The following is a 224,113-nucleotide window of genomic DNA, read 5'->3' as shown; positions in this document are numbered from 1 at the left end:
GCTAAAGCAGTCTGGGACACTAGAAAAAAATAACAGTTTTAACTATATTGAAAAAAAAAGAACATTGATTTATATTGTTTTTGTCCACATCTCAATTTCAATTACATGAAGATCACATAATTTGATGAACACAGAGACAAATATTTTCTGGTTATTAAGTAGGCTACTTCAATGACTGACCTACTCCAAAAGATGTCAGTAAAAAAAGAACCAGCTACATCACTTTTTAAAATTCTCATACTTTAATTTTGTCCCTTATAATGCATTAGTACACCTCTAATCTTTGGCATGTAAAGTCCCATGTGTTTATTTGTATGCAATTAAAAACAAATACATAATTGTTTAAAGATATGAGTGATTTCTCATTTCCTGTTGAACACAAAAGTTTGTATTTATCTTTAATTAACAGTCATTGACTTTGTTAGAGCTGTCCAATCTTCTCTAGCTGTTTTCATAAAACCACAGAGCTGATTGCAGCATTGTAAACATTCTTTCTGGTTATTTTGTAGATCAAGAGGTAATTTACAGCATGTTTTTACTGCTTTGTAATGTTTAATTCCTATCAGTTAAATGCCCCATTTGCCTTTTTTGTGCATACCATGCATATGTTATACTTCAAGCAGCAGTTGTTATGCAATACAGTTGTGAAAACATGTAGTAAGTGAGGCTAAATGCTGAGTGTGAGTTGAGATAGCATTTGTAAAATTGTATAAACACATGTGTAGTTTATAAATATTTAAAACTAAATAAGAGCAAAAAAATCCGCTCATGTTCTAAAACTTTTTTATTGTAAAGGTGTTTTTTTTATTTTTCAAGTTTGTGATGTTAGTTTGGTGAGATTTAAACATTTCAAGGGTGCACACCATGTTCTCTAGGTCATACAGAAAGTGTTAAATTTATTTTGTTTGTTTATATTTTATTTTTGATTATAATTGAAGTGTGAAGTGAACATCATGCTTATTTTTTTTAGAATATAAATACACAATTCCAAAATGTCTTCCTCGTCATCACGCTCAACATCATCTGTCGCAACCACTGTATCACCTATTGTTCTTTCTGGCAGCCTGCCATCAGCAACTGCTACTGCCATACTAAACACAGTAACCAGTATAAATAGTGCAAGTAATAGCAGTTTTAAAGGAATCCCGAGAAAGGGCAAGAAGAGACCTCAAGATCATCCTGTGATATATAGTTCAATACCGAACACGTTTGTTGACAAAACAAACGATTTTATATGGTAATTACAATAATTTTTATTTAATGTCAACATGGTTTGTTGTTATTCTTAATGTTGCATCTAAAATTTAGTTTAAATGTGAATGTGACATTTTTCTCAACATTTGCATTAAGTAAACGATTTTTGTTCAATTTTTGTGTTTATTAAAAAATCTCCATTACTTTTTTTTAGTCCGATTTGTATCAACATGATCGAAGAGGCTTATGTAACAAAATGTGGTCATAGTTTTTGGTGAGAATTTGTATTATATACACTATAAATATAAGATTTGTCATGGCTATATGTCTTAATATATTATTTTTATTTTTGTAAATTTTTTTAGTTATAAATGTATCCGAAGAATAATTGACGAATCAAGTAGTTGTCCAAAGTGTCAAACTTATCTAGAACGAAAAGACCACATATTTCCAAATTTCCATTGTAAGATATAATTTCTCTACCAATCATAAAAATGTAGTCAATTGTTGCCATATAGCAATATATTCTTTTCCTTAGTAAATGATCTAATTCTAAAGCACAAACAAGGATCTGTGTTTTCAAAACGTAGAAAAGCTGACACATCAGTTGTAAGTCAGTTTTGTTTTTTTATATTAAGAGGCTAAGTATGCCTGTGACTGAAAATATTGGATGAGGCCAAAATTCGGCTATCCAAAGGAAATCTTTTGTTACTCTTTAATAATGTGCAAATTCAATAAAAAATAAGTCATATTTGTTTCTCAGCTATTATGTAATATGTCATTACAAAGAGTGACATCAATAGTCTAAAAGTTTGTGAAGTATTGCAGTGCACTTACAAGTTTGAGGCCAAATAACTTGGAAACCAATGGAAATAACCAACATCATCTTCCGCATGTTAAATTGGAACCACCTAAGACTAAAATGAGACTAATTTTTTGAAGCTGGGTCAATCCACCCATTTCAAAACAGACAGGTTAATGACGTCATAAAAAAGCCTCAATATTTCTTCAACTGTTTGTCAAAAGCACATGATCTCATATATTGATCAGTGTTTTGACGTCTAAAAAATTGATTAACAAATGTCCTAAAAATGTAACGCTATTGTACAGGTATTTGCTGAAGTCATCGAAATCTCCAAGATCATTTATCATTTCCATTTTTCTTCTGTCTAAGTGGATTACATCATGGGCCCTTTCAACTAGTGAGCCAATAATAAAATTTCTGGTAATAAAAAAGTGTTAATGTTTTGTTGTTCTTACAATTTCAGCACACAAACGAAGTACATGATCTAGTCAATACCGAGAATTTAGAATTAAGTGAAGTTAACGATCTTTTGCAAGCACTACAAAGAAAGAAAGAGACTCTGGAAGCAGTAAGAACACATGGTTGATAAAAATAATTTATGCACAATTCTAATTCACATCAACTCTGACTTTGTCAACATAAAGTGTTGAGGTTAACAGAGCATATAGGCATAACTGGCATTTCACATCAGCATTTCTTTACAGACATAAAATTGAATTAAAAAGGCATTTCTTTGCAGACATAAAATTGAATTTAAATTTTTCTATAGTGCACATCTACCAATTTAAGAATGCAGCAAGCTTTATTTAACCAAATGTTTCAATTGATCATCTTTTTAATTCGCAGGTGACTGCTGTGTAATAATTGTAAAAGCAATTTAATATTCCCTAATTTTTTTTCGCAGGATAGTAAAGCAGCACAATTGGAAATATTAAAAGACTTCTTGCTACAAATAAAAAGGACAAAGCAGCAGGTAGCACTTTGTTTTTATGTGAACAAGAAGTAACATTAGATAAAGATTGGATAACTGCAATTGGCAAGCATAGAAAAGCCATGTGTGATTGTTTGCTATTGGTATTGGAAAAGTAGCTGCATTCTGAATAATCAAAGAAAAGGCCATTTCTGATACTTTTGTAGGTGTTCTGGATATAAGAAACGATGACAAATTTGATATATTTTTTCTAGGAACTTGATGCATTAACAGCAGAAGTGAGGTTTTTAGATGACGATTTGTCGCATGTCGAGGTTTGTGTGTTATTGTATGTTTTCTGAGATTATTGGTTTTTGCTCCGTAATTTAACATCTACTTTAAAAACTTTTTTCTAGAGTAAAATAAACGCTCATTGTACAGAAAATCAAAATTTAATTCAGGTAATTTTTTTTTCCTGTATATGGAAATTAGAAACACATTGACTGAAAGATTCGTTTATTCTTGTTACTTTTGTACAAATTATAAGATTAGTCATTTTAACTTTTTAGACACATGTTGTGCCAACCACTCCGACAATCGTCCCCTTTAATATGTCAAAGGGTACTTGGTGAGTTTGCTTTAGGGTGTGGCATTTCTACACAAACTTGTTTTTGTATGTATGACAGCTTTATTTAAATTCCGTATTCTTTTTTAGTTTCCCACTTGATGATGCTTCAGAACAGGAAGATAATTGCCATGATGGCTTTAACTCAACTAGGCACGCTGTATGTTGTGAAAATGTTGCTATGAAGTATTTTATTCAGAATGTTTCGCAGCTGCATTCAACAGCCAGTATTTTTTCTTTTTAGAACTTTCGACATGGCTGGTCCACGGCAAGTCTAGCTGCCAGAAGAAAACGAATTTATCAACATTTCGACGATCTTCAGGCTTGTTATTTTAATGCAAAAAAGGGGAATATTGCAGGTGATTATTAAAAAAACGCTTGAAATTCGTCTGGCATTAAATCTGTTGAAAAAAGGTTTAGATTTGTCATAATAAAGCAAAGAATGTTGAAAAATATCAGTTTAAATGTTTAGACTAGACATTAAATTATTGTCCGTGTTTTGATTTGATTATGTTGTCTGATTACCTGGTGCTTCAGTGCTTTACATGTCTTTTTTTATATTACGCTTACATGCTTGTTGAGGTTCATAAAAAAATACGCATATGATACGCATTATTTGTATAAGCTTGTTTTTATGAGAAGTGGGCTAGTACCCTCAGAAAAAAGATAAAATCGCATTTACTCATTTATTTATTTGTTTTTTGTTTTTTATACATAATTTTTTTCAAACTTGGAATGCCCAAGCATATGTTGATCCTAAAATTGTTTTCAAATGTTTATATATCTTTATGTTTGTGTTAGGTGATGTCAAGACCGAAGATTCTTTAGAATACATCACAGAATCATTAGCAAAATTTACGCAGTTTAGTTCGTGTAGACCTTTAGCAACGCTTAATTATGCCAGTGATATTTGTAATGGATCAAGCATAGTTTCTAGGTATGAAAACTTGTCTTAATCAAGGATCCTGCCAAATCAGGGAACAGTCAGGAATTCGCTATAATTTTTGAGAAATTAAAAAAAAACCTTGTTCATAAGACGACTGATTTTAATGTCTATAATAGCACGGGTATGAATAGTTAAATCTGAAACCCCAGTACTTCGTGTATTTTTCTGTCAGTATTAACAGGGTATAGAACCAAAGAAATGGGGAGAAATCAAGGAATTCTAACTTAAGATGCTAGTAGATACCCTGTCAATGTGTATCCAAAGTCTTTATATGTATGACAAATAAGCAACTAACGTTTTTTTGGACTATGTATTTTTAGCATCGAGTTCGACCGGGATTGTGAATATTTCGCTATTGCTGGTGTAACCAAAAAAATCAAGGTACAAACTTGTAATTGTTTTCGTCCTAAAATCTTGATGTAGCTATTTGAACAGACACATGTAACATGACTAGTTCCTTTCAGGTGTTTGAGTATGGTCAAGTTGTCCGTGACGTAGTGGACATACACTATCCAGCTCATGAAATGACTTGTAATTCCAAGATCAGTTGCATTAGCTGGAGTCAATATCACAAAGGCATGCTAGCTAGCAGTGACTATGAAGGAACAGTGACAATATGGGATGCATTTACTGGCACTCAATCGCAGCTCTTTCAGGTAATGCTAGATACATGTTTAAAAATTTTTGAATCGTGTATTTGACGCTGATGACGACACAAGACATTCATATTAAAAATAGCCTTAGGAAAACTTAAAAGATCTAACTTGAACAAATTTGATGATAACACTGTGAATATTCCAATGATAGGAACACGAGAAGAGATGTTGGAGTGTAGATTTTAACACTGTTGATCCGAATTTAATCGCATCTGGATCGGATGACGCGAAGGGTATGTCGACCCTATATCTAAAAAATATTTGAACACTTTGTGCTGTTGCAGTGTTTAGTGTGGAAATCATGTTGTTCTTAACTACCCTGTTTTGTTTTTTTTGTTTTATTCAGTGAAACTTTGGTCAACTAATATGGAACATTCTGTAGCAACGTTGGAAGCGAAAGCAAATGTCTGTTGCGTTAAATTTAATCCAAGCAGTCATTATAATATCGCCTTTGGTTCTGCAGGTGACTTGATTACTCCGATTGACTTGTTCCTGTATTACTCGATTATTCTAATAGTCTTGTGTTTCCAACCAGTGATATAGAAATCATAGTTTGAACAGCAAGTTCCACGGGTGGGAAAAAAAATTTTAGACGTTCTCCTCCCTCTTGTACGTGGCTGTGCGTGTTCAGTGTAAACCACCTCTCCACTACAAATGATTTCACTACTTACTAAGAAGAGCATTTTGTACTTGCTTATTTTTTTAGCCTAATACACGTTTTTTTATAAAAAGAAAAACAAGCAAAGGGTCGACATTCGTGATTTTGTACCAAAAAGTTTGATTTTGGGGGGAAGTTTCTGAAAATGTTGGGACTTCATTCTTTTCAGGAAGTTAAAACTTCGTTCTCAAGATATTTGTGCGCATCTTTTTTTAGACCACTGTGTACATTATTACGACTTACGAAACCCGAAACGATCGTTAGCAGTTTTGAAGGGTCATCGGAAAGCAGTTTCGTACGCTAAATTTGTCGACTCGCAACAAATTGTTTCAGCGTAAGTATTCCTAATAAATGGTTTCACTTTCTACAAGTAATAAACCAACTTACACCGCAAAAAAACGATTCGGCGTAAGTATTTCCAATTAAGGGTTTTACATAACAGATTGTTTCAGTGTGATTAATTCTAATGCACGTTAAACTCTTTATAAATGATTATTTAATAAATTTAATATGCTTCTGCTTTTTATCTATCCTTTTTTTTTTTGCTTTAGTTCTACTGATAGCCAGTTAAAGCTATGGGACATCAAAACATCACAATGTCTGCGGACGTATAAGGGACACTCAAATGAGAAGAATTTTGTTGGCCTGGCAACAAATGGCGATTACATTGCTTGTGGTAAGGTTCTTATTGCTTTGCGTGTGTTGTTTGTGATGGTCACTAACACTCAGCAGAAAGGCCTAATACTTGCTTAGGGCCGTTAAATCTCTATAATAATACCCGGTGTCAATTTTGTCTGTTGGCCAAGAGCGAGTTATCACATAAAATTTTCAAGCTACGCGACATAAATGCGATATATTTTTAGTGACTATTCACTGGACTAACGACCAGCTTGTATGTTTATGATACCTTCCAAATTTTCATCATGTCAAGAAAGCGAATATGCAGTGGATATTTTTTATTTCAGGAAGTGAAAACAATTCACTGTACGTCTACTACAAAGGTGTTTCCAAACAACTCTTGACGTTTAAATTTGATGCAGTTCGCGGTGTACTTGTAAGTAGCAACTAATAATGGTAGAACTGATGTGGTTAACTTCGGAATTAATTATTGTTGAAAACGAAAAAAGACAAAAAAGTTGACATTTTTTAACTTCACTGTGAAAAAATCTACATTCGAGTTGTTTTTGCATGTTGTGGAAATGCCGTCGGAATGAATTTTTCCTAAAATTCCCTCTTTTTAAATATTTTTATTTTTTTGAGCGAAAACAGTCCTTTTCATTTTTTCTCGTCTCGATGTAGGATAAAGATAAAAAAGAAGAAGAATCGAATGAATTTGTTTCTGCAGTTTGTTGGAAGCCTGTAAGATATTGTTTTGTTGTTACTTTTATCTTTTTTATTGTGTTGCAAAATTAGTAGTTTTATATTTTTGTTTATTTTGGCATTAGGATTCAAATGTTGTAGTAGCTGCGAATAGTCAAGGGCAAATAAAGGTAAGAATTTTGTTCTTTGTAAGTATTTTTAATTGGTTGTCTTTAAGCGTGGAAATTTTGAGGGATAAGATAAGCATTTGTTAAATATGTTTTCTATCACTTTTTTTGAACGATAACACGAAGAACTTTAAGATTCCAAATTACGCGAAAGTTAAAAAAAATTTTGCTTAAAAATGAATTTTTTAATTTATTGTACTTTGTTTTTGTCTTTTTTTTATTAATGTTTTCTTGGATTGATTGAATTATTTTTATTTCAGGTGCTGGATTTAGTTTGAAATTGTGTTGAAAGTTTAATAGAATGAAGCTAAATTTTATTTTCGAATTACGTTTTTTTTTTGCTTGTACATTTTGTACATATTAAATTATTTTATTAAACCAACCCTGAGAAGTTGTTTCAAACAATTTTTTTTATGCATATCTAACAAATTTTTGCTATTAGTGTTCCTAGAGTGTTTTGAAAGTACGTTTGAAATAGAAAAACTGTCCCGACATTTTCAAGACAATGTACAGACATTGCGATAAGGTAGAGAGTTTTGCGATTGAAGCGGATTAACTTGTTTAATTAGGTCACTCGCGAAAGTTTTTCCGCGCATTTTGGGAAAACATAATCTCTCGTAAAAGTTTGCCTTAAATTTGGTGGGTTTTTTCCTCGCGAAAGTTTCTGCCCTTAAAGTATAAAGGCGCCATTTTAACGTTCATCTTATCGAGAATGAAGTGATTTGATTCTTTGCATGCATTTCTGGCTAACTCCTGCTTGTACACTGAAAGAGTGATGGATGTTTGAAAAAAAAATTTATTAGAAATTATAGTTAGAAATGTATAAATATATATATATGTATACGTGGTCACATTTTCTTTATTTAAAATCTTGTTTTTAATTGATTGATTGACTGATTTAAATAAACGGATGTTGTGTCCGTCTTTATATTTTATTTGAAAAAAAAATTTTTGTAAAACTCCCAAACAGTTATAAGAAAAACTAGACAATTCTTGTTTGTTTTTTTTACTTTACTTTTTGTACCAACGTCGAAAAGCTGTCAAAAAATATCTGTCACCTTCTGATTTTTATTGCGTCGGCCAAGTAACCTGAACCAGTCTGACTCTTATCGGTTAGCTACAAATTTTAGTCTGCTCTTTTACGCTCTTTTACATCGAAAATAAAATTAACCCGGCAGCTCCCGGAAAAAAACAAAAAAAAGACTACGAAGATTCTGATAAGTATTTTAACAGTAAAACACGCAGAGGAGAAAAAGACAGGCTGGTCGGGTTGCAATACAAAATATGCTGTACATTATTTAACCTTTGCTTAACAAGGTTACTCTGGTGCTTTATTGAAATTGGAATTTTGCTGATTGGGCAGGGAATTTTGTTTGCCATTTTTTGTAACAGTCCTCTATGATTTCCTGTGGAACTGAAGTTTTTCATAACATAACCTAGTTATAACATATGGTTTGTAATATACCAAAGCCATTACTTTGTAAACATAAAATAGATTGTCTTTTATGGCAGCGATTAAACATCTTCAAGAGAACGGAAAGGTAATTGGTGTTCGTTAACTGCATCATCTGTTGCGCATGTTCAAAAAGTTTATTGCGCATGTGTAAAAAGTATGGCGCATGTTCACACAACCCCGTTATGAAAAACTCGCATGTAAACACTTAGATTCTATGGATGATAACCTTTCGTTTTTCTTCGTTTTAGTTGATATTAAGATATGCTACGATGGATGAAAACTAGATAAATTACCTACAAGATTTCTAATTACAATAACTATGCATTAAATAAAGTCCTTGTAGTTTCTTTTCCCAACTCCAGTCGGTCAGAATGAAGAAGAGAATATAGCCACGGCAACGAAATGCGACATATTAAAAACAAAATAGTAACCTTTTGTTAATATAAACACAATGGAACCTATTTGCGTTGTTTATGTTTTGGAGAATAAAAACAATGCTGTTAATATTTTTTGCTTTCTGTAATCTCGATGACAGGACAGAACAAACAAAAAGTCGTGGGGACAAGGTTGTGCTGTTTTTTATTAATTTTAATTATCTGACAATTGGTCTCATTTGCTTAGCTTACGATGTCTCACTATTAGGTTTTGGAAAAATAGTACCTGTTTATATAAAAGACTTGTACAGGTTGCAAACACGTATTTGGTATTCCAAAAGGCAATTCTTTATCTTTGGTTAAGCCCCAACTCTCCAAATGTGCTAACTGTTTCTGACGTCAGCGTGGCCGTTTTTTGTCTTTTTGATATGAGAAGTTATCTTTCATATCAAAAAGACAAAAAAACACTGTGGACGAGGGTGCGCTACTTACCTTACCTATACATTTGAAAGAATAGCACGGAATTCACAAGTTGATCCTTTTTGCAAACTTTGTAAAATGGCCGAAGTAAAGTACTCTTGTCTCGATGTTTTTGTGAGGGGTTGTAACTTCTAAGAACATTGATGTCGACATTTTGTCAAAAGGTAAAAACATTATAACAACGTTATGAACCAAGATTTTTTCATAGAATAATCTTCCAGACAGATTTGCTTTCTTTTTAAAAGTATACATTTATGTTTTTAACATTAGATAACTTCTAATTTAAATTTATCATTTGTGGTAAGTCTGCTCATCATATATGTCACATTTTACGGAAGAATACAAGTAAGAATTTTTTTTATAACGGGACAGCGAGGCCGTTATAAAAAAGAGACAAAGAGTGGTTGAGAAATCTCGATTTCGGGACATATTTTACGCGCGCTTTCAAAATAAATTCTTTTCATCTCTTTACATATTTTTATCTTTTTTTTTTCATGTAATGCAGCAAAATTGAACGTAGTTAATTTTCGTTAATGTCTTCATGGGCTGATATGATTAACAACTCTTTTGTTTTGAGTATGTTAACCAACAAAATTTCAACGGCACTTCAAGCAGGATTTTTGCCGTTCGTTAGAAATGTGAGAAAGTTGAGTTTCTTTGCGTTTATGGAGAAATGGGACCATTTTTTTATAAGCGAGACAAGAAAGGGTATAAAACAATCTCGTTCCTAGAGCATCTTGTGTCTTTTCTAACATTGGAACAACAATGCGAACATTGCCGTCCGATGTCAGAAACTCCAGCAGAATGTATTTTCAATACATAGACATTAACCTTAAAGAATTTTATTATCATTATTATTATCTACAGAACATTTGAACTGCTTTCACGTATATTTATAACTGTGATAGCGACCTTATGCAAAGAGGACGGCAGAAGTGACGACGGCACCAAGTGATGCAACCGTTGTCTTATAGCGCGCGTAAACTAATGTAAACAAATTTTTTAAGTAAAGTTCAAATGAATCGATATGCGCTTATCTCTGACCCTGCAAGTTAACAGATGCTTTTTCTTACTTATGCGAATCAGATGATTGACGTTTAAATATATATTTTTGTCAAATAGAACAAAATATTAAACTAATTATTTCTTTAAAAGAAATAGTTTTAATGGTGTTTATTTTAAGAAACCAGAAAGCGTGCATGTCAAAAGATCTTGAAACTTTAAAATGACCAAGAAAACAACTCACTTTTTTTACAATGTTAACGTGATAACCTTTAAAAAGACGCCGAGGATTTCCCTTGCAATATACACACGCACAAGTTATAAAAACAGTCGTGTTCTGCCGCTCCGTTCTCTTTGCGTAAGATCTCCATGTTGCTACAGTTTTCTTTTTCTAACAAATGAATTTCATTCGTGATTGTTATATGTTAATATCGAAAGTAAAATTGGCGCGAAAAATTTAAAAAATTAAACAAGAAAAAAGTTAAGTACATTTAGCCGTTTGGTACGATATTGTGTTAGCTGGCAACTGAATATGTTATGCTAGATGCATGTAAAGAAGTAAACGTCTGAATACACACGCAAAAAAGTTAAATCGTGATCATTACTGTATAAGTTGAACGACTACCTTCCGATCTCCAGTGTAACCTATCCTGGAGTGCTGGCATAAGAAATTATCTAAAAGTAGAACATCTCCACTCTGCAATTTTAACGCCATTGCGTTATTCCAGGTTATAGATCTAATATGATCTATAGTACTTTCTTCAAATTCTTCGCCGTCACCGTACGAACAGTGGTAATGGTACTCATATGGAGTAAGATGTTGACGAGTGGTGTACTAAGAGAGAAACACATAATCAGGTACTGAAATTCATTTACTCAAAAAATGCATTTAAAAGAAAATCAGATGTGACACCAGTTTCCACATGGTTGAAAGATACTTACATCAGGGTGGTATTTATAGTAAGTATAATGATTCGCATTAATCTGATTGAACCAAACTTCTTTTCCAGTAACAGGGTGCAACCTCGTTGCAGGAATGGTATTCCATATGGTTAAATTCCCGTTTTCTTGCCATTTCCAACTGATGTTTTTTTCTTTCATTTCTGCCTCTGCTTTCTAAAATAATAAAAGATACCGCTCTGAAAATTCGAAAACAGTTGCCGTACTTATGAATACTAGTCGTTGCCCGTGAAAAAATCCACGGGTTCGCCCGAGGGAAAATCCACAGGTTAGCCCGTCCTTTTTATACCGCATCACGTGCATCTCGCTTCTTGCGCACCTAAGCTATCATTTTGCGTGACAGACAGACAGACGTATATGGGTATTATAATATAGAAGTTGTTAGCCCGTGAAAAACTCCACGGGTTCGCCTGTTTTTTTTATACCGCATTGCGTGCGTCTCGCTACTTGCGCATCCAAGCTACCATTTTGCGTGACAGACAGACAGACAGACAGACAGACGTATACGGGCATTATAATATAGATATCAGGATATAGTGTATATCTTGGCAGTCATAAGTAAATACTACTTTTAAAATTTTGGAGGTGAGCCTCTCACAAAATAAATATACACATATACCAATCTTTTGGCACTGCTACATGAAATTTTGAGTAGATAATATAACTAAGAATGATTCTTATAGTCTCAAATTGTTTTAAAAAAAGAAACCTGTACCTCTTCTTTGTCAGTGAGAAACGTTCCTTGCCAGGTTATATATTGTGAGTTCTTCTTGTGCGGTAAATTTCGATAATAACGTATTTTTTTATCTTTAGCTTTGTGAAACACGTCCTTATTTATATCTCTCATGACGTCTTGATTGAAAACAACAGGCGACTCTCCTCCAGTTGTGCCTTCAGATAAACAGCAAAACATGATCTAAACAAAAATTCAGAGAATCCGGTTTTAAAATCAAAAGCTAAAAACTTTAATTTGTCTTAGGTGTTTTGGAAAGGACTACCTTGCTTGGCGCTTTATCCAAAACAGACATCTCATTGTGAGGTTCAATCGTGTATTCTGCCGGGTCATCACTGGCGCCATAAATATTCGAAACGATTTGTTCGCGGAATCCGCTTCCGCTGGCATAGGTCATGTCTTTATATTCAAGTTGTTTAGTAAACTCGTTGAAGTGATGCGTTTCTGAAATGGGTAATCCCTTTATTAAGACTGCTGCATATTCTTTTAATGCATCGTCCAGATAACCACGCAGTAATTGTGTAGACTCCTTTGTTAGATCCTTATTTCTTTCTATTTTTATTGCATGAAAGAGAGGATTCGCCTTTTTAGAAAGGAATTCTGGAAAACTTTTGGATTCTGATCCCGGAAGAAATTGAACATTCCGGCATTTGATCGTCGGTGGAAGTAACTCGTCGTATTTTATTTCGGTAAAAATTTGTCGAAAATTGTCGGTACTTGGTCGAATCTTCTTAATCGTATTCGATAGCGTTCTCAGGAAAGCCATCTTCTAAAATTCAAAGTAGTAGTTTAAGAAATATTTATCACTATTGGCGAAGAAATATTTATTTTTATCAATGTCATATCAACTCTGGTAACAGATAAACGGTAAAATGAAAAATATCTGGAAGGAAATATGACAACAACGTTGTAGTAATTGTTTAATAACCTTGACTGATAGTAAAACAAATACAAAATAAAGGTTCAATATAGGGAGTAGCTTACATTGGTGTCCACCCTAGATCTGAAAATATAATAAAAATCAGAACGAAAAACTACATTACCGTGAAGGAGCAAGTCAGTTTGAAATGCGTATATGTCTGACAAGAAACATGAATTCAAATAACTTAAAACTAATAAATAATTTAAATAATATACCTTTTTCTATTCCAAACTATGAGAATTCATTAAAATTTGCAGCAAAATAAAATTGAATTCGACATATGTTAGAACATATGGTTTCTGTTTGATTTTTGCCGGGTCGTGTAATATTATAAGGACTAGTGGTTAGCCCATGGAAAAATCCACGGGTTCGCCCGTCCTTTAAATTCAACTGTCGCAACAAAGTGGACAAAAATATATCGCATTTGGTATTGGTGTGCATTATAAAAATTTCGTGATTCCGTTACGGGAAACGGATATCGCGGACACACAGACAAAATACGGCTATTATTAAAGAGAGACTAGCCGTTAACCCGTGGAAAATTCCACGGGGTCGCCCGTCCTTTATATATCGCATTTCGTGTTTCCGCCACGGGACTCGCCTATCGCAGACAGACAGACAAAATACGGCTATTATTAAAGAGATGTTGAGTTTTCAATCACATATCAAAATTTGAAACATGGGCCAATTTACCCTTGCTTCATAGGCCGTGGGCCGTGAATGTTAAACCAAGCTTGTAACTCAAACCTAATTGGTGACTACCCTGTATAAGGAGATTCGTTAAACTCACTTAGAATGCACCTTCAAGCATCATTCCATCGTCAACATACACCTAATCACCTACCACATCACAAACTGTGAAAAAGGCACATGGTTCTGAGGAATGCTTTTTTAAAACATATTGAATTAATTTAACTTCACCTGGTATTATATCTTGCATGCCTATAAATAATATATAAATATTGTTTACATACAAATTACAAATTTCTACATTATTAATACCCGTTGTCTGTCTGTCTCTGTGCAATATTATAGTCGTGTCACGGGCACACGAAATAACAAAAAGTAAATGCGATATATATATATTAAGGACAGCGAAATCTTGGATTTATTTATCAAAGATGTCTCTATGTATATTAGGGCTACAAAAGGGCTGTTGCTTTTAGACTTTCGTGACTTTCACAAAAGTCGAGCTGCTGGCGGTGAAAAGATTATGAGGACTGAGCAACCTTGTTCCCAGGGCAATTTTTCGCTTTTTTGATATCCGACACGGCGCGAAGAAACGACCCTGGGCCAGGCTGGTTAAAATCAGCACGATTAGTGCTGATTTTTAATTTATTTAAAATTTGGTCATTTTGTTAAGAATTGCATACGGACAGCCGAGAAGACCGTATTGCTATAATTTATGCAAAACAATCTTGGATCGTAATCATGAATAGAGTTTTATTTTTAATCAGAAACAAATTAGCTACAGTGTTTTGAGTTTTTGCTTTGAGAAAATATGATTGCAGTGTTGCCTTCGTTTTTTTTGGGTACATACAAATTTTAATTACATACTTATTTTAAAGTTTTTAGCCATCTATACCTGGCTAGCTAGCTAGCAAATGTCCAAGACGTACTTTTGTAGCTACAATGGTTGTGCAAACCAAGGTAGCTATACACTTTTTTAATTATGATTTTTAGCTATCTTCATTTTATGTTATAGTTAAAAGTGAAAGTACTTTTAGCTAGCTATAGCTAGCTACCAAGTCACAGAATTCCCGGAGGGTTTTGTGATTAAAATTACTGAAGATACCTAGCTAGCTAGTTAAGTTTTTAGAATTTTTTTAGGAACATGCAGTCTTTCTAATTTCATTTTTGTCTTGCGGGCGAATTATTGCTGACGTGAACCTCTATAAACCCAAATTAAAGGCTTTATCACGCCGGCATTATAGTGGCGTGGTTGTAATGTAGCTATGTATTATACTAGTATTGAGTCATCAACGCAACCATGTGTCGGTCAGATAACAATGCCAAATATTTTATTTTTCACAAAAATAAATTCAGTCCAGCAGAACATAAACATTTCAGCGTCCCTTTCGTACATAAAATTAGTCGCCATTATTGTTTTTCAGTTCTTATTCAATTTTTTACGCATAAATTTATTTATATTCATAATTAACGGAACCTTAAAAAACCAATCAGATATCAGAACTGACCAGTGTGGCCCAGGGTCATTTCTTCTCGCCGTCCGAGATTGTCAGAAAGAGAAAAATGGGTCTGGGGACGAGGTTGAGGACTGAGAACAAAAACAACATCTAAAATCATCCTAAATGTATCTTTGGACATTTAAATGCAAATAAAAATGACAGAAATGTTCTCTAGGCTTATTTGATACAGCCTTGGAAGATACAGCAGAATCTGCATAACTCTACTTTTCATAACTCGAACCTCTTCTTAACTCGGACGATGTCACTGGTACGTTGGAAGTTTCCTACTAAACTCTCATAGAATCTTTTCTCTTCCATAACTCGCACACCTCCTTAACTTGAACGAATATATTATTATTGACCCCCACGACATGTGTCTAGAGCTTTAAACAATTCAAATACTAGTGGAACAACTCAACTGTTCGTTTTCTGTTTTGTTTTGACTTTCTGATTCTAATGTCATTCAGAAAAATGTCAGCACTGTTTATCATTTTGAAGTTTCACAACCATGATGACTGTTGCTGGTACAAAACATTAAGCAGAAAATAAATCATGTAAAATAAAATGCAAGGCGCTTATTAAAGAAAGGAACTCGTCATAAGGATGTTGGTACCCTTGTCGAAGTGCCTAAAAATACCAAATGGACATGAACAGGCGCGGATTCAGACTAGGTCAACCCTGTCACGCGACCTAGTAAAAAAATGCCGAGGATCGAAATCGAATTCTTTCGAATTTACCCGGAATGTGAAGACCGAAATATTCCGCCTTGTTTTCTCATAACGGAAACTGGATCAACCTATGTTGACCTGACCTGTGTTAGCCAGTCTTGGCTCCAGGTTATCCCGTGAGGCTTTTACTGTCGACTAGAATCAAACATATGTGGGCCTGACCAATTTTTAGTCAGAAATTTTGAAGCCAGTCAGTCTCGGCTCTAGGTTATTTGTTGTTGTTTTTCATTGAAAAACAACAACAAATAAACAAAAAATCTGCAAGCAGTTCAACAGCACCGAAAATCTCGAAAAGAAATAAACAGAGAAGACTACGACGAAAATGAAGAAAACCATCAAACCAAGAATCGAAGAGGTATTAGCGTTCTCGAAGATTTTAGCCTCTATTCCGATCCCGGGAAGACTATGAAGTGGTCGCCTTAAGGACTTGAATTGTATTGTAAAAATTATTTTATTAAAAAGCAAACTTCTTATCTTGGATTTCTTTTTGAAGCAATAAATTGTTATAGTTAGCCTGTTCAAATTTTTGATTTTCGAATACTTTTTCTCCCTATATTTTATTAAACTGCGAGAGTGCTATTTTTTTTCGTGAAATTCTCGGCACAAAGGGAAATACAACCATGTTGCAATCATGCTAAATTAAATTTTTTATAATTAAAATAATTATAATTAAAATAATAATAATTTATAATTTATATAATTAAAAAACCAACGCGTGTAACGCAGGACACAAAATCTCTAATCGACATTATAGCAACGAACAACCCTGGGCCAATCGCTGAACAAGACGTCATACCGACTAGTCTCAGTGACCATGATTTAGTAGGTTGCGTACGAAAATTAAACAACAAAAAGTACACGTCAAAAACAGTCAAAACCAGAAATTATGCCAAATACAATCCTGATAATATGAATCGTGATTTTGAACAAGTGAATTGGTTGCCGGTATTATCTTTATCAAACGTTAATGACGCTGTTAACACATTTAATGGTATTGTAAAAGATATTTTCGACAAACATGCGCCGATCGTTCAAAAAAGAGTGAAAGGTCGCCCATGCGCTTGGCTTAACGAAAACTTGAAATCACCAGCGTGATCAACTTTTACGAAAGGCTAGAAAAAGCAACAGTGCAAGTGATTGGAGGAAATATAAGGACTTAAGAAATAAATGCAACAATATGCAAAAAAACGCTAAGGCTAAACATCACAAGAACTTAATAGACGAAAACCGCACAAATCCCAAAGCTTTCTGGAAAGCAGTGAAAACTATATTTCCGACAAAGGCTAACACAAAAAATGCGTCTAATAACGAGAAAGATAATCAAACTCGCGCCAATGCCTTCCGTGATTACTTTTCAACAGTCGTAAATAATCTGAAGTCATTCGCATTTAAATTGAAGAACTTTATCTGGAAACCGCCAAATCACATTTGCTCCAGAACTAGAAAATCTTTTAATTTTCAATATGTGTCTAAAGTTTTTATTAAGGATTTTCTTAAAAAGAAATTAAAGAGAAAGAAATCCACTGGGCTTGATGAACTCCCTCCTGGAATGCTTAAAGATTTTGCGCAACATTTAATTGTTCCGTTACAACACATTATTAACCAGTCTTTACGCTCCAGTACAGTTCCGAACGCATGGAAACAAGCAAAAATCGTCCCACTTTTTAAATCAGAAGACACAAACAAACCTGAAAATTATCGTCCAATTTCAGTGTTGCCAATACTCTCTAAATTATTGGAAAAAGCAGTACACACACAATTAATGGAATTTTTAGAAAATGAGAAATTACTAAATGACTCCCAATTTGGCTATAGAGCTAAACGTTCAACACATCTTGCAACAACACTACTTGTTGACGAAGTAAGACAAGCTGCCGAGAACGGAAAGTTAGTTGGAGCGCTGTTCCTGGATTTAAGTAAAGCGTTCGATACGATCAGTCACGATGTAGTCTGAAGAAAACTTTCATCATACGGTGTTGACAATGTAGAATTGCTGTGGTTTACAGATTATCTTTTTAACCGATCACAAGTTGTTGAAGTTGGCAATCGAACATCAGCAAGTTTTAATGTTGTAAGTGGAGTGCCGCAAGGATCGATACTCGGTCCTATACTATTTTGATATTTTTTAATGACTTCTTTTTAATGACAATCTTTGCTCTAACTCTTTATTATCCCAACACTTTATAAACTCGAACGATGTCTTATTCTCCATCCATAATTTTATCCTATAAAAGTACTAGCCTTGCTATTAAATTAAGCTTTTTAATAAAAATAAAGTTCAAACTTTCTTAAACAAGCTAGGTAGCTTTATTCTTTTAAATATTGCAAAGAAACATACAAGATTATTGTATATAAAGCCAGAAGAGACAGCAGCAATCTTTTTTAGACTTATTATTGACTTTCTAAAAGCTATATAGAATTTTTCCCCAAATACGGCTATTTGTGTTGTATTGGTTTTATTGTCAAAACAAAGTTTTTATATTACTGATATTTTACAGACAGTAACTTATTTTAAAGAATGCTAACAACTGTTTCTCTTTCTAAAAGATAACAACAAAAATATAACAAATTCAATCAAGTTGACTTTTACAACACTATTATTCGAAAATCGCAAGGATGGAGAGTAACACGAAGATCTTGAGGGCACGGTTTCTTCGCCACTTTGAAATCAACCGTTGTGGTAAGATCCATATACATGTAGCTACAACGGATGATAATCTAATGACCGGAATTTGTACCGCGAACGATAATCTAGGGGTTAGGTTTTTTCACAGGCTAACGATTGGCATATTGTGAATTATTATAACGCCGTTTCAAGTTTTGTGCTAGCTAAACTATTGTTTTGCTGTTATTCATAACTAATTTCATGTTGAATTCAGTGATTGAAATTATTTAAGCATTAAATACTTTTGTACTAAACTCAATTACTATACTTGATTGGTTAAAATTATTCTAAATAATTGGGGCGGGCACTAACCAGATATTCTAATTACCCACTTTTGGTGGGATGATAATCTGCTCGGCTGCGCCTGGTGAAATATTGAATTACCTTGCGTAGATAAAACTTGATGTTCAACGAATGCAGATGCAATAATATAATGATTTTGTCAGTATAGTAATAATATAATGCCTAATTTATAACTAACATTCCAATAAAACTAGGTATATGGTGTATGCATATATAACCTTATAACATTCACAAATTTTTCAAAAATTTGAGATTGTTGTTGATCCGCATAATATGTTTGTTTCATTTCTGTGTTCCTATTTGTGATCCATTTTTAGATGAGATCTTCTAGAGTAGGAGACACTCATCCATTCAACCTTCTCTCACATCTTCATTTCGTTATTCCTCACCACTTTTTTAAAAAAATGAAGCTTTGTTTGACTCTTGATCTATAAAGAAAAAAACACAAAACAAATAAAATCTATGTGAAGTAGTCATTACCAGCAAACTGGAGTTTAAAGATGTTAGGTAGTTGGTTGAGAAAATCTTTTAAAGATTAGTAAGAATTATCAATATTATTTACAGTATATAAGAACCTGAACGCACTGCTCAACAATTTACTTTTATAGCACACGTTTTTTTAATAAGGGCCTTGTGAATAGCTAAGTTTTAAAAGTTTATTAACGTCCATAGCATATTAAGTGCCAAAAGTTTATATAGCCAAATTAAATTCGAAAAGAATAATAAGTCATACTCACTCCTAGATTCAATTAGTCGATTAAACCCGAATAAAGCTATGTCAGTAGATGTTACAAAAAAAGTTATTAAACAGCAATGGCGAAAACTCTTAATTTCTGTTCTGTAAATTTTTTTATAACAAAATCATCGACTTTTGTGGTTCTTGAATTTTTAGTAGTCTGCTACCAGGCTTATTGTAAATCAGTATGTTATGTACAAAAAAGCGTAAAGGAAACACAGATAAAAAACCTTGTTATGTTAAAACCAACATTTCAGTCAAATATCTAGTAAACTCCTACTTCGTTACGAATGATACACGAAAGAGAGATGTAAGAAAATCACAACGGAATAACAGCTGGCTGTACATACTAAACAATACTTGCTTCATAAATGGTGGAGTTTTCTCCTAAGGCGGAGATGGTGTAGTTGTTGTCCGTTTGACTTGTAGTCATAAGGTTTCAGGTTCGAGTCTCCACTCTGGCGCACTTCAGTTTTGTCAGCCCATTTGGTGCCATCTACTGACCGCTAACCGGCTTGTGTGGCAGGCAAGCAAGTTAGAGCAATGTAACATGGTTACAAACGGAGGGGAGGAAGAGCTAATTGTTAGGATGGAATCCCCAAGGGCGGTAAAACTTCCTGTTACTAACTTACTTACTTACTTACTTTTTTGAAATCCTGAGATTTTCTTCAATTGGTAAGCATTTCATGTGTAAGATATCAGCATGCCCATAACTGAATACTTTTTTGAAAAAACCCTTTTTGCAATCAAGCATAATAAGAATCAAGCACGATGCTCGATTTCCTTTCGCTAAATAACCCCAGCTCGGCACAACGCAAAAACAAGTGTGGCTAAATATTTAACAATATATTAACTCACGTCCTGTCGTAAATTATATTGTGACGTTATTCGCTCTTTTATCTCACTCGATAATAAAATTTTAAAAAAATAAAATAAAATAACTATAATAAATATATATACGTATATAAAAAAAGCTTTAATTGATTTTATAAAAATATAGTCACCTGCTAAATATAGTCACAAAAATATAGTTACCTGCTGTATGAAGACAGAAAGCCTAAACGACAGGTATCTAGCAAAAAAAGGTCGTGAGCTTGATGAACAATTTTTACACAAAACAAGATTGTTATAAGTGCGAAAATCGCAAATCCAGGGGGTAGAAAATGTCTAAAATGATCTTTTAAAAGAAATCTGACAATATAGGATTGTGGTAAAAAGTTGATTCAAGATTTACTCTTAATTTATGCAAAAAAAGATTTGTTATTTAAACTAAAAAATTATTTCAGTAGCCAAGTAGCCATCATGAAGTAGCTATATAGATTTAAATAATTGACTGTACACCCTGGTGCACTTCGTGTGGAGTCAAATAACAAACCACAGCATGGCTAAATTAGAGAAGAAATAAAAGAGATAAACAAAAAACTAGGTTTACATTGCTAACAATAGATCATCTTAAGGCCGGTTTCCACTCATTCGCTTTAGTCGCGCGACTCTAGCAAATAGATATCTGAGCATGCGCAAAATCTATTTTTGAACATTTACGCAACCTTCTGTTGGTCGCGCGAATGGTCGCCAGAAGTTCATACTTTTTGAACTACCAAGCGAATAAAAAATAATTTAACCAATCAGAAGCCGTTATTTATCAAGAATTCAAAACATTGAAATCATAATGGCAGATGTGGGTCTTTTACACGGACACGAGATGGAATTTCTGCAACTTACTCAAGAACAAATCCAAGTTCTCCTGACGCAATTACAACCAAATAATTCGCAACAACAAAGTACGCAAAATATACAAGAGGAAGTTCTTGAAAGTTCTGAGGAATTTGGAAGCTGTAAAGGACAATATAATGATGGTGTTGTGGATGAAGAAGTGTTTGTAGAAGAATTAAGGAAACGTGTGTGTGGTGTGTGTGTGGGGGGGGGGGGCACACGCTGCAGAGCATATAAAGTAAGTAAAAGCCATCTGCATTCATAACTTAGAAAAATACTTCATCGCGTGTTTGACATGCTTGTTCCGATATTCAGTCATTTTTGTTTATGTTTGTTGTCAAGTGGAAACTGCATTCGCTTGGTCGCCCTATTCGCGCGACTCATTCGCGCTACCAAAGCGAATGAGTGGAAACCGTTCTTTATGTAGCAACATTACGATCAATCCATAAATAGCTTAATTAGATCATCCAATTGATTTCCAACCTCGTCCATCTCCGTTTTTGAGGATACGCCAGCGGTTTGTGAAAGGCTAAGTTCAATAAAATACCCATATCCAGTGCCGTAGAATGCGAGAAGTAAAGGAGGGAGAGGTGGGTTGGGACGGGGGTATAAACAAATGACAATATAACATAAAAAATAACAATGCCGTGGCACATATTTTATTTATGTGTTTTCCACAATCGGTGTTGGTTTTTAAAATCTTCTGTTGCCAGATTGGGTTACACAACAGTGTACTTAGAACTTAATTATGGAATGAGTAAAAACGTTGACAAGGCTTGTGACCTTGTTTTGGACAACATGATAAACTGGATAGCTAGATAGTTTGAGATGAAATATTTATAACCCATATATTATTTAAAATATTCAAAAATCATGGGATGGACGATTCAAATTTTTAAAAAAGCTAAGCAGTGGATTAAAAATTAAACAGTTGCAAGTAGAGAATACAATATGAGGAAGTTGAAAGCAGTATGTAAGTGATTTTTAAGTTATGATTGTTTTTCTCGTTTATTTCTTTTAAAATCTTAACATCTGTGCGTAATAGTAAATTCTCAATCTAAAAAAACTTTAGAGCATACAAAATAATTCTTTACTCACTTAATGACAACCTCTTTTTAAGTTTTGTTTTTGCAGACCTTGGGGGCAGAGGGTGAGGGTTGTGATCTAATGTTCTTCATTTTTTTTGCCTAAGAAATAAAACGTGTGGAAAAGAACGTAGAGAATTTAGACTTTCCACTTTAAAAACTATGTAATATGGCCTGTTGACTATACTTTGCCAAACAAATTATTTAAAGATGTTTTTTAGGTGTTGCTTTATGTTTTCTTTTCTGCGTAAATTGGTTAATCGAATGGTGGGAGTGTCGCAGATACAATCTCGAGAATGAACTAATACACCAGAATAGAATAGAACAGCCTGATACGGATCCATTCGATGTCCAAACTGATGAAAAATGGTATGTAATGAGCTCGATAGCTTTTTTTTTAGAAGTGCTACAATGGTTTGATGTCAAAATGATCAACACATATACTATGTCCTTGCAGAGTTTATTCTTTAACCTACATCTAATGGCGTCGCAACAAGTTCGAAGTAATGACCTGTCATCTTTTTTAAGTACTCTCAGGTTTAATTAAAGATTAATGTCTTAGTGCGGATAATTTGAGGGTGAAATTTAATAAACAGCAAAGACATCTACAATCAGTCACAAAAATTCGGAAACTGCCTTCCCTTTCTTCTATTTTCAATGTTAATGTGACTGATGTACACTGTTGGAGGGAAAGTCATCACACAAACTGAGAAGCAGCTTTTAAATTGTGATCTTAATAATATTTGCGAGGAAGTGTAGCCATAAGAAATTTTAGTTACAAAAAATGGTTCGTTCTCATAAAGAACGCACAGTTCAAGCCGAAATCAAAGCAATACGCTTCTAATGAACGTATAATTGTTCCGAACGTCCTTTACATCTTTTGTGTTTTTATATTTCTTTCAAAACTTTATCAACATCACGGAAAAATTATTCATAATAAATGTTTTGATTTCATCTTCGCAACGTTTTTTTAATGTTTTGATCACGAGGTCATGTAAAAAGGAAACTGGTTTGTTGAAATTGAATCGACCGATGAAAAAGTAAAAATCAATCCTACCTTTCAAATCGATCAACGTCGACCACTCCATCGATGTCGATGGAACAAGGAAAGGTAAAAATTCATTGCGCATGGGCAAATTCGATCGATCGAGTACATTCGTTCACGTGGAAACCCCCCAAACAATACTCTATGCATCGTATTATTGTTGCGTATACTGCATATTTATTGTCGGTTCAAGTCTTATTCCTTTTCTTATAAAAGAACCAAAGTTACCATTGACATCAAAAATACAAATCAATCTTATTTTTTGTAGGAAAGAAAAGCGGGAATGTTTGACCAAAGAAATCAACATTGCATTCCTGAAGACGCATAAAACAGCAAGTAGTACCGTCACAAGTATCTTAAACAGATTTGCTGACATCAATAATTTGGATATAGCAGTTCCGAATGGAGATACGAGATTTAATTGGCCGTCGTCTTTTACACTTGCTGCAGTAGACCAATCACGATTGAAAGATAAACGTGCCAATGTGTTATGCAATCATTCTGTATTGAATCGAAAGGAATTAGTCAAAGCTATGAAATCTGGATTTCGTTTGATCACTATTCTTCGAGATCCTGTAGAACAAATATATTCTTTGTTTCATTACGAGAATTTTACAAAGATTTACCAGATTCCGCCCGGTGAAGACCCTGTTGAACATTTTTTTGCTAATACTTCAAGCTACTATAGACAATTCAAATCAAGAATGTGGCGAAAGTTGTTCATGCTAGAAAATTTATTAAAAAATGGAATGACATTCGATTTAAATTTTCAAAGGTTCAAGAAGCGAATCGTAAAAAACAGTTTCCAAGATTTTGTAACATACATTGATCGAGCATTTCATCTGGTTTTGATCACTGAAAAATTTGACGAAAGTTTGCTGTTACTAAAACAGCTAATGTGTTGGAATTATATGGACATTGTTTATATGAAGAAGTTAGTAAATCACAAGCTGCATAAACAACAAAAGAAAAGAAAAAAAGAATTGCTGAAGAAAATTAGAAACTGGAGTAACCTTGACGTGATTTTGTACGAGCATTTCAGAAAGAAACTGGAAAATATTCTAGCATTACAAGACCAGGATAAGTTTCAAGAAAAACTCCTAATATTTCGCACGTTAAATAACTTATTGACGACATACTGCAGAAATACGACGGCAGAAAATTATTACGAAGTTATTGAAATGTTGAGAGAACTTAAGGAAGAACCACCAGAGATGTTCTTAAATAAACCGAAATGTTTTTGTAACAAATTGGAGCGATCGGAACTTGATTATTTGAAATATTTTAAAAATAAATTTACACCTTTATATTTTCTGGAAAGGTTAAGAACTGGTAAAAAGTTAAAGGATGACTGTTGACAGAGAAATTATACAAATCACAAAAAATTATATTTCTAATAATGTAACTTTTATGTATTTTATGCAGATTTGTTTAATAAATGAATAACCACCAATTGAGCCTTTGTATTTGGGTTGTATTGGGTTTTGTGTGTGTGTTGCCTTTTAAATCGCAAAAAAAAAACAAACATAATTTAAGGCCTAATACCAGGGAAACAATGAACAAACAACCTTAACCATCTGAAAAAGCTAACTTTTGTGATCTGTTTTATTTTTTTTTAATTAGGTAGCTTGTGAATATAATACAAAAATGTTTGCCACGATAAAAAAACTGCTGGTAGTTAGGTTCACTTAATTCATGTAGATAGAGTTTAGGGAGCGTCAACTGTACGTCAATACTCCACCGCCATGTTTATTATGCCACGTCTGCAATTTTTGTGCGCGGGCGCTTTAACCGCATTAATTTTCTTTACGTTTTCATATGGCTTTCTTCTTAGCACGCCGTTGCATGCAGGGTGTTGGGTTTTCCTAACCCACCCTTGGCAGGTTGTGTGCATGCGGTTTTAGTTTATGCCTATTTTTTTGGTTATCAACCTAGCGTGGTCGCTCGCGGCAGAAGGTTCTACTACTGCCGCAAGCAGTTAATTTTCAATAAAAGATATGATTGAAAGGGTGTTTTGAGTCCTTATCAACGAGTTTGTGCTTTTACTACATTAAATCTTTTAACATTTCTTGGTTCGTTAACCTGTATTTGTCGACAGTTTGTGTCTGTAAGGTGTTCTGGTTGACAGTTTGTCCTCTAACATGTCCTAGTTGACAGTTGGTAGTGGAATCTGGTCCTCGTTGACCAATTTCAGTTCATTACACAGCACATCTCCGGATATCCACTAATTCCACCAATTCATTTATTTCTGGTTGCAACAGGCAGGTAAAACAAATTCACGAGGACTTTGCTGCCTTTATCACTTAAGTGGAATTTAAAGATATCCCAAAATAAAAGTACCTTCCCATCTTCTTTTGCTTGATAAAAGCACGGATCGACTACTACCTCCTGTCATCTCTTCTTTGCTTCTGCGGTGTTTTTGATTTTAACTCCTAGCTGGCACACCAACGTCACAATTTTCCGCAAATTGATACGGGTAGTCTTGTGTTTCTATGTAATAATGATGGTAGTATGTAGTCTTTGTTGCATTAAAGGGAATACATTTTTTGTATTAGAACAATTATATAATGATATATGGCTGGAAAAAAGCTGAAAAATACTCTATTTTTTTCGGAAAAAGGAACACAAAAACATGGGAAAATACAAGACAGAAATTTTTGCAGCATCAATTGTTGCGATTTTGCGAAACTTATTCTTAGTTTTGAAATTGCGAATATCTGTAATTTATTGTAAAATAAATAAAAAAGGTCGTAATAGACGAAAAATATTAAACTCAAAATGTAAAAGAAATAAGTCTATAGTATAGTTTAAGATCATTTATCAGCTGGCATCTAATCAAAGACGCACTAAATTTGAACATAGCCTTATGGCTATAATTGGAACGTGTCTTGCAGTATTAAAAATATTGTAGCTATGTGTTGTGTTCAAAATCACAGTTTTAAACAATTGTAAGCTCTAAATATTTTTAGGAAAGATATCAAGGATTTTTTCAGGCCTGGAAGATACCTGCCCTTCACTGATTACAAATTAAAATTAAATCGAGATTTTTACCTAATTTTTTTTAACTTAAAGAAACAATAACTAGTTTTTTATTTTGTGTGTGGTAGCTACTACCAAAGATTGTTATGTAAATTGTGTTATGAAAAAAGGAAATCATTTTGGCTCAAATATTTGTGATCTGTAATTATTCCAACATTGCAGATGAAATAGAACACAAATTGTTTGTGATAAAACAACACGAACGTTTCAGTGTGTGATCTGTTACAGTGTTTTTGAGATCAGCATCGGAGGATCTGTTATAGTAATCCATAACGTTAATTTCTTTTCTTCTTAAAAAAGTTTTATATCTATTTCTTTACTTTAGTGCATATAAGTATGTGTTTCTACAGGATTTACAACTAGTTTGATCAGAAATACTTTTTCGATAGATTTTTTAAAAGAAAATATTTAGACTGGAGCTAGCCTAGCTAAGTTTTTAAAGGGGATGGACATTTTTAATAGGAACATTTAAAGTAAGAAAAAGAAAATAAATGGAAGATGAAAAAGTGCAGAGCTATCAGTACGTATGTTTTTGTCTCTTTAATTGTTCCGATTTGAAGAAAAACCTAGTCATGCTAACCCAACCATTTTCTCCTTTAAAAACACGCGAACTAGCCACACAAACTTTCATGATAAACTAAAAATAATTTATATAAAGTTAGAGCTTGCTTCGACTTTGGTTAGAGGAATTTTAAGTTCTGGAACAAATCTCACTTTTATATCCAGGCAATCAGAATGCATTACTCATGTCGAACGCTTTTCTTGTTTTGATAACAATATTAAATGTTGCACAGATGTGCGGCAACACGGTAACTAGCAAAATCTGTTATTATATTGCTGGAAAAGATGTTTTGTGCCTCTGTGGCTAAACGCTACGACCATTATTTTTAACTACATCAGTGGCTGCTTAACCCTATTATACCTAAGCTTTTTTACCCCTTGTAACCCTGAGGGGTGTACAAAGTGTCCGTGGGTCATAAATCATGAAGTATTTATGCTTAAGGGATGAAACTTAGCATATTTGTAGAATGTCCTTGTACAAACCCATTCCAGTTTAAAAAAAACTAGTCGACAAAAACCCGTGGGAAATCCACTTAGGCAAAAGGTCAATAAAAGAAAGTTGTTTCAGATGTTTTGCTGATGTCAGCAGTGCAGATAAAAAAAATTGCGAAATTTGTTTATTCTTTGTCTGTAATGTTTAGAGGTTGAAACGCTGGACAAAATAATGTACAGGATCATATGTTTTCCACGAACGCCTAAGGAGATATCCAGGGATTAAAAATTTTGCAGACGTCAGCAATGACCCGTCAAAACCGTAAACTTTTTTTTAAAAATTTTTAAACCTGTTGCCTTTGTCGTATAGATATTGAAACGTTGATCAAGAAAATGTATAGGATCATGCACTCTGGAGAAACGGTTGCAGAGATATTAGAGTTTAAATGTTTTTTGATGACGTCATTAATCCGTCCATTCCGAAACGGATTTGGGGACACAAGTTCGGGAAAGTTACCCAAATTGTTCCCAGGTGGTTCCTAGTTACACACGCGGTGAAAAATCATTGACGTCACCACCTCGTTTCCAAGTTATTAGGCTCAAAGTTTTAAGTGCACTGTAATGGCTTAATAAATTTAACATAAGATATTGACGTTAAAGTAGTATTATTGACGTCGCGCCGTAACGTCAGAAATTTTAACATTTTAACATTAAGATTTAACATAACAAAGTCATAACTTTTTCGGCTACATCAAAGGAAAATGAACACATCCACTTTGCCTGTTACAGACACACAGACAAAATTGATGTCTAATCCAATCTGTTTTTGATCTCTTTAAAGCAGACACCTTTTTATTTTCTTATGCCACATTTAGTGGAAATATTGGCTTTTGGAGAGGGATTACCAGGTGCCTTGCAAGTGAAAACATTTTAAAAGAGGAACTCGCAATATTAAAAATAAAGTATAACCGAAAATTCCCTTTTTTCTGTCATCTCGAGCTGTCGATATTTGAGTAACTCGAAGAAATCTTCTCCAGGGAAATATTTAAAAAATGTTCGAAAAAATGAAAAAATGTTTGGGGTTTTTAGTATTCGAGTAAACCGGCGGATTCTATAAGAAAGTATCAAGGAAGAACCAAAGGGCAACAGAAAAAGAAATAGTTCCAGTGATTCAGAAAAAAAAAATTATTTGTACTTAAAAAATAAAATGTAACTTGCAGTATAGCCCTACCAACCTGCCCACCCCTCCCCCCCCCCTATCCTTCCCAAAGACGAAAAAGGGGTAAGAAATTTTAAAGGGTAGAATTCACATTTCCTACTATTTAAATACATCAACACGGTTATTTTTCGTTTAGGTGTCGCTGTACTTTGTATCATCTTCGTGCAATATTCCATCGAATGGTTGAGACATCGCAAGTACCTTGAGTACAATTTAGTGCGCGAATTTGGGAAGAACCAACTTGATACAAATCCGTTAGATACTAAAGCTTATGAGCAATGGTATTTCTTATTTGGTAAAAAAAGTCGGCAATAGAGAAAATCAGCAAAAAATAAAAGTCGGCAAAAAATTTTGTCACTGGCATAATTTTGTCACTTTTTGCGACCTCTATATATATTTGGAATGTTAAATTCTGAAATACAAAGCCAAAGATCAGAAAAAAATTGCCTTAATTTTTGACCTAGTTTTGAGAAAACATAGTGCTAGGTGGGAAAGTCTGAAATATATACAATTTTTTTCTAAAAAGGGTTTTTGGAGGTGACAGAAAATCAAAATTTTGATGTCATTATTATTCCAGCATACTTCTTTTGTTTATTGTGCGGACTCATGGCCACAACGAAACATTTTTTATTTTTGGACCATTTTTTTCTTAGTGATCGTGTAAAGTTTTTATCGCGATTATGTAACGAAAACGGTATATAACTCATACTGTGAATTTTTTTGTAGGAAAGGAAGACAGAAATGCTTGACCAAGAAAATCAACATTGCATTCCTGAAGACGCATAAAACAGCAAGTAGTACGGTCACAAGTATCTTAAACAGATTTGCTGACATCAATAATTTGGATATAGCAATTCCAAAAAGAGATTTAAGATTTAATTGGCCATCGTCATTTACACTTGCTGCAGTAGACCAATCACGAATGAAAAAGAAACGTGCCAATGTATTATGCAATCATTCTGTATTGAATCGAAAGGAATTAGTCAAAGCTATGAAATCTGGATTTCGTTTGATCACTATTCTTCGAGATCCTGTAGAACAAATATATTCGTTGTTTCATTACGAGAACTTTGCAAAAATCTACCAGATTCATCTTGCTGAGGATCCCGTTGAACATTTTTTTATGAATACCTCGAGTTACTACCGGCAATCTAACTCGAAAAGAGAATTAGAAATCGAAAATTTGCTCAAAAACGGGATGACATTCGATTTAAATTTTCAACAATTTAAAAAACAAGAAGTTAACAATAGTTTCCAAGATTTTGTAACATACATTGATCAAGCATTTCATCTGGTTTTGATCACTGAAAAATTTGACGAAAGTTTGCTGTTACTAAAACAGCTAATGTGTTGGAATTATATGGATATTGTTTATATAAAGAAGTTAGTAAATCACAAGCTGCATAAACAACAAAAGAAAAGAAAAGAAGAATTGGTGAAGAAAATTAGAAACTGGAGTAACCTTGACGTGATTTTATACGAGCATTTCAGAAAGAAACAGGAAAATATTCTAGCATTGCAAAACCAAGACCAGCTTCACGATAAACTTCTCAGATTTCGTACCTTAAATAATTTAGTTTCAAGATACTGCAGAAATGCCACGCCGGCAAATTTTTACAAAGTTATTGAAATGTTGCGAGAACTTAGAGAAGTACCACCCGAAATGTTTTTAAATAAACCGAATTGTTTTTGTAACAAATTAGAACGATCGGAACTTGATTATTGGGTTTATTTTAAGAAAAAAATTAACGACGGTTGTTAGAACTTAACCGGAGGAGGGGCATAAGGTACCCGTGGCAAATTCATTGTTTTGATATCTTTTGAATTACATGCTCAATTAAAAATGGTACATTTTCCAGAAATTTTGTCTCTATCTGTTCATGATGTTATTGGACATTTCTTAAAACTCCCTAAACTCTCTAAAATGGAAAATGGTATAAATTTTGATCTAATGAGAATGAAAATTTTACAATGTTCATATCATTTAGTCAAACATTTTCGCCAAATATTGCCTTCTTCTTTCGAATCCGTTTTTCCCGATTTTCTCGGTTCAGTTCCGCTATATATAATATATCGAATTTTTCAATATTTTGTCAATATTTATGGGCCAAAATCAGAATATATGTCGTGAGCCATTTATAGTTTTAAGAGGGAATCAAAATAGAGGGCAAAAGATTGCTCAAAACGTTCTCAAATCACTTTCATAGGCAATAGTATTTTTGCCGATTTTTAAGTTGCTAATGACGTCAAACGAAAAATGCCTACGTAAGCTACGTAAGTAGGCATTTTTTGTAAATATGCTAATTTCTTTCTTTTGTCTTATACTATAATTGTGCCATGTTTTAATGTCATAACTATAACTCTGACAGAAGTTGGACACTTTATGCGCCTTATTCTTATTCTTTGGGGCTGTAAAAGCCTATACTAATAGGGTTAACTTTTTACGGTGAATGATGTTAACGAAATTCATTATAACTTTGTATTCTCTTGATATTTTAAGCCTTGAAGAAGAAATTTGTATTTATTAAATTTTAAAATCTTTAAAAGAGTTTTTATAAATACTACGCATTTTTTAAGTTTTTTAAGTTCAAGTTTTACACCTAGAAAAATGATTAAAGTTACCTGACAAATACATGGAAATACATGGAATTTACTACCTGAAAAAAAATGGCCACCCTGTTAGTTTCTGGCTATATAATAAACACTAACTTTTCCGAATACTTAAAGATTACAAAATTATGACAAAGAATTGTAGCAAATTGTCAGCCTAAACTGGGAACTCAAAATATTCAACTTTCACAAGTTAATTCGGTATTTATGTAACACATGGAAAAAAGAAATAGTTTTTCGGTTCAAAGTTTCAATCAATCGGTCAATTTTTACCGGAAAATTTACCGGATAATGTACCTATCTCAGTATAACAGCAACGAGTTAATATTTTCCTGCATTCCTGGGCCGACGAATAATTTGGACCGTTTTTAAATTTACGTTGTTTAGAAAGTACCGATAGACCTTGGTCAGGAATTTAAAAATGAAAGTCGGAGTCAGATCAAAGTTTGGAGACATTTCAAACTTGTCAGGAATCCAATCCCTATTAACCAAAGGGGCTTTGTATTATTTAAGAAGATCTTATACAACCTCGTCCCCAGGGCTTTTTAGGCTTTTTATATTTGGACGTGTAGGATCTTATAAAGCTTCATTAGTAAAAAACCCAAAAGGGATATGATATTGGCAAGGCGGCTAGAGAGCAGAAACAAGATATATTTGGAGAAGTTTAGTTGTGATTTGTTATTAGTTGAAATATTAAATATAACCCTAGTCATTTACGATAACCAAAAGAAACGCATTTTGGACCTCCAGATTTCGCAGCCTAATTTTTTAGATAAATTTTAAAGGTTTGTACAAACTTTTGCAAATGGTTGTTCTTGAAAGTTTTGAGAGACAAAGTTTGGCGAAAAAAGCCAAATAATTTGATATTTTAATACTAAGAAAAACTGATTTTTGTTGTTTTTGATATTGTGACATAACCTCTTAATTTTGACATTCCATATCTAAATTTTGTGAGGGAACGCGATATATTATATAGCTATCTATAGTTATACTAAAAAAAACTAATTTGAATAGTAAGTTATACACCTTGTAATGTGTTGTTGTTACGCAAACCTAAGGGAAGGGAAAGTATACAATATGTCAAAATGACTGACTTTGTTGACTTAGAATTTGTTAACTGATTAGAGAAAAATCTAATAAAAACAAAAATACATTTTAGTGCGTAGTCAGTTTCAATTCTCTGTGTAATCACCCTCGTCCCCAAGGTTTTTTAATATAAGGGAGGAGCGCGAAATATTTTCGTTGTCATCTATTATAAGGCAAAAGATCCCAGGTACGAGGGCGTTTGTGTAATGTGAAAGTCAGTGTTTGCAAGCAAGCTAACCTACGGCAGTACGTTAGCTTGCTTGCAAACGGTATCCGAAGATTGGGGGCTAAAGAGAGGAATTACGGTATCTTCGATAAAGAAACAAACGCAATGCCAAGATCTAGTCGATTTTTATCGATCGTGGTGAACCAATCAGAAAGCGAACTTTATGCGCGCCCGGCGTCCTTTTGACTGAAAGCGAGGCTTACAAAATATCAGACATGGTAGCCCACAGCTACGATCCTTTACTTACGCTGTGTGAAAGCTGAGGTTCTGTACGAATAAATATGGTAAGTAAACATTAATTTTACTTCTTTTATAAAGATTATGCGTGAAAATAATAACATAAGATACTTTTGTTATCCAGCAACTTCCAAAAAACGGGGTTAAATTGATTTGATGTCAGATTATGACAAAGATAATTTAAGATAACTTTTGGATGTAGCTAGTAGTTGCGTTAGTTTTGAATGTCCCACTAGCAACACCGAAATTTTGCTGTATCTAAATAGCTATTATGTGTAATCAGAGGCAAAACATAAGAAAAAGGATATTTAGCTAGCCAGTGTAGGGATCAGGGAAATCTGCTAATTTGCTGTGCTACTCCTTATGAGCAGCATATATTTACTTGCTGAAAATGGAGTGTAATTATTTTGTAGTCACTATGAGTGGAAGTAGCCCAATCAAAACAAAATTATTGTTATTTAAAAATTCCACAACAAAATTACGTCTGCAATTTTTTTGCCGACCCAACTACTGTTTCTTCGTATTTTCATTGGCAGTGCCGAATGCCAAAGCTAATTTATATATATAAACTATATTATCTCCTTTTCCTTAAAGCGCCTTTTCCTTAAAGCGCCTTTTCCAACTATCGTCCCAATGGTGTGCTGCAATGAAGTGCATTTTGGGAATGAACCAGGCGAGGTTGGGAATGAACCAGACAAGGTTGGGAAAGGACAACCACTAATTTAATTCGAAAAGTTGCCAGAATTGCCCATGTAGGCTTTTGAGGCTTAACGGCACCCTCTTCTTTATTATTTTTCGCTAAAATGATCATTATTGGATAGCTCTTTTTTTAATGTTTTGATCAAGAATGGTCTCACTCACATGAAACATGAATAATTGATTGGGCCAACACTAAGCTTTTTTTGTATGTATGTATATATTTTTCGTCAGAATATATATATATTTTTATGTTTGTTCGCATTTACAATCAAATAATGACTAAAGCAAGTAGAAGACATATTTTGTCTTATCATCAAGCCCCATCTAGTTGAGATAGGTTAAAGACTCATTTTGATATACATTATTTATTATATATTTAATATATATTTAAATCTAATTTGAGTAACAAAGACCTAAATGGTGCACAAAGATTTTATAATAATTTGAATTTGGTTAAGGAAATCTTAATTTGCTGGATTGCATTTTTTGAATTTGGTTTGCATTTTTTGCCATTTGTAAAGCATACAAAGCTTTCATGCCTTTAGTGAGTTAAAAATCAATGACACATACTTTGAAAGAAAGCTTGGGCACTTTCTAAAATAATTACCGACCCCAGCTTATTTGCTACAGTATATTAATCAATTTCGTGATTCAATTTTGATCTAAAAAGGTTAAACACAAGGATGTTGATAAACAACATGCATGGAACTTATTAAGTGAGAGAATCACATAATTTATTTTAGCATTGCTTCATCTATTACAAAAAATGTGTGAGCTAAACATGCTTTCTTAGTGATATGGTGTTTATTAACAGTACAATATCCAGTGTTGTATTTAAAAATTCTAGCACATACCTGTGATGAAAAACATCATGGGCAGACTTCCTTTGAGCAGTAATACAAAGCCAGGCTAACGAAACTAAAGCACTGATGTTAATTCTATATTTCTCTGACTTGTTAATGTGACGGTATACCTTTTTTAACACTTACCATCCTCTTCAGTATAACTTTTAAAAATAAATTATATTTCCTTTTTCGAAAAGAAATGACCATCTGAAAAAAACCCTTTCAGTTCTAACAAGGTATGTCATCTTGTTCTGTTTCTGCAAGTCACAGAAAAATGTTAAACAACTTAGAAAGTTCTATTTCTATGTTATTCTCAGTCGCGTCTTTGTAGTGTTGTTTTTTGTATACCATCTATTACATTTCAAATCTCTTTTACGAAACCACAGAAGATCTACAAGGGAAAGTGTGACTGTGCTGAAGCCAACGTGTTTATCTAAAAGAGATTTTTTATTTTACTTTTAAAAAATCAACGATTCTCTAGATATTACATCTTAAAGACAAAAGTTTAAGTTAAAAAAGAAAAGGAATCAAACACAGGGACTTTGGTAAACAAAATAAAAAATCGTTTTTAGCATACACCTAACACAATTCTAAGGAACATCGAATGAGATTTAGAAACAAATAAGTTTTATAAATGACGTCACTTTTTTGAAGGCAGGGTGTGTGTCAAAAATGTCTCTGTACTTTTCACGAGTTAAAAAGTTTCCAATAATTTTTATATTATTTTGATAGGTATTTAAAAATGCTTTTTGGTGATGTCTGAATGAAAAAACTTTGATTAACTATCGCTGAAAAAATCACGATTTAAAGAACCATGCTCAAAAGATAAACCCTCACCTTAATAAGTTTTTAAAAGGTGCCAAGATACAATATTGTTGCTGTAATACTACAACCAAAAAGCTTTTTTTAATATTTTTAAAAATAGATGCAGCCGTTTTCAGGCGAACACTTATTTTTTTATAAAGTCATGCCAAAACACCTAATCTTTTTTATGGAATATAACCTATATAACCTTTGGGAGAGAAACATGATTTTTAAAAATGATATTTGTAATTGGAATTGCTAACAACTTCACATTTAGCTTCAAGCAGGTTTTTTTCAGTGATAATGTGTCAATAAGCCAATAAAGATTTTTAAGAAACTAGTCGTTAACCCGTGCTACCATTTTGCATGACAGACGGACAGACGTGTACGGGTATTATAATATAGACTAGTCGATAGCCTGTGGAAAAATCCATGGGTTCGCGCGTCCTTTAAATTTACCCGTTGCAACAAAGTGGATAAAAATATATTGCATTTGATATTCGTGTTTCCGTAGCACGATTTTCTAACTCAGTGGGGGGTCCGCACAGAGACAGACACAATACAGCTATTATAAAAGAGATTGTTTTAATGAATGGAGTAAAAAACATTTTTGTGGGAATTTAAAATTACAAGAATTCTGCATGTCACTTTCCATGCATTACATGTATTAATTTTGCGTCAGGAGCAATGGACATATCCACTTATTTCTGTAGGAAACCACAAGAAAATCTTTAAGGTGGTAGAATGTGTTATATATTCCTGGACTATAAATAAGTGCTTAAACAGCTGAATTTTTAATTAACCTGATTTGGATGTAAATCCCAATATGAATTATTTTAACTTTTATTTTTAGAGTGCACACAAAACATTTATTATCAAGCGAAAGCTTGCGAAGAAAATGAACCAAAATAGACCAGTTCCACAGTGGATCAGAATGAGAACAGGAAATAAAATTAGGTATGTATTTTTTGGTCCAGTGATTTCTCTATTAAACTTTCTATGTTGTTTTTGCTATAAAATAAAGTACTATAATGCTATGCTAATATACTACAATATACTTTTCGTCCTACTCCATTGTACTTGTGATAAAATCCTAACAATTTATTCGTTTGAAAGATCAGTATGTCCAGAACAACAGTACGATTGTACCTTGAAATGTGCCATCCAATGATATAAAAACAAATTTGACAAAATAACAGATTTGTTTTTTTTGTGTATCTTTTGGAACGTTTTCTTCCACTCATGACGTTCACTTCAAAAATCTTCTTAAATTCTATCTTTTTTTTAAGAAATGAAGATATTCACAAATCAACTGTTTTATGAAAATACATTTTCTCAAAAAAGGTTGAAAATCCTCATCAAAAATCCTGAATCTCCTCAAATTTGAGTGTATAAGGAGTACAAACATTGTTCTTGATATGGAAGTGTCGTTGGAAATGTCAATTTATGAAATCTAAAGTGAATGAAATTTTTTCCTTTAATTTTTTAAAAACATTTGACCTATTTTTGTGTAACTCATTTGTGCGTAAAAGGATAGACAAAAATAGAAATCTACGTTCTAGTTAAAAGGAAACTCTCTTTAATACTTGTCTTTACTTTCACTGTTTATTTTAAAAAAAATAATTTTCACGATAAATTAATTGAAAAAAATAATGATTTTCACGATAACCCGTTGCACAAAAACTTAGGCGGACAAATTTTCAATTGTTTAAAATAAAATTAGCAGGTGAGTCAATACCCCGACCTCCTTACAATTGTCTGGAAATAATTAATGGTCCCTATCTCCGTTTAGATACAATGCTAAAAGACGTCACTGGAGAAGAACAAAGCTTGGTCTCTAAAAAGCTTCCGATCGTTGTTGGACATGCGTTGGTTTCATGGCAACATGTTTGTAATTTGTAACCGAAGCTTGTTTAATAAACCGCTCCTGTTCATATCCACGTTGTCGTACTTCATCCCTCCCTGTAATATCGGTTTTTGTGATAACACCCAAAAATCATTACGTAACGCGGATAAGTAGTGTCGGTACTGGATCAGAACAATTTTTTTTGTCGATACCTTCTAGCCCACAATTTAGGGTAGATTAAATTTAGCCGGTGTCTAATATCGACATTTCCGGAGATACTAAATAATTTAATCAGCGAATCAATATGTTCTCAATCAAATCATTGAATTGTATTGTTTCTGATTTCATCGTAAACGGATTAAATGTATAAGAACCCATCTTTTCAGCAGCCGCTAATGTTCTAACTTTTTTAACTCGAAGCTTCAAATTATTCTTAATGTCCTCTTAGTCATTTTGGAAGTTTAAAGAAGCATTCAGTGCTTCTTCGTATTGACAAAGCCTTGCATGTTGTTAACCATGTACACACGATATGTGTGTACATGGTTAAATCTCAACCCCTGTCTCATACATCTTCATACGCATATGAAATATGGGAAGAAAAAGTGGTAGACGATGATATTGATAATGATGAAGATATTATGTTAAAAAAAATAGAAATTTTTTTAAGCACCTCTAAAGCACCCCGGGCGTTTATTTGAAACATCGCTGTGCTAATAATTAGTATCTATGGAGGAGAGTATTAATTTTGGGAGCATGTGTTATGAATAATTAAGCATCTGCCGTGTGGTTTGTACTAAAAACACACAATCTGCGCATGATATCGTACAAAAGAGAATTTTAAAATAAAATTTATCCGACTTGTTTTACCTTTTCGATATTTACGCATAACTCATATGCCTTTTAAAAATTATTCAGAAGTTTTTGAATTTTTTTTTAAATTTGAAGAACGTTGAGCGAATATTTCATATAGTGTTATTGTAAAAAATGAAGAAGACGGGAAGGAATTAATCACATTAATATTGTATGGCGTTGAAAGAGTAGTCGAACATTTGAAATAACTTTAAACTTGGATTTAAAATAGGATTAAATATTGTGCGAAGTACACAAAAGAAATCTAACGCCCTCACCCATTTAAAAGTCTCTCACACACAACATTCACAGTCGTATATGTGTTAGTAGAAGTGGAATTTTTTGGATATACAATGATGGGGAAATTATGGGATCTTGATCAAGAGTTGGACAATTTGAATTACGACAGGAATGATGTTTTTTTACAGAATTACATAGACATAAGTCCACCACCACCCTATTCTAAAGAAGATTTATTTCGTTCGCAACAACAACAACAAAAGAACATCCAACAGCATGATAGACGGCTGTCGTACAACGATGTCGGAGCAGAAATTTATATCAGGGTTAGTTTTTTTATTTTGTTTTTTGAAAGATGTTCACGGTAAAACAACAAGAACATATGATGCACAATATTTTATTCACGCCTCAGTGCACACAACGACAAAGCATGTTTAATGACGTCATAACGCAACTTTTTACCAGACCTTGTGCTGCAGAGATCGTGAAGACAGCTTGTAAAAGTCATGCGCACTAAAATGCGTTTTTCGCAGCTTACTTCCCTAGTTTGCAAGAACGATTCTTTCTATCTGAACTATTTTATTTACAAAATATTTATACAGAACTGTCACTCCAGTGTTTAAAAACTGCTAGATATATATTGCCATCATAACCTACCGATGGGTTGATTTATATGTAGGCCTGGTAACAACACTTTCTGAACGTTCATATTGGGAGTTGAATCACCGGTCACAGGCGAAATTCCAACGAATTTTTAAAACTCGACATTTCCTAATTTATTTTTTTCTGAATTTTTCGGGTAGCATTTCGAAATTGCATTTAGCAAAACAAAAGCTATTCATCCACAGCAAATTGGGATCAGCCTTTTAACGATGTTCGGGCGCTGCCCGTGAACTAACAATAATGGGGATAATTTCTAATTTCAACACAGTGTATAGAATAGAGGAATTTTTTTTTGTTTTTTAAATGAGAAAAGTAAATAAAGAAATGAAATAAATCAATAAACATTAAAAAAGAAAAAACCCGAGATAAAGGTAGGGTAGATTGTTTTTCGTGATCAGGTGTTATAAATAATTTATAACGATATCCATTAAAAATATGTCTTTTCAGGAAAAAAAATGGTGATCATTATTTTCGATATTTACAATTAATGTTAAATTTAAAGACAAAATTTATTTCCAGTGCTAAAACTTGCATGACAAAATCATCCCGAGAATCAACTATATTATATTGATGATAGCCGCCATTTTAAAAGGGTGCTGGGGTTTCAGTACGTATTTCTAAAAGGCGTCAATAATAGAAATAATAATGTATTGTGATCAACACGTGGTGTATTGTTAAGTATTTTTATGTATATTCTTTGTATAATTATATGTTGCGAATTTTTTCGCAGACGGTGAAAAAATGAAATCCCTGAAAGACCAAGCGCGCACTCCCCCACACGTTTAAAATTGGTAAAGGGTAATTTCACACGCAATAACCAGGACATGATCGTGTGCGCTTCCCCTCACCATAAACTTTTCATCAGGGCCGTTGATACAGAAATAAAAGCAGAGGGCCGTATTTTAGTGGCGCGTCAAAGGAAGTTTTTAAAAAGTTAACCTTCTAGTACTTTAAGGGCAGAAACTTTCGCGGGCAATTTTTATTATTTTTCTTGCTTTGTTTAAAGTAAAAAAAAATATTTTCTTCAATTTCCCACTCATAATTAGTTCCGTCACTAATTTCTCCATCTTCACCAATGTACCGCTGAATTTTGCTGCCAAATAACAATTCAAATTCTTCTACCGTGTTATATTGAGCCTTTAAAACACAGAGCCGTTGGCAACCATTTTAATTTTGTAATGTGAACACTCCACCTGTTTCAGCGCAAAATTAAAAAAAGCAGAAGCTGCGACAAGTACAAGGAAATAAAGATATTTGAGAACTATTTTAGTATTCTGCGTAACTGTTAACACATTGCCGTTGCCAAAATATTTGCAACACTTGTTATTTTCGAATTCTAGATAAATAAAAAGCCGAACGAAGAAGCAGGTTTGACTATTTTAAACGGCGAAGCGTTTAACCCAAGTTGGCCGACTATATTAGACATTAGGAAAAACTCGCCAGCCAGCCGCACAGAAGAAAAATTGTTAATTGGAGATCAAATAAAAGAATTGTATGGAATACCAACAGTAAGCCTAAAACATTCACAAATCCTCGCATTGTTTTCAAAGGCGACTGATGAGGTTACCATGACGATAAGAAGAGGTGTGGAGCCGTCAGATCGTAGTTTTGATTGGTATAAACATCCTTTTTCCAGTGTTAGCCATGTTTATGAGCAAGTATCCATACAAGAGGAATGTGAAAGTACTGATATATGCTGTGCTAATTGTCCGGAAGACGAATTAAAGGAACCAGTTTTGTTCAAATCGTTTAAGCACGAACATGATGACAAAGAAAACAAGAAGATTGCGAGATTGCAGTATACAACACCGGATAGAGATCTGAGGCGAACTCGATCATTTTCTGGTGCGTACGGAAGAAAGAGTTGCGCTCCTAAGCAACGACAAAGACGACGAACAACCGACCATACAAATAACAAGTCGGATGATCTCCGAAATTTAGTTTTATTTTCACTACCCGACAACGATGGAAAATATATCGCCGACGAAATCGAAAAGCTGGAACTGGAGAAGGAAGAAGAACAGGAAGAAGTAAACGCGTTTTCACCTCGACGTAGCCGAAGTAACTCACAATGTAGCCTGGCTTCAACTTTGTCCGCATCCACGGTTTCCTCGTTTTCAAGTAATTCCACTTCAGCTACCACTGAGCAGGTAAGAATAGAAAGATTTTATTTAGTTGTTTGTAAGGAATACTGGCGAGTATCAGACATTCTTTTACAATTTTTTGCAAAAAAAATAAAATAAAATACACAGTAGGAACAAACTGAATCACAATGCCGATATTAAGCAGCTTTTGTTTGACACGCCACCAAGTTAGCAATTACACTGTATGATCCCCATTGTTCAAAACTTGATTGAATATTTTATAGTGTATTCCTTCAAAGTTACAACACGGTTGGCTAGACAGAATGAACCAATCATTTGACATGGTCGACCATCACAACTTAGATGGATCCACTGAACTGACCACGCAAGAAAACTTAAGGAATTTCGCCAAATCACCTGCTCAAGTAATTCGAAATAGTTTTCGGCGTAAAAAAAGCAAAAAAAATGTAAGCACGGAAGATTTTCAAATTACTGGAAAATCCGAAACGCCTGAGAACACCCATATCTTAACTGTGTGGATCGCGGATCGTAAAAGGTTAGGATTAAAATTGGGAGGAGGGTGTGTATCTCCGTATGGTGATAGCAACATGACCATACGCGATGTGAAAAGACCTAGTCCAGCTGCAAAAGTATTTAAAATAGGAGACGAGGTTTTAGAGATAGACGGACTTTCTACCAACGGAATGACAGTTAATGAAGCCAACAACATGCTATCCATGCTGGAAGGAAACTTTGTCGAATTTAAAATATTTCGACCTGTTAATAAATAAATTTTAGATCTGATTATAACATATAGATTATAGGAACCCTGTACGGTTCTTCATAGCGTTCATTTTTGCAACGCTGCGTTTAATTTACTGTCTAGGTTTTTTCAAAAAAAAGTGAGGCTGACACAACACGCTGTTTAAAATACCCTAAAAAATATTTGCTTGTATCTGAGTAACCACAACCAAAAAGCTTTAACAGAAATATATTTTGAAATTTATTTCAAAACTTTTCCATACATTTGAATACGCACCTTTGTTTCTTTTTTGCACCCTGGCTTTCATCGAAAATTAAACGAATATTTGTGAACTTGACAGTGTTCAATAAAGTTGTACCCTGATTTTCTGTCATCAGATGAAAAACTGCTTTTTTTCAACCTGATTATTATTATTGAAATTATTTACCCAGGATAACCTCTTGAGTTCTTATTGGTATCAACGAGGGTCCTTCAAAAGGGCTTCTAGTGCATTTAAAGCTCTCATTTGAGTTACGAAGGTCGTGCAAGCACAGCAATAACTCAACTAGACAAGCAACTAAGATATCAATCCTATTCCCATACTGAGCGCTAAGCAGAAAGGATATCTTTACACTTTTATAATCTCTAGCATGACTCGGCCGGGGTTTGAACCCAAGACCTCCCGCACTGAGAGCGAACGCTCTATCATAAGGCTACCATTCGGTACAAATCAATACAGTCCTTTAGTTATGTTCGCCAAGAGTTGCTGCTATGCACACGGTTGCTAAGTTTATCTTTTTTTAGTGTTTACGCCAAAGCCTTAAAACGTTTTCAAAACCAATAAGCGGCGTTTACGCAAAGTTCCACTCCGTCTAAAGTGAAAGGAATCTAACCCAAATAAAATTCTGTTGCAAGACCAGCGATTCACTACGAGCGATATAAAACTCCTATGTAAGCGCCGCATGAATGTCTATACGAAATAAAAAGAAACAAGTACAAAACGTGATTTTTTGTTTATAAAAAATTGAGATATAAAACTACTATTTTACAAAATGTACAGTTGCGTATTTGACAGAACATGATAAAACACAGAACACATAACAAAATCAGTGAACTTTCATTTATTTATTTATTTACACTGCACAACATAACGGATAATGCAAAGTGGATGTATAGATATTTGATAGAAAACATGGCGGATTAACTACAATACGCTACTTGACAACACGATCGTGAGCATGAAAGATAAAGCCACTGACAATTGAATTTGACACACAAGTTACATCACAAGTCGAATAGTGAGAGAATCCGAAAAACAACTTTAGATGTCAATATTCTGCATTGGTATTTGTACCGTACACTTTCCAAAATTTGGGTCATAGGATAGGTTTGTATTTAGAAAAGGTATACAGTACAGCGTATAAAAATTTGTATGAATAAGAAGGAAAATTCGGTAAAATCGTCAAAATGCCTAAAAGACAAAATAAATAAAAGTTAATTTTTTTAGTGAAAAGTTGAAAGAATTTGAACGTTGGATTTGCATTCAGCACAAAGCAGCACAAACACAAAAATAACTAAATGAAAGAAATATAACAACCTCGTCCCAGGGGCTTTTGTAACATCAAGGCCGTTGTTTAGCCTTCAAGTAAGCGCTAGCAGCTTTGACATAGGCAACAAACCCTGGGGACGAGGATGGAAAAATAGACATTACACGGAATACGTTAATTTTCTTCCGTCTGGTACATAACGAGACGCACATCGTGACACGAGTTTGTGTGTTTATATACATTCAGCAAAACAACCACAACATTTAAAATCCCACAACTTTTTTGCGCATTATTTTTCCGGTTTATGCACTTCATTTCTTTTTAACGAATCCAGAGTTCGTTTGGCTCCTTGCACTTCATTTTCGGCTTTGTTCGCAGCATAATATTTCGCCACTTCAATTTCCGTGACAATTAGTTCCATTTTCTGAATTTTATCCAGCCGATCTTCGGCATCAGCTAAAACCACCTCATCGCTTTTTAGTTTTTCTTTAGCATGCTCTAACGCAACACTGTCTACTTCGGATTTTTTCGCAATCTCAGATTTTTTACTAATAGAATTTTCTTCTACTTTCTTTAAAGTCTCCTTATCTTTATCGACTGTTTCTTTAGAGAGTTTTACATCTTTAATTGCAGCAGTTTTGACGAAATCTACCATCTTAGCAATTGAGCCGGGATCGAAACCAACAGACGATTCAATATGCGTTACCGCTGATGCTGCTTTGAAAGTGTCTTGCAATTTTGCTTGTGCTTTTTGTAGATGAAGGTATTCACGTTTAACTAAATTAAAAAAAAGAAGATGAACATCAGTAACAATAATTGTTTTTTTTAAAAATCGCTCCAAATGACCCTTTTTTTTAATAAGTAATCAATTTAAGGACCGAGGCTGTAAATTTGGGTCAAAACCTAGGCAACTGTTTGAAAAAGCCCAAGAGTCTTGTCAAATGTGATGTTAAATTTGGTAACTTTTTAGCAACTTTCAGACTAAAATAAAAGTAATTTTCAGGCTAATACGTGCAGTTAAAAGAGACTTTATAAAAAAGGAAGAACATGTATACAAAAGGAGGTGTACCGTTTTGATCATCGCTATCTGAAGGGGGCGTGGATGCCGGTTTCGAGCCGTTCGTTTCTCTAAGACGATCACTAACATCGTTACCATATTTTGCACTATCCACCGCACCCATCCAACCGGGTAAATTGCCCGACATGTCCGGAGGAGGAGGAGGGGTAGGCTCCGGTTCAGGTTTCCGGTTAACAGTCACTACTTCGTCTTGAGGGTTTGTATTGATAACCTCCCCTACTTGTGCTTGTTGGTTTTGGGGTGCTGCATAATTCATAGGAGTACCCGGTCGCATTTCCACTGCCTCCTTATCGTTGAATAATGTATTTTGGAAATTCTGATGTGAATTGAAAGCTACCGGTGCTATGTTCTGAATAGGAGCGACAGGTTCCACTGGAGCTGGCTGAGATGTATAAGAAGCCATCGATGGTGCCGAAAGTGACGACTGTTGTGAAAATTGATGATAAGGTATCGCACCTGTTACTGGCTCAGCTGAAGGTTCGTATGGGTGTAATGTAGACAGAGGCGCGACACCAATGTTGGGGTGATATGCAGGACGCCCAGAAATTTCTGTAATACTGGGATGGAACCCATTAGGTGGCGAGTAAGGTCTAGACGCTCCTTGTGATGGTATTCTAGCTGCTTGGGCACGACTATCATTGGGCTGTTGCAACCAAGACGGAGGTGGCGAGTAGGTTGTTCCAGGAAAAGATAGCATCCCTCCCGCACTGTCGTCGTGATTTTCCTCTGAATCTTTGTGTTCATCATTTGTATTAGGAATTTTATGTGGTTGTTCGATTTTGGTTATTTCATGATCCGCTGAACCAATACTCTTCTGAGTTAAAGGGCGAGCAAATGACGTTATTAAGTTAACATTAGCAGTAGCAGATTGCGGAGGCCTGAGCATGAACAGAGATTGCGAATCTGAAGGGGTTTTAGCAGTTGAATGTCTTTGATCTCCTTCAACATGTTCTTCATGGTATACTGGCGGAAGAGGTTGATGGAACATTGGTCTTGGTTGAGAGAAAGGTCTTGATGCGGCAGTAAGCCAATGAGGTTGAGCAGCGAATTGATTCGCACTATTTTTTTGAGACTGTATGTAGCTAGATAAGTATTGGGTAAGAGGAGCTTTTATGGCTGGTGTATTAAAGGATGGTCGACTTTCTTCGTTTCTTTGTTCTCCCATCTGGTGTTGTTGAAGCATAGGTGTAGTTGGTTGCAGTGCACTATACATCGGCAGAGGTGCAATTGGTGGTTGGTAAGCCGGTATTTGGGGTTGAACAGCTACAACAGGTTGCACCGCAGGCTGCCCACTAGGATAACCCCATGTACCAACCGTTTCGCCAGGTTGAGATTGCTGCATTGAAAGTGAATTTGCGTCAACAGAAGGTTGTTGCTGTGTCACTTCCATTTGTGGTTGTTGCATTTGTTGTACAGGTTGAACTGGCATAGGAACTTGCGTTTTTGCTGCGTTTTCTTTAGCCAAAACTAAATTATGCTGCGCTCGTTCTTTTGCAAGGTATTTCGCTACTTCTAAACCTGTAGCCATCAACTCAATATCTTTTAGTTGCTTCAACTGCGTGTTAATCTCTTCAATTTTGCTACGATCACTCTCTAACTGTTTCTTAGCAGCAGCTACATCGCCAGAGATTTCAGACTTCTTCACCTCATCGTGAACTGGAACCGACGCCCTTTTTTCAGCTTCTCGTGCCTTGTTAATATGTGATCTAATATCAGCGTCGTACTTTGCTTTCTCTGCTTGCAGGCTCATGACATACTTGTGTGTGTTGCTGACCAGATGTTCTGGATCGATACCAACTTGCATTTCAAGATGGGTAAGAGCTTCTGCAGCTAGCTCAGCATTTTTTAATTGTCTCTCGGCCTCTTCAATACTGGATGGTGGCTCTATAAAGCGTGCAACTGCGTTATGGAGACAGTAAACAGAAAAAACCCACGAGACACATTAAAAGACAGGTTAAATAGAGCACATGTTAGAACACAGGTGAAGTAGATTTGCAAACGCTGTTTTTCATTTTCCAAATGGCTTCAAGGTATCTAAAACGTGTCGTAGGCTTCAAGAGATTGTACGCCATTTTTATATGCATACATAGATAGTCTGAAATTTAAAATTGAAGTATATGATTATCAGATTTTTAAGTTGAGTAACATAGAAAAATTTCTTGTCCGTGTAATTAACTAATGAACGTAGAGTAACAAAAAATAAAAAGCAACTTTGATGGAATTGATGAATAAAAATTAACATCTAAGAATAGTAATTTTATAACAAACACAAAATAAGGCTTAAAAGAGGACAGCACCAAAAAGGTGCTAATTATTAAGTTTATAGTAACTTTTAAAACCAACGTTTAAGATTGGTACAACTTCGCAAACCACACGTACACAATCCCTGCACCGCACCCTGTTTCTCTGTACCAGGCTCTTTAACATTGAATGAACGATATATAATAACTTCTTATTACATCATCTTAACAATGTACAAAATGTTTTATGAAGAAGTTAGTATTTCGCCTGCCTGTATATCACGCGCTCTCAAGCTGGGATGAAAATTCCGCACAGTGCAGATTTTTATAAGATTTACGCTTATTAGAAAGAATTTACGCGAAGAATTCTAAGTTCGCGAAAGTTTATGTACGCAAGTTTTGAAAATTAGCAAAATTTTTCAAATTTAAATCTTCTTTCGCTTAACAAAAACCCGGTAAATGTTGGAGAGAAAAATAGACACGCTTTTACATCCTCAGAGATATCTTAAAGCATTTCACAACTTTGGTGAACAATTTTGGTGAATTAACCGGATCTTTAAATTTTTGCGAGAATTAATTTTTGGCCAATTGAACAAATATTAAAATTTTATCGGCAATTTAATTTTCGCACTTGCTTGATTCGCAAAAAAAATAATTTTGCGAAAAACTAATCTATGGAGGCCGCTAAAGTTTTGGATTTTCATAACGTATTATTTCCACAATATAACTTTTTCAGCGTTAATACATTTTCGCGAATTGCGTCTAACAAACAAAAAAATCTCGCGGAATTTATTTTCGTAAATTAATTGCCCTAAAATATTTTTAGAAAAAAAAGTTAAGAAACCCTGAAAAATTCCCAAAAATTAATTCGACCAAAGTTTACGTTAATTACCATCACATTAAACATTCGTTAGTCAACAAAAATAACTATCACGTGACGTGTATGAAGTTTAGAACAGTGGAAGTATAAAATTTCTTTAAAATGTTGCAAAAAGAAATCACAAAACGACAAGAAAAAATACTGTTGTTTAAATGCTGCACAAAAAATTTCATACTTTCACATACGCTGTTCACGCAAAAAAAAATGTTTATTTTTTAAAAAAAATTTATTTCCTTTTTTAACCTATCTACATCAATTAAAAAGACTATCTACACAGCACAGCTAACAACAAATGAAGCCTGTTGTTGTCTACGTAAGAAAATTGGATCATTTTGAAAAATCCATCAAGTTCATTGTTTTGTGAATGTTAAAGGAACAGTATACTTCCACAGTCAAATGCGTTGTATGACAGTGTCATGCGCGATTCACATATGCGACCTACCGTCACCGGGAGCTGTCTCACGTGTGTCACGTTCCTCTTCGCTTTCTTCGTCTTGAAAATCTTTATCTTCGTTTACGATATCCAGTTCTTCCTCGCCATCATCTTCTTCTTCGTCAGCGATAGATACTTCACGAGTCTGCATTCCACGATCAGTGTTTTCAGAGTTAACTTTCATTAAATCTTCTTCATCTTCGTCCACCTCCTTATCTACCTCGCTAAGATCCCGCTTAGCCATGTCTCTAACACTTTCCGCATTTTTATTAAGCTTCATTAAATCATCCGGGGCGTTATTCTCATATTCGCTCTCCTCGTCAGTGCTTCTTTTTGTTAACAGTCTCATGCTAGGCATTATAGCTTGATATGCTCTCGATAAAACAGAATCTCCTTGCCAAATAAAATCTAAGTCTGACGGATTAAAATAAACATTTTCTGTTCCAGGAAGATAACCCTCATCATCACCATCTAATAACCAATCTCTACGTATGTCTCTCTCCTCCTCATTAAGTTCATCTTCATCATCTTCATCTGCAGAACGTCGAAACTCCGTTTTGTCATTATCGCTCTGTTCGTCGACTTCATCATCTACAGAACGTTTTGAACGTTGAAACATATCGTCTGGTGGCGTCATAATAGTTTTGGTGTATATTTTTCCGTTTTTTCTCGACTTCGCTTTTCCCTTGGCTAAAGTTAAATCGCGGTCCACGTCTTTGATGGAATACCCCTTGTTACTTTTATCAGACTCCGCTTCTTGAGTTTTCTTCTTTTTATTTTTACTCTTTTGAGCACTTTTCCCTCCATTTCCTTGCAGAGGGATTATTGGAAAGGGTATAGCTAGCGGCATTGGCGCTCCTTGCGAACCACCGCTCATTGGACCTTTGCGTCCGCCATTATGAACTTTATCACTTGATACACTCTTCGTCTTTTCGCCTTTCTTCTTTTCTAAGAAAAAGAAGAGATTTGTCATGAAAACAATAGTTTTAAAACCACCGTCAATATTAGTTAACATATATTGACAAAATCCATTTCGATTCTGTAAGAGGTAGAACAAAACTTTTTATATCTGAAATCGGTAGAAAATATCGGTCGTCATACATCAGAAAATCCATCAGCGATAAGAAATGCTAACATTTTTACAGAAACAGCGTGACCCACCAATTAATTCCCTTCAATAAACATAGCATACCTAGTTTATTTATTTTTTTGCCTCCCAACTTTCGACCAATAGCATCAGCTCCAGATTCGTGATAGCCAATAAGAATAAAGACAAATGCAAACAAGATTGCACAAAGTAACCGTGACGCCATCATCATCTGAACGAAAAAAACAACATTGTTATTCATATGACAACCAGGCGTGTTGGATACCGGTTTATATACAGTAGACTCCCGGTTATTCGAAGCCTCAAGGGGGATAAGAATTTACTTCGAATAACCGGGAGTTCGAATAACTGAAAAATTCGTTTTCCCGCCAGATTTTCAACTTGACCTTAATGGGATGGACTTTTCTTAAGTAATTGAGGCATTGTGGTTCAGTTGAGCGTGTAAACACAAAGAATTTTTACTTTTTGAAGAAAGAATAAATTTGAACAAATTGTTAACAGGTTTTAAAATATGAAAGTTATAAAGAAAATGTATCTAGTAAATACAAGGAGTTCAACTCTTAAAAAAATCTTTAATGCTACATTGTTTTTTACTAACGATGTAGTGTTTTTGACATGTACGTGTTATCATGTTTAACTGCTTTCTGATTTCAAGACCATTCTCGTCAAACAAAGACCATCTTTCCAACAATTCTAAGGCCTCTTCTAACTCTGACTGCTTTGGCTTCTTCGGGGGGATGTCATGTGCCTCAATTTCATCATCATCGTCATCTTCGAGATTCGGCGCGTTTTGATCTTTGTCCTCATTAAGTACGATTTCCACGATTTCCTCATCAGTCAATTCAATTGATTTACTCGTGCATACCTCAAAATCAATATCCACAAAATCATCTGCGTTAAAGATGTCGCCGTCAACTTCTCTTTTTTTCAACTCGCTTATGCTGTCAGAAAGAGATTTAAATGGGTCATCAGCATCATTGAGACTCGTGATCTGTGCTTCTTTTGAGATGCCTGCCTTCTTAAAGCAGTTTTTAACGGTGTCTTTTGAAACAGCGTCCCATGATTTGACCAAGATTTGCATCCCTTTAAGAATGTTAATTTTAGGGACCTCTTTACCGCCGTCAATGAACTTTATTTGACGTTTCACAAGATTTGACCGGTAATATGCCTTCAATGCTCGGATTACACCTTGATCCATGGGCTGGGTCTTAGACGTTGTATTTGGTGGTAGAAAAACTAATTCTACTGCTTTAAGACCAGTGACTTCTGGATGAGCCGGGCAATTGTCAATTATAAAGACAATCTTTCGACCCGCAGTTTCAAATTTAACATCGAGTTTTTTCACATAATCGGTAAAGATTTCAGAATCCATCCAGGCCTTCTTTTGAGCTTTGTACTGACAGGGAAGACTTCTGACTCCTTTGAAACAGCGCGGTGTAACCGATTTTCCGATAACGAACATGGACAACTTTTCATCTAGGGCATTTCCTGCTGCAAGTCCTGTTAAACGAACTTTGCTGAACTTTCCACCAGCACATCTTTCACCTTTGGCATGATAGGTATTTGTTGGAAGCATCTGGTAGAACAAGCCGAATTCATCAGCATTGAAAATGTCTTGTAAATCATAGCGTGACAAAATGGTTGGCAGGTGTGTTTCTTCCCAGCTTGCTGTCATCCCTGGTGTACAAGACTTTTCCTCTCCAGAAATAATTCTGTAAATGATGTTTTGTCTGTACTTCCATCTGTCTAGCCAGCCTTCTGAAGCTTTAAAATCAGGTTCGTTGAATTGCTTTGCAAAATCCAATGCTTTTTCTCGAATGATTTGACCACTAATCGGCACAGTTCTTTCACGAGCGTTAACGAACCACTTGTAAACTGCTTTATCAATGTTATCGTATTTTCCGGAAGAAAGCTTTTGTCTTTTAACTCCATACTGGCCTGATTCATACTTGGTAAAAATGTCACTTTTATTCTTAACCCAGTATGAAAGTGTGTTAGGTGGGACACCATACTTTTTAGCAATAGACTTTTTAGTTGTTCCTTCTTTTTCAAGCTCTTTCAAAGCAAGATATTTTTCTTTGATCGTCAGAACAGTTTTCTTCCTTGACGTTGTCTGAGCGGTTGCCATCTTTAATGTGGATTTGAAGAGCCTTTAAAAAGTTTGTTTACATCCACCCACTTGTTTTTTAATCGAGCTTTCGAAACGTTCGAAAATTAGATGAAACGTTTGAAAATCAAAGGAAACGTTCGAATTTTGAATGATCCTTTTAAAACGTTCGAATGTTATAAAACGAAACGAAACAACACAACAACAAAGCAGTCACACCACAATTAGGACGAAGAAGTGAAAATTACAATGGATCTTGTTTCAATGATAATCAACGAAACACAGCCGATAGAAATCATTCTTATCAAGTATTATGAGAGTAACTCAACCGTTATGGGATATCATGAGTATCAAAAGAAATGGAACGCTGTTATTGGTGAAGTCCTAGAAGCTAAAATGGAACCAACAAACGACATAGACAAATATGCAGTGGCGGTCTGCAAAAAAGGAGATATTGTTGGTCATTTGCCTAAAGGAAAAACAGGAAAATTTGCCAAAACGATATTTTACTTTCTGAAGTCAGAGATGTTGTGTACTTGCAAAGTAAAAGTGACAGGGAAAAGAACTAACTTTGGAGATGATAAGGGATTGAGGATCCCCTGTTTGCTTCAATTCTCTGGACCGAAGGAGAATATTGAACTTTTGAAGAAATTGCTTGAAGAGTGTAAATAGCCATGAATATTGAAACCTGATTTTTTGAAGAAAAAAAGTGTTTTAATCGCAGAAAATCAATGTTCTCACTCGACGATCTCCCAATAAGAAAAATTCGAATAACTGAGGGTGACTTAGCCCATAATTGGCCCCAAGGGGAATAAAAATCACTTCGAATAACCGAATTATTCGAATAACTGAAGTTCGAATAACCGAGAGTGTTTTTGCCTGAGTTAGGTAAGCAGATCCAAGGGGAACGCCATCTCACTTCGAATAACCGAATTATTCGAATAAGTGCAGGTTCGAATAACCGGGAGTGTACTGTACGTTGACAAACATGACTAAAATTTTGTGTCCATTGTTGAGGGAAGTGGAATGTTAATTACTGCGTTCGACGACTTGTGTTATGCAGCGTTGTTTTTCGTTACAGAGATTGTTCACATGTTTGACTTTACCAACAACCAGTTTCCAGTGACTTACGGATTTCACTTTTACTTTTAAGAACGTTTAAAACTTTGGGCGAGGCTTATTTTTCAGGTTGGATTTTTTAAAGGAATCAAGGCTGAAATTGTTCTTATTGCGTTCTAGGCCTAACTTCGCGATTTTGGGCAACGCGAAAGTTTCTTCCCTTAAAGTATCGTCATAAAGTATTGTGCTCAGTAAGTTCTTGACATATTCTTAATGTTTGAAAATATGTCAGCATAAACCGTCTTACAAACTTAGTTAAAAAAACCCGTATTATTCCGCACATGTAAAGCTTGTATAAATCGGAACTTGCATTGCAGAAGGGAAAAGAAGGAGCGATTTAGAAAGAAAATGGAAAGTAAACCGAGTTAGGGTTTGCTTCACGAACAACACTATTTCTAGCAAATAAAACAGCACGTGATTACCTAAAATAACAAATAACATTACTGAACCAAATCAAGCGCACAAACTCTAGCCATGCTCATACGCAAAATCGAATCAAACATTAAATTTATCACAATGCGTTTGAAACACAAACAAACTGCATGGAGTTCTAAACAAAGAAAAAAGCACTTACATTTCTCAGAAAAAGGGTTGCACCCTCCGTTTTCCTAAAAGCAACACATATATTTCTTGAAATTATAAAGTTCGAAAGTAAAACATTCGAACGCTCGAACAGTTTAAACACCCTTCAATGCATTAATTAAAAATAGGCAGCAAACAAAGAGCTCGAATTAAACCTATTGAAATGTTTGAAAAGCAGTGAAGCGTTTAAAAGGCTGAAACGAACCCACAAGGTGCTCGCATTCAAATCGTTCGAAGTATGCTCAAAAATATATCCACGATACTGTTATTATATCGACTTCAGGTACATTCTCGTAGCATGAAAATAAATCTCGCTGCAAGATTTGGGGAGAATACGACGAGTCTCAGTGGTTTTCAAGGAGCAGCTGCATTGGAACTTCGACAGCTGCAGTTTTTTTATACTCACTGCAGATGAAAAATTCTTCAGAATGGTTCACAGTATGTTGAGGAGGTCGTCAGAAGAATAAAGTTAGCGAAGCGATGAAAAAAAAATGAACGAGAACAAGTCGGGGTACGAGGTAAATATTTCATTCTTTTCTAAACTATAAATGTTATAATAAAGGTACACGAAAACGATTTTTTTCACATAGTTAAAAGCTACCTATCCAGAATGTATTTTTAAACAGTCTTATCAAATAAAATTTCTAGAACTCAACGTAGGAAGTGTTATCACTCAATTCAGAGCTACTCAATGCCCCCAATCAGCTCCTACGAGGTAACGAAAAAAAAATTTATAAGGAAGAAGCAAGTTTCATACAATCAATTAAGATCTAATATAATGGGCAATGTTGATTATATTGTCTAACATTTTCTACAACGGCGTAATTACATTTCAGAAAACTTTTGTTTACATTTCCAATTGGTTAGAGCAAATCACGTGATAACGTAAGACAATTTGATTAGCTGAGAATTTTAATGTATACCAATATAAAACTACCGTGACGGGTTTTAAAAACACAGGGGATGTTATTGTTTTGTTATAAATATTGTCGAGCAAAGTCACGGGTAATTTAACATTGCCATTGTATTTGTCTATTACATTGAGGCTTTTTCGTGAAATTAACAACAAACTGTTTTATGATAAGATGCGTAAAAAATTTAAAAAAGATTCTGTAAGAGGATTCTTTCACAGGTTTTAACATCTAGTTATATATTAATAAGTGTGATTCATAACATATATTTTTAATTGTATAATATTTTACTAGGTTACCAACACAATAGTCGTAGTTATGACAACGAAACAAACTTGTAAAAGCTCTGAGCGAAGATTAAAATGAAGAAAAAACACACGAAAGAAAGAAAAAAATTGAAAGAATGACAAGTTAAAGTTGGAACGGAGAAGTGAAATAGAACGCCATATTTTTATCAAATCAACTTCAAAGGTTTGTCTTTCTGTATGTTTATCACGTTACTCGGTATAATTTGTTCGCAGGTTCGAATTATTTAACTTCATATTTAATCGCGCGACGAATCAACTTCAATTATTTTAAGTAGAGAGAAAATAAAGCGAGAGTTATTTTTGAGGAATCGAAAACTCAAGAATATTTTTAAATTATCTTCGCGAAAATAGTACAAAACAAAACAAAATTTCTTTCTTTTTCGGGTCGGTTACTTCAGAGATAAATTTAATAAAAATCAATATAAAAACCAAGAAAACTCTCACTGGATTAATTTTGTCATATTGGCATTTTTTTAAATTTCTCGCATTATTTTTTTTTATTTTTTACGTCTCTTGCATTCGAATTTTTTAAGACATTTATTTTTTGCTATGTTTGGTATCTGCGTTTGTATCGAGGCTTCTTCGTATCGTCACGAACAAAAAACAGCTGCTTTAACAATCAAATTATTCCACACATTATCCGCCATTATACCGTCACGTCTATATAGAATACTTGTAATCATTTTGCGTAATACACACTGACTATTGTTTATACCCGTAGATAAAAATACATTTTTGTTGATTTCTAGTTTGTAGAAAAACATTAGAAGCGAAACAAGCCTTACTCAAAAATGCCTGATGTGGTGTGACTTTGGGATTTAAATATTTTGGAAGTGAAAAAATAAATTCCTGTAGAAAAGGTTTCTGCTGTACTTGGCTGTAAAGAAAGCTTGATGCAGAATGAAAAAGAGATGACAAACGCAGAGAAACAAGAAACGCTGAAATCTCACAGAGCAAAACTATTTTAGGATTACATTCTGAAGGCGGGCAAGTGGATAAAAAATGATCTTGAAAACGAATACTCAATGCAGGAAGTCTAAGACGGAAAAAGTCTAAGAAAAAAGATTTTATTTAAAAGCGAGGTTTGAAACGATTTAAATACGGACGGAATTGGGTTGGGAGTTTTAATGTGTTGAAATTTGAAGATACATAAGGTGTTATTAACTTACCGAAGTTTTTAAATAGAAGTATAATCAGCCACTACTTGCTCTACCACACCAAAGCTGTCGATAAAATCATTTTCTGTCAGTCCATACTTTTCATACTGATGAATATACGCACGTGCGTTAAACATACTCCACGCCTTTCTAATGCAGTCATTCATTGGACGAATAAAAGTTTGACTGTTCGAGACCAACGCTGCAGATTTCTCGTAACGATTGAATGGGCGAGTCTGTCGCCATTCGTGATAACAAAATGGCGGAGGAATGACGCTTGCATATCTGAAAATCATAAGTGTTTAGCTTTTCGAAAACATATACAAAGAAGCGTGGTATACAAGAGGTGACAAGAAGCGGTCAAGCGTGTTAAAATTGTTTACAAGCGTAAAACACTGTTACTTTTTATAAAAAGTTTCAAAATTGTAGCTTATGTTAAATCAAGATTACTCGCTATAACTAGTTAGCTAAATCTGTTCAATCGTCTGTTCAGTGACATATTTAGTCGTTATTCTGGGTTGCTTCTATTTAACGTGATCTTGTAGCATATTTAGCGAACGATGCCCGCGCAAACGAAAAAGCCAATGTAACATGGAGAAAAACTTACAGTTGGTGAGTTTTAAAGGCATCAGTCTCAACATGATGCAAATCTTTTCCTCTTACGATCAATAAGTTAGCTATGGATTTGTTAAACTTTTCTCTATACACCGATACATCTTGTTCAACTCTCATATCAGATGGACAACCAGAAGCCGAAGGGAGGGGGACTTTTACTTCCCAGTTCACACCTAATAAAACAAAAACATTTTCCTAGGGTGACAAATATATAAAGGACCAAACTCAGTTACTAACAAATTTCAAAGTAAGTTAAAATTTGCAAATTCTTAGCACACTTCCAGTAAAGATAGCTAAAGATTTAGGTACTACAGGATTTGTCTTCGTTCAGTCGCATAATACACCCATATACGATTAACAAACTTAACATAACGTTGCACAAAAACACTCACAGGAAAGAACGCGCTTCTTGAAAAAGAGGTGGAATGTAAGGAAACTAAGAAAAAAGGAGAAATTTTTAATTCAACTGTAAAAATTGATGTCAAAAAAAAAAAGAAAAGAAAATTAAGGAAGATATTTCTTAAAACAGATATTTTTCAAGTTATTCACACATTTTTTTTGATATCACCGTGTGTCCAGTACAATAGTATTAGTACAAATCCAAAAATAGAAAAAATTAAAAGAATTAAAACTGAGTTGATAAATGAGCATTTATTTCAATCTCTATTCTTCATTCTGCTTTATTTTAATTATCTGAAAACTTGACGAAATCTCAGTGCATTGATAGTGGCGTTAGCTCCTTAAAATTTCGAGTTGCTGGTTGAAGGATCAGTAACTCTTGAAACAAATGAGATTCTTAGTTTTCTCTATGTTCTTGATTTGTTAATCATCAGAGACCGAGGGAATCCATTTTTAGGCATAACTGGTCAAGAAAATCACAGCATTATTATAGCATTCAAATGTCTATCTAATCACTTTCCGTTTTACTTAAGCATTATTGCCACACTTTTTGGGTCTGGTTGTAAAATATCTTTTCGCAAATTTTAAGATTTGTTAAATAAATGAATTTCGCAATATGATGGTTTTTGTAATTTATTTGCTAAACTTATTCCCATTGTTAGATGAAAAACACAAATCAAACCAAAAAAGTAAGCTCTTTTTGGAGACCAAATACAAAACTTTTATTTGGTCTTCAGGGTTACAACTTTCAAAGGTAAAACTGTTTTAAAAAAAATAAACACACTAAAAAATATACATTAACAGCACCAATTTTCGGCGCGCGAAAACACAAGTTAAAGGAAGCAAAAATCGCCAAAAAAAATATTCGCAAAAATTGTTAAAAAGATAAATTACGTTAACAGAAATATTTTTTAGAAATTTAAATCCACTAATCCCTCAGAGGGCCATTGTTCTTACGTATTATAGAGCCAGTATTGGATCGTTATTAGCATCCTATTGAATTCAAGTCATAAGTTGTTTTGTGCGCTTATAAAATTGTTCGCACAAATAAAATAAGAAAAAAAATACCTTCTTCCAGTGCTGCGTCAGCGATCAACATTTGTCTCAAATGTTTCAACAAAGCTGGCCACACATACGTACTATAAGCCATGGACTGTTCACTAATATGAGGTATGTTTTTTACGGAAACCAGTTTATACGCAGGATGTGTGGCCACGCTTTGCACTAAATCGTACAGAGGGTTGACTTTCTGATAGTCGTGCGTATACGCAGGTTGAAGTATGCTAGCCAACTTGTGCGCTAGTACTTGGTTAGTGTGTTGAAACGATATGTTTTTAATACCAAGTAACTTCACACAAATATTATGTACATGATCGTTTTGTTCACCGATAACAATATCAGAAGCATGTTGCAAATGAGAAAGTGTTAGTACGGAATTGTAGTTTTGAACAATGACTTCGCCTGATGAATACGGCCATACCACGTGATTTGCTACAATAGCGTCCTCGTATTCGTCACGCAAGGTATGAGACACGTGAGTGCCCAGACCTGATCCTGTTCCACCGGCTAAACTCATTAGCACCAGAAATCCTGTGAAATGATCACATTTCTCAATTTCCTTTCGACAAAGCTCTGTCACCTCACGTGATGCATCTGGTCCGTTTTCATAGTAACCGAGAGCCCAGTTATTTCCTGATCCTCTTTTCTGAATATACTCTGCTCCTGAGGGGTATTTCCATAATCCTAAACAAAGACAAGATGACCAGTCCCTTAAAAGAAGTTAACTTTTTTTGATCTTTGGTCCAAAATAGCAGAGCATTGTCTTAAATTCTAAATGTGTACCTATAAAATTGATATTGCTCAAATTAAAAGCAAGCAGAAAGCAGGCAATTTTTTTCTTAAACATTACATACAGATATAGCTCAGCAAGATAATAATCGCACAACATACTGTAACTATTAGGGCGTTTGACTGAGAGGAAACTTGATTAAGAGGGGAGTTTAGGAGGGCGCTCAACCGAAAGGGGGTTTGTTTAAAACACAGGAAAATTGTACGTTTTTAATAAAAAAAGTTGTAACAAACTATAAAAATTAACCTTGGTCTTGAAAGTATGGGGGAGGGAGAAGGCATAAATTGCCATAAGTTCGAACAGTGTTAACTTGCACAATTACCATATGTGACAAAAGGAATAAATTAGCATAATTATTTTTCTTGCTGACGTCGGCATTTTAAGTGTGACGTTACCATTACAAGTCTAAATCGCGTTTGACAACACTCTATTTCTCTGTTAGTTATATAAATGATTTATGACATATCTTCCGGTTTTTTAGCATAAGAATAGAAGGGTTATCATGAGTTATCGGATTAGAATCAAGGAAAAATGGGTTGACAGGTTTAAAAATGTGTGAATTAAAAACAAAAACACTTCGTAAAAGTTTATTGCTTGTATGCTCGTTGTTTCATCAGATCGGGATTTATAGCATTTTCCTTTTCAGAGAGTTTAATATGGCGGTGTTAAACAATGTCTTTTAAACCGTCATGTCATCAACAAGTGGAGTCAAAATTACAATTATTTATCGCTTAAAAGGGTGACTAGCGAGAGCTGGTACGCAGCGTCTTGTGTAAAGTAATGATTTTGCAGCCTACCAGCTTTCTAAACATGCTTAAGAAAGAATTGAAAATTATTTAGTCGAAAATGTTTTTTTTAGATTTATCTAAATCAAAATACTTTACACTCCGTGAAAAAAACATATTAAAAACACTATTGGCAATATCAGCTTTCGTCCAATTCTTAATCTCCTTTCCTCACACTAAATACGTTATAACAAATGTATATATAAGAGGGTCAATAAAGTTGACCAAAATCGTTAAGGCTAATGAAAGAAGCTGTAATATTGGCCAAAACAATCGCAATTCTACCCGTTTAAAGAGGATAACCTTGCCATTCTCGAAACAAACAAATTTTTTGATTCGCGTTATTTCAGGGTGGCCAGCAAGATTTTCAAATAAAATTCCAGGAGTTTTCAAGGAATTTGGAACATATTTAGGCATTTTTCCAGGACAAAATCAAATTTTTCGAGGACATTTCTGTTCTCAAAAAACATTTTTACATTAGAATTGATAACGATAACACTTTTCTACGTAAAATATAACTGTCAAAACTAAGTCGAACAAACGAAACAAAATTGATGGGATAAACAAAAATATGAACAAATGTTGAATCTTTTTAGCAGCAACGATAAAAATTCTTTAACAAATCATATTCACCAAATTTTTATGTGTATTTAGGAAGGGTACAATACAAAAATGACAGATCAATCAAATACCAAATTTAAGAAGTAAGAGAAAGAAAACATTTAAAAATATTGTTACAGACAAAATGATTCGGCATATTATAAGTATTATATATTCTACTAGTGAAAAATTCCAGGACAGGAGTGTTTTTCCAGGTCTTCAAGGACACCCTTCCATTTTTCAGGATTTTCCAGGTGCTGCCCACCCTGTATTTTAATGCTTTGTTATCAGTCAGTTTAGCTGAATTGCGTTGATGAAATTCCTTTTCATAATTTGTTATAGGCATTCTCGTTAAATTCGCGCCTCCCTAAGTTCCTAGAATATGGTAATTTATATTGTAAAGACTTCGCGATAACTTCTTTTGTAAAAAAATATTTGGGATTTAGTAAGAAATAATATATACTACAGTTTCAGGGTTTGAATTAAGAATTAAAATTCACAATTCACAACACAAGATTACCGTTCAATTTTTTTTTGAAAAAGAAATCAGGAAAACAAGTTGTGCTCGAGCTATAACAGGATATTGTTATACAAACACTGATCAAGTAACATCTCCTGTGTTAACAAATTGTTGGAAATCTTTTTCCGTAGAATAAAAAATGTCGAGTATCTAGTAAAAACTTAGCAAAGCTTCAGCAACGATGGGGTATGGTATATAACATGATACATTAATGCATTTTCAGTAAAAACAAAAACTATTTTCAGCGGGTTAGTTTTAAAACCTTATTTCGTGGAAAAGACACATCTGATATCCTTTAAACTAATTTTTACAGATTGAGTTCCAATGGTGTATTACGCAGGGTATTATACTAATTCATAGAGTCACGGTATGTGAACATGCCAGGTTGAACTCAAGGCATTGCCTAAATATAGGATAAATGGCTCCTTTAGCTAAAGCTTTCTCTGCTTAACACAGCATTTAGGAGAATTATTTTTCCAAAAGATAATACGTACTATATGAGATGTCAAAACTTTTTTACGAAATTTGCCGGTGAGATTTGCATCTATGACTAAAGGGTCAACACGAAGGCTTAACCAGTTACAATTTATGTTAAGCGCTTAACTGTAATATTTTAAGTCTATGACACAAAATTAAAAACCGCTTAATAATCAAGAAACAGCATGGAAATAGTTAAATACGCAATACGGCCTTGCAAAGAAATCCGCAAATAATTTCAATACGCTAAAAGGGTGGGGAACAATTTGTCTACAGTGCCACACCCAGTGTGCAATGCAAGACTTTCCTATTTCTACATCTACACTGTCTGTCTGTCTGTCTGCATGCCAGGGAGGAGCTTTTCTTTTCTATGTAGAGGTAGGGAGGGAGGGGGCTTCTTTTAAATATGCCATTTTAACGGTAATTTGGTAGTATCAACCTGCTGATGCATGTAGCAAAAATGACCACTCTACAAAATTGAAATGGACTTAATAATCATGACAGCATAAATAGGTTTAAAGTAAATCAAAGAAATTTTGCAAATATTCTTTTGGATAAGAAAATATAGTTTTCCGTCTGTTGTCTTAAAAATGACCACAGTGAACACAAACTGCATGGAGGGTGTCTTTTATATTGTCGTTTTATAGTTCTATAGCCTGCTACATACGTTCCCGTAAGGATATGCGAAAATAAGGTAGAAGGTCCTATCAAAGTATTGAAAATGTATTATTTTTTTATTGGAGAAGTTGTAGGAAATAGTTGGTCAAAAAGAAGGGCGAGAAAAACCATGGTCAAAAGTTTAGCTGGTAGCCTGCAAAATCGCTACTTTACACACGATGCTACGTACCAACTCTCGCTAGTCAACCTTTTTAGCAAGCTCAAATTACGAAAGATTCCCCGTCAAAGCCAACGTTGCTCTAAAATTCGGGGAAAATGCTGATGTCAGCAACAATTAGCACATTTAAGAGTTCCGATCTAACCAAATAACCTAAGATCCTAAGTCCTCTTCAAGCATTGACAATAAACTTTGACAAGTATATCTAATAAAGAAACGGCCTACATAATATACTTCCGGTGGAACTTCGAAAATCTTGTCTCAATACAATTTTAACTAAGATTCTAGAACTATCCACACAACAAAAAAACCTGTGATCATTAGCAAAGCAGCTTTTGGGAAGAAAACAGAACCTCAAAATTCACTTGCTGCGTCAAGATGCTCCACTAGTTACACAACAAAAAGCACACACAAAAAATAATCAGCTAAACAAACAATCTAAACAAGGCGTAAAAAACCATTTTTACACCTTTCTGTACAAAAAATCTGTATTTTTATTATGATTGTTATTATTATTCCGAATATTTCTACAAGATATAGCCACTTCAGTATTTAAAATAAATGTCGGTCCTGTAAAAGGTATGCATAAAGTATACACCGGCATTACGTACCCAATTTCCCTCACATGACATGGGTTGACCCGTAGCTGTAGTAAAGACACTTGCGAAACATGCCCGCGCTGTGGACCGAACCACGGACCTTGTGATTACGAAGCGAACTCCATACCCAGAGGACCACGCACTACAAATCGAAAATATTTAAATTTTTCCGTTAGGCGATTGCATTATCCGATTAATTTGCAATGGGGTGTACATTTGGTATATTCAAATTAAATGCTTAAAATCGTAATTAAAGCAAACTTGCCAAGGAATATATACTTCTTTATTAAGAAGGATGACTTTTTACCTACTGTTAAAACAAATGTATAAGCTCTGTAAAATTGAAAAAAACAAAACGAAATAGCATTTGAGTGTAATAGTTTTATTAAATAACTTTCTGAAATTACGGTTGACACAAAATCACAGGCCGCAACATGTTATGTAAAAGTTCCAAAATTTTGTTGCAAATCCGCGCGGAGTTCTTCCAGCATTGCTCCTTTTCATGTGAAATGTGGTTTTCATAAAATAACTCTCTTGCAACTTCGGTTTAAATAAATGCACATGCAATAATCTGTCGTTTTTCTGTTCAGCTACAACAGCCACCCAGCAACATTATTTTATGGAATAAGTTTTCATGAAAGTTCTAAATTCTGTTTTTATAAAAATTAACTCTGGGCAAAAAATAAACCATTTACGTAGTTAAAATCTTAAAATTGGTCTTCATGTAAAAATCGTATATTCCCAATTTAAATGGTATTTAAGGTGAAAAAGTAAGGGGAAAGTGGAGATTTCAAAGAGATTTTAAAACTTATCATAGTTTGTAGCTTCAATATTTATAAAAGAAGATCGATGAAGGGTTCAACAACCAACCTGTTTGGTTAGCAGTTTGTTTACACTTCTGAATAACTTTGGGTTCCATGTCAACCAACACAGCTTTCGCTTCTATGCTACCATTTTTCTTCTCCGTGAAGTATTTCTCCATCGTGTCTTGTTTGTATACAATATTTTCTGTGGAATCATGGGATGTAAATTGAGGAGGTTGCAATGCATCTTGGGATAGCAATGAAAACATACCAGTACCAATTTGATTTCCGCATTGTCCAATTTGAATTGTAATTATTGACATACTATTTTCTAAATAAATACATTAAAAGCATCTTGTTACAAGTTTCAAAAACGAGCTACTGTTTCTAATATTTAGGCGAAAAAGAAATTGCCACTACAAAAAAGCCATGTTTAGAAAATTTTAGACTAAGCTTAAGTGGATAAAAAGGGAAATCTGAACTGTAAATTTTGAAAGCACTAACTGCATTAATTCTTTGCTACATTGTCTAAAATTGTCATGGTAATTATAAGGAGAATTATGTTTCGGTTTCTCAGTACCAACTGTCATTTTGACTTTGTCTGTCAGACAAACTGATACAATAATATCTGTAAGTCCAGTGGCCAAATTTCTCTTTTGATAAAATTAATTTTTGTATCATTTTCAAGATAAACGAATTATTTTTATGAATGAAGACAATTATTATACTTCTCAAATATTAAATACAATCATTTTTATATAATTACATACAAGAAAATGCTAATAAAAACAAAATAATTCAAAATAAAAACTATGATAACGAAATTAAAATATTTTTTTTAATTTTTCTTAATCATCTATCCAGTTTAGATCTTTAGATTCGCTTCGATGAAAATTCTAGGGGGTCTCTGTAGCTGATATAGGAAAAAAACCATAGCTGCAAACTCTAACTTAATATTATGTCAACTCAAAATTAATTTTAATAATTTAAATAAATCATATCAAAATATTTTTAACATATAAAAAATTATATATGAAAGAATTGTAAGTCGGAAGAACTTGAGGTGATATGAACCTTTATTGCTATTGAAGAAACTTCTAATCTATAGACGAGACAATTGCTAGAATTTGGTCTAAAAACAACTTCTCTAGAAAAATTAAAACAGAACAACAAAAAAAAAATACAAATTTTACCCTAATTGACTTTATGCCAAAAATAGTGATAGAAAATAACTAATAAAGATAACTATAAAAAAATAACATCTAATAATATACATATAAATAAATCACTTAGAATTCATCACAGTAAACAATTTTTCCACAATATTCAAGAGAAAATTATTATTAAGCACGTTGCATAAAAAAACTTGCGAAATTAACTTAAGGTTCTGATATATCTACCCGTACATCGTCACTTGCTGGCACATCTTCAGCTGAATCCAGTGAAAAAGATCTCCACCGTTTAGCTTCTTGTAAACCCTCCTGATCACGACCTGATAATTTTTTTGGCGCATTGTCTAATATTGGTATGTTTGCATATTGCGTTGAAGAAATAGGTGCATCACAAGAGGCAGGTAAACTTGGTCCATATTCGTCCTCAAAGCTCTTATTTTCAGCTTTGTGCGACACATTAAAATGTATTCCGCCATCTTCGTCATCGCTGTTGCTATCGCTACCATTAATCTCATATTTCGCTTTTACGTCAACTATTGGATTTTCCATTTCCGTCATTTCAGGAAGTGTGTCCATGTCAGGTTTTTGACTGCTTTTCTTTGCGTGTTTATGACGGTGGTGATGACGACGATGATGGTGATGTTTGTTGGAATGTGATGTTGCTTGGCGACGTGTTATCTCCTCACGTTTCCTGACAAAAATATAAATTAGATTAATTTTCGCCAATCATATTTTAATACGTTTAAAAGATCTTTTTTTAACGGTAAGAGTACTAACTTATATTTGTATTCATTTTAAAGAAATTTAATTTTCCAAGCTGTTCGATCAAATAAATTTCATGCCAAAATTGACAAGATCTCAAGATCAAGAAAACAAACTGATAAAAAATTAACATATGCGGTTCACACTGTGTAAAAAAAAAAAAGTTCTTTGAGTGGAAATCTGTACTGGTTCGTTACAGACGAAATATTATGTTTCACTTCCAACATTACTGAAATCAACGTTTAGCGTTAAAATAAAATTGAATTCAATAAAAAAATATAGATATAAAATTTCATACAATTTGAGGTAACGGTCTTCTACTGCTTCTTTCTCGTCCAATGAATCCAAAGTATACTTTCGTTTTGAATATGTTCGCTTTGACTAAACAAAATATACAAGTCTGTTACTAAAGCTAACGACACACAGAGTAGAATTATATCGTTACTTGTCAGAGCGTAATGGTAGTATAAGTGTTCCTTAGTGTTCCATTTCCTTTACAAGGATTGATGAATGTTTGTGATATAAATCGGGTATGAAGACAGTACAAGTTCGCTAACATGGAAGTAATCAAAAATATGGTTAAAGCAACAGTAAAAAAAGATTGATAAAATTTTGTTGTTCGGATTTTGGAACCTTTTGCTTTTCATATAACATATTATGTGAATGAGAAATACCTAATCACTTAACGAAATTGTAATTTTTATTCTTTTTTTATGTACTTCATGCATTTGAAAATAATTCGTGACAACAGCGCTGTTCACAAAGGTTATGATCACAAATTTTCTAGTTTTCTAGTTGGGATTTCCAGAATTTTCCAAGTAATTGGTAAATGTTGGTATTCATGTTTCAAACAAAAAATTCCTTCACAACACAAAATAACTGTAGCTAGAATTATATTAAATTGCTGAGCAGATAAGATGATTACCAATTTCCTTGCTTTTGGAATTAGACCAGTGATACTTCTTTGATTGAAAGCTTCAGAGTTTTCTTCTAGTATGTTCTCTCCATCAGCTAAAAATACGTTTAAAATTGAAAATATTACATAAAAATTGATATCAAATTATAAAAAAACCATTTCAAGTGTTCTACAAAACTATAACCAACCTTTTAATATATTAATATCAATTATTCCACATTCTGGTCCCTTTGCCTCTTGCGCCCTAAAAGTAGTGAAAGTTGCAGGTTATTAACGAATTACAGGAACTGGTGAAAATTGTTCCTGATGCACTAAAATAGTTCCAATAAATTCCAGTGTTGTTTCTTCACTTAATGTGTAACCAACAGAGTAACAACTGTTCTGCTAATAATTTTATTGTTTTTTAGAAAATTACTAATCTCATTACTATAATACGAACTAAGGTTAACTATATAAGGTGGTAGTAACCCTTTTACAATTCGAAAAAAAAATTCTCATTATTAATTACTAAAGTTATTTTCAGTGGGTTGCTGCCCACTTTAGCAATAAGAATTGGTAAAACGAACACTCGTTTTTGTTTAATACTAATGTGTTATGAACATTTCAAGATTAACATTTATATGAGTGGGGGTCAAGTTTTAATCCTATGCATGTTCCTCTTTTAATGTATACATCAGTAAAAATGTAAAACCGAGTTATAAAGTAAAAAAAAAGAACTACACAAGTTAATTGAAAATAGCATTCTGAAAAACTTTGAAACACTAGATCATCACTAGAGAGCACTTATTAATTAAAAATAGCATTCTAAAAAACTTTGAAACACTAGATCATCACTACACAACATTTAATAATTGAAAATAACACTCTAAAAAACTTTGAAACACTAGATCATCACTACACAACATTTAATAATTGAAAATAGCATTCTAAAAACTTTGAAACACTAGATCATCACTACACAACATTTAATAATTGAAAATAGCATTCTAAAAACTTTGAAACACTAGATCATCACTAGACAACATTTAATAATTGAAAATAACTCCCCAAAAAAGCTTGAAACACTAGATCAACACTACACAACATTTAATAATTGAAAATAACACTCTAAAAAACTTTGAAACACGTGATCATCACTACACAACATTTAATAATTAAAAATAGCATTCTAAAAAACTTTGAAACACTAGATCATCACTAGACAACATTTAATAATTGAAAATAGTATTCTAAAAAACTTTGAAACACTAGATCATCACTAGACAACATTTAATAATTGAAAATAGTATTCTAAAAAACTTTGAAACACTAGATCATGACAACAGTTAATAATTGAAAACAGTTTAAGGTGTGTATTCGGAAGAACTGATGTTAAAAATGCAATTTAATATTGGATTACAGGAAATATTTAGACAGATTTAAAAGATTCTATTTAAACTTACTTCAATGCTAACTGCATAGCTATAGAAGGATTTTTCTTTAAGTCGTTGAGTTCAGCTTCGTCATTTTCTCTAAAATAAAACATTGAACATTTTGACCTAATTTTTAGTTTACTTGGATTATCTTACAATTTTACCAATGTATATGTTTTTAAGTGTTACTATTCTACAATCAATCAAAGCAGTTCCTAGTCAAAATATGTGAATACAGGACAGCAATTTTGAAATTCGTCACCAAAAGCAGTTGCATATGTTATTTATATATTAGATTCAGGCTTTTAAACTTGCCAATGTTCAGAGGATATATTCAGAGGATGTAAATTGTCCACAATTTAGAAATGCCGACAAAACTTTGTGTCAATATTTTTGTCTAGGGTTGTAGATATTACATGGACAGGACACATATTGGTAGCAGAAATTAGGTTTGTTGAAATATATACGTCCTGTATAGATGTTATTTATAAATAAAATAAATGTAAAAAAATACAGAACAATCAATCCATTGATAAAAACAACATTTAGCCACTATAAGTTGCCACAATAAAGAGTGGGAAAGAAATATTATGAACAGAAAATCAGAACATACACTAACACATAATTTTAATCCTAAAAGGGGTGTTCTTTTAAAAAAGTATAAACAACTAGCTTTTTTATTTATTACAGAGTAAAAATTCCTGGTCATAAAGTCATAAAGACAAAGACACCTTTTAATATCAAAATGTATTTAAATTGGAACCCTTTAAAAATATTTTTTAGGGCGGCGGTAGTATGAGGCTAAATGTTACATAAACAAAAGAACATAAATTTATCCAATTTAATTAAGATTACCTTGCCAGTATCATTGAAGGGTTGGTAGCATAACATAAAGCATGTCTATAAAAAAGATAAAATTTATTTGCAATTTTATTCATGTTATTATGATTTATGACGCTTCAAAAAGACTGCCATTAGAAGGCCTATTACAGCATTCTGCAAGTTCACTTCAAACCTGAAATAAATAAATAAATATCCCAACCCATCATTGTTTAAACAATGAGTAAATTGACGTTTACGAGGATGTTTTGTATCAAGCTGCCCCACAATAAAACTACAATGACAGCGTTCTGTGCAGGACATATTGTCCATCACGTGAAATGATGTCAAATTAACTAGAATGTCTTTCTCAAATTACTCTTGTAGAAGTTGGAAGTTAAAGGATACCAATCAGTTCTGATGTTGTACTGTGAAATAAGGCTGACGTCAAAAGTACAATCTGAGCTTGCGGGGTCTGTACACTGAGGGTATTTTATTTTACAGCACAACATCACCTGACTGCATCTCATCTGAAAAATAATTTATCTTATGTAAACGAAAAAGTCAAAGCTATTTTCTTTAGGTTAATATTCAAAAGCTATCAAAGTAGAAAAAAAAGGATATTTAATTTTTACACTTAAAACTTTTGACACTCAAATTAAAATCGTTTGATTTTACACTTTGCAAGTTCAAATAAATTCGAATAAGATGGTAGATGAACCACAATTATATTTTTGTATACTACGGAAATTTCGTTTTCACTTGGTTATGTTTTTATGTCATCAATTTAAAAAATGGCTTATAAAACCGATTAGTATGTTACTGTTTTTCTTATATGATTAAGGGAATAATTAAAGTTAAAAGTGGTAAACTTTATAAAGCAATATGTCTAGAGACAATTGCTAAAACCATTTAAATTGACATAAAGGGACACTTTGATCAAAAAACATCAAGATACTATATAATATTCAGACAAAAAAAACAATTTTTTACATACTTAAACGCCATCCTTCTTTCTGCATACACCAAATCTTCATCCAAAAACAAATCAGGATCACGCTCTAACCATTGTCGTAAATATTTGCGATTTAAAAATGCAAGTAAATTCTAAAACCGAGAAAAAAGGAGATAGCAAAACAAGCTACTAATTAATATTAATTTTAAAAAATTTTAATTGAAAACTTGTGCTTTAAAGCAGTTCTTCTAGCCAAATAATATACTTTACTACATACCATAAAATAGCCATTCCTGTGTACACCTATGATATCTTCAACACCTGCCACCATGTAACCAAGCATCTGGAAAGAGAATTAAATGACATAAAGTTTTAAGACACTTCAATTACTCTCAAAATTGCAAAACAATAAAAAATTAAACGTATTTGAATATATTACATAAGATTATTCATTCCAAGTGACCAGGCTAAAAAGTTACTTCGGTTTCCTTAGGGAATGCCTGTCAAAATGTGAACAGAGCTGGAATTTTCAGCCGGGGCCAAACTCCATGTAATTGTAAATTTTGATCAGCCTGGAGATATGCTTACTTTGCAAAATGTGTAATATTTGTTTTTCTCAACTCTCAAATATGCTTTTCTCCCTTAACAGTTTTTGCAGCATCATTAATGAGTTCATTTTGCCTTGATGAATTAGATAAATACTTATCAACCCATATAATTTGTGGTTAAAGACAAAATAAACCCATAAATTGGTTCAATAATAACTTACTAAATACCTTTGTTTATATTAAAAAGCTGCCATTTTTTAAAGTTTCCAGCGTCGAAATTACCGCGCTATGACTGCTAATACATTACTTAATTGATATAAATTTAAGTGTGGGGCGAAACTTCCCATGTAATTAACCCCTTAGTTGTCTTTGTTTTTGCAAAATATTGGGCTGAATTTCGAGTCTTGATTCAATAAGTCAAAAGAAAAACTTTTCAAGTTACTTTTTAAAGCAGCTACGAAATTAAGAGAACCTATGAATACATCAAGAAAGTTAGGCCTGTTACAAAATCCTTTATGACGATTTTATAATTGATAACTTAAAACAAAAAAAGTACACTATTTTAGGTCAAAATCAAATATATTCCAATCAGGCATAAAACTCAGCACGATAAAAAGATCTGCTTCTCTATATTAATAATACCAATTGCTTGCCTGCCATACGGGACCTTATAAGTTGGATATTTTTTTGATGCTTGCCAAGGTGTTTACACAAGCTAAAGACTAGTTCTAAAATATTATGTAATGTTTTTAGTATACTCACCCTGTCATTTAAGGTTTCTGCCATGGATTTCTCTCGCTTCTGTGATCTTCTAACACCCAAAACTTCAACTAACTTTTTGATTGTGGTTCCCTAAAACATTGATTTAGTTATAAAACAAGTATTTTGATCTTGAGAGTCGCCTTTTTTTCTAAACCTAAAGTATATTTTGATGCAAACTATTTTTTTTATAGTTAAATGAGTATTTGTATTCATATGTTATTTTTTGTAGTTAGAATCAACTGTTATATAGCAATGCAAGTTATTGCATCTTATTAAGTATAGCTGAAAATAATAGCTACTACAGTACAATAATTACTGCTTTTCAGTGAGAAAAAGTTATACCTGTATGAACACTGTGAATATAACCACACTTATAGTTGTTGTAACAACGATATTACGAAAGTCACTGACACCAGAAGATTTGATTAAGATAGCCAAACAAAATGCAACAGCTCCACGTAGTCCACCATAACTCTAAATTCAGAATTGATTATATATTTTGTTGGGAATAAAGCTGAAAACATAAGTAAAAAGAGATAGATGAACAGTCGCTTAAACAGGTTTAAGGAATTTGTATAAGGAAGGAGATTTGTTCAAGAAATGGAATTCCTCTGAACTTTTCAACACGTATATTGTATCTTTGGATTTTTGTTAACTTTTGCATCTTTAGCAAAAAGACTGGATTCCAAAATTCTGTGGTTTTTCATTAAACCAAAAAAAACCAGAGTAAAAAATATAAATTCTTACCATGATAAATTGTTCAACTCTCTTTACTTTTGTAAGACGACCAAATCGATTTGCAACACCAGTTAAAAACACAACACCTAAAAAATAAATGTTTTAAGGTTTGGTTATGTATGTATTTTTCCACTATACTTTCAATATTTACTATGTAATACAGGAAAATTAAAATAAATTCTTTTACAACGTAAGAATTTCCCTAAAATCTTAAATCCTAGATTTCAACCCAAAAATAAATATGCAAGTAAAAGGAAAAACAAGTTGTGGCTAAAAGTGATTCTAATTTAAATAAGTGTTTTGTGTGCCTATATTTTTTCATAACAACCAATTCATAATCCTATTATTCTACTATTAATACTATATGTTTTTGAGTAATGAAGGATTATGCTATTATACATATTCCGGACACCAGATTCCCCCTGTCTCATACATCCCATGCATCCTTAGCACAAAGTAGCGATACCAGCTACCATCTTGAACAGGATATAGCTATTGGTATAGGGACTAGTCGTAAGGCCATGAAAAAATCTACAGGAGTTCACCCATCATACAAATTTTCTGCATTGGTATTTAGTTCAATGCTTGTTCACCAGTTAGCACAAAGTAAAGAAATTACTCAGCAGGGTGGGTAAATGAAGGTGCGGTACAAACAAGTATTAATACAAGTGACTAGTCGTTAGTCCACAAAAAAATCATGAGAAGTGGCGTGTCTAACATAATAAAGTCCTTAGATTTTTGTCATACATAACCTGGTCCTCAGATTTTTTTCGTTGTACAAAATCCAGCCTTCTAATTTTTGCCTGTTGTACATAATCCGGTTCTCAGATTTTTGCCTGTGGTACATATTCCGGTCCTCCGATTTTTGCCTGTTTTATCATAGACATTGTTATTTCCCGCTTCCTTAACAGAAAGTAGCAATTTGGCTACCATTTTAAAAAGAATACAACTATTATTATAGGGACGCCAAATCTAGTAAGTACCGTATGAGCATGCTGTCGAAACAAAAGTTGCCATTGTGACGAAGACTCACCTATAGCTCTGTAGATAGTAGTAAAAAGCAATGTAAGACACACAAAGCTGAAATTAAAGTTGTGTTTACTGTGCACCAAAGACACGCCAAGAAACATGAAAATAAGTGATTCACAAGCTGAACTAAAAGAAGAAAAACAAAATCATTATTATTATTACTATTATTTACCCAGAATAGATTATTCAGTTCCTAATAGCACTGTTATTAATTAGGGCCCTGCATTTATTGCTTCCAATTGAGCTACAAAAGGTATGCAAGCACAACAGCTGCTCAATTAGACAACCTCCTAAGATATCAATCCTATTTTCATACTGAACCTTAAGGAGAAAGGATCGATTAAGACTTTTATAGTCTCTGGCATGACTATGGCATGATTTGAATCCAAGACCTTCCGCACAGAAGGCGAACGCTCTACCCGGAGGCCACCAGTCGCCATTTACTTCAAAGTGAAGGTTACAACATTTATTTAATGTAAAATTGAGCATAATAAAAAGAAATTAAAATAGTTTTGAATTATAGTGTATACATACCTTAACAATTTTAAAAAATACTTTATCGTCGTATGTGATTTTCTTGAAACATTTGACTCGACATAGGGTTTCATTACGATACCACAAAACAAGATACTATGAAAGAAGAAATAGATACCAGTAAACAGTGCATTAAATAACATTTTTAAATCTGGTGATTGTATTGCAGAAAACTTAGTAATTGAAGATCCTTGCTTAAGATAAATGGCTGGTTATTCTTTAGATTCTGCGATAATTGATTATGCACTGAGAATAGCAAAAGTAAGTTCTTTAGAAGAGATTTACAATTAACAAAATTAGAAATAATTGCATACTGTTTTCAATAAGGCTAGGATATGACACTTTCTTAAAACATAATGGGAATTTCTGTAAGTAAATATGGTATAGGCAAATCCTTTGTGGGAACAATTCCGTTGAATATTATGTTGAAATTCAAAAGCTTTTCTTATACTCCACACTTAAGCATTCTACCAGCAAACAGAAATTGTTTTGTTTTCAAAGTGTGCTACTCACCTCATGATTCCTGAGAAGTGAAATATTTCAGCTGACAAATATGACATGTATGCCATCAGAAATACTAATGCAGGTTCAATCACTAAAAATGGAATTTGTGTTACAATGAGTCTTCCAATAAGTACTAGTAATATTTACCACTATAAAAAATAAAAAAACTGTTATTTAGTTGATTAAGAAGTAAAGGTGTATACATTGACACAGTGTTTATTCTGTTGACACTGGAACGTAAAATCTGTGCAATAATGCAAAATGATGCCACGTAACATAGCTCGGAAAGAGGCAAGTTATTCTGATTTTTGTACATTATTATGCACTATTGACATTGCGACTGTCCTGCCAAAAATAATTAGCTTAACACATGTAAGTTGTTTAAAGATGGAAAATGTTAAAACTATTAAAGAAACAAACTCATAGGGACTGCACATTATTAAACAACAAATAGAATCGAAATAACAAACTCCTGCTATCATATCTTAAGTGTACCTTTTCTACATTATTTAAAATATACATGCATACCTCGAACATGCTCTGTAAACTTTGTTATAAAGCTTGTTGTTAGTGCAAACACAATACCGATCATTGTACCACCAATCGATACAACAAAAAATGATGCAATAGCCAAACCAACCTGTGGATTAAATTAAATTAAGTACACAAATTAAACACTAGAGATATACAGGAGCACAAGAATGATAACATTAGTTTAAATTGCAGAAAAAAATTGACTACTCACAAAAAAATCACTATAATTGGATTTATCATTGTCTTTTGCATAAAATTATGTTACATACCTGTTTAGCATCTACAGTGCTTTCAACCAAACTTTCAAATGTCCTGTAAAGTACCACAGAAGCAGCATCTGAAATTGAAAACGAAACTTAGAACCACTTCAATAGTCAAATTAAATAAAAAAACATAAAACAAAATTTGCCAGCTTAAGCAGTGTGGATGAGTTTTGTAAGTTTAGTGTGTTCTGACATTGCAGAAAAGATATAAAAATCTCTTATGCACCATATTACAGTCCCATACACATTGTTTTTTCTATTTTGCAATAAGGAACTTGCTTCAGGATTCCATGAAAATTCTGTTAATTGCGTTTTCTATGACACAGCAGGTGCAAATTTGGAACATAGTTACAAGCCAGGATGTAATACTATTCTTTCAGGTGAGACATAACAAGTCAATGTTGTGACGCATGAAATTCTTGGGCATCTTATTATCAGAAGTGTGACAAAACTTGGCCTATCCTAAGTTTTTTGAATTATCCTATCTATGTAACCTAACACTCTTCACAAATTTCAAGAATTTCTTTTATATAAAAACGACAATGTAGTTTTTAAAAATTGAAAACCAGCAAAAACCACTAAATTAAAGCATTTTCCTAAAGAATTAATGTTTTCATCACTGTTTTGTAGATTTTCCAAGCAAACTTTTGTAAACCACAAAATTAATATTTTAAGGTAGTGATATAAACATTATTACAGTCTTGTTATCATTTTCCTTATCACAATGTCATAACTTTAAAATTATTACACTACACCCTGTATTGTGTGTTAATTAGTACCATTTTTTGACACAGTTTGGTACAACGCAATTAGAAGTAGCAAATTTTTAATAACAGATACACTACTTCAAAATCTTAGACATACAAACACGCGATTATGGCATAGGTAAAATAACCAACTTTAAAGCCTCTTAGATTACTGATTAAAATTTGCCATTAAAAGTGAAAGTGGTAATCATGGTAATATCCGTGAATGGTGTAGACCTAATTTTTAACCTTTTTTAAGAGGTGCACAGTTTAGTTATCATTTATTAACGGATGATGTTCTTTTAAGTAACTCTCAAAACTTTGTCACACATAATAGACAATTGTATATACACAGCTATAAATATTTGAAGGATTCATTTATGCTTTTCTCATTAAAAGCAATGTAGCAGATTTAAAATTAATTATGTGTGCTATTTTCATCATGATAACGCATGCTTGCTTCATACGAGGAAGTAGACAGTATTCATCAATAAAGATTAGAATTATTAGTAATATTCATAGGTCATAGCCACACAGGATACACATGTGGATATGTCTCATTCTCCCACACAGTTACTTAATATATGATGACATTAAACTTTAAAGCACACTATAACTATTTCATTTATATATTTTCATTAGCAACGCTACTCATAATGGAAGAAAACAAACCTCACCATTCAAAACTGATTCACCAAACACTAACATGTAAAGTACTTCATGAACATGAACTTCTTCAAACACAGCCAAAACCTGAGATAAAAATTAGGTTTTTTATGACTTCTTTCCCCAACAATATATGTTATTTAAAAGAAGATCCTGATATAGAATATAAGAACCAGTGGTAAATTCTGAGCTCAATGAAGAGTTTAATAAGAAACTGATCTGGTTCACACATACTAAGCATCACAACATTTAGTTCATCTTTGTTACTTTCAATCAATACTTACAGCAACTGGATCAACTGCAGATATGAGAGATCCAAACAGCAGTGCATTTAGGATTGGCAAATCTATTTGACTTACATCAGCAGTCGCCCATAACGAAACACCTACAAATGTGTAGAGAAAAGTCAGTATACAGTGTTGGCTGAACTTTGTTATAAACCTTTTCTGGTCAATTTTACAGGAAAAATATGCCGAAGGCTTTAGGAAATAAATGCATGACATGATGAATTAGATGGTAAACTGCAACATGATATATATGTAGCTTGTAAAAAAACCTTTTATCAATAGAAAAAAAATAGGTGATAAGAAAAAAAGAGGATAAATAACATCAACAAAAAATAGCAACAAAAGAGCAGTACATTATAACAACAACAACAACAACAAAAACAACAAACAACAAAAACAAAAACACCTACCAACGGCAAATGCATTAAACATAGTTCCCTAAACGAGAACCAAAAAATTTTAAGTTAAAAAAAGCCATAGGCTACCTAACAACTATTAACAAAACAACAATGGTTTTTTTATCAAATCACCAATCAGTCTTATTAACACCATCTAAAACTTTTTTAATTAATATTGCATTGAAACTGCTATGGAAATAATATACTCACAAAGACAGCATACAAGAGAATGGTACCAATATTTGAATAGAAAACTTGAGATGGCATAAAGTAGCCTGCATCCAATATGATACTGAAAAAAAATAAATAATTAAAGAATGTAGATGTTGTTGTCCACCTGATATCACGTTTGTTTTGTATTAGGGTATCAATTCATTACAGATACTTACGGAGGTAGCAGATAATTGAAGAATAATTCTGATGAAAGAAAGATTTGTTCATCATCTGTTACATTGAGAGCACTAAGGTGAAAATGTTTCACTTAAAAACCTTTGAAACCTGAAGTTATAATAATTTTGTCAAATACATCATATAGATAAAATACAAAATATAGCTAATAAATGCATATAGATAAAAAATACATATAGGTAATAAATAGTAATATTAAAAAAAAAAAAATGCTAAAGCAGTATTGTATGTGTATTATAGAGACATAAATAAACAAGACATAATAAATTACTTTAAGATAAAACCAATGGGAAGTCCAAGCAAAATCAGCATGCTAAAAAGACAAGTGATATATATGACACATTTTACCAATTTCTTATAAAGTAATCACCAATAGTTGAGGATAAACAAGCAAAAATAAATCCACTATGTGACAGCAAATGCTTGCAGCATTTCAAAATAGAATAGTATTTTAAAAAATCAATGAAAAACAAACCATGATTCAGGTATGGTTGAGGATATCCATTCAGAATGATGAAATACTAAATAAGAGAACGTATAAAATAAAAAAAATACTGTAAACATTCAAGTACAAGCCCAGGGTGCATACACGTTCATAAGCTTTTTATAGTAGGCTTCTATAAGGGCAATAGGTTTATTTAAGGGCTCAATAAAGGAGGGCTTATACAACTTAGAAACAATAGCATTCATTCTGAAAAGAAAATTACAATTAACAAGTCAGTGTCACTTTAATTGTCAAATTTTCCATACCCTTCATCCCCATTTTTTTGCCTTTGTTATGTTTCTTTACATGTGAATGACACGTTTCATTTTTCCTGTATTTTTAGGGTTTATACATGGAAAACATTAGCAATGAATTAAATAATGGGTTTATGCAAGGTGGAGGAAAAGGGAATGAGTGGGGGTTTAAACACAACTGGACTTATATTCACTCATTGAAATTATACAAAGTTAATAAGTAACGCTCTTAGAGGAATTTTTAAAACATTTACTGTTTTGGATGTGGAGTTAATTTTTTTATATTGCTTTGGCTTAACTGTACTTTTAGGCTTTTTTAAAAGGCTATTTATACTGATGCATTCCAGAAACTCACAATAACATCAAATCAACTGCTGAGTTGAGAAGCCAATAACAAAAAAGGTGTATTACAATTTTTTTTGCAATAAAACAAATTCAGCAACGTTAAGTGAGATGAATCAGTTAAAAAAAGGATTAATATTTTTGTTTTTATTAATTTCATATTGATGCATAAACCTTGCAATATTGTAACCAATATGATAAAGGATATACTTTTTTTAGTTCGTTAATACCTTTATTTACATAACAAGATGGCACTTATGTTTGATGTACCATCCTTTTACTAGTAGTAATTCATGATGGGTTTGTTTTACACCTTTTTGTTGACACATTTTTATTTTATAATAGTCATTAGATGCTCTTTATGTACTCATGGAATATTTATGAGCTGTAATTTAATGTAAAACTTAATTTTCTCCTTAACTTAAAACAGAAAATAAAAAAATTGGGCTGTATTAAGTCTAAAAATGTGACACTATCAAAGTTTGGATTTTAAAAAATGAACTGAAAAAAAAAAACAAATCTAGAGAAAGACAAAAAGCACTCACATATTTTCGATATACTTGCAAGCAGCACCCAACAACAAACAACAAAAGGAGTCGCCACATGGTGAATGTCGAACTTAAAAATAACAATCCCCTCGCCTTTTGATGTATGTGATTGATGAGAGGTATTTGTAGAATTTGTAGAGTTTGCAGCCTCAGCAAAACCAACACAAAAAACTACCACAAATAAAAGATATGGCGTGCGAGAATTGAAATCCATTTTTAACTAACACTGACTTTCATCTGTATCTTTATGATTCCTTTAAAAAAAGCGACAATTTTTTTTTTACGTGAAGGGAAGTAATTAACTCTTGTTTCCTAATTACTTAGCATTACGCAGCGCTTTTGTTAATCCTGAAAACTAATTTAGACAACCTTAGACTCATTAAGTTTATTAAAACAGTTAACAAGCTTCTATGTATGTACAAATAATAGTCTGCAAAACAAAATGTGGTGAAGAATTACACTTATCAACCACTTATTATCTCAGACATTAAAGAATTAAACGTTTTGTGAAGGCAAGAGTTTCAGCAACATAAAAGAATTGGAAAGCTAAAAAGCTGATGTGTTTGACACTACCTATTATTTAAATACTTGCTGTTAGCACATAAGAGAAGTTTGCCACCCGCTACTTGCAAATGCCATCTTTGTCTTACAGTCATATGACCTGTATACTTTAGGTTACACACACATACAATGTGGCAACAAAATAAAATAAAATAATATCTAAACATTCGTCACAGAACTAAAAGAAAACGAAAAAGAAAACAGAAAACAAATATCAGTTCAGTTTTAATGAACAAAATTTAGTTTTTAGTTTACTTTTCTAACCATCACTTTATGTAGACCAAAATAGATTAACCCTATATTAATTCTATAGTTCAAAACACTTAATCATATATAATGTTTTGTTTCTTATTTCAGCCAACGTAATTGTAGGCTAAGAAACATAAGTTTAAACTTTACAAGGAACTGTGTTTTTCAAATTACTTACTAGCTAACTAATACTTACTTATTAACTTTTTTCTGAAAATCTGAAGGCTTGTCAAATGTAAATAAGAAAACTCAACGATGCAGCCATGCTCACTTTTACATAACTACATAGGTAAGATCATAACTAACATAATAACCATAATAAAACAAAAGACAAAAACTGTAAATCTTTAATAATGCTTAGACATAAAATGATGAAAGATGAAAATAAATATATATATATACAGATAAAAACACAACTTCTTCTGACTAAAGAGATTTTTCTTCTGACTCAAGAGATTTTTATAAAATATTAATAAAGTAGAGGAATAGAAACAGAAACCATAATTACAGCTTCATAATATTGACGTCATTTGAAAATGTCAACAAACCTGACCAATTATATCTGATGATTGAGAAAGTCTATTTACATAAAATTTAAAAACTTCTTCTCATTAAATACCAAAAAAAGTATGTTATTATCTAGCACAAGTGGTAAGAAAGAAAATGTAGAAACAAGTTATGACAGGAAAAGCATTAATAGAAAAGTTCTGGAAATAGTGCGTATACTGAGAGAGGGGGGAAGGTCTTGATTATAATTAATTAAAAACTTTTTAATTACCATGCAAGTGAAGTTTAACCACAGGAAAAACAATTTTCCAACAGATGTGCTACAGAAGAGCGATTTTACCTTTGTAAATACAGGAAAAAGTCACATAAAGCACTTTAAACATGTGATAATTAAAAACCTTGCAGATTTCTTACAGGGGGGTGTAACACTTACATAAAAACGGTTGCTCTTAACAATGTTGAAGCATAGCTAAATTTTTAAGGTTCATTAATACAGCGACAACTTATAAACTAGTTATGGTCTATAGCTACCAAACTTAATAATATCAACACATCAGTTATTAAATTTCAAATTTAATTAATTGCTTGACAATAGGACATCAACCAACTTGTAATCATTTGATTGAGCTGTTTGTTTAAACAACAAATTAAATTAAAGTGAAGAAACGATGCTAGACAGTAAGATATTCTAGCATTACTTATAAGAAGTGAGAAACAAAACAAACCAAACATAACAAGACAAACTATTTTAGTTTTGATAGTTGTTTTAAAAGTCTTTCCTTAATTAATGCATAGCCATGTATGCTTACTGGAGCCAAAGGAGACAAAGAACAGGGATTACAAAAGGAAAGACCACAGGAAGCACTGCCTTCCTTCAAAAAAACATACAACCATAAAATAATTACTGAGAATAAAAAACAATTTCAATTAGATTGTTTATTACACTTCTAGCAGAAATCATTAGCAGACATTTTTTTTGTTAACCAACATATTAATAAAAATCAAGATGAGCTTTTTTAAAATCAATAAATTTAAAAAAAAATAAAAAAAAATTAATTGTGAGTTTTTTTTAAAAATTCCCATCAATCAATTTTTACTGAACCCAAAATACTTTTAAGAATTAACATACTTTCAGATAATTTTATAAGTTTTTTATTCCATATGCTTACGTAGATGACTGTATAATCGCATTATCCACAACAAATTGAGAATTATTTTAAATTACGAGAAACACTTTCAGTGTTATCATGTAAAATATCTAAAAAATATTTAAAATAAATATATATTTTTGACTACAATTGACTTCCTTCGCACTCCAGTGAACCTGAAATCAGCCTTTTGCATTGTAAAATTGAAAAAATAAATACAAATCAAATGCATAACAAAAGACGAAAGTACAACATAAGCTTCACATGCTGTTTCCAATGATCTGTAATAAGTCAGACACGACGTTTTTTTCTGAATTCTGCACTACAATAAAACCCTGGTTTTTGCGTTATGCAGGTTCGATTAGTATAAATACGTGTCTTGTGACCTCGGACACCAAATTACTCTACCAAAGATTTTTAATAGTAATAAAATGTTGAGTAAAAATATTTTAAGTTTTTCTCACCTTTGTTATGCCAAGACAACCATAGTGGGTAAGGTTTTTTTGACCACTGTGAATGATCACCATTTGTTCAAGGCTCGATATGTGAATAAACAAAAAATAGCTTGTGATACAAATTGAAAAAGCTGGATAGGATAGATTCACAACAAAAAACAGAACACAGCTAAAACAAAATCAACAAAGTATTCAAGCCTTGCAACATTTAAATCCCAACATTTAGTTAGCTTTGAAAAGGAAAACCACTATTGTAGTAATTAAGCTACATGAAAAATTGAAATATTACATAAGTGAGTTATGGTAAATCAATGCATATTGGGCATCTAATTATTTGCTTCTTACCAGATAATAGCAGTTACATAAGTAAAGTTGTAGTTGTCCAAACATTATGGGGTAATCTCCTGACTTTTTTCAAAAAGATAAAACATATGTGAACATTCGTTTGTAATAATAGCAAATTTTAAACGAAGTCTTAGACAACTAAACTGCAAATAAACAATTTAAACAAAATTCTCTTTATTCTTTAAACAAAACGTTTCGTAATTTATTTTTGTGATTTATATTTGCAATTCTTTTTTTTGTTTACTTTACTTTCTAATTGAAGGCGACAAGAAATGATCAAATTGGATACTGATTAATAACTAGTTTTAAACAACGAAGCATGATTGAAAATAAGTTAAGAAATGATAACACAAGGCCATATTGTGGAAATAAATCCATTGTGTAAAAAAATAAACTTACATAAAGAAATCTGGGGACATAAACAAATAATAAAAAACTTTTTTTCAACAATTCTCTCAATGCTGAGAGTTAATTATATTAATATATACAAACATAAATAAACAAATCATATATTTTTATTGGTAGAATAAATATTCCTATATTTCTGTTTATGTGCAACAAATTAAATTATTATACAAATTAGAAAAATCAGCGTTTGAAAACTATACTGAAAAAGATTATTAACAATTGACATAAACAAAACAAATCTTGGGCAAAATTTAATAGGCAAAGTCAGTTTTCAAAAAATATAGTTAAAAATATTTAACAGTCGATGGTCTTTTGCCGAGAGACTGTGGAATTGCCACTTATGCAATGTGTAGGCTAGGTGGACAGCGTTTAGTAAATCTGATAGTTGCACTTTCTAGCATTACAAAATAATCCACAGTGTTGATTATAAAGGCCTAACGGCAAAGGTAATAATAGAAACAGCCTGAATAATTACTTGTGTGGTTAAACTTTACAACTTACTGTTTTGTTTAAATATATTTTGAACTAAATTGTACATTAAACTTCTTTTTTATTCCAACAGTAGATTTTCATCCTCATTATATTTTCAATAAATTAAACATCTGTCAACAGCAGTAAAATAAATGGGTTTTTTTAGGTAACAGGTCTCATATTTTATGATGTGCATCACACTATGTTACAATTATTTATGGTGCTTGAATGAAAAAAACGCATGAAAAATGTATTAGATTTAAATATTGGTTGAAAAAAGCAAGGAAAAAAGGTGATAAAAGAAAAATATCAATTATTATAATCATCATACATTGCAGAATGTTAAAACATTTGTTATGCTTATTTCAGGACAAGTGCATTGTACCTAATCATCATAAACCAGTCTCATGTGTATAATTACTGTCTTTGTATCGATCAGACATGTCTGCATTCATCTGGCTTTTACGTGGTGGTGATAAGTTATCGGCCCATGGGTCAATTATATTAATTACCATGTCGTCTCTTGACAGGCTTTCATCAATGCTATTTGCTTTGTCTTCTTCTGTCTTTTGTTTATTATATGATTGTGAGACAAGAGGATTAGTAACTAATGGAGTGACTTCTGTTGGCATCTTCGTTTTAAGTTGTATTCCTTCGTCATCACTTTCTGTCTCACTATTTTGATCAGATGATTGAATTACACGAGCTTTCCTAACAACAGTATCTTGCTGATCTGTTTCTTGTGTGACTGAGCTCATACCAGAGTTGTTATCTTTTTGTCTTTTGTGCTTGTGCTTGTGCTTGTGACGATGATGACCCTTCTGGTTGCGTGATCTAGTTGGTCTTTGAACTAAGGAATTTCGTTTTCTAAATAAAAAAACAACATGTAGATTGCTGATATAGCATCCCCATTTATTACATTGAATTACCCATTACCCATCCTGTTACAGAACCTAGACAAATAACTTTCTCATTAGAGTGTCAAATTATACACAGGTTGAAGTGTGCACGTAATGAGTACATTTTATTAAAAATAATTTCTTACAGTTGTAGATAGTGATCTTCAATAGCGTCCCTTTCACCTAACGAATCCAAAGTATATTTTCTTTGCGAGTAAGTACGTCTTACCTACAATCAAAAGAAAACAAAAGAACCCCTAAAATTATCAGCTTTACAAAAAACAGGTTCACTCCTAAATTCGCATAGGAAAAACCTTTTGCCAGATTTGAAGTGGAGATTGTTCGCAAGTAATGAAATAAAAGTAACTTATAAGTAAATACAAGTTAATGTTTTTTGTTTACAGGAGTTAAACATATGAGTGTTTAAAAGTCTCAATCTGTTTTTAGACAAAACTATTTGCCTTCATTTCATTTGATCGTCAACAAGTTCATAATTGTAAGAAATCTAAACTCAACTTTATCTACCTTGGCACTAACAAATAACTTATTCCTGTGGGTTGTACTAAAAATATTGCCCTCAGTCATCACACCAACAGAAATCACTCAAACTTTTAAATAATTAGCTACCACTAGAGCAATGGTTACTACTACATTTGTTCACCAAATATCACTTACCATTTTTTTAGCTTTTGGTATAAGGTTTGATATAGTTCTCTCGTTAAAAGCTTTAGAACAAACATTGCTAGAACATTCCCCCTGATCTAAAAACAAATGTCTTTTAACAAGCATAAAAAATAAAAAAATTGGTCTTTAAGTTGATTAGCTAGTTGTTTAAAACCTACTGAATCAGTACTGGTATTGTTAACTGCACCTTGATCCTTTGAATCATGTTTCTCAGTAGTGAACTTATCACAATTCTAAACAATTCTCAAAAAGCATACCATAGTGTTGTTTTAACACTGATAAAATATTGCTTCTGAAAAGACTGGCATGTTCCAACTGATTACTAAAGGCAGGAAGAGAGTTCAAGGGACAAATGCAGTGAGGTCCATGCAAACAACCAAGGTTACTGTTTTCCAACATAATACCCTGATAAATGCTTTTTAAGCCATTAACAACCTAATAGCCTGATAAAAACATAGGAATTGAAGTCGTTTAAGTCACAAAAGCATTTGAATTTGAATAAAAAATATTTTTGTAGAAACCATGTCTCCTGCTAATAGAAAACGTAAGGAAAATAATTTCAATTATATACAATTTTAGCGATCACAATGAAAACATTTTTATAGTTCTATTTTAAAAGTTCTAAACATTGCAGTTTGGCTGCTGGAGGGGTTATGTTTGCTGTAAAATTAAATGAGCAATTGTTGAAATTACCACCAGAAATAAACAAAGAAAATGTAGAATGAAACATGAAACTTTTTTTTGAAGAGATAGTTGATGATTCGGAAGTAGTATTTAGTAGATTTATTTTATCCTTGTTTGAAGAACTCAACATGTGGAAACGGAAGGAAAAGGTTAGTTTTGCTACTTTGTAGCTTTTGAGGGAGTCTATAATGCCGCACAACTTATAATCCTGGAATGTTGACATCTAACAGTTTATTGATGTTTTTCTAGCCGAATGATTTGTTACTTTTCCTATGATAAGTTTTGTTACTCCTAAAAACTCGATATGTTAAAACTTTGACTTTCTTATGGACATTTAACAGTGTTTAAATTTTAGGAAAAGCTGTTTGCTTATTTTTTTGTTTACCATTTATCCCCTACAGGAAAATAAAACTATGTCATGTGATTGATATAAGCCAATTAAACAACACGTATAAAAAAAGAAGACAATACACTGCCAGGTACTAATATACATTGGCACTGCCATGAGTACTTGTTATCACTATACCTACTACAGATTTTCCCACAGTATATGCACTTTTACAACAAATAATATCACGGAAAAAGAATCTTTCGCTTCTCTTCACTGTTTTGTGAATGAAAGCTTGAAAGCGTTGGTACTCATAGCAAACTACGCTGATTCATTTTGTATCATCCTATCTCTATAATAGTCCCATTTTTGTTTGTTTAAAATAGTAGCTTATTTTTCCGTGACTTTGCATCAATTTTTAGAACAATTTTTTAGGGGTTAATAAATCAAAAACCAATATAATTACACCTATAATCATAATAATAGCCTGTTTCAGTAAATTTCATTTCTTCATTTTAACAGGCAGGTAAGAATGCACGACATAGTGATGTAGAAAAAATGTATGATGGGCAATCCCCTGTGGATATTTCCTTGGTTCAAAAACTAGTGCCCAAAGTGGATATATTTTCTTGATGTAGCTAAAAATTTATATATGTTAACTTTTCTGATGTTACTGCAAAACTTCAATTCAATACACTGACATGCGTTGAACAAGAGCATGTTTAAGTCTGATGGGTAACAACTTGAAAAAGAGTAGTAATAATTGACAACAACCCCTTTTGGGGAACTAAACTTGCCTAACACACCTATTTCAGAAAAAACGGGTTGATGAAGTCATCATGAAACCTTTGAATATCTTCTGAACCGTTCATTCGAAGTGCATGATTAGCATTTTTAACTCAACACAATAGTGGGGACATAAACTCTTTATGTTTATAAAACTGCATTTTCTGGCAATCTTAAAGACCTAACTTTCACAATGATTTTACTCTCACTTGAATAAGGAAGTCATCCAACCGTTTTTCATCACAGATGTTTTCAACAAATCAGGCTTATCAATAAAATGCCCACTTAACTCAGATGAACACATTTGCAGGAATAGAAAACAAAGGCAACATCTTTATTTTCAAATGATCAAATAGAGAAAAACGGCGCTAGAAATGAACTTATTGACAGCAAAGTGATATTTCTCTCAATTTTTTCTTATTTTGTAATAAATACTCTAATTAAATTAAATTAAAAGCCTCCCTTAAATTTCCCTTATTTTTAGGCCTGGGGAAATATTGTATTTCTAAAAATACAATTTACCAGAGGTAAGGTTAGTAAATTGTCTATAGGCTAGCCTGGTGATAAAAAGCTAATGTAAGTAATCTTTACATTGAACGTTAAAGATGGAAATTTGAATAATTTTTGTTTAACTGCACGGTAATTATGCATTATAGTTTCTCAAATAAGGTTTTATGCTATAGAGGATCCCTTTACTGAACACTGATGTAAGTGAAATCTTCTATGGACATTTCTCAATAAAAAGAGCAGAAATAAATACATATATGACCAAGAGTTATTTAGACTGAAAAAATAATTTCAGTTTCAAGAGTTTAAAAAGGGACAAAAATTATTTCAAAATTCTAAAAATTTGAGATAATCATACAGAATTCAAAAGTAAAATATAACTTTAGAGGTTTACCTTTAAGAATGTTGTAATCAATCATTCCACATTCAGTTCCTTTTAATTCCTGGCTCCTAAAAAGTAATCCAACAATATTATTAAGTATAATGTACTGAGGACACTACTTTGAGAAAGTTAAAAAGGTTTCTCTTATTTTAATAGCCACAATAAAAAGATATTTTAAAGATACAGTGCCTATAAGGGACTCATCTGCCCTTGATAATTTGAGGGTATATAAGGAAAAATACTGAACGTTTTTTTTTCTTTCTACAGTACACTCATTTATTTTGGATTTATAAATAGACATGGCTCTGATTAGCACTGTAATATTTTTATTGATCTGCATTATAGAGATTGTATTTACATTATTTGATTTTGTAATATAAAATTATTCTTTAATTCTTTTTTATTTTGTTTCATATTCTCTTTTATTTTGTTTTTGTGGCAGACCGAGAAAGACTTGGCAGGAGGTTATAAGGACAGACTTGATACAGAGGAAGTTGAGTTTAGATCTAACACGGTCTAGATCAGATTGGAAGAGGGTCATTAATATACCCCGTCCAACCCATGCTAGCACGGAAAACGGACATTAAGCCGAGAATGATGATAATGATGAATAAAAATAAAATAAAAATAGCCACATTTATATCTGTTTGTTGTGCTTTTAAACACACAAAATATGTCAAAGATGCACAAAATATTATTACTGCTAATGGCCCAAAATGGTAGCAGAATTCTCAATTATATCAGTTATGCACAGGCTAAAAGCAGAACAAATTTATAGGTATGTATTTTTTAAAACACTATGATTGTTACATAGCTGTAACAGCCAGTATTAGTGTTCTTCAATTATTAATTAGTTTCGAGAACAACATTTTGTACAGAACATATAAACCATTTTTTTTTATTTATTTAAAGTTTAAGATTATCAAGGGCTTAAAAATGTTAAACTTAAAGGAGATTACATTCCCTACATTTATTTTTGGATTATCACTTTAAAGGGATACTTGCCACCCAACATTTATTATCAACTTCTCAGATTGAAGTACAACTTACCTTAACGCCAGCTGAAGAGCTATGGATGGGTTTCGTTTTAAAGCACTTAACTCTGCTTCATCATTCTCCCTTAAAATGATTCATGAGAGATTATAAAAACTATGGTAGTTTTTATAATCAAGACATTATTCACATTACATAAAATTAAAGAAAAAAAATCATAAAAGACAATCTTGGCATTGCTATACTGTAGGAAATCAATTTTCATAAAATATGACTCATTTTAACATCAATACTCTTTTCTTTTTTCATCGAACAATGGGAGACAAAAAGATTAAGTGTTTAAGATTAGGTGAATAAGAACTCACTACATATATGAGCGAGTGCTAAGCGTTATATTTTTTTAAATCTTTAAAAATTTTATAATAAGAAATACCTTGCTAACATCATTGTCGGATTGGCAGCATAAGTCAGTGCATGTCTACATAAAGAACAACATGACTATAAATAAGTTAAATAAATTTTTCACCAATTGGATGTCATCAACATTGGATCAAATAAAGTTTAATGAAAAAAAAATATATCACACAATAAAAACACAATTAACACAAAACACAACAAGTATTTAACTTTATAAAGGGTAAAAAGTTATTTCAGAAGATTATTTGATGTCAAAAAGCTGGAAGTAAGGGGTGTACAAGTAGTTAAACATTAAGTCAAGATTATTCATTATTATAAAGCCAGGCTTAGATTGAAATGAAATCTAGCTTCTTGAGTTTCTCAAATAAATAAACAACAACAACAATAAAAAGGAAAGTGAGAATATAGTCATACTTAAATGCCATCCTTCTTTCAGCATATACAATTTCTTCATCTAGAAACAAATCTGGCTCCCTTTCTAACCAACGCCTTAGATATCTTTTATTAATAACTTCAAGCATGTTCTAAAAAATTAAAGAAAAAAAAATCAAATTGTTTTTCATGTCTTCCAAGTGATCTATTTAAGGTAAATCATAATAATACCACCAATTATGTGCTGATTACAGACAAGACAAAAAGATTTTCTTACAGCCCAACATATCGATAGAAATTGAAAAAGAAAAAGCAGTAAATAAAAACAATAACAGTAAAACACATACAGCCCAAAAGCCATGTCCATGCACACCAATGATCTCTTCAACACCAGCAACCATGTATCCAAGCATCTAATGCAAAATGAAACATATTGTTGATGCAAAATAAAATCAATAAAAAATTGACAAAGAAGACAAACTCGAATGCTGTATATATGCACCATATAACATCCAAAAAAATTGTTTTTGTACCACTGCTTTTTCCTGTAAAATTTGGTATAAAAGGATGTAAGAAGCCTAAGAATTTAAACGTTAATTATAACGAGAAAGACAATGACCTAACAATTTAAGTTTATTTCACTGGCACTTCTAGAAATAATGTTCACTTTGGATAATTTAGTTAATACCAAATTAATTAGGTAATTTTTATGGGCGTTAGGGGTGGGTATCGTGGTGGAAAATAATTTTACTTTAGTTTGTTATGCTCACATCTCTAACACCTAGCAGTTAAAAAAACATTACATCACAGTTAAAGTCTAAAATGCAATTCGAATGTAATAGTAATTTGTGATTCAGTATTTTAAAAAATAACAAAACCAAAAACCACGAAACTTTTTACAAAACAGATACAAATTTAAAGGGTTCTGATACACCTGTTACAGGGGAAGGAGGGCAAGATTTTGCCAAAAAAGTTCGTTTCATAACGGAATGCTACTCCAATATATTGTTACAAAAGGAGTCAGACAACTTAAGAGACAGTATCAAATTGAGAATAAAGTAGGTTTTGGGGGAAATACAAATGTTGATACATCTTTATTTTCTTACTCTATCATTTAAAGTTTCTGCCATGGATTTTTCTCGTTTCTGGGTTCTTTTAACACCCAAAAGTTTCACTAGCTTTTTAATTGTGGTACCCTAAAATAAAGGAAAATAAAAACTATGATAAGTATCTTAAAGGTATTCTTTTCCACACAACCCAATTCTTTTTATTATCAACCTAATGCTTCTATTCAATCCTTTCTATTTGTTTCCCTACTGGGCTAATTGTATTGAGCAATAGCATAAGACTGTTTTAAACACTTTTTGTTTCCACATCCTGAATTTCTTATCCTCAACAATCTCCTTTCACATATTTTTCTCTCCTTTTTTTTATTTACACGATTTTAAAAGATTGCGTTAGGACCAATTACAGTGATATTAAAGCATCATGTGGCTGCATTAAAACTATTCCAAAACAAACTATGGCAAAATTTAAAACATGATATATCAATCTATATAATAATAATGCTAAGCGTGTCTGTCTGTCTGTGACAGGCAAAGTAGATGTCTTCATTTTCCTTTCATGTTGCCGAAAAATGCATGTCTGAAATGGTAAATTTTCCGACGTTACAGCACGACAAATATAACTTCAATATCCTATATTAAATTAATGAAGCCATTACAGTGCACCTAAAACTTTGAGGCTAAATAACTTGGAAACGAGGTGGTGACGTTAATGATTTTTAACCGTGTTGGTAACTAGGGACTACCTGGGACCAAGTTGGGTAAGTTTCCCAAACCTGGGTCCTCGAATCTGTTTCGGAATGGATGGGTTGATGAAGTTACCAAAAAACCTTTAAATCCTAATATTTCTGCAACCGTTTGTCAAAAGTACACGGTCCTATACATTTTCTTGATCAGCGTTTTAAGATCTATACAATAAAGGCAACACGTATACAAATTTAAAAAAAAAACAAATTGAGTTTTGATGGACCATTGCTGACGGCAGCAAAATTTTTAAACCCCTATATTTCATTAACCGCTCATTAAAAGCACATGATCATATAAATTTTTTTGATCAGCAGTTTAAGCTCTACACAATAGAGGCAACGTGAAAACAACATTCAGTTTTTTTTGTGGATGGGTTGCTGCCATCAACAAAATTCAAATGACGCTTCCTTTTTATTTTTATCCTGCCTCAGTGAATTTTTTCACGGGCTTTATCGACTAGTATTACTATTAAAGCTTTCCAAATTTAAACTTTAAAATGTCTATTGTTTATGCAATCACACTTTTTATTATTTAAAATTAGGCTAGATTTAATCATGTTTTATATCTTAATTATGCTTGACTAACAAATCCAAAACTTTACTTAAAATAAAATAAAAAAATACCTGAACAAAGACAGTGAAAATGACCACTATTACTGTCGTAGTGAAAACTACATTTCGAAATACACTGTTGGTTGATTTAATTAAAACAGCCAAGCAAAACGCCACAGCTCCACGAAGCCCTCCATAACTCTAAAGAGAAAGAATCTATTAAGCATATTCCATACATGCTGCTTTTCCAATAGAATATTTTATATGTAAAAGTTCTAGGCAATTCTTAAAAATGTGCTCCTTCTGTCTATAGCCAGGTCATCATATTCTCATGTAAAACCTGACTGTAAATACAATTAATTGTTACCTCAGATCTATCAATAAAAAATGAGAAATGAGATAATAGCTGGGTCATTAATTGCCTCATCAGATTCAAAAAGAGTTTGACTAGCTTAGAGAAATAGTTTTCTGAGCTTAGTACTCTGATTTTGTACAGAACATACACAGATTCCAACTTACTGCCAAACTATAGGAGTTTTTTTTCTAGTTATAATTTTTACAATAACAATAAAACCCTGGTTTTTGCGTTATGCAGGTTCGATTAGTATAAACACGTGTCTTGTGACCTCGGACACCAAATTACTCTACCAAAGATTTTTAATAGTAATAAAATGTTGAGTAAAAATATTTTAAGTTTTTCTCACCTTTGTTATGCCAAGACAACCATAGTGGGTAAGGTTTTTTTGACCACTGTGAATGATCACCATTTGTTCAAGGCTCGATATGTGAATAAACAAAAAATAGCTTGTGATACAAATTGAAAAGGCTGGATAGGATAGATTCACAACAAAAAACAGAACACAGCTAAAACAAAATCAACAAAGTATTCAAGCCTTGCAACATTTAAATCCCAACATTTAGTTAGCTTTGAAAAGGAAAACCACTATTGTAGTAATTAAGCTACATGAAAAATTGAAATATTACATAAGTGAGTTATGGTAAACCAATGCATATTGGGCATCTAATTATTTGCTTCTTACCAGATAATAGCAGTTACATAAGTAAAGTTGTAGTTGTCCAAACATTATGGGGTAATCTCCTGACTTTTTTCAAAAAGATAAAACATATGTGAACATTCTGTTGTAATAATAGCAAATTTTAGACAAATTCTTAGACAACTAAACTGTAAATAAACAATTTAAACAAAATTCTCTTTATTCTTTAAACAATACGTTTCGTAATTTATTTTTGTGATTTATATTTGCAATTCTCTTTTTTACTTTACTTTCTAATTGAAGGCGACAAGAAATGATCAAATTGGATACTGATTAATAACTAGTTTTAAACAACGAAGCATGATTGAAAATAAGTTAAGAAATGATAACACAAGGCCATATTGTGGAAATAAATCCATTGTGTAAAAAAATAAACTTACATAAAGAAATCTGGGGACATAAACAAATAATAAAAAACTTTTTTTCAACGGTGCTCTTAATGCTGAGAGTTAATTATATTAATATATACAAACATAAATAATCAAATGTTTTTATTGGTAGAATAAATATTCCTATATTTCTGTTTATGTGCAACAAATTAAATTATTATACAAATTAGAAAAATCAGAGTTTGAAAACTATACTGAAAAAGATTATTAACAATTGACATAAACAAAACAAATCTTGGGCAAAGTTTAATAGGCAAAGTCAGTTTTCAAAATATATGGTTAAAAATATTTAACAGTCGATGGTCTTTTGCCGGGAGACTGTGGAATTGCCACTTATGCAATGTGTAGGCTAGGTGGACAGCGTTTAGTAAATCTGCTAGTTGCACTTTCTAGCATTACAAAATAATCCACAGTGTTGATTATAAAGGCCTAACAGCAAAGGTAATAATAGAAACAGCTTGAATAATTACTTGTGTGGTTAAACTTTACAACTTACTGTTTTGTTTAAATATATTTTGAACTAAATTGTACATTAAACTTCTTTTTTATTCTAACAGTAGATTTTCATCCTCATTATATTTTCAATAAATTAAACATCTGTCAACAGCAGTAGAATAAATGGGTTTTTTTAGGTAACAGGTCTCATATTTTATGATGTGCATCATACTGCACACTATGTTACAATTTTTTTTGGTGCTTGAATAAAATTTGAAAAACACATGAAAAATGTATTACATTTAAATTTTGGTTGAAAAAAGCAAGGAAAAAAGGTGATAAACGAAAAATATCAATTATTATAATCATCATACGTTGGAAAATGTTAAAAAATTTGTTATGCTTATTTCAGGACAAGTGCATTGTACCTAATCATCATAAACCAGTCTCATGTGTATAATTACTGTCTTTGTATCGATCAGACATGTCTGCATTCATCTGGCTTTTACGTGGTGGTGATAAGTTATCGGCCCATGGGTCAATTATATTAATTACCATGTCATCTCTTGACAGGCTTTCATCAATGCTATTTGCTTTGTCTTCTTCTGTCTTTTGTTTATTATATGATTGTGAGACCAGAGGATTAGTAACTAATGGAGTGACTTCTGTTGGCATCTTCGTTTTAAGTTGTATTCCTTCGTCATCACTTTCTGTCTCACTATTTTGATCAGATGATTGAATTACACGAGCCTTCCTAACAACAGTATCTTGCTGATCTGTTTCTTGTGTGACTGAGCTCATGCCAGAGTTGTTATCTTTTTGTCTTTTGTGCTTGCGCTTGTGATGATGATGACCCTTATGGTTACGTGATCTAGTTGGCCTTTGAACTAAGGAATTTCGTTTTCTAAATAAAAAAACAACATGTAGATTGCTGATATAGCATCCCCATTTATTACATTGAATTACCCATTACCCATTACCCATTCTGTTACAAAACCTAGACACATAACTTTCTCATTAGAGTGTCAAATTATACACAGATTGAAGTGTGCACGTAATGAGTACATTTTATTAAAAATAATTTCTTACAGTTGTAGATAGTGATCTTCAATAGCGTCCCTTTCACCTAACGAATCCAAAGTATATTTTCTTTGCGAGTAAGTACGTCTTACCTACAATCAAAAGAAAACAAAAGAACCCCTAAAATTATCAGCTTTACAAAAGACAGGTTCACTCATAAATTCGCATAGGAAAAACCTCTTGCCGGATTTGAAGTCAAGATTGTTCGCAAGTAATGAAATAAAAGTAACTTATAAGTAAATACAAGTTAATGTTTTTTGTTTACAGGAGTTAAACATATGAGTGTTTGAAAGTCTCAATCTGTTTTTAGACAAAACTATTTGCCTTCATTTCATTTGGTCGTCAACAAGTTCATAATTGTAAGAAATCTAAACTCAACTTTATCTACCTTGGCACTAACAAATAACTTATTCCTGTGGGTTGTACTAAAAATATTGCCCTCAGTCAGAAATCATTCAAACTTTTAAATAATTAGCTACCACTAGAGCAATGGTTACTACTACATTTGTTGACCAAATATCACTTACCATTTTTTTAGCTTTTGGTATAAGGTTTGATATAGTTCTCTCGTTAAAAGCTTTAGAACAAACATTGCTAGAACATTCCCCCTGATCTAAAAACATTATAAATGTCTTTTAACAAGCATAAAAATAAAAAAATGGGTCTTTAAGTTGATTAGCTAGTTGGTTAAAACCTACTGAAGCAGTACTGGTATCGTTAACTGCACCTTGATCCTTTGAATCATGTTTCTCAGTAGTGAACCTATCACAATTCTAAACAATTCTCAAAAAGCATACCATAGTGTTGTTTTAACACTGATAAAATATTGCTTCTGAAAAGACTGGCATGTTCCAACTAATTACTAAAGGCAGGAAGAGAGTTCAAGGGACAAATGCAGTGAGGTCCATGCAAACAACCAAGGTTACTGCTTTCCAACATAATATCCTGATAAATGGTTTTTAAGCCATTAACAACCTAATAGCCTGATAAAAAACATAGGAATTGAAGTCTCTTAAGTCACAAAAGCATTTAAATTTGAATAAAAAATATTTTTGTAGAAAACATATCTCCTGCTAATAGAAAACGTAAGGAAAATAATTTCAATTATATACAATTTTAGGGATCACAATGAAAACATTCTTATAGTTCTATTTTAAAGTTCTAAACATTGCAGTTTGGCTGCTGGAGTGGTTATGTTTGCTGTAAAATTAAACAAGCAATTGTTGAAATTACCACCAGAAATAAACAAAGAAAATGTAGAATGAAACATGAAACTTTTTTTTTGAAGAGATAGTTGATGATTCGGAAGTAGTATTTAGTAGATTTATTTTATCCTTGTTTGAAGAACTCAACATGTGGAAACGGAAGGAAAAGGTTAGTTTTGCTACTTTGTAGCTTTTGAGGGAGTCTATAATGCCGCACAACTTATAATCCTGGAATGTTGACATCTAACAGTTTATTGATGTTTTTCTAGCCGAATGATTTGTTACTTTTCCTATGATAAGTTTTGTTACTCCTAAAAACTCGATATGTTAAAACTTTGACTTTCTTATGGACATTTAACAGTGTTTAAATTTTAGGAAAAGCTGTTTGCTTATTTTTTTGTTTACCATTTATCCCCTACAGGAAAATAAAACTATGTCATGTGATTGATATAAGCCAATTAAACGACACGTATAAAAAAAGAAGACAATACACTGCCAGGTACTAATATACATTAGCACTGCCATGAGTACTTGTTACCACTATACCTACTACAGATTTTTCCACAGTATATGCACTTTTACAACAAATAATATCACGGAGAAAGAATCTTTCGCTTCTCTTCACTGTTTTGTGAATGAAAGCTTGAAAGCGTTGGTACTCATAGCAAACTACGCTGATTCATTTTGTATCATCCTATCTCTATAATAGTCCCATTTTTGTTTGTTTAAAATAGTAGCTTATTTTTCCGTGACTTTGCATCAATTTTTAGAACAATTTTTTAGGGGTTAATAAATCAAAAACCAATATAATTACACCTATAATCATAATAATAGCCTGTTTCAGTAAATTTCATTTCTTCATTTTAACAGGCAGGTAAGAATGCACGACATAGTGATGTAGAAAAAATGTATGATGGGCAATCCCCTGTGGATATTTCCTTGGTTCAAAAACTAGTGCCCAAAGTGGATATATTTTCTTGATGTAGCTAAAAATTTATATATGTTAACTTTTCTGATGTTACTGCAAAACTTCAATTCAATACACAGACATGCGTTGAACAAGAGCATGTTTAAGTCTGATGGGTAACAACTTGAAAAAGAGTAGTAATAATTGACAACAACCCCTTTTGGGGAACTAAACTTGCCTAACACACCTATTTCAGAAAAAACGGGTTGATGAAGTCATCATGAAACCTTTGAATATCTTCTGAACCGTGCATTCGAAGTGCATGATTAGCATTTTTAACTCAACACAATAGTGGGGACATAAACTCTTTATGTTTATAAAACTGCATTTTCTGGCAATCTTAAAGACCTAACTTTCACAATGATTTTACTCTCACTTGAATAAGGAAGTCATCCAACTGTTTTTCATCACAGATGTTTTCAACAAATCAGGCTTATCAATAAAATGCCCACTTAACTCAGATGAACACATTTGCAGGAATAGAAAACAAAGGCAACATCTTTATTTTCAAATGATCAAATAGAGAAAAACGGCGCTAGAAATGAACTTATTGACAGCAAAGTGATATTTCTCTCAATTTTTCCTTTTTTTGTAATAAATACTCTAATTAAAAGCCTCCCTTAAATTTCCCTTATTTTTAGGCCTGGGGAAATATCGTATTTCTAAAAATATAATTTACCAGAGGTACCAGAGAGAATAAGTTCAGTTTCAAGAGTTTAAAAAGGGACAAAAATTATTTCAAAATTCTAAAAATTTGAGATAATCATACAGAATTCAAAAGTAAAATATAACTTTAGAGGTTTACCTTTAAGAATGTTGTAATCAATCATTCCACATTCAGTTCCTTTTAATTCCTGGCTCCTAAAAAGTAATCCAACAATATTATGAAGTATAATGTACTGAGGACACTACTTTGAGAAAGTTAAAAAGGTTTCTCTTATTTTAATAGCCACAATAAAAAGATATTTTAAAGATACAGTGCCTATAAGGGACTCATCTGCCCTTCATAATGTGAGGGTATATAAGGAAAAATACTGAACGTTTTTTTTCTTTCTACAGTACACTCATTTATTTTGGATTTATAAATAGACATGGCTATGGCTTATTCTTTAATTCTTTTTTATTTTGTTTCATATTCTCTTTTATTTTGTTTTTGTGGCAGACCGAGAAAGACTTGGAAGGAGGTTATAAGGACAGACTTGATACAGAGGAAGTTGAGTTTAGATCTAACACGGTCTAGATCAGATTGGAAGAGGGTCATTAATATACCCCGTCCAACCCATGCTAGCACGGAAACCGGACATTAAGCCGAGAATGATGATAATGATGAATAAAAATGAAATAAAAATAGCCACATTTATATCTGTTTGTTGTGCTTTTAAACACACAAATTATGTCAAAGATACACAAAATATTATTACTGCTAATGGCCCAAAATGGTAGCAGAATTCTCAATTATATCAGTGATGCACAGGCTAAAAGCAGAAAAAATTTATAGCCATGTATTTTTTAAAACACTATAATTGTTACATAGCTCTAACAGCCAGTATTAGTGTTCTTCAATTATTCAAAGTTTCGAGAACAACATTTTGTACAGAACATATAAACCATTTTTTTTTTTTATTTATTTAAAGTTTGAGATTATCAAGGGCTTAAAAATGTTAAACTTAAAGGAGATTACATTCCCTACATTTATTTTTGGATTATCACTTCAAAGGGACACTTGCCACCCAACATTTATTATCAACTTCTTAGATTGAAGTACAACTTACCTTAACGCCAGCTGAAGAGCTATGGATGGGTTTCGTTTTAAAGCACTTAACTCTGCTTCATCATTCTCCCTTAAAATGATTCATGAGAGATTATAAAAACTATGGTAGTTTTTATAATCAAGACATTATTCACATTACATAAAATTAAAGAAAAAAAATCTTAAAAGACAATCTTGGCATTGCTATACTGTAGGAAATCAATTTTCATAAAATATGACTCATTTTAACATCCCTAATACTCTTTTCTTTTTTCATCGAACAATGGGAGACAAAAAGATTAAGTGTTTAAGATTAGGTGAATAAGAACTCACTACATATATGAGCGAGTGCTAAGCGTTATATTTTTTTGAATCTTTAAAATTTTATAATAAGAAATACCTTGCTAACATCATTGTCGGATTGGCAGCATAAGTCAGTGCATGTCTACATAAAGAACAACATGACTATAAATAAGTTGAATAAATTTTTTACCAATTGGATGTCATCAACATTGGATCAAATAAAGTTTAATGAAAAAAAAATATATCACACAATAAAAACACAATTAACACAAAACACAACAAGTATTTAACTTTATAAAGGGTAAAAAGTTATTTCAGAAGATTATTTGATGTCAAAAAGCTGGAAGTAAGGGGTGTACAAGTAGTTAAACATTAAGTCAAGATTATTCATCATTATAAAGCCAGGCTTAGATTGAAATGAAATCTAGCTTCTTGATTTTTTCAAATAAATAAACAACAACAACAATAAAAAGGAAAGTGAGAATATAGTCATACTTAAATGCCATCCTTCTTTCAGCATATACAATTTCTTCATCTAGAAACAAATCTGGGTCCCTTTCTAACCAACGCCTTAGATATTTTTTATTAATAACTTCAAGCATGTTCTAAAAAATTAAAGAAAAAAAAAATCAAATTGTTTTTCATGTCTTCCAAGTGATCTATTTAAGGTAAATCATAATAATACCACTAATTATGTGCTGATTACAGACAAGACGAAAAGATTTTCTTACAGCCCAACATATTGATAGAAATTGAAAAAGAGAAAGCAGTAAATAAAAACAATAACAGTAAAGCACATACAGCCCAAAAGCCATGTCCATGCACACCAATGATCTCTTCAACACCAGCAACCATGTATCCAAGCATCTAATGCAAAATGAAACATATTGTTGATGCAAAATAAAAATCTGTATATATGCACCATATAACATCCAAAAAAATTGTTTTTGTACCACTGCTTTTTCCTGTAAAATTGGTATAAAAGAATGTAAGAAGCCTAAGAATTTAAACGTTAATTATAACGAGAAAGACAATGACCTAACAATTTAAGTTTATTTCACTGGCACTTCTAGAAATAATGTTCACTTTGGATAATTTAGTTAATACCAAATTAATTAGGTAATTTTTATGGGCGTTAGGGGTGGGTATCGTGTTGGAAAATAATTTTACTTTAGTTTGTTATGCTCACATCTCTAACACCTAGCAGTTAAAAAAACATTACATCACAGTTAAAGTCTAAAATGCAATTCGAATGTAATAGTAATTTGTGATTCAGTATTTTAAAAAATAACAAAACCAAAAACCACGAAACTTTTTACAAAACAGATACAAATTCAAAGGGTTCTGATACACCTGTTACGGGGGAAGGAGGGCAAGATTTTGCCAAAAAGGTTCGTTTCATAACGGAATGCTACTCCAATATATTGTTACAAAAGGAGTCTGACAACTTAAGAGACAGTATCAAATTGAGAATAAAGTAGGTTTTGGGGGAAATACAAATGTTGATACATCTTTATTTTCTTACTCTATCATTTAAAGTTTCTGCCATGGATTTTTCTCGTTTCTGGGTTCTTTTAACACCCAAAAGTTTCACTAGCTTTTTAATTGTGGTACCCTAAAATAAAGGAAAATAAAAACTATGACAAGTATCTTAAAGGTATTCTTTTCCACACAACCCAATTCTTTTTATTATCAACTTAATGCTTCTATTCAATCCTTTCTATTTGTTTCCCTACTGGGCTAATTGTATTGAGCAATAGCATAAGACTGTTTTAAACACTTTTTGTTTCCACATCCTGAATTTCTTATCCTCAACAATCTCCTTTCACATATTTTTCTCTCCTTTTTTTTATTTACACGATTTTAAAAGATTGCGTTAGGACCAATTACAGTGATATTAAAGCATCATGTGGCTGCATTAAAACTATTCCAAAACAAACTATGGCAAAATTTAAAATATGATATATCAATCTATATAATAATAATGCTAAGCGTGACTGTCTGTCTCTCTGTGACAGGCAAAGTAGATGTCTTCATTTTCCTTTCATGTTGCCGAAAAATGCATGTCTGAAATGGTAAATTTTCCGACGTTACAGCACGACAAATATAACACTACTTTAACTTCAATATCCTATATTAAAGCCATTACAGTGCACCTAAAACTTTGAGGCTAAATAACTTGGAAACGAGGTGGTGACGTTAATGATTTTTAACAGCGTCGGTAACTAGGGACCACCTGGGACCAAGTTGGATAAGTTTCCCAAACCTGGGTCCTCGAATCTGTTTCGGAATGGATGGGTTGATGAAGTTACCAAAAAACCTTTAAACCCTAATATTTCTGCAACCGTTTGTCAAAAGTACACGGTCCTATACATTTTCTTGATCAGCGTTTTAAGATCTATACAATAAAGGCAACACGTATACATATTTAAAAAAAAAACAATTTGAGTTTTGACGGACCATTGCTGACGGCAGCAAAATTTTTAAACCCCTATATTACATTAACCGCTCATTAAAAGGACATGATCATATACATTTTTTTGATCAGCAGTTTAAGCTCTACACAATAGAGGCAACGTGAAAACAACATTCAGTTTTTTTTGTGGATGGGTTGCTGCCATCAACAAAATTCAAATGACGCTTCCTTTTTATTTTTATCCTGCCTCAGTGAATTTTTTCACGGGCTTTTTTTGACTAGTATTACTATTAAAGCTTTCCAAATTTAAACTTTAAAATGTCTATTGTTTATGCAATCACATTTTTTATTATTTAAAATTAGGCTAGATTTAATCATGTTTTATATCTTAATTATGCTTGACTAACAAATCCAAAATTTTACTTAAAATAAAATAAAAAAGTACCTGAACAAAGACAGTGAAAATGACCACTATTACTGTCGTAGTGAAAACTACATTTCGAAATACACTGTTGGTTGATTTAATTAAAACAGCCAAGCAAAACGCCACAGCTCCACGAAGCCCTCCATAACTCTAAAGAGAAAGAATCTATTAAGCATATTCCATACATGCTGCTTTTCCAATAGAATATTTTATATGTAAAAGTTCTAGGCAATTCTTAAAAATGTGCTCCTTCTGTCTATAGCCAGGTCATCATATTCTCATGTAAAACCTGACTGTAAATACAATTAATTGTTACCTCAGATCTATCAATAAAAAATGAGAAATGAGATAATAGCTGGGTCATTAATTGCCTCATCAGATTCACAAAGAGTTTGACTAGCTTAGAGATATAGTTTTCTGAGCTTGGTACTCTGATTTTGTACAGAACATACACAGATTCCAACTTACTGCCAAACTATAGGAGTTTTTTCTCTAGTTATAATTTTTAGCTTATCTTGTGCATACCACCTTCTTTCAAATTGAGAATTTAAACTATGGCTATAATTTATCGGTTCTTTATGACTACTTTGTTACTAGACAATCAGTTAGAAATACCAATGCTTCAGCTTCTTTGGCACAGCGATAACAACTTTGTTTTGTAAGAAGATATTTTACTTTCGAAACTTCAAAATGAGAAATTACACCAGCCATTACCTGCTTCCTTAATTCCACAAAATGTTTGGCCAGCTGAGCAATTTTGATTTCTGAACTTAATACTTAACATGGGACATAGTTTTAAAATACCAACGATATATTGCCTGTTCTGCTTTTAAGTGTAATTGCGCATATTTGTTACATCCAAGTCTCATCAACATTCACCTCCACACCAGTGAAGAATATTATGGCTAGATAATCTGCAGTTACCAACTACAAAGGGGTTGTGTTAAAAACATCTTAGTCTAATTAATTCTTTATCTGACTCAGTAGTTGGTAAATTAGCTAGGATGTATAGGTTGTCTTCAATTAGGCTTTCGTTGGTTAATTTCTTCACAATAGAACAAAAATAACTATTTCCAGGGTTTGTGATAATTGTGTTTCTTAGGAAAGTATAATCACTAAGATTTAATTTGGGATGTGACAATCGTCTGGCTTGAACACATTATTGGAAGTGCTAGACGTCTTTTAAAGAAAAATAGAATAAAAGATAAAAAATATTTAACAATAACAGAATATTAATTAAGTAATTAAGATTTTTATGATTTATCTTTAACGTTGTCATTATTAGCCATAGTTTAATTTTTCATAATTTAATTTACATATAAATTTTGTTTGTTCCACAAGTAGTCACAAAGTATAATTAATGACTCGACTTTTTTATACCTGGGTTAAAATTCCCAGGTTGTGAGCATTTCTGGAACTTGTACCATGCTTGTTCTCCACGCTAAGACATGAAGCCCCCTATGAAGTGTACAGGGGCAAATGAATTCTTGCCCTTCATTTTTTCCATTGCAGTTATTGTTCACGCTCGCTTGTGCAAACAAAATTATCGAAGCTTAAGGCGTGCGCAAGTGCTTTTTTTTATTGATAGGCCTGTTACCTCCAGATTAAACCCTAATTTACTTTACATTTACTATGGAAGGAGAATAATGGAGGATCTATAGTAAAGCATTGCAGAGTTTAGAGTTCATATCAAAGTTTTAAAATGTTTTATACAAGTTCTTTTAATTTTTTTATAAAACTGAAAGAGTAATCATTTTTCTTCATAATCACAACTTACCATAATGAATTGTTCTACTTTCTTTACTTTGGTAAGACGACCACAACGATTTGCAATACCAGTTAGTATGGTCACTCCTATAACACAAAAATAAATTTATCAAAATATTCTCACATATTTATCTGCATCTTGCCAATTTCATTTTTGAAGGTGTGTCAAAATTTTACATTTTCTATTGTTATAACCTATACTCAGAAACCTTTGTATCTAATTATTATTGCAATGGTAATCCATATACACATTTGTGTATATAGATTAGAATTAGCACTGACGAACCTGTAAACTTATTTAACTGATATGACATAAACATGTCGAAACATGAAGTTATAAAGATGAAAGAAAACACATTTGTCTTTTTGCTAATCTATTTACATGAAAAAAACTGAAATTTTATAGGGACTTTCTAGACAGGTAGGACAACCTATCTTTTTATACGGGACTTGTTACCTGGAGTTGGTACTATAATAATCATCTTTCTTAGCAGTAAAATTACCTTCAAGAGTTAAGTCAAGTTTAAGTTAAACGCATCTGACGTGAAATTTATTTGCCAAAATGAACTTACTTCAATCTCTTATAAATCTTTTATAGGTTGATACACATTTTAGTGATACTTTACACCGATGTCGGTTCACTTCGGTTGAAACAAACAAAGTGAAATCTCATGCTGGCGTAAAAAATAGCAAAAGTTTATGTATACAATACCCATTTTTTTCACTTCTGGTAATACATAAAGTAGGAAAACATACAATCCTTCTCCATAGGTTAAGTGAAATTTACTTAGGCTAATTTATTTTAGCATAATTTTTTAAACCTTAAAAAATCTAACAAGTGGGTTTAAATTTGGGTACATCTAACCAATGATTAAGGGCCTTGCAAAATAAGCTACTTTGAACCCACAATGAATGCTTTTTTAATCAAAAACTTCTTGTGTGTATAATTCAATAATCAAATATTTTAGTTTGATGTAATTAAAAAAAAAAAAAAAAAAAATTAGACAAAAAGTTTTTTTGTTCTTAATCTAGTTTGGGTCCCATGTGATAGTCGTGTAACAAACATTTACGAATTGGTAGTCAGCATATATTAGTGTACTTCTATAGGGCAAGTTTTTATTATACAGCAATTTCGTTATAAATACCAGTAAAATAAAAAAATATATAAATCTGCTACAAATTCTTACCAATAGCACGATAGATAGTGATAAAGACAAGAGTGAAACACACAAAACCAAGGTTAAATTTATGACTGCCAAACACTAATGATGCACCAAGAAACATAAAAATAATTGCTTCACACGAGGAACTGAAACATTAAAAGTATGAAATTGTTACCCCTTAAAAATTAACTATTAAGGACCTGATTTATAAAAGGAATGTTTTTACATTAAAGATTTTTTTGCTCCTTTCAACAACTAAATGAAAAATACAGAGTGCATACACACCTTAACAACTTTAGAAAATACTTTATAGTTGTATGTGACTTTCTTGAAACATTTGACTCAACATAGGGCTTCATAACAATACCACAAAATAAGATGCTAAATAAAAAAAAAAAAAAAACTATTTGTGTTTATCAAAATACAACATATGCAGAGCACAGGAAACATTAAAAGCAATCCTGTGATTAAACAATTTAGATAGGATCTAAATATTACATGTTCTCATTTCAGGCCAAATGCTTCATCCAGTCCTGAGGATTCTACTTGCCACACACAGTATAACTTTACTAAAATACACACCTGGATGTGTCATACATTTTACCTGCTCTTAAGGGCTCAACCTGTCGCTTAACATAGGGTCACACAGTTCCTGTTAGCATAGCGCAGTATTTCAACACCAGGCCCCTTGGCTAGCCTCTATAATAATAACCACTGTCTATCTGTTTGTAATATGCGATTATAGTTTTACTAGTCGATAAAGACCCTGGAAAAATCAACTGAGGCAGGATAAAAATGAAAAAGAAGCGTCATTTGAATTTTGATGACGTCTGCTACCCATCCATAAAAAAAAAACTTGTTTTCACGTTGCCTCTATTGTGTAAAGCTTAAACTGCTGATCAAGAAAATGTATATGATCATGTGCTATTGATGAACGGTTAAGAAGATATAAAGGTTTAAAATTTTTGCTGACGTCAGCAATGGTCCGTCTAAACCTTAAAAAATTTTTTTTAGAAATTTGTATACCTGTTGCCTTCATCGTAAAGATCTTGAAATGCCGAGCAAGAAAATGTATAGGATCTTGTACTTTGACAAACAGTTGCAGAAATATTAGGGTTTAAAGGTTTTTTGATGACGTCATCAACCCACGGATTCAGGGACCCAGATTTGGGAAAATTACTCAAATTGGTTATAGGTGGCCCCTAGTTACCCCCGCGGTGAAAAATCATTGACATCACCACTTCATTTTCAAGTTATTTGACCTCAAAGTTTTATAGGATATTGGCGTTAAAGTAGTGTTATTGACGTAGCACCGTAACGTCAGAAAATTTACCATATTAGACATGCATTTTTCAGCAATATTAAAGGAAAATGAACACATCCACTTTGCCTGTCAGAGACAGACAGACAGACACACTTGTGTATTATTATATAGATCAATTTTGTTATGACAGGCAAACTTCAGGGTACAATTCCATGGACTAACGACTAGTTTTAACGCTATCACTACTCACCTATACAGAAAAATTAATCATTCGCCAACAAAACTTACAGCTTTGATAACATCATCACCATGTCAATTCTAAAATGGGTGGGTTTGGCTACCTTTAGGGAGTTTGGCCAATTTTTGTTCTAGGTTAGTTCTAATTATATACACAGGTATCAGTAATTTCTATTTGTTTCTAAGTTATTTGTGGCCTCAAAATTATTAGTTCTAGTTATGACTTTAGTAATCTATAATCTATAATCTGCTGCTTATTTAACGCCATTACATAATGCTGAAAATTATATTTTCAATAATCTGCTTCTTGTAATTGTGAAACACTAACACTCGTGCACTGTTAACATATTATTATTAAATATAATTGAATTGACAGTTCCCAGTGTCAAATTAGTTCACAGACTAAGATCATCTAAATCTGTTTTAATTTCAATTAGCCAGCTATGTAATTTATTTCAATTTTTTCTTTAACTTTACACATTCCCTGTTTAGGAATAGCAATTTTCCGACTGTCACAAGGCTTTAGAATTGTTAAAGCATTGAGACAGTCAGAAAATTACTGTTTGAAATGTCTCTGTCTTTCTTATATACATTAGTGACACAATCTGGTCTTTGCAGTACCATGCAGTATGGTATAGGATACAATAAACTGTTTTATCAAACTATACTAGGAAATATTTTCTGAGGTCAAAAGTATAGATCGGTTGCAAGGTTGGGTGATAATTCTCTGCACAAATAGATAGATATATTTTTTTTAAAAGTTTGCCTACTGAATGTATAAATAAGGACTATATTTTTTTTTTTGCTAAAAAGAAAACGTTTAATTTAAGTTCAATTTGATAATTTCTAAAAATAATGAGAAAAAAACGCTTTCGAAGAACCAATATGCATTTATATATCTTAAATACAATTTCGAGGAGTTAAGCATATTATATTTTCATAATTCTCCTGCAATATTATTTAAAATTATAGCAACCATTATGGCTGCTGTATAACACCCATTGTTATTGGGGTTTTAGCCAATTAACGCTACTAATTTCTGTTATTAACAAGAAGAAAATAGCTATCAGCTAATAATTCACTATTACAGCCATAAGTAATAACATAATAAACCCAACCCTAAGTTTCGATTTGCTATGATAAAATCGAATCATCCTTTAATAATTGAATTCTTTAACAACCAATTGCAACATTTTTAGAATACTACTTTTCTTATATTACCTTGTTCAATGTCCATGTTTTTAGTTTGAAATTAGTTGCAAGTTGTTTCTTTACAGAAGAAAAATGAAAAATTAGCAGGAGTTTAAAAAATACCATGTCGGGTAGTTCAGATAGTGCTACAAACATTGATATTATTAGTATTTAATATAATAAATAAATTGATATAAATACTTAATATAGTAAATAACATAAATTAAAGACAATATACCTCATAATCCCAGAAAAATGAAAGATTTCTGCTGATAAATAAGACATGTATGCCATCAGAAATACGAACACTGGTTCAATCACTAAAGAAAAACATATATTTTATACTCATATGTCGGTTTATAATTTTTTTTTTTTTTAAAAAAACCTCATATTTAGTTTAAGCTCAGAGATGTTCTTAACTTCCAAACATGCACAGAGGGTTGTCTAGTGTATTTCCCTTGACTTTTGTGATCTGTCTAGCAAAAAGATTTTAGTGTCTAAACATTACGTTTTTTATTGATAATAATGTTTAATTAGCAATTTTTAGATTTACTCTTTTAATGAACATGGACACTGATTAATAGCTGTAGTTGATTTTATTAAATTGTAAACATTTAATAACATACAATAACAATAATAATAAGAAATTTTTATTTTCAATTCTAGTCATCGTTAAACCATCTTTAATTCTCTCTTAACAACATTTAAAATGTTTTTTATTAGAATGCACAGACTTAAAATACATGCACACCTCGAACATGTTCTGTATATTTTGTAATAAAACTTGTCACCAGTGCAAACACAATACCAATTATTGTTCCACCAATTGATACAACGAAAAATGATGCAATAGCCAAACCAATCTGCAAAATTAATTAAAATAATTTTAGGAATAAGTCATCATTTGGCAAAATTGGGTTGCTTGACAGGGAATTCCATGAAGAAAAAAACACGCGTGCTACACATCGCAGCCCTAAATCTATATTAGAAAATTTCCGATCTTTTCCTGGTTTATTTCACTCTTATCAGTTCCGTGAGTGTTCTTTAAGGGTGTAAAAGTGCTAACATATTAAAAAAACACCTTGGTTCGTTGTAGGAAGTAATTTATAATAGGTAAATACCATATAATTAAATTTAAACAGTGGACGAAGAGACGCTGACACATGCTACACGTTCCACTTACTGCAATGGTCTGCCATTTTGTTTGTAGTGCTATTTATCCCCAACCTTGTTCCCAGGGTTATATTTTCTCTGTAGGTTATCTATTATCTATAACAATGGTAAAAATGAAAGTCATTTTTTATTTATTGAGGTTTCAAGTTTTGTTTGTTAGCTTTTGGGAGACGGCTTGTTTGGAATAGTTTAAAGTTGTTTTTAAATTTAAAGTCGTTCTTTAGATTTTTAAAAGTACAACAAGAAAAAGACATTTCCGAAAAAGTCTATCTGTTACGTAGTACAATATAACTACAAAACAAAATCTTTTAAATCAAAATCAATTTTATCTTCACTGTCTTCGCCGTCGTTGGTAATTGGCATGTATTCTGCATCATCAGCTGGCAATGGTCGCCTCATAGGGTTGTCAATTTGTGTACGCCGTTTTGAAAGCATAAGTTTGACTGCTCTATTGATAATTTCGTTGCGTTCTTGTTCTGACCATAGTTTGTCGTTGCATTTTATCCGGATTATTTACATCCTGCATTGCTTCATGTGATAATTGCAGCCTGTGGTCAGTCATCATCATTGTCAAAATGCTGAAGCATCTTTCAACAGTTGAGTTTGACACTGATATGGACATGACCATCGAAAGGAGTAAACATATATTTGGGAATTGCTCTTACAACGCATGACGATATGACGCCAAACAATCGCATTCTTTGTTCCAAGATCGGTAAACTTTGCTTTTACGTAGTGCCTGCAAGATTTCCACTCCTTTAATGCACAACCAATGCCGAAGCCTGCCTGATTCAATGGTACATAGAAATGCGTAGATAGAGCAATAACTTGGTCGTCTCCAAAATTTAATTTCATCTGACCAAGGCAAGGTATCCACCCACTGCATATCTTCAAAGATAAAAGCATCAAAGTCAGCGAAGCATTGCTCAAGAACTTCGATTAGTTCTAATGCTACCCGCTTTTTGGCTTGAGTTGAAGCTTCTCTGGTGGCTTTGTTTGCATTTTTAATGACTGTTATCTTCAGCTGTATCGCTTTACGTGAGGCAGGTATTTTTTGTCATTTTCTCTTTAACAATTCTTTCGACAGCGATATATTTCTCCTCTAAATCAGTTTGTTCAATAACACGATAGTTCCATTATGGGAATCCATAATTTCCTTGTACGTACATGCAATATCCGCCAAATCCTGCAACTCTAGTTTGGCTACATTTACTGCAGTTTTTATGTCAAAGGGCATAATGGATTCATACTCAAAGACTTTAGACAATGGAGTGGCTTTTTCCAATAGATCCAAGTAGGCTGCAGTTAGGCAAAGTATGCTGTAGTCCTGAAACTTGTGCAAAATACCTCTAATTTTGACTTTTGTTAAGTTCTGGTACCTCCAGTGAATGATACCGCATTCTCGCACGTCACCAAGAATACAGGCCAAATTAAAGAGGAAATTCTTAATTCCATCACGTTTGTGGCCAAGAAACTTTGTCCCATGTATCGTAGGAAGCTCTTTTTGTTTTGCACTATCTGCCGCATGTCCACATTCGCTTTTAAAACGCCCCAAGTTGCGTAAAAAGATATAGATGGATAAATAAAATTGCTCTATACTTTTGCAAAAACAGAATATGTCACCACACCTTTAGCTGCTAACTCAATGCGGTGATTTACGCAATAAATTTTTAAAAGCCACTGACGAGATTCAGCCATCTGGGTTAGGACACCTTTATATGCCCCCATGTTGACACTTGCACCGTCCGCTGTTGCATTTATCATTTTTTTTCGATAGTCCTCGGATGTTATTGAGACTTCGCCATGTTCCTCATCAAACACTCCATACATTGCATTTTTGACACAGTTAACATCTGTACCACCATAATCCAACATATTCAAAAGATCAAGCTGTAAGTAAACTGGTGCACTGTTATTTACAGTACGCACAAGTCATAACTCTTTATCCTCTTTTGTTTTCTTAGCCTGAGAGCCGTCACCTTTGATATATTTCTAATAAATTCCTTCGCTGCTCGACCGTCATCTCTTCCTATAAATAAAATTATATTTTTGCAAAAATAAGATTTAAGAAACATTTCTTCATTTCATAATTCTTATGAAAAATTTATTCGAAAATGCAACCTAGTCCCCAGTCCTGTTTTAACAAAGCTTGCAGTCCCAATATTATTAAAAACGACTTTAGTACAAATATGTAACTTTAAAACTTGCCTTGAATAAGAGACATTCCATTCTTGCCTTAATTTAAATTTCTTCAGTGGCAAGGTTGGGTTCATGGCAAGCTCGTATGCACACACCATTATTCTACGATAGCACTGGTTAGCTGATGAATGTATTGAAACTATCTTTGGCTGCTTGGAACCAGATGGCAGTCAATCGTTCCTGAATTAAATATATAAAAAACCAGTAATTTCTGTTGCATCAACCTCGTCCCCAGCGCTCTTGGGATTGGGACAACAACAACAACAACAAATTTGTTTGAAAAGTCGCAAGAACGAGGTCGTATCTTGATTATATTAACAATAGTGGAAATCTTACTTACAACAGTTGGAAGTAAACTTTCTAATTAAATTCCTTGTATGTGTGCCTCCTTTAATGCACAACCAATGCCGAAGCCTGCCTGATTCAATGGTACATAGAAATGCGTAGATAGAGCAATAACTTGGTTGTCTCCAAAATTTAATTTGATCTGACCAAGGCAAGATATCCTGGATATAAATGCTTCAATGGATTTTTTTACTGATCCACGGTAAAACGAACTACTTTTAAGTGCGGAAGCATGTTTCGCGCTTACTTTACACCAAACCTTTGTTACTCTTTGCCATCAATAACTTGAATTTACCTATCAATAATTCCTGATTTCCCCCCACGATCGAAAGTAGAAAGTTCAACTTTATTTCCTTTTTGCGTTGAAGTCATTATTTTGTGCGTGTTTTCAACAAATGAAGTTTTGAAATAAGATTTTCCTCTCAGACTGTCTCGAATGAAATTCATTTAAAAAAAACAATGACAATGCAGAAGATTTATTTGAAGTCACAGGTGTTCATATTGTATCAAATTAAAACCGCTGGAGAGCTGGTGGCAACAATTAAATTTTATGCAAAAGAAATGAACGAAAACATTCACATTTTCACATTTTTCCTCTCTTTGACAATAAAGAAAAAAAGATTTAAAATTTTCTCACGTGAGTATGTTATACAGTTAAGAATTTTAAAATAAAATGTCCAACACACAATTTCACAGGCAGAAAAAAAACACATTTAATTTAAACATGGTGAAAAAACACAGCTAACCACAAGTGGTTAAAAACTGTTTTTAATGATACAGTTGAAGCTTTCAATGTAAAACGATTGATTTTTGGAATACAGTTTTTAATAGTTAACTACGCTGTAGAAAATCAACTTTTATAATTCCTTCATTAATTTTTTTTATTTTACGCAAGTAAAGAGCGTAATTAGCGCATGCAATGAATTGCACGCCTGAATAGCAATTGCGCGTGTGTGGGCGTGTGTGTGGGCTCATGTGTGTGCGATTGAACGCGTCTCATGGAATTCCCTTCTTGATTTCATTGAACTCCAAAAATGGTTGCTATGGCCACACTTTTTTCAAAAAATGAAAGCGAAATAAAAGTTAGGAAAAGTAACACAACATCAAGGTGTAACTAAAAGCACATAAAGTTATGGAAAAAAGTTGATCTCGGTTGAAAATGTTCATTTTGTTAAAAAATTTCTCAAATTTAAAATTACCTGCTTTGCATCAACAGAACTTTGTTCTAAACTTTCAAAGGTTCTGTAAAGTACCACAGATGCAGCATCTAAATTTCAAAAATGCATTAATAAACATCATATAGAATGGCATGTTTTCGGGACGATGAGTTACATGTGCATGACTTTAAGATACAAAATTTTGTGGTAACTAAATAGTTATAGATTCTTTTTGACCAAATTCATTTTGATTATAGTGGCCAAGAAAGGCTGTTTGATAAAATATTAATGCCTTAAAAAAAATTTGCATTGAAAACTTGGTCATGATACAAATTTTGGGCTGTAAAAATTATCTGCATTGGGGAGGTAACAACAGCATTTGTAATAGGAATCTCATGGGGAATCAAAATGGCTGCAAAAGAGGAGCAGCTGTCTTTTATATATGTGATTATATGGAAAAAGGTTTTTGGTCACACATGGAACATGTTGTGTGCATTATACTGCTCTGTGGTTCATTCATTTGTTACATCTAGCAATTAAAACATTGATAAATACTTGCTAAAAATATAACCTCACCATTTAAAACTGATTCACCAAACACTAACATGTAAAGTACTTCATGAACATGAACTTCTTCAAACACAGCCAAAACCTGAGATAAAAATTAGATTTTTTATGACTTTTTCCCCAACAATATATGTTATTTAAAAGAAGATCCTGATATAGAATATAAGAACCAGTGGCCAAAACCTGAAATAAAATTGAAATAAAAAGCACTCAAGTTGTAAAAATGTTATTCAAAGATTTCTTAGATTCATTTGAGGAAGTTTCTGAAATTTTAAGATTAGGCGTATTATTTAAAGTATTTTTTTTTTATGAAGGGATTAGTGAAAATCTTGAATAAAAGGGCAATGGCTTGTAACAAAGCACATATCATGCGGGAAGAGGGTTTAATTTGTGAACTTTACTAGTCCACCCTAGATGACAAATTAATTAATTTGTCCAATCTTTGATCACATTTTTAAAAACCCCTGTTAAATTATCTTAGAAAAAGGATACAGCTGCTTTTGATGAAAACCATTAAATCTTAAGTTTGTTGAATATAATTAACAGACCCATTTTAACCCTAGATATTATGCTCTAGATTCTGACAGTTCTTACATTCTACAATATTCCATAATTTCATATTATTATTCCAAAATATTATTAAATATAAAGACAAAAGGGTGATAAAAAATAATTTTTTTTAAATTCTAACAAATAAAAATATAAAGAAAAAAAATTCGCCACGCCGCAACTAATCTATAATCTGTCGGTTAAAATTGACGGAATATTTGGCATGTAATAAAGTTTTATCCGACAAATATTTTTATCTGATGAAATTTATTTATAAGGATTATACTCAAAAAGGGCCAACCTTGATTCGCGGGCATTTCATCCTCATATAAAACACTCATTGAAACAAAAAAAGTATAGTAGGTCTGTTTTAATAAGTTTCACAAAGTGCTGGATAGACAGAAATATGGAAATCAAACAATCCCCTTCCCCAAAAAGAACTTAAAAATTGCTTCCCTTTAAGATAATTATGTGAATACTATACTTACAGCTACGGGGTCAACAGCAGATATAAGAGATCCAAATAACAGTGCTTGTAATAAGGAGATATCCATGTTACATACATTACGAGTTGCATATAAAGAAACACCTAAAATAAAGAATGGAACTGGTAGAATAGTAAAACCTACGGTTCATCAACTAAGGATACCAGTGTTAATTTAACAACATCAGCTTTTTTAATAACAACAATTTTTTAACTTTAGTATCACCTTTATCCCAACACAACATAGAGAATGTGAAATATTACGCTGTAAAGCTACTGCAACCAAATATAAAATGGACAGCTATAAAATACAGTACATGAAAAACATGACAACAGATTTAAGATAAAAAAGTAATAGGAGAGTTTTTAATAAAAAATCTACTGTATGTCTTTAAGGTCATTTTTGAGATGTGATACATATCACACATCATCGACTTTTAGAATAGTATCTGATAAGATACAGTTCTATTTCCAACTGTATTAACAAGGAAAGAAATAAGATTCATACCTACGGCAAAGGTGTTAAACATGGTGCCCTGAAAAACAAATGCAATATGTTTTTACAAAGTTTCTATTTTTACCAACAGACTTCCTGAATATTAGTTGTCTTAAATCTCTTATTTCCATGATTTTGGCATTTAAAAATTAATTTTTTTAGCCTAAATTTCAGGTTTCTCAAAGACTACTTAAAAATCATTAATCTTGGAGTAACATTTCCAGAACTTTAAATAGTTTATTTATTTATTGAGACCTTAATATTATGCTTACCCATCTCACTTACCCTAGTCACATATCACTTTTAAGTGAAAATCAGCTTGTTTTTTTTATTTTGTTCTTTTTTAATAAAATGTATTTTGACATTTTAAGGTAATTTTACTGTTACGAAAAAGTAAATAATTTTTTTTGCTTTTCCATGTGTTCACGTTCCATATGAAATGTTTATGTTTTTGAAGTAAACTTTTCTCCAAACTTGGATAGTTATTTAAGCACTTTTTACGTTTAACTGTCTAAATATAGGTGTTAAGGCAAGTTGCTTGAACACTAGGTGCTTAAGACAAGTTACTTGAACACTAGGTGCTTAATCATTCATTAAGGGTACTTCCTTCTGAAACATTAAAGGCAAATAATGTTCAAATTCTTTTCATTTATTTTATCCCATACAGATTGGTTATTGCTTTTATCGAAATATATGGAAGAAAGTAGGGCAAAATTTTAAGTGTACCGCGTTTCTCAATGTTTGTTTCAATTTTTGTTTCACCAAACTAACTTTTGTCTTAACTTTTTATACTCACCAGAACAGCATAAAGAAGTATGGTACCAATATTTAAATAGAACACTCTAGATGGCATAAAATAACCAGCATCAAGAATGATTCTAAACACAACAGAATGAGATTAGTGTCAAAAGCATGCCTTGTACACATTTTTTTAACAAAACTTAACACCTTTTTAGGTACAACAACAACCAACTAACTTGCAAAATATTTATAAAGCAATTAAAAAAGGTTAATAATCTACTGATTCAGATATAGTGCCCACTGAATCATTTTCAGGTCAGTTAGGTTTCATTTTCCAATTAAGAAAATCCAAAAGATTATCACATGTTTGCAGTATACCTTAGATGTTTTAAATTGTCAATACCTCTAGTGATTACCGCTTTAACCTTTCCAATCAAGGTAATGCACAAATTATTATTATTTCAATCACTTAAAAGTCTAATTTGTATTGCAGGTTAAGGTCTCTGCTCAAGTTTAAATTTAGTACACCTTTTTTTGCACAGTTGATTGGTGCTTAACAGCTTCAACTAACACTGACTACTGTGATTATTCTTTTTTTAATTTTTTTGCAATCTAACATTTAAAAAAGAAATATTCCATGTGTATTAAATTTTTATGCAACAGATTGGTCACAGCAGCTTTGCACAAAAATGAGTTTCGCTGGAAATTTTTATGAATTAGGGTAACAAGTGGTGGGGATAGATTTTTGTTGTGAATGCTATCTTAATAAAGTAGCATTTTTAAAATTTTAACAATATTCAGCACTTCAAAATGATTTACTTGTAGTGGAACATTATGCCCAAAGTATTAAACAAAGAACTAAAAATTAGAACAGGTATGTGTGAAGAATTAAAGGTTAAAACAATGTTATTTTTTTATCTCACATTAAGGTTATATTTGAGGGCTTAGATATGGCTGCGTTGTAAAAGTTTGAGAATGTCAGAAGTTTTAGTTATGCAAAGAAATTAAATTAATATTTGATGCACATATAATAATGTCTTACGCAGGACATGTGTAAAATTATAAATCCAAATGAACTTAACTTTTCGACTAAACACTTAAACTTTTTCATATTCAGGATTTAGGGCCTTTTAAAGGAATCTGCTACTTTTGAATCCAGATATTTTTCTAATTGTAATACGTAAGCCAATAAAGCTATAGGGTCTCCGGTAATGGACCTTACTCCAGGTTTGGTTTAGGTTAATAAAAATATTACAAAACTAAGAACAAATTTACTCAAAAAATACACTTACGGGGGTAGCAAATAGTAGAAAAACAAATCTGATGTAAGAAGTATGTCAGCATTTTCTTTGGCTGCTCTAAAATATGAAAAAACATATAGCATTGAATTCTTCATGCAAATTAAAATAAAAAATGCTAAACAGAAATAATGTGCTTCCTCTGAAATGTTTACATTCTTGACAAGTTGGGATTTGAACCCAAAAATTTAAACTTTGAAGTGACAGCTTTTCCATGGTATGGGACAATTTGTCACTCTGGTCTAGATTTATTAAATTGTAGATCACAATTGTTGACCATGACGAACAAGCATTCACACAACCATAGATAACAGAAGTACCTCTGACTCTCAGCAGAACATATTTATCAACAATTAATACAAGAAAAACTTGCCTTAAAATAAAACCAATGGGTACTCCAAGTAAAATCAGCATACTAAAATATTAAAACGAAAGATATATAGAAAATTATAAGCTTAATTTGAACATAAAATAAAAAAACAAACCATGATTCCGGGACAGTGGACGATATCCATTCAGAATGGTGAAACACTAGTACAAAAAGAAATTTAAAGTTTAAGATTTTATCTAGTCTTGGTTGTTGAGGTTTTCAGAATTACAGGGGGGGGGCTTTAGAGAAAGGGTATAAATTACAGCATTTATGGTAATTAAATATCGCAAAATAAGGCAGTATAATAAATACCTAAAAATCCAACTTTTTTAAAAATTTGAATTAACGTAACCGCTCCATGTTACAAACAGACAGAACAAATTTATATATAAGGGATCTTCTCCACGATTGTTTCAAAAAATATGTATTTCGATTTGTATATTTTTTTTTTAAATGAGACACGATTTTAGAATTTTTTTTTAATATCATTTTCTACCTCATTTTCATGTTTTCATGCATCTGAAAACAGTTGAAAAATGTTTTTATGTCATAAAAGTTGTTTGAACTTTCGTTTTGTTTCCCAATCATTTTGCATTCTTTTCCATATTGTTTATAAAAAAAGCATTTCAACACTTTAATAAATTCGTTTCAGTTTTCATCATTTTAAAACTGCTCCCAACACATTATCTTTATCATGTTATCACACGTGTTTGATTTCTAAAGATATATAATTAAACTATGCTTAGCTTATCATAGTTCCTTCAGAAACCATCATACCGGATTGTCAAAAATCAAAACATTGTCAAAATTTGTCTAAAAAACTATCAAAATATGTTTCTAATAAGCGAAAACATGACTACAGAATATTTAAACACCATCCATTACCATTAAAAATATCAAAACATTGTTGTAGATTTTTAAAAAACTATTAAAACAGGTTGTGGAAAAAAAAAGTTGCTATAGTTTGTTTTAAAACAATGAAAATAGGATTGTATGAAGCAAAAATGTCACCAGGATCAAAAAAAGATGCCACCAGTTGCTTCCAAAACTATACATATTTAACAAAGGATAAGCTTTTTTAATTTTACTTTCCACACTTATTTTTTTCTGTCTACATTTTCAACTTTATACTTTTATTTGCTGGCAAGAATGCTGTTTATCTTCTTTAGTCAATCACAGCGCATTAAAATGAAAATGATATTGAAGAATAACTACTTTGTTCATCACTAACATACTGCCAAGCAGTGAGCAGGATTCGATCCGCAGTCCCCAGAACTGAACAAAGTAGTTCTTCTTCAATATGACTTACACGCATTATACTCGCCCGTCATGATCAGAGTTCTGATCGGGGTGAAGCATTCTCTGTTGAGAATGAAATACGGATGTGCTATGATAAATATTCACCTATATGTAAAATGAAAGTGGTTTCATTTTTGTTCAGCTAGAATTGGGTTCAAATTACTTGAAAATCTGTGTGCTAAATGTACCATAGTACAGCAAGTCAAACTTTTTTTATAGATGCGCATTTGTTATATTGATATTTATAAACAACACTTGAAGAATCCCCATGGCGTCAAAAACATTTTCAACAGCGAGCCAGATCGCTTGTGTTTTCTTTTTTATTTTTTTTAATTAAGTAACAAAAGCAGAAATAAATATGGCAGAGCAGAACAAAGTTTAAAGAGGAACAATTTTCCCTCTTGATAATGTTTTATTTGTTTTTGTTTAATTTTTAATTAAAGGGGCTATGAACCGGTTAAAATGCTCACATTCCGTATATTCCGCGCACATATTAAAAATTCGGAAAACAAGTTTTGCGCAATGAACAGACCAGTAGCACTTTGCTCGCCGGTTCAATATTTTTTTTCGAAAATTATATTACAAAGAAATATTTCAGCAAGACTCATTTTGGATAAAAACATGACCAAAAATTCTAGATATATCTCTATGTTCAAGTCTGTAAATTACATGCTGGAAAAATAGCCATTTTTGTTTACCGCTGCCATCAGCTCGACTTTTATGTAAGTCACTAAAGTCGAAAACCAACAGCTGTTCTGTAGCCCCTTTAATCCTTACATAAAGTGTTCAAGAGAAATTTCTATTAATATGATATTTAATTATGTCTGAATAACAAACATAGGCTTTTGCACTTAAATTTAAGTTTGTCGCATGGTCACAGTTACCCAATAAATCTAACAGAACTATTGGCATAGGTTGGCCATCTTTGTTTTCTTAAAAAAATATTGACATTCTCAACCATCGTTGCATATTCTCAGACTTTATTTTTTTTAAGAAACAGAAATATAAAAATTCAGAAAAGCACAGAGTTTTCTGGTTAAAAGTATCATCATTAAACCTGTAATTATTATTGTTCCCAAGCCTTTTCTGACGTGAACTATGCAAAAAAAAATTTTAGGAGAAGGTATTTTTTCAATCTTAGTTTTCTCAATGCCTGGGCCCAAGGTTCTCCTCGATAACATCTCCTGATGTTTAAAAAAACCAATCAAAATGCTATCAAAATACCTGAGCTGATATTTTTGTGCTGCGTCAAACTCAGGGATTTCCAAAAACAGATAAAGAGTTATATTTAGCTAGTTTTGCTGGCATCCTGCACCCTTCAATTTAAACAGAAGTTTTTCATTAGAAGTGAGTATGATGATGTTGTAGTATTATTCAAAGTATAAAAAAATAATAGACTTGATAATACACTACACGGAAGAGAGAAAATATGACTTTCAACTTCGTTACCATGAAATTTAGAAACTCTCCAATTCTCCCTTGGCAAATATCTATAACTCCATGACTCAAAATTTACCTTTTCTTTATCATTGTTAAGCCTAAATAAAATATAATACAATTGTTTCCAGATCGTTTAAATCGCTTCAGGTTCGTTTCTGTAAATCTGTAAACAATTTTAAAAAATCTTAATGATCTCTAAATGATTACTATCGTTTTAAAATGTCCAAAAATTGAAATGATCATAGAAACGGTTCTTAAACCAGTTGAATCTGATTGTCTGATTAAAAATTAGTTTTTATTTTCCCTTAGAAAAAAAAATGTTGTTGAAAACTGCTAGAATAAAATGATGATTTTCAAATGCTATTTTTTTGCGTAAAACCACAACAGTAAAAAACATGTGCCCAATAAAGTATTAGATGACGAATGAATAAAAATTGGATGATATCAAAAAGTTAACATATGCAACTTAGAATATAGCCAAAAAGAATTTCTTATGAAAAAAGTAAAAGCTTTCTATTGCCTAAACTTTTGATTCTTCATTTTACAGAAAACATTTGTTTTAAATTTCACATAAAACATTTGATTCTTCATTTCACATAAAACACTGGAAAATGTATTTCAATAGGATGACCCAAAATCCAGGACCCTAAAAGAGGACCTGGAAACTCAGCACCCTTAAGAAGGACTTAAGTCGAATGTTAGTAACTAACCTGTTGCCAGAGGGTATGAAGAGTGTGTTTGTGCTGAACAATTCTCTTCATACACTCTGGCAACTAGTTGAGCTTGAACTGCATCACCTTACATCCATAAAACCCATGTTGTCAATATCATCTCCTGGTTTTTGTTTGGCACTTCCTCTTCAATTTTAAAAATTTGAGTTTAAGGAATTCTTCTTGCTTTGCCACAAGACTCTTGTGATCTTCTTTTGGTACCAAAACTATGTTGACATGTTCATGTGCCATTGTTTTGACACTATCATTCTGTGCAGAATTAGGAAGATCATCCTTCTGTGTAGAATCAACATGAAAATCCCATTACAAACCTTTCAAAGTCACAGATGTTGAAGTTCATGTATTAACATCTTTAACGTTGAACCAATCTCTGTGTTTCCTTGAGGATTTACCTGCATGGCCGAGCACTCTCACTTTTGAGATAACACTATCTCCAAAGTTTTGTATTGTCAGGACATGGTTCTTCTTGGGATAGCGTTTTACATTCGTCATTCCTGCTAGAAACTACGTCTTTGTCAAATGCTGGCACAGGATCCACAGTGTCAGTATGTTCCTGTGGCACTGTATTGCCGATTTCTTCTGAGAACGCATGGTTGTCATTGATGGCTTTTTCCTTAGGATGAACAAATTCATCACTTCGGCTTGTTATTTTAATATTCTCCTTGGTGTTTGTAATTCGTTTTAATGAGATGATTGGGAGATACATGCACAAAAATTGAGCTATGCTGAACAAATACAACTTTTCCATCTTGGAAAATCACTCTTGCTGGTCTAAGCCAATGGTCATGTCCCTCTCTCTTGTAATAGACGTTGTGACCATGTTCAAACGTCTCTTCGGATGATCGAATCTTGGTTCGTAGTGCACGTCAATTCTTTCTGAAGCTTTTGATTGAATAAAACTTTTTCTTGCCTCATGGAGTGCATTTAAGATGTTGAGCAAGTATTTCACTTGACGTTGATCCTTCAAGGGCTGGTTGTGTAGCTTCCATAACGTTTGGTAGGTTAGGATTTTTACCAAACACTAGTTGATAACTGCTGAAACCATGCCACATTTGTAAAGCGTTTCTTGCCATTGTAGCCCAAGCAAGTAAACTTCAACAGAGGTCTTGGGGGACTAGTCAATCATTTTGAAAAGCATAGAATCTGTAACTGCATTGACTCTTTCACAGAGGCCATTTTGAAAAGAGCTCTCCACAGCTCTTGTGCATACTTGAACGCTAACAATACTTGCAACTTCCCTAAATTCTTCAGAAGTAAATTCGCCTCCATTGTCTGTCAGCATCGCTTGCATTACTCTATACCCTGCACCAACCCAATGAAGCATTATAGTATCAAAGTCATCACTGGGCTTTTTCTTGGTATAAACTTCGAAACTGTCAACCTACACCACATATCAATATATGTAGGGTCCAATGACAACTCTAACTCTTGAGGTCCACTGCTACTTTTTCATTAAATTCAGCTGCCATTGGCAAGCAAACAGCAGGTCGTGGTGGAGTTTAGTCATCTATCATTTTGACCATGTCCAAATATTCGCTTTTCCAAATCTGGGCATCCTTCAATCATCATCATCATCATTCTTGGCTTAACGTCCGTTTTCCATGCTGGCATGGGTTGGACGGGGTATATTAATGACCCTCTTCCAATCTGATCTAGACTGTGTTAGATCTAAACTCAACTTCCTTTGTATTAACCCTATTCGGTCCGGAGGGGGGCGGATTCCGGCCCCCCTGACGGTTTTTTTTAATAACTCCTGATTGCTTTGTTATATGGCTATGATACTTACTGAGTTTCAACAGTTATCTATTAGACACCTGCATGCTAATTTTTTAGGTCCCATACCTTTCAGAGGCTTCGATATTGGCCATTACTCGAAACTACCCCTAAAAATCTCTATGAAATCCTTATAATGGGGAATATATAATAACTCCTGTTAGGATTATCCTTAGAACTTAAAACTTGCAACATAACTTTGTTTCATCAAGAAGAATCATTTTGAATAATTAGAACACGTGACTAATCCGATTTCCCGATTTTGTCGGATTTTACCCGAAAATCGGAAAAAAACGGATTTTCGGGCAATTCTTGGCAATTTTTCATCCGATCCATGTAAAAACCGGAAAATATGTTAAATAACTTTTATTTAGCTTTCAGAAACTTCAAACAGAATGTAAAAATTCGATCTAGAACAAAAGTAATTATAATTTAAGCAGATAGTGGCATTTTTAACAATTTTAAAGCTTTTGATGACGTCACAGAAAATGTGCTGACGCAAGCAAATTTTTTTTGCCGCCATTTTGTTCCTTTTATGACGTACTATAAGTGTGCCAAGTTTGATTCAATTTGAACAACCCTATGAAAAGTTATTGAGGGGGGGGGGCGGATCCCGCCCCACCCCCCCCGGTCATAGTATGTTCGAAAAACCCCGGACCGAATAGGGTTAAGTCTTTCCTTACAACCTTCTGCCAAGTCTTTCTCGGTCTCCTCTGAGCTTTGCCCCAGGAACTATCAAGTCTCTACACTTTCTTACCCAATTATAATCCTTCATTCTTTCCAAGTGGCTCAGCCAATTCAATCTTCTTATCTAAATAACATCTTTATTTCTATTGATACTTAGCCTGCTTCTTAACTCATCTGAACACTTTCTGTCTCTCAGACTGGTATTACATATCCACCTAACCATTCTCATATCATCAAAAGTTCAGAGAGTTACTTCCTTTGTTGACTAGCAGAGTCCTGTCAATTGATGTAAAAGGTAGGTCATATGAGGCCTGTGTAAGAAGTGTTATGTTGTACGGTAGTGAGACATGGGCAGTGAAGCAGGAATATCTTGACCGTTTAGATAGGAATGATATGAGAATGGTTACGTGGATGTGTAACGCCAGTCTGAAAGACAGAAAGAGTTCAGATGAGCTGAGAAGCAGGCTAAGTCTCCGTAGAATTAAAGATGTTATCCAGATAAGAAAATTGGATTGGCTGGGGCATTTGGAAAGAATGGAGGAGGATAATTGGGTAAGAAAGTGTAGAGACTTGATAGTTCCTGGGGCAAAGCCCAGAGGCAGGCCGAGAAAGACTTGGCAGGAGGTTATAAGGACAGACTTGATACAAAGGAAGTTGAGTTTAGATCTAACACAATCTAGATCAGATTGGAAGAGAGTCATTAATATACCCTGTGCAACCCATGCTAGCATGGAAAACGGACGTTAAGCGGAGAATGATGTTGATGAATGATGATCCCTTTCTAAACGGTCAAGATCTTCTTGCTACACTGCCCATGTCTCACTACTGTACAACATAACACTTCTCACACAAGCCTCATACAACCTACCTGAATTGACAAGACTCTGCTAGTCAACAAAGGAAGTAACTCTCTGAACTTTTTTCAAGCAGAACCTATCCTGCAAGTAACACTTCTTCCAACACCCCCTTCACTCCCCAACATGTCACCTAAGTAACAGAAGTTCTCAACTATCTCTAAGGAGCCACTGTTGTACATCATTAAAGCTGGAAATACTTTATTCTCTTTCTCACCTTTGCAACACTTGCATACAAACTGAATTTCAGCTCTTAACCTTCCACCAATACTACTGCACTTCTTATGTACCCAATGCTTGCAAGTCTGACAAAAAATTGAGTTACTACCAACCCCTTTCCTGCAAACTCCGCAGGGCCACTTTCCAACTACAAGGTAACACTTAGCTGCAATGCTACTAATCATGACTGTGTTCACCCTTAGCCCTTTCTTTTCTTGTCCTTTCTTCAATAATGAGACTAATATTCTTGGTGGTTGAGCAAATTGGCAATGGAGCTTCAGCAACTTCTGATAGAAATGTTCATAATCAAATTGGATTACTGCACCACAAATATTTCACTAACTAAAATTTCTGAACCATTTATTGGTATGCAATAGTGAACAGAACTAGTATGGTTCAAAACGACGGTTTTCCCAAAGATCTCAGCAGAATCATTCTCAAGATTCAATTTGATTTTGGCCTTTTTTATTGCTTTCAAAGATCGCAGTAACGGGATATCAGAAGTAACAAGATCGGTATGAATGGTTATCTTCTTACCGGCAATAGTTGCAGAAATATCAAAAGTTCCTTGTGATTTCAAAATCTCTCCATCTCCAAATCAAAACATTCGATCACTGTGTTATTACTGCAGACTAAGCTTTTAACTTTTATTCAGGGATTGGATGTAGTCATCAAGCCATCTTTCTCCACAAATGTCACTTGAACATGCACAATCTAACACAACACATTTAACAGCATCACCAAGCAGTTGCACTTCTTGTTTAATACCTCCAGTGAAAAGACATTCATTTTCTATGACAGCTGCTTTGGTCAAGTTTTCCCAATTGTGTGGATAATCAGCAATTAAATGTTGATACGATCCACATGATATGCAGGTTAGAACTTTACCTGCTGCATTTTTTGGATTCATTGCTCTTTCCGTTGTTGTTCTGTTTTAGTTGCCAAATGAATTTCCTCGTCCTTGTACTCTTCCTCTGCCTCCTTGGGGATAGTATTGACCAGTTCTTTTGCCTCTTCCATAGCTATCACTAGCATTTCTACGAACAAATCCAGCAGCTAGTAAAGCATCTTTGTTTTCAGCTAAGTATGCAGCTCTTAACTGAATGGCAGTTCCTTTTCTGTCAGCTTTGACTTGATCCCCTTGAAGTTTTTTCAAAGATGCTTTTGCTTGCTCACATAAAGTCTCTTTTTCAGGATAATTCATACCAGTAAGAACCAATAAACGTTCATCCATACTTATGTTAGCATTTTTCAAAAGTTTAAAAGCTAATATTTCTTAAGGCAATTCCATCTTTTGTTTCACCAGTTTCTTGTACTTGTGACCAAATTTTGAAATGTAGTCTGCTATTGATTGTCCTTGTTCACACCTATATTCTTCAAAATCATCAAACTTACCCCACGTATCTGCTAAATAGACAACAATATAGATTAATGCCAATCAGGGGACCAAGCCCACTATCTATTATATACACTAAATATACAAAGCATGTATAAATTAACATGGGGGTCGTTGCAGGGTTTAGTAATACCCCTTAAAATAAATCACCTTTAGAGGTTTTTCTAAAACCATATAGTGCTAGAAAGAAATGCATTAATCGCAAATGGATACAGTCATAAAGTCATCACGCAAGTAGAAAATGAAATGAAGAAAAGATGCAACGAAGACAACAGGGAAACATCAGAGGAATTTATCGCATCAGCATTCCTACCCTTCGTACCAGGTACCAGCAAAATCCTTCGTCGAGTTTTAAGGCAACACAAGATCAGATGCATTCTTAACTCTAAAGACACCCTAAGAAGCACTTTGTCTCAACCAAAAGACAAAATAAACATGGAAGAACAAAACAATGTTGTTTACAAAATCCAGTGTAAAGATTGTGATGCAGTGTATATAAGCGAAACAAAAAGGAAGTTTAAGCAACAAGTACAAAAACATATGCGCGCAGTGAGAAACGGAGATGTGAACTCTTTTAGTACGCCTAAACACTTTGCACATTTTGCCATTCAAATTTTCTTACTTTGTTATACTTCATGGAAATGGCTTGACCACAATTATCATAAATTGAGGTCAAGCCTGGCCACGAGCTAAAGTAGTGGCTTGTGGTATATCACACGCCATAAACTTAAATACAGTACTGGAAAAAGATTGTTTAACATATCGAGCGCACAACGTGCGCAGACTACCTCGATATGCGATGTACCAGGTTTATAATAATAAGAAACAATTACAATAAATTTTCGCGATCTATCGAGAATCTAGTATCGTGACAAAATCCGTCTCGATGTGTCGCGATGGTAGGTGATAATGAGAATAAAGAGAAAGTTTTTTTTAATGAGAATAGAGAGAAAACTTTTTTTATTTCAAACACATCTTTACACCCCTTTTTTAACTTTTTTTTATTTTAAATAGGTGTATATTATAAGAAAATTTTTAACTTTTGTATTTATTAAAGTAATTCTAGCGCATTACTCTTTCAACGTATTTTTTTCAACGCTGCTTTTCGTTCTTAAACTTTGAAAATGCGATCTCTAACGAAGCTTTTTTTGTTGCCGCTTTTTGTTCTTAAACTTTTAAAATGCGATCTAAAAAATTTTTCTATTGCCGTTCCTTGTTCTTAAATTTTTAAAATGCAATCTAACAAAGCTTTTCTATCGCCGTTCTTCGTTCTTAAACTTTTAAAATGCAATCTAACGAAGCTTTTCTATCGCCGTTCTTAGTTCTTAAATTTTAAAAATGGGATCTAAAAAAGAAAGATTAATGCTAGCTGTGTACCCTAGATTGTTATGCATAAGTTAAAAAAATATAACACAAAGAAAGTATAATTATACTTAAAAATCTACGATCACTGTTGAATGCACTCTTATTTTTAAAATAGTTCTATTATGAAAAAGTGTTAATGGCCTCGATAGCTTCAAGAATGATATCGAGACAGATGCATGGCGAAGCCCTCTCGACACAATTTGAAAGTAAAAAAACATCTATCGCGGATCGAGAATACCGTCGCGATACGCGAAGCGCAATGTTAAACAACCTTTTTCCAGTACTGTATGCAAAACTCATATCAGGTTCTTTCAATCAACGTTTGAACTTAAAAAACTGGTTCAAAAAAGAAAGTGGTAGGAGCATACTTTACAAAGACATGGAAGAAACTTTAATTTAACTACGAAATCAACAAACTTTTCTTACCTATTTTCATTAAACTTGCCAACAGAACCCAAAAACAGATAATAAATGGTGTTGCAACATGATCGAACTCAAATTTGAATATCACAATTCCTTCACCTTTAGCTGATGAGTTTCCATGAGTGGAACAAACCACATGTGTCAAAAACAAAAAAGTTATTACTGCTAATATGCAATGTTTTAAAGCCATTTATAACAGAGGTTGGAAAATTATAGGAAAACCACATGCTTCCATTTTAATGGGTTTTTTTCTAAAACAGAAAACTACATGGTTTGAATTAAACATTAAAAAATCTAAGAGAATTAAGAACTATAAAAGTATGAGGTATGAAGAATTTAAGCATTAGTAATTCATGTTGGCAAAACTTGTCACTGTAAATGTCAACGTGTCCAACAGCATTATGCGTTGGTAATTCCTTGATGACGTATAAAAGAAATTAGAAAGGGTGGATTATGTCATGTAAAATAGTTAAAAAATACAGCCTGAACAATGTGACAGTTAGAGATACAATTGTTAAAAAACTTTCCTACACAGCTTAGACAACATATTTTTATAAAATAGTTAAAAACTACCTTACAAAGCCTAATATCACCGTGTGTTGTTGAAAAAACATTCTTTATGTGGCCCAAATTTTATTAAAATAGTTAAAACTTCATTATGAAGCTTTAATCACATTGTAATTCATTACAATCTGTATGTTTTAAGTTCATAATTCATGTATTTTTAAGTTCATAGTTCATGTGTTTCCTTATTAAATTTAATGCTATGGAAGTTACAATAGCAAATTGGTTATTTACCTTGCTACAAGATCACTTGTTTGCAAAAATAAATAAAAAATATAAGCAGTTAGCAAAATAGATCAAGAAACAAAAAATTACTTAAAGTCAACAGAATGTTTGTCATCGTTTGTTTAAACTTTATCGTCTAACATTTAAAAAAGGTTTAAAGAAAAAAAAATCAAACCACTTTTCAGCCCTTAAAATTACCCAAAGTCTTACAATACACAATGTTCCAGTTGTCTTCAACTATAGGTTAAAAAGTTTTTTGTTCTTTTTTATTCTTATTATTTACACAAACCATAACTTAAAAATCACAAAGTTGATTTCACAAGTTTCAAAACTACTTGATCGAAATGATCTGAATGCTTTATTCTATTTTACATGCTAATGCAGGTCATTTTGTATGATGAATCTTACGCCTCAATAAATCTATGCATGCAATCTTAAAAAATGAAAGTTTTAAGAAACAAATGCAAGACCAAAATTCCTTTACTCTCGTACAACGCACAGGGGTTACTATTTTGGCGTAGAGGACATATACACAGAGCAAGTTCTATCAAAGTTCACAACCCGGAATTTAAACTTATGTACGAAAAATCGTGACTAAAGTCATAAATTAAGCCTCACCCCTTGGACCGAATAGGGTTAAAAAGCATCATAAACGGATCATGGAAAGCAAAACCATTGCCATAGATCATTTAAAAAGCATCAAAATGAGATTCTAGAAACCTATGGAGGTTTCTAGAAAGTAGAAAGCAGAAACAATGCCATAGATTGTTTAAAAAGCATAAAATGAGGCCGTGGAAAGCAAAAACAACATCATAGATCGTTTGGAAACAGTCAAAACAGGATTGTAGAAAGGGAAGACATTGCCATGGATCATTTGAAAACATTTAAGACACATACTCGAAAGCTTTGTCTTTGTATATAAATCTTTATTTTAGCTATTGGGACAAGGAAGTCAAAACTGAGAGAGTTGCTACAGTTCTCATGTTTGAGGTTTGCGAGTTTAAATGTCCCGCACTTTTCTCTTTTAAAAAAAACTGTATACTGGTTGTTTAAAAAATCTTTAACATATTTTATTTACACTCTGGAAGTTACACACAATGAATTAAAAATAGCAAACATTTTTAACAATCTAAATAATTACTGATAATGATTTAAAATTACATATGTATATATAAATAATTTTTCTATTTTAAACACACCATGATAAATCATTTGAAAGTATCATGAACATCACAATCCAACATGAACATCGCTAACCATTGTTAAAATGTTAATCACAATGCTATCGAAAAATCTTTCCTATTATAAAGATAAAAATAACATTGCGGATAGTGCGCGTCATATGCACTAGTTATATTAGGTGTCCCGATTCCAGTATATATATACTGTCATATTTATAGACATGTGACCAGTTTAACTTGCTGTAAATACAGAAGGCATGATTCACCACACAATCATATATTTCTTTATTTTTATAAAAAAATAAAATTAAATGGTTTATCAAAACTTTTTCACAATTTTATTATTAGTCATCAATAATTCAAAGCACTATATGCATCTGCAATCAATAGACAAGTCAAAAAAGACAGAAAATGAAATTCTGTCAATTTTTTATATATGTAGCTAGCTAGATGCACAATTTTTTCATAAAGAGTACTCATGAAACACATTACATGCTGTTTGTAACATGTATTGCCAATGACAACTTTGTGTTAAAAAATTTAGCCTTGCTATTTTTATTCCTTTTTAAAAAGAAATTCTGTGAAAAAAATAATGATTTTCATTGAGCCTTTTCGTGAAGATTTAACATTGCAAAAAAAACTGATGAAATGTAGCTATAAATTTTGTCTCGTGGTTTAAAAGAATTGGCACAAATGAAATCATCTCTTGAAACAAATTTTAATCATAATCATTAAAGCTTTAAATCCATTTCCATGCAAGCGTAGGTTGTACACGGTATATTAATGACTTCCTTCCAATCTGATTTAGACTTTGTTAGTGCTAAACTCAAATTCCTTTTCACCTCCTGCTATGCCATTCTCAACCTACCTCCCACAGCACAGACCTAGGCTTTTCCTCAGGAACTATCGTCTTTACACTTCCTTACTCAAATTATCCTCCTCCATTCTTTTCAAATTTCTCAACCAACATAATATGGAACAGTATACCTGGCTTGGGTTATTTGCTCAGGAGGATGCAGGCAAATCAGAATTATGATAAATACAAACAAAGCAAAAGAGCACAGATCAGAAGCAGAAGTCATACTATGCATGCAATGCAATTTTATTTTCAGGGTAGCTACAAGGTAAATTTAAAAAATGGTAATGTTGTCGCAGCTCCGTTGTTCCATCTTGCAGTAAAGGTTTCTGTAAAAACAAAACATTTTCAGGCCGGCGCGAACCACAGATTTGAAAAAAACTCCAAGAAAAATATACACCCTCCGTGCCAGTGCTTCTCTTACAGCAACATCTGTCAAGGCATATAGGAAAAGTGAGACCCGATACCCTAGGTGATACCCGATATCCTGACCCAGTACCCTGGTGCCGATACCCGATACCTTGGGAATTTTTTTTTAACTTTTGGACTTTTGTTGGTACATACAGAAACGAAAAAGATGATGTTGTCCTGCGCTAGAAGTTCGACCTAACACTACGCAAGTTTGAGAGTAGTCCGGTGATTTGTTGAAATCAGAAATCTCTAAACCCAGTCTTCACCAACTACCATTTTCGCATCAGAACAACCCTCTCAATCATCACAGTACCTATTTTAATCAACTTTTAATTTACAGATAGCATGTGCACAATCAATTACACCCACCGCTACACCATCTGCTTCATCACCACAACAGCCTTCCACACAGCTATCTTCTGCACAATTATTGTCACCTCATCTTTCTACAGCGAAAAAAGAACCAGCACCTTCAGCCCTAGCAGACAATGGATATAAATTGTATCTCCTGAATCTTATACTCAAAAATGTAACTAGTTGTTATGGGTATGTAGGTTAATTCTCCGCTGGTATTCAAACTGATCAAAAATTGATTGTTGTTCAAAAACGAAAAGGTATTGCTAAGATCTCAAAACAAAGAAACAAATGTTATATTTATCATTCCAATGCTTGTTTGTCCAGACTTTATATGCTAGTTTTATAACAGCTCTAACAGATTTCAAACCATTTTTAAGTCAGCTACATATTTGAATTTTGAAAACGAATAGTGTATCTTTGTAATAGAAAGTCTCGTTTATAATAAAATAAGATTTGACTACTTTAATTTTATCTGATTCCAATTCAATTTTCCTAACCTCGAATCATATTTTTTTTAAATTTGCCTTCTTTACCGCTCCCGGTTGCTACGGGAATTGTTCGACTTAACCTCGTTCTCAGGGATTTTTGCCTTTTCGATGTCTGTTACGGCAACTTAGCGGTAGCGAGTAAGAGGCGGGTTTACTGACACGAAGTGGCTTTAATAACATTTATTCCACACTTTCGCGACGTAAAACACAAAAATCCCAATACTTTACCTATACAATAGCACACACACAGGCACAGATACTTCACACTAACGAACAAGAAACTTACGCACACAAATTACGACAAATACACTATACCCAAGAGACAAAACATAAGAAACGTTGCATACAATAAACAAAGGCGAAGCGAATACATAAAACATATAGCAAAACACTAAGAAGGAGAACCAAGTGTTCCTTCGTAGAGTTTGAGGCCTACTCGCGCTCAATGCAGGAACACCTGGCTCCCTTCAAGATATAAAAAATATCTTGACAAACAAAAATTGACTACTATCATATAAATTTCAGATACATAACGGATTCGGCTCCTCTGACTCCTCTGGCTCCTTGTCGGGGATTCGACCTTTTACTTCCTTTTCACGCGATTCTAGAAGCAATACGATCTTTGAAACCGGACGCTCGTATGCGTTTCGTGTTGACGTTTGAACAAAAACACTTCTCACTTGACCGTTTGAACGGACGTCTGTAGTTCGCAAGACGCCATTCATTTCTTTGATGAGCGTCGTCTTAAAATTATCACTATATCGCCAACAGCGAAATTGCGTCTTTGAGTTTGCCATTTTCGTCTTTGTTGAAGCGTTTGGAGATATTCTGTACGCCAGCGCGTCCAAAACTCATTGACCAGATGCTGCACTCTTCTCCATCGTCGTCTACTGTACATGTCGTTTTCGTTAAATTCCCCAGGTGGTGCCATGACAATCTTAGACTTCATTGTCAGTAAAAGATTAGGGGTAAGGGGAATTAGACTGTCACTGTCATTAATAATTTCTACAGACAAAGGTCGGCTATTAACTATCGCTTTCACTTCTGTTAGAACGGTTCGAAAGCATTCATCATTCAAACTATGACTGTGGTTGTTAAGTAGTGACGACAAAATAGAACGGCAAGATCTTATTTGTCGCTCCCAGACACCACTCATGTGGCTTGCAGTAGGAGTGTTAAAGTCCCAACCGATCCAATCTGTGTTGTTTCTGAGAAGAAATTCAGCAATCTTCTGTTGGTCCATTTCTTTAACAGCTTTCTTCTGTTCTGCTGAAGCACCAACAAAATTTGTCCCATTGTCAGATCGTAATCGACGTACATCCCCTCTTCTACTAATAAAACGGCGGAGGGCCATGATGAAAGAATCTGTCTCGAGACTGTTTGTACTTTCCAAATGAAAGGCTCGACTAGAGAAGCAGGTAAATAAAGCGCCATAGCGTTTAAGTTCTTTTCTTCCTTCTTTGATCAAAAATGGACCGAACATGTCCACTCCTGAATACGTGAAAGGTGCAACTTCCGAACATCGCTCTGAAGGTAAGTCTGCCATTCTTTGTTCACCGAATCGTCCTCTAGGCTTTCTGCATGTAACACACTTGAAGATTTCGTTTCGAACACGTGAACTTGCATTAACAATCATGATACCTCTCTGTCGTATCTCGTTTAACGTTGCATCTTGACCACCATGTTGCACCTTCTTGTGGTGATATCGTATCACCAATTCTGTAACAGGATGCTTTTTTGGCAAAATGATGGGATGCTTTATCCTCCAATCCAGACTTGACGATTTTCCAATTCGCCCACCGACTCGTATGATAGAATCCTCATCCATGAATGGGCTTAAACGAGAAAGAGAACCCAAATTTCGTTTCCTTTTGTTCGCTAACAGGCATGTCAATTCCGTCTTGAATGCTCTTCTTTGAACGAGCCTGACGATGGCCAGTTCAGCCTTCTCAAGGACACTCACGTCAATCTTCTTCTTCTTATATGTCCATGTCAAAATGGTAGCAATGATCCGTTTCAGACGATACCAACTGGAAACCCTTTCGAAAAGCTTCTGGAATGAATCGTTTTCATCTTCTGAGATGGTTTTCAGTCCTTCATTTGGCAGGTCCTTTTTTAAAGTAGTTGCATTTACTTTCACTTTCTTGACTTCAACGTCGCCACTGTGAACTGCGAAGGTTTCACCTGTATCCCACTCGACTGAAGATTGGAGTAGGAATTTGGGTCCAGATAACCAACGGTCGTTTTTTATAAAGTTGAAGACTGTTTGACCACGTGATGCATCGTCAGCAGGATTTTGAGAAGACGGAACGTAACGCCATTGTTCAACACTGGAAGCTTCATGAATAGCCTGTACTCTATTAGCCACGAACAAATGAAACTTCCTTGACTGATTTGTTATATAGCCTAACACAACTTTGCTATCTGTCCAGAAAACTTCAGACGAATGATTAATATTGAGCTCCCTTTTAAGGTGCGTAGCTACTTTGGTTGATGTGTTAGCTGCAGATAATTTGAGACGTGGGACGGTAATTGGTTTTAATGGTGTGACTCTTGCCTTGCCCATCATGAAACAACAATGAACTTCACCTTGATCATTGACTAGTCGAAGAGACGATACTTGCCCATACCCACTTGTGGAAGCATCAGAGAAATGGTGAAGTGAAACATCACAAACTTTACCAAAACATTCCGGAACAATGCAACGTCGTATGCTTATGTCTTTCAGCAGAGGTAAAGAATTCCTCCATTGTTCCCATATTGCTCGTTGTTGTTGAGAGATGTCATCGTCCCAATCCTTTTGTTCACTGCAAAGTTGTTGTAGGAGTTGCTTGGCCGGTAAAAGAAATGGGGCTCTGAATCCAAGAGGGTCATACACAGAACTAATTGATGATAGAATACCTCTTCGGGTCAGTGGATTGTCCTTCAACACAATTCGGAAGCAAAACGAGTCTATTTCAACACACCAACTGACGCCAAGGGCTCTTTCGATTGGGAGGGTTTGAGCATCGAAATTTAGGTCTTTTACATCTTTCGACCTTTCTTCCGTTGGAATACCTTCTAGTACTTTCCTTGAGCTACTTACAAACTTGGTCAAAGGAAAGCCACCAGCAGCACACATTTTTTTTATTTTCTCAATAAGGCGTAAAGTCGACAAGGCATTTGATGAAGATTTCAACATATCGTCGACGTAAAAATTTCTTATCAGGGTTAAAGCAGCTTCTTCACCATATTTATCGATGTTGTCATGAGCAGTTTTCCTTAAAGCATAATTGCAAGTACTTGGAGAATGTGTGCCTCCAAATACATGCACACACATCTGATATTCTTGCAATTCGGCGTCAAGGTTACCTTCCGGCCACCAAACAAAGCGTAGCATGTCTCTTTGATTGTCTGGTACTTTGACTTGGTAGAACATACTCTCGATGTCACCAGCAACTGCCACTTGCTTTTCTCTAAATCTTGTCAAAACTCCAACGATTTGGTTTGCCAAGTCAGGACCTTGTAAGAGAAGAGAGTTAAGGGATACACCTCCATATGTAGCACTACAATCGAATACAACTCTGATTTTATTTGGCTTTCTTGGGTGGTACACCCCATGGTGTGGCAAGTACCAAGTTCTTCCCTTCTCACAAGAACGATCTGCTCTCTGTGCAAATCCTTTATCGAGGATGGTTTTCATAAATGTGCAATAGTCATCATGCATCCGCTGATTCTGTTGAAGCTTTCGTTTGAGGCTGTGGACACTTTTATTGTTTGGAACTTCACACATAGGATCTTTGAATGGCAACGGAAGTTGATAATGTCCATCTACCAATTTTACGTTCTCATCCATCAGCTTTAGAAATTTTCGATCTTGCAATGAAAGTTATTCAGGTTCTCCAGCCAATGTATTTTCACTAAAATCCTGACGAAACATCATAAGCATCATTTCTGCCAAACCATGCTCCTTCACATTATCTTGAAGAACGAATCGAGTTGGCACCTTATCGTCAGAAATTGATACATAATTACATCTTTTTGAGCTGTTTCGTGAACCTTTAGAAATTATCGGACCTGTTACACACCATCCCAGCACTGAACGAAAGGCATAAGGACCATTTCCTTGACTTGGAATGATCTCAATAGGCTCGAGAGCTCGAGGACAATTGGCACCTATCAATATGCCTATATCTGTTTCGTCTTCATCTTGTTGAAGGTTCTTGTGGATTTCGTTTAGATAACTCCATTTTGCTACTTTATTTGGCGTAGGTATTTCTTCTTTATCAACAGGTAGAAATTTCCGGCTGAACACTCTGGGTAAATTAAGCCTTTTGCTCGAATCCTCAACAGCGGATACTTGAAGGTTATTGATCGATTTGCATCGTTCAGTTGTTTCACCTGTCATTGTTTTAATAGAAATCGTTGTCGGTATTGTTGGCACATTCAACTCCTCCAAGATGTTTTCGTGAACGAACGTTCCTTGGCTTCCGTTATCTAGTAGTGCTTTCGTAATTATCTCTACTGATGACAAAGGATGCGTTATCTTTACAGGAACCACATTGAGACTTATCACTTCTATTTTTAGTTTGGAGTAATTAACACCTATCGGCTTATTTTCATCAGGAGGCTTGTCTTTATGTCGGCAACCATGTAGACCAGTAGGATGTGGTTTATTCTTTTCACGTCAAAAAGAATAATCATCATAGGAACGAGGTGGTTCGACTTGTTTTCTAGTCACAACGCTGGTCACTATTTTTCCGTCCGTAGCGACAGGATAAACGATCAAGCTCGACCCCAGCACCTTTTACCGTGGCGTATTTCGCTAGAACTATCAGAAAGCGCAGCGCAGTTGAGAAGCAAATAGTCCTGGGGACGAGGTTGGATAAACGATAAGCTAGGTAAGGTATTATCTATCAGTATTTCGAACTTTTATCACCATATATTTCTAAGAATTAGATTTTTTTATTCTCTAGTCAAAACTATTGATTATGAAAATATATTTGAAATAAAATTAGTATAAATAAATGGATAAATAAACGCTATCTTTAACACCACTTAATACATGTGTTGCGAATGTTTACAAAGTTCTGTATCTGACTACTATATAGGAGGCATGACGAGTACAGTAACACTGCCTTGACACTTTTGACGATCAAACCCTTATTAAAAAACGCTCCCTCGACACCCCTCAAAAAAACTTGTGACGTCACAGATTTCATCATACCTCAAATGAGTAAAACAAGTCATGTGATCTTTTTTCGACGCATGCGCAAAACCTTCAACGAGCGATAGCCTTTGCTCTGGCAAAATCCCACGGGATTTTGAGTAGTGGGGGAATTCTCTACTCAAAGTTCTGTTCACTTCAGAAAAAATCCGAAAGCCCAAAATGTGTAAAGAGAAATGAGTTGGTTCAAGAATGCAATAAGCAAACTATACAGCACTGTATCAGCGCCAGTAGCAGCAACTCGCAACGCTCTTGCAGAATATCCTTGTTTGTCAAAGTTTGTTCCAGAGCATCGTTTGACGCAGGAAATGTGCAATAAGGTCATTGAAGAGGATCCTTGACTGCTTTCGGTTTTTCCAAATCAATTCAAAACGTTGGAAATGTGCACGAAAGCTGTTGACGAGTATCCCCGGTTGCTCAAGTTTGTTCCAGAGCATCTCATGCCACAGGAAATGTGCAATAAGGTCCTTGAAGAGGATCTTTCGCTACTCAAGTATGTTCCAGAGCATCTTATGACACAGGAAATGTGCACAAAGCCGTTGAATGGGTGCCCTGGGTACTCAAGGGTGTCCCAGACCATCTCAAGACACAGGAAATGTGGACTAGGGCGGTTGAAGATGATCCCGGGCTACTCGAGGATGTCCCAGACAATCTCAAGACACAGGAAATTTGCACTAGGGTGGTTGAACGGGACCCTGTGCTACTCGACGATGTTCCTGATAGGTTTGTTACTCAGGAAATGTGGACCAGAGCTCTTGAAGAGGATCCCTGCTTGTTCATGTGTGTCCCAGATCATCTCATGACTCAGGAGATGTGTACGAAAGCCGTTGACGAGTATCTCCGGATGCTCAAGTTTGTTCTAGAGCATCTCATGACACAGGAAATGTATACTAGGGTGGTTGAAGATGATCCCTGGCTACTCAAGTATGTTCCAGACTGGTTTGTTACTCACGAAATGTGTAGTAGGAACACTGAGCCTCAAATTCTTAATGACTATCACCAGCGGAAAGCGGAGAATTAAGGATGAACTAGCCCCGATAGCCTGGCATCCCGACAGAGTTATAGACTGGTGCTTTTCAGAAGATGAAAAAAGGGATATGGAGTAATTGTGGAAACAAACATGAACGCACTTTGAAAAGAAGCACAATCGCTGCATATTCCTCGTTACTCTACGATGAATAAGCATGCTCTTGTTGAGGCAATTCGCAAAGCTAAGTACAAAGATGTTTCAACACAAACAGACGGTCCTTACTGCGAGCTTTGTGCTAAAATTGCATGGGAGAAAAATCTTGAACAATATTTGAGGGATCTCGCTTTAAAACAGCGACTTGTCGTACATGATGACGACTTGCTCATAGATTAAGATACGGGAGAAGTGATCAGTTGCCAGATCGATTATGAGTACCAATATACGCGCAGGTAAGGCACGAAGCTGTAGTTTTGTAGCTTATAAAACTCAGATTGAATAGGCAGGCGAGGAATCTAAGTACCGCTGAAATACTTTGCAGATTGTAGTTTTTTCAAAAGTTCATCTTTGGCTTCTTGCTTTGCTTGTGCCAGCAACTCTGCGCGTTCATTCTCGTTGATGGAATTCACAGCTTTTTTCGTTCCTTGTCGGATCTGCTCCTTGAGCATCATGTAGCGTTGTTTTTCCTAGATGATCCACTTAAACCAACTCATCGTCTGAAATTGTACCATCTTCGATCGCTCTAGAGATCTTATTGTAGACAGTGTCTAGCTTTGATTCAGCTAGGAGTTTGATGCACTCATGTTTGTGCACCTTATACTGTATCCGTTTGGAAGCATTCTTCAAACCTACTTGCCCTATGCCTACTGCGATCATACCATGATCAGCAGATGCTTCAAAACCAATTGCTATGGGGGCTCCGAATCCGGTTGCAAGCGTGGCAGTACCTGCTGCGGAGGTGATGACAGTAAAAACAATCATACCAAGATCAGCATAGCGAAGCCACATCCCCCAAAAGCTTTTGTAGAGTGTTTCTCTCTCTTTGATCTCTTCTCGGAAGAAGATCTCGATTTCTTCGATCTTTTTTAGTCTGTAGACCTGATTTTCGTGTATACTATCGTGCTCAAGCGCACTTGGCGGCAAAGTTGGGTAAAGGTTCATTGTACCAGCCATTTATTCTATGAGTAAATGCATCGTAATTCCGACGAACGAAACATTTTTTTCATGATGATGCCCGTCTGTTAGCATGAACTACAGTCTTTCTGTTGAGCCTCTTAAAGGAAGGTAGATTGGAGTGTCAAAACTGCATGTAAGCATGATTCCCCATTCGTTTAACTCTTCGGTGGGAAGCAAAGCAAAAAATTTTGATTTCTTCCCATTTAGTAAGCAATCATCCTCATCTAACTGAGGGCTAACAAGTCTCAGCCGATGGTATACGTCAGTCCTATAGACTGCATCGTAGTCACCACTCGTGTAGTACTTCTTACTAGGATCATAGGGTAGGCCCAAAAGCTCCTGCAATGCTCTGTGAATCACAACTATGTACCCGTCATTCACACGGAGCCTGCAGAGTCCATTTTTCAAGACAAACAGTTGGATCCTACCCTGTGCTTCAATGTTGACAATGGTCGCTAAATCCTCGATTCTGTACAAGTCGTTCATGATTTCAATTCGGAGTTCCTCCTGATTAGAACCCACCTTACGGATGGTGAAGTCGTTGTTACTGTAAATATTCAGCCACGTAGGTCGAACACTAATCGACTTCAGAGCAATCCTCGTATCCTGCCCTAAGTAATCGTCAAAAATCGTAGGCCTCTCGATGTTAGTGATGTAGAGTTGCTTCATGTTTATTCTTAAAGAAATGATGAGCATTTACTCATACAACCCGAAAGCAAAGTATGCACCCAACCATGGGAGATATTTGGAGAGACTTAAGGGGGATGACCTTTTAGTGCAGAACATCGTTATTGATGCTCAAGGGTCCTCGTTCAGGGTGAAATTTCCAGACATCTTTGTCGACTATGAATTCCATTCTGGCACTAGCGGGCTAGTGAAGGAGTGGAACAGCTACCCTTTCAGTCTCTGGTCCACTCAACTTAATTTTGCTACCTACTGTGCAACATCTGCTTGCGGTATTTCCATTCAGCATCTTACCTCCGAGTTACTTATGGTTCGTACCGTGTATCGAGATCACGCCTATTTCCAAATCCGTAAAATTCTATCGGAGCTTAACATTTCTCTACCGGGCTCAGTTGGATCTCGACATCTAAACAACCCCTTCAACAAACAAAAACTCCAGCAACTGGCTCGCGAGTTTGGAGTATCTGGCGGTGAGAAAGGAGTGGAGAAACGAAACCATCTTCAGTAGTTGGCAACTTCATCGCTAAGATTATCCTGGTTCGGGTCGTAGCTACCTTAACGAGGACTCGTGGAATCGCTGGATCATTGAAAAATCCCAGGGCCTCAGGTTACGGTTATCCCAAAGCGTGCGCTTCCATGCCTACCTAATTCTCGAAAGCCAGGAAAATGAAAGATCTGGAATCATTGGAAACCAAGGCAGCGCAACTGATGCTCAACGCCTGTACTTGACGACATTTGAGGACGTGATAATTAGACCTAGCGACACGAGTGAGGAAATTGCCGAATTTCAAAATGTGCTGAAATATGCTTGGTCCAAGGTGGATTTTAGTGTTGCTCATGGCGTCTATATGATCCCAAGTGACATGAGCCTATATATTGGAAATGTTGTGAATTTCACGAGTAAAATTTTGATTAGCAAAGATTATTTTTCAATCGGTATAAATCCGAAGATTAACGCGAAGCAGGCTGACATCATTGTTGATATTAAGCGCCGGCCTCAACAGGTGAGCCACGTGATCCCTAAACATCGTCTACCACAGGTGGGCCACGTGATCTCTAAACATGAGAAGCACAGGGTGGAGACGCAGACTACGCTAGCAATAGAGGCTGAAAACCACGATGACACCAAGGCCACATTGATTACGACGGGAGTAGTTATTTTACTGTACATTTGGTTGAAGAAATAAAAAAAGTCTAATGTGTTTTGATCAACACATTAGACTAATATTTACGATAGTTTGGCTCTCTTCCCAACATATGCCACAACAAGAGCAGCAGCGGCAGCGATCACCATGTATAGGTGCTTGGCTACACCACCACCTGTAACTGCAAGCACAATGGTGGATATGAGCAAGCCAACAGCGGAAACAATGCTTGCTATAGTAATCCCTTGCTCCTTGAACAGGATTCTAAGCTTTTCAACCAGAGATTTATCGCCTTCTGCGATTTTCATCAGCGTTTCCTTAATTGCTATCAGTTGGCTCTGAGTGTCAGATGATAGTAAACCGTGTGCTTCTCGTACTGCTTCCTTTTGATCTTGGACTCGTTCTAGATCTTCCCTAGCCTTTGCAATGTCTTCGTTCCAGATGGTTCCTCAGATACTCCAGATGTAACTTTCTTCGTCTCAAACCTTTTCACCTTGGCTTCTGCTTTGGCGATCTCGCTGTCGTAGAAGATCATCTTGCTTTTCAAGTGCTTCAGGTTACCCCCTTAGCGTTTGAAGTTCGAGGTTGAGCCCTCTTCTTTCACGCTCTGTGAAGGCTTCGCTGCCGCCAAGGGGAGTCTCTTCAAACAGGCTCTCCGTTTTATCAAGGACGAGCAGCGGCACCATTTCGATATCATCGGCCTTCTCTTCAACGTGAACAATCTCGTTAATGAGTTTCTGAGCCATTGCTTTACTGCCTTTGTTTGGTGTAATATAGTCGGTAAACCCCATGGCTCGCAAGCAATTTGTACCTAACCTCCTCCGTATCTCGGCAACGCTCCTCAATTCACCATTCCTTTTCGTGATCTCTATGCCATCAAAAAGAAGCTGGTTTCCTCGTGCCTCAAACTCGTTGTAATATTTCGCGATTGGCTGCCCCAGCTCCTCACCAAGGTGTGCGTAAAGATCGTCGACCTTTGATTTTAGTAGCTCCCCCTATGATAAAATCTGTGACGTCACAAGTTTTTTGAGGGGTGTCGAGGGAGCGTTTTTTAATAAGGGTTTGATCGTCAAAAAGTGTCAAAGAAGTGTTACTGTACTCATCATGCCTCCTATATAGTAGTATATGCGCGCGCACTGACAGACAAGAAAAGAAGGACCCTATACACCAAATTGACTATTTGCACGAATTTATATATCTTTAGGAATATAGGATTGAAAATACATTGGGATTGCATTTGTTTTTCAACTATTATTTTTTGTTTATTGAGGGCATATTTTAGCAAATTTAGCGCCAGGTTGGGTCAGTTGTATTGGGTCTTCGATCTTGTTAAAACTTGTAAATTTACGTTCTTGTTAAGATCAGACAGTTTTGCTATTTTTGTAATGCATTTTGCGAAAGTTCCAAATTCCAAACGAGTTTCCGGGTAATTTTTTCAGAATATTTTTTGTTTTACTAGCTGTTGCGTTATTGTTGTCTTCTTTTCGTAAAAAACTTGAAGCAGGCTCCATCGTTAAATGGCTTACTGAAATTTTTTGCAAACTTCCCTTTTTGAAAATCCCGGAACAGTTTTCTAAAAGTAGCTAGCTAAGCTTTTAACTTCTGCCATTTTCTGTCATGTTTTGTCATGCTTTGTAACCAGAGCCTTAATGGACTGGTAAAAGAGCTGAACTCTTTCAGTTCAAAACGAATCATTTTCCGTGCGACGCAATGTTTTGATTTTGCAATAACAACAATGGGCACGCGCACTCATTTCTGTTAGTAGGTTATATAAACAACAGGCCACAGAAGTCAAATAAATCCAAAAACGAAATATTTGCTTAAAGGAGAACTAACGATTGATAACAAGTTGTGCTTAAAATGTTCATTATATTGTGAATATAAACTGTGTTAATTTTTTTATATTTGTGAGCTTTTGTTCTCGAGACATTTAAGGTCAAAGTAGTCGTACGGTCGCCACCATGACAGTGTATCGATTAGCCTTCTGTTCAGCAAAATACTAACTTGTGTGACGTAAGTCCGCAGGGATGTAAACAGACGCATTATTTTGTGATAGCAAAACAAAACAAAAACAGTCTCAAAGTTTTTTTTGTTTACCTACTTTCGCATGTTGTTATTGTTGAAAATTATTTTTTCCACGATGTTGTTCTACTGGAATTTAACTTGTCTTCTTCATCGTTCGAACCTCGCGATAAATTATAATCTCTCTTGGGAGACAAAGAAGTAAGGATGCACATCCTAACAATCCTGGCTGATAATATGTACGAACCAATTTGGCTTTTGTTCAATAATTGTGGCTTTTTGGGGACCTAATTTGGACATAATAAAATTTAGAATTTTTTATCCCATGTTGTTTTCGTGATATGTTAGAATGTTTTCATTATATTAAAACATATATGTAGTTCTTTCCTTACTTCTCCTTTAAAATAGGTGAAATTTCTTTTAAAAAAAATAAAGTTTTAGTGCCTTCCGGATTTTGTGCTTCCCAAAAAGCGCGTACGAAATGGCCATTTTACCCTATATGTCCTGCCTTTTTACCTACAAGAATGTGTTAGCAGGTAAAAAATTCTCGCAAACATTGGGAAACATTAGCAAGTCATCTACGTAAAAACCAATTATATTTTAACATGGCTCCCACAAAAAGGTAGTTCACGCACTTGGTGAAATATTTTTTTCCTCTCTACTACATGTGCCAATCGTGTTGACATTGAATTTGTCTCAGTTCTCTATAAAAATAAAACAGGTCAACTTCCTACATTTTTCTTTCATCAAATGTTTGAAAGATGTGGGGATTGCTTATTTAATTTTTACAGGTTGTGGAATATAAGCGAGATCAGATAAAAAAAATTATTCTTTGTGTTAATGTGACGATAAAATTTCATAGATAGAATTTATTCTGCTTTACCCATTCACTCAACTTCATTTCACATTGGGTATTAATTCTCATTGAAGTTATTTTCGTATAAATGTGATAATTTTCCAATCCCTAGCATGCGTTACATGTTCACGGTACCGGTAACAATGATAGTGAGCAGTGGCGAACGATGAGTTTTGTAGAACGACGTGCAACTAAAAGTACCAGAAAGTGGAATTCGGCTCACATTTTTTCCATGTTGCCGCATCCTCTTTTCGCCGAAAAGGATTGGTTTTGTTACTGCTTTTGCGTTTATCTAAAAATAAAAAAAGGTTAAACCTGTGGGAAGATTTAGAGTGCAAGCTACTTTCAAGAAACCTGTGACCCAGACAGCGTTATATTATTTTACAAAAAAGGAACACATAGAAATGCTGGATACTTTTTCAGTTCCTTTATCGTTTTACATAGATATAGCAAATTTTTACTGCGTGTTTTGTGGAAAAAAGAATATGCGATTTATTCGAAAACCTTCTGAACTACCTTCGACAAACACACAGAGATATACAATACAAAGCTACAAAAAAGATAATAAATAAATACACAGACCAAAACAACGCAAATAAATACAAATTAAGACATAACACTTACTATTTTTAAAATAACGCAGATTATCGCCATGCTCCGCTATCCAGACCTGTTTTTCACTTGCAAAGAACTTGAAACAATAGAACGTACGATACGTGAATCGATTTCTGTCGCCTTTTTCGACGCAATATCTTTCCTCTAGTCCTTACTGATCAGTCTCTCAACGAGGACTGATGACAGTAGTCGATTTTACTCTCACCAGCGGTTGTGCGGTGGAGCATAGCAGTAGCTACCGGAGAACTATCTAACATACGCGTGAACGAAATACAATATAAAGAAGTTTACTTCGCGGAGTCTTTTCGTCGGAACACTACGCTTAAGAACTTTTTCTTTCATTCTTTTTTTCCAACACTAATTCTGCCAATGTTTTAGGTATAAGCGATGAGTTCTATCGCGCAACTCTGTTAAGTTTTAAACGAAGGAAAAGTGTTCACATTTTTAAAAAAATTTATCGTTTTTAAACATCGTTCACTACGGGCGTTATTGGCGTGTGTGAACCAGCCTTTCCAAATCCCTGATAAATAATCACAAGACAACAAATTGGCTCAGGTAATAAAAGCATACTTAATTTGTGAAGAAATAGAAGATACAAAATAAAATCGTCATAAAATCTAAATATACAATGTCATAAAAAAGTTGTATGTACAGTATATTTCGAAAGCTACGAAACTGCTTGTTTAAACGTTTGGTATTTCAAACAAATTTCTCAGTCCGGTGCCCTACTTTCACTATGACTTGAAGCTCAAATCTAACTTTTAGACAAAATTCCGGTACATTCGAGGCGACTGCAAGGGGTAGCCATGACTTGAAGCTCAAATCTAACTTTTAGACAAAATTCCCGTACATTCGAGGCGACTTCAAGGGGTAGCCAACTATCGTAGGTAGTTCCATCAACTGAAAGCTTAGCGTTTGTTTACCATCTCACCTTGTTTCGCTTCATTTGTTCATATAATTCAGAAACTGAGCAAATTATAACACTATTATTATTAAAACGAATTATTATGTTTTATATAATTATACTGTTTCACATACCCGGTGGGTAAATTGAACAGAAACTCGAAGTTCGTTTGGAAAGACACAATATCCGTAACGTGCGATGGTCTTCAGTTAAAAAAAGCTCTCTACAGACATTTAAAAAATAAAATTGTTATAATCACTAATTCTAAAAAAAAAAATTAAGTAAATAGTGTTGTAATTTCTGATACAGAAAAATATGAGAAAATTAATACTCGTCAAATTATATGCGAAAAATTAAAATTTTGGGCCCATAGTTTAAAAATACATAGCGTTTAGAAAAAACGGCCGTTGTTTTTTTTTAAATTGCATTTAAGAATAACTTACGTCAGATCTCTGTTGTAATTATTGCCAATTAACATTTACCATATACGTGAATCTAACATCGAAAGAGTTTATATAATATTAAAGAAGACGAATTTTAAAATTTAGATACTTAGAAAATTTAGAGATACTCGCTTTTCTGAGACCAAAATTAGACCCAGTATAAAACCTCATCCTATAAACATTCTCTTCACAAAAACCGCAAAGCACTGAAGTTGTCCTATGCTGATTAAGCCAAGCCAAGAACTAGAAATTCTATGCTTAAAACCCTTAGAAAATGAATTTAGGAAAGTTTTACGTTGGACATTTCCTTGTGAACTACTTAAAAACAGCATTTAAAAGTTTTTAGCATTTAAAAGACATCAAACCGTAATGAAAAATCGTTGTTTACATGGATTTTTTGGCAGATTCGCGCAAACTGCACACATGAGCAATACAGATGCGCAGTAGCTTTGTACACATGCTCAATAGTTTTCTTTCACGTATATCGCATTTACATGATTTTTTTGCAGGTGTATTGAAATTTCATTTCGGTCATTTTTTCCCGAAATAAATTTAACGCCGGAATGGGTTTCATTTCGCCCGAAATCATGTAAATATTTATATAGATAAAGACAACCGAAATGAAATTTCATGTAACGCTAAAAAAACACTAACACCAATCCTTTATCGTATGCTGGCCATCACGTTAATCATCTCCGTCACATTGCCCTTTTCACATCCTTCCAACTGTTCACAGATATTTCGAATGCACGCGGATCCCTCGCCATTTTTTAACCAAGTTTCTAAAAAAAAAAACACCCAGCAAATACTAGAGACGTAAAAATCAAAGCCCAGGGAAAGGTTTAGCTGTTGTGTTAATATTCTCCTAATTTTTGTAGTAAAATTTTGCGACATACGGAAAAGCGTTACGGACAAGTTATTTGGTCAGTTCAGAAAAAAGAAAAGCCTAAATTCACTGGAGCGGAAGATTCTCCTTTTAACCTCCTTTTATGTATATGATGAAAACACAATGGTATTGTATTTAGCTACTGAATTAGTATATGACCATGATCTGTCCTATATATTTTTTGAATCCCTGATGCACTAAGCAAATAAAAACAATATATGTAATTCTAGGTTTTCAAACATTTTCTATTCTTCCCTTCTGCTTGAACTTTTCTGATAAGAATAGTCGTTAGATTTGCGGCAGTATTGGCGAAAATATATCGTAACTGCTATTTCGTTACGTCATGCATTCCGTAGCATTAATTGCTTTTGACGTACAAACAGGCAGAATACGGGTATTATTATAACAAACTAGCTGGATGTCCGTAAAAGAATTCACTGTATCTTTCATTCAACCCATGTTAAGGACACTTAAACATAAAAATACTGGTCGTTAAAGACAGTGGAAAAATACACTTCATTTGAATTTTGATAACGTCAGCAATGACGAGTCGATGCACAAAGAATATATTTTACAATATGGTTTAACCGTTACCCGTAATGTGTAGATCCTGCAACCCTGATGAAATTATTTAATTGATCGTGCGGCATTGTATGACCAGCGTAGAAAGCTACTAAATCACTTTCTTTGGTCAAAAAATGTAAAATGTCTTTGTAAATATATTCTTATTAAAACACATTAATTTTTTTTAAAAAGTTGGCTAGCTTCAGTTATGTTTATTAAAGATAATTAACTCCTATAAATATACGTAGGTGTGGCACTCAAGGGCTAAAATATGCTGATATCAGCAGCAAAAATCTGAAATTCATAAGGCAGAACCACATTTTTTCAAAATACCCAGGGTCGACGTTATCCATCATATTGGCTAGCGCTGAAACTTGTGAACGAGACGCAGTTGTAAGCTAAGGAATCGTGGCTTCGAACTGAAGACATGCTAAGAAATGCCATGAGTGGTGCAAGGGAAACAAGAGGAAGTCTTAAGTAATTTTTTTTCATTGAATTTACAAGAATTTGAGGTACTCCACAGAAGTAAAGAAGTAAAGAACGGAAACGCCTTTCTGATGTCTGATGATGAGGAATGGTTACATCATGATAATACTTATTTTGTAATTTTAAGCTACCTAGCTAGTACCATGCCAGCCGTCCAGGGGCACATTTGTTATTAAATAATTAAGTGATAAAGTACAAGAGCATAATATATTATTTTTATGTAGCTGTAACACAAAAGATTTTTAAAGGGATTCTGTCATTTTAAATAAAGATAGCTACCTGCTAGCAATTTGGACCTCCCATAACAGTGAACAGTCAAGACTTGAGTATAGTTAGGTATGCAAGGCATTGCATGTTGGTTAAATATCTTGTCACGACAAACAGAAACCTATATTTCAAAAAAAAATTTCTGCAAATGTTCAGGTTTCTTTTATCGAACAGAAACCTATTTTTCATAAATGTTTGTGAATTTTCAGGTTTCTTTTATGAAATAACAAAATTTGGGAAAGTACAGCCAGAACTGATATTCGCTTGGAGCCGGAAGACTTAAAGTCTTTGTACAGTAAAGGGTAAACTGTGTCACACGGAGGAAAATTAGTGTAATGTGATACAAATCCAGTGGAGCGCTTATAGTGGTTAAAGGTATAATACATTTTTCATAAACCAACATTCACAGGACTTGTGATGAAGCCTATTGTTACTTCTGCAAAGAAAATACAGTTGTTTAGCATTTTTCAGTTTGCATAATAAGTTTCTGTAGATATTCAAAAATTAATTGTGAGTGGCACCAGGCTGAGCGATTAGCGCAAGTAAACGTGTTGCAGATCCAGGTGGACAAAAAATAACTTCTAACCACTTTTTATTTATACGGCATAAAATTTAGATTATGTATTTGGCACTGTGCTTTAGAAGCTCATTCCCACTTTCTCTGAGCTGGATAAGGTATTTGGTCCTAAACCTGGGACACATTTTATCTGTTTGAATTATTTTAAATCCTGAGAATCACTTTGAATGTTTTCTGTACGCATGGCTTGTCAAAATTATATGCTGTCAAAAACAGTTTATCGGCGTCTCCAAAAATGGCTAAATTCAGGAACTCAAAAACTATGGTAGAAGCAAAAAAATTTTTTGGGTTTATTTCATCAAACTGGTCTAAAAACATATAATACTAAGTTTCAAGTCATTATTTCAATTTTTACTGAAGTAAAAGGACTTTTACTTAGTATAGTTCTAGCATAGTTTTTCATACCGCTGACACCAAAATGGCCGCAGGGACTAATCAGTTTGAAATTAATTTATAATATTTTTATAACAACCTTTTTCTCTCTATGTGTTTTTATTTTCCTGCAAAAGTTGTTGCATAGCTTATGTATATGACATTATGATAAGGACGAAAAAGTTACTGTGCGACATAGGTTTTTAGAGTTGAAGATTTCCAGCGAGAAATTTGAAAACTAATAAATGACAAAATCGCAAAAGTTTATCTTAAAAATTTTCAATTTTTGTTAATGTGAAAGTAATCCACTTGAAAAGGTTTTTGAGGTTTTTTATGAAAAATCTTCCATATTACCCATATGGGGTAACTTGATGAACAATGAATTTTTCTGCAGGTGTTCTGTAGTATGTGTAATATAATTTCAAAAACTGTGATGTAATTTTCTCTTAAGTTTTGACTTTTAACCCAGCTAAAAATCTCAGCCTTGTCCTTTCATACTTAGTCTAGCTAGCTGTAGCGAAAAAGTTTAATATTTAAACTTGACCTATTTTACTGAGTATTAAGTAATAAATGCTAGTTTAATCCTTAATCTAGCTATATAGGGTAGCTAAGCTACCTGTAAGAACAACATCAAACAACGTCGAGGCTGTTCTCTTTTGTAAACAAACCCAGTGGTTTTTTTGTAATAAGTACCAGATTTTATATGTGCATTTCTTGCGCTTATGAGTGTAACCAAAGTGCCCTGTACGTAAATCCCAAAAATTTATGTCATTGGCTTACTCATAACGAATGACACCACATAACAAAAAAACCGTGCTTTGCTATTTCCCTTAACCTCCTACCGAGATTTGGTTGTGATATATATCAGAATTAATTGTCTTTAACTAACTGTTTGGGCAATATTGTCAACATTACAAATGGAACCCGGGCTTATTAATCCGAAATATCCCTCAAAACCATGTTATTACCATACAAATAATATTAAAATCATATTTCTAGGTAGTTATTCTTCAAAAATAGTTGTATATAAAAATTCTTACCCGTATCCATACAATGCCAAAGTAGTGACATTTCATCCTCCTTTTGGATTAGATACTGGGAATTTTTAGATTTCAACTGACATGAACGTGTGATAAAAAGCTTGCGTATGCCTCTCCAAGCTGGTTTCTCTGTAAAAATTCTAACAACTTCGAAAATATCCAAATCATTTTCATCATTGTCATAAATATGATTGCCGTGGGCACGAGATAATATGATACAAACTAAACTTTCATAAATATTCTCAGACAGACGTTGAAGCTTTTCTTTGATATGCTGAACCTTTTTATTTTGCCAGCAGTAGGGATTATGAAAGCCATGCTTGGCCAACATTTCTTCTACTCTCTTTTCGTCTGCTAGCATACCCTGCTTAAAGGATGGGCTTTTATGCAAGATCCACCCACCTTTCTTTTTTAAGCCCTTATACTCGCTCTGGGTAACAATGATACAAAGCGGTATTGTTGAACCTAAAGAAAATAACCCACCAACTATTACAACATTCGGCAACTTTCAAAACTCTCACTATTTGCTTTATTTGCAAAAATTGGGAGATTTGTATAAAACAAACATTTAACCACATAATTACTATCTCTCGTGACATTTACACTGTTAATCTACGTTTTATTTAATGTACTATATGTATGTATTAACCGTTCATTTATTTTTCAATTCTCCGGAACATTATCCTTATTGTTTAACGTAACGGTTAACGATATTAACGAAACATGCACGCAGTGCTCAGAAAATAGTTCTTCAAAACCATCAAAAGCTTTTACACAAAACAAGTCAAAGTTTGAATAAAAATACTGTAAAATAGATATTTAATGGATTAAATACCTTGTCTGTGGAACACAGAGCTATCAATGGACTCGTTGATTGTAGACAAATGTTTGCTTCTTCCATTGTCTTCATTCATGTTTCCAGCCACATCGGAATTTTTGGAACGATAACTTTCTGCGTCAAGACCACTATCATTTGAAGATTCATCGCATTCCAGTTGGCGTGAAGAAAATATATAACTGCTTTCCTCATTGTTTGTTTCTTGGGACATCTCATTACCGTTGCCTTTCTCGTTTTCAGAGGAAACATCAGAATGATTCGAAGGATAATTTTCTTGTCCAGGCATTTCTTTGTTGGAAGATCCCTCCAGATAAGGTTGGCACGAGGGCAAGATAGAACTATTTTTCACGTTGGTTTCTTGGCATATATCACCATTGTTATCCTTCTTATTTTTAGAATTCAGAAGAATAGAAGCATCAGAATGATTCGAAGGATAATTTTCTCGTCCAGGCGTTTCTTCGTTTGAAGATTCCTCCAGATTAAATTGGCCCGAGGGCAAGGTAGAACTATTTTCCATGTTGGTTTCTTGCGTTCTATTATCCTTGTTTTCTTTCTCACTTGCGAAATTAGGGACATCAGAGAAAGTTTTAAGATTGTCGAAAGTATTTAGTGCAAACCCAAATGTAGCACCTCTATCAGTATTGTCCATATTTGCTTCAATGATGTTTGACGTTCCTTGCTTACTTACTGCGCTAAGCCGATTGTTAGTGTCTGTTGACGGTTCATAAAGTGACGTAGCTTCTGGGTTCATCGGCAACATTTCGGGGACTGGCATACTATTTTGAAATATCGCTAACTGATTATAAGGTTGATTTATTGTTTCCCTTTCTTGTGTTCCAAATGTAACACCATAATGTGATAAGGCAGATTTTTCATCAGACTCACTTGGTTGTTGTTTTTGCAGTAATAATGTTTGTCTTTCGGCCACCAAGGGAATCATTGGCGTTTCATCATCAATAATGTTCTCAATATCGACCGAAAATGTTTGGATTGTTTGTAATTGTCCAATATTTTCCAGAAGATACTCTGATACATCTTTACGATATATTTTATCCAAATCTGCTATTATAAAACTTAAATCTGTCTTTGGACTTTGTTCAAAGATTAATTGAAACAGTCTTTTCGATGGATTAAAATCGGACTCATTTTTTCCTCTAGTTTTTATAGCGCTGATTTCATTGCTATTAAATTTAAAATAAGCAGCAAAATGAGTCCAATTATTAACACCTGGAATGTCAGATCGATTGAAGGTTCGTCCAATTTCCAGTAAATCTTTTTCTTCTACATTTTTTAAAAGATCTTCATTGACTTTTAACACATTGAGTTCAGTAACAACATCCCCTCTTTCTAATCTTTCTGCCATTGCTTTAAGGTCGCAAAGTTTCAAATCTCGATTTTTCATTATCAGTTTTTTCAGAAAGTAGTACCCCTCAAGCCCGTTTCCAGAAAAATAACTTTTAAAATGCCTAGGGTTTTTGCAAAATAGATAATGATTTTTTATAGCTGCACGTGCAAGTTCTTCATATCCATAATTTTGCACACCGCAATTTAATCTGGTGCAAACTGACTCGAAAATATGAATATTCTCAGGATGCTGAACCAAATCCTTGACAGTTACATTGTATCGATCTAAAGAAAATTGGACAATACATCATGTAGGAGATACTTAAAATCTTACACAAAATGTCAAATGTCAAATTGCATTAAATCCTCCACACAAAACTTACACAAAAATAAAAAAAACAGCTTGCAAGGTGTCAAATCTAGTTTATAGAAATTATAATGACGACAGTCACAAAACCGACAGCAACAACATCAACAGTTACAACATCAACAGTTACAACACTGAAAGTTACAACAGCAATAATAACAACGTCAGAAATAACGCATCTGAAATATATACATCCTGATTACAAGTAACAAATGTCAAAAAGCAGCCTTGCAAGAGTTAGCACAAATCAAAAAACATCAAGGAGCCCTAGTCTGGAAAAAATGAAATTTAAATCTAGAAAAATCAGTCATTCAGGTATACCATCCTTTTTCACAAAAATTTACACAAAATGTAAAAATCAACCGGTTAAGAACACGTAATGCATTTTTTTTCGGATGATGATCTTATCAAAAACTTTAAATCGAAATATCAAAAAAAAGCGCTGAGCAAGAAGTAAATTTTAAATCAACAAAGATTCATATTAACACTGGGTAACCAGTTTCTAAAACCGTAAGATTTTTTTGCCGTCGTCTACGGCTAAAATCATGATCTCCTTAGGGCCCTTTATGGCGCGTACGTGAATCACGCAAGGCCGACGCAAACCGATCTTACTTTTCATCCGACTTGAAAATAGACGGTCGGATGGAATGTTGGATGAAAATTCGAATGTCGCATGAAATCGAATTTTTCTTTGTGACACATCATTAATCCGACCAAAGTTTAGTAATTTAAAATTTTCAAAATAGAGGATAGCACTTTGTTGGCAACTGTAATTGTATTAAACGATTGCAGATTCTGATGACGAAAAAAAAAATGCAGAGGAAAAACAAGAAGTTGGACCTTCCTTGTCTTTGCTTCAGTTGAAAGAGTTTTATTTTAAACAAATTCGAATTTTCACGCGTTCGAAAATCAAACAAATCGTTCGAAACGCCAATTTGTTGATTTTGTAAAGAAAAAGACTCCAAAAGTCGGATGAAATGGCACACCAAACCTATCCGACATTACTTTTGTTAATATTTTGTTGGATAAAGTGGGATGAAAATTTTGTTATGGAACAAACTTTTATTTTATTTTATCTGACCTCATCTGACTGGAATTTTTCACTTTTACAAGAAGCAGTATATCATTGTTTACCTGAGTTATGGCTTCGAAAGTGTTTCCCTAAGACAATTTATGTGAACACTAATTTACCTGCAGAACAAATTAGAATGGGTAAATCTGAAACTGAAATTAATAAATTTGACTCAGATAGTACTGACGTTTTCAAACGGAACATGGCTGATTGCTACATAGAGTCGTTATGCCATTGTTGATAGTCTAGCAATTTTCCTTGCGCGTTATAAGTTTCATATAAACAACGACAGTTCCGCAATAGTCAATTGTATGTGGGTCTAGAGTAGAGTACGGATTTTTTCAAATTTATTTGGCTGTGGAATACCCAAAACAAAATAAGGTAACTGGACTGTTAGATTGTATTTTACACAGTTCTTTTACTTTTATAACCTCATTACTTAACATTCAAACCTTCTCAAAACCTGCTTTAGATCTTAAAAATGATACTTTTTTAATCAAGTCTAACATAATATGCCATACTGAAACCAGCTTTCTCCTGACAGTCCTAATGATCTTAGCATCTATTTTCCATATTATAATATCATTCAGCATAAAACATTGATATATTTAAGAACTTAGCAAACTTGGTGTGATTTTAACAGAATATACAGTGTTAATCTGTCCAGACATGCCAACTAAACCTAAAATTCTCCTTGTTTACGGAAGTAAATAGGATTCATTGTATGAATTTTCAGAGTACATAACCTATCTGATACATGTCAAAAATGCAGATTTGATACTAGGAGATTTTAATATCAATGGTTTAAAGAGACTTTTATCACCTCTGATTTCTGTTATACAGTCATTGAACTATCACATGATTGTTTCAGAACCTACTCATATCAGGGGGATTAATAGGTGATTGTTATGTTTCTGCTAAATTATATAAACTACAAAATTCCATGTAAAACTAACTAAAGTTTACTATCCTGATCATGACGCAATTTCTTACATATTTACAGGGTGACCACTAATAAAATGACAACAAAAGTAAGGATATAAGGAGACAAATTGAAAATTTTTAAGGATATTTTGCTGCGAACGAGAATAAAAAGATAAAAAAATAAGGATAATTAAGGAAAAAACCAATTTTAGTTCTCTATCTTTAATGTTACATACTATGTTCTATGACAAGAAAATTATACATATTATACAAATATACATAAATTATGCCTGAAAGATAGAAAATATAGGATTTCAGGTAACAGAAATATATGTCTTATTTTATTGGTGATAAAAAAACCATGAACACATTTCCAAAAAGGTTACGATCAGAAAAAATAAGAAATAAGGAGAAATTAATGAGAATAGCTAAAATTTCAACTTTTTTAAGTATATTTAAGTACTTATAAAGAGATTTTCTTTTTCTAAGGTTATTTAAGGGACATAAGGAGGAGTGGTCACTCTGTATTTAAAGGAGTTTTTTTGTTTTGGTTGGTTTTATTTAATTCGGTTCACATTGAATTATTAAATTGTTCAAGGTTGTATCATGGCTTTTTTCAACAAATCTCCACTCACCAATTTTAAGAAGCAAAATAGTGAGTAACGAATTCCTATGTATACGCTACCTTGAAATTACCTTAGGGAAAGACATTTTGACCAGAAATTGATGGTGAGCGAAAAAAATATTTGATTTCGATTGGAATTTATTTTGGCAAAATTTCTACCATAAGGTATTATTTCGCGGTAGCAGTGTCAATTAATATGCTTCAATCAGCAGTTGTTATAAAATACGACACATCAGATAATTCGTTGCTGTCGATTACTTTAAAAAGGGATCTTGAAAAAGAAGTTCAGAATGAACAGACAACCGATGAAAAGCTAGAAGATAGACTTTCAGAAGCATCCGACCTAGAACACATTTTATTGATCATTTAGTGACAACATTGTAAATTTTTAAAACACCTTGAAGGTGAAGCGATGTTATTCTGTTCCGGTGATTATTTTTGATCGAATATTTAGTTTTTCAATTTTTATCAGTAGAAAAAAGGTGACTGTGTTTCTACTCATCTCTTAGGTTTTTTTAGTTTGTTAATTTTTTAAATATAATTACGAGCAGATATCTGTATATTTTTGGATAAATTTTATTATATAGTACAGCAATGTTTCTGACGACTTTGTCCCTCTATTCACTTTGAGACTTTATTCACTTGGAACTCAGGACAACGCTCTTAATATTTTGTTCAAAGTTGGCAATTATAATTTCAAAGTGAGAAGTTATTTCTTAACACAAAAATATTTATTGCGAGTTAAAATTTTGTTGTAAGACATTTTTTATTAAGAAAAAAAAAAGAGCATATACTTTTCTATTTCACAATACCCCACATTGTTGATTCCATTAACAGCAGTTGTTACCCAGTTCTATAGCCGCCCAACCTTCTTGTTTTACATTCCTTCCCAACAAAAGTTTACACAAAATGTAAAACATAACGGTTTCTGAGTAGCAAATCCAAATCAACAAGAACAAGTTCATTCAGCATTTTGTATATTGTCTTTGCCAATAAATCTTACACAAAAGTCAGTCGTTTCAGTATATTGCATACAGTCCTCAGCCAATAGATTTTATACAAAATATAGAAAATACAACTTGAAAGGTGTAAAATTTTATTTTTTTAGTAAATAAATACATTATATGTATATGGTCCTCCGTTCCAAAAGTATGAACAAAAAAAAAATGCAAAAAAACAGCTCCAGTCATAACATTCAGTAATTTTTGATCATCAACGAATATCAATTTCAGCAACTTTGTCGAACAGTATGATAAGTATGATTTTTTCCTCATAAAAAATTGTGACAATCAAGTACAGAAACGACTAACCCTAACCCTAACGAAATTTAATGCATTCCAAACATTGACATTGGTGTCAAAAATAATGTTGAATAAATTGATTTTTGTTAATTTTGAATTTACTCTATTGTAAGTTATTCTCCTTTGACATTTTAGATGTAAAATACACAGTAAAAACAAAAACGTGAAACCGTAAATTTTTCCTATAGTATAGTTTTTTCAGCATATTGCATGTGGCTCATTTCCACATTTTAAAAAACAGCAGTTTGCAACACGAACAATATAAATATGACACTCCTTAAAAACTTTAACCCAAAAGTTAAAAAACTCTGGCTTGTTAGCTACATATAATTCATGCCAAACAGATGCCTAAAATAGTTATAAAATAAATCTAAACTAATAAAACTAAAATAGTTATAAATAGCTAAATAAGAGGAATAACAACATACATATAACTCATAGGTTAGCTAAAACAGCCAGTTAAATATAATTAAAATAGAAAGACGTAGCCAGCTAGGCATATAGGTAAAACACATTTAAAGATATTAGCTATGGCTATATAAATTAGGATTGTAAGTTATCTGATACAACAGAATAGTAATGTAACAATTATAAGATGATTTCAACAAACCAAAGTTTTCCGTATGGCCGGGCAAATTTATTTAGCAGCCAGCAGCTTAGTGTAGCATCTTGAATTTTTTAAAAAAACATTAGTTACGCACAATTAATTATGCAAAAAAGAAAACAAATATGCTAGCTTTTAAAACTTTAGGAATTTAAGAAGTGGTTTTTTATGGGAATGCAATTCTGCTTGATAATTCGAAGTGTGCCACATTAAAAAGTAACACGTAGCTCTAGCTTACATAAAAAGTGAACGTCTAAAAAATATCAAAGTTCTTCATTTTCTTATTCGCTTCTTTAGTTCGCCTTTTTTCAATAATTTTAAAAAATTTTTTGGGTTATTTGTTCTTACTTCAGTAGAAATTTCTAGTTGAATGCCGCTCAGAAGTACGAATTTGTGTGAATCATGCACCTTATTTTCTATCACGTGGTTCATGACGGTTGCGAGACAAATGTAAACAAAACAAAAAAAACATGAAAAAATAGCGCATTTGGGTGGTAAAAAATGATCATCTTTATTATAAGAGATAATCGACTTTATAAAGGCACTTGTTGACGGTCGCAGTAGCCTTAACAAAATGTTCAATGTCGGCAATACCCGGGATGTGCAAATCTTTTTTCACCCTGATTTTATTTTATTTTAGTCTGTATATATATATAGCTCGTTTTCAGACATTCAATATTAAATGTCACTTTTAAAGAATAGTTCAAATCCTATCTAAAAATAGTTCTTGTGAAATTTAATACCCTGGTAGGAAAAATTCATTACCTTCTGTGGTGGTGTTGTTACTTCCAGAAGCCATTGGTGCGATAATATCTAAATAATATCAATCCCTTTGGTTATTTATTTATTTCTAGCAGTGGTAGCTAGAATAATGAAAAGTTAATTTATTGCGAACACAAATATTAATTGTAAATTCAAAATCTACCTGTACGAAATCACGAAAACTTTTTTGTCAAGAAAATATCACTGACATGTTAATTTTTATTAAAACACAAAACACCAAATATCAACAGTTTCAGAAGCACATTGGCTTTATAATTACGAACCTTAAAGGGAATCATTCTTACATTGAAAATTATATTTTTATATGTTGTGGAGAATTAAAAGTTGTTTATCAAGTCCTTTGGAATTTTTTAAGTATCTCTTTTCGTTCTCAAGTAGCAAGTCAAGATTTAAATAACCAGGATCCTGGAACTTTTGATGTCATAAGTAAGTTTTTGACATCAAGACATTTTAAGTATTCAACCTTATAACATTATCAATGATGAGGCAATAAGTAAATCCTAAAGATGAATATCTTCAGAAAGAAAGAATATTTTTAAAGAAAATTCAAAAAACATGATAAACAACTCATCTATAACATACTAAAATATCATTTTCAATGCAGGAATCCCTTTAAATCTATTAGGAGATCAAATAATTGCTTATTCTTCTTTTTATTCTTTAAAACAAAAATCCTCCTCAACTAAAGTTTATTGTAACAAGTTTAATAGATATAATACTGACCTTTTATCTTTGCATTATAGCCAGTATTTATGTAAATATGCAGAGTCCATTCATGTCTTCATATTGGTCATAACTTTAATTACTGTACAATCTCTTTTTATATTCAGCTTCTCATTTTTCCTTGACAAGCATTTGTTTTCTTTTAATCTAAAAAATGAATTGCTAACAAAAAAATTAACGGCGCTAAAACACAAACAAATTTTTACTCTTATACAAAACAAGATGACAAAAATGTATGACTATCTCCTTTGCTGTTTTTCATAAAATTAAAGAACATTTTCATAAAATAACATGTCATCAAAATGTGTTACCTAAACTTAATTTTTGATATCATGCAGAACAAGTTTGCAATTATAACATAACTATAGCTATTTCAAATCTTGTTTTGTGGATTATTCTACTTTTGGTGTTTTTGCCACCCTTAAATATTGATAAGAATGTTTTAAAACATTTTAAACACTGATAATAATTTACTCTTACGAGATAAAAAACATATACATGCCTTTCTTTAAATAGGATTTAATTCCAACAGATGTTTAAAACAGTCAATTATCACATAAAAAGTCATTATTTAACAAATGTTGCAAACAAATGTTGATTTTGTTGGTTTAGGGACTAAGTTGTCGACTATAACAGATTTTTCAAGATCGATTTTTAAAGAATCTTATGGAAAAATAAAATATAGAAAACAATAAATTTTTGTACTTGCATTTCTAGATTTGCAACTTTTTAAAACAAAACAATGTCAAACCTGAATAATGTTAGTTTAAACATGTTAAAAAGAAAGCTTACTTGTACATCTAGGGCAATTAAGGCGACTACTTCAGGTGTTTACAATGCCTGTTTTATGCCACTGTCAGACAAATAAGTGTAATGAGTGCATGTACAACAGGGTGTAATCCAAAAATCTAAAATAGGGGCCGTTAAATCTCAAATGAAAATCTTATCTAGATTGTTTGTGGCAACGAAATCTCCACAACTTTTATGAAATGGGTTTAAGTCTCATATTTTTATATAGTCAACTTCTCTAACACATTGGAAACTTCAGGATAAATTTTATTTGGGAAATTTTATTTGGGAAATTTAATGGGTAATGAGAACCCTGGATTACACTATATATGCAAATCAAAGTGAAAAAGTAATTTGTTCGTGTTCTTTAAAAACAATTTTACCATCACTACATAGAAATAGCTTTTATTTTATTGCAGTTAATTCTAATAAAACTAAGAGTTAAAACGAACCTTTTCACACTCAACAACGATTTTAGTCCACCATAGGGTTGTCGTGTTTTCATGTAGAAGAAATATTCACAATAGAGCAAATAAAGGAATGACTTTTCACCCTGGGTTTAATAACTCAATTTAAAGTAGCCATTGACAGGGAAAAACAACGCAAAACAAAAATTACTTAAGAAGATTCTAAAAGTTGTGTGCTTAAAGATTAATTACAGGCTTTAAATACGCGCCTGATGGTTTTACGGCGAAAAGTAGTACTGAAAAAATATAAATTAATTTCAAATATCAAAATTCAGTAACTATATGACTTACTAAAATGTAACATTGTTATTAAAAATATAACTAAAAAAATTAAAACAGAACAATATTATAAAAATTTTTATAATAAATTCCATATTAATTCTATACACACATTAAAAATAAAAAACTCATTTTTTTCCATAAAATTGAAAAAAAAATTGTACTGCTTGTGTGTTTTATATTAGACATATGGGATATATGAGGCATACTAGGCGTGGTAAAAGCAAAAAGCCAAAACTATGTTCTTTATTTTTGATGAATATAAATGCATGGTTTCCTTTTGCTAAAAAAAGTAGCACAAAAACAAAAGCAACAAAACACAATTTTGTCAGGCTGTCATAAAAAATGTTAGGACTAACATCAATGATTATAATACTTGCTACAAAGGAAAGTAAACTTGAAATTAAGTTGACATAATCAAAACAAATAAAAATAATCAGGCTGTAATCATAACGTGTCGAGCTTATGGGAGTAAAAGATTTTTACAATACGTGATTAATTATATACACAATAAAACTTAGAAAAGGTTTCTCTAGCTTTTAAAAAGTCTCACTCTAAAACATTTGGCTTCATTAGTTGTTCAATCAGACCATGTACATCACCTTTGTCACACTTTTCAACAATTTCACATATGCGGTTGATGAATGTAGATCCTGTTCCACCATCAATATCTAAAATACAACAAACCAATTGAAAGCTTGCAAAAATCTCTTAGTAATTTTTAATAAAAGAAAATTTTGTAGGGTATTAACCCTTTTTCAACCTGGAGTGGGATATTAAAATGTGTCTGGTAAAGCTGAACGAACATAATGAGAATCATGCTCTGAAATTTTTTTACTGAGTGCACAACCTGTACCTATTTTTTTAATATTTGGTCTAATTCTGTTATATTTTTCAGTCTTGTCAACCTCCTTTAAAATGCCTAAGGTATTCATATGGAAAATATTTCGTTGGCAAACTGGAAAATATTCCAGGATGATTTCAAGTTGCAATCTCGGCTTGTTAACAAGCTACTTTTAAAACTTTGCGTTCATATGGGAAAAAACATAAAACAGGCTATTGAGATCATGGGTACACATGATTGGTATGTCGGTAAGCGGGTAATTCATTTTATCATATGAACAGAAGTTTACTCGGCAGGTCAGATAAATTTATGTTGATTGGGCACAATTTTTTTTAAATAGTTAACAATAGATTCTTATAATAATAAATAATAGACACCTATTACATGGTATTTTTTCGCCTGGGAATAAGTTTTTTTGCCAACAATAAACAGAAACTAAAAACGATATCATGCTGAAACATTTCCCTGCCAACCAAGGAAATATTTTCCATATAAACAGCCCTTAAATTCTGGAACTGAGGAAGTATAGCTTATGCAAAATAAATTTTATACAAATTCAAAGCACCACATAACAACTTTCAATTCAAAAATACTTTGTGTGCTCAAGTTATTGCATCTTTGATTTTCACAAAATAGGCCCTGGGTACGCTTATTCATGACTACATGTCGTCGACGGTTTAACTGATAGAATATTTGTCTGTCTTTTATATTATTTTTAACCGCATGACTAATGTTTAAGAAAACATATTTTGTAGAAAAGGCAGTGATCAACAAAAAGGGTGCAAAAACCAAAAAAAAGTTATGTGTATGGCTACATCTAGTGTACAATGCTGGATCTCAGTTTCTTATAATTACTGATGGTTTGCAACACAAGAATAATATGTAATGTTTTATAATCTTTACACACCTTTACTTCTTGAATGTAGTAAATATGTATTATGTTCATCATCATGATACACCTCTAACTTTTGATTTTTCTTTTCAATGGTTCTCACAATAAAGAGTTTTGGTATCCCACTTAATTTACCAAAGATATTCATCACCTTGTCCACTTGCAGTTTATTCTTCTTTTTATCATAGATGCATCGATCGTCTCCTTTTGCCAATAAACAACACACAAAAGCTTTGCAACTTGAATGATCATCTACAGAATGCTTTGTCAGGTTTGATTTTATGTCAATTATTGATTGGTTTTGGTAAAGGTATGTTCGAAAACCATGCTCCTTAAATTTACTTTCAATAACTTCTTGATCCACAATGCATGAGTTTTTGGAATATAAACGTTTTAAAAAGGAGCCTTTGAATATTGAGTTACTTATTACAACACACTGTCCCAGAGGTAAGTCTAAAATAGACTTTTTAGAAGTTAGAAGATTCTTTCATGTTTTATTACACCAAATCCAAGATAGACTAATACCAAAACAATTTTATACAGAGATCTCAGTTTTTCATATTTTATATTTAGGTACTAGTTTTAGATTCATAGTAAATCGAAAATGCAATTATAGTTTGCTATAAAAGTTCATGTAATCATAATTAAAGACATGCAAGATAAAATAAAATTTGTTTACCTGAATTATCAATTTTCTCAGCACATGTGTTTTTATCTTCAACCTTATTTTCACTTTCACATATTTTATCTGCTGAAATACATTCATCTCTTTCTACCTTTTCACTGTACAGTGCAACATATTTTTTTGAAGAATCTTCATTATTGGAGAAAGCAATACTTTCCTCTGATTCTGGTTAAGATTCTGTAATATCCTTGTTGATGCATTCTTCATCTTTTAGTAAATCTTTCCCATCAATTTTAATTTGAGCACTTGTGCTAGCGTTACATTTATTATGTGAAAACAAGTCATTTACTTTCATTTCTACATAATTTTTACATTTCTTACCCTGATCAAAACTTTCATCCTTGCTTGAACTGGCTTCTTTAACATTAATACTTTTAATGTTTGCAATATTTGTACGAATATCATCAGCAATATCTCCTCTCTTTATTAATTCCAAATCCTGTACTAAAAAACCCAGATCAGTGTCTGAATTTTGCTCTGAAATTAGTTTAAACAATTTTTGAGATGGACTGGTGTCAACATTTTTTCCTGTCAATTCAATGCTACTTTCTAACATGTTCAGATCCAGATCTTTTATATTTTTAAAAATGTGATGGAGAAAATCCTTCCAAGCTAAGATGCTTTTATTTTCAGTGTGATTTAGCATCCATCCTATCTCTTGTAACATCATAGCATCAATATTTTTTAAACTACAACCAATAAATTCTTTAAGCTCCAAACAGATATCCTTTCTTCCAAGTTTTCCTGCAACTTCAATAAACTCATCCACAGTGAGTTCAGGAAGGCGCGTCCCAAGAACATTTAAAAACTCTGAACCAGCACGCCCATTACTACTAAAGTAATTTTTCAAGTGTTGTGGATTCTTAAAATCAAAGTATCCTCGTTTTTTTGCTTTATAAGCCAACTTAATAAAACAGTTATTATCTATACCTGTATCAAGTTTGTTACAAATCTGAATAAATAACTCCCTGTTTTGTGGATGCGTTAAATCTCCAATAGTTTTTCCTGTAAGGTCTAAAAAACAATTAGAGAGATTTTACACGCCAATGAAGACAAGACAGTTTTGTTATGGTTTTATAAGGAGGGGGGACAAGCAGGGTAAAAAAAAGGGGTGGGGACAAGCAGGGTTAAAGAAAAGGTGTAGATGCAATTTTCTTGCAAAAATATATAAATGCATTAGATGGAAAAAAGAATCTTTATTTTTATTTGTAACATCCCTTTACATTGCCGCTTTATTTGTCGTTTATTTGTGACAGATTTCTTAAGCTAACCCCAACTTGTATAATCCTATTCAGTTAGGAGGTTATTGAGTTATTGGCTATTAATTTAAACTACCCCTTACATTCTTATGAAATCCTTATAAAATATAATAACTTTCGTTAACAACACAGCTTTATTTCATCAAGGAGAATTATTCTGTAACATTTTGATTAATCTTATTTGCTAATTTTTTTGGATGTTTTAAACAAAAAATTGGGAAAAATGGGATTTTCTGTCAATTTTTTGCCGTTTTTTTATGTGAATTATGAAAAAAACGGAAAATATGTTCAATAACTTTTATTTGGCTGTCAGAAACTTGAAACAGAATATTCGTTCAAGAATTCAAGCTCCTGACGACAAAGTGGTGGCATGGGCAAAACTTTATTGCTACCATTATTTTGCTTTCATGATATAGTATAAGTTGTCCAAGTTTTATTCAATTTGGAAAAGTCTATCAAAATATGTTTGAAAATACTTAAAAAGCCATAGGAAGTAATATAACTCACTGTACTATTTTTGTACCCATTTCTTAATATCATAACTATCATCATCATCATTCTGGCCTTAATGTCCATTTTCCATGCTAACATGGGTTGGAAGGGGTATATTTATGACCTTCTTCCAATCTAATGTAGACAGTGTTAGTGTAAGACAGTGTCATCCTCCCCCATTCTCTCTCAGTAGCCAATTATCCTCCTCCAAGTGTCCCACCAACTTAATCTTATCTGGATAACATCTCAAACACTATGAATACTTAGCTTAGCTTTTTAACTTTTCTGCTTTTTAAAATGCCATTACACAACCACCTAAGCATTCTCATATTATTCCTTTTTGAACGGTCAAGATCTTCATGCTTCAATGCCCCTGTCTCAACTACCATACGACATAACACTTCTAATACAGGCCTTATACATGCTACCCTTCACCTCTATCCACAACACTCTGCTAGTCGCCAAAGGAGGTAACAAACATTTTTAAGTAGAACCTATCTCACAAATAACACTTCTTCAAACACCCCCTTTTTCACTACCAAGGCTGTTTGGACGTTTTTTTTTCTCCCAATCCCAGTATAGTAGTATTCTGGAAATAGCCTAGATGTTACGATTTTAAAATTAAAAATACAAGATAAATCAAGCTCTTTAAATTAACTAAGGCAGAGGTAAGCCAAAATCTTATTTTTATCTACAGCACATTTTAGTGACTTTCTATGCAAACAGCCAACAACTAAAATTACCTTCTAAAATGGCATTTTGTCCAAACACACAAGAAGCCATTTAATCATACTAAATTAAAACAAGTTATATTAAAAATAATTACCTTTTTTTCATCCAAAAGTATTAAAAGTTCAAAGCAAAAAGAAACCTTAAATAACAGTAGCAATGTATATTTACTAACTTTGAGAAAAATGGATGTACAACTCGTCATCATTTTATTAGATAATAAAAATTAAGTTGTCAGGCTTTTATCGATTATACTAAATTCCTCTCACTATTAAAGGAAAAGTTAACCCAAAAATTATTTTTGATTTTTAATAAAACAACGTCAACAACTTCAAAATTTTTAGCTTTGTTTCAACAGGAACGATTATAATACTCACGCTTTTGTCTTTGAAAATTTCGAGCTCTAATGGTGGTCGTTGAAGCGCACTCTTGGATATAATTATGTTATTTCTATTTTCAAATATCTAGAGAAATAATTAGAATGAAAATACATTTTCCCTTCATTTTTTTTTAACAAGACTTTTCACATTTATTTGAATGTATCAAAGCATCCAAATATAAAATCCCAATGCTTTAATGAAAAAATCCCAGATGAAGGCAAACAAAAACATTTTTAACTACAGTTTTAATATTAAAATTATTAAGCAAAAACTTCCATATTTAGGGGCTGTTTAAACAAGAGGCATGACTGATGATTTTGTTCTGCTTTTACGGAATAAAGGGTCGCAGGATGTTTTTTTTCTTCGAATTGAAATATGCAACAAAAAAAAACCTTCGTCAAAGGACGGTGTGGTCATATGAAAAAATTCATAGCGCCTGAGCTAAAAACTTGCCTAGCAAGGACGGAAAAAATATTCCCAGGACAAAGACAATTATTTTTCATATAAAAACAAAATAATTTTTGGGTATAATTGTTATTAATAATTATACAGAAATTACTGTGTTTATCTGGAAATTTTCTTATTCCGGAACACCTTCTTTCCCGGCTGAGGCGGGATTTTTCTTCCATATTAATACACCATCCCGGAAAGAATGAGATTTTTTTTACACAATTCAATTAAAGAAAAAAATTATTTTTTAAGAACCCAGTGACGAAAGGCTTTTTAAAAACTTTCCTAAAACATATTAAATAAAAACAAATTATATGTATCGATATTGCTACGTATAAATTTTCGGACATAGTTCTAAATTTTTTAAAAATACAGAGGTAGCACACATCGAGATATAACACAAGTTTCTTAAATTCATAAAAATTCTCAACTTAAAACGGGCTTAATTAAATGTATGTACAAATAGAATAAGAATAACAAGTAAAATAAAAACAACAAACGAATACAAGATTGCAACACGCTATAACTTTTTATTAAACTTACAATGTGCATAACTAAGATTTTCTTGTCCTTTCCGATCGCTTCAATTTTTAATTTTGTTTATAAAAACAAATATTTTATTTATTTGCAAATAGTAAGTTAATTAAAATACCAATAATTTAGAAAACATTAAGATAATATTAATTTGAATAAACAAGTTTTTAGCTGATGCTGGATGTGTTACATCCAAGTCTTAATAAAAAACAAAATGTAAATAAAAATTTTAATTTTCTTTTCATCTTTTTTTTATTATGAATTTAATTATTTTTCAATTGTTTGGTTCACTAATTTCCATCGGGTTAAAAGTTGCAGAATGTCTCCAAATTATATTCATCATCTCCCACCTTGCTTGCCTAAACAATTCCTTTTCAACTTCTAAATATATCTTATAACAACAATGCCACGTAACATCTGGAAGAAACTGTGTATTTCAAGCTAGTTGTTTCTCCTAACAATTTCTTCAAGCATGTCAATAAAATAGATATGATAGTGAATAAGGTGAAGGGAATGTCCCAGCGTTTTTAAGAAATCCAGGGTAATCTAGTATCCAGTAAAAACTTTTGGCATCATTTAACTGATATGGAGTGATAAACGAACTCTTAATCGCCAGCATTTTATTTGGAAAGCAGATATCTTTATAGGCACGCGAAAAAATGGGCATTTTATTAATCGTATTACAGTTGTTATGTTCAAATTTAGAATTGCCAATTTTATTGATTTCTCAAACAAATCACTTTCCCGTACAGATTCCAAAACACGATTGGTAAGGTAGTATAAGCTCTTTGAACATCCAGTTTCGGTGATGTAACGGTACAGCTTCATTTATATTCTTCAATTGAAAACATTTCCTTGGAAATAGTCGAGGTTTAAATATCTTTAGTAAATCTGTTCTTACATATGTAGAACACGACTTTATAGATAGCAAAGCCCGACTTTTAAAAATGAAATAAGGCCACATCGTTTCGTCACTCCCAAAGGCATCTAATTTTTGTAATTTAAGAGGTGTCAAGTGATTATGTACAAAAAATCTAATGGGGTGAATTGATTTATTTTTTTACGCCGTCCAATAAGCGTGTGTGAAAAGTTACATGGATTAATAAAATTTTCTCTCATCTTTGCGTATTGAACTGACACAACGTTCTGATTCATATAAAACACCATCTTGTTTTCAAAAAACGTTTCATCAAAACCCTTTTATGTGTGTAACCCTTTCGTGTTCTTGAAATGAATACCACTGCAGGATACTCTGTTTTCCAAACCAAACTTCCAGATGCAATTGATTTCACATTCCCATACAATCCTTATGTTTTTTATATTATCAAACATATCGTTTAATTTGGGCATTCTGTCCGCAAACGCCGATTCAAGTGAGTGGGAGACCAGTTTTAAGTTATCGCTGTTTGATGTGTCCACAAACATTTTGTGTTTATAAACAGATTCATCAATCTCTAATGAAAAACAATCAACCTGCTTCATGTTAAAAAAACAAACAGTACCGAGATTGTAGTTTGGAATGTTAAATACATTGTACTTCTTGATAAAACTAATATTCCGCGCGTCCAATGTACCTGATATCGTTTCTTTCTGCTTGAAATAAAACAGGTCTTCCTCTTTAAAAGATGAAGTATAATCGAGAATATTCGATGAAATATCAAACAGTATTATGTTTTGAAAACATATAGTAATGTTGTATATTTGCAAAACTTGAACAAAGAGGTACACTACAACCAGCAAGTCATGCAAGCCATACTTTAAAGTTCCTGCCTGATTTTCCGATAATTCATCCAGAGATTCTTTCTGACAAAACAGTACAACTCTAAAGACTTCTGCTAGTCCAGCAGGTTCTTTACAAACATTAGCAGAAATATCCAGAGAAGATAATGTAATGCCATGAAGTGCTGAAGTATTTATTATATTTTTACTATACAAAATGATTGTTAATTTAATATGATTACGAAAATAATTCCGCATTAATTCTTCAAAATTTCGAAGTATCTTCGATATATTTAACGACATCATTACTCTGAAGATTTCTGCAATGCTCTGCAAAATCTCTAATGGTAACTTCTGGCATGCGAATTTGCAACATGTCGAAAAGAGCTTCTTCTTCTTCTTCTTCTTAATTTATTTAACGTCGGAAAAATAACTATGTACATATAGCTTCCCGATATAAAAAAATAAATAAATACATACTTATAAATATACAGGAAACTAATCAAATCCGACAAAAATTTGTTTATGGTTTTATGAAAAATGTATAAAAATTATGAAAAAATATTTAAATAGACCGAGTGACTGAAATCATATTCCTTTAGTTTCGCTTTAAATTTTTTAAGGCTGTTACAACTTTTCAATTCGGAAGGTAAAGTATTCCAAATTTTAGGCCCCAATGAGCGAAGACATTTTTCCCAAAAATTTTTAGTATTAAAGTTCAATGTTTTAAGATTATTTAAATATTGACTTCGTACTGGCCTGTTTGTTTCGCTGCGTTGAAAGATGTCTAACATAAATGGCGGATTTAAATTATTAAGAGATTTAAAAATCTCTATACATAGATTTCGTATTCGCATAATTTTGTTACTTTTGTAGTGTAGTTACTTTTGTTCTTGGTAGAAATGTACTTTTCTTTTCTCTCTGAATATCCGCTATCTACAAATTTTAGGGCTCGCTTATGGAGTTTTTCGATTGATTTTGAAGATGAGAAATTCCAAATAAGTGGACAGTAGTTAAAGTTTAAATGCACAAAACTTTCTGCTAAGACACTCTTAGCTTTAAAAGGAAGTATGTTTTTAAATCTATACAAAGCATTTAGTTGCGCAGATGCTTTCTTGCAAACCTCATTTCAGTGCTGATCAAATCTAAGGTTATTGTCAATTTTAACTCCTAACAGTTTGACTGTGTCTTGCGAATATATGTTTTTATCTCCGATTCTTATCAGTTTACTACTTGTGTTTTCTATCCTATCTTTGCTGATTATAATGCATTGATATTTGTCAGGGTTAGCAATCATTTTATTTTCATGTAGCCATGCTAATGCCTGCTCAGACTCACCTTCTAAAATTTTAATGAGGTTTGGAATTGAATTGGAAAAGCTTGACAATGTATTATCATCAGCATAGTTGTGTAGGTCACTTCTGGTTATAAAAAGAAAAATATCGTTAAGAAAAATATTAAAAATTATCGGGCCTAAGATTGATCCTTGCGGCACGGCATGCCTGAAAGAATCATTTGGAAAAATCGAAAGCTTTTGATAGATCCATTAAGACTGCACCAACCACGTAATTCTTATAAACGAATTAAGACATGCTGTGTATTATAGTTTTTCCGATAGGCTGACAAAAATATTGAAAGTTTCGATTCTATGAAAGACATGATTTGATCCTTCATTATGTTTGAAAATACATTTAACACACTGACAGGTCTAAAATTTTTAATGCTATGTTTGTCTTTGCCTCCTTTGTCAAGAGGTGCTACCGTTGCACGTTTGGCTCCATCGGGAAAAATATTCAATTTTATGCTGCTGTTTATAGCATTTTTCAATGGGCCAATCAGATATTCACTAGCTAACTTCACAAGCTTTGGGGGTATTTTGTGTCTACCTGGAGAGGAATTTATGTTTAAATTAGTAAAAAGTTTTTTGATTGTGTTGTCATCTACCTCCTCAAAGTTAAAAAAATTTATATTTTCGTTGCAGGCTTTAATTTTGACAATACTCGGATGACTCTCGTATGTTTTAATTATCTCATTAATTAGTCTCTCTTTGTCTAAGGAATTTCGATAATCAATTGATATTGGCTTGGTTCCACTACTTTTTTCTACAATGTTAATATAGTGTTCATTAAATAATTCAGCAAGCTCACTGTCATTGGTTATCTGAGCACCATCTTTGATAATCATAATGTTATCATTGTTCAAACCACTTTTATTGGTTATAAACGGCTTAATAGTTTTCCAAAAAGTTTTATTTTCTACAATTACTCTAGGAGCCTGGGGGGGTTGAGTATGCACTTCAATGTACACTAGGTCTGACTTCAAATCCTGAAAGTACATGATGGAAAGGTCAGAAAAAACTTAGTTTCCCATTTTGGTTCATGGTCGTTTGGCGGGAAAGATGGCGGAAGGGCGCAAAAAATGCATAAGGGCGTGATTTCCCAAATATGGTCATGTTATATATCAATCGATCACAAATTTAATACTGATCAATAATCACATTAGAACTTGGGTCTGAAAATGTACCGTTCAAAAGTTAGAAGCATTTAAGTGAAGTTCGGTATCTTATCTTTTCAAAAAATATATTGTCTTTTCAAAAAAATGTTGTGTATATTTTCTTGTTTACTACATGTTGCATTTTAATTGAAGATCATTGCTAATTTTGCAGGTTTGTATTGTTTTATATTGAGTATAGAAATCATACCTAAAGTGTGGACAAAAAGGTATCAGCGACGACGATGAATATTCTTTGCACCTTGGAGGAAAGAATACGCAAGGAGAAACAACTTCATTTCTGTACGCTTTAAATGTATTGAATTTTCTATTGTTTTTAATTTCAAAAGAATCAGTGCGTGAGGTGCTCGACCGAGTCTTTTTCGCAAAAAAATGATCAAATTCCATATTCTCCTTTAATAGGGGCTAACTTTTTTCTATTGAAATCTGACTGTAACACGCTGAAGGCACGTGATTATTGTGTGGAAAGTGTGCCTAATATAAGTTGGTAAACATTGCTGTTAAAAACTTCAACAATACGTTTGGAAATAAGCGTTTAACCATGATATTAACCTATTTTTTGCAGGCTTGAGTATACCACTTTGATCATGAAAAACAATATAGATAGATATGCGCCGGACGAGTGCCGACAAAATGTGTGCTGGATTAATGTTTATTCTAACTAAAGAAATAACTTCTTATAACAGAACGTCGTTTTAAAACGAGATATAAACTTTTTCTTTTTGTTTACAAAAATGTCGAGCAAGTGCTACCTCGCTAATTATGTTAACATAAAAACAAAAGAAATTTTACCGATTTCAATATGGCTTCTTGTTTTGATAATATTATCAAATTCATCATCAAATTATCTAATTGTTTTTATAACCAATCATAGTTGCGAATTGTTATTCACGAATAATTTAGTCACACAACCGCCAAAATTTCAAATTAAGTTTCTATACAGACACCTGCTAGAACCTCACGCAGTGTTTCAATAGAATTAAAAGAGTTGTTTCTCCTTCCGTATTCTTTCCTCCAAGTTTGCACCATGAGTTTTCTACTAAACGAACAGAGAGTGATAGAAAGCTAGTCAAACAGCTCAGTGCCTATATCGATGGTAGAGGTAACCCATTTAATCCATTGGAAAATCACATAATGAATATAGCCACTGGAGCAAAGTTAAATGATAAATCTGCTGAATTTTACTTGAAAAGTATCACTTTGGGACAGGAGTCTTACAAAAAATTCAAGATTGAAAGACTTGAAGAAAAAAGCAAGAAGTTGTTTGATACAATACCAATGACTCGATCTTCAACAAAAGCAAAACGTTTGCATACATTCGATGTCAAAAAAGAAACTATATCTTTTCTTCGAATAATGGATTATGCACGTCTTAGACAATACAATGTCGAAAATCTTCTGTCATATGAAGTATCAAGTACTTCGTTTTACCTGACTAAAGATGGAAACCTAAGGAAGTCCCCTAAATCAGAGCTTGCGCAAGAAATGAAAAAGCTTTTAAAGGAAGATTGCCCAGCAAATGTTCCAAATAATGTGGAAATGAAATCAATGATTGCTATCGATTTTATGGGTTATGCTCGTAAATTACCTACCAAAAAAATGAAATTGAAGACATACGAAGATTTTGCAATGGCATTATGGAAGATATTTGTCAACCTATCGAAAAACTGTGAAAGGATAGACATAATATTCGATCTGTACCTTCAACAAAGTATCAAACAAGATGAACGTAATAGGAGAATGAAAGCTGATCCAATCGAAGCCAAAATTACACACTTCAAGCAGCAATTACCTGTTGAAATGGATAGGTTTTGGTCATCCTCAGAAAACAAAATGGGTCTCCAGCAAATGTTCATCAATTGGATGATTGAGTGTTGTCGATCAGAAATTCCTGTTTTCCTTGGTGGTGCAAATACCGATGATATAACATCTTGTTTGAAGCTTTGCAATGGGGAGAGATCTGTTGTTCCATCACTCAGCAATGATCACGAAGAAGCTGATGATCGCATCATGTACCATGTTAGCCAGTCAATCTCAGAAGAAAGATTTGAGAAAGTTATAGTTGCTTCTCCAGATACTGATGTTTTTGTATGTTCTGTTTACCAGTGTTGTGTTTTTCAATGGTTTGAATGAGTTGTGGGTAGTCAGCGGTAGGAGCGGTACAACAGTTGCATTTCCTGTTTATGACCTGGCAGAGAGGATTGCTCCTGAAGTTATAGATATCTTACCAGCTGTGCATGCATTATTAGGTTGAACCATAATTTGAGAATATTGAGTACATTTGTTAATGTAGTAACTGTAGACCTGCAATGTAAACATGTATTCAAAATTTAACTGTTCATTCACTTTAAACATGCAATTCATGAAATCTTTTTTTATAGGATGCGACACAACAAGCAAAATTGGAACAAAAACAGCAGCATTAAAAGTTGGGTCTGGAAGTTGTTTGGTGAACTATCTTTCTTTGGTGTATCTACTTTGAATGAAGAATTAGTCGACTTAGCACAACATTTTATGGTACATTGTATTTCAAAAGATAAGGACGTTACAACATTAGATCAGTTAAGACACAAGATCTATTATAAGAAATCGCAACTGTTAGATTTAGAGAAGCTTCCTCCCACATCGTCGAGTGCAATATTACATATTAAACGTGCCTATCTTCAAACTTATGTATGGTTACATGCCCCATTTGTGAGAAGTATTGACATAGATCCAACACATTACGGCTACGTATTGGATGAAGAAGGTGATTGCCTGAAGCCAAAAATAACTGAAGATGACGTTTTGCCTGATGATTTACCACAGCCTTGCAACTGTCTGAAATGTGCTTGAGCTAATGTCTGTATATGTCGAATAAATAACATTAACTGTTGTCAATATTGTAACTGCAAACTCGAAGAGTGTCAAAACCTATTCGAATGAAATTAGTAAATCTCTATATCATCGACGAACAAAGGCGCATGATATTTTTGTTATAATAGTTTTTTATATATATATTGTCGTTTTACTCTTATCGTTTGATCAAGATTTTTTATCAAGAGCCTGAATAAAATAATTTACAATACTCCAAATTATGATCAGTATTGAAATTTTTAGTTTAGTATGCTTCACTTAAATGCTTCTAACTTTTAAACGGTACATTTTCAGACCCAAGTTCTAATGTGATTATTGATCAGTATTAAATTTGTGATCGATTGATATATAACATGACCATATTTGGGAAATTACGCCCTTATGCATTTTTTGCGCCCTTCCGCCATCTTTCCCGCCAAACGACCATGAACCAAAATGGGAAACTCAGTTTTTTCTGACCTTTCCATCATGTACTTTCAGGATTTGAAGTCAGACCTAGTGTACATTGAAGTGCATACTCAACCCCCCCCCCCCCCCAGGCTCCTAGAGTACATGGTTTTTGGGCACAGTTTCCAGCACAATTTAAAGCTACAATATTAAAGCCGAAAGTTTTTATTTCAATCACACAGCACGACGTAATTATCGCTACGCGGTCGTTCGTACAAACAGCACAATGTCTGCTGGAAAGAGAAATGCACGAAAAAAATTCCAAATGGCGGAAATTCAAGCAAATTCATTGCCCGAAATCATGAAATTACGTCATTATACATCGCAGCGCTGACAGCGCTCTTAAAAAAGTCAAAGCACTCTTACATTTTGAGCAATATTGAGCAATTTGATGCGCCCGCCTTGAACCAACTTGCCAAAAGATTGAAGTTTCGACTTCAATATAATCAAATTGAGCATATTAACCGCTGACATTTAAAGGCTTAAGCGACTTTACGTAAATTTATTGTTCTATTGCCTCAAAAAAGCATTTCTAGCAAATTGAGCAAATCCTGCAGCAAAGTTTGGCGTGATGTAATAACACTTTGAACTTTAATGGTTATGAACTCAAGCAACAGATGAAGGTAACTATAGTGTTTTTGTTGTAATCTTTTTGTTGTAACGAATATTACAAGTTTTGTTTTATGCGTAAATATTAAATCACTTAGGTACACACATATTACGCAAATGACTAAATGTACAACACAATGATAAACCTATATATATGGTACGTCAAAAAAAGGTAAACTATTAAGCGCATAACAGGGGAATTTTTGGGATCTTATTTCCCAATAATTACTTGGAACAACAAGAATTTTAATGAGAAAAGAAAACGTGGATAATATTTGATGTATATTATATGATGTTTACTTAATTTTTTTTCTCCTTAAAAACAGAGGGTCTATTCTAAAACCACAGACGAGTCACTAAATGCATGTAGAGTAATGTGGAGGGATGCAGATCATGGTAGACGAATGTAGACAAGAGTAGACAAATGTAGATGAGTGTAGATGAATGTGGAGGGATGTAGATCAAGGTAGACGAATGTAGACAAGAGTAGAAGAAGGGTAGATGGATTAAGATGAGTGGGGACGAATGCAGAGAATAGTAATCAGCCCCTGAAAGTGAATGAAACAATGACATTTGTTTTAAATCAAAGACAATGCAACATCCAATATGCTTTTGATTTGGATCGCAATCAAATAAGCATTCACCTTTAATGATAAAGTGAGAATTTATGAATGCCAAATCAATGCTGATGGAGGCTTAGCATAATAATGAGGTAGACGTAAAGACAAAATATCAGGGGGGTATTATATTTAGATTTGCAAATATAAGAAAAAGAAAGAAAAAGGAGGAAAAAATGACTGTATGGAAAAAGAGGTTGAGCGTAGAAGGGCTGAGCACAAAGAGACTAAAAAAAAGGTGTTGAAGTTTTTATTCGAAATAGCATATTTATGGATTTAGAAGAATCTAATGACTGTTATGTTACATTCAAGCCTTAATATTCTTTAAATCACCCCTTATCATTTTCACACACACAGTAAACACAGGGTGCAAAGTTGAAAATGACAGTAAGCCAGATTCATTGAAAAATTGCATGGTAATGCAACTCAACCAAATTTGAAGATCTTTAGATTAATGCAAAACTCTTTAAAGGTAGATGCTTGTTAAACATGCCCCCCCCTCTTCATTTTCCTAGACGAAAAAGAAGAGTCCCCCTATGCAATCATGAATTTGTCCTGTGGTATCAGTGAGGTAAAACAAATCTACAATTATAAATACAATTATGGAAGAGATAAAAATGATTACTACTTTGTTATCCTAAATTTTGTATTTGAAACAGAAAGGTGATTATTTTGATGCATTTAATAAAGAAACAAGGATTTATTCATAAGGTCAACTTCAGAATAGGTAGGAATTTATTGTCTTATTTCTGGATTAAACTATTAATGCACTTGGTAGATTTTGTACCATGAATAAACCACACCATTACCATTATTAACTAACACAACCTGCCAAGTTGCAAAAAGACAACATGAAAAGTCCATGGTACCCAGCTGCTTGCAGGTTACATCTACATTAAACTTTTGAAGACTTTTCTCATCTTTGTCAAGTCGGAAAACGTGCAAATTCTTTTTGGTCATTATTGAGAGTTTTTAGTACTTACAACGATAAAGCTATCTATTCTATGATGCTATACTGTCTGAATGTGATAGGTGCATGCATCGTCTACTGGGATCAGAAAAAGTTGAATAGAATGTCACTGATAAATTACAGAGCTCATATTTTCTTCACAGACAGGTGAAAATTTAGACTTTATATAAATGTAAAGGTGAGAGAGACGTTGGCCTGATAAATTGGAAGATAAATATATTGATTTAGAGGTTAAATACACAAGAAATGAGGTATTAGGACAATTTATTCAATAGTTCGAAAAATATAAAGCATTTAATGAAATTTAACACACCTCGATATGCATGAGAAAAGGCGGTCTTATTTAATTATTGGTAAATTCCAATTAAATTTTAAAAATGTAGACAAAACTGAGTCACTCCCAAATGTTACCAAAGCATTGAAAAAATTTGAATATTTTGGAAATGTTGTGAAGGCATTGACAGATCAAGGACCTTAAATCCTACCAACTTTCAAAAAATTCACAGTATTATTAATGCACATTATTACCATTTCAGTAAAGATCGCATCACTAAAAAAAATTTTCTAATTAATCCAAAAACATTTTCTTTAACAACCCATGAATTTCATGGAAGTGCAAGTTTCATTTTTTAAGTTTGAACATTGAACCACAGTAAAAACAAACATGATGACAACAAAACTTTTGATTAGTGGTGCATTTACTTTTTATGTTTAGCAAAGACTTTTTATATTTACCTCATTCCATTCTCTTAATTTTGTTAAATTTACGTGTGTGTCAATGTTCATTAGAAAGATTTTTGTTTAGTCCTATGAGTGAGGTTCGTTACTTTTGATTTTTTGATGAAATTACTTGAAGGTAAAACACAAAATTTTATTACATTTCATTTTTCTAGTTTTAGAGCTAACTAAGATGAATAAAATTTAACAACTTTTTTTTCATGTTTTGGTTTGTAAAAAAGCGACAATTTTTCTTTTTTTGTTTTTGTTAAATTTTATTCTTATATAATTTGTCTCGTTATAATTTATCATTAATTTTTCTTAAAAATCTGATACTGGAAAAAACTGTTTACTTTATAACACGTTTGACTACTAATCATTTGGAGACTCTACACTCGTCTTTTGACTTGACAACACTTGTCTACATTTTCTCTGGTTTTAGAAAAACAGAGACCTCCTTCACAATAAGGTTATTTCTATGTGCCTGAACTTCATTGTAGGTTGTTTACTAACAAAATATTTTCTTACCTTTATAACATCACTATTCTAAGGTTTGTGTTAACTGCTTTCAATATTCTATACAATATTCAGTTCATCTCCATCAATAATCAATTTATTTTTACTAAATAATAATTACATAAATATAAATTACATATAAACATTACAAACACAGTAAAATAATACATTCATGTACAAGCTATTTTTCTCTTTAAATTTATTCAATTAATGCAAATTTTCTTTCTCTTAGTGGTAACGCTTGACTTCTGATTAAACTATCTTATTTTGATAAAAAATATCCTTGATAATACAATAAATTTATTTTCTTAACCGTAGAAAAAGTTTGCCAAAAAACAATTAGACATCGAAACTTCAATAAATTAATTTTACAAAAAAACACGTTTTTTAAGAGATTTTATGTTATTTTATAATTTTATTCGTGAAAATTCAGACAATTGTACACAAAACACATATGAAAACATAAAAAACAAGATATTAACAAAAACAATCTCTTTTTCTAAGGGAAAAGTACGACCTTCCATAATGAATTCGCTTCTCTGAACCAGAGCTATTCCGCCTGATTTGGTACCAATAGAAGATGTCAATCGTATTGCTACAATGTTTAAAATCAATGCATAATTACAAAATTTTACAAATTTTAAATGTATGCATTAATACAGAAAGAGCAACAGATTTTATAAATTTATTTCAACATAATGGGTACATTGAATTTTTACAATAACTAATAATAATACTGTTTGTACTTTCATATCCAACATGTCAGTTAATATGACTTTGCTCCAACCAGTGAAACATAAATCATTTACCTTTCAAATTTTCATGCCTAACACAACTCTAACTTATTTAGTTGTTCTACGGGCCTGACCGACCCTAATTTACCAAAAAAAAATTTAGCAAAAGTGTTAAAGGAAAAAAAAAATTGAAAAAGCCCACTTTCTCATCCCAGTTCGTGAAAATAAAATGAGCATAGAAGATAATCAATGATGTTATTATTTGTTGGTTGAATGTCAATCTACAATTATACTAAACAAGGGGAACCAAGAACATAACTTTAGGACCACTGTTGTTAATGTGTATTTTTTTTTTGTTATTCTGACCATATATTTTCGATAAAATTATTTCTCTGACAGACGGACCATAAGCCAGTAGCGACTTCGCCTGTCAAACAAATAATTAAGTTGGAGTTGTCTGAGGGATTCTTCCACAGACCTTGCAACCAATTACTTAAGAAAGATTTAAACATTAAAACAATCAGACATTTAAAATATTAAGTAAAAGGGATGTCTTGTAGCTATATACATCCTTAAATTAATTGATTTTAACTTAGTTTAAATTCATTTTTTCAGTCACAAGGTATGCTTACTGATTTTGATGTGACTACAATAGATAAACAGTGCAAATAGACACTAATAACTATTTTTTTTGTTTTTATCTCAAAAGTATTAACAGGTACTATAAATGTAAGTAAATTGATTGTTTTTAATGAAATGAGCAGTATAAAAAATACCAATAAATTTTTAATATAAAAAATAATATTATTACTAAAATGTAAATGGTATTCCTAGAAATATATAAGAATAACTAAATTTAAATGTATTTATAGAATTTAATTAAAAAAACAGAAAAATCTCAAACAATATTTGTTAAAATGAATTACATATTATTGCTATAGAATCAACTCTTTCATGGAGAGTTTTATTTTCCATTTTGAAATTCGCAGGAAACTTCAGGGCCAACAGAATAAAAGCATTAGAGTGAATGAAGGAAGTAACTAAGTGCAAAACTTTGCACAGTTCAAAGATAGAATGTTTAAAGTATTTTCTACTAATAAGAGAGAATAAGAAAGAATAAGAGAGAATTTCCAGTAGCAAAGTTAATGTTGTGCAACCAAGAACAATCAACTAATTAGAGTGACACTAATTTTTGTTGACTATTTAGAGAGCTTTCTATAAGGATTTGACTATGGTTTTGCTGGTTCTATTACCCTTTTTTATATTGATTAAAGGTTCTCATTTTGGAATTTTAATGGTTAAGACAGTCAACTGCATATAATAAAAACATTAAAAAACTAAAAATATAATACAGTACATCAAAACTAATATGTTAAAATTGGTTTATATTCTTTGTTTATGTCATTTGGTGGTAAAATTTTGTGAGTTTTCCTTACTTTTATATGATAAAAAACTAAAAAGACTTTTCTCAGCTACATTCCTCAGACAAAGATATATACTTTTTAAAAATTTTTAAAACTAGCAAGCAGTTGTAAAAGGTGTTGAATGATCTTGTGTTGGTTCTTATTTTCTATATAATATTATAAATTACTATTATATACTCTCATTTACCAAATAATAATAATCATTAAAGTAATGGATAGGGGTGAAATACAAAACAAAACAAAAACATCAAAAGAAATAGAAGAAATAGGAAGTTTTAATGTCATCCTAATAGCTCTTCCTCCCCTCCAACTGTAACATACATTAACGTCAGAGATACATATAACATTGCTTTAACTTGCTTGTCTGCCACACAAGCCAGTTAGCAGTCAGTAGATGGGGCTGACAAAACTACTTTTAAATTGCGCCAGAGTGGAGACAAAAACCTGCAACCTTATGATTATGACTTGACAGCGGTACCATTACAAATCTTCCCTGAATGAGAACATTTATAATCGCACTGATGTCATATTATATTTGTACCCTTAACCTTTTCAATGCAATATCCTTAAAGTGTAACTCAGCTTTCTTAAAGTGAGTTGCAAAAAACTTTGCAATAAGACAAAACTTAAATTAGCAAGATGTACAAATGCCAGCAAATAACTACAACATATTTGCTACAAGATAGTAAAAATGAAATTATAAAAGCAATTAAAAATAAAATTTACAAAGGTCAAAAAAAAAAAAAAATAGTAATAATTAATAATTACAAGTAGTGTCAGTTTAGCTAAGGAAACATTATAAAACCTCTGCCTTCATTAGTTGCTTGATCATATCATGTACACCACCTTTGTCACATTTTTCGAGAATTTCACATATGCGTTTGATGAACGTAGATCCTTTTCCACTATCAATGTCTAAAATACAACAAGCCAGAGCATACAACAAGCCAAGTCAAGATTTATACTGTAACACAACGTTGTGCCAACGTCAAATTCTATAACGTTTTTACAAATGCAATAACTGAGTGCAATAACTGAGTTATAACAGCAATAACTGAGTGCAATAACTAAGTGAGTGTTAATAGTCGTATTATAGTGATAAAGTTTTTGATAGGTAATAGGATTGTCACTTTTCTGTTAGTTTATGCTTCACAGTGTGGACTCAGTGAGGAAGATAAATATAAGTTTTATAATGAGTTAATAGGAGTTACATCAAAGTTTGGAGACACTGAGCTTGTCATGGTGGGTGGCGACTATAATGGTCATGTTGGGAAGTGCATGGAGGCTATGGATTGGGGAGCAGAAATAAGGAAGGGGAGAGATTGCTTGAGTTTGGAAGGGGTTTGCAACACATCATTCAGTAAGAGACAGAGTAGGCTGATAACGTATGAGTCAGGTGGTTGTAAGACACAGATAGATTACTTCCTGGTTAGAAAGTTAGACAAGAAAGTGGTGAAGGACGTGAAAGTTATATCGGGGAAGAGTGTGTTTCTCAGCATAGGTTGCTGGTTTGTGATATTATCTTGAAGAGTTTTAAAGAAGCCAAGGGAAAGTACAGGCCCCGTCGTAAAATCTGGAAGCTGAAGAAAGCAAGCAAGCAAAAGTTCAGCAGTTAGCCCACAATGGTCAATGTGATAGTGACAATGTTGAAAGTACTTGGACTACTTTGAAGAATTGTCTTCAAGAACCTTCTGATGATACCTGTGGGTGGACGAAAGGACCAGCTAGACATAGACAGACCTGGTGGTGGAATAATGAGGTTGACCAGTGTATAAAGGAAAAGAGGAAACTTTGGAAAGAGTGGAAGTCAGGTGGTAGTAAAAATATTTACTTAGAAGCCAAGCATCGTGCTCGTACAGCAGTGTATAAGGCAAAATCAGAAGCAGAGAGAAAGAGATTTGCAGATGTGTTAAGAAGGAAAGACCAGCGCAATGAGGTATTCAAGATAGCAAAGCAAATGAAGAAGACTAATCAAGATGTTGTAGGTGAGAAGTGTATACGTAATGATGAAGGTGTTTTGGTTAGCACAGAGGAGGAGAAAAGGATAGCTTGGAATAATTATAATCAGAGGTTGCTTAACACTGAGTTTGATTGGGATGAGGATAATTTGTCAGATGATGATGTTGTGGATGGGCCAGCTATGCAGATCAAGACAGAATGGGTAGTGGAGCTATTAGGAAATTGAAGATTGGCAAGGCTGCATGAGTATCAGGTATTGTTGCAGAGATGGTAAAAGCATCTGGATACATTAGTGTTGAGTTTATTACAAGTCTTTCTAACCAGATTATAACGGATGGTGCTATTCCGAGTAAGTGGCAGTCGAGTGTAATAGTGAATTGTTTCAAGGGCAAGGGTGATGCATTAGAAAGAGGTAACTATGGGAGTGCATGGGAGCTATTGTATGCAGATGATTTGGTTCTCTTAGCAGAGTCGATGGAAGAATTAAGTGAAAAGTTTGAGAATGGAAGAAAAGACTAGAAGAGAAAGGGCTAAGGGTGAACACAGCAAAGTCTAAAGTCATGATTAGTAGCATTGCAGCCAAGTGTGACTTTGTAGTTGGAAAGTGACCTTGTGGAGTTTGCAGGAAAGGGGTTGGTAGTAATTCAATTTTTTGTCAGACTTGCAAGCATTGGGTACATAAGAAGTGCAGTAGTATTGGTGGAAGGTTAAGAGCTGACATTCAGTTTGTATGCAAGCGTTGCAAAGGTGAGATTATAGAGAATGAATATTTCCAGCTTTAATGATGTACAACAGTGGCTTGTTAGAGATAGTTGAGAACTTCTGTTACTTAGGTCATATGTTGGGCAGTGAAAGGGGTGTTGGAAGAAGTGTTACTTGCAGGATAGGTTCTGCTTGGAAAAAGTTCAGAGAGTTACTTCCTTTGTTGACTAGTAGAGTCTTGTCAATTGAGGTAAAAGGTAGGTTGAATGAGGCCTGTGTAAGAAGTGTTATGTTGTACAGAAGTGAGACATGGGCAGTAAAGCAGGAAGATCTTGACCGTTTAGAAAGGAATGATATGAGAATGGTTAGGTAGATGTGTAACGCCAGTCTGAGAGACAGAAAGAGTTCAGATTAGCTAAGAAGCAGGCTAAGTATCCGTAGAATTAAAAATGTCATCCAGATAAGAAGATTGAATTGGCTGGGGCACTTAGAAAGAATGGAGGAGGATAATTGAATAAGAAAGTGTAGAGACTTGATATTTCCTGGAGCAAAGCCTAGAGGCAGACCGAGAAAGACTTGGCAGGAGGTTATAAGGACAGACTTGATACAGAGGAAGTTGAGTTTAGATCTAACACAGTCTAGATCAGATTGGAAGAAGGTCATTAATATACCCCGTCCAACCCATGCTAGCATGGAAAACAGACGTTATGCCGAGAATGATGATGATGATGATGAACCGCTGTGTTGTTAAATTTAAGTATTTGTTGTGTATGAAGAATATATTCTATTTTTGCGAATAAGAAGAAGAAAAAAAGAAAAAAGCACTAACAGGAAGAAAAAAAAAGAAAAGAAGAGGTGCAAGAAAATCTTTATACCGGAGAACATAGCTATAGTTATTGTAAATACATATTATCAAGTATTATGGTAGCGGCGTAATAAAAAATGTAAATAATAAATGATTTTTTTAAAAGGATTTTTTGTGATGTGTATTCAGATCACAGTTAATTCGCTGTAACGTCCATTAGCAACACAGTTACATCTATAACTGTGTTGCTATCATGTCATGCTGTCGATAAGATGTGGTGCCTTGACATGGTAAAGACGTCGGTGCAACTTTCCATACTGCTATTGCACCTGACATTGCTGCAACGTTGGTATGCTGGCTGGGTAAGCATAACACCATGTTTACTTTTGAAGAAACACTTGACTACATACCTTTATTTTTCGAATGAAGTAAATATGTATTGTCTTCCTCATTCGGGTCAATCTCTAATGGATGATTTTTTTTCTCTATAGTTCTCACAATAAACAGTTTTGGTATTCCACTTAAAGTAGTAGATTCATTAAAAATATCCATCACTTCCTTTATGTGCAGCTTATTTAACATCTCATCACATATGTATTCATTATCTCCCTGAGACAACAAACAACAAACAAAAGCTCTAAAACCTGAATGGTCATCTTCAGAATGCTTTGTCAGGTTTACTTTTATGTCATTTATCGATTGGTTTTTGTATATGTATGTGCGAAAACCAAGATTCTCAAATGTTGTTTCAACAACTTTCTGATCATGCAAAGTTCCATATTTTATATGTGAATTTCTTGAACTAAATAACCTTTTTAGAATCGAACATTGAAAGCTTGAATTACTTATTAAAACACACTGTCCCAGATGTTTGTCTAAAATAAGCAAGCAAATAAAGAAAATTAAAAAAAATACTTCCTTCATTTTAAAAAGACTGACCTGAATAGGCACTCACCCCTGGAACCTTGTGCATTGTTATAACATCCTATATCTGTTTGCTCCCAAGTGTCGGTAGTTGAAGAAAGATGGACGTGATTAATAAGCTCTTGTGGCAAAACAGGTAAAGATTTTTCCTCATCTAAATAATAAACATAATTTGTCTGCAGTGAGATGCACAGCTAAAAATAATGCTAGCTTTCCTCCCAGTAATTTGCAGGATATGGCTTAGTTTAACAGACAAGATCACCCTACCTAACATGGACAGAAGGTTGCGCATGGTTTACACATCAAACAACCAAATTAGAATTTAGGCTTCTAAAAAAAAGCTGCTTACCTGAAATGTCAACTTTATCATCACAAACACTTTTTTTGCTTCTACTTTCTGACAATTTAAGGACTGCTTTTTCTTCATTGGAAGCAGAACCAACATTTCTTAATCTTGTTCGTTTTTCTCTTAATGATGAGGAATCAACTGCAATTTTTTTCATATCTGAGGTATTAGTAGTTGGTGCAACATCTTTTTGACTATTCTTGTCAAATAGTATAGTAGGTTTTTTGGCGTGTTCAGGATTTTCAGAAATGGAAGTGACATTGCTCGTTCCTGGTTCTGGCATTTCTACAAAATCGTTATACCATTCTTTAGTTCCAGCATCAATAACACTGTCATGTTCCGAGTTGCATTCACATTTATCACGTAACAAGTCTTGCTCTATGTTCCCATCTCTTACACTATCCGTAAGTGTACGGAATCCTGAGTCAGAATTTGTAGATAATTCAACACCAAGATTTGCGTTTTGTAGTGGTTCTTGCGTGCTTTGCGCTTCAAGCAATTCCGAAGATGTCTTGCCTCCTTCATTAATAGGAGCTATTTCATCTTCCACGTCCACACATTCCCTGCCCAATTCAAAACTTTCATTATCAATGAAATCAGATGCAATGCTGCCTAAGGTCTCTGAAATATTAGGAATTATTGGAATTTCATTATATTCATCTTGAATAAAAAGGTCATCAATTGAAACATGATCATCAGACATAACTTGTTGACAAATTGGTTCAGTAACAATATTGTTTGGTTGCATGTATCCATAATTTTGCTCCTGATGACCAGTATAAATATTTTCAATAGTAACTATCTCAGGTTGCACTGTTGACAAGTTAACATGAGTAACATTTGTCATAAGACTACTTGAATGACATTCCTGAATACACTGCCTAAAATCTGGTTGATTATTCTGTATTTCGTTCTCATTAGTTTCATTAGGATACTGAAACTGTTCCTGAAGCTTGTTAGTTTCAGGCAGTTGCACATCTACAATGCATTTAATTTTAGCAACATTTGCAGCAATATAATCAGCAACATCTTGCCTACGAATTAATTCCAAGTCCCTAATCACAAAAATCAGATCCGTGTTGGGACATTGCTTTTTCATAGATTTAAATAGTTTTCGTGTAGGACTAAGATCGTGGACATTTTTACCTGTTAAATTAATTTGCTTTTCTAATGAATCTGATGAATCATCAAAAAATTTGTAGAGAAAGTCTTGCCATGATCTTATCGTGTTATTTGGAGTCTTGTTAAGCATGCGTCCAATCTCCCGTAATTCTATATTATCAATATTTCTTAAATAACCATTGTTTCCTCGTAGCTCTAAACAAATATCATTCCTTCCAAGACTTCTTGCAACTTCAGTAAAACTTTTAACAGTGATCGTTGGGCAGTGTGACAACAAAACTTTTAAAAACTCAAAACCAATACGACCATTACTACTGAAATAATCTTTTAAGTGCTCTGGATGTTTTATATGATAATAGCCTCGTTGTTTGGCTTTTGCAGCCAGCTTCACAAAACAGTCATGATCAATACCTCCATCCAATTCTTTACAAATTTCTTGTAAAAAAATTCTGTTTTGCGGATGTAAAAGATCTTTAATGGTTTTTTCTGTAAGTTCTAAAAGAAGAAGATCAAAACAATATATAAAATTTAAACATGAGATTGAAAGAAAAAAAAACCTTATTCTATTCGATCCAGAGTTTTTTAAACATATAATGACCCCAGATTTCTGTCCCTTCCATAACTTTTGATAGGCTTTTCCCAATTGAATCAAACTTAGTACATTTATAGTAATTTATAGTATGTCATAATAGAAACAAAATGCAGCAATAGATATTTGCTTATGACAACACTTTTTCTGTTACGTCATCCAAAGCTTGAAATTTGCACAAATATTAGTTATAAAGTATAGTTATAAAGTAAGAGCAATAAAATTTGTGTGCTACAGAATTTATGACAAGAAATCTCCAACTTTTAAATGAAAAAGTTATTTATGCACCAATTCTGTTAAAGTGGAGGCAGTACTTTGTACTTTCTTTGTCCGTATTTTTGTAAACGTATCAAATGCATTTTCAAAATAGACACTAACAGTACTGGAATCAAGATACCTAACATTGTGGAATGCGTATCTTGTGCACCGCGCACGATCCATGATGCTGCTGCAATTACAAATTTTTTAAGCAATCTATCTTGAACATTAAGTTGTTATCGTAACAATCTTACTATCGCAATTTTCAGCCTTAAAATTAACATCATAAAAATACAAAATGTGGTTGCTCCATATATAAAAAAATATGGGTCTTACCCACTATTTAAAATTCGCAAATTGATTTCACAGCTTTCAAAACTACTTTCAAAAATTCTGAAAGCTTAATTCTATTTTTTTTTCTTCTTTCTGTTCCTGCAAATTAAAGAAAAAATTCTAGACTTTATTTAATTCAGACTTTATTATTTTGGGTCCCGTTTAAAAACCATCAAAACAGGGTCATAAAAACAAAAAATATTGCAATAGATTGTTTAAAAACTATCAAAAAGGGGTTATAGTAAACAAAAACAGCGTCATAGATCAATTAAAAATCATCAACACGAGGTCATAGTAACAAAATGTTGCCATAGCCATTTAAAAACCATTAAAATGGGAGCGTAGAAACCAGAAACAACACCATAGATTGTTTAAAAAACAACAAAACTAGGCCATAGAAAGCAAAAACATTGCCATAGACACCTAAAAACCATCAATACGGGTTCGTAGAAAGCGAAAACATCACCATAGATTGTTTAAAAGGACCAAAACAGGATTGCGAAAAGCGAAAACTTCATCATAATTCCTTTCAAAAACATTTAAAACGGAAGCTTAAATAGCAAAAAACATCACCTTAGATCGTTTAAAAAAAATCAAAACAGGATCGTAGAAAGCAAAAACAACGCCATAGATTGTTTAAAGAGGATCAAAACAGGATCATAGAAAGTAAAAACATCACACATTGTCACATCGTTGCTGTGAATTGTTTAAAAACACTTGAGATGCCTTTTTGGAATTATTTTTTTGGTATGCATCTTTATTTCAGCTATTGAAGACAATGAAGTCAGGACTGATAAAGATGCTAAATCCTGCGCTCAGTTCTTGTGTTCAGGGTTCACAAGTTTAAATGTCCTCTACAATTTTTTTCGCGAATGCATACGTGCCATTCTAAAAAACTGCAACACGATTGTGCACTCTAGAAGTTACGTACAACAAATTAAAATATTACATATCTAACAAATAAATCGTTAGTATGTATCATGAACATTGTGAACCTACTTAAACATCGTTAAATATTAACAACCATTGCGAATCTTAAAATGTTAATCATGATGCTATCAAAAAAACTGCTATTGCATTTTTTTTGATTGCGAAGATTACAATAGCATAGTGAATCGTGCATGTCACGCATAATACCTGCTTACAATGTTAAGTGTCCTCATTCCGGTACTATATGCTATTCTAAAACAATTTTGTTTCCCATCGGCCTGTGGTCTGACTGAACTTCTCTCATTCTTTAAGAACTACTAGATGGTAAAATATTACAACAAATGGTAAACTTGAATGACTGGTTTCAATTTATTATGTATTACTATTTTAGCGTGTAAAAACAAAAAAAAATACACTACAATATATTTTATTGGTATTTCATTAAGTTTCTAGATTTCTCACATGTAAATTGAGCTCCTCTTCTATAAAAGAGCACAAGGTATTCTTTGATTTTTAGAATTAAGAAATTAATGAATTTGTTTTTTAACTTGCACGGATTTAATTGGTGATTTTGTTTTAATTTTAGCAAGGCATTATTCTGTATTTAATAAAATTTGCCAAAATCTATACAGATCAAAATTCTCTTCTTATAGTATTTGACTTAAAGTATTCTGAACTGTTTATTAACTGTTTGCAGTAAAAACTTGGTAGACGATAATGTTGCCAGTTTGATATCGAAGAAAGTTATTACTATGCTAATGTGACTGAGAGAAGTCTTAATAGACATTGTTGATTATAAGTATTATCAATATTATCATAGCTTGTATGAAGAATACAAAAAGTTCAAACATACATCCAAATTTTAAGTAATTTTTAGTCTTCTTTCCATGGTACTTTTGATGTTTTTTTTTCATTGCGTTTATAAGCGTTCATAAACATTTGTGAGGATCATGTTTCTCTTACACAGACTATCCTATGAGAAACTTTAACTAATATAAAGTGTAATTTGAACATACCTTCTTGTCCAACACTATCCATGTTTATTCACATCTAGGCTATACAAATAAAAAATATCAACTTCCTGAACAATTAAGTAACTCTAAGAATCACTGCATTTATAAAAAATAATTTTAAAATAACAATTCAAAACTTATATAAAAAAGCTCATTTTTTTCTTGGAAAAACAAATTAAGTTTTATTACAACTTCTTAACAATTTGTTTAAAAAGGAGCCAACTTACCACTTTACTAGCCACAGAAGTTAATGTCAATAACCTTTTTGCTACATTTCCATTCCAAATGGTACTTTTATCTAAAACATATAAAAACCCATTGTATCGTAGTATGTCTAAATCCTTCAGAAATTTCTGAGCTCTGTCTGCACTGATGTAACGGTACATCAATTAGCAATAACAATAAGGTTGTCTCTAATTAAACATTTTTATCATCAACACTATTTATGCATTAGCAATCATTATATAACAACCACTTGTTTTATCTATATAATCTAACGCTGTGTCTATTTTTTGACTGTTGCAAAGTGGACTATATTTTTTACAATTTTCTTTCACAACTCTATATATCAAATAATATTTAAAAAGCTTTGACGTTGACGTCAGTAACTTAGTAAAGCTAATGCAGTGCAATTTTAAGTTTAAAGTCAAATCAATCAGAAACAAGTTGAAATAACTGTCGTCATCTCCCCCATAGGTAACTAGGGACCACCTGTGTCCAAAATAGCTTCAACTTCCTAAAGCTGGGTCAATGGCGTCATCAAGAACCCTTTAAACCTTAATATTTTTACAACAATTGAATGCATATCCCTTAACAGGTTCAAAATTATTTTTCCATAATATAAGATCAACACAATTTTTCACATAGTGATCCCTGTAAGGATTTTTTGTTTCAACAACGTTTATCTGAATGTTTAAATTTAGTCTGCTCCCAAGCCCTTGATTCCCTTTGATTTTGCTTCAACAGCTTGTCTGCAATAAATTTACTTTGATCAAAAGTGCCTTCATCTACAAACTACTACATCCTTAAAATATTTATCTTGAACAACATAATGTATATTGCATGAATTCAATCTAAGAATTGCATGTAAATTATATATAAGAATTTTATTTCCACTTCAGTTTCTGTAATTAAATTTATATTTAATTTTCAATTTTTTGTAATTAACTCTTGCGATTACAATTTATCGCAAGGTTTGAGCGATGGAGTAGACAAGTTAAATTCCAGTAAAACAACATCATCGCAGAAAAAATAATTTTTAAATTTAACAACATTCAGAAGTAAGTAAACAAAGGCAAACTTTGAGACTATTTTTGTTTTGTTTTCCTATCACAAAACACTTCCAGTACACTTTATTGCCCATAATCATGTGAAGTTTTGTTTTCAAGTCTAGCAAATTAGCTTTTCCAAATAATAACTTATGTCTAAGACTCTAAAACTATACTTTTAACAGTGAAACATTATTTTATTGTGATGAAAATATTTATTTCAAAATAAGATAAATAAAATCACTCTTAGACAATCACAGAAGGCACAGTTTAGCATTCCCTCGCTTCGTTCATGCAGAATGCGTTTGTTTACATATTGCGGACTACTAAACAGAAAGTCCTACTAAACAGAAAGTCCTAATCGACACTGTCATGGCGGTGACCGTAGGACTCCTTTGACCTTAAATATCAAGGCTCACAAATATAAAAAAATTACCACAGTTTATATTTAGATTATAATGAATATTTAAGCACAACTTATCAATCTTTAGTTCTCCTTTAATCAGAATGGCCTCATTTTTTTGTATTATTATTTATTTGTGGTTGACAGAAAAACCATGCTGACTCCTATAACACAATTTCATGGGACCTTGAAAAACGTTTTTGAAAAGTTTGCTAAATAAATAAATAAATTGACAGGTAAATTTGAAAGCATTTTCCTTTATTTTCATCATCTTAGTTACATAGCCAGCCAGCTAAAAATACTTTTAATCTGTCCCGTCCATAGGAACTACATTTTGCTATGCGTGAAAAAGAACAAAGACAACGCATTGTTTGTTAAAGAATCGTAGCAATCATACTAGCTACATGTTGAATTGTAGCTAAGTTTAGGGCTAGCAGGTATGGATAGCTTTACCTAAGCAAAGTTTAGCTAGGTAGCCCTGTAACATAATACAGGGCTAGCTAGCTAAAAAATCAGGAAATTGTAAAAAAGATACAGGCTGTAGCTAGCTACCCTTTTTACAATTTTCTGATTTTCATTTCCTGCCTGCAATTCTCCTATTTGTTTGCCTGCTTTGTTATTATAAATATTTATAACCCAATCATATAAACGATGTTTGTTGTACATTAATTATAGCAAGACATGCAGCAAGGTAGTTAAAAAAACTATTTCTTATCATTATATTACTTTCGTCGTTATCATGCGACGTCCAAAACGAAAGTAGGAAAAACATTGATTTTGCGAAACTGATGGCGAATTGTATATGAGCATGCGCAGTTCGATGCAAAATCAAAACAAACAAAACTGCGAATGCGTAGATACAATTCGCTGTCGAATTCGCCGCTCAATTCGCTTCGTGAAAACCCCCCCTTAAAACTCTAACGGAACACTCGTTACCAGGTTCTTTTCCGGACACCGCTTTCCTTAGTGCATCTAGATGGAAGGGAGACTGTAACTATAGTTTTATTAGCACTAGCAGGTCACAGAGTGTGTTACATAGCATATGATCTGTGCTTGACCAATATTTGACCAACAAAACTTTTTCCAACTTTTGCCTCAGAATTAGAAACTCCAATTAACGCATAGCACCAATTTTTAGGGAAAATCGTGATTTATTTCCGTCCAATTAACTCGTAGCCGAAATTCAGAATAATTTATTTTCGTCTAATTATTACGCGTAGCCAAACCATAACGATAAAGTTTTAAATTATTAACCTAGATATTTCTGGATATTTTACAAATCAGTTGAAAAATGATCATCATTACCGTCTTCTTCATCGTCAATACATTCCAAAGATACCTATACATTTCAAAAAGAACGCTTTTTGACAAAGGTGCAGAAGGAGGGAATTCGAGAAATTTTCCCGTCTGTGAATTTAATGAGCAAAGCAAAACCCATGGAACTACTTTTTGTCTAAAAATAGGTTATTGAAAAGAAAGCACTGTCCAGTTGCCAATCTTAGCATTTTTTAAATGCTATGAAAATTCCTGTGTGTAAAATAATAAAGGAATGTATCAGAGAGTTGCAGAAAACGGATACAACATTTGGGCCGATTTTGAAATGTGTCAATTTAACAAAGTTTCTTGCTTGTGGTGCAAAAGATTCGGCGAATGTATTACATGCTTCGGAAACTTAACATCAACCTTACTTTGGTTATGGAAAAGGTGGAAAAGGTATGAGATGGATTTGTGCTCATATCGATTAATACTAGTCTGACAGCGGACACTTCTTTCGCATGGATTAACACTTCGCGAGCGCAAAGTACCAAGATACTAAACACAACGTCCTGGTCATTGACCGGGTGCATTAAGGTCTTAAATTTTCCATCTTTATAGCAGCCATTCCATTTTTATAGCAACATGAGGCATAGACAAAGTAAATCAACTCGCTGTATTTAATTTGAAATCTATTACACGCTTTTTTGTATAACAATATTAAAATTTCTAATCAGACTGGTTATTATTTTTTATTTCTGTTTTTATGGACTGATTGTTTTTAACCCAAAATCGTACCTTAATATTTTTCATAAAGCATATTATTATAAATAGTCGTTACCCGTGGAAAAATCCATGGGTTCGCTCGTCCTTTATATTTACTCGTCGCAACAAAGTGGATAAAAATATATCGGATTTGATATTCGTGTTTCCGTAACATTATTTTCTAACTCAGCGGGGGGTCAGCGCAGAGACAGACAGACGGAATACGGCTATTATTATAGAGACTAGTCGTTGCCCGTGGAAAAATCAATGGGTTCGCCCGTCCTTTATATTTACCCGTAGCAACAAAGTGGATAAAAATATATCGCATTTGATATTTCTGTTTCCGTAAGATCATTTTCGAACTCAGCGAAGGGTCCGCGCAGAGACAGACAGACGGAATACGGCTATTATTAAAGAGAAGGAATTTTATTTAAGGCTTACTTACCCAACCGTCTCCTCGTTTTGCTTTTTTAACACTCATCCGGATAACCACCACCGCCCTCATTTATTTTGATTATAATGTATCACTCCTTTATAAGAATCTGGTTTGTTTGCTGGTATTTTTTATGTTAAAAAAATTGACCTGTTGTTATAGTTTAGAAATATAGAGATAACCAAAAACTATATAGAAAAAAAATAATGACCAGCCATGTTTGATTTTAATATTCTTGTAAAAAAAGTGTTAAACCATCACATTCTTGAAATCATTTTCTCAAAAAATCATTTTTTAAAAAATATCGTTGGTCGCCCCCAATTAGCTGCTTTATATGTGCGCAAACTTACTGGCCACATCTAGACGTCTTTATGTCTAAAAATTTCTTTTAAGAACCAGAGTCCAGAGTCAGTCATTTGATAAACTTCAAAACTTAACATGATTTGTGGTCACAGGCAAGTAGCATACGCTACTTTGATTTTCCCAAGTGTAAATTAACCAACAGAATTGGGTTTGTCGTCACCATTCTGAATATACTGCGGTTGCACCTTTTAAAAGCGGGAAAGAACGCCATCTCAAAAGTAAAAAAAGAGTCCTGTGGACGAGTTTGGTGTGTGCTACACAAATTCCTTTCTGTCGCCATATACCATAGTTACAAGGTTGTTTGTAACTATTACCAGACCCGCGGACCTTTACCGGGACACCAGGCCCACGCTTGTTAAATTATTCTGTGTGTGGCGCTAACGAGTAATAAATTCAGGATATTTTGTATTTTAGATTTAAAATTTTGCTCAACCATCAGGTATTTGCGTTTTGTTTCATGTCTTATGGGTTTTCTTTTTCTTTCTCCAGTTAAGAAAGCTGTCTGCCAGTGTTACCGAAAAGATGCTGCTCTCCAAGGACAGCGAGACCGAGACAAAAGGTACATAGAAACAAATCCACGCGGCTTTTGGAGAAATCAAAACAAAACATATTTTCTAATCACCATCATAGAACAAGGCAAGTGTGATTGCTCATGTGGTGCAATATTTTCAGTAGTATTCAGACTTTTTAGTTCATGACTTTGATTTTTAAGTGTTACTGTTCAAGGCTGCACATATAGCTATAGCTAGCTAGCTAACAAATAAAAACTCTTTAATTAAAGACTTTAAACTACTTTTCTGACAAAAAAGTTATAGTACTTGGTTTTGGTCAATAAAAAGTGTGCATAGCCGACCAGGTAGTTAATGTTGTTGTAAAGAAAGCTAAATAATCTTGTCACCATCTTGGTAATCTAGAAATTTTAGGGCATATATACTGTTTTTATTACGTGCTTATGTGTGTAAACAAACTTCTCTGGTGCTAATATGGCAACTTCACTTACTCTACACAACTTGAAGATTTTTTTGGTTAGCTAGCTAGCTATACACCACCTTGACAGCTTAGCCAAAATGTTGGTAAATGGGACATAGTAAAAAAGAATTGGGTAATGTTGAGAGGTGTCAAGTAATATTTTTTAAGTTAGCTTTTCAGAATGTAGGCTAGCCAGTAGTTTGATTTGGTTAACCCTTTGGCTCCATCATTCCATTATTTAAATAACCCTTAATTTCAATTGATTTTCGCTGACAATTTTTTAACTCTAAACCAGATTTTTGGCCACTTGCTTTGTGTGAGTTTCACATGCTCTGGTTTTAAAGTTGACAAGCGAAGATTAACTTTAATGGTTGCCATGTTGTGATCAGAGTTTAGATAGTAAAGCATTTTCCTCTATTACAAGACGGTTTGGAAATCGAAATAAAAGTTTTTGTTTTTTGGAAAGACAATGCTAATTTTCCACTTGGATCAGAGTATGAAGATGATACAAAAGCTATTTTAGAAAAGATCACCGAAAAAGAGAACACTGTTCAGCTATCGTTCGTTAAGGAGGAAATAATTGAAAATATGTAAATTTTATTTTTATGTTTTTTTTAAGCTTTTATATATTATTAATTGCTAATGTTTCCAGAAAAAACACAATATTAGAAAGACAAATGTATTTCATTTAGGACTTTGTGATGTTATTATAAAGCCATATTTGGCAAAAAGGGGTGAGGATGCTGGGCAAGCAAAATGACACAAAACTCTCCTGCGCAATTTAATAACACTCTCCGGGACACCTATCCTAATCTCATAAAGCGTATTTGTTTTCAACAACTACCTGTTGTTCCCTTCTCATAATTTTTTACAACTGTCCTTCGTTGCTTTCTTTTCTCTCTCTTTTTTACAACAGTCCTTCGTTGTTTTTTCTCTCTTTTTACAACAGTCCTTCGTTGTTTTCTTTTCTCTCTCTTTGTTTCCTTTCTCTCTTTTTTATTACAACTTTTGTTGCTTCCTTTATCTCTCTTTTTTGCAACTTTTGTATTTTCCTTTATCTCTCTTTTTTACAACTTCTCATTGTTTCATTTCTCTCTTTTTTAAAACTATTCGTGTAAAATTGCCCTTATCTCATGAATACGCACACGCCACAAAACGAAGGCTGACGAAGTATTAACTCTCCTAGGTAACAACTACCTGTTGTACCTTCCTTTCCTTTGACCGTCTCATTGTTTATTACGCTATATTATAACATACACCTGAGCTTAACACACCGTATCCTTGCTGGGGTACACGCACGATGACACAACATAAACAGTAGACTCAAAGGCTCCCCAACATGAACACCAAAATCTTTCCTGTTTTTTGAAGACAATCTTGTCAGCTTAGGTCAGAGGCCAATGTGATGTGAAATTCTTAATTTATAGGCCATTGGTAATAGAGGCTAGGCTCATTGGCCTGGTTAATTCAGACAATACCCAATGTGGGTAAACAAAACATCATGCACCAATTTTAAAGCTCAATAAAGTGTTTTTGTATTTTAGTTCACCCAACCAGCTAGCAACCCAACCGGGAACTGCAATTAACATGAGCTAAACTGTGTTTAGCTCCATTTAAAGTAAATAAACAAAGGGCATCTATGGAAGAGAGCAAATGTGGCAATGAACTTCATCATGTCTAGTTTCATAAAAATATATACTTTTTAATGTAGTCAAGTGGTCAGTAATAAATAGCTGCTTTTTACGCATGCACAGGTCAGATGAACAGCATTTGAAAAAAAATTGATAGGGTGACTAAAATTAAATAGGATATTCCTAAAATTATATGATTATATGATGCAAGAAAGGCTTGTTTGTAATAAAATAAAGTGTTTAACCTGCACAGACTCAACAGCAATTATAAATTAGCAAATGCTGCAACCTGGAAAAATCTTGTTTTATACATTTCTATCATGACATGAATGTTGACCAATATAAAATTTTTGCTTCGTCATACTTTCATTGCAATTCTGGTTATTTTCTGAAATATGTATATTGTAAAATTGCGTAAAATATATGTAGTATTAAAAAATTTACTATTTCACAAAACCATTACATATACAATTTTGACACCTAGAAATCTCCAAAAATTTAACATGGCTAACAATAATATAAATACTGGAGGGTTGGAAGAAGCAAAAGAATATATGATGGATAAAGAAATTCCACAATTATTTGAGGTATGTAAAGGTGGTATTTGCATGAAAGTTTCACTTTTCCCAAAGTAAAGGGGTATCTCAAATTGAATTAAACTGCTGCATGTTTATGTGAGATTTCCCTATGTCTTGATTTCACTTTGCATCTTTTTTTCACGTTGTCTACGTAATTACTGAACTTTTCAGTAACACTCCTTCACCAGAGTTGTACTGCAATCTATTTACATCCTGTTTTAGCTGTGATACAAATTTCACTTTCATGAAAAGAAAGCAGTAGAATTCAAGCTAAAGTGAGTTTTATACGAGGATACCATGTAAACAGTTTAAGGCTTCTTAATAGGGACCAAAGAAATAAAATTGCATTTCAGGAAAAGTGAAACTCATGTTTATGCTGCGTAAATCTGATGGATTGAAATCTTATATTGAATGCATGTCTTCGTTATGAAGTGGGTGGAAAGTAATTTCTACTAATTATTATCTGTTCTGCTGCAGCATCATGAAGACAAAATTATTATAAGGTTCTATTGTCTGTCTGCCTGTCAAAATGGTAACTGTGAGTAACCAAAGGTGAATTTCTTTGGATTTTTCCACTAACTAACAACTTATGTAAACAAAATACAGTATTCTTAAAAAAATGTCAAATCTGTTTTAAAACGTTTTTCTATAAGATTACAAGAAAATGCTATTAAATTGTCAAATTAGAGGTGAGGTCCATTGAATTTAACTTGAATGAGAAGATTTTATTGGAACCTTATAAACATAAATAAAATAATGTTATTTGCCTCTTAATCTTATCCAAGACATAATTACCTGGTTGTGATTTTATGAAAAATTTGTAGCATTTATTAGTTAAAGCCTTACTAATGGGCTTACATTATGGTATATTAGTCATATTAATCATAAAGGTATAGCTGTATATATATATATATATATATATATATATATATATATATATATATATATATATATATATATATATATATATATATATATATATATATATATATATATATATATATATATATATATATATATATATATATATATATATATATATATATATATATATATATATATATATATATATATATATATATATATATATATATATATATATATATATATATGTAAACAAGTAATTTTGTCAAAAAAATTGTGAAAGAAACAGCTAAAAGTACTAATTAAATGTTAAATATGTATATACTAGTTGTTAACCCCGTGGAAATATCCATGGTGTCGCCCGTCTTTAAATTACACACTATTTCATGTGCCCGTTGCATGTCCCTTTTCTCGCGGACAGACAGACAAAATATGCCTATTATTAAAGAGATGTAAACTGTTTTTACAAAATAGCCAGAAACAACAACAGCAACTTTAACTCTTCTGGAAGTTTTTATCCAATTTACCTTTACATCTAAAAATTAAGTTCTACAAAATTTAAAAACAAATCACATGGCTTGTTTTAATGGTAAGAAAACGGTTCAGATGCAATCAGTTTAATTAACAGTTTAATTAGCAGTCTTTTACAAAACATCTCAAACAATACATATCCAAAGTACAACCCCATTTTAAATCCATGTTTGGTGATGCACATTATATATAACTGAATCTTTGATATAAACATTAATTACAAAGTTTGCCTCGTTAACTCTGACAATAGATATTTTTTGCTTAAGAAATTTCTATAGTTATTCAAATGTTTTTTTTTCTTTTTTGTCTCTTAGAACAGATTAAATGATTGCTTTCTCAAACAAAGCATTTAACTTAACCTGTGTTTTACACAAAATCTTTAGAAAAGAGTCCTAAAAAAGCTTGATAATATATGAAGTTGTTTTATTCTCTTCTCCACTAATCAGTCTGATGATTATATAAGATGTTCTTAATTTTAATCCAAGCCTAATGTTCTTATAAAGCATCTACTTATAAAAAAACATGTTTTGTGACAATTGACTGGGGATATTTTGTAGAAGGGTGATATATTTCTCTTTCAGAGTATGATGACAGCTTTGATGTACAAGAAGCCAACAAATCATATTGAGTTTCTAGAAGACTGTTTGGTCCGTGCTAAGGAGAATCCAAAAGTAAAATGGCATTCCTTTATTGAGCCATTGCCACCAATTCCAAAAGGGGATGGAAAAGTCAAATCAGAAGGTGACAACATTAATGTGGAGGATTTAGTTACAGAGAATAATAGTTTTGCTAAGGATAATGAGCCACTTCCACCTATATCTCCTCACAATGATGAAGTTGTGATTGATTGTCAAAATAATGCCAATTCTTTGACAGAAAAAGCAATCCAACAGCACACTTTAAGTTCTCCTGTTGCAGACCAAGCCATGGAGGAGGTTGTTAAGGTAATCAAACCTATTGATAAACTGGAACTTGCTGAAGATGCTAACAGCATTGGAGATACTGAACAGGAATCTCAAGTTGTTGAAGAATACACTGCTTCAGAAACAATTGATCAAGTTCAGAAGGATGTGTCTGATGCAACTGAAAAGGTTTTTGAAAGACATATGTCAAATGGTGTAGCCAATAAGGACTGTGATGTCTCTCACAGCAAAGAAGAACACTCATTGACTGAAGTAATATCACAACAAGAAATCACTGATAAACTATGGTATTCTGAATACATTGAAAGGGATGTTGATACAACAATGTTACAAGAGAAACCTGTTGTTTTTGTGTTAGGTATGTGCAAAATGTGTCATTGTTATTTTTTAAAAATCATCAGCTATACAGATAAAGACAGAATAGGAGGCTATTAGGAGAAAGAAAGTCGCCAGGTTGCAAGAGTGTCTGTTGTTGCAAATAGTAAATATTCTTTTACAAGTCTTCTTATTTAGATTAAAAAGGATGGTCTTATAGAGCACCTGGTAGTCAAATGTAGTAGTTAATAGTTTCAATAGAAAGAGTGAAGGGCAAGGGTGATGCCCTGTAAGAGGTAACTAATAAGTTTGAAGTTGGTTAATCATGTAATAAAATTTATATAAAGAGTGATTATTAAATTATTAGAGGGTTGGATTGATGTCATGCAATTTGTTTTTTCCATGCAGCAGTTGCAATATCTTTCCTCAGAATAGTAATTCAGGAAAGTTTGTTTTTTACCTTTGTAGATTTTGCCATAATTAGAGTACAGATTATCCGTGGACTAACTGAAAAATAAAGTGTAGAGCAGGGCCTAGTTAAGGTGGTACAGTCTATGTATGCCAAAATCATGTTGGGCTTAATGATTTGCTCAGTAAAAGATTTTTTTATAAATTTTGTTGTATATCAGGGTTCCGTGCTTAGTCTTTTTTTATTTATATTTTAGTTTTAGAAACGCTGTCAACGAAGCTCATTTGGCTCTCGGGGCATGGTTTATGGAAGAATTAGTTGAGTTTGAAAAGTTAAGGAAAGGATTAGAAAGAGTTGATAGTAAATGCAAAAAAGTCATGATTTAGTAATCAAGCCAAATGTGGCCTTTAAATAGGTAAATAGCGTTTTGGATTTCGACTCCATTTTCATTGTAACAATATTTCAAAATTGCAACAGCTCTACAAAAATAAATCTTGACAGGGGACTGAATTTTTGTTACTCTTACATAGGACACAAAAACTTAATTCTCTCCTTATGTTCCTCTGTCCTTGTGTTGCATTCTTTCTTTCAAATAAATTTTCACTTATACGAATTTTTTGTGTGATAAGAATTCTATTTTCGAAGATCAATCTTACACAGGAGACAATTTAGAACAAAAGAATGTTGATATCATTTTAAGAATAGAAATTTTTTGTTTGTTTTTTGTTGGGTTGGTGGGGGGTGAATTTGTTCTAACGTTACAGGGGCAAAATGTGTAGAATATAATTATATGCTTATTTTGAAGCTGTCTTTAATTTTTTTGATGTGATCTTATAATTTGCTACATTTTGCTACAACAAAATATTTATTACAAGTTTTATATAATGTTATAATTAATAAGCATTTACCTCAATCAAGAAGAAAAGAAAAAATATTTGAGCAAAGGACACAACAAAAAAGCAGACAACTTTTTTACCTGTCAAGAGCACTTACAGTACCAGTCTCATAGCAAATAATCGATACCATGAAATTTCAGGCCTGACAAATATTGCTATTCAATGATAACCTGGAATATTCTTTGTTAAAATGATAGTAAACCTTTGAAATCATGCAAAAAAAATCTGCTGACATAGCATTGTAGATGTATAGGTTTATATTTAGTCAAAATTATTAGCTTATGATCATTTATTATTAGTGATGCAATTTCCTTTGCATTTTTTAAAGTTTGTTGCTTTCACAGTACAAAGTACATTGACTTTTGGTATGCAATGTATTAAAATAATGTTATGATCTTCTCTTTTGTTATAAAATTGTGTTTTTTTTAGGTGGACCAGGCAGTGGTAAAGGTACACAATGTGCAAAAATTGTTGAAAAGTATGGATTTACACATCTTTCAGCTGGCGATTTACTTAGAAAAGAAGTTTTAAAAGGATCAAACATTGGCCAAAAAATTGATGAAATCATGAAAGAAGGTCAGCTTGTCCCACAGGTAAGATCAACAACAGTTACACTGCAGCAATTCATTAGTTGTTCCTTAAACAACTAACGAATTGTAGAAATTTTGTTGTAAATCAAAGAACGGAGTGTTTACTTTGTTAGTAAAGTGACAAATATTTACAAAATTGTCAAAATTTGGCGATTAACAGTCAGGAAATTTTAAGAATTTTGTTGGTTATGTCCTCATTTTAGAAGACACACTAAATGAGACCAATCAAGCAATACCTTAAGTAACTCTTTTCCTAAAACTTGAATAATTTATAAATAAGATTTTTCACGTTGTTAAATATTTTCGATTTTAATTTTATAGGATGTAACGATTTGTCTACTAAAACAAGCAATGGTTGAAAATTCTGATTGTGCTGGCTTCCTTATTGATGGCTTTCCACGAGAAATTAAGCAGGGAAAACAGTTTGAAAGACAGGTACGGTTTAGAATAGGGGGCATAACTGACCCTTGTGCATTGTACACATTATAATAAAACCTCAAATAATTTACAGTTTATTTGCAGTTAAAGAACTGTTAATAATTGGACATAAAAACGAAGCAAAATTAAACTATTAATTTATGTTTAAGCAAAAGTTTTATAACAATAAGTTGCATAAGATTTAGCAATGTTTGTATATCATGGTATTAAAGATGTTTTTATATTTTTGCTGTGATCATGTGTAATTCTGTTTTACAGGTGTGTTTTGCACGTATGGTATTAAATTATGCATGCCCTGATGAAGTACTTGTGTCCAGGTTACTTGCACGTGCTGCACACAGTGGTCGTATTGACGACAATGAAGAAACAATTAAAAAAAGAATTAGTTTATTTCATGAGAAAACAACACCTGTAATTGAGCACTATGATGATATCGTTGCTACTGTAAGTACTAAATTGATTTAATACAGACAGGCTTTATCATTTTAAGGCCTATCACCTTCGTTAAATTTCTATCATCGCCTGTCTGTATGTTCAAATTAGTTTTGCACAGTGTTATTTTAGATTTGCAGAAAATTTGTTTATGCTAAGGATTGAAGAAATGCAGAAAATGTAGGCTAAGCAACATCCTGTATCATATTAAGCACTTACCCCTTTGCCAAAAATTTTCTACCCATATCTAACCTGTATAAATGCCTGAATCTTACATTATGAAACCCTTTTTATTACAGATTCAAGCTGATAGAGATATTGATGATGTATTTGAAGACACATGCAAAGCATTTGACCAGCATGTTCTCGAAAGTGTAAAGATTGATAAATCTGTAATATTTGTTTTAGGTATGTTTGCTTTTCTTCCGATAAAATAGTTTATAACACATGAAGAATAAATACACTATATTGTCCTAATATATACACAGGTGGGCCAGGCAGTGGGAAAGGAACTCAGTGTAGCAAACTTGCTGAAAAGTATGGACTTGCACATTATTCTGCTGGTGATCTTTTAAGAGTAGAAGCAGAAAAAGAAAGCGAAGTGGGTGAGATGATAAAGAAACTAATGCAAGAAGGACAACTCGTGCCACAGGTAATTTATGTTATGCCAGAAAAACTGGATGTATTGTGTCAGAGAATCTAAATCAGTTTGAGGTTTTCAGATTTTTCTTTGGTAAATTCGTCGTGTGTATTTTTCTGATTAATAACCAATCTAACTCCAAGGTATAAAGACTTTTAAGAATTCTTCTATTTGATCTATTCTTTCATTTTTAGCATAAATTTAACATGGCCTGCATTCTAGTGTGGTTTCTTTTTTATTGTGGCCAAGACATCTCAGTGTATATTTTTACACCTCTTAACAATTTATTATAACAATTAATGTTGTACATTGATGTGCTTAACGTTATAATATCCTTCAATAAAAATTATGTTTTTTTGTAATAACTAAAATTTCTTTCTACCATGTTTCGCACTTTAAAAGGGCTACAAAACGGCTGTTGGTTTTCAACTTTAATGACTTACCCGAAAGTTGAGCTAATAGCGTTGGATAAGTTTATGATCACTGAGGACAAAAATAACATCTTAAATTATCTTAAATACCATATTGGGTCTAAATATATAACTGAAAATGACAGAAAAATTCCTTTTAAACTTTTTGAACTAGCTATATCGTTCGGAATTTTGCATAGAAAGATACAAGTTTATTGTACATAAAGCCAGTCGAAGCAACAACAATGACTTTAAAATTATTTTAGAGGTATTAATTATCTTCTTAAAGCTATAGCATTTTTTAAAAAATACAGCTCCTTGTGTTGTCTCTGTTCCCTCGTCAAAACAAAATTTGGATCTACTGATATTTTAAATATATGGTACAGGCTTATTTTACCGCCAAAAAGAATACTGAAGGAAAAAAACTATTTTTTGGAAAATAAAAGCAAAAAAACAATTATTCATAAACAGGTTGTCTAGACGTGTGTGTGGTTCTAAAGTATGTATGATTTCCTGCACCTTGACTTTTTGAGTAGTCTGTTTATTACTCGCTATTCTTCGGAAATTGCGGGGATTGAGCTCATTAACTCATTTTGTAGCCTTTTAAAGAATTCTTTTATCAGCTTTATTCTGTCTGGTACAGACATACCCAACACATGACACATGTCAACCTAAACCTATCAGAAAAAAATAATATGCAAATACGTCAATGTTTTTCCAACTTTAATACAGGAAGAAATTTGTAATAACTATTTAATAATTTTTATATATTTCTCATCCATTGCTTACTATCAGCTTTTGCTAATCATTTATTGCATTAATTCTTTCTGATTTATTGTAGAGGTCTGAACAACCCTACGCTATTGAAGTTGTTCCATCTTCGATTCTTTTGCCATAGTCAAGGGAAATACTGTACCTTTTATGTCTAAAAATCATTAAAAGTCAAGATTTCTTAATATGACACAAATCCTGGCTTTTTTCTCTTTAAATCGAAAATAATAAACTACATTCCCGACTATGACTGTTGAAGATAAATCTACAAAGATTTTTTTAATTTTTTATACAGGAGATCACGATAAACCTGTTGAAAAATGCTATTATGTCTGCAGAGGAATGCAACGGCTTCTTAATTGACGGTTTCCCAAGAGAGCATGCTCAAGGATTGCAATTTGAAACAGAGGTAAAATTTTATTGATCTGTCACAAGTAAAAGAACAGTGAATAAAATTATCTCCATCATGCACAAAAAAGTCACGTAGTTTAAAACTCCTTGTATCATCAAATTAATTTTGATTCTCTCAAATATAATTTTTAACCCGTTTCTTCCCTAACTTTTAATAACAGATTTTCCATGCCTTCTTGAAACTCCTCAAGTTTGAAAAGTCTTCTCAAAACCTAGGAAATTTCCTCAAAAAGTGGATTTTTTTAAACAACTTTCTAAAAATCTCCTAAATTTTAATTTTACCAACCCGTAGCATGTTTTTTTTTTCATTTATTTATTTCATTTTATTTTGTTTAATTTTTATATGTTTTTATTACAATTTTACATCAATAATTTGTTCTTCAGTAATGACATCAACTTTAAAATCTTTGAAATTGTGTTTGGAAAAATATGAAATTGTCCTTAACTCTTTTCAGTGTTTTTATAAAAACACGTCATCTTTTAAAAAAAGAATGAAAATTCTCATCTAAAATCCATAAATCTTCTCAAATTTGGCTCTAAAGATAGTGGAAACTTCAATAAGACACAGTTCACCTTGCTTCAAATTATCTCACAGTGCAACCACTGCTTTAGAGATATTCCACTGTAGTGTAATTTTACCCACTCAGCTTGGAGACATTCCTAAATCTGAATTTTTGTCGCAAAAATATATAATTTGAATTTCGTGTAAATATAATTTTTCGTTTCCTTTTTTTTTGTTTGTTTGTATATTTTTGATGTTTCATTTGTATTTTTAACTCAAATTTGAAACTCAATAATTTTTTAGGTTTGCAACTCAAAGATGGTGCTATATTATGATTGCCCTGACGATATATTGATTTCTCGTTTGAAGAAACGAGCAGAAAACAGCGGTAGAGAAGATGATAATGAAGAAACCATTATGAAAAGGCTAGAGTTATTTCACACCAAGACAACACCATTAATTTTGCAGTACCAAGAGAAAGTTAAAATTGTATGTGTTTATTTGCAAACATAGCTTTTAATCAGACTGTCGATATCCCCACGGTATCCTGACAGTCAAATTTGCACTGACAGAGTTGAATGTGTAATTTTACCATTACATTGAAATGCAAAGTTAGATTTTGGTCCAATCTTTTACCCTTTTAGATAGATGCCAGTAAGAGTGTGGAGGAAGTGTTTGAAGAATCTTGTAAAGTGATTGAGAATGTCATATTTTGTAGGTACTTTTATAGTCATGGATTTAGGCTTATAGTCGTTGTTTATTGGACATTCCTTAAATTTTAAGCACTACGACAAAAAAGCATATCTAAATAAAGTTCGTAGAAGTCTAGAATTACCTTTGTGTAAATTGATCATTTCAGAATCGTTTTTGTTGTTATTCAAAAGGACATTCTTATTGCACAACCCTTTTTTTGGAAGACCAGAAAATATCTTGCTAAAAAAAATTCTAAATCTGAAAAAAAATTAAGTCGCGTTTTTGTTTTAAAGGTTCTGAACTTGTCAATGAAAGTACTTTAAAGGAGGAAGTTAACGAGGATGTGAAAAATAATGTAAACGAGGATAGAGTTGAAACACTCAAAGTTGATGCTGTAGAGAAATCAGATGTGGAGCAGTTGGTGGATGACGTAACGCAGGGTGGTGATGATGCAGGAGAGGATAAACATGATCAGTTAGAGGCTGATAAAATTAAAGCTGTTGAGGAACCAATCGTAGCTGTTCAGGAGGACACAGTTGGTGAATATGGCCAAAAAAGACATATTTTGAAGAGTGAATCACAAGATAAAAACATTATATTTGTTCTAGGTTGGAAATGTTTTTAAATCATTTTATTTTGTGATGATTGTTGTTGTTTGTTGTTTGTTGTTTGTTGTTTGCTGTTGTTGTTGTTGTTGTTTTTTAAAAAAAAGATGCATTTTATTCTGTTTTAGGGGGTCCTGAATGTGGTCATCATGTGCAGGCTTCTGCAATTGCAAAGAATTTTGGTTATACTTACATATCTCTTGGAGATTTGCTTCGTGCTGAGGTTTCATCAGGCTCTGAAAGAGGGAGAATGATTGCTGAAATTATGGAAAAGTCAGAACTTGTCACTCATGTAAGTCAGGTTTTTATTTTTGGCTATAGTTATTCGGTTCTCTAATATTTCTGGTTTGCTCTCATTGTATTTCTAATCTTTTATAAGAATATTCTTTATGAGAATATCAGGGCTGAGATTTCAGGTTAAAAACAATAGGTCTATTGTTTAGAACGATGAAAAAATAAGGAAAATGACCAATCTAGTTAAAATTATGAAATTCTTAAAAGAGTGTATTTCTTTAATATCATTTTTTATTTTTTTTTATTTCATTTCTTATTATTATTCTGCATTTTTTGTTATCTTAGAGTATTGTTGTTGAACTTGTTGGTGATGCTATGTTGAAATCAGAAGATGTAGAATGCTTTTTGATTGATGGTTTTCCAAGATCAGTCAATCAAGCCGAATTGTTTGAATATGACGTAGGTGTTGATTAACTACACTAACGTTTCTATATTTTCTTTGAGAAAATAAAATAAATGCTAAATGATAAACTCCTGGAGTTATGAGAAATTTGGCCAATCTGCAAAATCAAAACGCGTTTGACAGCCTTTTTTTCAATTTAAACGATGGGAGGGGTGCGTTTATTGAAAAAATTATCCAGTGTTCTAATTTGATTTTTTATTATTTATACGACTTATAATTGTGGCATATTGTAAAACTATTCTGCTTTTCGTGTCTTTGTCGGTTGTTTTTTTGCACAAACTAAGTCATATGCAAAATGAATAAACAATACGTAAAGTAAGTATTTTTAAGTAAAATTACTCGCCTTAAAATTGTGTTTATTTTATGCCTTTTCAATATTTTTTGAATTTTGAACATTAATTCCATATCCACCACTAACTTTATTTGGTGAATTTAGATTGGTGAAACAAATTTAGTTGTGTATTACTCTTGCGACTCTGATACTATGAATGAAAGATTGTCACAAAATAAAAGTGAAAGATATGATATGAGAAAACGATTATTTGAAGATGAAACAATACCAGTTGTGGAATGGTACAAAAAGAAAAACCTATTGGAAGAGGTGAGCGAATTTAAAATAACTGAAGTGAAACCTCTCTACAAGGGACACTACTGGGACTTTAAAAAAGTATCCGCTATAACGCGGTTAGACTATATTTTTTGATTATAAAAAAGTTAATAATTCGAAAGGCAGCATCGGTAAGCCTGTTTGGAACGTCAAAATTTAATGGATGACTTTCAGGATGCAATAATTTTAAACTAACACTGTCTGTTGCACTGTGGTGGCATATTCAATTTTTTAAAACAATTTGAATAAAAAAGAACAATACATAGTGGCTATAAATTTTCTATACTCCATCCACAGTTATTTTTTGTTTTGTTTTTCGTGGTTTAGTGTTTTTATAGTTAAAAAATGTCGTTAAGGTTGGCCAGGGTACGTTTTTGCTACTTTTCAAGGTGACCGCGCATGGAAATCTGTTAAATAAGTTAAATAATGGAGAACTTCCTATCACCTTAATATTCTAAAAGTTAGACCAAAATTCTTTAAGACAGTTTATCCTCACATCATTGTTATCATGCATTTACAAAAGATTAACAAGTACGCATAACCAGTAGTCATCTAATTTTTATACTTGTAACATATACCTTAAAGCTGAGTGTCCACAGGAGCAAATTCGAGCTGTCGAACATGATCATCCCTAAAAAAATGAATTCCTGTTTAGTGGACACACTTTTGGAATCAAAAGTACCTGCTTGTCGTCAAATTCTGTCGCATATTGTTACGATAGAAAATGAAAAATCTTTTAATTTATTAAAATTGATTCGTCGCAAATCAACTCGTGGGTTTACCTGAAAAACGCTTAGATATAAAATATGAAATGGAGTTGAAAGTGAGAAAAAGAGAGAGGATGATCGAAAACAATGGACAAATTTCAAAGTTTATTGGAAGAGAAATCTCTCACATATTGCGTGTTAGGAAATATTCTTATCTTGCTTTAGTATAAGAAACGATAAAAATACTTATACTACAGACGAAGAAAAAACATTAAACTACTGGTAAAATAATTCAAGTTTTCAATTCAACAATTTCCTGCTGTTAGGTAATGTACCCAAAAATTTTTCGATATTAAATGAACAAGATTACAAATAGCTTTACAAATTTAGTTTAAAAACTCGAATCTACGTTCCTAAAGTTGGTATAGAGAAAGAAAATAGGAAAAACTCAGACAACATCGTGGAAAGCATCTTTCGAGATGAGACGTCAAAGATACCTATACAACGTCAACGATGAAGACATTGTAAATTGTTTTTGGTTGATTACGACAGTTGGAATAAACGGCTTTGATGGAAAGCGTGTGATGACAGACTTTATTGATGCAAAAATAGTGAAAGTCATGCAGAGTTAATTAAAAACAATGACTAGGATTCACAAAAAGAGGAAATCTGAAAAAATAACATTGTGTAATTATAAAACTTGTAACTCAGTCTCAGTTTAAATAAGTTTGCAATGTAAACACAGTAGACAGTAGTTTTCGAGTTGTGTGCAAAAAAAATTATGTACATAAAAAACCTTTATACGTAGTTAGTGAGGTGTGATGTCTACAATTGAGGTAGAATGTGTCAGCCGGTAAAATATGGGTGGTTTTAGCCTAGTGTTTTCAAGTGTTACTTATAATATGCTAGATAGCAACTAACTTTGAAATGAAGACCAGTATGTCAAAAGGGGGAAGGAAACCAAATTTTTTTATGCTTACCCTTCCCCCACCCATCCCCTAGCACCCTGTTCCTACGACACTGGCTTCGCATGTTTCACTATATTGGTTTTTCAAAACTTTTGTGAGAACTGAATGTATTTAGTAAATGTTTATATTTGCATTAAATTAAAGAGGAATCAACACCCACAAGAATTCATTTTTATCGTTGCCATAACAATTTAAATCCAATTAAATCACTTCTTTTGTTGAACAAGTGACATTTTAAATTGACGCCGATAGATTTTATAGACGATAATAAACGCAGTTGGTGTTTATGTAGCTACGTATTACTTTCATTATATCATGACAAGGCCACATGTTTGTTGCTATAGACAAATGACCATGTGTTTTTTTAACACGAAAACTTTCTAACTACATATAGAATATTCTGTTACGGTGAAACCCTGCAAAATATAAAGAATAGTGAGAAAATAACTGAGGTTCAAAGCAGATGTCGCGTATTGAAAAGAAGTGATGATTAATTAATTAGAAATATTTTGATAAAAAAACAACGGTTTAGCTTTAGTTGTTATAAAATGTTGTAGAAGTGTGTTCGCTATGTTGTTTTTTGTGAAAGAAATAAAAGATTTGGTGAGAGTTTCAAAGTAGTTTTGACAGCTGTTGTAATTGTTTTTGTAGTTGTTTTTGATGAAATGACTGTAATAACAAAAGCTAGCAAAATAAAAACACAGCATTTTTTTTACAGATTCTTTTAGCGTAGCTGTCACAGTTTGTTGTTGCTCTTCAACTTTCCCTTTAAACCTTATTGCTTTGTTGCATTGCTCTCTATTTATTTCAGCTTTATTTTTCGTGGTGATGAAAATATTGTTGACGATTAACTTTAATGCAAAACCACAAGTGATAATAGGGACATTATGTTACCTAATAAAATTTTGTAGGATATCATTTATATACATGAATGCCTGTACTCACGATTCAGCAGTAGATTTGGTAGAGCGTTTGACAAGCAGTTAATGATGGAAAATAAGCGTGCATGAAAGTTGTCGTTAAGAGAATGTTGATTGAAGAATCTTATATAGTTTTTTTAAAAAAAATTTTGTAAGATTATTATACTAGTTGTAAAAAAAAAGATGAAAATCGCGCTGAAAACTACATTGCATAAAATCATCCATTGAATGTCAATACGAATTATTGAAATCTAAGTCAGATTGTTAATTTGAAATATAAATATTTTTAGAGCATCCAAATTAACTATACATAAATACTTTCTTATTTATCATGTAATTAAAGTATTTCTTAGGTTTTGATTGGCTTAATATGCTCAAAAGCGGTTTTTACTTGGTTTTTCGATAATGTCAAAATAGAGTCCAAAAACGTTTTACTAAACTAATCAAACTATTGACTTAGAAATTCATTGTTTTAACAAGACACTGAGATAGCTACTGTTATTTTCTGACTCCCCAAAAAACTTAAGAAATTGAAAAAGCAAATGGAAAGACTCTTCTTGAAAAGAATAGGTATAAAATCAGGCTTTATAAATTCTTAAGAATATTGTGTTCAATCCAGGCACAACCCGAAAAAAACCACACATGTAAGTTTTATGCGTATATGAGCTTTTTCATTCTTCATGTGTTTTCAGATCTCAACTAATAATACAGAAGACGTGCAAAACCACACAACAAAAGTTATTCAAACATTTGAAGAGCAGAAAAAAATGGCGGAAGAATTGTCAGAAAAGAATATTATCTTTGTTCTTGGTATGCCACTCTTTTTTATAATTTTTATTTATTCATTATCCCCTGTCAGAAACTTTTTTTCCACTCGTGGTTTCAGAAAGCAAGAAACGGATGTGTATTTTGTGTGAACAACGAGTTGTTGGCAAAATATCACAAATTCATTTCTCATTATTACAATACTTCTTAGTTATAATTGCGTTATGATCCTAGAATGTTCTTAAAACTTGCTCTCATTTTTTTTTGGTCTATCGAAGCCTTGCCTTACTTATGTTGTTTTATGTTGTCATAAGCTGTTGCTAACGTCAGAAGCTGTTGCTAACGTCAAAAGTTGTTGCCATGTCAGAAGCTGTTTTTATACAATATTTTTCTGTTCATAGGTGGTCCTGGAAGCGGCAAAGGTACTCAATGTGCTAAGATAGTCGAGAAGTATGGCTTTTGTCATCTGTCCACTGGTGACTTATTAAGAGAAGAAGTATCGTCAGGATCGGAGAGAGCAGAGCGGCTGAAGACTATCATGGAAAAAGGCGAGCTTGTGCCAGAGGTATATATATGGTAGCAATTAGAGTTCGCACAAATCTTTACTTTACTATTTTAGATTTAAGGATTTAATGCCTGAAAACTAGTTGGCTTATGACTAAAAAAGTTTATTTTTCGTATACACGTGGGCATTATGTGTTTTTCTTGAAAAAACAAGTATTGATTACCTTTTTTTAGGAGATTATATTGGAACTATTGCGTGATGCTATGATCAAAAGAAGGGATTGCAAAGGATTCTTAATTGATGGATTTCCAAGAGATGTGCCACAAGGGGAAAGATTTGAACGCACGGTAATGACTTTATAATGCTATAATCTAATTGAAACATATTGAAAAAAAAATATTTATTTTTTCTGTATTTATTTGACTTAGTATGATGTGAAGCTACGCTAAACATATGGTTCAAGTCTCTAGTTTTTCCTCTCACACATTTGATTTCTCTGATCGGTTTAAAAATGTTTTTGTTCTTTCAGGTTGGCAGATGTAAGTTTATTCTTTACTTCGAGTGTACCAACGAGGTGATGGTCGAAAGATTGCTAGGCAGAGCTAAAACAAGTGGACGTGTGGACGATAATGAAGAAACGATCAAGAAACGATTGAAGACATTTGAAGATCAAACCCTGCCGGTGGTAGAGAAGTTTTGCGAAAGAGTTCAGAAGGTATTATTCTTTTATGGAGCTTTGATTATACCTTTATTTTCATTTTATATTCACGCAATTGCAGACGCTAAACTTACCAGCCAAAATTAAAAACCATTCGCATATAGTTATTCAAATTCATCAAACAAATTTGATTGGAATTAATTCGCACTTAAGGATTCCGTCATAACGGTTGACTCCCTCCCCTTCAACTGACTTGCAAGAGACAAGTTTTGCACATGCCAGTCTTTTGCACATGCTACGGCACCATTTATTATGTACTTTACTTTTGTTTTTATAGGTGAACGCAGAAAGAGCTCCAGATGATATTTTCACGGATGTTTGTACTGTACTGGATACTCTATAATGTCCACGTTACAGACACGCGATCTAAAAACCCAACATCGCGTGATATTTTTTTGCGCGCTGGTTTTGTTAATACGATGTTATTTTTTAAATGACTTATTTATTCTATGTATGATTTTGTAAACTCTGTGTGAATAAAAAGACAACAATATTTATATTTTTTGACCCAGAATGATTATTTAATTAGGTATGGATAATTCGTTAACCTTGCTGCTATGTCAAATTTTAATAATAATTATTATATTCAGCATTATTAAATTGGTGTGTGTTTAAATTTTTAACTTAATCCGAAATGCTGTTACGGTGATGCTAATGTTACGGTCAAGATATTCTTAATTTTCGACTTAATTTTCGTACTAAGAAGCCTCGGTTTCAAGCAGAGGTCAATTAGCACGTATAAATCTGAAGATTTCACAACAACAATATGAATTGTACGGTCGTTACAAGCCTCCATAAAATTGATGAGCCAAGTTCATTCTTACCCTTTGTTAGTAGCTAGCTAGGCCCTTAGTCTTTCCCAGCACAACTGTCCACATGTTTCCAGAGGCTTTCAACATTAGGTAAAGCGCGAAAATAAGATTGTCTCGTTTAATTTTGTGAACAGTTCTAGCTTGCATATAAGTTATTTTGCTTTTAATAAACAAAACACTAATTTTCCGTTCAACTCCGTTGTTAACGCACGCTTTATCTTGGAAGATAATAAAATCAATGATCAAGGTTATTGAGTTATCGAAGTAACAAATGAAAAAACTTTCATGGCAGCTTCATTATCTGACTATATTTTATTTACTTTTATCATTTAATAGAAGGTGAGAACTTAATATTTTTTTAAATTTTTTCCTTACTTTTGAAGCCTAACTTTTGTTCAAAACTCACAATACTTAAGTTGTTACTTATTAAAAAAGCTTGTATACATTATATTTTCATAAATAATTTTCTATATTTTATAATTTTATTGTATTTAGGTTCAAGTGTTTTTCTGTGCTGATAAATTAAAACTTATCTAGTTTAATACCGTCCACCAAAAATGGTGAAGGGTATTAACTAGAATGGTCATAACGTGATCAAAATTTTTTTTTAACAAACTAACTGCTAAAATGTATCTGTTGCACTTTACTATAACTTTACAGTAGCCATGAGTTTTAGTCTTTACTCCAAAAATCCTTAATTTAATCAGGTTACCTTGGGTTTCAGTCTTAAATTTTGATTCGTCATTACCAGAGATCTGTTTTTCTGCGTAAGATTGTATTCAACATTTAAATGTAAACAAATATGGCAGTGGAGAGGAACGATTGAATGATGCTTTTCAAGCATATATATTTACCAAGAACATAATTAGGATCTCTCCTTTTAAAACATTCGCAGTATTTCGACCATTTTTACAAATACGACCCAGCAGGCTGAAGAGAGCTAGTCTGCTAGCTAATATGATCGGGGAAATCTTGCCTTTTTCTTCATTCTGGTACTAGCTAGCTAAAGGTTACTGCATGTTATGCAAATGTTTATTCATGCAGCAGAATTGTTTTCAGTAAGCCAGATGCAAATCGAAGCTTAGTCCTGGAAAGTATATAAACACAGTGTAATGTCCCACTAAAGGCAGGCTTCTAACACTTCCTAAAATTCCTATCCTAGATTAAGATATAAGGAGTCCAATTCCTAGAATCCTCGTAAAATTATGCAAATGTTTCTTAAATTCCTAAAAAATGCAAATTCTTTATGAACAACAACATGTACAGACATGATGTAGTTCATATTTTACATTTGGTGTGCAGCATGTAACATGTGCGAAATCAAATTCTGTATTATGTAACTCTGATATTGCATTTCTGTTTTCAATCGTTCCTCAGTGAGTATACTTACTATCTTTTGACTGTTTTTAGTTGATTAAAAAGGTTAAATGCATATCGAGATAGTATAAAATGGTAAGTTAATAGAAAACATCATATTCTCTTAAATGGGAAGAACAGTATACAAGGTTAAAACAGTTTAGCAGCTTTGTTGTAAGTCATTTAGAATAGATGTGATGAAATTGCTCAAGTGGACTTGCACCAAAAGTCTAAGAGCCATCAAAAAAATCCCAGAGAGTTGAATCTGAACAATCCACACAAAGAACATTCCAAGTAATGTCAGGCAATGTATTAAATTTTGCAAGTGGAAAGTTAGTTATCACTCGAGAAGAGAAAATTTTCCATGCAGAAGTGTTACAAGCTTTAAAATGCGTTATTTCTAATCATTCATTTGCTAGTGCAGAAAACGACTCAGAACTGTAATGAAGTATGTTTGCGACTATAAAATAGTCTTATCAGCAAGAATAAACTAAATTGAAGTACAGTTTGCAGTTTGGCTTTGCTCCATATTTAAACGATAAATTGATTGAAGATTTCAATGATCGTCCTTTCACTTTCAAATTCGATGAAACCGCAACTTCCAAAGCTCAGAACCAATATGATGGTAATGTACGGTATTGGTCAAGAAGAAGTAACGAGGTTGTTACCTCGTTCCTACTGTGTTCTTCCTACTGTGGTTCATTGTGTGTTGGAATTGTACAAATGAAGATCTTTTACATCATTTCTAAAAGTTTAGTATTGACATGGAATGAAACCCTTCCTACCTCTTACATTTGAGAATGGTTGGTCTGAATGTGAATCTTGCATTTTAAAACGTTTGCTATAACTTAATTAGAAAATAAGAATGATTCATCATTTTTAGATGTTGGCGCTTGTCCCTTGCATCGAATACATAATGCATTTGCAAAAGGCTTACTGAAACTAGATTTTGATATTGACCAGTTCATCGTTGATGTAACAGTTTTTTAAACTCTCTAGCGCTAGAAGAGAAGACTATGCTAGTTTGGAGGAAATTACAGTCACAGTAGCACATTTTACTATCAAGCATTCTTCTACTCTGTGAATAACAATAAAGAACAATAAAGGCAAATAAAACTCTTACAAATTTTTTTGTATCCTGCCATGGGAAATCATCTCAGCTTTGGTTTGTAAGAGCTGTTTGTATAGCAATGTCAATGAAATGCAAAGTGGTATAGTCAATGTGGATGTGACATTAAGTGCCAAACAACTGTCACTTTAATGCAATTGATGTTGAGACAAAACCAAAATGTTGCTTTCAGATCTTTCAGATTCAAAAAAATGAGAAGTTTTCTATTGATTTTTTTTTTAACTTTAAAGGTCTTGTAGTCAATTTATGAAGTCTTTTTTGTATGATAATCTGTCGTTCTGTTAACTTACAATTTTTTTTTTTTTTTTTTAATCCTTCTAATATTTGACAAGAAGATTCTAAAATTCTCCTAAAATTTAGTCTAAGAAACCCTATAATCCTAATTAAAATGGTTGAAAAATGAGTGGGAGAGCTGCTGAAGGTGAGAAAAGAGCTCAGCGATAACTAGCTCGTGATAGCTACACTTTTTTGAGTTCTCTTTCCATAAAAAAAATATAAATTGGAGTTTACGTTGAACGGCAGTGAAAAAACTTATATTTAAAAACGTTGCGATTCACCATAATTCACCCACCTTTAAGAGCATAAGTATTTTGAGTCGCGAATATTTTTTTTTTTTGCAGAACCATTGGCCAGATTATTGCAGACAATATTGTAGCAGACAGAATTTTAGTAGGAATTTTTTTTTGGCAAAATATTAAGTACATATTATACATTTTCAGAAAGCTGGTCTTAAAAGGAAAATAAAAGCATAAATAAGTATTTTATAAAATGAGGTTATTTTTCATCGTAATATACCTACAAAAGGATTCTTCAATGGGAAGTCATATACATTGCATATTGTTTTATTTTTTTATCATCCGCAAGACTACAAATTTTCAACCTCGCCCCCAGGTTTTTTTGCCTTTTCGACATCGAGGCGGGCGGCGAAAGGGGTAGCAGCCCTGGCATATGCAACAAACTTGGGGACGAGGATGACAAATTTTTAAAACTTTTTTTTTTTCGCGAAAATTAAAGTTATTATGAATAAAAAGAAATTTTTGAGTAACTTAATTTTTGGTAACTTTTTTGTGATTTTGGCTCTATTTGCAAAATTATGTACAAAAATGGAAAAGATAAGAAGATGAGAATGTATTTTTCCCTTATGACATGTTTGTTTAATATATACATGAAGGTTAGAAATAGATTTCTGTCTCCGTGATGTATACTTTACATTACCGTAAAAAAAAAAAAAAAATTAAAGTAAAATTATTTTTCTGTCATCATTTATTTCTTTAAAAATATGTATCTTTGTTATAAAAATTCCCTTTTGAACGCAAGTATTAGTTTTGTATTTTTTTCATGGCATTCCAAAATAGTTTGCAAAAAATTTTTGTTTATGCCTCTTATTTTTAGAAATAAGATTTGCAAAAACTTCTCACATCGGAATTGAATCTAACTTCCAACATAATAAACAGTTTTTTTCAGTGCTGTGGAATTATTATCAAATTAAATTTCTTTTCAGGATCTTCCCACTGTACTATCAGACCGGCTTTCTAAAATTGCATGAAATCACGAATTTGAATAACAAACGATAAGTTAAATTAAAAAAGGCTAGTTTATATATATAGCATCAGGTAATCGAGTTACCCCACATATAGTGCAGTATTTTCATCACGTGACCAGACGGTTCAGAGCTACTTTCAAAGTCTCATTTCTCTTTTTTTGGCATCAAAACTTAAAAATAACCTGAAAGCGGTTGAAAGTATTACGTAACGGTTTATTTGTAAACAGGCCTCTATTATCTATTTGATAGTATATATTGTTGATGGTGTTGGATGGATGTTGATTGTGATGGAAAAGAGCAGAGGTCTACTACAATGTTGTTATGCAATAGAGGAAACGGGTATTTCGTTATCGTTAGGAAGGAGGCTTTACGTAATCTTTTTAAAAACACCTTTTATGTTTTCTTTTACATGAACCAGTCAGGTGCAACTGGCATCTGTCACAACACTATCACCTTTTGTAACCTTTATGCGTAGTTTTTCGAATGAAAAACATTTTTAAATCCATTATGGCTTGGTAAAACAAATAAATGCAACACCTCAGTTAGACCGAGTTCGTGATGTCATGCATAATTAGTGGAACTTTCAGGTCTAAAATCTTAAAAACCAATCAAGATTTTTCAAAAAAAAAGAGAAATTCTTAGACAACCTTTTAATTTGTTTTTTCGTAGGAAGTAAGCTTTAAATCATATTTTCAGAAAGGGGATTCCAAAATGTAAATAAAGTTTTAACTTTAAATAGTCAACAGTAGACGAAAATCACTGCTATCTTAGAAACTTTGTTTTGGACTGCCTATTTTTTTAAAATTAATTTATTTTTTTGGGACCAATTTGGACTATATATTATAAGTAGTGTAAAAACTTATGATGTCATGCTATTGATAACTGCAATATTTCTTTTCTATATATTGTAAAGTCGTTTTGAACCTCGATAGTTTAGTCGGAGAGAATTTACTTGAATGATATAGTAATTCTTTTTAAAATAGTTTTTCTGTAGTAGCTACAAGTTTTTAATTTTATCTGGTCTACTATCGTGAAAACGCGCAAATGTCCTATGTTTAGACATTTTCCCAATTTTCCTTTAGGGACGAGATCTCACAGAATCAGAAATGATAATCATTGGAACAATTTATTACTGAAAAATTCTTAGAAAATTGATAAAGAGTTATTCCAGAGACAATATTAAAATATTAAAAATTTCGCTAGCAATTTTATAGTGCAAAAGGTTGAAAAAGCCTCCAGTTTGCATAATCACTCTATTTTAGTAAAAATTCTACCATGCACTATTATCAAAAAAAAAATGGTAATCATTCTTTGTTTTTGCTGGCCTACATGAAAATCTGCAATAAAGTATTGAGATTATCAGATGGCGTAAACCATATTTGAATTTTTTCAATTTTATATGATTCCTGGATCACATGAAAAACCTTCTAAACAACTCATAAAAAATCCTACAGCTTTAGGACTAAAAGATTTTAACCTAGGAGGATATTTCTATTCTCTTAGTTATAGCAAACTCGCCCAATAAAATCTTGTTTTTATGCGAAATATATATATCAAGATGTGTTATTACATCGCTCCTCAAATTTCCCTCATTTTGGTGCTTGTTTCTTAGGAACATTTACGAAATTGCTGTATATTGCAGAAGCGGAAAAATTATTTTACTGCGCATGCCCAACCATTGCGATGTACACAAGAGCGCACAGAACAATTTTTCACAGCTATTTTAAAAAAAGGCTATGAAATTTATCATATCTTCATCCCACGACTTAGCATATATATTTTATTCCAAGTTTAATTAATTATTGTAATATATTTTTTCACATAGCAGGTGTTTTCAAAACAAAAGAATAAAATTATATAAAAAAAGATATGTAATGTATTTTTTTCAGAGATAGATCCGTTTTACGATATCATATTTAACTTGATTAATTATAAATCAATCAGGACCATGTTATATTTTTGAAGAAACGCTCTCTACTTCAAATTTTAAAATCTTCATGAATTAATAATACCTTCACTTCACCATGATTTAACATTTTACAAAAATCGTTTAAGTGTTATAACGTACACGCCTGCAAATCCAAACCTATGCCCCAGACCATATCCCCAGGCTAAATCGATTTTTAAAAACAGTAGAAAAACAATAGTTCAAAAATTCAGGACCAGACTGAATTTCACAACATGAAATTTAAAACACTATTCAGCTGCTTCAATTTAGAGGCCTGGCAATTAAGTTGGTATCCATTGCTGTTAGAAAGAAAAATCGATATTATAGAAGAACCAGCTGTCTTATTCCAAGCTTGACTTCCTCCAAGATTGTGGATAATATCAAGATCACGAATTGCAGATAGGTATATTTTTTGCTTCTGTTTTACGAGTGTGGAACTTTAAACTCTGACTTTTACTTTCTCCTGCTCGAGATGCCTTTTTAAGGACTTGAAATGTATATATTCTTATACAAACTAGTCATACGATATACATATGGCCCACTAAAAAAATATTTTAGGCAAGGATTTGTTGATTAGACCACATCAAATAACCATGCTAAATGCACTTTTATTTAATTTTATGAGGACGAAAGCAAAATTACAATAAATTTTGATGACATCATCAAAATAAACATGGCATTTCGGCCATTTAGTACAAGTGGACTTCTAATTTTGTCTATGAATCTTTTTAATTTTTTGAAAAAGTTCTATCGGTTTTTAAGATTTTTGGCTTTGAAGTTTTGATAATTATGCTAATTAATGCGATGACATCATAAAGTAGAAAAATGAGGTACTGTTTTAAAAGTTATTAAAGCATGTGTTTATGTAAATATGTTTTTGCCTATCCAGGTTGATATTTTAAACATACTTACATGAATATTAATACTTAGTTCCCTAATTATCGCATAATCAGTTAGCTCTTCAAAACTTATCACAAACCACGAATTTTTCAAAAAAATAAAAAGATTTATATAAAACTTTATAAGCTTGTTTTTGGGGGAGGTAAGCTTTAACAATAAAGATATTTCTATTTTACAGCGCCATATTTGGTTGTATCCTTATCTAACATTGGTCACACATTCCTGAACTAAAGGACGTGGCAATCAAAAAAGGCATTCTTGTTTTCCTAACATATCCTGCCTTTAATTGGGAAGATTAGCTACTTATATCCCGGCTAGGCCAACTAGAGGTATTTCTTTTTTCCAACGAAAAGTATGCGTTATTATTCATCTGTTCTAAATTCCTTTACAACATAACATAAAAAATTGATTAACATTTCAGATCCTGATAAAATTTAATATGCAAAAATAACAAAAAAAGTATGAACATTCGTTTTTCACTTTTAAAGCCGCATTTATGATCTTGGATGCTTAATTATGCATATTTTTCTATGAAAAAAGAGGAAGCAAATATATATAATTTTACGTAGATATTCCCTTTTCGCTAAACTAATTTCTTGTGAATATATTTTCAATTATATCACTTTTAAAAAAACTTAAAAAGAATTCTTTGTTAACATTCTGAAAAAAATACCGAGATAACATAATAGGACACAACACAGCTACAACGTAGGATCATCCGGGTTTTTCTTAAATATTAAAAATAAAGAAAACTGTAATAGCCTTCTTTTATGCAAAACGAAAAAGATGACCACAGCTAAGGTTCACAGAGTTACATTTCATCTTAAAGGTACTGAAATTACATTTTCTACATCGTCAAAATATTTGTTCGTGTAGCAAAAATATTTAAGTACCTTGTTGGTAGATTTCGCTGGTATTCAAATTGATTAAATTTATGGATACGCAGAATTGACACAAGCGAAATGTTTCTGCTACCCTTTTACGGACAAATTAATTTTTTTGAAAAGTACTTTTATTATAAAGTACCATGTGTTGAAAAACTGTAAAATGTTGCTGGTAACTCTTGTTCAGATAAAAGATGAAGGAGTGGCAATGGTCAAAACTTTTTTATTAGACAACTACAACACTATTGTAAAAAAAATTATGGGCCCTTTTTTTGTTAAGGTGAAAAGCTTATTACCGATGTGGATTGAATTTTTCTTTTGTGAAATATGGAAGGACAAAAAGTATAAAACGTCACGATTCTCGCGTTTTTTATCTCTTCATACAAATCTTTGTGTTGTCTTGTGTAAAATCCCAAGTCAATCCATCACGAAAGTTTTTCTCACGAATATGCAAATAAGTTTTTCTCTCGATTAGTACTTCCATACGCATTTGTGATCAAACCCCCCCTCGTGGTAGAGATGTTCTCCTCCGCGCAAACTCACACATTGGCCTAGTGAAGCAAAATGTTTGAAAATAATGTTGACGAAAAATATAAATGTGTTTAAAATAAGGAAGAAACAAGAGTCGCTGTTTATTACAGAAGCCATTGAACGGATGCACGGACTTGCGACGTACCAATGGATCAATGAAATCCAGAAAAATTTAAGATGGATTTGAAATTAAGTATTTTAAATCTTAGAAGTTTTGTCACCGAATTAACAATAATCATTTTTTTAAAGCTTGACGCAGCAACAAAAATGAAGATACTTTCTCAAAATTAAAAATCGCTATAGAAAAAGTGGCAAAGTTTCTCTCTCTCTCTTTCATTACCCTCTTCTGGGTTTCATAAACGGCTCTTTAGCTATCATGATGTACGCGAATTTAAATCTGCGCGAAAATACACTTAAGGTAATGTTTCTCCAAGTGACTACTATTTCAAAATTTTAAATTAACTGCTAGATCCTGTGAAAGCAATGAAACAATCTGGTTGTTAGTTTTGGTGATTCAAAAAGAAGTGATACGAAAAAGTAATTTTAATTTTTTCTAAAGGATTGCTTAATATTTCCCAATTCACACGTTGCTTTTGTAGGTGATAGTAGTTTATTTTTTGAAGTTAATAGTTTGTAAAATCAAAGAAGAGATGATTAGGGTATCGCTAACATATAGTCCCTCAATGGGCGGGATTCAATCCGCTAGAATTGCGAACCACAAACGAATCCATTACTACGCTACATGCTGCAGTATACAAACGACGCATGCAGATGGCTTATCCGGATTCTTGCATTTATAATCTGAGAACACTTCACCCCGATCCGATATCCGATCATGACGGGTTAGAATAATCGGAACAATGAAATTGAATAAGCTCTATTTTGTGCATCGCTAACACTGATTATTACCGGGGATCGAGGCGTACCAATCCCATTAGAGAATTGATGCAGGACTGTGACTTTAAAAACATTCACCTACTTAATAGATTTTACTGAAAACAAATTCGGGAAAAGGATCAGGAATATCCGTTTTAATGATCCCGAAGTAGTATTTTCATTAAAGAAACAATTTTAAAAAATATGGTTAATACTTGCACTGAAAAGTAACTGTTACTCGTGGTATTTATTAGTTTAAATGATGTAAAAGGGGACGACTAACTTAACGAAATTTGCTTTATTTAAATTTTGTCAAAGTTTGCTAAATACTGGAAATTATGTTCTCTTTGTTTCCCTTGACCTCATATATCATCAAAGAAGATTTGCGAAAGTGTAATTTGTTCCATATTATATGGTTATTAAGGTGCTTTTTATGTTTTAAAAAAAAATAGCCCCGTGGAAATATTCACTTCTACACAATGAAGTATTAAAAACTGTTCGTTTTTCTTAACGAAACTCTGAATTTATATAATAGCATAGTACACGAAGTTATAAATAATACTATTAAAAAATTAAATTTTCAATTAAATACACAACAAGCAAACAGGCGCTTACAAGAAACTTCTTAAAATTTGTTGTTCTTCTCATCACAAATTTGTTTCTGTTAATTTCTTTAAAAAAGGGCGCGAATAAAGAAAACCTTTTAACGAAATAGACAACGCAATTAATTGTCTATAACTTTGTCCGTGCACGTGTTCATAACTAAAAAAAACGCATTAAGCTACCCATGATTTTTGAATTAAACAAACGCCTTTGTAATACGACACAAAAGATAAAATAAAAATGAAAGTTTAGCAATTGTGATTAATTGCGGCTATTTCTTAAAAAAAAAAATAAAAATCTAATTTCGACTGTACTAGACAGACGAAATTAGCGTATAGATAAGCAAAAACAACGATAAATCAAAATTATTTGTAATAGAAGAAATTACGCAGAGAAAATCATTCACAGGAAAAATTGTTTCAAAGGGAAAGATTCTCATGTTTCTAAACTAATTTTTATGAAATATATCAGGATAGTGCAACCATGGATAACATCACATAACGTACAAATCAGCGGTGTAGCAACCTAGAAGACCGTGGGGCTACGCTGCATCCTTCCTTAGCACTTAAAAGAAAAAAATGAAAAAAGAAAAATGAAAAAAAAAATGAAAAGAAAAATGAAAAAAATGATCGATAATAGGGGATAAACTTTTGCAGTAGATGCGTTTTTAGCTCAAGTGGTGGCTTAAAACCATAAAAGTTTTCCCTGCCTCGTCTGCTCAGTGATGGAAGCTATAAAATGTTAATTTATTAACTCATTACCCCCCCCCCCCCCTTCCATTACGATCCTAAAGCGCGGTACATGTTTGATGTATCGCGTTTGTGATAATTGTACTGCGTACTGCGATGTACCGCGTACGTGATAATATTGCTTTTATGTAGCAAAACAATGTTATCACAATAGGGTGCTAGGTCATTTTTTATGGCCAATAAAATAAAGCGACGATCTTTGCTTTTCTCAACCTACCTCTCTTTTTGTCTCTCATTGGCACTGCGCTTATGGATAAGCAAAAAATAGACAACAGATCCTGGGAACCAGGTTGTGCTTTTAAGACTCTTAATTGTTTCGCCGCCATTTAATGAGACAATTTTTTTAGCGCTACATTTTTAAAAGTTTATTTCTATTATTCTAAATTTAGTTTGGCAGATTTCAATCTTTTTATCAAAGTTTAAACCCGCCTTAAACTTTGCAATTCCTGCTTTTTTAACTTTACCTTGATAGCATCTAAAAAAATACTGATAACATCTTGTGAAGTATTCTTTATTTCCTTCTTCTCTGATACGTTAAAATCATAGAAGAATCAGAAGTAAGCTTTGTCTTGCCACTTTCAAAACACAAAAATACATTATCTCTCTTAATGTTGAAAAAAAACAATAACCTGTTTTTAAATTTGGTTATTATCATTTTTTTTATAATATACAACCACTTACTACTCTGAAAATCAATTCTGTAAAGAGTTCCACATATCAATCGTTTAATTTTTATTATTTCAGTATGGGTATCGACTACAAGAGTTTAGTTGGCGAAGGAGAAGACGATGGACAAAATGAGGTCAGCTCTGAAAGTGACAATTCTGATTCACCAAAAAAGACAAGATTTGCTAATCTAAATGCAAAAATTTGGTTAAAAACAGGTGTGAAGTCGCTTGCTCGTAAATGTCGGATTGTCGATGACACAGATGACGGGAAAACAAATTTGATTCAGTCTTTATTCAACATTATAAATGCAAATCTTGGTACTGGTATCTTAGCAATGCCTTTTGTGATCCGATTGGGTGGCTATTGGGGGATTTTTATTACTGTACTAATAGGAGTTCTTGGAAACTACACAGGAAAGGTGCTGATCAGTATGCTGTATGAAGAAACAGAGGATGGCACGAGAGTACGTGTGCGAGATAGTTACGCAGATATTGGAGAAGCGTTTAACCCAAAATTTGGGCGTTATCTGGTTCATATTGTAAACTGTATCGAGCAATTCTCACATTGTGTTCTGTTACTTATTATGCCTGGAACTGTTATTGCTCACACATTTCCTGCATCTGGCATGAATGAAAGCACGTGGATATTTCTCATATCTTTAGTCATCATCCCTACCATTTTTATTCGTAAAATGCACCAAGTGACGTGGATGAGTATATTGTCAGTTGCCATAGCGACATTCATCAGTGTATGTGTCCTTCTTTACAGCCTCACACATCGTACGCATTGGTCATATGAGAGTTTACCCGGATTTGATGTACATATTACACCAATATCACTTGGTATTGTCATGGTAACTTATTCTTCACAAGCTTATATGCCGGCGATCGAAAGATGCATGCGTGATCCAGAGTTGTTCGATCCGCTTATAGATTTCGCTTACACTCTAGTCACTGTATTTAAATTTGGCATTGGAGTTATAGTCTTCTTAGCCTTCACGAACGAAACTGACCAAATCATGACCCTGAACCTCCCACACAATTTTTTCGGAGTTATATTTAATGTGGCCGCCATTATACTATCGTTGTCATTTTACACGGTACCGATGTTCACGATGTTTGATATTATTGAAAATCAACTAACACTTCCAATTTTCATGCAGAGATTTTTAGATGCGGAGAAATCTTATTTTGGGAAAAAGTTTTTAACACCCAATTTAATGTTCCGTTTTGTGGTTGTTTTGATGTTCATCTCGATTGCTTCTGCTGTTCCGCATTTTAGTCTGCTCATGTCATTCGTTGGTAACACTACTGGCATAACCTTAGTCTTGCTCTACCCTAGTTTGTTTTACGTCAAACTTCGATGGAATAATCTTTCAAACACCGTGGTCGTGATTAACTGTTTGATTGTTGTTTTTGCTGTGGCTGGAGGTCTTTTTGGGATCAGTTCTGCAGCCAGAGCTTTCTATTCGGTGTTCAACCAGTATTGATATCATTATTTGTGGGACACATCCTTGGGGTTTATTACGTTCAGGGTATAAATTATCAAAAGAAAGCACTTATATGGCTCAATGACAAGAACGTAATAATTTGTTGTCTCCTTCATCTTTGTAACAAACAATTATGTTGCCTCGTTCAAACAAATATTACTCATAACTCCGCGGTTCAATGGTTAATTTAACAGTTAAAGTAAAACCGAAAATACGATCAATTGAAACAATATTTATGATTCTTAAAATGGATTTCGTTTAAACCAATCTTTTTATTACACAAATACCTTTCTGAATAAACTCTCCTGGCGTTTGGTATTTACTCAAGGTAGCGTTTATTTAAGAGGGGAGTTATTGTTAAATAACATCTGCCATGTTGGTATTATACAGATCGCTCCGTATTTTTCTGATAATGTCCGTTTCATTGTTTTGCTGCCGCTTTCATACTTCTATAAGATATAAAAATTAAAATTTTATCCGTATAATCAACTTTATGGTCTGCATAATATACAAAAGTCACGTCGTAGACTTAAACGAAACCGTAATATCAAATTCTAATACTTGGGTAGGTGTGGTAATCTCTTTAATAATAATTATTTCAACTGAAAGCCAAATAAATTGACATTTCAGCAAATGAAAATACGCAGGTTAAAGGTACCGAATAAACATCAACCCGATTGGTAATTTTTTAATCTTTTTTTTGACCTCAACTTCAAACCCCGGCCAAGTCATATCAGAAACTATAAAAATGTGGATTGATCTTTGATGGAAAGTGAAGAAGTAAATAATCTATTTAAAACATCCAGAGTATTTACTTTCGCCTATAACCACATTGAAACAGGATTTAAGTATGCAAGTATTTTGAAAAAAAAACTAAAGAATAATGTTGCATCAGTGACGTATACAAATGCAATGTTGCGAAAAAAAACAAATTCAATTTATAAAGGACTTGCTAAGATTGCTTTTTTTCTCTGTAACTGCTGTCCAAGCACTTGAGTAAGGATCATTATTGTCCATTGTCTAAACAAAAAATCGCCTTAACTCGACCTAATATCTAATCTGTGTCTGTATTCCACTTAAAGGGAGCTTTCTTTCAACCCAAACATTCGTTAAATCGAGCTAATTTCTTAACTGACTTAGGAGGTCTAAGTTACAGGGAGCTAACTGAATCAAGAATGCCTTACAAAATTTGTTTTCAATACGACAATTCAG

The 224,113-nt window shown here is 32.9% G+C and overlaps 16 protein-coding genes and 2 long non-coding RNA genes across 27 annotated transcripts; 8 read left to right on the top strand and 10 right to left on the bottom strand.

The window, feature by feature from the left end:
* The first annotated feature begins 897 nt into the window (after positions 1–897).
* On the top strand, positions 898–8,275 carry LOC130612211 (E3 ubiquitin-protein ligase COP1-like). Its single transcript, XM_057433513.1, has 22 exons — positions 898–1,237; positions 1,409–1,468; positions 1,560–1,657; positions 1,733–1,803; positions 2,463–2,567; positions 2,904–2,972; positions 3,185–3,244; positions 3,326–3,370; positions 3,479–3,537; positions 3,625–3,694; positions 3,779–3,893; positions 4,336–4,471; positions 4,801–4,861; positions 4,945–5,136; positions 5,288–5,369; positions 5,483–5,599; positions 6,011–6,128; positions 6,346–6,470; positions 6,760–6,848; positions 7,094–7,153; positions 7,240–7,284; positions 7,542–8,275. The coding sequence occupies exons 1-22, from the start codon at positions 993–995 to the stop codon at positions 7,557–7,559; spliced, it is 2,040 nt and encodes a 679-aa protein (XP_057289496.1). The 5' UTR covers positions 898–992; the 3' UTR covers positions 7,560–8,275.
* A 1,516-nt stretch (positions 8,276–9,791) lies between these two features.
* LOC130612696 (dapdiamide synthesis protein DdaC-like) lies at positions 9,792–20,934 on the bottom strand. Its single transcript, XM_057434048.1, has 5 exons — positions 20,865–20,934; positions 12,552–13,055; positions 12,269–12,469; positions 11,536–11,709; positions 9,792–11,428 (listed from the first exon to the last, which is right to left on the bottom strand). The coding sequence occupies exons 2-5, from the start codon at positions 13,050–13,052 to the stop codon at positions 11,195–11,197; spliced, it is 1,110 nt and encodes a 369-aa protein (XP_057290031.1). The 5' UTR covers positions 13,053–13,055; positions 20,865–20,934; the 3' UTR covers positions 9,792–11,194.
* An 818-nt stretch (positions 20,935–21,752) lies between these two features.
* On the top strand, positions 21,753–25,125 carry LOC130613167 (galactose-3-O-sulfotransferase 4-like). The gene is made up of 3 exons (XM_057434492.1): positions 21,753–22,515; positions 22,849–22,996; positions 23,941–25,125. The coding sequence occupies exons 1-3, from the start codon at positions 22,494–22,496 to the stop codon at positions 25,028–25,030; spliced, it is 1,260 nt and encodes a 419-aa protein (XP_057290475.1). The 5' UTR covers positions 21,753–22,493; the 3' UTR covers positions 25,031–25,125.
* Positions 25,126–26,246: 1,121 nt separating this feature from the next.
* LOC130612976 (uncharacterized) lies at positions 26,247–30,685 on the top strand. The gene is made up of 6 exons (XM_057434304.1): positions 26,247–26,391; positions 26,874–26,921; positions 27,037–27,045; positions 27,272–27,520; positions 29,060–29,204; positions 29,590–30,685. Exons 1-6 carry the CDS (start codon positions 26,247–26,249, stop codon positions 30,683–30,685), a joined length of 1,692 nt encoding a protein of 563 aa, XP_057290287.1.
* A 2,356-nt stretch (positions 30,686–33,041) lies between these two features.
* On the top strand, positions 33,042–36,390 carry LOC130612523 (uncharacterized). Its single transcript, XR_008975480.1, has 2 exons — positions 33,042–33,129; positions 36,284–36,390. It is a non-coding gene; the product is annotated as an uncharacterized LOC130612523 (long non-coding RNA).
* A 1,674-nt stretch (positions 36,391–38,064) lies between these two features.
* Positions 38,065–42,274, top strand: LOC130662603 (uncharacterized). Its single transcript, XM_057461499.1, has 3 exons — positions 38,065–38,691; positions 40,369–41,178; positions 41,397–42,274. Exons 1-3 carry the CDS (start codon positions 38,479–38,481, stop codon positions 41,901–41,903), a joined length of 1,530 nt encoding a protein of 509 aa, XP_057317482.1. The 5' UTR covers positions 38,065–38,478; the 3' UTR covers positions 41,904–42,274.
* Positions 42,275–42,848: 574 nt separating this feature from the next.
* Positions 42,849–55,443, bottom strand: LOC130662599 (microtubule-associated protein futsch-like). The gene is made up of 6 exons (XM_057461493.1): positions 55,337–55,443; positions 52,941–52,974; positions 49,225–49,351; positions 48,042–48,980; positions 44,471–46,363; positions 42,849–44,178 (listed from the first exon to the last, which is right to left on the bottom strand). The coding sequence occupies exons 3-6, from the start codon at positions 49,349–49,351 to the stop codon at positions 43,691–43,693; spliced, it is 3,447 nt and encodes a 1,148-aa protein (XP_057317476.1). The 5' UTR covers positions 52,941–52,974; positions 55,337–55,443; the 3' UTR covers positions 42,849–43,690.
* Positions 49,410–51,268, bottom strand: LOC130612975 (tigger transposable element-derived protein 4-like). The gene is made up of 2 exons (XM_057434303.1): positions 49,735–51,268; positions 49,410–49,423 (listed from the first exon to the last, which is right to left on the bottom strand). The coding sequence occupies exons 1-2, from the start codon at positions 51,266–51,268 to the stop codon at positions 49,410–49,412; spliced, it is 1,548 nt and encodes a 515-aa protein (XP_057290286.1).
* LOC130662606 (uncharacterized) lies at positions 53,258–55,790 on the top strand. 2 transcript variants are annotated; one of them, XR_008989057.1, is made up of 3 exons: positions 53,258–53,459; positions 54,154–54,330; positions 54,917–55,790. It is a non-coding gene; the product is annotated as an uncharacterized LOC130662606 (long non-coding RNA). The 2 variants fall into 2 exon arrangements; XR_008989056.1 differs by having other exon boundaries at positions 53,267–53,466.
* Positions 54,385–63,302, bottom strand: LOC130662604 (tubulin delta chain-like). Its single transcript, XM_057461500.1, has 4 exons — positions 62,874–63,302; positions 57,407–58,081; positions 55,932–56,112; positions 54,385–55,609 (listed from the first exon to the last, which is right to left on the bottom strand). Exons 1-4 carry the CDS (start codon positions 63,127–63,129, stop codon positions 55,345–55,347), a joined length of 1,377 nt encoding a protein of 458 aa, XP_057317483.1. The 5' UTR covers positions 63,130–63,302; the 3' UTR covers positions 54,385–55,344.
* A 142-nt stretch (positions 63,303–63,444) lies between these two features.
* Positions 63,445–81,166, bottom strand: LOC130662600 (Na(+)/H(+) exchanger beta-like). Of its 2 annotated transcripts, XM_057461494.1 has the most exons (25): positions 80,817–81,166; positions 77,885–78,141; positions 76,735–76,780; positions 76,531–76,572; positions 76,241–76,312; positions 76,062–76,143; positions 75,864–75,891; positions 75,451–75,551; positions 75,178–75,253; positions 73,761–73,828; positions 73,486–73,597; positions 72,967–73,048; positions 72,454–72,549; positions 71,924–72,045; positions 70,900–70,976; positions 70,495–70,626; positions 70,153–70,242; positions 69,120–69,185; positions 68,885–68,994; positions 67,924–67,968; positions 67,099–67,167; positions 65,845–65,900; positions 65,666–65,751; positions 65,039–65,121; positions 63,445–64,669 (listed from the first exon to the last, which is right to left on the bottom strand). In XM_057461494.1, the coding sequence occupies exons 2-25, from the start codon at positions 78,099–78,101 to the stop codon at positions 64,186–64,188; spliced, it is 2,442 nt and encodes an 813-aa protein (XP_057317477.1). In that variant the 5' UTR covers positions 78,102–78,141; positions 80,817–81,166; the 3' UTR covers positions 63,445–64,185. The 2 variants fall into 2 exon arrangements, with proteins under 2 accessions (XP_057317477.1, XP_057317478.1); XM_057461495.1 differs by lacking the exon at positions 80,817–81,166 and having other exon boundaries at positions 77,885–80,757.
* Positions 81,167–81,317: 151 nt separating this feature from the next.
* Positions 81,318–91,708, bottom strand: LOC130662605 (sodium/hydrogen exchanger 5-like). Its single transcript, XM_057461501.1, has 11 exons — positions 91,150–91,708; positions 90,518–90,646; positions 89,190–89,279; positions 88,431–88,496; positions 88,126–88,235; positions 87,728–87,772; positions 87,352–87,420; positions 86,314–86,369; positions 83,606–83,691; positions 83,077–83,159; positions 81,318–82,898 (listed from the first exon to the last, which is right to left on the bottom strand). Exons 1-11 carry the CDS (start codon positions 91,210–91,212, stop codon positions 82,424–82,426), a joined length of 1,272 nt encoding a protein of 423 aa, XP_057317484.1. The 5' UTR covers positions 91,213–91,708; the 3' UTR covers positions 81,318–82,423.
* A 135-nt stretch (positions 91,709–91,843) lies between these two features.
* LOC130662602 (Na(+)/H(+) exchanger beta-like) lies at positions 91,844–128,980 on the bottom strand. 3 transcript variants are annotated; one of them, XM_057461496.1, is made up of 24 exons: positions 125,661–128,980; positions 115,586–115,631; positions 115,474–115,515; positions 115,095–115,160; positions 113,858–113,939; positions 113,074–113,101; positions 112,570–112,670; positions 111,542–111,617; positions 111,008–111,075; positions 106,843–106,954; positions 106,330–106,411; positions 103,685–103,780; positions 103,424–103,545; positions 102,247–102,323; positions 100,491–100,619; positions 99,155–99,244; positions 98,431–98,496; positions 98,125–98,234; positions 97,727–97,771; positions 97,349–97,417; positions 96,382–96,437; positions 93,932–94,017; positions 93,414–93,496; positions 91,844–93,228 (listed from the first exon to the last, which is right to left on the bottom strand). In XM_057461496.1, exons 1-24 carry the CDS (start codon positions 125,845–125,847, stop codon positions 92,760–92,762), a joined length of 2,388 nt encoding a protein of 795 aa, XP_057317479.1. In that variant the 5' UTR covers positions 125,848–128,980; the 3' UTR covers positions 91,844–92,759. The 3 variants fall into 3 exon arrangements, with proteins under 3 accessions (XP_057317479.1, XP_057317481.1, XP_057317480.1); XM_057461498.1 differs by lacking the exon at positions 125,661–128,980 and adding an exon at positions 119,012–121,096; XM_057461497.1 differs by lacking the exon at positions 125,661–128,980 and adding an exon at positions 119,007–121,095.
* Positions 128,981–130,460: 1,480 nt separating this feature from the next.
* LOC130612974 (uncharacterized) lies at positions 130,461–133,574 on the bottom strand. The gene has a single exon (XM_057434302.1). The coding sequence runs from the start codon at positions 133,572–133,574 to the stop codon at positions 130,461–130,463; it is 3,114 nt and encodes a 1,037-aa protein (XP_057290285.1).
* Positions 133,575–142,961: 9,387 nt separating this feature from the next.
* Positions 142,962–175,416, bottom strand: LOC130613196 (putative leucine-rich repeat-containing protein DDB_G0290503). 3 transcript variants are annotated; one of them, XR_008975622.1, is made up of 6 exons: positions 156,531–156,710; positions 155,790–155,837; positions 148,785–150,416; positions 147,950–148,414; positions 145,973–146,081; positions 144,411–144,539 (listed from the first exon to the last, which is right to left on the bottom strand). XR_008975622.1 is itself a non-coding variant. In XM_057434524.1 (5 exons), the coding sequence occupies exons 2-5, from the start codon at positions 155,821–155,823 to the stop codon at positions 144,421–144,423; spliced, it is 2,250 nt and encodes a 749-aa protein (XP_057290507.1). In that variant the 5' UTR covers positions 155,824–155,837; positions 175,305–175,416; the 3' UTR covers positions 142,962–144,420. The 3 variants fall into 3 exon arrangements, 2 of the variants coding, with proteins under 2 accessions (XP_057290507.1, XP_057290506.1); XM_057434524.1 differs by lacking the exons at positions 145,973–146,081; positions 156,531–156,710 and adding an exon at positions 175,305–175,416 and having other exon boundaries at positions 142,962–144,539; XM_057434523.1 differs by lacking the exon at positions 145,973–146,081 and having other exon boundaries at positions 142,962–144,539; positions 156,531–156,707.
* Positions 175,417–175,769: 353 nt separating this feature from the next.
* LOC130613195 (uncharacterized) lies at positions 175,770–187,308 on the bottom strand. 2 transcript variants are annotated; one of them, XM_057434521.1, is made up of 6 exons: positions 186,659–187,308; positions 186,435–186,473; positions 182,190–183,803; positions 181,872–181,994; positions 181,327–181,791; positions 175,770–178,365 (listed from the first exon to the last, which is right to left on the bottom strand). In XM_057434521.1, the coding sequence occupies exons 2-6, from the start codon at positions 186,454–186,456 to the stop codon at positions 178,247–178,249; spliced, it is 2,343 nt and encodes a 780-aa protein (XP_057290504.1). In that variant the 5' UTR covers positions 186,457–186,473; positions 186,659–187,308; the 3' UTR covers positions 175,770–178,246. The 2 variants fall into 2 exon arrangements, with proteins under 2 accessions (XP_057290504.1, XP_057290505.1); XM_057434522.1 differs by lacking the exon at positions 186,659–187,308 and having other exon boundaries at positions 186,435–186,638.
* Positions 187,309–194,001: 6,693 nt separating this feature from the next.
* On the top strand, positions 194,002–209,919 carry LOC130612110 (uncharacterized). Its single transcript, XM_057433399.1, has 19 exons — positions 194,002–194,104; positions 196,072–196,771; positions 198,463–198,626; positions 198,945–199,058; positions 199,320–199,505; positions 199,793–199,901; positions 199,982–200,145; positions 201,610–201,723; positions 202,531–202,716; positions 202,872–202,941; positions 203,214–203,528; positions 203,654–203,817; positions 204,105–204,218; positions 204,659–204,823; positions 208,117–208,234; positions 208,591–208,754; positions 208,928–209,041; positions 209,224–209,409; positions 209,690–209,919. The coding sequence occupies exons 1-19, from the start codon at positions 194,021–194,023 to the stop codon at positions 209,753–209,755; spliced, it is 3,297 nt and encodes a 1,098-aa protein (XP_057289382.1). The 5' UTR covers positions 194,002–194,020; the 3' UTR covers positions 209,756–209,919.
* Positions 209,920–216,467: 6,548 nt separating this feature from the next.
* LOC130662668 (vesicular inhibitory amino acid transporter-like) lies at positions 216,468–223,292 on the top strand. Of its 3 annotated transcripts, none has more exons than XM_057461573.1 (2): positions 216,468–216,603; positions 221,488–223,292. In XM_057461573.1, the coding sequence occupies exon 2, from the start codon at positions 221,489–221,491 to the stop codon at positions 222,899–222,901; it is 1,413 nt and encodes a 470-aa protein (XP_057317556.1). In that variant the 5' UTR covers positions 216,468–216,603; position 221,488; the 3' UTR covers positions 222,902–223,292. The 3 variants fall into 3 exon arrangements, with proteins under 3 accessions (XP_057317556.1, XP_057317555.1, XP_057317554.1); XM_057461572.1 differs by lacking the exon at positions 216,468–216,603 and adding an exon at positions 217,058–217,429; XM_057461571.1 differs by lacking the exon at positions 216,468–216,603 and adding an exon at positions 217,058–217,929.
* The last annotated feature ends 821 nt before the right edge of the window (positions 223,293–224,113 follow it).

This window comes from Hydractinia symbiolongicarpus, chromosome 10, assembly GCF_029227915.1.
Source record: "Hydractinia symbiolongicarpus strain clone_291-10 chromosome 10, HSymV2.1, whole genome shotgun sequence".
NCBI classification, from domain to species: domain Eukaryota; kingdom Metazoa; phylum Cnidaria; class Hydrozoa; order Anthoathecata; family Hydractiniidae; genus Hydractinia; species Hydractinia symbiolongicarpus.
The sequence above is the reverse complement of the archived record's forward strand: the minus strand, read 5'-3'. Positions and strand labels throughout refer to the sequence as shown.

Coding starts and splice junctions, on each gene's coding strand:
- LOC130612110 (XM_057433399.1), top strand. CDS start 194,021: ATGGCTAACAATAATATAAATACTGGAGGGTTGGAAGAAGCAAAAGAA. Junction 200,146..201,609: donor AAGGACAACTCGTGCCACAG/GTAATTTATGTT, acceptor TTTTTTATACAG/GAGATCACGATAAACCTGTT. Junction 202,717..202,871: donor ACCAAGAGAAAGTTAAAATT/GTATGTGTTTAT, acceptor TTACCCTTTTAG/ATAGATGCCAGTAAGAGTGT.
- LOC130612975 (XM_057434303.1), bottom strand. CDS start 51,268: ATGGCAACCGCTCAGACAACGTCAAGGAAGAAAACTGTTCTGACGATC.
- LOC130662603 (XM_057461499.1), top strand. CDS start 38,479: ATGATGGGGAAATTATGGGATCTTGATCAAGAGTTGGACAATTTGAAT. Junction 38,692..40,368: donor GAGCAGAAATTTATATCAGG/GTTAGTTTTTTT, acceptor TTCGAATTCTAG/ATAAATAAAAAGCCGAACGA. Junction 41,179..41,396: donor CTTCAGCTACCACTGAGCAG/GTAAGAATAGAA, acceptor AATATTTTATAG/TGTATTCCTTCAAAGTTACA.
- LOC130612696 (XM_057434048.1), bottom strand. CDS start 13,052: ATGGCTTTCCTGAGAACGCTATCGAATACGATTAAGAAGATTCGACCA. Junction 12,470..12,551: donor TGGATAAAGCGCCAAGCAAG/GTAGTCCTTTCC, acceptor ATTTTTGTTTAG/ATCATGTTTTGCTGTTTATC. Junction 11,429..11,535: donor ACTATAAATACCACCCTGAT/GTAAGTATCTTT, acceptor TTTCTCTCTTAG/TACACCACTCGTCAACATCT.
- LOC130612974 (XM_057434302.1), bottom strand. CDS start 133,574: ATGGATGAGAACGTAAAATTGGTAGATGGACATTATCAACTTCCGTTG.
- LOC130662668 (XM_057461573.1), top strand. CDS start 221,489: ATGGGTATCGACTACAAGAGTTTAGTTGGCGAAGGAGAAGACGATGGA.
- LOC130662600 (XM_057461494.1), bottom strand. CDS start 78,101: ATGGATTTCAATTCTCGCACGCCATATCTTTTATTTGTGGTAGTTTTT. Junction 73,049..73,485: donor GTTTACAGAGCATGTTCGAG/GTATGCATGTAT, acceptor TTCCATTTTTAG/TGATTGAACCTGCATTAGTA. Junction 69,186..70,152: donor CAGAAACCTTAAATGACAGG/GTGAGTATACTA, acceptor TTCTCTTTCCAG/ATGCTTGGTTACATGGTGGC.
- LOC130612211 (XM_057433513.1), top strand. CDS start 993: ATGTCTTCCTCGTCATCACGCTCAACATCATCTGTCGCAACCACTGTA. Junction 1,658..1,732: donor CATATTTCCAAATTTCCATT/GTAAGATATAAT, acceptor TCTTTTCCTTAG/TAAATGATCTAATTCTAAAG. Junction 3,695..3,778: donor TTAACTCAACTAGGCACGCT/GTATGTTGTGAA, acceptor TTTTCTTTTTAG/AACTTTCGACATGGCTGGTC.
- LOC130662599 (XM_057461493.1), bottom strand. CDS start 49,351: ATGATGATGGCGTCACGGTTACTTTGTGCAATCTTGTTTGCATTTGTC. Junction 46,364..48,041: donor TGAGACAGCTCCCGGTGACG/GTAGGTCGCATA, acceptor CACGCTTTATAG/AGCCACCATCCAGTATTGAA. Junction 44,179..44,470: donor AGATAGCGATGATCAAAACG/GTACACCTCCTT, acceptor TTTTTAATTTAG/TTAAACGTGAATACCTTCAT.
- LOC130662605 (XM_057461501.1), bottom strand. CDS start 91,212: ATGGTGATCATTCACAGTGGTCAAAAAAACCTTACCCACTATGGTTGT. Junction 88,497..89,189: donor CAGAAACTTTAAATGATAGA/GTAAGAAAATAA, acceptor ATTTTGCATTAG/ATGCTTGGATACATGGTTGC. Junction 83,692..86,313: donor TGATTACAACATTCTTAAAG/GTAAACCTCTAA, acceptor ATTTGTTTTTAG/ATCAGGGGGAATGTTCTAGC.
- LOC130613195 (XM_057434521.1), bottom strand. CDS start 186,456: ATGGATAGTGTTGGACAAGAAG. Junction 181,995..182,189: donor TGATAAAGTTGACATTTCAG/GTAAGCAGCTTT, acceptor TTTATTATTTAG/ATGAGGAAAAATCTTTACCT. Junction 178,366..181,326: donor ACTTCATTCGAAAAATAAAG/GTATGTAGTCAA, acceptor GTTGTATTTTAG/ACATTGATAGTGGAAAAGGA.
- LOC130662602 (XM_057461496.1), bottom strand. CDS start 125,847: ATGGCTTTAAAACATTGCATATTAGCAGTAATAACTTTTTTGTTTTTG. Junction 113,102..113,857: donor TACTTCTTTATGCTGTTCTG/GTGAGTATAAAA, acceptor TTTGTTTTTCAG/GGCACCATGTTTAACACCTT. Junction 94,018..96,381: donor TGATTACAACATTCTTAAAG/GTAAACCTCTAA, acceptor TAATGTTTTTAG/ATCAGGGGGAATGTTCTAGC.
- LOC130613167 (XM_057434492.1), top strand. CDS start 22,494: ATGAGGAAGTTGAAAGCAGTAT. Junction 22,516..22,848: donor GAGGAAGTTGAAAGCAGTAT/GTAAGTGATTTT, acceptor GATGTTTTTTAG/GTGTTGCTTTATGTTTTCTT. Junction 22,997..23,940: donor GTCCAAACTGATGAAAAATG/GTATGTAATGAG, acceptor TATTTTTTGTAG/GAAAGAAAAGCGGGAATGTT.
- LOC130612976 (XM_057434304.1), top strand. CDS start 26,247: ATGGCTGGAAAAAAGCTGAAAAATACTCTATTTTTTTCGGAAAAAGGA. Junction 26,392..26,873: donor TTTTGAAATTGCGAATATCT/GTAATTTATTGT, acceptor CCAACATTGCAG/ATGAAATAGAACACAAATTG. Junction 27,521..29,059: donor CACAGATGTGCGGCAACACG/GTAACTAGCAAA, acceptor TTTTTCGTTTAG/GTGTCGCTGTACTTTGTATC.
- LOC130662604 (XM_057461500.1), bottom strand. CDS start 63,129: ATGTCAATAATTACAATTCAAATTGGACAATGCGGAAATCAAATTGGT. Junction 58,082..62,873: donor ACAAACTGCTAACCAAACAG/GTTGGTTGTTGA, acceptor GTCTTTGTTTAG/GATTATGGAAATACCCCTCA. Junction 55,610..55,931: donor GCCTTTAAAACTCACCAACT/GTAAGTTTTTCT, acceptor TATGATTTTCAG/ATATGCAAGCGTCATTCCTC.
- LOC130613196 (XM_057434524.1), bottom strand. CDS start 155,823: ATGGCTTCTGGAAGTAACAACACCACCACAGAAG. Junction 148,415..148,784: donor CTCTGTGTTCCACAGACAAG/GTATTTAATCCA, acceptor TATTTTCTTTAG/GTTCAACAATACCGCTTTGT. Junction 144,540..147,949: donor TTGGCATTGTATGGATACGG/GTAAGAATTTTT, acceptor TTTTTTTTTTAG/AAACTTGGTTAAAAAATGGC.